This window comes from Phocoena sinus, chromosome 12, assembly GCF_008692025.1.
Source record: "Phocoena sinus isolate mPhoSin1 chromosome 12, mPhoSin1.pri, whole genome shotgun sequence".
NCBI classification, from domain to species: domain Eukaryota; kingdom Metazoa; phylum Chordata; class Mammalia; order Artiodactyla; family Phocoenidae; genus Phocoena; species Phocoena sinus.
Genome location: NC_045774.1, coordinates 42,131,098 through 42,419,455, shown reverse-complemented (window position 1 = coordinate 42,419,455; position 288,358 = coordinate 42,131,098). Strand labels below are relative to the sequence as shown.

Below are 288,358 nucleotides of genomic sequence, written 5' to 3'. Positions count from 1 at the left end.
CTGAGTTCAGGACATTGGACTACCAGAGACCTCCCAGCTCCACGTAATAACAAACAGTGAAAACTCTCCCAGAGATCACCATCTCAACGCTAAGACCCAGCTCCACTCAACGACCAGCAAGCTACAGTGCTGGAAAACCTATGCCAAACAATTAGCAAGACAGGAATACAACCCCACTCATTAGCAGAGAAGCTGCCTAAAATCATACTAAGATCACAGACACCGCAAAACACACCACTAGACATAGTCCTGCCCACCAGAAAGACAAGATCCAGCCTCATCAACCAGAACACAGGCACCAGTCCACTCCAGAAGGAAGCCTACACAACCCACTGAACCAACTTTACCCACTGGGGGCAGACACCAAAAACAATGGGAACTATGAACCTGTAGCCTGTAAAAAGGAGACCCCAAACACAGTAAGTTAAGCAAAATGAGAAGACAGAGAAACACACAGCAGATGAAGGAGCAAGGTAAAAACCCACCAGACCAAACAAATGAAGAGGAAATAGGCCGTCTACCTGGAAAAGAATTCAGGGTAATCACAGTAAAGGTGATCCAAAATCTTGGAAATAGAATAGACAAAATGCAAGAAACATTTAACAAGGACCTAGAAGAACTAAAGAGCAAATAAACAATGATGCACAACACAATAAATGAAATTTAAAATTCTCTGAAAGGAATAAGTAGCAGAATAACTGAGGCAGAAGAACGGATAAGTGACCTGGAAGATAAAATAGTGGAAATAACTACTGCAGAGCAGAATAAAAAAAAAAAAAGAATCAAAAGAATTGAGGACAGTCTCAGAGACCTCTGGGACAATATTAAATGCACCAACATTCGAATTATAGGGGTCCCAGGAGAAGAAGAGAAAAAGAAAGGGACTGAGAAAATATTTGAAGAGATTATAGTTGAAAACTTCCCTAAAATGGGAAAGGAAATAATCAAGTCCAGGAAGCACAGAGAATCCCATACAGGATAAATCCAAGGAGAAACATGCTAAGACACATATTAATCAAACTATCAAAAATTAAATACAAAGAAAACATTAAAAGCAGCAAGGGAAAAACAACAAATAACATACAAGGGAATCCCCATAAGGTTAACAGCAGATCTTTCAGCAGAAACTCTGCAAGACAGAAGGAAGTGGCAGGACATATTTAAAGTGATGAAAGGGAAGAAACTACAGCCAAGACTACTCTACCCAGCAAGGATCTCGTTCAGTTTCGACAGAGAAATTAAAACCTTTACTGACAAGCAAAAGCTAAGAGAATTCAGCACCACCAGCCCAGCTTTACAGCAAATGCGAAAGGAACTTCTCTAGGCAGGAAACATAAGAGAAGGAAAAGACCTACAATAAGAAACCCAAAACAATTAAGAAAATGGTAATAGCAACATACATATCGATAACTACCTTAAATGTAAATGGATTAACTGCTCCAACCAAAAGACATAGACTGGCTGAATGGATACAAAACCAAGACCCATATATATGCTGTCTACAAGAGACCCACATCACACCTAGGGACACCTACAGACTGAAAGTGAGGGGATGGAAAAAGATATTCCATGTAAATGGAAATCAAAAGAAATCTGGAGTAGCATTTCTCATATCAGACAAAATAGATTTAAAAATAAAGACTATTACAAGAGACAAAGAAGGACCCTACATAATGATCAAGGGATCAATCCAAGAAGAATATATAACGATTCTAAATATTTATGCACCCAACCTAGGAGCAACTCAATACATAAGGCAAATGCTAACAGCCGTAAAAGGGGAAATCGACAGTAACACAATCATAGTAGGGGACTTTAATACCCCACTTTCACCAATGGACAGATCATCCAAAATGAAAATAAATAAGGAAACAAGCTTTAAATGATACATTAAACAAGATGGACTTAATTGATATTTATAGGACATTCCATCCAAAAACAACAAATACACATTTTTCTCAAGTGCTCATGGAACATTCTCCAGGATAGATCATACCTTGGGTCACAAATCAAGCCTTAGTAAATTTAAGAAAATTGAAATCGTATCAAGTATCTTTTCCGACCACAGCGCTATGAGACTAGATATCAATTACAGGAAAAAAAAATCTGTAAAAAATACAAACACATGGAGGGTAAACATTACACTAGTAAATAACCAAGAGATCACTGAAGACATCAAAGAGGAAATCAACAAATACCTAGAAACAAATGACAATGAAAACATGATGACCCAAAGCCTATGGGATGCAGCAAAAGCAGTTCTAAGAAGGAAGTTTATAGCAATAAAATCCTACCTCAGGAAACAAGGAATATCTCAAATAAATAACCTAACCTTACACCTAAAGCAATTAGAGAAAGAAGAACAAAAAATCCCCAAAGATAGCAAAAGGAAAGAATCATAAAGATCAGATCAGAAATAAATGAAAAAGAAATGAAGGAAACAGTAGCAAAGATTAATAAAACTAAAAGTTGGTTCTTTGAGAAGATAAACAAAATTGATAAACCATTAGCCAGACTCGTCAAGAAAAAAAAGGAGAAGACTCAAATCAATAGAATTAGAAATGAAAAAGGAGAAGTAACAGCTGACACTGCAGAAATACATAGGATCATGAGAGATTACTATAAGCAACTATATGCCAATAAAATGGACAACCTGGAAGAAACGGACAAATTTTTATTAAAGCACAACCTTCCAAGCCTGAACCAGGAAGAAATAGAAAATATAAACAGACTAATCACAAGCACTGAAATTGAAACTGTGATTAAAAACCTTGTAACAAACAAAAGCCCAGGACCAGATGGCTTCACAGGCAAATTCTATGAAACATTCACAGAAGAGCTAACCTATCCTTCTCAAACACTTCCAACATATAGCAGAGGGAGGAACACTCCCAAACTCATTCTATGAGACCACCATCACCCTGATACCAAAACCAGACAAAGATGTCACAAAGAAAGAAAACTACAGGCCAATATCACTCATGAACATAGATGCAAAATTCCTCAACAAAATACTGGCAAACAGAATCCAACAGCACATTAAAAGGATAGTACACCGTGATCAAGTGGGGTTTATCCCAGGAATGCAAGGATTCTTCAATATATGCAAATCAAGCAATGTGATAAACCATATTAACAAATTGAAGGAGAAAAAACATCTGATCATCTCAATAGATGCCGAAAAAGCTTCCGTCAAAATTCAACATCCGTTTATGATAAAACCCTCCAGAAAGTAGGTATAGGGGGAACTTACGTCAACATAATAAAGGCCATACATGACAAACTCACAGCCAACATTTTTCTCAATGGTGAAAAAGTGAAACCATTTCCTCTAAGATCAGGAACAAGACAAGGTTGTCCACTCTCACCACTATTATTCAACATACTTTTGGAAGTATTAGCCATAGCAATCAGGTGAGAAAAAGAAATAAAAGGAATCCAAATCAGAAAAGAAGTAAAGCTGTCACTGTTTGCAGATGACATGATACTATACATAGAGAATCCTAAAGATGCTACCGGAAAACTACTAGAGCTAATCAATGAATTTGGTAAAGTAGCAGGATAAAAAAATTAACGCACAGAAATCTCTTGCATTCCTATACACTAATGATGAAAAATCTGAAAGTGAAATTAAGGAAACACTCCCGTTTACCACTGCAACAGAAAGAATAAAATACCTAGGAATAAACCTACCTAAGGAGACAAAGGACCTGTATGCAGACAATTATAAGACACTGATGAAATAAATTAAAGATGGTACAAATAGATGGAGAGATATACCATGTTCTTGGATTGGAAGAATCAACATTGTGAAAATGACTCTACTACCCAAAGCAATCTACAGATTCATTGCAATCCATATCAAACTACCAATGGCATTTTCCATAGAACTAGAACAAAAATATTCACAATTTGTATGGAAACAAAAAAGACCCCGAATAGCCAAAGCAATCTTGAGAAAGAAAAATGGAGCTAGAGGAATCAGGCTCCCAGACTTCAGACTGTACTACAAAGCTACAGTAATCAAGGCAGTATGGTACTGGCACAAAAACAGAAATATAGATTAATGGAACAGGATAGAAAGCCCAGAGATAAACCCACGCACATATGGTCACCTTACTTTTGATAAAGGAGGCAAGGGTATACAATGGAGAAAAGACAGCCTCTTCAATAAGTGGTGCTGGGAAAACTGGACAGCTACCTGTAAAAGAATGAAATTAGAACACTCCATAACACCATATACAAAAATAAACTCAAAATGGATTAAAGACCTAAATGTAAGGCTAGACACTATCAAACTCTTAGAGGAAAACATTGGCAGAACACTCTGACATAAATCACAGCAAGATCCTTTTTGACCCACCTCCTAGAGAAATGGCAATAAAAACAAAAATAAACAAATGGGACCTAATGAAACTTAAAAGCTTTTGCACATCAAAGGAAACCATAAACAGGATGAAAAGACAACCCTTAGAATGGGAGAAAATATTTGCAAATGAAGCAACTGACAAAGGATTAATCTCCAAAATTTACAATAGCTCATGCAGCTCAATATCAAAATACAAACAACCCAATCCAAAAATGGGCAGAAGACCTACATAGACATTTCTCCAAAGAAGATATACAGTTTGCCAACAAACACATGAAAGGATGGTCAACATCACTAATCATTAGAGAAATGCAAATCAAAACTACAATGAGGTATCACCTCACACTGGTCAGAATGGCCATCATCAAAAAATCTACAAACAATAATTTCTAGAGAGGGTGTGGAGAAAAGGGAACACTCTTGCACTGTTGATGGCAATGTAAACTGATGCAGCCACTGTGGAGGACAGTATGGATGTTCCTTATAAAAGTAAAAATAGAACTAACATACGACCCAGCAATCCCGCTCCTGGGCATATACCCCGAGAAAAACATAATTCAAAAAGAGTCATGTACCACAATGTTCATTGCAGCTCTATTTACAATAACCAGGGTATGGAAGTAACCTATGTGTCCATTGACAGATGAATGGATAAAAAAGATGTGGCACATATATACAATGAATATTACACAGCCATAAACAGAAATGACATTGAGTTATTTGTAGTGAGGCACATGGACCTAGAGTTTGTCATACAGGGTGAAGAAAATCAGAAAGAGAAAAACAAATACCATATGCTAACACAAATATATGAAATCTAAAAAAAGAAACGTTCTGAAGAATCTAGGGGCAGGAAAGAAAGACGCAGACGTAGAGAATGGACTTGAGGACATGGAGGGGGGAAGGGTAAGCTGGGATGAAGTGAGAGAGTGGCATGGACATATATACACTACCAAATGTAAAATACTTAGCTAGTGGGAAGCAGCCGCATAGCACAGGGAAATCAGCTCGGTGCTTTGTGACCACGTAGAGGGATGGGATAGGGAGGTTGGGAGGGAGACGCAAGAGGAAGGGGTTATGGGGATATATGTATATGTATAGCTGATTCACTTTGTTATAAAGCAGAAACTAACACACCATTGTAAAGCAATTATACTCCAATAAAGATGTTTAAAAAAAAAGAAAAAGAGGATAATCTCCTCCAGCTCCGATCCTCAGGAACCCTTTTCATTGATAGGTCGAGGCACCTGTGCCTCTCCATGAAATGAGTTGCGTGCTGTGGCTTACATTGTATATGACAGATACATATAGTTGTAAGCATGGCAGGTCTTAAAAGAGTATATTGGCTGATAATGTTGTGGTGATTTTCCAGGTAGAGAAAAGTCTTTTCCAGGGTGGCTTTCTGCTCCTGGCTTTTAGGGTGCGGGGCTGAATAAGGTAGCCTGTCATCACTCTTTCCTGTCTTTTCATTCCCACATCCTGTCCTCAAGAAAACAGCCAAACAACGTATATCGCTCTGGTACAAAGTTTCCAGAAGTAACCAGCCAGAATTTTCACTTAGTTGTTTCATTATTTGGGGGGTAGGGTATCAAGAAACTAGTCTACATATGAAAAGCCTACATTACATACACATACGCACACACTCTGGGGATGTGCATGTATTTTTAAAAAAATATTTATTCTACATATGATGCTAGGATCTTCTTGTGTTTGATCTACCCAATCAAATATCCTGACTTCATAATTTACGGAAAGTCCAATGCCCTTGTCAAGAGTGATCTGAATTTCTGAAGGTGTTAGGTAAATATGGTCGCTTCTTTATCTGATCTCCTGCTTCAGCTAGACTGTTTTGTTTACAGTCACTGCCCTGCATGTGATGAATCTGGTCCATACCACGTGAAACCAGCCGTGGTTGCCTGCCACTTTCACAGAGTTGCCAAACAAACTACTCACCCAGTCTTTGGATGTGAAGGCAACTTTACTGAAGGTCTAGGGGAAATGATGGGAAGTTTATATCACAGCAACTCATACAACTTTAAAGCTAAATAATCTTCATCCCTCTTCTTAGAAGTCCTTGGCTTCTCCATGTTATTGCTAAGCCATCTTGTCTCTTTTCTTTCTCCTCTGTATCCTCCTTCCCGCCCCTTTTTTTTCTGATCAAAATAAGAGCCTTTGTCTCTGGAGAGATGGGGAGAGAAAAAAAGATAGGCTATAAATAACCATTATGTACAACTTCCAATGGAAAAATTTTCCCAGTCACCCCTTCCAGCTTGAACTCCAAACTCTCTGCAGCGTTCACTCCATTTAATCATAGCTGCCTACCTTCCTTTTTATTTCTATTTTCTCAGGAAGGGAAAAATTGGACATTGAAAGGCAAATGGGAATTCCCTCTGAGAGTGCAAATGGGAGAAGTCAGGAGGAAGTTTTCAAAGTGCATATTGGAGGCATATACTACTAAGGGACACTGCTGACAGCAAGAGTGGATTTAACATGAGTTAACAGGAATTTTCTACATAGGCCTGAAAATAGAAATTAAGTTGGAGCAGGAGAGGACTGGTTGTTGACAAGGGTGTGAAGGAGGGGGCAGATGTTAATTCAATCTGTTACCTGAGTGACCGAGAGGAGCAAAGTCCTGCAAAGAAAGAAACCTGCAGCCTCCGGGAGGTTTAATTCCCACATCTGGGAAGGCTTCCCTGCATCTATAGCTGTGATTTACAAGGAAGGAGACGGTACACCTGGGGACAAACTGATTTCCTGAAAGGGGATCAAATTCTGCATCCTTTTCTCACTGCCTGCTGACCTCTTGTTAGGACCCCGATGAAGACCAAGATATTATTGGAGATCTCACGAGGCAGGCAGGCGGAAGGAAGTCGATATCATCTTTGAAGATGACTTCAGACACAGCGGAGGTCAGTGACAACATTCTGCTTTCAATTACTGACCTTTTGAATAAAAACACTGGCTTGTATCAGCCCCAGGTTTTTGTTGGGAAACATATTCTAGCATTTCTTTCACATTTGTGTGTGTGTGTGTGTGCACCCCATGTACTTTCCAGTCACAAAGGGCCCTTTTGTTGTCACTAGTGAAAACAGGAGAGACCATTACAGGACATGGACGGCACTGTGCCCAGGAAATTGCATCCTCATTTCAAGCCAGACAGTTCCAATGGACAGAGTGGCCTTAGCTACTCTCAACTGTTTATGTGTCCTTTGGAGCATCCGGACAAGGAAGCAACTTGTCAGTCAGAAGGAAAGCAAGTCAAAGCAGGATGAACAAGGCGAGTTTATGGGGCTGGAAGACTGATGAAATCAAGCAAGAAGCAGTCATTCTTCTCAGCCAGTGGAGTCATAAGCCCTGTCCAATATTTTCAACTTCAGACATTGAACTGATCGTTTGGGGTGAGGTCAGCAGGGCAGAGTCCAGCTCACTCTCTTCACTGTCTCACCTGTCCCCCCCACCATCCTTTTCCATAAGGAGTCTCAGAGGTGATTTGTGCTGACTACCCTCTACGTTAATATCCTATGTTTAAGTACCTCAGCCCCTCATTGTACTTAGCAATCCTTTCAGGATAGGAATCAAGCAAGTGAGAACATCTCTGAGCTGACTGGGCCAGTCCGGGGACACATTTATATCAGATCACATGAAAGGTGTTTAAGTGAAGTGTTAAAAATTGGGAGACAATGAACAATTGGCTGAATATTGGGCTGCCATGTTTCGGTGGGTACACCCCAGCTGTGGAGACGGGGATGCCCTGGTGAGGGGCTGTGTTTGCAAATTGATAAGGGAAAGGTCACCTGGCAGGTAAACAGGGTCCTGCTGAGAGTGGTGGGCTCTCCCTAGTGGTATTAGGGAAACACGGAGCAGGGAAGGCATTGACTGCCTCCTTGGAAGGAGTGACTCTAGACCTTTCCAACCATTTGCTGCCTTTTCAACCCCTCACCACCTTCTCTCCTACAGATCTCTGTGAAGCTTGCATTTCACACATGGACACGCGGGGTCATGTGCTCACCGTCCTTTACTCATTCTCTTTCTCTCTTCAAGGGATCACCTGTAATATAAAGTCAGCTTAGATCCTGTGATCCCCAAATACTCCCATTTCATCAGATTTTTCTGAGTCCGTTTAGACAGCAAGATTAAATCAGGGAGAGGACTGAACCAAAATTCTCTGAGGAGAATTTCTTGCATGGCTTTGCTCTCCCTGGCCTTAAAAGAAGCAGCAGGAGAAAAAAAGTGATACTGAATGCCATACAATATAGCACATTTTAGGAGAGAGGTAGCTTTTAGTTTTAGTGATTATTTTGTGTTTACAAAGCACAAACGCTTATATTGCAAGCTCTGAATAAGAGACCACTTGGTTGCCTTTAAGCTGTAGTCAAATATTGCAGGCTTGTTCTGAAGAAATGTACTGAAATTCTGCTTACTTCAAAGGGAAAAACTAGAAGAAATAGGAAAAAAGATATTTTGACTCAACATAAGAAAAGAGTTAACCTTTACTGCCTTGAAAAGTAGTAAACCTGCCAGCACTGAAAATCTTCATTCAAAATGGTGATCTGGTTTGTATAAATTAGAGAAACCTAAGCTGAAACAACAAATACAACCAAAAGATTCAGTGACTTAAAGAACAAGGTTTTGGGGATTCCCTGGTGGCCCAGTGATTAGGACTCCGTGCTTCCACTGCAGGGGGCACAGGTTCGATCCCTGGTCGGGGAACTAAGATCCTGCAAGCCACTCAGCACAGCCCAAAAGAAAAATAAGAAAAGAAAAAAAAAAAAAGCTTTTTTACTGTGTTTTTTCTTTCCTCGCGTAACAGTCCAGAGCAGGTATTCAGGGACTCAGGTAGATGACTATTCTAGTATTCCAGACTTGTCCTGAATGTCACCATCCAGTGTCCTGGAAAGAGGAAACAGCATGAAGAACCACCCAGGGGAAGTCACCACCCTGCCCCCACTGCACTGGCCATAACTAACTGCAGCGGAGGCTGAGAAGTATGTTCACCCCAGATAGTGACAGGCTCGCTTGGCACTTCTAATACAGTGAGTGGATAACAGGAGGAGTGGACTTGGGGTGAGTGCTGGGAAATCTCTGCTGTATGAATGGATGCGTTGCACTTGGACTCGGGCCAACAAAGTTTGACCCCTGCACAGCAATTCAACAGCTCTGGTACACTTAGGTGAATCATTTAACCTCTCTCAAGTGGTGTTTCCTCATCTGCAAAACAGGAGGAACCTTAGCAACATCGATCTTACTGATGTGAGAATAAAGGGAAAAGAAACAAGATATCCAAGAGCACTGGGGTCATCAGGCCAACTTTCCGTTGTTTTCATCGCCATCTTCAGTGTACGTGTACACAGTGGAGAGCATCCACAATGCACTCTACGTCTGGGAACAAATGACAAATGAAGCAGATTTCAAATGCAGAATGAGGATTTTACACTACAAGCGGAAACAGAACCACTTAAACACGGCCATCAGAAATTAGACGTGAAGGAAGGATTGGGGAGAAATGAGCTATTGAAGAGGACGATAGAGCTTCTTTGTCTAGATAACCTTAAAAGAAGGTGTGATTCTTATTTCCTGGGGGAAAAGTTTTAGAGGACTGTACCAGGTGATTGTTTCTCCAAGTCCTTTCTAGAGCTGTTTTTCTTGGTCTGGCATTAGCCTGTACAGGCATCACCAAAAATAAGGCATAGTTGAGCATTTTTTCATAGAAAACTTAAGATTCCTCGTTCTACTATAATATATAGAGAAGGAAATAGATATTATAAGCTGGAAAGCTGGAGACATTTGTAGACCATGCAAAACATTCATCTGCAATAACGAACCTATTGCGTCAGTAGTACAGGAAAAGTACTTGAACAGAGCTGAAAGTTTGTGTTTGCTGCCTGCTCATTGCTATCTTTAGCATGGCTTTCCAAAAAAAAAAAAAAAAAAATCAGAAGGCAGTAAATAAATGATTGACTTGAAAGCAGAAATTGAAGGAAATAGAAGTACAGAAATGTGTAGTTGCACATTCAATCATTTGTTTATTCATTAAACAAATATGTCCCAGGCGCTTGGAATACATCCATGAACTAAACACACAAAGAACTTATATTGCAGTTGGTGAGAAATACAATAAGCAATAAATGTAATAAGTAAATTATACATGTTAGAAAATAGTAAGCGCTATGAAAACAAAACAGTGGCAGACAGGAAGACTGGGGGGCAGGGGTGTGAGCAGTTTGTGATTTTGAATAGGCTGGTCAGGTGGACCTTATGAGAAGATAATATTTGAGCAAAGAACACTGCGGGTTGGGGAGTTGGATCCAGAATGTCTGGAGAAAGCGTGTTCCAGGCAGAGGGATCAGCAGGCGAGGACTTGAGATGAGGAAGGGCCTGCGTCACACCCAGCGGGCCAATGGGAGGGGGGGGGTCACTGGATGTGACACTCTTGGCAGTCCTCCAGTGGCCACCCCCCTCCCTTGGGGAAGAATGAGAACACGGTGGGAAAAGGAGCTAGCAGTTTTCCCCTGGAAACATAAAGAATGACGAATAAGATTTTTTTCCCCTTAACAATCAAGATTATTAAACTGTACAAATAGGAATAGCTTTAATTTTAGACCAGAATAATTATTCATCACATATCTTTAAAAATCCCATTTTACAGTGCATTGTATAACAGGAACCAGGTCATTCTTATGCTCAGAATATTCTTCCTTGCTTAGCCAATGTATTTCTCTGCGAAGCAACATAACGTTATAAAACCAGCCTAGATTTGGGGGTCAGACTGAATTCAGTTCTAATTTTTTTTTTTTTTTTTTTGCGGTACGCGGGCCTCTCACTGTTGTGGCCTCTCCCGTTGCGGAGCACAGGCTCCGGACGCGCAGGCTCAGCGGCCATGGCTCACGGGCCCAGCCGCTCCGTGGCATGTGGGATCCTCCCGGACCGGGACACGAACCCGTGTCCCCCAGCATCGGCGGGCGGACTCTCAACCATTGCACCACCAGGGAAGCCCTCAGTTCTAATCTTGACCCCCCCACCTACTAGCTGTGTCTGTTACTTAACAGCCTTAGGCTTCAATTCCTGGCTGTAGGAGAGGAACAGTGATATTGGATGAATGAGACAGCGTATGGAGGATAAATAGTATAGTATCCATCCCACAGACTGTGCCTAAAAAGGTTAGTTTCTCCTTAAAGCAGGAGACTCAGTGGCGATGTGGAATGCCTGCTTTCTGCTATACATGAGAAAAAAAAAGTTCTTCTCCCTGAAACACCGGCTCTTCTATATGAAACACAGTTTGTCAAAGTGGAAAGAGAAAATTTTGCTTTCCATTCAAACACCTTAGCTTCATTCTGGGGCTTCCTCTGATAGCATGGTGACCTCAAGCACCACACTTCTGATGAAGAACTGTCTGTGAGAATTCGGTACAATGATGAGAAGGATCGTCTTATGAAAGAAACTGTTCTTGTGATGCCTTCAGCCCTAGCTCAAAGTCCTGTGGTTTCCAGTAGATCAAATAAAGCCTGGGGTAAAAATAAAACCTCTATGGAGATTTGTTCGTAGAAGCCAACTTGCTAGAAGGCAGCATTTCTCAATGATTTCACAGTCTGGTATTTTCACTGATGATATTTCAGTTATATGCTGTCAATTGCAAATTTTTCTAACACCATAGTATTGGCTCAAAGCTCTTTCTAATTAAGAAAGATGCTGTGAAGAGTCATGATAAAGGGATTTCAAATGCTTTGATTAAAATGACATTCACAGCACTGACATTTAAATGCCAAATTTGGTTCCTCTTCCATTCTATAAGTTCATCCATACTTTTGTATTGTATATGGAAGGAGATTTGGAGAATTTCAGGAGCAAAGCCGCCACCTTTAGCAGCAGTCTCTTTATAAAACAAAATCTTTCCTGTTCAAAGAAAAAAATCCTGCTTCTATACAGACAGCTTTATTTTCAAAAGATATGAACATATAATTGGATTAAACTACTTCATAACATTCTTTGATATTCTTCAGCCTTTCCCCACAGTAATTTATACCTTTGTCTACTGTAGGATAGCACAGAGAAGTGGATTTTCGGGTTTAAAATTTCTTTGTTTTATCTCCAGATCCACTGGTTGTTTGATCTTGGGCAAGAGAGCCTCAGTTTTCTCAAATGTAATATAGGGATAGCTCGTGGGATTGTTCTGCAGATTTACCAAGAAAATTTTTTAGAAAACATCTAATATTGGGGTTGATGCCTACCAAGCAGTCAGTAAGTGATAGCTATTATTTTCATGAACAGCCATCATAGTACTTTTGTTCCGTTTTTGAAACCTGGGTCAAATGACATACATTCTGGAGAGAGATGTTTATAACTCGGGGAAAAATGAAGCAAAAGATAATAAAAGAGCATTTTTTAAAACTACCTACCATTTTTGCATGGTTATTATGTGCCAGGCAATATACTGAGACATTTCTACAAGTTATCCCATTCGATACTCAAAATAACGTTTTTTTCTTTTTTAAAATTCACACACCATAAACTCACCATTTTAAATTGTACAGTTCAGTTGTTTTTTGTATACTCACAAGGTTATGCAACCATTATTTAATTCCAGAACTGTATCACCACAAAAAGAAACTCCACACCCATTAGCAGTCCTTCCCCATCCCTCTCTCCCCAGTCCCTGGTAACCACTAATCTACTTTCTGTCTCTATGGATTTGCCTACAAATGGAATCATACAATATGTGGCCTTTTGTGTCCGGCTTCTCTCTTTTTGCATAATGTATTCAAGGTTCATCCATGTCATAGCATGTGTCAGTACTCCATTCATTTTTATGGCTGAATAATATTCCATTGTATGGATGCACCACATTGCGTTTATCCATTCACCAGCTGATGGGACAATAACATTTTACTGTTGAGGATACTGAGACTTAGAAAGTTTAAAGAAACTTGCCAGAGATTGTATAATTAATACATGCCAGGGCAAGGATTTGAGCTCGGGCTTCTTTCTTTAAATCCAGAATTCATATTCTTAATCATTTTACCTTACTGTATCCAAATGTAAAAATAAGTTAGTATGTAATGAGAAATAAAAAAATATGCATCCACTTCTTTTGCTTATTTTTCTGTTTTTTCTGTCCTTCTTAAAGGTCTACAGGTATTCTCAATATAAATATTATTTTGAGTCTAATCTTATATTGATGGTGTGTATTGTAAATATTTTCTTCCAGTTTCTAACTTGTCCTTTCACTGTCTTGAATGTGTCCTTCGATAAATAAAACTTCTCAACTTCAGTATGGTCAAATATATCAATACTCATATAGCTGTAATTTTTATGTGTTGCTTAGGAAGCCTTCCCCTACACCAAGGTCTAAAACATAATCACTTATATATTCTAACAAGAGCGCAAAGTTTCCTTTTTTATATTTAAGTCCTTAATCAATCTGAAGTTGATTTTGTATACGAAATGTTCTAATTTCACCTTTTTCCAAACATCATTTCATCCATGCATTTCATAGAAGAGGAAACATGCATGGCAAATAAATACTTGAAATGATATTCAGCTGTATTAGTGACAGAGGAAACGCAAATTGAGAACAAGTTGCGATAGCATATTATATTCTTTCAAAATAACAAAAAATGTTTAAAGTTTGACAATACCAAGTATTTTGGAGAATGTGATTCCACAGGATCTCTTATACATAGCTGAAGGGAATGAAAAGTGTTAAAACCATTTGGAAAACAGTTTCATATTATAAAGGTGAACACCGACGCCCCCTGTGAACAGCAGTTCTAAGAGGAGTGATACTTAACACCATCGTTCATAACAAAACTTATAAACAACCCAAGAGCTCATGTCAGGAGATCAATGAATAAACATTAGTATGTTCACATCAAAGAGTACAGCAGCCAAAATGAATTACAGTTACACAATATTATAAGTGACTCTTAGCAATATGACATTAGGCGAAAAAAGTTAAGTCCTAGAAGATAACATACAATGTGAGACACTCATTTTGGTAAAGTTAAAAATAATTCTAATGAAAAATAGAACAAGGGAAAAATGAACACTGTTGTAGAATGGAGGTTACCTTATGTTGTGGGGGGCACAGGGGAGTGGTGGAGAAGGACCAATAAACATGCAGGTTATCATCTTAGTTCTAGGTTTCTTTGTTTTGTTTTGTTTACTGAGTGGTATATTCAGGAGTGACATTATTTTCTCCCAATTTTTTTGAGATGTAATTGACATACCATTGTATAAGTTTAAGGTGTACAATGGAATGATTTGTTATATGTATATGTTGCAAAATGATCACCACTGTAAGTCTAGTTAACATCCATTACATTACACAGTTACAATTTTTTCCTTGTGATGAGAACTTTTAAGATCTACTCTCTTAGCAACTTTCGAATATACAACATAGCACTAACTACAGTCACCATGCTGCACATTACTTCCCCAGGAATTATTTCTCTTATAACTAGAAGTTTGTATCTCTAGACCACCTTCACCCATTTCCCCCACCCCTACACCCTGCCCCTGGCAACCACCAATTGGCTCCTGGTCACTGTTTTTTTCTAAATTCCATATGTAAATGAAATTATACAGTTTTTGTCATTCTCTGTATGACTTATTTCACTTAGCATAATGCCCTCAAGGTCCTGCATGTTGTAGCAAATGGCAGATGCTCTTCTTTCTCATGGCTGAGTAATATTTCGTTATATATATAGTGGCACATTTAATTATACATATTATGGAATATATATATATATATATATATGACATATTTTTTTTAATCCATTCATCCATTGATGGATGTTTAGGTTGCTTCCATGTCTCAGCTATTGTAAATAATGCTGCAGTGAATATGAAGGTGCAGATATCTTTTGAAGTTAGTGTTTTCATTTTCTTAAGATAAATTCCCAGAATTGGACTTGTTAAATCATGAGGTAGTTCTCTTTTTACTTTTCTGAGGAACCACCATGTTTTTTTTCCATAATGGCTGCACTGATTTACATTCCCCCCAACACTGCACAGCGTTGCCTTTTCTCCACATCCTCACTAACATTTGTTATCTATTGTCTTTTGGATGATAGCCATTCTAACAGATGTGAGATGGTATCTCATTGTGGTTTTAATTTGTATTTCTCTGATTATTAGTGATGATAAGTACCTTTTCATATGCCTGTTGGCCATTTGAATGTCCTCTTTGGAAAAATGTCTATTTAGAAATTTGCCCGTATTTAAATTGGGTTTTTTGCTCTTGAGTTGTATGACATCTTTGTATAGTTTGGATATTAACCCCTTATCAGATATATGATTTACAAGTATTTTCTTCCATTCAGTAGGTTGCCTTTTCATTTTGTCGGTCATTTCTTTTTCTGTGCAGAAGCTTTTTCATGTGATGATTATTAAACGTCCCTTGCTGATGACGTTATTAAAGGAAACCAGCCAGCAAAGAAGTGAATAAAAGAGACCATTCATGGAGCCATGTTAAGAGTGTCATGAACCAGAAATGTGATTAATCCAATTCCGAGGAGCTATGGTCCAATACGAAATTTAAAAAAAGAAAAATAGCTAATAAATCCCCATTTTAAAAAGAAGTCCAGTAGCAGATCGATGAATTTTTATAATAAAGGAGAGGATGCAAGTGACATGAGAAAGGGTCAGCTTTAGCTTGCTTGTTTGTGGAGACACTGTTCTAACTGCCTCATATAGCACTTGGCAGCTATTCGAGCAAGGATTCGGAGAACAGGTGGTGAAAGCAATAGTGCCCAGGACATGGGCCTCCCTGAACACCCCAGCAGGAGAATGGTCCGCAGGAACAGGGTACTTATCATGGGCACCCAGGTCAGAGGTTGGACCATTGGACTATTCAGAGACATTTGTCTATTCCCAGCTCCTGCACACACAAATTGTCTAACTAGGAGCATTTTTTCAAATTATCAAAATCCTATCACAGTCCTTCTCTGGGCTGATCAGGTGTGAAGTACTGTACAGAACAGAAATGCTTCTGAGCTGGCCTCAATCTGAGAAAGCTTGAGAGTGACCTCCAGAAGGGTCTGTGGCCACTTCAGTTTACGACCAGGCCAGCTATTTTATGTTTAGTATTCTCTTGCTCTTCTCGGTGGTTTGACCACAGGTACACATATCCCTGAACAAAAAAAGATTTTAATTGCTTACCTTTCAACTAGAATTATTTATTTTGTTTGTTGTCTCTCTCCCTCTGACAGATATAAGTTCTCAGAGGGCAGAGATTTTTGTCTGTTTTGTTTACTTCTGTATTTCTGGTGCCTGACACACAGCAGGTGTCACAAATATTTGTTAAATCTATGAATGAACTGATACAGGCGAGTGGAAGTGGTTCCTGACGTCACCCTCGTCCCTCACTGAGGCCCACCTGTAGATCTATATGAACTTTAGCATCTGTGGAGAAAGGACGTCATTAGGTCACAAGAGCCTTTTGCTGCCAGTAGTCAAGGATTCACTCCATTAACTCATGAAAAATTCTTGCTGCATCATATGTATGCACTTTTGTTTCCCATTTATTGCTGTGTCATCAGGCCTATGGCAGGCATGACTAGAGTCAAAGCCCAATCCCATAGTGGTATCATACAGCACCCTTACTATGGTGATTTACAGTGTCTTAGCCCATCCATTCTAAAACCTCTATATATGGCCCCATCTTTGTGTCTTTTCTAAGACAGAGTCAAACCCTAATCTTGCACAAATGGCCTCCGATATGCAGGGTTTCATTGCCGGATTCACGGGACCTAGAGGTCCAGGGGCCTCTGATGAGAGACTTCCCTAGACTGGCATCCTTAGCAAACCTGAGGAAGAACTGAGAAGGAAGAAGGAAACCAGTCTACTTGACCACTGGTCTCTCTAACCCGGGGGAACAGAAAGCAAGATTGCAAAGCTGAATTCAGGGATCTATCTTGGGTCACCTCCGAGCACTAATGCCTTTTCCTCAGCTTGACATCTCCCTACTTCCTCTACTCGGCTTAGATTTTCTTCCTTGCCCTTGGATTCATAGAGTATGAAGCTCCTCTATCAAATGACAGCCCTGCCCTCTTTCCTCATATGGCCCCACTTCATTCTTTGCTTTGTCCAGCCTGTACTCTTTTGATGCCCAGAAACTGCAAAGGCCAGTTCTGAGCTCATCAGAAAGTAAAACCCCTACCTAAAGTTGGCAAGAGGCATCCTTTCGTCAGCCTTGCAGTGTTTCCAGAACTGACATCTCACAGACTTCAGTGGAATTTTGTTCAACAATACCTCACCCAGAGCCGAGAAGTAAAAAATACCCACTATTCAGGTACACTCTTCTGAATGAGGATGCACTGGGGTATACAAAGCTGATTTTTGGTCTCAGAAACAGTCTTTTTGTTTTTCCTTTTTATAGAATTTAAACTTTTTACAGCGAACCATGGGGATTTTTAATATATATCGAGAGAGTTTACAGAGATGAGGGGTATTTATAACATATCATCTTGAATCAAATTCATTTGAACAAGGTAATTGTCCCCTTGTGATAAGGGAGCAGCTTGTTTATGGGGTTGCCATTGTTACCCATTTCTAAAAGGGCTTCTTCCTTTAAAAAGGACTTTCTAACTCATGAGCCACCTATTCCTTTCCTCCTGTCTTGGGTGAAGTCACTGAGCTATCTTTATAATTTCATCATTATTTTCCGAGCAACACACTGAGCAGCTATAAACGGAACATTAGGGAAATTCAAACCCACGCAACTGGTAGGGAAATTGGATTAAACAATGGTCTACCATCGTGGTCAAAAGTGACCACGGTGAAAATTAATTAAAGAGAAATATTTCTGTTGCCTTTGGCATCATTCTGCAGCTTAGAGAATAAATGTCCCAGATAATAGCAATGACTCCCAAAGTGAGATGGTGATTTATACATTTTCTTCCTGAAGAAACTACTGGTTATGGACAGGGAGAAGCTCCCCACTTCCTAGTTGGCCTGTGAAAATGATTTGGTGTAACTTGCAATTCATGTGGATGCAACTGGAATGTCAGAGGTGAGAATTCTCTTCTAGGACAGAGTTCTCTTTCACCTGGTGTCAGTTTCCCTGCCCACCCTTCATCCCAACACATGTTTGTCATAAATAACTCGCTTGGCAATACAGTCTCTTCTCTGAGTTCTGTCAGTGGTTCTCTGAGTGCTTCCAGCCTGTCTATTTGGGCCACAGCACCCGCAAAGCAAGCTATCTCAGAGCTGGTTCAAAACAAGAAATGAAATCTTCCTGACCTCTTTCTGGCCTCCTCCTTGGAAAAAGAATAGGAGTTGCTTGTTAGCAAGTCTTTGAACTTTTGTGTGATCTTTCCTTGAATTTCGAAGAGGAGTTCTGCAGCAAGTGGCTTTGATTTTTGTTTAATTGATGTTCTGATATCGAGTTCTTGGTCTTAACTGGGTTTTTTTCCTCTAAGACTGTATTTTATTCATTTAACGTGATGTAGTTTGTGTTTGATCTACTCTCTGTGGAAATAGGTTTTGCGTGGATTTTTTAAAGGTTTTTCTAAAAGAAGATAACTAAATGATGAACAAATTTCTCTCCTACTTCAGTGTGACTAAGCTTACTGGTAGCCAAACAAAATGAGTTGTTATGAGCTCAGAACACAGCTCTTACTTTGTATTTTAAAATAGAAAAGAGGGAAAAAGCACTTAGTTGTATCAAAAACAGAACTTGGAGAAGCAAGTTCGTGATGGGGGCCTTTTGAATCCAGACAGGTAAATACATAAAATTTCCAAGGTAACGTGTGACTGGTGAGTGTAGATTTGAAATCAGAAGAGTGAGGCAAAATGAGCGAGCAGATTAAAACCATTATAATATATATATAATATATATTATATATAAATATACTATATATCTATTACTGAATCACTTTGCTATACACCTGAAACTAACACAATATTGTAAATCAACTATACTTCAATAAAATAATTTTAAAACCTGTAAGATATAAACTTGCAATTAAATATATCAAAACCATATGTAATAAATACTCAAACCCCACCGCTTCCTACTTACATTACTACATTTGCTAATATCTGTGGACCTGAGGTAATTTACATGGATTGTATCTGTGTGGTAGAAATAGCACATGATGGAACCTTACTGCACATCTCTTCCCAGCTCCATGTGCAGTGATGTGAGATTGGTAGCTTGAAAATAGCTTTGCTGGAGTATTTACACCGTGAAATTTGACAAATGGTACAAACCAGGGCTTTTCACCAGACCTCCAGTTGTTTCAAACATTTACCAGCACTCTACTACCAAACAAGCGTAAGAATCTTGCTGTTTCAGAGCGTGAGTAGATCTGAAGGGCCTGTTCTGGACGGTTGATTGCTCTAAATGTGCTTTGTTTTTTACCATACAGCATTCTTTCCCTCTTCATCGTTTAGCATTATTCCTTTCTCTGTGGAGTTACCTCTTTCTTTTTTTTTTTTTTATGCGTTACGCGGGCCTCTCACTGTTGTGGCCTCTCCCGCTGCGGAGGACAGGCTCCGGACGCGCAGGCTCAGCGGCCATGGCCCACGGGCCCAGCCGCTCCGCGGCATGCGGGATCCTCCCAGACCGGGGCACGAACCCGCGTCCCCTGCATCGGCAGGCGGACTCTCAACCACTGCGCCACCAGGGAAGCCCGGAGTTACCTCTTTCTTATTCCATGCAGTTGGGCCAGAGGGTGGAGACACAAAGACCCCAGCTCTCCCTGTCATCAGGGGTGACTTGAGTCATAGTACTGCAAGGCACTGGCCACAGTGATTGGTTCAGGCACGAACATGTGAGCCAAACTGGAACAGAGTCCTCCTTGAAATGTAATCGATGGATGCTGGCTGGGATTAAGAGCAGCATATGTAGGCTTGAAGCCACCATTAGCCATCTTTTCCACGTGTAATGATACATAAGGGGAAGCAGGACCCTGATGACATTATTTGAAATTTGTTTCAAGCCCAAAGTGCCTTAGACCTCCCAGTTACCTGAGCCAATATATTCCCTTTCTCGCATGACCAATAGGCATTTTTTTTTTATCTTGAGTAATTCTGATAAAATGCCATATAATATCGTACGGAGAACTCTCTTCTTGGGCTACAGGGACAGAGATGAATAGAGGGGATTGCAATTTGATCTATACTGTGACCAGATTTGTAGACCAATAAAATATTCTTTACACAGAGTCTTATTGTATTTATCAACCAGAATTTTGTGTAAATTTATGAGATTCTATTTAAAATACTAAATGTGTATTTGCTTGATTCTTTGACGTTCATGAAAGATAAGGACAATGCAAAGTCTATCATCACATCCCCAGGACTTATGCCAGCATCACATACAATATAATAAGAAATTACTCAGGAAATACCGGTTGAGAGAAAGCCTGTCCCTTGAAGACGCTGCATTCATCTGTACCATGATGATGATTCAGCCGTTTCATGCAATACCCCACAGCTTTCTTTGTAGAAATGCATATGGACTACACTGTTTGATGTGAGGCAGAGTAAGCAGATTCTATAAATAAAGAAATTCGAGCTCATCAGTATGCTCTTTGACCTTGAGAGTTGAAGTTGTTTCTGTATAAGCCAGATTTCCCATTTCTGAGTCTCTGGGCTCAAGGGAACCAAGCCAGAGAAGAGAAATACCCTACCCTGCTTTATAACAAGCAAAAAAGGTTAAGCCGTTGGCTATTCGCAGATTACCAAATAGCTAATTTAAATTATATTAGCTATTTTAAATTAAAAGTAATTTAAATCTATATAACTAAGCTTTCAAAATTTAGACATTTTTTTCTGGTATATCTCATACCCACCCACAGCAACGTCCAATGAGAATGCTTTGTCAGAATAGAACTGAGGTTGCCAACGGGGAGGGAAGGATTGGAAGTTTGGGATTAGCGTAAGCAAACTGTAATATGTAGGATGGATAAATAACAAGGTCCTACTGTACAGCACAGGGAACTATATTCAATATCCTGTGACAAACCATAATGGAAAAGACTAGAAAAAAATATATAACTAAGTCACTTTGTTGTACAGAAGAAATTAACGCAACATTGTAAATCAACTATACTTCAATAAAATTTAAATAAATAAGTACATAAAAAAGAATGCTCTTGTCAAAACAAGAGCAGTGTCTGCATCCCAGTTAGAATCTTTTGGGGGAACACCTGCCTCCCCTTCTACGTTTCCACAGAGATGAAGGAGCAGTGTTGGGATGAATACTTCTGGATCTTCTCTTTGTCCCTTTACTCATTTTTCCTCATTAGAATAAAAACAGATCTGTCTGAAGAGTCAGAGAATAATCTGGCACACGTTTACCAAGCTGACCAGGGTGGGGATGAGGCACAGCATTGAAAGGCCAGCAGCATATCCGTCTCCCCTTCAGCTGGGCCTCTGTTCTGCCAGACATCAGGTTACTAAACAGCCATGATTCTTTGTGGGGTTGGCTGGAGAAAATGTGCACTCTGCAGAAACAGCTCTCCCTACAGGTAAGGAACAAGGCCCAGATTGGGAGGAAGGGAGGAAATTGTGGCCTCCACTTCAGCCTAAGCTCAACCATCTAACACTGTTTACCAGGGGTTGCCGAGCCAGCAGGGGATCTGCTGATTTGCTCTAGCAGTGAAGCCGTATCAGGAACAGCAACTATAATCTGAGTCACCATCTGATTAAGTTCACAGTAATCCACTATCATTCTCTATGATCCGTCTGTCTTCTTCATCAGCCAAACAGCAAATGCAGATTTGGTAGAAATCAACACCTAAACCTTCCAAATCCTTGATGGTGGCGCTAATCTCTGCAGTACCTCTAAGACTGCAACGTTACTCCTGGTTTACTAATTGGGTAAGCTTTAACGGCGTCCATTTGCTCCCCCTGCTACAACAGCTCTCATTTCACAGAACCCGTCTGGGCCTTCTGCCAGTTGCTGGACATGTCTGTTCTAACAGAGCAATCTAGAATTGAAGGGTGGGTTCAGGAACTTACCGGATACACTGTTACATTAACACGAGCCAGAAGTTCTTTGATCACTTGACATCATTTAACCCTACTCTGACTGGCGGACCACAGTAGCATTTTGTGTCTCCAGGAGATAGTGTCAGTTCAGAGCCAGAGTCACAACATCTGATCAGTCTCCTTTCCCCACTGCACAGTCACCCTGGGAAATTCCCACAGGTCCCTTTTGGGAAGGCTATGAGGAATGTTACCGTATGAACTTTGCCTGTGTAGCAGGGTTTTCCCTTTAGAGAATTCAGTATTCAAGGATCCCTCCTTTATTTTTTTATTTTTATTGTTTACAGGTTATAAAGAAAGTATATTTTCAGTGCAGTTATGACATTCCTCGTTCTTTAAATTAAAGAAGAAACGTCCACTGAAACCCCATGTTTCATCATTTTAAAATATATTTTTTTAAATAGCCAAATAGGGCTTCCCTGGTGGCGCAGTAGTTGAGGGTCCGCCTGCCGATGCAGGGGACATGGGTTTGTGCCCCGGTCCGGGAAGATCCCACAATGCTGTGGAGCAGCTGGGCCCGTGAGCCATGGCCGCTAAGCCTGCGCGTCTGGAGGCTGTGCTCTGCAACGGGAGAGGCCACAACATTGAGAGGCCCGCGTACCGCAAAAAAAAAAAAAAAAAAGTCAAATAGCCAAATAGCAGGTAAATAAATGCAATGAATTTTTGGACGCCAAAGAATGCACATGGGCTACAGCCATAGGAATATTCTTATGTATTTGAAATACAGGTATTAAGGATCCCTCCTTTAAGGCATGCTTCATCCAAGGGGCTCTATATCTGTCAAGAGGCTCAAGGCTGGTTGAGAGAATGTGACTCTATTATGGTGATTCAAGGACCTCTGTTCATCAGACTTAGGGCTTTTCTATTTATACAAATCGACTAAGACTTTAGTGGGATGTACACCTACTTTCATTCCAAGGACACCACAATCAATCACCAATGCCAAAGATTTCTGCGGGTCAGACTATTCTTACGACGACTTCAGCTCAGCAGTTCACCATAGTAACCACGGCCACACTGTCTCTGGCAATTAAGTACATTTAAAGGGCAGATTTTGAATCCTGTCCTCTCAACCACTGTAAAGAGGACCATCTGCCATGGACCTGGGCCCCATCCAGGTGTGCTTACTGCTTGAGGACAGAAAGCAGAGGAGCACCCCCCGTGCCTGGATCCAGAAGAGGAGAGGAGAAACCCCCTGCCCCTGAACAGAGTGAAAAAAGACAAATGGATGGAGACTGAACCTGGCTTCAGGGGCCCAGTTACTCACCCACCAGCTGACTTGGCTCAAACTCAATAGATGTCAAGTCCGAGCTGCAATGCCACTCCTTCACCCTTGGGGAAGGGCAGAATAAGAAGATGGAGAGAAGCAACATTTCCAATCCTTGCACTTACCCTGGCAAGAAAAGGGGACAGACGCCCTCCTATGTGGAAACAAGACTCCTAATAAGACTCTGGATGAAAGCGTAGGATTTGGATTAGCTGAAGCGACAGGCTTCAAGTGCTTGACAGGGGGGGAAACAGTAGTCAGGAACACAAAGGCAGGAGAGGATGGCAAATCCAGGAGGGTTCTGGTCCTGACAAGTGACTTCCACTCTACTAGAGCTCCTGTCCCAGGAGGGAAGTAGGTGTCAATCAGGAACCAAAGCCTGACTTGGGATACAAAATGTACAAATGTGGAGGTCATTAGGAAAGGGAAGGTTCAAATGGCACATGGATACAGAGGGTGAGAACTTACAGTATTTAGGGCAAAAGAAGTAATTCCAAAGCAATCCTCAGTCCATAAGCAGAGATTTCCTAAAGTGTCTCCAACCTTTATTAGCTGAAAAATAGACAGCTATTCCCCAATCATCCCAACTCCCTAGAAATGTGAACCTTTAGGCAAGTTTGCCCTGAAGTTGCAGTTGTGCAAAAATATGTCATTTATGGAACGATAAGCCTTGGATAATTCTCGGTTAATGTTCATGTGGTTATTAAAAATCAACTAAGACTTTAACTTTCATTTGCATTTCATTTTTATACTTTCCAGAAAGAAAAAAATTACAGAAAATACATCTCCTGGGACCAAACCACAAATTCCAGTTCAGTTCAAGAAGCTGAAAAAATAGGACCCCTGCCTTCCAAGAGACGCAGAAACCAACAGGTGCTCCGCTTTGAAAAGGAGGCTAAGAATAAAGCAGGCACAGCAAATAGTTCTGGGCAGGAAAGAAACCAGTCAAACTCTTGCCAAAAATTATTGTATTAAGTGCTAAATCCTACTTAAATGTGGCAACCACAATTTAGCCTTTTAGAAATCTCTCCCTTTATAAATAGAGCCTCCTGCTATTTTCTAAGAAGCAGAAGAACTTCTGTCTGCAAGATGATTGATTTTTTTTTTTTTTTTTTTGAGAAGAGCCGGAATTTAAAACTGGCATCAAAACCCAGCCAACTTGAGGCTAGGGAGAAGAAAGTAACACTGGTTATTTTATCTAAAGATGAGCCATTCAAATTTTTGGTACATCAATACCACGTTTGCCTGAGAAAAAATTAAGGAAGTCTGGTTGCATAAATACCTCCTATTCATGACTTTTCACCTGCCTCTGTGAGTGCAAGATTGGGTGATGGTATTGGCAATTATTTGGAACAGTCACCAGGGGCTGCTTCCCCCAAGAGCAGCCCAGTTAAGTGGCATGTCTATGGTGTTCTTTTACATAGTGACAAATGGACCTGAGGCTGATGAAATTACATGGAGCTCCACATGACGGGCCATGGTCAGGTAGAGACTCACCAGGAGGATGTGGAAAAGTTCTTTTTTGAGGGAGAAATTTAAAGGTGGAGATGGTAGGGGCAGGGGAGGTGGGATGTTGTGTTTTTAAGACATTCAGGAGGGTCTTCCCTGGTGGCGCAGCGGTTGAGAGTCCGCCTGCTGATGCAGGGGACACGGGTTCGTGCCCCGGTCCATGAAGATCCCACATGCCGCGGAGCGGCTGGGCCCATGAGCCATGGCCGCTGAGCCTGCCTGTCTGGAGCCTGTGCTCCGCAACGGGAGAGGCCATTACAGTGAGAGGCCCACATACCGCAAAAAAAAAAAAAAAAAAAAACATTCAGGAGATCAAAATAGGTATGCAGGCTTGGGTGATCCTTCAGGAAAAGTAGGAATGATGTCACCTACTTCATTGTGGAATGATTTAAAATGACTAATGACATGAAAGTTAACTATCTTCCCTTCGACATATTTCCAAAGCCTTCAGTAATGAAAACAGTTTCTTCTTTGTCAATTTCCTATGCTTAAAAGAAAATTTATGGGCTTCCCTGGTGGCGCAGTGGTTGAGAATCTGCCTGCTAATGCAGGGCACACGGGTTCAAGCCCTGGTCTGGGAGGATCCCACATGCCGCGGAGCAACTAGGCCCATGAGCCACGACTACTGAGCCTGCACGTCTGGAGCCTGTGTTCCGCAACAAGAGAGGCCGCGATAGTGAGAGGCCCGCGCTTGCCACAACTAGAGAAAGCCCTTGCACAGAAACGAAAACCCAACACAGCCAAAAATAAATTAATTAATTAATAAAAACTCCTACCCCCAACATCTAAAAAATAAAATAAAATAAAATATCTGCATTTACGCAAATGATACAATTTGTGCTTTCACTTTCCTCATCAAGATCATAAAAACGTCTTGTTGGTGATAAACTTCAGTAGTCTTTGTTCCTTATATAGCCCAAGAGTCTAGAACAGTTCCTGGCACATAGTAAATGCTTATCTTAACCTGGAGTCCCAAGAAAGCAGAGCCTGAGACAAAGGCTTTAAATTCAACCACTTTGCTGGTGGAAGAAATCCCAGAAGAGCAAAAGTGAGGGAAAGGGGTTCTGAGAGCAAATGTTTCATTTGATCTTTTTTTTTTCGGTACGCGGGCCTCTCACTGTTGTGGCCTCTCCCGTTGCGGAGCACAGGCTCCGGACGCGCAGGCTCAGCGACCATGGCTCACGGGCCTAGCCGCTCCGCGGCATGTGGGACCCTCCCGGACCGGGGCACGAACCCGTGTCCCCTGCATTGGCAGGCGGACTCTCAACCACTGCGCCACCAGGGAAGCCCTCATTTGATCTTTTAAGACCATCCTTTGCTAAGTGTAGAAACTGCATCTCGAAACAATCCTCTGGGAGAGGAAGAGAGAAGAATGCATCCCTTGGCCCCCATCTCCCACTGGTCTCCCTTACGTTTCTGAGTCGTGCGTGTATGGGACCCCCCAGAGCGCCACACCTCGTGGTCAACAGAAAAGCTGTGAGCAGACTGTGTGGGCTAGTTGCACTGGGGTTGGGGGCGGGGAGTTGGTAAGAGCTCGCACAGAGGAAGAGAGGATGGGAAGTTGTACGTAAGAGGAGTCTAACATAGTACTCAATAAGTATTTGCTGAAAGGATAGAATTTTATTATAATAGTCTGAGTTATTGATTGAAGAGGTGTAAAATGTCCCCAGTAATTCATTATCATAATCATCGGTAGTTTAGTGAAGAAAAGACACAGGCTCTGTTTTAAAAGATCTTGTTTCATGGAAGAATTTTAATATTTACTGATTTTTGAAATATTTTTCCAACTATCAGCTCAGTCTAACTATAGCTGATCAACGGGGGGACCTGCAGCTATGCGACAAAATGTCACAGATAATGCAGCTGCCCCTCGACTGGATTAAAGAAAAACTGTTCCTAAAAGCATGGAGCAAATCACATATTTCCACGAGCATCATCAACAACAAGTACCCGCTAAGTTAGCTTAAGTGATTTTTCAAATTTGCCACTGTCCCCTGAAGACCTCACACAGACTCATCCTTCCCCATCACATCATCCTTTTCTGACTACGATTCATCCTTCAAAGCTAAACTGAGAAATCAGTTACCAAAAAGCCTTCACATTCCCTCTCTCTCCTTCTTCCCCCTTCCCTGCCTTTTCCCCTGTCTCCTTCCCTCCCACCCTTTGTCCCTCCCATTACTTTGTGCTGGGTGCTTTCACGTTACTCAGTGTTACTGCTATGGCTGCATCTATCATATTCCACTGTAACAGTGAATATTTCCCCCACTAGATTGTCAGCTCTTCCAATGCTGGGATTGAGACACTTCTTAGGACCTGACACAGAGCAGGCATCCAACAAATTTCAGCTGAATGAAAGAATGAGCCAGTTGCTGTTTGAATAAGAGGGGAAATTGCAAAGGATTTTGGGAAGAGAGGGTAGCTGATGGTGATAGTGGGCTGAGTCAGGGAAATCTTAGAGGAGCTAGATGCAGAAGGAAGATGAGATTCATGGACCTAGAGAGAAGGGAAATGCTGTTCCAGCTGGGGCTGTGGCCATAAGGCAGAAATGCATTTAATTTACCGTGAAGCAGTGGATTCTCCAGCTTGGCGAGGGCAGGAAGCTCTAGAGCAGGTCACAGGAAATAAAACCGGAGACGAAAGTGGGGGTCAGGTTGCAGGGAGCACCGAATGCCAGGCTTAGCAGCCTTACTTTGTCCTCTATTTTAAGTTCTCAAAATATTTTGAGCAGTAGGCAGCACAGTCAAGTGGCATTTAAAAACAGCTGGTAGACGTGTGGAAGAGCAATTGGGAGGGAGAAACCAACCACACTTAGAAGCAGAAAGTGACTTTCCTTGTCAAGCTCTGAGCCAAAGATTAGAGTTTGGCTTTGGAAAAAACAATTGGGGAGGGGTTTAAAGATTATTTGCAAATTCAGTGCTTTTCTGTCCCTAGCTTAGAGCAGACATTCTCCAAGATGTGACCCCCAGCTCTACCACAGTCTAGTCTCCTGACCTCCTGCCAAACTGACCCTTTTGTGGTCTCCACACATGACCTCTATTGCCTCATCTCTGGGAAGATCTTGGTGCCTGGAAGACTCTCCCTTGTACCCTTTTCTTCTGGTCAAAATGTGACCCGCACTTTATCCCTCTCTTTAAATGCCCTCTCATCCATGATAGAAGGTGAACGTAAGAAGTTCATTCCCAAGTGACACATGTCACTTTCTCTTGGGCTGTCTGGGACAAGCTATCCCTACCTCAGAATGTGTAGGGGTCAAATCTAACCATCTCTCTCTTGAGTTTTACATATGGAGGAAGAATAAAGTGTGATGTAATAAACAAAAACCTGGATTTTAGTTTGTTCTGTATGTCCTGGGTCACACACAACCTTGGTTTCCTTACAGGCAAAATAAAGGGGTTGGATGAGGTCTTCTCCGAGGTGCCTCACGGCTCGTCACTCCAAGTGACTAATAGTGAGAATTTGTTAGTGACTAGTGAGAACTATTAGTCACTCCATGTGACTAATAGTATTTCAGGGAGACACACGGGGGCTAAAGGCATGGCACCTAGAGTGACTGGCACCTTGGAGATGCCCAATAGACATGTCTTGATTGATGGACTAACTAGAGATCCACTCTAATCACTTAGATGTTCTATTTGCCTCTGTTTGGAGCTGGCTGGGTGCAGGGCCCAAGGATCAGAGCTGACTGTTGTTATGGCAGTGACTGCAGTATCTTTCCCCCAGTTTTCCTGAGATACACTTGACTTACAACAATTGTGTATGTTCAAGATGTATGGGACAAGTTGATATATGTATATCTTGAAAAATGATTACCTCAATAAGGTTATTTACCACATCCATCATGGCACATAGATTGTGTGCGTGTGTGCTGAGAACACTTAAGATCTACTCTCTTAGTAACTTTCAAGTATACAATACAGTGCTGTTAACGATAGCCACCACACTGTACTGACTGCAGTCCTTAAAGCAGTGCTTCTCAAACTCGAACACACATATGTATCACCTGGGAATCTTGTTAAAAAGTGGATTGGGTTTAGTAGGTCCGAGTGGGGGGGCCTGAGATTCTGCATTTCTATCAAGTTCCCTGTGGTGTGGATGTAGTTGCTTCCCCAGCCAGACTTTGAATAGCAAGAACTTAAAGCACGGTACAGTCCATCCTCCATATCCCCGGGTTCGGCATCTGCGGATTCAACCAAACGTGAGGATGTGGAACCCACTGCTCAGAGGCCAACTGTACGTTACACCCTTTTATATAAGGGGCTTGAGCATCCAAGAATTTTGGTATCCAGAGAGGTCTTGGAACCAATCTCATGGATGCCGTGGGACAACTGTAGTAGGCCATAGAGTCTAGAGCTGTGATTTTCAAAGTAGGGCTCACAGTCAGACATGAGTAGGGAGGGCCATAGTGGGCTGAGGGCTAACTTTATGGGGCAGATAAAGTATAATTCCACAGACTTTAATTTTTATATTCTAATAAGTGCTGCTTAGTGGTGGAGGTTCCAACTGGGAGATTTGGTTGTCGTGTGGTGTGACTGTAATTATGTAAAGTGCATTCATTCGCCTAACAGCTACTGGTGAGCGGTGCCCTGTGCCAGGCACTTGTCTAGGCACTGGGAGTACCTCTGAACAAACAACAGGAAACTCCCTGCTCTCATGAAGCTCGTATTTTAATAAGGAAAGTATTGTAAACAAAACAAGACACACACATAGTTAGAATTCCTACACTTTAAAAAAGAAACACACTTTTCATCACATAGCAGTGTTTTCTTAAGCTGCTCATTGCTGTTTGCAATGCTGCTATTCTTGCCTTTTAAATGTAAATTGATATTAGCTTAGCTTAATTATCAATGTAATTGTGGTCTGTTGTGTGAATCCAAGGGTGGGTAGTTATGTATGTTTGCCCCCCTGGTATTTTAGGCCTACACATTTCCATTAGCTAGACTCTCAGACATGCAGGCATTTGAGATTCAATTATGAATCATCCACATCCCATTTCCAGCTATCAGTTTAGTGTAATTAGAACCGATTAACTGGTGACCAGCAGCAATGTGACGAAAAGTCACAGATGACAGACTTGTCCCTCCCTCAATTGGATTAAAGAAAAATTGTACATAAAAACTTGGAGCAAATCATATATTTCCATGAGCATCATCAACACCAATCCTAAAGTAGATATACTGAATCTCTGATCAAATTCTGCTTGGCTGGTGCCATTTAACTGTGATCACCAAGTCCTTTTTTCACAGAAGGAAGAAATGGATAGGGTAGATGGGCCATAATTCTTCATGTTCACTGAATCCTTACCAGCAAGAATCACGTGGAGGCTGAAATTTCTAAGAATGCCCGCCATAAGCAAAGATTTCTACCACCCGGAGTTTTACAATTATTATTGTGTGCAAGAGTCATGACTTTTCTATTAGGTTGATGATTTCATTAGCCATGTACTTCCTTAGTTTCTGCTTCTCTGTCCTCTCTCTTACCATCAAGGGGGCTATTAAGGGCTTGATTTTCTCCTTTTTAGATGAGAGCAGTGTTTCTTTCTAAGTTTGGACATTTTAAGACGTTGGATGCTTCCCCGACACGGGCTCAGTCCAAACAGAAAAGTGAGTGGTGCTGTCCTGCTAAGTAGTTTGGAAGTCAGACTGACCAGTGTCACCCAGCTTTTTTCACTTGGAAATACATGATCTTTTTCAAATGTTCTACAATAGGCACATACTGTTTTCATATATTTAAAAGTACTTTTTAAATAAAATAAATGATTTGTTGATGACAATTGACTTAGTACAGTCACTGTTTATGAAATGAGGTGAAATTTTTAAAACTGCTTCTTTTTTAGCTAAAGGAGGAGGCAGTCAATCATCTTTTTTATTTCGGAAAACCGAGTTAGTACCCATTACCCTGGGAAAACTGTATCACTGGACCTTTTTACCTTATGTGACTTAGAAAAGGTCGCCTCTCCCCTCAGAGCTCTGGGAAGCGTCATGATAATTTGTATACTATTGGAAGGGAAAGCCCAACTCCAAACGCCCTTCCTAACACCCCCAGTTATTTTCTAGCTGACAGAGTGGACCAGAATGGCTCAGACCCAAGTCCTCTGGCCAGAGAGGACAGCCCGGACCCCAAAGGGGACTTCACCTGCAGCACAGGGATGATGGCCACGGGTGGGCACGTGAGAAAGCAGGGTCCAGCAGGGCACGTGCCTGCAGCTGCAAGCGCCCCCGCCTGGCCAAGCTGCCAGGGTCTCATTTTTACAAAGGCAGAACTCACCCTCTCTGAACTGAAGTAGCTGCCACGTTTCTAGACCAATCAAAAGGGAGAGGAGAACTCAAATGGAAGATGCTATACTCTCATAAAATTTAGCCATTAATAGGGAAAAGATAGCCATATTTGTACCCTAGGCTGGTGAAATAAGTTGATTTGTACTTATTTTGTGTGTTTACCATAGGCAGGTTAAGGAGGCAATATTCCCTCAACAGAGTTCTACGCAAAGATCAGGAGCCTGGATGTTCGTTGAGAATATTCTGAATATGCTGCTAAAAAGCTTTAGCAGCAAGTTTCAGCTGTGTGGTCACTGCACTATACACCACAGCTGTGAGTCTGAAGGGCATGTTTCCTGGGAGAAATACTCAGGAGACCCATGGGCAGCACAGGAAGTGATGACAAAGGAATGTAGCAAATGAGCAAATATCTGGATGCATCCGAGTGTCAGGGACCCTCTGAGCTGAGAGGGACTTGTTTGCAGACAGGAGGGGAACTGTGGCTCCTGTTTGTTTGAAAGCCCTTACCCTGGAGAGAAGGGGAGATAGTTCTGCCAAAGCTTCTGGGAAGTTTCCACTTGCCCTGAAAGCCTTCCTAGCCCAGGTGCTGCAGCGTCTGAGACGACCTCACAGTCTTTCATTCCTTTGAAACATGCCTTTCAAGGTGCCATTTAAAACATTGGAATGAAAACCCATTAAAGAATATGTAAGCAAGAGTGAGAAGGAGGGTTGCCAGGGACAAAGAAGCCACTCATGCCTCATCACCATTTTGCTTAAGGGCACTGTGTTATTTTCCTAGGGCTAGCATAACAAAGTACCATGAACTGGGTAGCTGAAAACAGCAAAATATATTCTCTCCCGGAAACTGTGCCCCATGGGAGGGAGACGCAAGAAGGAGGGGCTATGGGGATATATGTATATGTTTAGCTGATTCACTTTTCAATAGAGCGCAAACTAACACACAACTGTAAAGCAATTATTTTCCAATAAAGATGTTTAAAGAAAAAAAAGAGGGTTGGGCTTCCCTGGTGGCGTAGAGGTTGAGAGTCCGCCTGCCGATGCAGGGGACATGGGTTCGTGCCCCAGTCCGGGAAGATCCCACATGTCGCAGAGCGGCTGGGCCCGTGAGCCACGGCCGCTGAGCTTGCGCGTCCGGAGCCTGTGCTCCGCAACGGGAGAGGCCACAACAGTGAGAGGCCCGCGTACCGCAAAAAAAAAAAAAAAAAAGAAGCCAGACCATGTTGGCACTCTTATCTTGGACTTCTGGTCTCTAGAACTGTGAAAAATAAATGTAGGTTTCTTTTTTAAGCCCCACCCCCAAAAAAAACAAAAACCCTGAAACCATGCTCCATAGGGTTAATAAAAACTGGTGGCTAACAGAAGCTCTTGGGCTTATCTTACAGAACAGCAGATAAGGGAACAGCTTGTTAAAAAAAAAACCCTCTGCCTGTAACACAACAAATCTGGCTGAAACCAGATGGAACCAACATGACTGAGCCGAGTCTGCACAGAATAGACCTGCTTGTTTAATAGATGACCTTTTGCTGTCACAGCCCCAAATTTGCCCACACTTCACACTAATTCCCCCCGGATTTGCACATGCATCCCAGGAAGAAGCGTGTAGCTCAGCAGCACCTGCACAGGAAGATAATTGTGTCACCTTTTCCTGCCTCCATCACTTTCCCTTGCACCTCCGACCACCCTATGCTCTTCACCTGTCGCTCTCCCAAGATCCCCACCTTCAGGGAGGCAGAGCTGAGATTTGTTTTCCTGTCTCCTCAGTTGGCTGCCTCATGAAGAAACTTTTTCTCTGCTGCAAACCTTAGCTTCTCAGCATTCGGCTTGCTGCATGTTAGGCAAAGGAACCTGGTTCGGTGACACTGTGGCTAGAAGTCCAAAGCCAAGGTGTTGACAAGGCCTCTCTGAGAATTTTAGGGAGAAGTCCTTCCTTGCCTCTTCCTCGCCTCTGGTGGTCATCCGCAGTGCTTGGTACTCCTTGGCCTGGAGATGCACCACTCCAATATCTGTCCCTGTTTTACATGGTATTCTTCCCTCTCTGTGTTTCTGTTTTCTCTCTTTATAAGGACACCAGTCATTGGATTAGGGCGCATCCTAATCTAATATGATCTCATTTTAACTAATTACATCTGCAAAGGCGCTACTTCCAAATAAGGTCTGAGGTTCCAGGTGGACATCAATTTGGGGGGGACCCTATTCAACCTGTATATAGTATAGTGTAGTACAGCAGCTATACCTCCTTTTGGCTCTATTTGCTTCTTCTAATATTCTAAATATGAAGAATTATCAAGGTGAAAAGAGGATTTCTTATGATTTGGATTAGTACACAGCTGACAGGAGATTTTTTATTTTAAAAATAAGCTTTTTCACTAGATGGGGTCATTCAAGGTCAAAGATTACCTCACGTGGGGTTGGAACGCACTGATAATATCTTACATGATCTTCAAACCAGCTGTTGTCAACATTCCTAATGTAGGTAGAAAAATAATTATAAACAGAGCTCTCCCCCAAATCTGCCTTTGGATGTTCCTTTCAGCAAGTTCCCTCTAGAATACCATGATTTACATCCATCTCCTGTCCCCAACCACAATCTCCTTCTTGTTGACAATAGTCTCTGGGACTCTGGGACATTGAAAGGAGAAAATTCACACAAAATTACTGCTGACCTCTTTCTGTGGGATTCTTCAGGAATACCCTTCCTAAATATCTAGACCTGTATGAAGAAAGAATCCAGAGGAAATAACAAATGCTTGTTAATACATTAATGTTATCTCCTCAAAGTGTAGAGATCAGGCAATCACACACACACCCATTGCCTAAGTATCAGATATACAAGCTGAAACAAGTGGGTTGTAAGCTACAAAACTATCCAGTCAATAATGAGAGAAACGGAAAGGTGTGCTTCCAAAAAATAGAAAATGAAAGCCAAGTGAAGATTTCTTTTCTAAATAAACATATTTTAACAGAATATACTTATGGCTGTCTGTTTCAGTGCTGTGTTGCTTTGCCCAAGGTAGCCTGGTAAGGAAACATCGCACATCTGGATTGGGTTCAGGAAGAATTTATAAACATCATCTATAGCCACAAGCCTCAACAATTTTTGAAGTAATACAAATGTCCCATAATCTAAAGAAAAATAGAAGCACAGAAAAATTTGTAATTTTGCAATTACAAATTTGCAATAAGAAAAACTGGTTACTGAGTATCTTCAACAGAAAGCTAGGCATCATTTAGAGCACGGTCTTCCAGGTTATCCGATTTAAGCCTGTCATTGCCTTGAAGCTATTTTACAACTCTTATAAGTTGTAGATAACTGATAATAAGGTAAAATAACTGTCTACTGACAATTCTTGTTTATCAATATGTGATCAATTCTGGCTAGCGGAGGTTCTGCTGACTTCCCTTCCCCACAAAGGAAAAGCGTTTTGCAATCACTTGCAAATTCATTTCAGTATTCCTAATTTATAAATGTGTTTGTTCTTTGGCTTCTTTTTTGAATTACTTGTAATAGCTTTTCCAGTTCCTGCAATTAATTAATGAGTTAAATAAAATCTTTGATGCATGTTCACTTTATATTCATATGAGTCATATTACTTTAAAAAGTTATCCTTTTACAGATTTATGGAACAAAACATGCCACCACTTTCAGACTGAAAAGAAGTCTTCAATGTTTACTGAAAATTAAATCTATCCATTAGATTAAATTTAAGTGAATTTATATATTCCTGTTATATATTCCTGGAATAGCACTCTTGTATGAAAGCATTAATCCCTGCATAGATGGACTGACAGGTCAAGGTTATTAAATGTACTGTTTTTCCATAGTGTCCTCATTTTTTATCACTTCTGCCTGGAAAGTTTTCTAGACCAGCTCTGCTCCAGAGCTAAGGAAAAACTGGGATACAGCCATAGAAAATGTGAATTCATTTGGCTTGCTTTGTGAATTATCACATACATTAAAGCTGAGATTGACAGCAATGTAATTCTAAAAATAATTAATTGCTTGATAACAATGCAATAGCTACTACATTCAAACAACTTGACAATTTACATGTCACAGAGTAAGTGAAAAAGGAACAGGTAAGTGAGCTGCCCATCCTTTACCTAGAGGATGAGGACCCACAAGACTGACGTTCTGACTTCAGGTAACCCCTCATCCCCACACACTCAGGCCCTAGACCAAGTTGAGAAGAAATTAGAGTATGTCTTTGGTACATTTTAGTTGCCAATTTCTGCCAACCTACTATGACTACCTCAACAGCCAGTATTCTCTAGCCCAGTCTCTGCTGTCAAGAGAAGATTTTGAATAACTCTTTCACACTAAAATATTAATAACTTTCAACATCTTTCCTTTCCCAGAAGGAGCTTTATTTTAAAAGAGCATTGCAACTCCCACATATACAGTTAGCTGATCTTTGACAACGAGCAAAGGCATTTAATGGAGAAAGGATAGTCTTTTCAGCAAATGGTACTGGAAAAACATGATATACACATGCAAAAAAAGTGAATCTAGACACAGAACTTAGAGCTTTCACAAAAATTAACTCAAAATGGGTCAAGACCTAAATATAAAATGAAAACTACAAAACACCTAGAAGATAACATAGGAAAAAAAAATCTATGTGACCTTGGGGTTTGGTCATGGCTTTTTAGATACCCCATCAAAAACATAATCCATCAAAGAAAAAATTTAGAAGTTGGACTTCGTTTAAAGTTAAAATTTCTGTTTTGAGAAAGACACTTTTAAGAGAATGAACTATGAGCCATAGACTGGAAAATATAAACCATGGCCAACGCATACTGATAAAGGACTTCTGTCCAAAATGTGCAAAGAACTCTTAAAATTCAACAATAAGGAACCAAACAACTCAATTTAAAAAATGGGCAAAAGATCTGAACAGACACTTCACCAAAGAAGACATAGAAATGGCGAATAATAATATGAAAGGATGCTCAACATTGTATATCATCAGGGAAATGCAAATCAAAACACTAATGAGATGCCACTCCACACCTGTTAGAATAAAGTCCAAAACAGTGACAACACCAAATGCAGTAAGAAATCTCATTCATTGCTGGTGAGAATGCAAAATGGTAAGTCATTTTGGAAGACTGCTTGGCAGTGTTTTATAAAGCTAAATATACCATATAACCCAGCAATCGCACTCCTAGGTATTTATTCCAAAACGTTGAAAACATGTCCACACGAAAAACCAGTATGTGGAAGTTTACAGAAGCCTTATTCATAATTGCCAAAATCTGGAAACAACCAACTGTCCTTCAGTAGGTGAATGTATAAACTGTGGTATATCTATACAATGGAATATTCAGTGATAAGAAGAACTAAGCCTTCGAGCCATGGAAATAAGCTATCAAGCCATATGAAAGAATCTTACATGCATACTGCTAAGTGGCTGAAGCCAATCTAAAAAGGTTACAATGCTATATAATCACAACTATATGACATTTTGGAAAAGGTAATACTATAGAGACAGCAAAAAAGATCAGTGGTTGCCAGGAGTTTGAGGGGAGGGAGGAATAAGTGGAGCCCAGAGTATTTTTAAGGTGGTCAGACTATCCTGTTTAATACTGTACTGCAATGGTGTATACCTGACACCATGTATTCGCCAAAGTGCATAGCACTGTTCAAACAACAGTGAACCCTATTATAAACTACAGGCTTTAGTAAAAATAATGTATCAGTATTGGTTGGTCACTTATAAGAAATGTATCACACTAATGGAAGACATTAACAATAGGAAAAATTGTGTGTGGCAGCAGTGGAATGAGAGTGGGTATATTTTCAGTGCAATTTTTCTGTAAACCTAAAGTTTCTCTAAAAACAAAAAAAGAGAAATTCAAGCTGAGTGAAATGTTTAACACAAAAGTGTGAATCACTCGTGAAATATTGGCAGATGTTTTGGAATAAGCAATCCCCACTACGTCACTTCATTCACATAAAATAGAGGCAAGCATTCCTCCTATCTATCAATAATGTGGCCTTCCTGAGTACCAGAGAGGGATTTTACTGTGTTCTTTCTTAGTCAGATTCATTCTTTTTTTCTGCTTCTGCCCCAGATTCACTGATGGGAAAATATTAGCATCGAATCATAAATCCTTACACATTTGGCCACACTTTTTGCTCATAAAAGTTACTATCGGGCTTCCCTGGTGGCACAGTGGTTGAGAGTCCGCCTGCCGATGCAGGGGACACGGGTTCGTGCCCCGGTCCAGGAAGATCCCACATGCCGCGGAGCGGCTGGGCCTGTGAGCCATGGCCGCTGAGCCTGCGCGTCTGGAGCCTGTGCTCCGCAACGGGAGATGCCACAACAGTGAGAGGCCCGCGTACCGCAAAAAAAAAAAAGTTACTATCACTTTCATTCTGAACTCAAAAGCCAGATAAAAACACTTGCTATCACACCAAGTTTACCAATCTTTGGTGCCCTCATCAGCATCGGTGCTCTGTTCCACCACCCTTCCTTCTCCACTACAGTGTTTACTCTAGGCACCTCCTCTAGCTCTGACCTTATGGTTATTGCTCTGCTTACTACTTGCCACTTTCCAACACGACTTAGAGCTATTGAGGGCAATTGTTGAAAGATACAAATACAAGTATTTTTTTTATCACAGGTTCAAATACTACACAAAGGTTATTTATGAAAAGGATTAACAAGATTATCCCACTTTACCTACATTAGGAAATTGGACATTTTAATCTAGCTCAAAAATTTTAAAACCCATATCCTTTCAAGCCAACCTTCCGTACATCTTCCGCTGGATTCCTAAATTAACTAACTTGAGTCTATTCTTGAAAATGCTCTCATAAAATTACCCATAGATTCAAGATTAGGAGAACTAATAAGGGGTCTAAATGTTTAAAATATTAGAATTCTTAGATACTAGTCACATGGTTTACCTTGCTACTTGAATTAAAAAGGAAATTAGGGGCTTCCCTGGTGGCGCAGTGGTTGAGAGTCCACCTGCCGACTCAGGGGACATGGGTTCGTGCCCCGGCCCAGGAAGATCCCACATGCCGCAGAGCGGCTGGGCCCGTGAGCCATGGCCACTGAGCCTGCGCGTCCGGAGCCTGTGCTCCGCAACGGGAGAGGTCACAACAGTGAGAGGCCCGCATATCGCCAAAAAAAAAAAAAAAAAAAGGAAATTAGTGGATTAAAATTATTCAACTGGGCTTCCCTGGTGGCACAGTGGTTAGGAGTCTGCCTGCCAATGTGGGGGACACGGGTTCGTGCCCAGGTCCGGGAGGATCCCACATGCCGCGGAGCAGCTGGGCCCGTGAGCCATGGCCGCTGAACCTGCATGTCCGGAGCCTGTGCTCTGCAACGGGAGAGGCCATAGCGGTGAGAGGCCTGCGTACAGCAAAAAAAAAAATTATTCAACTGTTATCAACAGTTTAAAACAGTTATAAGAAATCTGTCAATACCATATCTAACAGCCCTCATTTAATTATTATTATCTAGCCACTCCAATGCTAGATATAACTTCATCAATTTTAGCAATTACTTTATTAATGATTCAAACACTTATGGAAGAAATAATAAAAGACTGACAATACTCCAATGAAAAATAGCTTATCCTTGTTTCTATAACAGAAATATTGATTGAGAAATCAGTCAAAGCAAATATTTCAGAACCTGACTCTTATTTCCAGTGAAAAACATGTTTATTGAATAAGCACCAGGTACAAGCCACTATGAGGCATAAAAGGATAAGGAAGATACGGTTAGACATAATGCCATCTGAATTGAATTTTGAAAAGTAGAAATGGGAAGAAGTTCATTCTAAAGGAGTAAAAAGCATTAAGTTGACTAAGTAATTTGGTATTTTTTTAGCAGAGCTGACTGTCCACTTTGATCAGTGTATGTGACCAATATATTTTGACCAGACTAGTGAAAGGGAAAAACTTGAAAAACAGGATGAGAAAAAAAACCCAGCAAACCACAACATGAATGTCAAGTTAAGGATTTCTTTAGACAATGGGAATCATTGCAAGTTTTGAGAGCCTGATTAGGACTGCCATTTTGAAGATTATTCAGAAGCAGATATGCAGGATAGGTTAAAGGGGAAGGAACTTAGTGAAGTAAATATATTATTGAAATAGTCTAGGAAGGAAGGAATTTTTGTGTAGTGATAGCACTTCTTAGTATAAGAACCAACTCTAGAATAACTGCACCCTACATCACTAGAGCAAGCAACTAGAAAAGATCAAAAGTAATAAAGGCCAATATCCCTGGCAAACAATATTTTAACCAACAAGAGGGGATGGTGGAGTACCCATTGTCAAACTGAATTTGTTTAAAAACTGGTGGTTAAAATGTCTTATAAAAACTGTCTTATAGGGCTTCCCTGGTGGTGCAGTGGTTGAGAGTCCGCCTGCCAATGCAGGGGACACGGGTTCGCGCCCCGGTCTGGGAAGATCCCATATGCCACGGAGGGGCTAGGCCCGTGAGCCATGGTCACTGAGCCTGCACGTCCGGAACCTGTGCTCCGCAACAGAAGAGGCCACAACAGTGAGACATCCGCGTACCGCAAAAAAACCCAAAAAACAAAAAACTGTCTTATAAAGATTTCTGCTTCCAATAAAGGCAAACTAAGAAATTCAGATGAACCCTCCCACAGAGAACACCTAGAAAATGCTGGAAAAATAATCTACTTGAAGACATCAGAGAGCTAATGATGCAGTAAAAAATATTACAGGATCAAGATCCAGTACAAGAAAGAAACAAAATGGGGCTATTTTTCCTTTAGGGATATCTGCCATTTCTGGAAGAGATAGCTCACAGGCAGAGAAGCTGGACAGAGCTTTCCTTATACTTAAGGACCCAGGACATGGGTCAGCAAAATTTTGCAAATCATAAATAATTTTGGCTTTGAGGGTCATATAGTCTCTAACAACTATTCAGTTCTGCCATTTTAGCACAAAAGTAGCCTCAGGCAATAGATGAATGAATGGGCATGATTGTATTCCAATAAAGCTTTATTTACAAAAACCAAGTGTTAGGCTAGATTTGGCCTGTAGGTCATTGCTCACCTAATCCCTGGACTAGGAGGTAAAAATTGGAATCCATAGCTCTCTTAGGAAGGGAAGCCCTGGCAAGTGCCCTTGACTTTGAGTTGGGATTCTGCTAGGTGAGCCAGATGTAGAGGGGCTCTCTCAAGGGCTCAAACTCTTGTTCTAAATCAGCTGAAGCCCTGAGTTGACTAGGGTGATTAGTGTCCCTAGCCCTACCAGAAGCAAATTTAAATCCTATCTGGAGTAATATAACATTATCTAGAGCCTCAAATACTTTCATATAAAATATTCAGCTCTCAATAAAAAAATGATCAGGTATATGAGGAAAAAAGACTTTATTTTAAAAATGAAGTGAAACAACAGACAGTAGAAACAAACCAACTGGGGATACAGATAATGGGCTTTAAAATATTTATGCTTAATAAGCTCAAGAAATTAATGACAAAATTGATAATGTTGACAGAAAACTGAAAATTCTAAGGAAGAACCAAATTGAAATTTTAGAACTGAAAAACACAACACCTGATATTGAGAACGCAATGGTTTGATTTCACAGATAACTAAATATAGCAAAAAGGAGAAATAGTAAATTAGAAGATCTATCAGAAGAAAATATTCAGAATGAAGAAAAGAGGAACAAAAGAGTAAAGAACATAAGACACATAGTGGATAAAAGAGAAGATACACATAACTGGAGGTACAGATGTGGGGAAAAAAAAAGAGAGAAAGCAGGACAAAAATGATATGCAAAAGAATATGGCTGAGATTTTCTGAAAGTCATGAAAGACATCAATTCACAGATTCAAAGAGCCCTATCAAACCTAAGCAGGGAAAATATAAACAAAAGCACTCCCAGGTGCATCACAGTAAATTTAACTAAAAAACAAAGATGGGGCCACAACAAAATACTAGTCAACTTAATTCACCAGCATATTAAAAGCATTATACATCATGACTAAGTGGAATTTGTTCCTGGAAGGCAAGAACGGTTCAACATACAAAAATCAATGTAATACACTATATTAACAGAGCAAAGGAAAAATCCCATGTGACCATATGAACCGATGCAGAATAAGCATTTGACAAAATTTGACACCCTTTCATGATAAAAACCTTCAACAAACTATGAATAGAAGGAAACTGCCTCAACATAATAAAGGCCAAAAAGTAAATATTTCCTTTATTATTTTATACAGTGTTTTTTTATACCAGCTTTTTGTTCATTGTTCCTTCTTACTTCTCTATCGTCCTTTCTGAATTTAATGTTTCTTCCTGAAATTTACCCTCTGGGAATTCTTTTATTAAGGTCTATTGATTTGAAACTCTTTCCAAGTTTTGTTTTTATGAAAAATGTCTTTGCTTTGGTCTTACTTGTGAATAATTGATATGATTCTATGATGACAGCTATTTTGTTTCAGTCTTTGGAAGATATTCTACTGTCTTCTGTGTTTTGTTATTGCTTATGAGAATTCTGCTGGTCTAATTGCTTCTTTGAAGTTATTCTACCTTTTATTCTCTACCTCTTTTAAAAACCTTCCTTTTAAATTTAAGATTCTAAGTTTTTCTACAATGTGTCTAGGTAGAATTTCTTTTCCATTTTTCTGGTTTCAGTTTAATTGAATTTCATGATTCTCTATTCTCTGTCCTTAAAAATTCACCAATCCTGTTAAATAAATATGATCTCTTTAAATATTTCCTATTCCCCCTTTTCTCAAATCTCTCCTTTGGAAAACTCCAATTAAAATTTGTATTAGACTGTCTCATTATATCCCTTGTGTTTCTGAACCTTCTTATCTGGGTGACTTCTTCTTGGCTATCATCATGAATTCTTTGTTTGTACCTAATATGCTACTTAATTGCTCCATTTAATTTTAAATGTAATTATATTTTTCACTTCTAAAAATTCTATTTTTCTCCCAAAGTTCCTTGTTTTTTTTTTAGTGTAAACTTTTAATTGAATTATACACACATATAGAAAAGTGTGTAAATTATAAGGGTACAGCTTGATGAATTTTCATAAAGTGAAAACATCTGTGTAAACATCACCCAGATCAATATGTAAATGGAATATGCCCAGAACCCCAGAAGTTCCTTTGTGCCTCTTCTAGTCACCATCTTGTACATAACTTCTGCATAGTTTTAAATTTTATATAAATTTAATTACATAGTAATTTCTATATTATAATATACATCTGATAATTTCATTATCTTTCACATTTAGGGCCTAACTCTGTTATTTGTTGGTTTGTGGACTTTATTTTTTCCTTATGTTTTAAAATTTTAGATTTTGAGCTGATGTTCACAGGGACAAATCCATGGGACTTCCGTGAGGACTCAATTCAAAATGCTTCCCTCCAGGGAAGATATGTTTTGTTTTGTTTTGTCCAGGATTCCAAGGAGCTGCTAACCCAGAACTCTTTAAGTCAACTTCTAGCCTTAGGATTTTTTGGCTCGCAAATGTAGCATAAATTCAAACCTCATTCCATATGAAGGTAGCGTTGTGGTTGCAAATTCTCAAGGGGACATTTTTTATCCCCCTCAGCTGAGTCCTTGAAAACTAAATTTCCTTTTACTAGAGGGCATATTTTCCTCCATTTCTAACTTTCATCGAATATGTGATCTTTTGGAGATCCTGGCTTTATGTAAAGGTCTTACTTAGTTCCAACCCTCTACCTTATATGGACCAAGGCTTTGTCATCTGTCCTTCATTTGACAGTTAACGTTAAAGGGGATCATTTAGCACAACCGCATGATCTAATTCAGCATCACTAATAATGGTACAAACCATTATCGTAAACTGCCAAATGCGATGAGTGAGAAACACACATTACTCATGTAGCATTTTCGCCAAAAATGTTTCCCCTAAATCTAATCATCAGAAAGAATCAGACATCCAGATTTTGGCACATTCTATAAGACGTTAACAAATAATGATGCTATAAAGATTCAGAAATTCTCAGAAAAAAAAACACATTTTTTTCTTTTGAGAAGTTGAATCAGGAGTCTTACATGTCTTTTCTTGGGTGAAGCAAATACCTGAATCATTAATGATATAGTTTTAAAGCTGACTTTGGAGGCTCCAATTTAATTTTTTTTTTAAGCTCAAGTATCTGACATCTGTTTTACAGTAGTTTGAGCCTCAATTAGATGGAACAGAAGAAATGGAAACGAAGTACCCAAGACAAATGTGAAAGAATCAAAGAAGACAGAATCTGCAAGATTTGACAACTGATTCACTTATGAGATAGTATGGAAAGTAGAACAGTCCCCCAAAGATGACTACATCATAACCCTTGGGACCTCTGAATATATTAGATTACATGGCAAAGAGGAACTGAGATTGCTCACCAGCCAACCTTAAAATAGGGAGAATATCACATTATCTGGACGGGCCCAATGTGATTACATGGAGTTCTTAAAAGGGAAAGAGGGAGGCAGAAAAGAACCAAAGAGGTGGCAATGTGAGAGGGATTAGGGTCGGCATCGCTGGCTTTGAAGAGAGAATAGGGCCACAAGTCAAGGAATGTGTTAAACTCCAGAAGCTGGAAAGAGCAAGGAAACAGATCCTCTCTTAGAGCCTCCAGAAAGAAAACACAGTCCTGTCAACACCTTTTGAATTCAGTAAGACCCATTTTGGACTTCTGATCTCTAGAACTGTAAGGTAACAAACTGTGTTGTTATAAACTAATATAAATGGGGATGTAGGGGAAAGAGCGAGCCAGAAAGGATTCCTGGAATGAAGGTGCAATGCACAGAATTGGAGAAGCCTAATGAGGAGGCAGGTTTGGGAGAGAGGAGGAGTTTAATTTTGAGCACAAAACCGAGACAAGGAGGAACTCTAGTGAGTGGTTCAGTCAAACTTTGGAGCCTAAGAGGCCTGGTTCTTACAAGCTATTCCAACTTGGCCAAGATAGTAAACCTCTCTGTGCCTCAATCTTTTCATCTGAAATAGGAATAATAATAGCACCTACTTCATAGACGATTGTACAGAGGAATAAATGGGATAATTTATGCAAGGCTCTTGTACTTAGTTTATGCTCAAATGTTGGTTGATGATGATGATGATATGGAAAACATGCTGTGTATTGCTTTTAGTCATCACAGGCCACTACACAACTTTAATTTGGTTTATGACCAAATATCAGTGTAGGAATAAAAAATGTAAATTAAACTACCTTGCTTCCTTGTTTAGAAGGGGTGCCAGCTGTACTATTTCTGTTTCAATGATTATTCTCCAGATTTGTGCATATATATACACACACACACACACACACACACACACACACACACACACACACACACACATAGAGAGATGAAACTGCATTCATTGTTCAAGTTGGCATTTTGTTCCTCTTCTAAGACCTTGGATTTGCCCTTACAAAACCTACACAGCTGGCCTAAAGCCCGATGAGACTGCTATGCTCCAGGAACACTGGGGTTGGGAAATAACTGTGTCCAATCCTGTAGCCTGCAGGGCAGGCTTTCTGCCTCAGAAGGGCAAAAAGAGGACAGTCACAGGAGAGATTAGCAAGAGGTCCAAGAGATGGAGGAAAATGGAACTTGCCTAAGTAGGGTTTATTATCACTTTACCTGTCCCATTAAAAGCACCACACCCTCCTAGGATGAATTACGCTTTAAAGATCACTTCTTTTCTTCCTGGAAATCGTTCTTCCTTCCTGGGGCTAAGGACAGGTATTTGCACATCTCTGGAGGTTAGTATTTCCTACTTGCTCATTAAAGACAAAGTTTAATAAGACAGTGTGCCTGCTCTAAAAGAGCTCAAAGTCTGGTGAGTGACCAGCACCCAAACAATGGTATAAAAAATTTGTTTCAAGAAGGGTAAAACCAAGTGCTTCACATCAAGTGTGGAGACTCATGGAACACAGGTGGCAGCATAACAAAGGAAAACGCTCCAGAGGGAAGTGTAAACAAAAGTGCCTCTGGTAGAAAGGAGGTCTGTTTTCCAACTCTGATGCTCCATTGCCTCGTGGTCTATTAAATTTTACTCCATTTCCCCAAAGGATTGACATATAAGCAACAATCAATTAAAACCCGAGGTCGTGAGAGAATGCTGTTTTTCAACTCTAGGCCGAGAACTCTTACTGACAGATGCCTGTGCTATTTCCAGTTTTTGATTATTATGAATAAAACTGCTGTGAACATTCATTTACAAGTCTCTTTTTAGATGAGTGTTTATCTCAAATAAACACCTAGAGTGGAATGTCCGGGTCACAGGGTAGGTGTACGTTTAATTAAAACTTCTATTATAAGGGAATCAACAGAGATCGTGAGGCAAGGCTGTGTTCAAGTAAAAACGGGTTGGCTAAAATGGAAAGTTGTGTGTGTGTGTGTGTGTGTGTGTGTGTGTGTGTGTGATCGCGCCGAATTTGTCAGGGACAGCAGTTTTATTTAAACATTGAAGAAATCTTTTATCTCAATTTCAGTCCTCAAACTGGAATCTCCTCTAAATCAAGGAGACCATCTTGACTGACATGATGTTAGAGCGCTATTCATTTGTAAACGGTTTGCTCTACTGGATCCACATGCTGCCATTTTGCACCATCACTAACAGCATATTCTACCCCTCGTTTTAACTGAGTCCTCTGCACTTCTACATAGAATGACTCTGGTTGGTTGGGAAAGCTGGCATAAAGAGAAGCTCAAAGTACTGGCAAAATCACTGGGATGTACCCCGTTAAGTCCTCTGCTGACTCCATCAAAACACTTTTTTTTAAACCAGATCAAAATAATCATATCTTTCCTTATAAAGGAGAAACCTCTTCATTAATCACCTTGGAAATACTCTAGGATTTTATCCATTCTGTTTTTATTTCCAAGTCACTTGCTTGCAACCTAAGGAGTCTGTAATGCATGATTCTTTTTCCTGTTAACTGAATTAGATAACTCATCTGAAACTCCTGATAGCAATGCCAAGTTAGCTGGACTAGAAACAGATGCTGCTAATCCAAATATTAACCAGCTAGAGACATTAAGGCACATATGACTTAGAACAAGGACCCAGGTGCCATCAAAGCTGAGATGTCAAGGCCTCTGCAGAGTAACCTTTTAACAAGGTCTTATTTGTATATGTTTCAGTTAAGGTTTTAATCTCTGATTAGAAGGGAGAAAATAAAAAAGATTTAACTTGCCAGCCCAAGCTTTCAGCAATATAAAAAACTGAAATCTGATTTGTCTGTTGGAAAAGTAGAAAGAAGACTTGATTCAAATAAGTATTTTAGAAATTCAAAGTACAGACACAGTGCTATGAGCTGAAATGCATAGACATTCCCTTGTATTTACAGCACCTGCCATCAGAAAATCTCGGTGCCCTTCAGGGGAAGGCCCTGAGAAAAAGCTTTTTGATGACTGAAAAGAAACTGTAAGATAGACGTAGAAGGCAGAAGTGTCCCCGATCTAGTAAGATTTTCTCTTGCGTATTTAAAGAAAACTTTAAAAAGTCAAGTCAGCATATTCTTATTGGGAATTCAGCGAGTCTAAAATTTCAAATACATTTTTATAATAACATTAGGCACTTGGTAGACATAAATCTTTTATAAAAAAATTTATTTCTCTGTTAATACAAATTCCAACATCAACAAACAATAGTCCAGTGGAAAAATACTTAGCCATTAACATTGAAAACTTTTTTTATTAATAAATAGAACTTTGGCATTCAAAATTCTAGCTGTAAACCCTATTAAAAAGCAAAAACAAAAAAACAACCCCTTTACAAAAAAAGAGGCAAGGATGATAGATCAGAAGGCATAAGCCAACCAGTGGCTTCACATTCTTCTTACAAAAACTGTATTTCAATTAAGTCATGACCGTTGTATTTACACATGAGGTATTCTGGGTGGTTCAAAAACTGAACCTAGTTTACAAAAACCACCAGTCATAGTGACTGATACACTCTGCTGTGCTTTTAATATAACCACCTAGCACCTTACTACTTCTTGTCATCACACCAATGTGATGCTGAATTTTATGTTTACATATTTAAATAACTATTTATACATATATGTACACATATACACACAAATGACTATACTCCAAAGGAGTTTCCTGCTCACTAAACAGGGGAAAGGCTGGGCTCCAAAGACATATATCTGATACCTCCCCTCATGTTTACTAAGGTATCTACCTAGTAACCAAAAACTGCTCCTTGCTTTAAAAGAAAGGAAAAAAAAATCCTAATCAAGTCTATTTACAGAAGAACAAGGTGCAATAATCATCAACATTCTTACAGCTCACGTAAAATAGAAATGAATGCTTACTGCAGGCAAAAAGGCACAAAAGGTTCTCTCTGTATGCAGCTGTAATAGTGTTGTTAATGACTTATTGATTTGAAACTACATTCTTTATATACTCAATACTTCTTTTAAGTAAGAAAAAAATCCAAATATCCAAAACCTTTCCCTCTTCATGATTAAATGTAGAACATTATATCATGCAGCAATTTTCACCATGACATTCTGGGGTGAAGCTAGAAATTTTATGTTTTGTGAACACTGGAAAAAAAACTGTCAAAAATGGAAACAAAATGAATTAACTTTGGCTCTGAGAGCTCTAGCTACTGGCAGTTTCAAATGACACAGTCTGAGTGAGCATGGTTAGGAGAATTGCTTATTCCTGTAATTACATATCTACAGTGATAGAAAGCTGCATAAGAGAATGCCAATAATCTAAACTGAAGATGTGCCTGAGCTGCACTGTGTGATGTAAAAATATAGTCCAAGTTCTCAGCTACTGTATTATTCAATGAACTATTAGTGATACTGAAAGAACATTTTCCCAATAAAGTAGTTCCTTTAAAAATGCCCTCTAAGAGAATCCTATTAATAAGTCTTGAACTATGACAGAATTAATTTAGAAGCTCATTAGTGAGTCAGAAATGTACAATATCCATTTTAGCAACACTTTCCAGCTTGAGATTGTCTCTAACAGGCTACTGGAAGAAGTCTAATTCAGTTTAATAAATTGCCATGACCAAAAAACAAATTCCACTAAGATAAAATACTGTTAACGTTAAATACTGAATCCTATTTCAAATACAAAAAGGGGCCACACTTATTTTTTTTTTAATTCAGGCATGGCTTACCTAGTCAATACTTAAGCAAAATTTCAAATAGATATACTTTAAAACTTAGGTTAATTTTCACCTCAGACACACAATCACTGTAATAACTTCCAAGAATATCCTAGTTCAAACTAGGACAAGATACTGTAGTGTTTCTATTTGCCCATCTTACCTAGCCTAACAGTAAAATCTTTGTTTTTAATGAGATACTGATATTCTTACTACTCTAACACAAAAGATTGTCTTGGGAAAGGGGAATTTTCTGAAAAATAAAAATCAAAATTAAATACTGACAAATTAGAATACTACTAGTTTTATTTCCCCCCAAATTCCCTCCAAGTCTGTCTACTTATTATCTAGGCCCCTTTACAAAACCCAGACTCCAAGAGATTACATTCTGTACTTCAGGGTTATACTTACACTATCACATCTTAAATCCCCTTTTTATGTGGAGTATACATTTTGGAAACTGAAATACATCAGCAGTAGTTAGTTAATTTTCTACTAGGTTAAATTTGTTTTAACCTCAAGATATGTGAACTAAGTCAAATTCTGTAAGTTTTAGAAAGCTAACTTATTTTTAAAAAATATAAATTACTTAATCCCAACTAAGCCGGAAAACAAAGTATCTACAGTGATCAAAACAAACGATCAAAAGTTTGTTTAAACAACAATACTAACCATAAACCCCCCAAACATATACATTTAAAAATCTAGTGACCCAAATCAGTGATTATTTGCCCATTATCACTATTATTTTAGGGTACCTTTACTTTCAAAATTATGGAGGCTGGGGTGTGGGGGAGGGGATTCTATTCAAAGAGGATATAAAAGCGTTGTGTGCTACGCTTGTGGCTTATCTATTTCAGATGCTATTACCTACTTTACTGTAAAGGGCCATTTTTACAGATCTTAATTTTTTATAAGGCAGAATTCTTTGCATCAGATTTTTGGTACAAATTTACTACTCCCTGATTGTCTTCAAACCACCAACATTCAAAAACAAAAGAACACGTGAGAAAGCCAAATTCTTGCTAGTGACTAAGCCCTTCCTTATTAGGTTAGGGACCTTGGGATGCAGAATCACTACAATGCACTGATTTCTTAGTGCCCAGATCCTAAGACTTAAAAGGGCAGGGAGGACTCAGGCACTGAATGGAAGGAAAAGTCTGATGTCCTTACAATGTATTATAACTGATTGTTGAAATATAACTATAAAATAACTATTGAGAGCCGTATATAAGTCAATTTCTGAACTGAATGTCTTCCTGGGTAGTTTCCTTGAAGGCCTTATCCCAAGTATGTTTTCACTGCTGAAAACTTTAGGAGCATATTTTTCTAGGAGCAGCCTTTATACCAGTATATAAGCCCGGCAAGAAAACAGACATGTGATCTGCTCTTGCCCTAAACAATATTCTCCTGCTTGATTAACATCCCTCATTCCTTCTACCTGTTATTTAGTCTTGACCTAAATGAGACCTGGGGTTGCATCAAGAGATAAATCAAAACAACTTGTAAAGGACAATGACTGCCGTAACTAAGTACATTAAAAAGAACGTACATTTAAACGCTCTGAAGGCAATGGAATATACAGTCCTTCCAAAATACCAGTTAAGACAGGGAAATACTCATTTGGAAGCTTAAATGATTATATGCCTACAAAAAAGTCAGTTGCATTTCATAGTGATATCCTGTACCCCAGAAGAAGAACTAACCTGGCCAAATTTGTATTCTATGAAGAACCCTGTTTTTAATGTACTTTACCTAACAAAAGGAATTGCAATATCACCTGGGTTTAGATTTTGTTTTATGCTAGTGATAATTCTGATATAAAGAATACAGGTTGATTTTTTTCTTAAAGTAGTTTCAACTTTAAAACAGATACAAAACTGTTAAAATGTAAACATTTGAGATTTGGATAAATAAGCTATTGTTCCAGAGTCACTCTGTTAATCTTTCTTTTACAATAATGATCTGAGGCCTTAGGTTTGCATTAATTATATATGGCTTTGTTTACATTGATATATACATATAGATAGATAGATAGATAGATATAATATATAAACAAAAAGTTGTAAATAGTAAGGGACATGTTAAAATTAGTTCAGATTACGTTAAATTGCCTTGTAATACATACATTACAATGCTAACGGGAAAACCATCACATCAAAATTTCACATCTCTTCAGAAATTCACAAGCACTCTGGAAAAACAGCTGACCTATCTACAGTACTAAAATCAACCCAACCCTACAACCTCACCATCTCAGCACAGGGATTGTTCAAACACAGATGGTTTCGCCTGCTGTACTACTATTTGAACACTTGCCTGCTGTGGCAACTCTTGTTCAGCCAGCCCTTGAAAACCCCAAGTACAACACAAGCTTCTCCATGAAAAAAGAAGCAGCACAAGAATACAGTGTGTGCCTTTCTCAGAAGCTTTGCTTTGATCCTAGAAATCTTTATAATTTTGTGAACACACACACATACAGACACACACACACACACACAAAAACTACAGGATTAAAAGAAATCCTATCCCTTTATCTGAAGGGCACTCTTCACAGCTTGGTCCTACAATCAGTAGTTTGAGAATACAGAAATTTTTTTCTTACACATTTTATCATATTTTTCAAATGGTAATTTAATTATTTCCTGATTAGATAAGCCCCTTTGATACTTCCTCACATCCCAATTCCTCCCCAAAAGAACAAATCCACAGAAAAAAATACTTATGTGCAAGTCGTATGTCACTTGCAAGTTTCTATCATGGCTCCTAAAAGAAATGTGAAGAACCTAGCACAGCAGCATGTAACAATGGGTCGTTATTGCTGTGGGACCAACACTGGTCACTGGGTTACACAGTTGTCTCCCATGTCCTGAGCATAGCGGTCTGATATCGTGGTCCGTAATTCATCTATGTCCCTCCGTAACTGGCATACATCTGACAGTTTTTTAGTGAGTGTTTCTGGGCTGTGGTCATTCTCAGTCTCTTCAGCTGAACAGTTCATTGCTGTGGAAATAAAACATGGAGAAAATCTCACATTTTTTGGGAACAAAGTCATTTTAGGATTTTCAACTTATTATCATTGTAAATATAATGCTGTATACTTAATACAAGTCAGGCTCAGGTTTAAATTATGCATCACTCAATAGTAAATGCATCTTATCTACTCGGTCCTTTTAAAATTTTGCTAACTAAAATGCATTAAATTCATACAGTGATAACACACAAATTCAACAGGTTTAATGGATGACAATATTCCAAAAGTAAAAAGGAACAGGCTCTAACAGCTCTCTTCAAACTCAGAAACAAAAATCTGAAAATCACTGTGTGGTGAGGGGCATTATCTTATATTTTTACAGACTGCAAAGTATTAACAATCGAGTGTGTGTGTGTGTGTGTGTGTGTGTGTGTGTGTGGGTTGGGACCCTATGATTCTAAACAACTGAATCAGGCTGATAGCTAGTTGCCCAATGGCTGAATCACTGAGGGTAAGGCCCTGAGTTAGCTAGCTTTTAATTAATTGGAGGCATAAGAGTCAGATAACTTGTTATTTATAACAAACATTAATTGAACTGTTTTACTGTTCATGAATCATGATCTGGGCACTATGCTGAGTGCTGAGGTCAGCAAAATAATGCATATAGTGGCTTATTCTTAATGATTTACATACAGTTTCACAAACAAGTCAATTCAGTCAGGTACCACAGGTGACCTGCCACTACACAAAGGCTACATTAGCACAAAGAAGAGAAAGAAAAAGGCCTCACTGGAGAGGGGACAGGTTCACTGAATGGGACAAGGAAGCAGAATGAACAAAGGTATACAGAAGCAGAAAACAAAACAGTCTGACAGAAATTGAGAAACATCAAGAAAACCAGCTCTAAAATAGCAGAACACAAATTAAGAGAGGGGAGGTCCAAGAAACAAGGCTGGAGAGGCAGGTGGGAGCCACCTTTATCTCTATTCTCAGGGAGGGTATTAGGAAATCAGAATCACAAGTTAGACAGGTGGCTCTGGCAGCAATGTAAAGATGGACTGGGGTGGGGAGGGCACAAGGCTTGGCAGAGAAACCAGTCCAGACGAAGGGCTACGAAAGCTTGAATTAAGGCAACAGTGCAGTGGAGATGTGGCAGCAGGAATAAACGTCACAAGTAGGAAGGGACTCATAGACATGAAGAAGTTCGATTATCAATCAGCTTGGAAAGGGGCCAGGGACTGGACACGGGACACAGATGGGGGAACGAGTAGGGTGGAGGATAAAATCTGGGTTGGGGTGATAGGTGGATAGTGGTTCTACTTATTGAGAGGAGGAGCGGGTTTAGCGTAGGGAGGAAAGAAAAGTAGGTTCTGTTTCAAACATATTGAGTCTGTGATACCTGTGAAACTGCTGGTCCTAATGTACAGGTGAGTACAATCAGGACAAAAGGGACATTCTAGGCAGTGAGAGATGAATGTCTGTATGGGTCAAAGGTGTAGAGAAAACAGCAAAGAAGTGGATATGTACAAGATTACTCAGAGAAAGTAAATAGAAACAAAAAGACCAACAAGAAAAGTTTCCTGGGCGACCGCCAGTATTTAAGTGGTGGAGAATTTCACAGATTGAGGCTGAGCAGTCATAAAAGTAGAAGGAGAGCCCAGAGAATGATGTCATGGAAACCATGGTAGCCCAGATTTAAGAAGGGTGGGGTGAACAGTATCAACAGATAACTGATGACTCCATCAGTTTATCTCCATCAGATGAGATAAAGGTTCAAAACACCTCCATTGTTTTTGAGAAATTAGCTGGCTGGTCAAATTTGCAAATGCCAGCCTATAAGGTAAGGGCTCTGGGGTTAGACTTTGAAGACTGGAAGGGCTGTACACTGTGTGGGGGAGGTGCTGAGACTCCCTTCTGTTCACATTGGGAGCACGCTTTTTTTTTTTTTTTTTAACATCTTTATTGGGGTATAATTGCTTTACAATGGTGTGTTAGTTTCTGCTTTACAACAAAGTGAATCAGCTATACATATACATATGTTCCCATATGTCTTCCCTCTTGCGTCTCCCTCCCTCCCACTCTCCCCATCCCACCCTTCCAGGCTGTCACAAAGCACCAAGCTAATATCCCTGTGCCTTGCGGCTGCTTCCCCCCAGCTATCTACCTTACTACGTTTGTTAGTGTGTATATGTCCATGACTCTCTCTCGCCCTGTCAAAACTCACCCTTCCCCCTCCCCATATCCTTAAGTCCGTTCTCCAGTAGGTCTGCGTCTTTATTCCTATCTTACCCCTAGGTTCTTCATGACATTTTTTTCCCTTAAATTCCATATATATGTGTTAGCATACGGTATTTGTCTTTTTCTTTCTGACTTACTTCACTCTGTATGACAGATTCTAGGTCTATCCATCTCATTACAAATAGCTCAATTTCATTTCTTTTTAAGGCTGAGTAATATTCCATTGTGTATATGTGCCACATCTTCTTTATCCATTCATCCGATGATGGGCGCTTAGGTTGTTTCCATGTCCTGGCTATTGTAAATAGAGCTGCAGTGAACATTTTGGTACATGACTCTCTTTGAATTTTGGTTTTCTCAGGGTATATGCCAAGTAGTGGGATTGCTGGGTCATATGGTAATTCTATTTGTAGTTTTTTAAGGAACCTCCATACTGTTCTCCACAGTGGCTGAACCAATTCACATTCCCACCAGCAGTGCAAGAGTGTCCCCTTTTCTCCACACCCTCTCCAGCATTTATTGTTTCTTGATTTTTTGATGATGGCCATTCTGACTGGTGTGAGATGATATCTCATTGTAGTTTTGATTTGCATTTCTCTAATGATTAATGATGTTGAGCATTCTTTCATGTGTTTGTTGGCATTCTGTATATCTTCTTTGGAGAAATGTCTATTTAGGTCTTCTGCCCATTTTTGGATGGGGTTGTTTGTTTTTTTGTTATTGAGCTGCATGAGCTGCTTGTAAATTTTGGAGATTAATCCTTTGTCAGTTGCTTCATTTGCAAATGTTTTCTCCCATTCTGAGGGTTGTCTTTTGGTCTTGGTTATGGTTTCCTTTGCTGTGCAAAAGCTTTGAAGTTTCATTAGGTCCCATTTGTTTATTTTTGTTTTTATTTCCATTACTCTAGGAGGTGGGTTAGAAAGGATCTTGCTGTGATTTATGTCATAGAGTGTTCTTCCTATGTTTTCTTCTAAGAGTTTGATAGTTTCTGGCCTTACATTTAGGTCTTTAATCCATTTTGAGCTTATTTTTGTGTATGGTGTTAGGGAGTGATCTAATCTCATACTTTTACAGGGAGCACGCTTTTATCCTGGTACTGAAAAAGTAATAAATGCTACACAGGACCGTGCAGATGTAGAAGGTTACAAAGTAACTGAAGGGGTGACCAGCTCTAAAATGGTGGAGAAAACCAGTCTTTTGTGTGTGAGCTTTTATTTCTTGCTCCAAGAGATCACTGCTAACTAAACACCCCATGTTCACCTGGCAAACCTCTCCTCCTTTAAGATTCAAGCCAAACACCAGCTACTCCATGGAGCCTTCACAGCCCCTCCCAGGTAGATTTAGTTGGTTTTCCCCCTGTGCTCCCACTGCCCTCTGATCACATTTCAATTACAGTACTTACCACAATGCTGTAATATTTTGGTTAATGTGTGAGCAAGGGCTGTATTCAACTTATCTGCATTATCAGCACCTTAGTGCTTGGACCATAGAAGGCATCTGATAAATGTTTACTGAGTGAGTGAATATACTTAAACATTGAAGTGTCTTTCAAAAAGAAACAACCCAATCAAAAAATGGGCAGAAGACCTAAATAGACAATTCTCCAAAGAAGACATACAGATGGCCAACAGGCACATGAAAAGATGCTCAACGTCGCTAACTACCAGAGAAATGTAAGTCAAAACCACAATGAGGTATAACCTCACACCAGTCAGAATGGCCATCATCAAAAAATCTACAAACAATAAATGCTGGAGAGGGTGTGGAGAAAAGGGAACCCTCTTGCACTGTTGGTGGGAATGTAAGTTGGTACAGCCACTATGGAGAACAGTATGGAGGTTCCTTATGAAACCAAAAATAGAGCTGCCATAAAAAGAATGAAATAATGCCGCTTGCGTCAACATGGGTGGACCTAGAGATTATCATACTATGCAAAGTCAGTCAGAACGAGAAAGACAAATACCATATGATATCACTTATATGTGGAATCTAAAATACGACACAAATGAATGTATCTATGAAACAGAAACAGACTCACAGACATAGAAGACAGACCTTTCATTACCAGAGAGGAAAAGGGGAGGCGGATAAACTAGGAGTCTGGGATTAGCAGATACAAACTACTATATATAAAATAAACAATAAGGTCTTCCTGGGAACTATATCCAATGTCTTATAATAAGCTAAAATGAAAAAGAATAAATATTTTATATGTATAACTGTATTGCTTTTCTGTACACCATAAACTAAAACACAACACTGTAAATCAACTTATACTTCAATTTTTTTAAAAAAGTGTTTTTTACATACCCACACTCATATATGTGTTCTCACATTTATGAAGTGGAGGGGAAAATTCTGCCGACATCTCTGAGTACAGTTACATGTTTCATTTAACAAGTGAGATACTTCGATAAGGAGTAATATTTGGTTTGCCAAAATAACTACTATGAGGCAAGACGGCAGAATCTTTTTGATGAAACTGGAAACAAAACTAGTCTCCACTCAGTCACATATTAACCATATTATTAGGCAATTACTCAATACAAACATGTCGGTACATAAACAGTATGGTCTTACTCCACTCATACCTCCTTACTGAAGTCCATTTCCTCCATATTAAAAAGAGACCAACATGTCAATATTATAATAATTTAGAGCCATGTAAGTTGAGTGTTCCAGCAAAATTAGCACAGACGGGAAGAGACACTAGGATATTCTTGTGGCGGTTCTCACCATTATGTGTTCAGGAAGGCAGAACTGAGGCAGAATGGGTGGGTGTCACATTGGAAGGGACAAAGCCAGCAGGTGTGCATCACAAGGGCAACAGATCTATGGGCCATGAAAACTGGCTCATGTGACAGCATTGGCACTTACATTAGACAGTTGCCATAGAACATACGTAAGAAAGCTTAGGAGTACTTTCTCTAAAATATTTTACCAGTGGACTGATGGCTGGGTCATTAATTTAATACAACTGCCACATGAAAGCAAAGAGAATCATTACTTTTAGAAAAGTAATCAGGAAATCACACCCAACTACCATTCCAGTCACATATTAACAGACTCAGCATAGGAAACATCTCCTAGCAGGCACATTTATAGGCATTCTTCTGAGTGGCAGTCCATATCAGCTACGATCCTGCTCATTTCTATAAACATAATGAGGCAAGTTCTAGCAATGAAGTAGGAACAGGTATTCAGACCCACAGATTGATTCAGAAATATATAAAGCTAAGTAGGAAAGGAGATAAAAACAAATAGGGAAAAGGCAGTCAGAAGTTCCCGATTCATGAAGACACATTTCTAATTGTTAAGCAATACAGTAAGAACAAGTCAGTAGCCACTTACAACTGATTCCCAGTAATAATGAAAGATTAGGCTCTTTGCCCTGAGCACGCTGGTTAAGAATACTACACAATGCCTTCAAGTCCAACAAACAATAGGACATCTCCTTGAACAGCTGATCAATCACACTCAAATCAAATAGTGGCCTTTTGGAAAGAATGGTCTGCTGCCTGGATTGGTCTGCTTCCTGGCCCTGATCCAATAAAGAGCAGGTCTCTTCTGTTTGTCTTTGGTTCTGCAATGGATAAAGAAAACAAAAATCTGGTTGTTAGAACAGAGGAAAGGTACTCAAAAGCCATAAAGGTTAACAATCCCTCATCCAATTCTATAAAGAAAACAGTGGAATATTACATGCACATTAACCAAATTTAACTGCATACATATAGCAGGAAAAATAAAAAATTTTCACCATTTACTCCTCATCCTGAAAACTGCTAATTAAAGGTAAGTTTAACTAGCTTTCCAGTTGGAACTGTATTTCAGAAAAGCCAAATAGCCTGGGTTGATGAGGAAAATACAAATTTTTACAGACAAATGCCAGCTAATAAATGTAAAGGGAATGATATAATTAGAAAAAATTACTGTTGTTTTAATCATCTAATGATTCAGACAATGATCACTGGTGTAAGCTAAAACCAGCAAGGAAAAGGTTGCTGGCAAACTGCACATCCACACACTTGCCTAAGTATCAACAACCCCATTAACTGCTGACTGCAGAGGCTACAATGTTACAATGGAAAGAATCAGTCTGTCACCACCTTAACCCAGTGAGATGGGTATTTGTGACACTTACAGTGGGATAAACAAACACGTATAATTTGATGATGTGAACAATACCTACAAAGTATTCGTGCCAAAAAATGTTTGCACTGAATCTAATATCTTTAGCTTTAACTCCTAGCTTACAAGAAATACAGGGGGGAGAGAACAAGATAAACCACACCATGAGGAAGCGATCAGACAAATCTAGGTGTGACAAGTTTACAAGTCTGTAAGACAAAATGCCCAGTTTCTTCAGGGAGAAGAAAGAAACTTTAGGTTTATAAGACAAAATGAAACACAACACACGGTCCTTGCTTGAATGCTGGTTTCAACAGCCACTATAAAAAACACTTGGGGAGCAAGAGGGAGGGGATATGGGGACATATGTATATGTATAGCTGATTTACTTTGTTATACAGCGGAAACTAACACACCACTGTAAAGCAATTATACTCCAATAAAGACGTTAAAAAAAAACATTTGGGGAAGAAGGGGGTAATTTTCATAAGACTAGGTATTATCAAACGCCAAGGAAAATTATTATTCTTATCGGGTGTGACAATGGTGAAATGGTTATATAGGAAACTGTCCCTAAGTTTTGGAGATGCATTCCTAAGTATTTAGAGGAAAATGTCATGATGACAACTCAAAAACTAAAATAAGCATTTTTTATATAACATGTCCTTAAATGCAAGCCAAGTATTTCATCTCATAATTAAATGAAGAAAGTGTGACCTGTTCCAGTGATGAAGTGTCTACATTGCACCTTCCCTTAAGGATTTTCAAGGGTAATTTTGTTTATATTCAACTTATGCATCATTTGATGACTTTAGGATCTAATCTCTGTACACTATTTGACTTTGCTATAGTTACGTTTGTGCAATTGTTTCTAAGACATTAGAAAAATAAAAGTTTGTGTTTTAGATTATAATTTTAGTAAGAAACCTAATGGATTTGATTAACTGGCACATCAAAATCAAGTCTTCAATTAAAAAGTGATTTATGAATATGTACAAAATAGGCATTTGCTTTAACTTAAGTAGGTACTGAATCATCCTTGAAAGCTACCTGAATTTCTTTTACTCACATCAAGCAATGTTCTTAATCTCTGAAGGTTTCTTTCTTTCTTTTCCAGCTCTTCCATCATCTTTTGAGTAGTCAATTTTTCTTTAGAAAGCTTCCCTTGCATAGACTAGAATAAAGAGAATTGCAAGCAAAGCATGTTAATGCTTAAAGCAAAATGCAATCAGGTAGGTAACCAGGAATACTGGCTCTGAATACTTTAGATGTTCTGACCTCCCTCACCCCTTGGAAGATGATGCCTTCACTTTTCAATCAACCCATATTACTTCTAGAGTGGATAATTCCAAAGCAGGGGAGGAGGGAGGAAGGAGAAAATATCATCTTTACCAAGACAGTTTTTAATCTGGGTAAAACATGTTAAATCTAATGTTGCTGTTTTAACAACTATATTACAAACAGTTCTTATTTTATTGACTTTTGTTTATATATTGGGAGTGTATTAGCAAATCTATACTTTAAAAAAACCCTTTTTCTTATGATTAATAAGGTACAAGATAATAAGATCGTAAGACTATCCCCGTTTTCTATCATTTGAAACAGCTAAACAACCTCTCTCAGTGTATAGTATTCCAAGCTGTGAATATGATGTTCAATTCAGGGCAAACGTCTATTATGGGACTTAGATAAACTAATCTCTCTTAATTCCATTATAAAATTATTCAGACATGATACTATTGTGAGGTAACCTTGAGTACACCAAAGCAGAGTATAGGCTATTTGAAGACTGCTTGGGTCATTTCAGCTACACACCAAAGAAGGACTTGCCAGAAACCTTGTACTTATCAGTGATTTTTTTTCTATCAACTTTTCCCCTTTTAAACCACAAGATCAATAAACATGACTAAAGAAGAAATTTCATTATTTTTTGCTTCAGGTCTATATTTAGTCTCAACTCTGAAAATACTTCAGAATGCTGATGACCTAAATAGCACACAATCTACTGTGAAGGTTTTTTTTTTTCCCTCACATTATCTCTGGATGGAATAAGAGAGGATAGCTGTCACCACGGGCTGAGATAAGACTCTAAATATAAAACAGTTTTCTCAGTAACAGTATTCAACCTTGTTGCTTTTTAATTTCATTTGTCTGCTAAACTCTGTAAAAATACTATACTTAATTACTCAAAAGTTGGATACAAATGAATCAAGCTCTATAACAAGTACATTTTCTTCCAGGGAAAACTTGTTTTACATTCCACAAAGATCAATTCCACAGTACAAAGTCACATGGGCTATCTGAAAATATATATTTTTGGATATTGAAATTCCTTTGTAACTGAGTCAAAACCCATTTGATTGAATGATATGTTGGGATTTATTTATCTAGCTAAAAACTCATACTTACTGGCATGACAAGATTATTCGGCTAGAATCCAGAATTCATCCTAAATTTTCTTAAGATTTGTGACTGTTTATTTTATTACAATTGTAGAAGAAAGGCACCACAAATAAACTACTCTAAATCTCATATTTTAACAGTGAAAACAGAACCCAAGAGAGGTATTTTCACAATGCTGTAATATAATTCTTTAGAAGATTATAGTGGTTTTTATTTTTATCATATTGAACGTGACTAATAAGTAGCTAATAAATCTGACTAATATGTTACTGTGTAAGACTAAATTTAAATCAGTGAAGAAAAAGGTAATCTCCATCAGAATAAACCAGAAATGTCTGGTAGTACTGCTGTCTGTCATAAGAAGGAAAATTGAATTGGGGAAATACATTAAGCTTAACGTGTTATGTTGGTTAGGTTCAAAGGCACTAATCAAGCAGCCCTTTAATAGCAGAAAGAGTTCACAGACACATTCTAGTAAGACCAAATGCTGTACAACTTATAGGATAATACTAGGTGTGAGTGCTATAGCTGTCTGACAATAACATTTCACCTAAAAGATTAATTACTTCTCTATCCCAAATTGTATGAAAAAGCACATGTTTAAAGTTTAAGAAAAAAGCAAGGTGAGGGGAATCTCTACTAAGCTTAGAATGGGATTACTGAAGTTAAAAACGAAATCATTTTTAAATGTCTACAATTTCTCTTTAAATTTCTTGTTTAATAACGATTTTTTAAAAGTCTCAGTTACTAAGCCACAGGTTGTTGATCACAATCATTCTTGCAGTTGAAAGTGGTTTTAAATTCATTTCTTATTTTGATGTAAATATCCAGAAACGCTAACCATTTTTTGGCGCATATACAACAGCTCCAATGAAGGAAAGCCAAACGTGCCTGACTCAGCGCGTTCTATGTACTCCACAAACCCAGTTTAGGAGGAAGTGTTTTGAAAGCCACTGATGTTAGCAGTTTTACCATAGAAACACAGCAAGCGACCAACCTCACCCCGCCCCACACGCCATACAAGAGTTCCACAAACACATTCCTTCCTACAATCATTCATTTAGCAGAAATTACAGCCAAGCACTATCTGTTCACTGGATGGTACATCAATGAACACAACAGTCAAAACACTTGGTCCTTGTGGAACTTGTACTAGGAGGGAAAAGATCAAAGAAAATAAACATAATAAATACATAAGTTACGTAGCAGCACACACTGGGACTTGCCTCGTGCTTTCGAGAATAAATAGGGCATGGTGAGGCAGGGGGGTTAAAATCTCAAATGGGGTAGAATAAGGGCTCATGGAAAAAGGTGACAGCTGAGTAAAGTCTTGAAGGAGGTGAGAGACTGTGTCCCATAGGTATCTAGAGAGTATGTTTCAGTCAGTGCAAAGGCTCTGAGGTGGATGGTTTCTTTTCTGTTTGAGAAAAAGCAAGAGAGCCAGGATGACAGAAAAGAGTAAGAGATCAAGTCAGAGAAGGAAGGCGAGGTGGGGAATTGATTGCATGAGCTCTTCTAGGCCAATGTTACAAACTTTGATTTTTAACTCAGGAAAAAATGAGGAACCACTGAAGGGTACTAAGAAGATATGATGTGATCTGATATTTGTTTAATAGCTCACTCAGGTTGCTGAGAAAACACTGTGGACAAGCAAGGGTGGCAGCAGAAAGAAATAATCCAGATAAAGAATGAGGATGCTTGAACTAGGGTGGCACAACAGTGGAGGTTGGGAGAAGGTGCCAGATGCTAGATATATTTTGAAGAAAACAGGATTTGCTCACAAAATGTAAGGCAGAAGAGAAGTCAAGAATAAGTCTTAAGGTTTCCAGACAGAGCAAATGGAAGGGCAGATCTGTCATTAATAGATATGGGAAATATGGAAGGTGTAGCAGGTTTATTATTTTTTGGCTTAGGGGAGTAAGAAATTCAGTTTTGAACATGTTATGTCTAATACATCAAGTGGTGACATTGAGAAGGCAATTGGATATACAAATTGTAAGATAAGGGGAGCACTTTGACCTGGAGATAAAAATTAGGGAGTAGTGAGCACACACATTATATTTAAAGCCATAAGACTGGGTAAGATCACCAAGAGAAGTATAAATAGAGAATCCTAGGAAAGAAACAAACCCCTGTTTTGAAATATGACACTGTGTGTGTGTGTGTGTGTGTGTGTGTGTGTGTGTGTGTGTGTATTTTAGCAGTATAACTGACCTACAAAACTATGTTAATTTGAGGTGCACGACATAGTGATCTGATATTTCTATACAGGACAAAATGATCACCATGATAAGTCTAGTTATCATCTGCCACCATACAAAGTTATTACAATATTATTGACTATATTCCCCCCACTGTACATTTCACTCCTGTGACTCATTTATTTTGTAACTGCAAGTTTGTACCTCTTAATCTTGCTCACTGGAATATGATACAATATTTTTGAAAGTAATTTACACGTCTTCAAAATAAACCTTAACATAAATATCACAAATGAAACTAAACTTATCCCTAGATTATAAACTGGAAAAGTTTCTAATAAGGTAATATGTCCAATTTTTATATACTAGTCTACTAACCTGCCTATACGTTACAATAGGATTTATGCAACAGACCTTAAATTCATTGTGTCTAGTTAAATCAAACAACAAAAACAACCAAAAAAATCTTAAAAAGCAAGTTCCTCTGAATTCTTTTGATTGCCATTTTATTGTACATATTTCAATTATCTAGAAACAAGGTATAAGTCAGTCACTTTAAGTTTGTTGCTGAGAACAGTCGAAAGGCTTCATAGGAACTGTTATGATTTTATTAATACGAGCACACTATTTTTGCAATAGCATATGTAACTACACATAAAAGGTAAGATAATAGTGCTACTATCATAAGAAATAGCAATTAATAAAGAGCATGCATACTTAACAAGATAATGGCATTTAGAAATCATTAATAAGAAGACTATATTCTTTTAATAAAATTTAATATTTTTCTCTCAACACCTTTTTAAAAACTAGTTAAGAAAAGTTCATCTCCTACAGGAGGCCATCCATTCGTTCAAGACTGGGCGAGATAGCTGTTTTATCTAGTACATAGAAACCAACACAGAGAGTCAAGGAAAATGAATATGTTCCAAATTTAAGAATAAGATAAAACCACAGAAAAAGACCTTAATAAAAGAGAAAAGTGGTTTACCTGATAAACACTTCAAAGTAATGGTCATAAAGATGCTCACCAAGGTAAGGAGAACAAAGCAAGAACAAAGTGACAATTTCAACACAGAGAGAAAAAGTATAAGATAGTACCAAATGGAAGTCACAGAGCTGAAGAATACAATAACTGAACTGAAAAATACAATAGGGGGTGTTTAATAGCAGACTAGATGAGGCAGAACAAAGGATCAGTACATCTGAAGACAGGGCAGTGAAACTCAGCCAATGAGAGCAGTAAAAAGAAAAAAAGATTGAAGATAGTCTGAGGGACTTATGGGACAACATTAGGCAGACCAACATTCACATTATAGGGGTTCCAGAAGGAGGACCAAGAAGAGAGAAAGGGACAGAAAACTTAAGTGAAGTAATGGCTGAAAACTTCCATAACCTGGGGAAGGAAACAGACATCCAGATCCAGGAAACTAAGAGTTCCAAAGAAGATGAATCCAAAGAGACCCACTGCAAGGCACATTATAATGAAACTGTCAACAGTTAAAGAGAGAGAATCTTACAAGCAGCAAGAGAAAAACAACTTATTACATGCAAGGGAAAGCCCATGATGCTACCAGCAGATTTTTCAGCAGAAACTTTGCAGGCCAGAAGAACGTGGCACTATATATTCAAAGTGCTGGGGTGGAGGGGAGGGAAAGAACTGCCAACCAATAACATTCCACTTAGAAAGCTGTCCTTCAGAATTGAAGGAGAAATAAAGAGTTTTCCAGACAAGCAACAGCTGAAGGAGTTCATCACCACTAGACTGGTCTCACAAGAAATGTTAAAAGGACTCTTTAAGCTGAAACAAAAGGGTACTAATTAGTAACAGGATAAGTATAAATCTCACTAGTAAAGGTAAATATATTGTAAAATTCAGAATAATCTAATGTTGTAAAGGTGGTAGGTTAATCACTTATAAAGCTACTATGAAGGTTAAAAGGCAAAAGTAGTAGAACTATAACTACAATAATTTGTTAATGGATAGACAAGATAAACCGTGGCATCAAAAATATAAAAGGGGGAGGGTGCTATATCAAACTAAAAAGCTTCTGCACAGCAAAGGAAACCACCAACAAAATGCAAAGGCAACCTACAGAATTGTAGAAAATATTTGCCAATAGTGTATCTGATAAGGGGTTAATATCCAAAATATATAAAGAATTTATACAACTCAAGAGCTGAAAAAAAAATCCAATTTAAAATGGGTAAAAGTTTAAATAGACATTTTTCCAAAGAAGATATTCAAATGGCCAACAGGCACATGAAAAGTTGCTCAACTTCACTAATCATCAGGGAAATGTACATCAAAACCACAATGAGATCACCTCACACCTGTCAGGGTGGTTATTATCAAAAAGAGATAAGTGTTAGCTAGGATGTAGAGAAAAAGGGAACCCTGGAGCACTGTTGGTGGAAATGTAAATTGGTGTAGCCACTATGGAGAACAGCATGGAGGTTCCTCAGGAAACTAAAAACAGAGCTACCATGTGATCTAGCAACTCCAGTTCTGGGAATTTATCCAACGGAAATGAAAACACTAACTTGAAAAGATATGTGCACCCCACTGTTCACTGCAGCATTATCTATAATAGCCAAGACATGGAAGCAACCTCAGTGTCCCTCAATGGACGAATGGATGAGAAAAATGTGATTTTATATAATACACACACACACACACACACACACACACACACACAATGGAATATTATTCAGCCATAAAAAGAATGAAATCTTGCCACTTGCAACAACATGGATGGAGCTTGAGCACATAATGCTAAGTGAAATAAATTAGACAGAGAAAGACATACTGTATGATTTCACTTATATGTGAAATATTAAAAAAAAAAACAACTCAGAGATAACAGAGAACAGATGTGTGGTTGCCAGAGGGGAGGGAGTGGGAGTGGGGAGGGAATGAGCAAAGGGGGTCAAAAGGTATAAACTTCCAGTTTTAAAATAAGTCCTGGGGATGTAATGTACAGCATGGTGGCTATGGTTAACAATACTGTATTGTACATTTGAGTTGCTGAGAGTAGATCTTAAACGTTCTCATCACAAGAAAAAAAAATTTACTAACTACGTCGTGATGGATGTTAATTATTAGACTTACTGTGGTGATCATTTTGCAACATATAAAAATATCAAATCACTATTTTGTACACCTGAAACTAATGTTATAACAGTTTGAAAGAAAGAAAGTATAGAGTTAATGGTAACAAGATAAGATTTTGGAGTCAGACAAAATTAGGTTTTGGGTGCACAGCTTATGTGTTGTATAATCATGGGTAAGTTATCCAACCTTTCTAGGCTCCAAATTCATCAGAAAGATTTTCCAACCTTGTAAAGTACTGTGAAAATTATGTGGTATATATGTAGACAATACCTTTGGATGCCTGCCTATTCACAAATCCCATGAATCATACATAAGTAGTCATATTTGTACTGGGATTCTATATTCTTGGGTTATAGCTCACCGGGTCAGGCTGAATGAACACTTGACCAAACCTGAGGAAGTGAGACCCAAAGTCTCTGAGTTAGTCTCTGCAGGTGGCGGGAAATGAACTATAGAACTTCAGGGCTGTGGGACAGCCATAGTCTGCCATATGAGCTAAGGAGGAAAGGAAGTCAGTCTGCAGAGAGAGAAAAGAACTGAAACAGAGGGAAATGCGAGCAGCAACAAAGCCTTTTCCTTCCTGAAGCCAGGCTTCATTCCCACCTATGGATTCCACAGATATCTCTGCATTCTTGTAATACAGTATATTCTACTATTTTTGCTTAGGCTAAATTGAATTGGTTCTGTTGCTTACAATCAAAAAGCCTCAATTACTTTTACCTAGTACAAAATATTTATGCAACTAACACTAATTCCTTTCTTCTTATACTAATATTTAAAAGTCCATTTCTTATTTCAAATCACCATGATATACACTTTAAATATCTTACAATTTTATTTGTCAACTATACTTCAATAAAGCTGGGGGAAAAAAAGAGCCCATTCCAGGGACTTCCCTGGCAGACCAGTGGACCAGTGCAGGTTCAATCTCTGGTCGGGGAACTAAGATCCCACATGATGCGCAGTGTGGCCCAAAATTAAAAAAAACAACAACAACAAAACAACAAAAAAGAGCCCGTTCCAAATTCAGCATTATGGGTGAATTTTCTTGTGGAAAAAGGTTTTTTTGTCTTTTTTCACTAGTCATCCCCTAGAAGAGTGCCTAGCCCATGGTAGAAACTCAGTTAACAATTATTAAATGACCTGAATTGGTGAATAAACGACAAAATATGAAAAAGTAACTATTTAACACCTAGTTTTGTTTAAGTAAGAATCTGTGCTTACTCATTCAAAACAGTTACTGAGCCTCTTTTATGCACAAGGCACTGTGCTAAGTGCTGAACTGGATAAGGAATGTTCAAAGACCTTAGTGTACCCATTATAAAGCTCTTGAAATAAATGTATCAGAAAAAAAAGGCATTTTATTCATCTCAAGGAGCAAATAATGCCACCACACTGTAGAGTGTAATGTACTAAAAGATTTCACTTTGGAGACAAAATTTCCAAATTGTGCTTCTAGGCAACTGAGCATAAGATGCTTTCCGCAGAAGACTAGTTTCCCAGTGTGCTCCAGTTTAAATATCTTTCATTCCAGGAAAAGACCCTTAAAACAATTCCCTCCCCTAAGGCTTATACAAGGAAGAAATCAGACTAACATCTTTTTTTCTTTTTCTTGGGACTTTTCACTTTGAGACATCCAGGATTAACGCCCAAGGCACAAACTCTGAAGTCAGACAGACATGAATTAGAATCTCAGCTGTCGAGACCTTGGGCACACCTTTTAAATCTCAGCAGCTTCATGTATAAAAATATGCTCTTTCTTACCTTGTAAGATTACTGTTGAGGCTTAGAGATAATAAACATAAACCAGAAAGAACCGCTCCTGTAACAGGTAATATCATCACTAGCATCATCACTGACACCTCTGCATTTGGCAACAGAGGTTCCATTTCTCACTTTGGCCTAAGTGTAGACAAATATTAAACTCCTTTTCCTCATTCTTCCATACTGATAAAAGAGAATTTTCAAAATATTTGTAAAATGGAGGAATATGCAAGCACCATAAAAATTGCAATTTTTTAGGTTTCTGTTTAATAATAATTGAAGATAGTGTACACCTCAAATTCCTTTCTTAACTATCACCTTGTTACCTGATATCATTTTAAAAATAATCTCCCTGAGGGCTCTGCTTTCGGCATGATGGCATGAGGAGCTCTTCAGACCTGCTCCCCAAGGAAACTGGTGAAAAACCATAAAATAACACATTTAAAGCTTCTGGAAATGGTTCATACAAGCAAATGAAGAAATATATTCAAGAAAAGCTACTAAAACTCAGAAGAGCTGAAGTCTGTGGTATTTGAAACAAAATCCACTTGATTCCTACCCTCTCACAGCTAAGCAAGATGGAAACTCCAGACTGGAACAGCCAAGAACAGAGGGCGCCCCCTCCCCCAGCTCCTAGTTGGACCGCTGTCTTCCTAGGAAGGGCAGGGCGTCAGCACTTCTCATCTGTAGCTGAAGCTAAGTTCCAGGCAAGTGCAGCCAAAAGGTGGGGGCTCCGTTCTTCAGAGCCCAGGCCGCCTCAAGGGAGGAAGGCTTTACCTGGGGTGTAGCCACGAGAATACTGGGGCCCTGACTGCCCTTGCGTTGGCTTCTGGGGCAGGAGTATCCACTGAAAGAGGCAAGCCGAGAGACCTAGAGCTGCTGCGCACCCTCCCTCCACTAGCACTCAGCTAGAGTCACTCAGAATCTTGACATTGTTCCCACCCACAATGATTAGGCTCAGAGATTTTGCCTGGGGAGAAATAGGCCACAGAACAGAGACCGCTGAAGGTCTCCCTAAAGGAACTGAATTCTTTTGCAACAGAGTATGAAGTTCAATCCTAAGGGCACTCTCAAAACAGCGGGAGATTGTGGCAAAGGCAGTTGGGAGGACAGTGTTAGATTCCCTGGAGCAACAGGCTCTACTGTAGGCTGGCTAGCTTGCAAGAGAGAAACAGTAAAAGAGACAGCTGGGAAGGACACTCCTGAACAGTAAAAATCTCAAACATTAACCCAGGAAGCTAGTCCTTCAAAGGAACCAGAATGGACCAGTCTATGAAGCAATTTATGCCACAGGGCATTGCTGAAAACAGCAGAGTGTTGGCAATTAACGGAGCTCAACAACTGGTGTGGTCAGAGAAAGAGTCACAAAAGACCACAGATTACATTTATATAAAATGTCTAAGAGCAGGCAAATCTATAAATGCAGGAAGTAGATTAGTGATTGCTGATGCTGAGGAGGGCATGGGGTTTAAGAGAGTGACAGCTAAAGGTGTTACTTTTGGAGGTGACAAAAATGTTCTAAAATTGACTGTGGTCTTGGTTCCATACATCTGTGAGCATACTAAAAATTACTGAATTGTATATTTTTGGCCACTTGGCTTGCAGGATCTTAGCTCCCCGACCAGGGATCAAACCTGAGCCCCCTGCGTTGGAAGCGTGAAGTCTTAACCACTGGACCACCAGGGAAGTCCCTCTGAATTGTATACTTTATATGGGTGAACTATAGGGTGTGTGAACTATATAACAATAAAACCGTTATTAAAAAATCTGCACAGTATTAAAAAAGCACCACTTGCCTGGGTTCCTTTTCTTCCAGGTCATGATTTTCTCAGGCTTATAAAGCAAGAGCTACCAAAAGAGTTTAAACGTGCCATTACACACCTAAGCTTAGTGTCTCAGAATTAAATCCTTTTTTTTAAACTTAAATCTCAGTCTTTCCAGTCAAGTCCCACGAGCAAGCTGAGGATTGTACAATACTTCCTAAAGGCTCTAGGACTAGGACTACTACTGGGCTATAAGGAAGAACTGCCTAGAGAACTTATTAATAATACATTATTTCAAGCTTCACTCCAGAGATACTGACTCATCAGAGTCACAATGGGGCCCAGATATCTGTATTTTAGAAAGTATCCCAAGTACTTTGAATATCCATATAGGTTTGGTGACCACTCATAGCACAGGCTCAAGAATACTCTTTCATGATTCAAGTGAGCTGACTCCCTTCCTGCAACTTCCCACCTCAGACACAAAGAACTGACTTTTCAAAAGTTAAATCCACCTTTTACATATCTTATTCTAAGATTTTAATTAACAACTATACTGTGCACACAAAAGGCCTATACACTAAAGATTTTTTCTCTTTGTAAGTACAAAGACGAGAGAGAAAGCTTATTTTTTAAAAATCTACTTTTCCTTTGATAGAATACATATTTTTGGCTGTTAGGATTTTCAAAAATTAGTATTGATTTCTGATGAGAAATTTTCAGTTTTTCATGCATTATATAAAGCATTTACACATAGGTAAAATTTTTAAAAATTAAAAAACTTTGGGAAGAAAGAACTTCATGTCAGGACACATTACAAAACTAGGATAACATAAAAAATGGAGATAAAATCACACAATAATAATGAAAAACATTAAATCAATATGTATTTAGGTTAAAGAAAAGTTATATTCTGCCTGTATGACACTGTATTGGATTATGATCCATTTTCTCACCATATCTACTGAAAAAACCTGTTTGATGAAAGCTTTAATAAGAGAGATTGCTAAAAATTGGAATAAAATCTTCTGAGGCTGTGGAAACATCTTCTCTTGAAGCGTTATAAATAGGACATACTGTCACAGTTTTGAGATTGGTGGTCCCAACCATGCCATTAAAAGTGAACAGTCTTAAAGACTTTTAAAAGTGTCATTCTTACTTTGTAATATTATAATCATTCATTGATAGCTGTCAATTCAGAAAGGCCATTTAAACGCGTAAGTTCTTTTAATGAGAAAACTTTTTAACATGTTAGAGAAAACAAGTAAACATAACAAACTTTTTTACTTTGTATCTCCTCTGCCAAAAGATTACAATGATAACATAAAGATAGCAGCTCACTGGAAACAAGGTTATATGGGTGAAATGTCCTTTTGAGGGATAAATAGGAAGGAAGGTAATAATGCCCAGTGAAGAACTCATTCGCATTCTGACTGTAGCCATGTTTATGGAAATGATGGGAAACATTCTACTGCAAAATGTCTTTTTATAGTATGTATATTGACAGAAGAAAAACCTGTAAGAGGAGAAGTCAGTTTAGCTACACTGGTTTCGTGGATATAAGGAAAGGCAATATTTCTAAAGGATCAGTTAACTAATCAAGGTATTCATGCCAGTTAACAATATCATCTTGACGGCTGAACAAAATAGTAGATAAATCTGTGTTTTTATAACACTGAACTCAATTTCAAAATCAGCATATACTGTTACATGAAGTAAAACTTTTTCTATATTCAACAACAAATACAATATAACTAGTAGAAGACTGATTTCTCCCCAAACCTCCAAAGTTGTGAATCAATAAACTTGCCACTGACCTAAACCAGGTAAGTATTTATTTGAGTTCTGGTGCAAGGTAGTAAACTACATGTATTTTATTTTCTTTTTTTAAATTTATTTATTTTATTTATTTAGTTTTGGCTGCATTGGGTCTTTGTTGCTGCACGCGGGCTTTCTCTAGTTGCAGCGACCGGGGGCTACTCTTTGTTGTGGTGTACGGCCTTCTCACTGCAGTGGCTTCTCTTGTTGCGAAGCACGGGCTCTAGGTGCGCAGGCTTCAGTAGTTATGGCTTGCGGGCTTTAGCGCACAGGCTCAGTAGCTGTGGTGCACGGGCTTAGTTGCTCTGCGGCATGTGGATCTTCCTGGACCAGGGCTCGAACCTGTGTCCCCTGCATTGGCAGGTGGATTCTTAACCACTGAGCCACCAGGGAAGTTCAATAGTTGTATTTTAAATATAGCATTTTCACTCTATAACAATGCCTTATTTTTACTGCCTATAAACTGGACATAGTAAACATGGCAAGGGATTTTATTTTTTGTGTCATAAAATTTAAGCTATAAGAATAACCTGCATCTACCCAAGGCAATGCAGTACTCCAAATCAGCCAAACGAACTTCTAACAAATTTGATCTTCTCAACAGTGTGCAGGGACATAAAGAAGCAGTGAAACATGAAACTCGAATAATACTAAGTTGGCTTTGTCTACTAAACATCCAAAAATGGAACAACTTCCCAGCACTATGGAGGAACAAAACACGCAAACTACAATGGCAATGACATTTTACAATAAGTTTAATACTATACTAATAGCTAAAATGCATAATTCATGTTAAAATTGGTTGGGAAGTTCTCTGTTGTTCTTAATTATAAAGTATTTTGTGTTATTTTGGCTATGCCAAGGAATTTGAAGTAATATAAAACAGAGTTATAGCATGTTGGAAGGACATCACCATCTACATAGGACTAAGGTTGGCCATTCTTGATGTAAGCAAAAGGAAAAGCTAGGAGCTTTAAATAATCAGTAATTGACAGGAATTGCTCTATTATGTGGTTCAACTTGACGACATGCCCATTGACTATAGCATAAAGCAACAAGAATACTTCTTCAACCCAGAGTGTTCTCTTTAGGATTCTGCAGTTTCCAATGCTAGGTAAATGATTAGTATTCATTTTTTCAGAAGAGGCAATATTCTGAAAATTTCAGGTTTTTACAGATTACGCACTTTTTATATCCATCACAAACCACCAAATAACAAATGAAACAAAAAACCTAGCCTTCTCAACTGTGAGGGCCCCAAAATAACAAGTTTAAACAAGTAATGTTAAGCAAAAAATTTTCTCATTATCTGAGGCATATTTGTTTCCATCTGTAATTTTCAAGATATTTTCAAATAATATCTTGGTAAATACATGGAGTTTAGTTGGCCAGTTATCAACATTTGCTGTCTCTCTCTGTGAGGAAACTATATCCTAGACCTATAAACCTAGATGGTTACAATGGCTAAGAACAAAAAACAAAACAAAACAAAACAAGATAGGCTTTGCTTCCAAAGGTAGACAATAGAATTAATGAGTATACTGTCTGGGCCCAAATATTTGGAAATAAATGTACCTCATTAATTTGACTTCCATTCTGTAATTAATTTGAAGAAATAAAAGAATGTTAACTCAAGCATTTTAAGAACAAAGAATGGAATGGCACATAATTATATATTCTTCTACATATTCATTTATATATAGTCATCTCTAAATGTGACTAAAGACTTGGTTAATGTGTAAGAGTAAATTGCATTACGATGCTTCCACAAATGGGGAAAATGCACATTTCAATTAATACAAATATACACTAAACATCTATAATGTGAGAGAGAGTATGCAATAAACCCTACAAATAAACAAATTAAAAACAATAAATCCTACATGTTTTATCCACCAAAATTTCAATGCCAAAGGACAAAGTTGACTGTCCTTAATTTGTATCGTGATAACTTTTATTAGATTTACCTCCTGGATATTGTTACCAAATGAAAGAGAAATTCCTTTCATTGTGGTCTATGATAAGAAGTCAGATAATAATGGCTGAGGGAATCTAACCATCTCATAATTCGAATGGCTTGCAGAACAACTGAAGGAATACACACTAAAGAGTATAACCTCTGTGAATCAATCCAATAAGCCCACACACTTGTTGAACTGGACTAGTGTTTGACTAAACTGATAGATCACTTAATATGGCCAAAAGACAAAGCAGATTGTCCATAAATTCTGACACTCAAACCATTACGTTTTTCTTTTTTACTTCCAGTTTTGAGAATACTCAAATGAGGAGATATAAAAATAATTTATTCAGCAAAATTTGTCCAATGGTTTTCTATCACACAAAGAATAAAATACAAAGACATATACCTCTATGTGATCTGGTCCCAGGCTACTGTCTACCATCAGTCACCTCTCACTATACCTCACAATCACTGTACTCCAGACTAGCAGCCTACCTGCTTGTCTTAGAGCACACCAGGCACATTCAGGGCACTGGCTGCTCTCTTTGCCTAGAATGTTCTTCCCCTGCTTATCTTCATTCAGAACTATGTTCAAATATTACTTCTTCAGGGAAAACTTCATGACCACTGCATATAATGCAGCACTATCTGTCATTGCCCTCTATCCTCCTTTTTTTTTTTTTTTTAAAAATAATAGTACATATCCGTACTTGACATTATGTTTCCATTTTCTCCATCTCACCCCACTAGAATGGCCAGGGACTTGCTTTGTTCACTGATGAATCTCCAGTGCTAAGAACAGTGCCTGGCATATATGCAGGGGCTCGGTAAATATCTGGCAAATCAATAAAAGAATGAAAATCCACTTAATCTACAAATTTTGGTTTATATTTTGGGTCAGATACCCTAAGCTCTAGTGTCATACTTTGATAATACAGAAAAATAATATATAGAATTATTAGGAGGGAGAGTGCTCTTGCCGAGTTACGATGGACTAAAAACAGTTAATTGTCTTTAATTTTAGATCACTGATGACCTTAACCAAATGTGTTCTCAGTAGTAGAGATAGACTGCACCCAATTGAAAAGAGGAGAGGTAAGGAATAGAGAAGAATAATTTTCACAGTTTTTGAAGAACTGATTTACCAAGTATCATTTTCATTCTAAAGAACTGAAAGATTAATATTAAAGAATTTGCAATGTCACCTCAAGTGTTATTAATATGTTCATACAAAAACATATATGCTTTGATATTTTTTAGATATGCAATTACTAAGAGTAAATCAGCATACAGCTAAATTAAAATAAGCACGAAGTATTCCTTACCTGAATTTCTAAAATCATTCTGTCAATCTCATCTTGTTGGCTGTCTATTATCTACAACATAGGAAATATATCAGTCTGAATCAAATTTTTTTTCCATTGCTTTTTTGGAAGTACCAAATTTCAAGAAAACAAAAGCACAGGGAATTATGAATTTATTTTTTTTAAATCAAAGTGTGTGGGGTTTTTTTTTAACAAAAGTATTCATACAAAGTATCCTTTAAACAGCCGTATGATTTGGATCACACATAGGTAAAACTGCAAATGTCTTACTCTAGCTCTTGATAAAACTTTAATCTTTACAATTTATAAAAATAAGTTTGAGACAGATTTTGAATAATTTAGGACGGAAAAAGATATACTTTTGTTTTTGCTAAGAAATAATATAACTTTAGTTTGGCTTTTATTTAAATTTAAATTAAAGTTACTTAAACTGCTATTTTCTTTCCTAATAAAAACATTCAAACTAAAAATTTGAGCTCTTAAATATTAGCAAAATATAAATATAATAAATATAAATTATATATTTATATTTAAATATTAAATATATCTAAATATAAATATTAGCAAAAATATAAATCAAATAAACTAGATAAATTATATATCTATGCACGTATCCATATAGTATAGATTTCACTATCAAATTTCATTATTAAAGACATATACTGACCTTACTAGCATTCTCATTTTGTTTTCTCAGGTTATCATTTTCATTCTGAAGCTGTTTTGCATCTAGCATGGGAAGGCGAATTCCATCTTCAAGGCATCTTTCTACTTTTTGCTGCAAACTGTTTTAGAAAGAAATAATTATAGGAAGAGAATAAGCTCTCTGTGCTGATTTTGGTAGATGAATGAAGTCTCTTCTTAGCGTCTATAATATTTTTTAAGCAAGCAATAATCAAGACCTACAGACAACAGATGACTAAGTTTGAGTACCTATATTTCATACAAATAAGAAATATAATGCAGGCAGAATATCTTTTCAGAAATAGCAAATACGAGACCAGAGTCAAAAGTTGCTTAGTATGTGACAACATTAGGCCCTGGTGAAGTCCTTCATGACGCTAATCTGAGCTCTGCAATCTAAGCCGTGTTCTTTCCCTCTCCCCCAAAGGAGAGTTCCTTGATTAAGATGATTATGGTAGGGAGCCTAAGAATACGGATACACGTCTTTTGTCCTGCATTTTGAGTTCAGCAAAAGTTTGTTTGTAAAGATAATTGTTGACTAAATCAGCAGAATTACACTTCTCCTTCATTAATATGAGGAACAATCTAGTTCCTTTTTACAGTAATCTGCATTTCTATCAATAACCTTTCTTGTTTCCTTCAGCATTTTTACTACCTCCTTTTTGAACTTGGGATCTAGTAGATGAGAGGTCAGTTTCATTCTTTATTCTTTCAGGGAATTCTCTTGATCTTTTCATTGGGAGTGGTTCCTCTGCTTCTTCATTTTACTTATATTTCTCTGACTGTATGAGTTTAGAAGAAACAGTTACCTAGTGGTCTTGAAGGGCTGTTTTTGTGGGAGCATCCCTGTATAGCCTGCATGCGTCTAACATTTTTGATGCGAGGGCTGTTATTAGTATGGATGCTCTGCCACGTCTTTCCTCAGTGTGTGCTGCCCTAATGGGTGTGATTGGTGTTGTGGTGACCAGAGTTTGCACTGGATGCTGAGTGGGGCCTTCTCTTTGAAAAGCAACAATCCAATATATTTATTCCTTGACCTAACAGTTTCTTATGCTATGCTTGGCACAGAGTTGCATTTTAGAAGAGGAAACAACAAAAGGAAGCCCCTCTGGTATATTAAGAATAAAAGACAGGGAGCAGGGTGGACGTTAGCTTTGAGAAAGGAAGAACAGTATTGTTTGGGTTAAAAGAAACTATGCTATTAAAAACAATGACCAAAACCAAAACATAACAGCAAAGACACCTAGGAATAGTTCTACTTTAGCCTGTAATCATACTCAAGAGTTGCAGCCTACTAAAAGAAACAGACTTGTCATAATGTGGATTTTGATATTTTCATTATTTTTCTTCTTTCAAGTATCATGGCTATCGTGTTTTCTCTCTCCCCACCCACCGCCCAAAAAGAAAAACTGCCATATCTAGTCTGTAGACAAAGAATTGACAGTCTTAAATAGTACAATAAGGGCTTCAGATGTGTTCATAAATAATGGCACCAGAGAAGTTTCTACGTATTATGAATGTACTGTACTGATTTGTAATATATTGTTACTTGTCATAAAAGTATTTGCTCTTTCAGTCTAAAAGTAAAAAAATACATTATTTCTATCTCAGAATAAGTTTTTGTCTCAATTCAGTGTGAAGACACTACTTCTATGTATTTATAACATTACAAGAAAAATAAGTTACATGAAAACCATTAAGGCTCTCATATTAAAAAGAAAACAAAAGAGCCAGTGATGTGGAGGGAAAAATATACTCTGTCATGTAAAAATATCAAGTATTCTTTCATGTATATATTCTCATTTTGTTTATGTTATGAAGCATGCTCACTTAGAAAAGTAATAAATCTCTTTAACGGCAAAGGTACCAACTATTACAATACTAGGAATCCCCTCCACATATTTTACTTAGATTTTCATTTCTAAATGGAAAAGTTTTCTTATCTCATTTTTAAATCCCCAAAGTTCTACGTATTCACAAAGCAGGAAACTTGTAATATTATATAAAAACAGATCAATGTAATGATATAATTTATAGTCACATAATACATCTTAAGTTCTTCTGGAACTTAAGGCATACTACATCATATAGCTGAGGAAACTGAAATAACACTCCTACGCCCAAGTCAACTGACACTACAGCCATACAAGTACTGAAGAATTTTAGAAGGCCTTCTTCAGTCCCTTATATCTATTAGAAATCAAGAGAAAGTTCCTGGGATGATGTCATATCAGAGAGTATCAAGGTAAAGTTTAGCATATGGAAAATGGATTCTCAAATACACTATACTAAATCTTTCCAAATCACAAATACTAGGCTCAATGCTCTCCAAAAACCTAATAAAAGAGAAGGTATGAAATGATATTAAATATGTAAAAGCACACAATGGAACAAAACAAATTATTTTCAGGTGTTCCTAGTTCTACTCATAAAACACAGCTTGAGTTTATGATTGTAATGCCCTATAAAACAGAACAAACGCATTACCTCTTTTCATTTTGTCATAAGATTAAAGAAAAAGATATGTGGTTGAGTTAATGGAGGTCAGGAAGCTGTTTTGAGACTGGAGAATAGGATATAAGATGTGGAATAATAAAAAGAAATTAAAGACCAAGAAAGCAGAAAACAGGAGAAAAATAAAGGTAGAGTCAAAGGTATATGGACTTTTTTTGGAGCTGAGATTAGAAACACAGAAGACTGAATTGTCCCAGAAATGAGAGGTTTTCTGCACTGAAATCTAGGGAAAAAAAGTAGACCAGGCATATTTAAGACTTCGAAAATAGCAGTAAAGCAATATTAACATGGAATTATCAGGAGGATTTTGACTAAAAACGTGAATTACATTGAGTTATATATAATTGATAGAAGCATAAAGAGTGTCTTTATTAAATTTAGTTTTTTGCTGCTTTGTTGTCTTCTTCTTCAGGATAGTGTTATCTACTTATAGTTGATAATTTATTAAGGTTTTTTAAGTTCTACAAAACAGTGCACATGTAGATGCATATATAGCATAGTTTTCTAGGTTTTTCATGAATCCAACATTAATTTTCCAGCTTAAATACATTAACAAAATATACTAACAAATAATATTCACTGCAGTTCTAACTGTATTAAATTCGAAGAGACCTGTGAGGCAAGAGATATGTGAGTAAACCCGGAAGGTGCATGGCAAACGGCCACATCTGTTACTCTGCAGTCAGGTGAAATGGGAGCCAATTACCTCACTTTGACATGTCCCATTAAGGAGTGCAGTCCGGCTGCCCCTCTTTTTGTTACTTAGAATTTTTACTTATTCTTTGACAAAGCCATTAGATAAAGGGTTTGTATTAATGCTTCCAGTTTTCAACTGATGTTTTTTTTTTTAGAAAACTATTCTCATCTAAAACCTACTCTTATCTAAAACCAAGATGTCAGTATGTTGCATCGCATTGTTAAATCACAACTGAGACAACCTGTTTCGATGACATAATACTTCTGGTTCTCAATAATACATCTTTAAGAGAAATAATAGAGTTCTAATTATAAATTAACATATTTTAAGTGAAATGCTTTATGACAAATAAGGAATAACTTAAAAATAACATAAAAGAATAACTGAAGGTTTTCTTACCTCTGAACTGTAGTTACCAACTCCTTTTCTTTCTTTTTCTGGCATATTAGCTGTGCCTCATTTTCTTGACACTGTTTTTTGAACTCTTCAAGCCTTTTTTCCATTTCCATCAAAGTCTCTTGCAAATTCTTGTTTTTTTCTTCTAGAACTTGCAGCTAAAGAGAAATTTTTTAAAGTTCATGACACAAAGAATATTAAATATGTTCCTACTAGAAACTGATACTGGGTTCTCAAGAATTAATAGACTTATGGTTAAAATTACACTATCTTCATTTCATGGATAGCACTTAACACTTTATCTCTTCCTTTGTGTAAAGGGAGCTGAGAGAATGAGATTATGGAGAAGAGGAGAATAGGGTCAGAAATTTCTAGAAGACAGAGAAAAGTGAATGATCTCAATTTGGGGATATTTTTAAAATTTTAATTGTGGCAAAATATACCTAACACAAAATTCACCATCCTAACCATTTTTAAGTGTACAGTTCAGTAGAGTTAAGTACATTCACTTTGTTGTAAACTAATCACCAGAACTCTTTTCATCTTTCAAAACAAACTCTCTACCCATCTACTTCTCTGTCCATCTACCTCTCCCCTCAACCCCTGGCAATCACCCTTTGACCTTCTGTCTCTATGAATTTGACTACTTTAGGTATCTCATACCTATTTTTCTTTATCTTTACTCTATTTATCTTTGCTTTTTTTCTTTTTTTTAAATTAAATGTCTCCTTTTCAATTCCTAAAATAATTACTGTAATCATTTTTTAAAATTTTATTTTATTTAATTTTTTATACAGCAGGTTCTTATTAGTTACCCATCTTATACATATGCCAATCCCAATATTTATCTTTGTGATTGGCTTATTTCACTTAGCGGAACGTCCACAGGTTCACCCATGTTGTAGCATGTGTCAGAAAGTCCTTCCTTTTTAAGGCTATATTGTGTGTATACTCACGGTTTGCTCATCCATTCACCCACTGATGGACACTTGAGGTACCGTTTGGCTATTGTAAATAATGCTGTTATGAACATGCATTGTGAATAAACACCTGTTTGAGACTCTGCTTTCAATTATTTTTAGCATATACCCAGAGGTGGAATTCGTGGAGCATATGGTAATTCTATTTTTAATATTTCTGAGGAACCATCATATGGTTTTCAATAGTGGCTACACCATATTACATTACCACCAACAGTGCCTGAGGGATTATAATTTCTCCACATCATCACCAATGCTTGTTACTTTCTGTTTTTTTAGATATTAGCCATCCTAATGGGTGTACTGTGGTATGAACACATGTTTTAAAATCTATAGTCCTCTCTGTTCCTGCTCAAGCTCCTGTGGGTCCTTCTTTAGTTCCTTCATGATATCACCCTCTGTTAGTTTTACAATTTATAAATTAATGTAAACAGAGATTGTATTATAGGTCTAGAGTCTACAGAATAATGATACTCCATGGATTAGATCAATGATTCTCAACTGGGAGTGATCTCCCTCCACTCACCCCAGCAGACATTTGGAAAAGTCTGCTGACATTTTTGGTTTAGGGGGAAGGGAAGAAGCAGCACTATTGGCATCCAGTAGGTGGAGGCCAGAAATGTTGTTAAGCATCCTTTAATGCACAGGACAGAATCCCACAACAAAAAATTACCTAACCACAAATGTCAAGAGTCCTAAAACTGAAAGTCCCATGATTAGTAAGATTTTGAGAAAAGACTGAAGAGTAGGTTTAATGGATTTACAAATAAGGCTTCAAGAGGATAGGCCTCACCAGAGTTAGTAGAAAGACTTTGGATGAGGTACTGCTAAGAAAGGAAAATGGCCAGAAGAGAAGTCAGAGGAGTGAATGGAGGTCATAGATTAAAGTATAAGAAAGAATTTATAGAAAGATTAAGAAGAATGATGAAAACAAAACAAGTATCTGGAAAGATGGTCAAAAAAAGGTCTTGTTAAGCCTTGGTGGATCCCACAGAATACTGGGAAAAGTCAGAACTGAGGTGCATGAGTGTGTGTGCATGCAGTGGGGTGTCACTGGTTTAGAAACTACCTTTTAGAGTAGAACAGTAAGTGAGAGAGTTAAGACAGGTTCATTAGGAAGGAAACCGCATATTAATTAAGGACAAGAAAGATCTATTCATGCTCAGATGAACAAAGTTTCTAATTAAAGTTAATCCTAAAAACAGCAATTAAGCACACAGATTTAACTTACAATTAGCCAAATATACAACTAAAATTTTAAATTATAAAAATTTACAAAATGAATGAAAAATTATAAAAATGAAATGTCTAAAGAGTCAACTTAAAAAAGAATATGTTTCCCTCTCATTTAAAGATCAGAATTTTATTTCATGTTACCTGTAGACTCTGACTCTGTACATCATCAAGAGTTGGAAGATCAGCCAGATACTTTTCTAAGGTCTCAATTCTTCTCTGCTTTTCTTTATTCTGTTCAGATTCCTTCTGGCACTTCTTTTTCAGGCTACTGATGTATCTATCTCTGGTTTTAAGCTAAAGAAAAAGATTATGAAGCTTCAGTGGTTTTGTCAAAAACCAGTAATATAAAAGCCAACATTCTAATCTTAGGCATCACTGAATTCACAAACTATTCCAGATATAGTTAACACCACTTCCAACTTAAGTATGATTTATCTTATTTCATAGATTCGAAGATTCACATTTTTTTCAAATTCTTGTATCATTGAAATCAAGAGTTTTGAAATTTTTATTTGATTTTACAATTGATGATATAAACTGCAGTCAGGCAGCGGTAATGATGTAGTTTTTATTGCCTGCACATGTGCAAATTTGGTCAAGGTTATTCATATCTTTGTCATTTCCACAGTATTATGTACATGTTGAAAGTGTGTTGAGTTTAAATCATATTTAAAATACCTTTGAAATATTACATTATAATTTGGCATTGAAAAATGTTATTGGGTACCCAGAAAGACAGTTTCAGGGAACAACTGAGAAATCAGTGAAGCAAGTATTCATCTCTGGAAGGATGACTTTAATTTCTTATTTATTGCAAAGTTATATGCAATGTTTTACGTGAATTAAGAAAGGAAGATATCTATAAGTAATTAAAGCTGTTTTGTTACTTACAGACTTACAAAGGAATCGCTTATCATGCACTAAAGCAAAGCAATCAAAGCCAGGGCACTCACCAAAATTACCAAATACTTAGGGACAAATAATGGGACTAGTGAGACTAATTCATACCTCAAGCAAGACTATTGTTAAGGCACTGTGTCAAACTGAACTTGTACTATATTCTCTTACTATACAAAATAAAGATGTGCCTTACCATTAATGTCATCTTAGGACTGATGAAATATGCTAATTGAACACCTACTATGGAATACATACAATTCATGATCTTTAGTAAATCCCAATTTCTGTAGGTTGAACCTCAGACTTTTATGTACTATTTTTTTTCACCTTTCCACCTGAAACATACGATCTTTAAATTTTGTAGATATACTATCTCTAAAGCTCTTTCATAATCAAGATCAATTAAAAACAATGTATATACAAATAGTTGCCTAAAAAGTAAACTCCAGACTCACATTTACTTTAATTTACCAGTCTTCCAAACATTTAACATTCTTTCAGAAGCTTACAGCGTTCTAAAATATCTTTACAGCCTTTTCTCATATTCACCAGGGAAAAAAGTACGAGTAATTAGTATAACGGATTACTCTTTCAAATTTTATTAAAGCTAATGCTTGTCCACAATCCAGTTTCTTTCATGCCTTATCTAACATATTTCAGGTCCAATGTATAAAAACTTTTATTAAAACAATTTCAATTGGAAAAACAAAACACAAAACAAATATACACTACCAAATGTAAAACCGATAGCTAGTGGGAAGCAGCCGCAGAGCACAGGGAGATCAGCTTGGTGCTTTGTGACCACCTAGAACGGTGGGATAGGAAGGGTGGGAGGGAGGGAGCCGCAAGAGGGAAGAGATATGGGGATATATGTATATGTATAGCTGATTCACTTTGTTATAAAGCAGAAACTAACACACCATTGTAAAGCAATTATACTCCAATAAAGATTTTAAAAAAAAAGAAAAAAAAACCCCAATTTCAATTGGAGAAACAAATGACATCGCATTTCATCTATTCATTCCATCAATAATGTTAGGATTCACTTAGGTCCTTGGGTAAGGAGTAACAATGGTAAAACAGACAAAACCTTTTTTTTTTTTTTTTTTTTTTTTTTTTGCGGTACGCGGGCCTCTCACTGCTGTGGCCCCTCCCGTCGCGGAGCACAGGCTCCGGACGCGCAGGCTCAGCAGCCACGGCTCACGGCCCCAGCCGCTCCGCGGCACGTGGGATCCTCCCGGACCGGGGCACGAACCCGCGTCCCCCGCATCGGCAGGCGGACTCTCAACCACTGCGCCACCAGGGAAGCCCTGGACAAAACCTTTTATTTGGGCTTTCTTAGGACTAAAATCAAGTATGCTGGTGTGACAATTTAACTTTTGATCTATCAGAACTCACAGACTGTTGGCCCTGGTCGTGACCTGAAAGACCATATAATCCTGCTCTTGCCTTAGCAAATGACCCTGTAAATTACAGAAGCAAACATAACTACCAGCCTATTTTTACTACATGCTCCCTAATTTACACTTAATTGTTTGTGTCTTAAATGTGACATAATTGTTTAAGTGACATAATTGTGTCCTCAAAAAGCAGCCACTGGAATAAGTTAGTCATGCTGTCTTCTATGCAAAGGTGTCCTAGGTTTCTTCTTTTTCTTTGGTCAATTCTCTTCTTTGCTATCATGTCAAGCTTGGTGCTCTGGATCACAAATCTCGGCCAACACTCTCCTGTTGGATACCATCTCTGTTATCTGTGGCCACAAGCTGATCACACATAATTACTGGATCTTTTTTGTTTATTTTTTCCAGCCCTGCTCACTGATGAGAAGCTCTTTATTTTTTGTTTTCTTTAACTTCCAAGTTTTATGTTGTTGCAGATTAGCAGATTAACAGAGGTTACTGAATTCTGAACTCCAGTAATTACCTACAGGTAAATGAGGCACCACTAATAAATCTTTCCTATTCTAGTTATAAAAAGTTAAGTAAAATTTCAAGGAGGTATTATGCAATACTGAGATCATTCCTAGAAGGCAATTCCCCACTTCAGAAGAGGTTTACAAACAGATTTATTTTTCTTCATTTTAAATACAATTATTAGAACAAAATAGATTAGGGAGAAAGTGTTTTCCACTAAAATTTTTATAAATTATTATTAGAACCAAGGCATCAGCTGGAGAGTTAAATTGTCTTGAATTTTACTTCCAGCTTTTCAACAACTTCTATCTACATGCAACTGGACAAATTACTTAACTTTTCTCAAAATTTCAGTAACCTCATTTTTTTAAAAATGGGGTACAGTATATACCTCATAGGGTTTCTGTGACACTAGGACTGAATAAGAAAATGCATTTAATGTACATCAACGTACCATCTGGCACATAAAAGAAAGTGCTCAACAAAGAGTAACTTCCCTTGTTATTCTTACCACATTAAATGTTTTTCTGTCTTAGAATCAGTCTTGATCAGGGTTACTGAGACTAAATGCAGAAGGAAAACAATGCAATCTAATCTCATGTGGGCCCAGGGTGCTGTTTAGTTGATGCATTACCAATGAGTCTAATTTCCTAGCTTCTACACTCCCTTCAAGAACTCAGGTCATCTCCACGTCCTCTGACACAAAGTCTACCCTCTATATTAACCCCACTCCTCAAGGTCCACTGGTATAGACACGTCCATTCTTAATTGTCTCACTTCACAGAGAGGCTATTTCTCTTCTTTTCCAAGAGGAACTCTTCCACCTTGGCATCTGTTATCAACATTCTCCTATTTCTCCTTAGGAATTTGGTCCATCGTGCACCCATTCTGACATCTTCGATATCTCTAATTATTCTTTCCCTAGTCCTTTGTTGGGGTTATCTCATTCCCTTCTCTCCCTTTGTGGCAAAAATCACCTGAAAGCATTTGTTCATTCATTCATTCAATATGCCAGGGACCAGGGCTGGTGCTACATATGCTACAGTGACACATTCAGATACATCCCTGCCTTCACAAAACTTACAGAGATATATAAAAAACACAGCAACATTCAAATTTGTGCTGAGAACAAAATGCTTTAAGCATGTATAAGAAGCGGTTGGAGGGAAAATATATTTGAGACTTGATAAAATATTGATAAATAGGTGACTGGGGAGCAGGAAAAGAGAGCCAAGTAGTCATCAGGCAAAGAGGACACTTTATGTAAAGAACCTATACCAGAAACCAGGTCTGACCTGCTTAACAACTGTAAGACACTATACCAAGACACAGTGTACCAGAGGGAGACTGGAAGGGCCCAAGGCTATATAATTAGGCAGGCTCTTTCAGGTCACAGAAAATATTAAATTCTTATTTTAAAGACAATGAGATGGCATTAGTGGGTTTTAACCAAGTAAGAAAAATGACTGGATCTTCATTTTAAAAGGTTCATTCCTCCATACTATTAAGAATGGATTTGCAAGGCTGTGGAGCACCTGGAACTCTCACTCTCTGGTAGTGGAAGTGTTAAATGGTACACACACTTGGGAGGACTGGGGTAGTTTCTTATAAGTTAAACATCTACACTATGAACCAAATGACCTAGAAATTCCACTATTAGGAATTTATCCAAGAGAAATGAAAACCTATGTATACCAAATAAAGTCTAGTACAAGAATGTTCACAGCAGCCTTATTCATAATTTTCCCAAACTGCAAACAATCCAAATATCCACTAACAGGACAATAGATACATTGTGAGAGATCTATATAATGGAATGCAACTCAAGGATAGACAGGAACAGACTACTGATACATGCAACAACGTAAATAAATCTCAAAGATATTAAGGGAAAGAAAACACACACAAAAGAACATATATGGTATGACTCCATTTATACAAAGTCCAAGAAGACTCAGAACTAATCTACAGTGATAAAAAAGTGTTTCGGGGACCTCCCTGGTGGCGCAGTGGTTAGGAATCCATCTGCCAGTGCAGGGGACACAGGTTTGAGTGCTGGTCCAGGAAGATCCCACATGCCGCAGAGCAACTAAGCCTGTGTGCCACAACTACTGAGCCTGTGCTCTAGAGCCCGCTAGCCACGACTACTGAGCCCACATGCCACAACTACTGAAGCCCGTGCGCCTAGAGCCCGTGCTCCGCAACGAGAAGCCACTGCAATGAGAAGCCCGCCCACCACAACGAAGAGTAGCCCCCACTTGCCGCAGCTAGAGAAAGCCCGCGTGCAGCAATGAAAACCCAATGCAGCCAAAAATAAATAAATAAATAATAAATAAAATTTATTTAAAAAAAAAGTGTTTCAGGGAAGGAAATAAGACTGACTAGAAAGAAGCACAAGGGAACTTCTTGGACAACTGAAATGTTTATGATCTCATTTTAGATAGTGGTTATATGGGTATACAGTTGACCTTTGAACAACAAGGGGGTTGGGTTGCTGACCCTCCATGCAGTATACAACTTACAGTCGACCCTCTGTATCTGCTTTTTCCTCCACATCCTCAGATCCTCAAATTGTGTAGTATTTACTACTGAATAAAATCTATGTATAAGTGACCTGCACAGTTAACCCATGTTGTTAAAGGGTCGACTGTATACTATTAGCAATATTCATAAAAACTGAACACCCAAGATCTGCACACTTGACTGTATGCAAATTATGCTTCAATCTTTAAAAGTATAATAAATAAAATACATAGAATTACAACAAGAACAAAAGTGATTGAGGAGAACAGGTAGACTGGGCAAGGGTGAATTCAGAGACACCAATGAAGAGGCCATTACAAAAGCTTTGCCAAGAGCTAAGAACCTGGACTAGGCTGGTAGTGTTGGACAGGTTTTGTATATATTTAGAAGACAGGCTTGATTAACTTAGTAAGAGTTTCTAGCATGAGTAACTGAATACACAGCAATGAACATTGAAGAAAATGTTGTTTTATGTCGTTTGAGAATAGGGCAGTCAGAAGGCAAAATTAAGAACTGATTTTAGACATGAGAAGTCTGAAGTATTTTGAAGACATCCAATTAGGAGCTGTCTGATAGGTAGGTAACATATAAACTGATTTTATTAAGCAATACACATGAAAAATAATAAAAGATGAGAAAAATTTAGATAAAACATAAAAATATATTTTAAAAACCACATCCACTGAATCGTCACAATTTTCACACAATCTTTTAATTAACAAGTTTCAGGTGAGAAAACATTTTAATCCCTCCCACTTATGTACGACCGATGGATATTTCCATAGCTCCCTCCAGATTGTGGTATTAGATAAGGCCCAAAAAATACACAAAAGAAACAAGAAACAGTACCTGTTTCAAGGTACTTTCAAGTTAGCCACAATAAAATACATCATATAGCTGAGAAAGAGAAACCATGTAAAATTTGTCAGTTTTTTGGAAGATAAAAATTTTAGCTCGTGTGTGTGTGTGTGTGTGTGTACTGACTCAAAAATGTCAATGAGCTCTCAATTGATAGCTCCAAACCTGCCTACAGAAATCATGGTGATGCCTCAAGATGACTTGAAGGGAAGGTTAGTTAATAGAATAATAAGCTGGGTATAACAAGAGAAATCTAAAACCAATTCTGCAACTAAGTAGTAGCTTAAGGATCTATGCCTCTTCAATAAATCAGAGCTAGCATGTATCCTTATCTTACTTGATCTTTAATGATACTATAATGGAATGAGATGAAGTCTGTGAAAATACTGTAATAAAGGCAGAAAGGTCAAATAAATGGATAGATGTATTGTGTATATAGAGGTATCTGGCTTTCAGCTACTTATTCTGAATCAAGGGCTTCAGCTTAAATAACGTGAAGTCATGTGCTTCTGAAAGAAGGACCACTTTCATTTCATTTACCAATCCTTCATATCCCACATTACAAAGACACAGGGCCCAAAAAGGAAAAGGAGAACAGTTACTGGTGTCACATCTCAGTGTAGACAACTAACTTTATAAAAATCTTTACTATTACTTAGAAAGACATAATATAATACGCAGTGGTATTTTTATCTCTCAAAAAAAATGCCTGGATTTTTGTAGATAGCACAGGGTTTCTCAAAAGTTACTGTAAAACTAATCACTTCAATGTAAATAAAACCTGGTATGACACCTGGCATAGAGTAGATGACAAAAAAATCATGTTGAAGGAATGCCCTTGACCCAATTCAACTTTATTAAAAATACCTACCTTTTCCTCCAGTTTCTTCTTCTCTTCACTAAATTGGCTTATTCTTTGTTTTAGAAACTGATTGAGCTGTAAAACCTCTTTCTCAGTAGATGCAAGCTTTTGCTCAAGCTCCTCTTGCTGGGAATGGGATGTTGACTGGTCTGAAAATGGAGTCTGGAGGGAAGTACTCTCATACTGTGGCTATTCAGAAAGAAAAAAAACATAGGTAAGACTTTAAAAGTTTACCTGTCTTGAATAAATGGAAAGAAATTAGAAATGAGGTACCTACAGTACAAAGAGCACAAACAGCCTTTAATGACAGACCTTGGCATAAATCCCAGCTCTCCTGCGTCCTAGTTTTGTGCCATGATCAATTCAAATTGCTTACCAACAACAAGTTATGTAAAGTTCCTAGCACACAGCAGAAGCTTAATAAAAAGCAGTTATTATCTGGTTAAAAAGTATCAGAGTATAAAAAGTACATTATAAAGAAGTGAAATCTCAGGGGAAATAAATAAAAACTAAAGAAATATTTCCTCACAGGTGATCATTTTTTAGCTAATATTAAACTCAGTAAGTATTAATAGAGTGCTTCCCCTAACTAGAAACTAAGGTCCATGAAATCAGGAATTTCTGTCCATCTTAGCTGCTCTTATATCCCTATTTCATAGAGCAGTGACTGGCACAAAATAAATGTTAAAAAATAACTGCTTAATGAATAAATGTATTATTCTTTTCATGAGCAAGGTTTTGAAGGAGAGTCAGACAAAATCTCTTCCCTCCCCTTCCCCCTGCAGCATTACAACCTGGAAGAGGAGGGCAGGAAATACAAATATTTCCTCAAATTAGAATGTGATACCACCAAAGTAATGTGAAAGTAAAGAAATAGATTACTTTTCTATTTACTAAGCACATATGTTAGGCATTGTGTACAGGGGAGTCAACAGTTAATAAAACAAGGTCCCACCAGTTTAATAAAATGTCACACACAAAAAGACAACAAAAACTGCCTAAGTGCTAAGATAGCTGTATGTGTAGTAGCTATAGAATGGCTTTATAGAAGTGAACTTGAACTAGGCCTTGAAGAACTTATACTTTTTCAAAAGGTAGAGATGCAATTCAAAAATTATATACACGGTATGGTACTGGCACAAAAACAGACGCATAAATCAGTGGCACAGAATACAGAGCCCAGAAAAGAACCCACACTTATATGGTCAATTAATCTACAACATAGGAGGCAAGAATATACAACAGGGGAAAAAACAGCTTCTTCAATAAATGGTGTTGGGAAAACTGGACAGCTATATGCAAAAGAATCAAACTGGATACTTTCTCACACCATATAAAAAATAAACTCAAAATGGATTAAAGACTTAAAATGTAAGACCTGAAATCATAAAACTCCTAGAAGAAAACACAGGCAGTACACTCTTTGATATCAGTTTTGGCAGTTTTAGGGGGATTATGTCTCCCCAGCAAGGGCAACAAAAGCAAAAATAAACAAATGGGACTAAATCAAACTAAAAAGCCTTTGCACTATGAAGGAAACTATCAACAACAAAAAGGCCATCTACTGAATGAGAGAAGATAAATGGCAAATGATTTATCTGATAAGGGGTTAATATCCAAAATATACGAAGGACTCATACAATTCAACATCAAAAAATAAATAAAAAATGGACAGAGGACCTGAAAAAACATTTTTTCAAAGAAGACATACAGATGGCCAACAGGCACATGAAAAGATGCTCAACATCACTAATCGTAGGGGAAATGCAAATCAAAACCACAGTGAGATACAACCTCACACCTATCAGAATGGCTATCATCAGAAAGACAACAAATAACAATAAAGTGTTGGCCAGGATGCAGAGAAAAAGAACCCTCATGTGCTGTTAGTGGGAACGCAAACTGGTGCAGCCACTATGGAAAACAGTAGGTCAGTTTCTCAAAAAATTAGAAATAGAACTATTATATGATCAAGCAATTCCACTCCTGGGTATTTATCTGAAGAAAACAAAAACACTTAATTTGAAAAGATATATGCAACCCTATGTTCACTGCAGCAGTGAACAACAGCCAAGCTATGGAAGCAAGCTACGTGCCTATGGATAGATGAATGTATAAAGAAGAGGTGATATCTATATCTATCTATCTATCCTTCCAACAGAATATTACTCAGATATAATGTAAGATGAAATCTTGCTATTTGCGACAATATGGATGGACCTAGAGGGTATTATTATGCTAAGTGAAGTTAAGTCAGACAGAGAAAGACAAATACCATATGATTTTGCTTATACACGGAATTTAAAAAACAAAACAAATGCACAAACATAACAAAACAGAAATAGTCATAGATACAGAGAACAAACAGGTGAGGGAGATGAAGAGGTACAAACTTCTAGTTACAAAATCAATGAGTCACAGGTATGAAATGTGCAGTGTGGGGAACATGGTCAATAATACTGGAATATCTTTGTATGGTGACAGGATGTAACGAGACTCAGTGTGGTGATCATTCTGTCATGTACAGAAATACTGAATCAATATGTTGTGCACCAGGAACTAACATAATACTGTAGGTCAATTACACTTCAAAAACAAACAAACTCATAGAAAAAAAGAGATCAGATCTGTGGTTACCAGAGGCAGGGGTGGGGGAAGGGGAAGTGGATGAAGGGGGTCAAAAGGTACAAACCTCCAGTACTAGGGATGTAACGGACAACATGATAAACATAATTAACACTGCTGTATGCTATATATGAAAGTTGTTAAGAAAGTGAATCCTAAGAATTCTCATCACAAGGAAAAAATATGTTTTTTTCTTTTTCTTTTATTCTGTATTTGTATGAGATGGTGGATGTTCACTAAACTTACTGTGGTAATCATTTCATGATGCATGAAGGTCAAATCATTATGCTATACACCTTAAATTTATACAGTGCTGTATGTCAATTATATCTCCATAAAACTGGAAGGAAAAAAATTTTGATTATATAAACAGCATTCATCATGTGCATGGTATTTCAAAGATAACCGACTCAGGCACTGCCCTTTACAAACTCAAATTCTAATCAGAAGCATAAGAGAAACCCTTAGATAATTATATACAGGATACAATATAGTATGGCAGCCAAAGAAAAGCCATCTTCAGTACAAAGTGTTGGAAGGTGGGAGGATAAATGAAAAGGGCATGGGGAGAATGAGGGAAAAGGCTTTACTGGAAAGGTGGCTTTTGGAACAGACTTTGAAAATAAGGAGGATTCTGGCAGGAACAGAGAAAGGAAGAAAAGCATTCCAGAAAGAACATTTTAAAAAGGTAAAAGACAGAATATATGCACAGAGTACCCATAAAGTTTAGGTTACAAGAGGGGGGAATATAAGAGAAAATTAAAACATCTACGTGAGACCATACTTTAGAATCACAAGGTTCAGAATTCAACCTTAATGCATAGGAAATGGGAATCCGGTGATGGTTCTAGAACAAGAAAGTAACATGTTTAAGAAGTCTGTGAACTCTGTTTTGTAAATCTCTGTATTCCCTAGCACTCACCATAGTGTGTAAACTCTTAGTAACTTTAGATTAAAGGGAAAAGAAAAGAAGAAAAAGGACAAGACAGAACTATAACAATTGGAAGTAATGAACAAGATGAATTAAAGGATATGGTGAATGGATATGAATATATCACTTTAAGAAATTATCCTAACCTATTTAGCTGAAAAAACCAAGGAGCTAAACAAGAATATTGAGAACAGAAGGAAGAAGCTCTGGAAGCAGAAATGAGAGGATTCAGAGAAAATTATTTTTTAAGGTGTGAATGGACAAGAAATGTTAAAGATAACTAAAGGTTTGAAATTCTGAGTCTAAGTAACAGGGAAGACCATATTCTGAGCAGAGGTAAGTAGGTCATGTGGGAGAACAGGTTTAAGCAAACGTACTTAATTACAATTAGAGCCTATTGATATTAAGATGCCAGTTAGTATCAATTTAATATTAAGATACAAATATATATGAACATCAGGCAAAGAGATGGGTCTAGAACCCAGAAAAATGGCCAGGATAGGCTAGGAAACTGTAAAAAAGTGAATACAGATTTACAATTTCCCATCAGGCATATAATGAGCTCAGAAATTGCCAACCTGTTTTACCGACAAGTGAAAAGCTGAACAAACTGAAAAATCAACGACTCTTCTTAGATCTGTCAGTGAAGTGAGGTTATCGGGCAAACTGCAACCCCCAAAATTGGAGAAACAGGCAAATAAAGAAAATCACACTTACTGGATCAGAATTATCCATGGGAACCAGTGCTGAAGTAGGAAAACCAGAACTGTAATTGATGAATTTGTGGAGGCTCAGAGTGAAGGTCTGAGAATCAAAATCTCCAGGGGCACCCAGTCATAGGGGACACCCAATATTCTTGAATTATACCACTAGAAGCTCTACCAGGTCCTCACAATGAATCCCTTTGTGCTTCCAGCAGAGGGAGGAGAAAAGAAACCATTCTGAAATGCCAAAGCTCTATGTTCTTCTTAACAAGGCCTGTCCTCAGGAGAAACTACTTTACCAGAGACTAACCTACCTAGAAGGGAACTAACATACCTAGAAGGAAAAAATCCCAAACCAGCTCCCTCTAGCCTTCCACATGGGGGAAGAGTTAATATCCAACTCAGTTGCCTCTAGCCATCCTGTCCTACCTAAGGGTGGGAAAGAAAAAACTAAGAAGCACTGGTGAAGTTCACAGTCCAGGAGCACAGGCTCACGAAAAGACTAAGTCAGAGGGCCAGAGAATGCTTCCCCTGCCCCACACCCTACCATGACATTACTAAAGTCCTACTTACCACACTTCCTTTTATCAGTACATCTGGAGAGACTGAACAAGCATTAGAACTAGAGTCAGATATGTCACAGATGTTGGAATTATCAGAACAGACATTTTTTAAAATGTCTATGATTAATATGCTTAAGGGCTTTACTGCTGAAGTAGACAACATTCAAGAACAGATGGATAATATAAGAACAGAGCCGGAAAGACTATAAAAGAAACTCTAGAGACAAAAAACCCTGAAACAGAATGTCTTTGATGTGGTTATCAGTAGACTGGACCTGGCGCAGGAACCAATCTGAGCTTGAGGATATGATAGCAGAAACTTCTAAAACTTAAGAGCAAAGAGGAAAAAGATTGGAAAAAATGGAAGAGAATATCCAAGAGTTGTGAGATAACTACAAAACTTGTAATATACATCTTATGGGAACACCACAAGGAAAAGAGAGAAAGAAAACAGCAATATTTTAAACAATATGATTTGAGAATTTCCCCAAATGGTCACATACCACACCTCAGATCCAGGAAGCTCAGAGAACACCAAGCAGAATAAATGCCCCCAAACTACACTTAAGCATATCATATTTAAATTTTTGAAAATAAAAGATTAAAAAAATTGTGAAAGAAACCAGAGGAGAAAATACCTTACCTACAGACAGGAAAAGATAAGAGCTTTATACAACTTCTCAGAAACCATGCGAGCAAAAAGAGAGTGGAGTGAAATATATGAAAGTCAGGCACTTTCTTTCCTATATAACAGCAATGAACAAGTGTAATTTGAAACTAAAAACATTACCATTTACATTAGCACCCTCAAAAACATAATACTATAAATCTAACAAAATGTGTATATACAAGATCTATACAAGGAATACTACAAAACTCTGATCAAAGATATCAAAGAAGGACAAAATAAATGAAGAGATATTCCCTGTTCATGGACAGACTCAGTATGGTCAAGATGTCAAGTTCTTCCCAACTTGATCTATAGATTCGATGCAATTTCAATAAAAATCCCAGCAAGTTATTTTGTGGATAGTGACAAGCTGATTCTAAAGTTTATACGGAAAAACAAAAGCTCCAGAATGGTCAATATAATACTTAAGGAGATGAAGCAACCAAGATGGAGGGCTGACACCCTGACTTCAAGACTTACAGTAAAGCTACAGTAATCAAGAATGTGTGGTATTGGGGAAAGAACAAACAAACAGGTCAATGGAACAGAATGCAGAGCCCAGAAATAGGTCCACATGAATACAGTCAACCAATCTAATGACAAAAGAGCAAAGGCAGTACAATGGAGCAAAAACAGTCTTTTCAACAAGTGATACTAGAACAAGTGAACAACCACATGCAAAAAAAAAACCCCCAAAATATTCTAGACACAGACCTTACACCCTCCACAAAAATGAACTAGAGATTGGTTCAAGATGGCGGAGGAGAAGGCCATGCTCTCACTCCCTCTTGTGAGAGCACCAGAATCACAACTAACTGCTGAACAATCATCGACAGGAGGACACTGGAACTCACCAAAAAAGATACCCCACATCCAAAGACAAGGGAGAAGCCACAATGAGATGGTAGGAGGGGCGCAATCACAATAAAAGCAAATTCTGTAACTGCTGGGTAGGTGACTCACAAACTGGAGAACATTATACCACAGAAGTCTGCCCACTGGAGTGAAGGTTCTGAGCCCCATGTCAGGCTTCCCAACCTGGGGGTCTGGCAACGGAAGGAGGAATTACTAGAGAATCAGACTTTGAAGGCTAGCGAGATTTGATTACAGGACTTCGACAAGACTGGGGGAAACAGAGACTCCACTCTTGGAGGGCACACACAAAGTAGTGTGCTCATCGGGACCCAGGGAAAGGAGCAGTGACCCCATAGGAGACTGACCCAGACCTATGTGCTAGTGTTGGAGAGTCTCCTGCAGAGGCGGGGGTGGTGGTGGTGGTGGTGGTGGGGTCTTGGAAGTACTCCTTGGCATGAGCCCTCCCAGAGTCGGCCATTAGCCCCACCAAAGAGCCCAGTAGGGCTCCAGTGTTGGGTCGCCTCAGGCCAAACAACCAACAGGGACGGAACCCAGCCCCACCCATCAACAGACAAGTGGATTAAAGTTTTACTTAGCTCTGCCCACCAAAGCAACAGGCAGCTCTACCAACCACCAGTCCCTCCTATCAGGAAACTTGCACAAGCCTCTTGGATAGCCTCATCCACCAGAGGGCAGACAGCAGAAGCAAGAAGAACTACAATCCTGCAGCCTGTGCAACAAAAACCACATCCACAGAAAGACAGACAAGAGGAAAAGGCAGAGGGCTTTGTACCAGATGAAGGAACAAGATAAAACCCCCAAAACAACTAAAGAAGTGGAGATAGGCAACCTTCCAGAAAAAGAATTCAGAATAATGATAGCGATGATGATCCAGGACCTTGGAAAAAGAATGGAGGCAAAGATCAAGAAGATGCAAGAAATGTTTAACAAAGACCTAGAAGAATTAAAGAACAAACAAACAGAGATGAACAATACAATAACTGAAATGAAAACTACACTAGAAGGAATCAATAGCAGAATAACTGAGGCAGAAGAACGGATAAGTGACCTGGAAGACAGAATGGTGGAATTCACTGCTGTGGAACAGAATAAAGAAAAAAGAATAAAAACAGCCTAAGAGACCTCTGGGACAACATTACACACAACATTTGCATTACAGGGATCCCAGAAGGAGAAGAGAGAGAGAAAGGACCCGAGAAAATATCTGAAGAGATTATACTCAAAAACTTCTCTAACATGGGAAAGGAAATAGCCACCTAAGTCCAGGAAGCACAGCGAGTCCCATACAGGATAAACCCAAGGTGAAACACGCCAAGGCACATAGTAATCACATTGGCAAAAATTAAAGACAAAGAAAAATTATTGAGAGCAGCAAGGGAAAAATGACAAATAACATACAAGAGAGCTCCCGTAAGGTTAACACCTGATTTCTCAGCAGAAACTCTACAAGCCAGAAGGGAGTGCTGTGACATATTTAAAGTGATGAAATGGAAGAACCTACAACCAAGATTACTCTAGCTGGCAAGAATCTCATTCAGACTCGATGGAGAAATTAAAAACTTTACAGACAAGCAAATGCTAAGAGAATTCAGCACCACCAAACCAGCTCTACAACAAATGCTAAAGGAACTTCTCTAAGTGGGAAACACAAGAGAAGAAAAAGATCTACAAAAACAAACCCAAAACAATTAAGAAAATGGTTATAGGAACATACATATCAATAATGACCTTAAATGTGAATGGGTTAAATGCTCCAACCAAAAGACACAGGCTTGATGAATGGATACAAAAACAATGGATACAAAAACAAGCATATATATGCTGTCTACAAGAGAACCATTTCAGACCTAGGGACACATACAGACTGAGAGTGAGGGGATGGAAAAACATACTCCATGCAAATGGAAATCAAAACGAAGTTGGAGTAGCAATACTCATAACATATAAAATAGACATTAAAATAAAGAATGTTACAAGAGACAAGGAAGGACACTACACAATGATCAAGGGACCAATCCAAGAGGAAGATATAACAATTGTAAATATTTATGCACCAAACATAGGAGCACCTCAATACATAAGACAAATGCTAACAGCCTTAAAAGGGGAAATCGACAGTAACACATTCATAGTAGGGGACTTTAACACCCCACTTTCACCAATGGACAGATCATCCAAAATGGAAATAAATAAGGAAAAACAAGCTTTAAATAATACATTAAACAAGATGGACTTAATTGATATTTATAGGATATTCCACCCAAAAACAACAGAATACACATTTTTCTCAAGTGCTCATGGAACATTCTCCAGATAGATCATACCTTGGATCACAAATCTAGCCTTGGTAAATTTAAGAAAACTGAAATCGTATCAAGTATCTTTTCCGACCACAACGCTATGAGACTAGATACCAATTACAGGAAAACATCTGTAAAAAATAAAAACACATGGAAGCTAAACAATACACTACTTAATAACGAAGTGATCACTGAAGAAATCAAAGAGGTAATAAAAAAATACCTAGAAACAAATGACAATGGAGACACGATGATCCAAAACCTATGGGATGCAGCAAAAGCAGCTCTAAGACGGAAGTTTATACCAATACAATCCTACCTTAAGAAACAGGAAGCATTTCAAACAAACAACCTAACCTTGCACCTAAAGCAATTAGAGAAAGACGAACGAAATCCCCCAAATTTAGCAGAATGAAAAGTCATAAAAATCAAATCAGAAATAAATGAAAATGAAATGAAGGAAACGACAGCAAAGATAAATAAAACTAAAAGCTGGTTCTTTGAGAAGATAAACAAAATTGATAAACCATTAGCCAGACTTATCAAGAAAAACAGGGAGAAAACTCAAAGTAATAGAATTAGAAATGAAAAGGAGAAGTAACAAGTGACACTGCAGAAATACAAAAGGTCATGAGAGACTACTACAAGCAACTCTATGCCAATAAAATGGACAACCTGGAAGAAATGGACAAATTCTTAGAAATGCACAACCTGCCGAGACTCAACCAGGAAGAAATAGAAAATATGAACAGACCAATCACAAGCACTGAAATTGTGATTAAAAATCTTCCAATAGGGCTTCCCTGGTGGCGCAGTGGTTGGGAGTCCGCCTGCCGATGCAGGGGACACAGGTTTGTGCCCCAGTCCAGGAAGATTTCACATGCCGTGGAGCGGCTGGGCCCGTGAGCCATGGCCGCTGGGCCTGCACGTCCGGAGCCTATGCTCCGCAGCTGGAGAGGCCACAACCGTGAGAGGCCTGCGTACTGCAAAAAAAAAAAAACCAAAAAAATCTTCCAACAAAAGCCCAGGACCAGATGGCTTCACAGGTGAATTCTATCAAATCACTGAGAGAAGAGCTAACACCTACCCTTCTCAAACTCTTCCAAAATATAGCAGAGGGAGGAACACTCCCAAACTCATGCTATGAGTCCACCATCACCCTGATACTAAAACCAGACAAAGATGTCACAAAGAAAGAAAACAACAGGCCAATATCACTGATGAACACAGATGCAAAAATCCTCAACAAAATACTAGCAAACAGAATCCAACAGCACATTAAAAGGATCACACACCATGATCAAGTGGGGTTTATTCCAGGAATGCAAGGATTCTTCAATATATGCAAATCAATCAACGGGATACACCATATTAACAAATTGAAGGAGAAAAACCATATGATCATCTCAATAGATGCAGAGAAAGCTTTCGACAAAATTCAACGCCCATTTATGATAAAAACCCTGAAGAAAGTAGGCATAGAGGGAACTTTCCTCAACATAATAAAGGCCATACATGACAAACCCACAGCCAATACCATCCTCAATGTTGAAAAACTGAAACCATTTCCACTAAGATCAGGAACAAGGTGCCCACTCTCACCACTCTTATTCAACATAGTTTTGGAAGTTCTAGCCACAGCAATCAGAGAAGAAAAAGATATAAAAGGAATCCAAATTGGAAAAGAAGAAGTAAAGCTGTCACTGTTTGCAGATGACATGATACTATACGTAGAGAATCCTAAAGATGCTACCAGAAAACTACTAGAGCTAATCAATGAATTTGGTAAAGCAGCAGGTTACAAAATTAATGCACAGAAATCTCTGGCATTCCTACACACTAATGATGAAAAATCTGAAAGTGAAGTTAAGAAAACACTCCCATTTAGCACTGCAACAAAAAGAATAAAATATCTAGGAATAAACCTACCTAAGGAGACAAAAGACCTGTATGCAGAAAATTATAAGACACTGATGAAACAAAATAAAGATGATACAAATAGATGGAGAGATATACCATGTTCTTGGATTGGAAGAATCAACACTGTGAAAATGACTCTACTACCCAAAGCAATCTACAGATTCAATGCAATCCCTATCAAACTACCACTGGCATTTTTTACAGAACTAGAACAAAAACTTCACAGTTTGTATGGAAACACAAAAGACCCCGAACAGCCAAAGCAATCTTGAGAACAAAAAATGGAGCTGGAGGAATCAGGCTCCCTGACTTCAGACTATACTACAAAGCCACAGTAATCAAGACAGTATGGTACTGGCAGAAAGACAGAAATATAGATCAACGGAACAGGATAGAAAGCCCAGAGATAAACCCACGCACAGATGGTCACCTTATCTTCGATAAAGGAGGCAAGAATAAACAGTGGAGAAAAGACAACCTCTTCAATAATTGGTGCTGGGAAAACTGGACAGGTATATGTAAAAGTATGAAATTAGATCACTCCCTAACACCATACACAAAAATAAACTCAAAATGGATTAAAGACCTAAATGTAAGGCCAGACACTATAAAACTTCTAGAGGAAAACATAGGCAGAACACTGTGACATAAATCACAGCAAGATCCTTTTTGACCCACCTCCTAGAGTAATGGAAATAAAAACAAAAATAAACAAATGGGACCTAATGAAACTTTAAAGCTTTTGCACAGCAAAGGAAACCATAAACAAGATGAAAAGACAACCCTCAGAATGGGAGAAAATATTTGCAAATGAAGCAACTGACAAAGGATTAATCTTCAAAATTTACAAGCAGTTCATGCAGCTCAATAACAAAAAACAAACAACCCAATCCAAAAATGGGCAGAAGACCTACATAGACATTTCTCCAAAGAACATATACAGATTGCCAACAAACACATGAAAGAATGCTCAACATCATTAATCATTAGAGAAATGCAAATCAAAACTACAATGAAATATCATCTCACACTGGTCAGAATGGCCATCATCAAAAAATCTAGAAACAATAAATGCTGGAGAGGGTGTGGAGAAAGGGGAACACTCTTGCACTGTTGATGGGATTGTAAATTGATACAGCCACTATGGAGAACAGTATGGAGGTTCCTTAAAAAACTACAAATAGAACTACCATATGACCCAGCAATCCCACTACTGGGCACATACCCTGAGAAAACCATAATTCACAAAGAGTCATGTACCAATATGTTCATTGCAGCTCTATTTACAATAGCCAGGACATGAATCAACCTAATTGTCATCAACAGATGAATGGATAAAGAAGATGTGGCACATATATACAATGGAATATTACTCAGCAATAAAAAGAAATGAAATTGAGTTATTCATAGTGAGGTAGATGGACCTGGAGTCTGTCATACAGAGTGAAGTAAGTCAGAAGGAGAAAAACAAATACTGTATGTTAACACATATATATGGAATCTAAGAAAAAAAAATGTCATGAAGAGCCTAGGGGTAGGACGGGAATAAAGACACAGACCTACTAGAGCATGGACTTGAGGATATGGGGAGGGGGAAGGGTAAGTTGTGACAAAGTGAGAGAGTGGCATGGACATATATACACTACCAAACGTAGGGTGGACAGCTAGTGGGAAGCAGCCGCATGGCACAGGTAGATCACCTAGGTGGTTTGTGACCACCTAGAGGGGTGGGATAGGGTGGGTGGGAGGGAGGGAGATGCAAGAGGGAAGAGATATGGGAACATATGTATATGTATAACTGATTCACTTTGTTGTAAAGCAGAAACTAACACACCATTGTAAAGCAATTATACTCCAATAAAGATGTTTTAAAAAAAAACAAAAACAAACTTGGTTGGTGGGAATGTAAATTGGCGTGGCCACTACAGAAAACAATACGAAGGCTCCTCAAAAAAATAAAACACAAATCTACCATGTGTTCCAGCAATTCCATCTCTGGGCATATACCCAAAGGAAATGAAAACAGGATTTCTACAAGATACATGCATCCCCCCCCATGGTTATCGCAGCATTATTCACAACAGCCAAGGTATGGAAACAGCCCAATGCCCATCAACAGATGAATCGACGAAAGATGTAACACACAATGGAATATTACTCAGCCACGAGAAAGGAGGATATCTTCCATTTGAGACAACATGGGTAGACCTTGAGCACATTATTCTAAGTGAGATAAATCAGAGAAAGGCAAGTATTGTATGATACCATTTATATGTGGAATCTAAAAAAGTTAAACCTGTAAAAAACATAAGAGTACCTCCTTACGAGGGATGGGCGGTGGGGAGCTCCCACAGGGGATAAGAGTGATGGTAAGGGTAAAACTTTAACAAGTAGTAAATATGCCATAAAAACCTCATGCACAGTGTAATGAATACAGACAATTATATCATACTATATATGTTATGTAATGTGATAAATACCACTACAATAGCAATCATATTACATACAAATGTAACAAAATAACATGCCACACACCTTAAACTTACACCATATTACATGTCAAATCTGTTCAATGAAAAAGTGAAGAAAAATAACACTATTCACATGCCAAAATAATTCCTTCACTAAAGAAAACTTTATTATCTTATTAGTTGTTTCTCCTAAACTTTTGCTGTTTTATCCACTCTCTGTATCAATCTCCTGGAAAAATGTTTATTTATCATATCATTTTAAATGTTTATTTATCATCTCATTTAGTACTTAGGGTTTTCCTTGTATTTCCTTTTATTAATTGTACTTATCTTTTAAAATGAATTTCTCAACAATTTTTTAATTCCCCACATAATTTAAAATTCTAATATTTTTAGCAGCCCATTTTCCTTACCTTTCCAGATATTTCTATCTGTCCTTGCATACTGACTTAGAGAGCCCTCTTCTGGCCTGATGCTGTGTCAAAAAACATTTTCTTCAGCTTGCAAATAATGTTAAGTTTTAAATGTTTTTGGTAATATAATAATTGTATAATTCAAGTAAAACCTTTATTCAGAATAATAAAGTTATAAGGAGAAACTGCATGGTTCTATTAAAATACCTTATCAAAGCAACTTATACTACTTAAGTAGTATAGAAATACCACTTTCGAATAACTGTACACTATTAATCTCAGTATGACAGAGCCTTGCTATCATGTGACGGAACTTGAAGATGAAGCCACATAATAACAAGGTATTTGATACACTAGTAACTGAAGTATGATAAACAAGCTGGAATCTCTGTTAAGTGCCTCTGCCTCAAAGAAGTCTGATAGTTATTTGGTCTTTAATATGTCCCGATTTTAATATAACAATGCCTTTAATAAAACTACAAGTTTGAAAATATAATGGCGGAAAGAATTCCACTTAAATTGATTTTTTTTAATTCTAGGAATAAAGATGTTAATGAAAGTGACCAAACAGAAGTACATACCACCATTAAGTAATTTGCCAATAGTTTTTCATCTTTTTGTAAATAAACAAGCCAATTATAAAGTTTACATAGAAATATATAAAAACAAATATTAAGGACAATTCTTAAAAACAGTAATAATTTGAGAAACTAGTCCTTCCGGCCATATAAATTTTGTTATGAGGCGTCACAGTCCCTATGTCTGTGTTCCCATTAGACTGTACTCTCAAGGACAAAACCAATCTCGTTCACATTTCTATTCCTAGCACCTAGACAATGCCTAATCTATAGGAATCATAATAAATTTTAAAGGATTGGGTAAATGTGTTTACCTATATGGTCTCTCCCTTTATAGTTTGAGATTCATGAAAGCACGAACTATTTTTCACTTTTGTGACCTCAGAATTTAGCACAGTGGATGTTTAATAATTGTTTGTTAAATGGGTTCATTTCCAAAATGGTTTATTTATAAAATACTCATCAGAATTAGACTTCATGGTAGAAAAAAATAGATAAAGGAAAAGAATGAGAAAATGATATAAATAGAATGAAAATATTATGACAATTCAGAAAATACATTATCAAATCAAATTATATGTAAAAGAAATTAACTTTTTTCCATTAAAAGGTTCATAAAATCCATAAACAAAAAAAACCAATACAGAAAAAATAAGCAAAAAATACGAAAAAACAATTCACAGAAAAAGAAACATGAATGGGTCTTAAATATATAAAAAGAAGTTCAACATCAGTTTAGGAGAAATACATATTAAATCCATATGGAGAAAACAAGAAAAAGATCTCAAATCAACAACATAACTTTACAACATAAGGAACTGGAAAAAGAAGAACAAACTAAATCCAAAGCTATCAGAAGGAAGAAAATAAAGATCAGAGCAGAGATAAATGAAATAGAGAATAGAAAAATAATAGAGAAAATAAATGAAACCAAAAGTTGGTTCTTTGAAAAGAACAAAATTAACAAACCTTTTGCTAGATGGCCCAAGAAAAAAAGAAGACTCAAATTACTAAAATCAGAAATTTAAATGGAGACAATATCAATTCTATCAAAAAAAGGATTATAAAAGAGTAGTATAAAGAATTAACTGTCCAACAAATTGGAAAAACTAGATGCTCTTTTTTTTTTTTGGTATGTGGGCCTCTCACTGTTGTGGCCTCTCCCATTGCAGAGCACAGGCTCCGGACGCGCAGGCTCAATGGCCATGGCTCACGGGCCCAGCCACTCCACGGCATGTGGGATCTTCCCGGACCAGGGCACGAACCCGTGTCTCCTGCATCAGCAGGCGGACTCTCAACCACTGTGCCACCAGGGAAGCCCGTGGAAAAACTAGATGAAATGATGAATTCCTAGAAGCAAAACCTACTAACACTAAATCATGAAGAAGTAGAAAATCTGAGTAGACCTACAACTAGTAAGGACACTGAATCAGTAATCAAAAGTCTCCAAACAAGCAAAAGCCCTAGCCTTGAACCTGATGGCTTCACTGGCAAATTCTACCAAACATTTAAAGAAGAACTAATATCTATCTTTCTCAAACTTTTCTAAAAACTGGAAGAGGATGGAACACTTGCTAACCCATTCTGAGGTCAGCATTATTCTGATACCAAAGCCAGATGAAGACACTACACGAAAACTACAGACTAACAATCCTTTTGAACACTGATATAAAAATCCTCAACAAGGGCTTCCCTGGTGGCGCAGTGGTTGGGAGTCCGCCTGCCGATGCAGGGGACGCGGGTTCGTGTCCCGATCCGGGAGGATCCCGCATGCCGCGGAGCGGCTGGGCCCGTGAGCCATGGCCGCTGGGCCTGCGCGTCCGGAGCCTGTGCTCCGCAACGGGAGAGGCCACAACAGTGAGAGGCCCATATACCGCAAAAAAAAAAAAAAAAAAATCCTCAACAAAATATTAGCAAACTGAATTTAGCAGTATATAAAAAGGATTATACTCCATGACTAAGTGGGATTTATTCTTGGAATATAAGGCTGGTTTGACATTCAAAAATCAATCAATGCGGGCTTCCCTGGTGGCGCAGTGGTTGAGGGTTCGCCTGCTGATACAGGGGACGCGGGTTTGTGCCCCAGTCCGGGAGGATCCCACATGCTGCCGAGTGGCTGGGCCCGTGAGCCATGGTCGCTGAGCCTGCGCGTCCGGAGCCTGTGCTCTGCAACAGGAGAGGCCGCGACAGTGAGAGGCCCACGTACCGCAAAAAAAAAAAAAAAAAAAATCAATCAATGCTATTATACAGCACAAAAACAGCAAAAAAAGAAAAACAACCATCTCAACTGAGGCTGAAAAGAGCATGTAGTAAAATGTGACACCCTTTTATGATAAAAACACACAAAAAGCTAGGAAAAGAAGAAAACTACTCAACATAGTAAAAACTACATAGAAAAAACCCACAGCAAACATCATACTCAATGGTGAAAGACTGAGAGCATCTCCTCTAAGATCAGGAAAAAGGATTCCCACTTACAACACTTCTACTGAACAGAGTACTGGAAGTTCTAGCTAGAGCAATTAGGCAAGAAAAAGAAATTAAAGGCATCCAAATTGAAAAGGAAGATGTAAAATTATCACTGTTCACAGATGATATGATCATACACATTCTTTAGCAATAAAGAATGGATTCAGGGACTTCCCTGGTGGCACAGTGGATAAGACTCCATGCTCCCAACGCAGGCACCCTGGGTTTGATCCCTGGTCAGGGAACTAGAGCCCACGTGCATGCTGCAACTAAGAGTTTACATGCCACAACTAAGGAGCCCACCTGCCGCAACTAAGACCCAGTGCAACCAAATAAATATTAAAAAAAAAATGTATCTCCACCCTCCTGGGTTTGAGCTGGAGAAATTAAAAAAAAAAAAAAAGAATGGATTCAGCAAAGTATCAGAATACAAAGTTAATACAGAAAATTTAATTGCATCTCTATACACACTAATAATAAATGATCTGAAGAGGAAATTATGAAAACAATTCCATCTACAATAGTATCAAGAAGAATAAAATACTTAAGATGTAACTTAGCCGAAGAAGTAAAAGAATTGTACAACGAAAACTAAAAAACACTGCTGAAAGAAACTGAAGATGATACAAATAAATGGAAATACAGCCCATGCTCATGGACTGAAAAACTTAATATTGTTAAGATGAAAATACTACTCAAAGTGATCTACAGATTCAAATGCAATCCCTATCAAAATCTCAATAACGTATTTTTTGCATAAATAGAAAAACCCACCCTAAAATTCATATAGAATCTCAAGGGACTACAAATAACCAAAACAATCTTGAAAAAGGGGGACAGAGGAGGACTTACACTCTGTGATTTCAAAACTTTCTACAAAGCTACAGTAATCAAAACAATGTGGTTTTGGCATAAGGAGAGACATATATAGACCGATGGAATAGAATAGAGAACCCAGAAATAAACCCTCACATATATGGTCAAATGACTTTTGACAAGGTACCAAGACAATTCAATGGGGAAAAGATTGTCTTTTCAACAAATGATGCTGGGAAAACTGGATATCCACATGCAAAAAGAATGAAGTTGGACCCTTACCTAACACCATATACAAGAATTAACTTGTAAGGGATCTAAGACCTAAATGTAAGACCTAAAACTATAAAACTCTTAGAAGAAAATATGTGGCAAAAGCTTCATGACACTGGATTTGGTAATGATTTCTTGGTTACGACACCAAAGACACAGGCAATAAAAGAAAAGTAGACAAATCGGACTTCGTGAAAATTTTAAAATCTCGTGCATGAAAAGACACAAAGGACTATCAACAGAATAAGAAGGCAACCCACAGAATGAGAAAAAATATTTGCAAATCATATATCTGAGAAAGGATTAATATCCAGAATAGAGAATCTCTAAAACTCAATAAAGAAAAAACCAAAAAGTCCAATTTAAAAATGGGCAAAGGACTTGAATAGACCTTTCTCCAAAGAAGATACAGAAGTAGCCAATAAGCACATGAAGATGCTCAACATCATTAATCATTAGGAAAATGCAAATCAAAATTACAATGAGATATCATCAGGATGGTTACTATCAAAAACCAGAAAATAACAAGTGCTGGTGACAATGTGGAGAAACTAGAACACTTGTACACTGTTGGTGGGAATGCAAAATGGTACCTCCACTGTGGTAAAACAGTGTGGCAGTTGCTCAAAAATTTAAACAGAATTACCATATGATCCAGCAATTCCATTTGTGGGTATATACTCAAAAGAAATGAAAGCAGGGTCTCAAAGAGATATTTGTACACCCATGTTCAAATAAATAATATAAAAAATGTTCACAGCAGCCATTATTCACTAGAGCTAAAATGTGGATTCAGCCCAAGTGTCCACTGAAAGATGAGGGGAAAAGCAAAATGTGGTATACATAAAATGGGATATTATTCAGCCTTAAAAAGGAAGGAAATTCTGACACATGCTACAACACGGATGAACCTTGAGGATATTATGCTAAGTGAAATATGCTAGTCACAAAAAAGACAAATACCGTATAATTCCACTTAACATGAGATACCTGGAGTAATAAAAATTATAGAGACATGAAGTAGAATGGTAGTTGCCAGGGGTCGGGAAGTGAAATGGTGAGTTACTGTTTAATGAGTACAGCATTTCACTTTTATAAGATTATGTATAATAGTCGCAAACTAGAAACAACTCAAATTTTGACAAGTAGAGAGAGGTTGAATAAATTATGCTGTCTCCATAAAATGGGAAATCAAGCAGCTGTAAAAGCAAAGGAAAGGGATGCTGCCTATGTAATGATATGAAAATAATCACTGTATTTTATATAATTTTATATAATATTAAGGGAAAGAAGCAAGGTGTTGAATACTGTATTTATTTTGATACTTTTTGTGAAGGTAGGAGGATAAAATACATTTATATGTGTTTGTTGTGATATAAGTCAACTCTGGAAGGCTACACTAGAAACTGTTAATAGTAGCTCCTGTTTGTGTGGGGAAAGGGTGTGAACTGGACAGATGGAAAACAGCACTTGGACATCTTTCACTACACATATAAATATGAACCATGTGAACAGATTATTAACTCCAAAAAATGTCCTAATCTTTCAAGCTTAGTATATAATTTACATGTTTTACTAATAAATCGACTACAAAATCCTTTATAATCTTACCTGCAAACTAGCCACATAAGAATCCTCACAATTTACGTAATGTCCTAACATGGCATGTTGTGCTCGTAATTCATTATCCCTTATTCTTTCATGCAGGTGGGTAATTTGTTGCTTCTGCCTGCAAAACATAAGTTGAGGTACCACGTTACAAAAAATATACTTTTCTAAGTGATAATTAAAAGCAGAACTTTCAGTATTCTAATTTGGCATAAGAGTTAAAAGTATGACCAATCATAAAATTCATAATAGGAAATCTTTTTAAACCACAGTACCATGAGATATGTTAAATACAGAAAAAGTTTATACTGTAGAGTACTTCTAACACTTTAAAGAACATAATCTTTTGTAGAATACTCTTCTTAGATTCTAACAAAGTCATGCTTTGCTCTCTTTCTTCGTGTTGCCTAACATAAAAACTGTTTCAATCTCAGTCTGGAATGTCTTTAACTTAATATTATTATTTCCATTCGTCCAAATTCTGTTCAACACTTAATACCAATTGAAGCTTCTGAAAATTTCATTGTCGGGGTGAGAGGTATTTTTATAAATATCATCTAGCTCAACTGCTGTACTATGCCTGCATCTTATCTACAACATCCAGGTTGCATGGTCTACACATAAACATCACCAACGATGGAGAACTCACATGGTGGCAGATTTGCATCTCTGGATAGCTCTGGAATTTCATTTTAATATAACCTCATGCTGGAACCAGGCACACTGAAGTTCAAGTATTTCCTCAGTGGATCATAGCTTTTTTTTTTTTTTTTTGCTGTACGCGGGCCTCTCACTGTTGTGGCCTCTCCCGTTGCGGAGCACAGGCTCCGGACGCGCAGGCCCAGAGGCCATGGCTCACGGGCCCAGCCGCTCCGCGGCATGTGGGATCTTCCTGGACCGGGGCACGAACCCGTGTCCCCTGCATCGGCAGGCGGACTCTCAACCACTGTGCCACCAGGGAAGCCCCATAGCTTATTTTAATCAAATTATTTAACTTTTGTGAATATGTATCCTTAAACATTTGAAAACCATTATGTGCCAGGCAACATGCTAAGACCTTTATATGTATTATCATTAATCTTCAAAAATTTAATAAGTCTCATACTAAGGTTATAAGAGAGAGAGTGAGAGCAAAAGAGAGCAAGAGCACGTGCTTTCAAGGAATAATAAGGATACATGTGGGTAAACAAATAGCTTGATGTTTTCCAAAATTACTTACAAAATAACTTTTGGAGCAAGTTCAGACTGCATCAAAGAGCTTATGCTATTCAGAGCTGTTTTTATTTGCTTTTCAGATATGCTATCCTTTAAGAACATCCACACAGAAAACATCAAACAGGAAACAGATAAGTTAGGAGACATTAGTCACATGGTGCTTTTCAAATAATGTAAAACTTTACAAAGAAAACTAAACTTCCTCTTCCAGTCAAGATGGAGTAACAGGAACCTGTTTTGCCCTTCCCCTTGACATAATTACAAAATGGAACAAAATACAGGTAAGAAAGACTCTCAAGACACTGGACAACAGGCAATTAGTCACCGTGACTTCTGGGAGGTGGACAACAAATTCTGTGAGTCCTAAGATTGCCAGAGATTAGCGTTTTAAGCCTTAGCCTCTGAACAGGGAAAGTGACCTCTCTGAGTTGAAAAAACAAAGCTGGTAATCTGGAGAAACCAAGGCAGCTAGAGTTCACAGTGCAGAGCCACCCTTGAGTATTCAGTTGAGTGTTAACTAACGAATGCGTGAAGAAACTACTTTAAGTGGGGAGGGGGCGTTATGGGGTGAGGGTGGGGGATATGTTAGCCAAAAAGATTAGAAGAAACAGTGCTTGAGGCTCACATAGGGCCCGGAATTGTGCCTGTTCCCAAATGCCAAAACTTCATAATTTACAGGGTATCAGTTAGCAGCGATTTCCAACTGAGGGCAATTTGGGGCTCAGAACAAAGTGCAAAAATACAAAAATAATGGCTTCCCTGGTGGTGCTGTGGTTAAGAATCCGTCTGCCAATGCAGGGGACACGGGTTCGAGCCCTGGTCCAGGAAGATCCCTCATGCCGCGGAGCAACTAAGCCCATGCGTCACAACTACGGAAGCTGCGCTCTACAGCCTGCACGCCACAACCACTGAGCCTGAGTGCCGCAACTACTGAAGCCCGCATACCTAGAGCCCATGCTCCACAACAAGAGAAGCCACCGCAATGAGAAGCCCGTGCACCGCAACAAAGAGTAGCCCCCGCTCGCTACAACCAGAGAAAGCCCACGTGCAGCAACAAGACCCAACGCAGCCAAAAATAAAAATAAACAAAATAAATAAATAAAGAATACAAAAATATGTAACATCCAAAACAAGTTAAAATTCATAATGCCTGGCATCTCAAAGAAGCAGGGAAATATGACCCACAATAAGGTGAACAGCCAATCAACTGAAAGTGAGCTAGAACTGACACAAATGACAGAATTAATAGTGAAGGACACGAAATCAATTATTGTAACTATTTTCATATGTTCAGGAAACTAGAAGACAGACATAATATGTTAAGCAGAGACATGGAAGACATAAATATTATCCTGAATGGGATTAGGGCAGACTAGAATTTGCAGAAGAAAAGATTAGGGAATTTGAAGACATATCAACAGAAATGATCCAAAAAGAAACAGAAAAAAAAGACAAATAAATGAAACAAAACAAACAAAACAAAAACTCAGAGAATCAATGAGTTGTGGATTTCTTTAAAAGGCCAAATATATGTGTAATTAGAATCCCTGGGCTTCCCTGGTGGCGCAGTGATTGAGAGTCTGCCTGCTAATGCAGGGGACGTGGGTTCGTGCCCCGGTCCGGGAAGATCCCACATGCCGCGGAGCGGCTGGGCCTGTGAGCCATGGCCGCTGAGCCTGTGCGTCTGGAGAGACCACAGCAGTGAGAGGCCCGCGTACCGCAAAAAAAAAAAAAAAAAAAAAGAATCCCTATAGGGGAGGGGAGGGGAGGAGGAATGAGCAAGAAAAAGTATCTGTAGAAAACTGGCCAAATTTTTTCCAAATCTGCTGAGAATGACACACCCACAGATCCAAGAAGACCAAAGAACCCAAATAACAAAAAGAAAACTAAACCAAGGAACATCCTAATCAAATGACTTAAAATCAGTGATAAAGAGAAAATCCTAAGAGTAGTCAGAGGAAGAACAGTAAATGTGTTAAGGGAGTATAGCCTGAAAATACTCCCAAAGTATATTAAAAGGATGCTTTTACATTTAAAGGCAGACCTTGGAGATATTGCAGGTTTGGTTCCAGACCGTGGCAATAAACTGAATATTGCAAGAAAGCCAGTCACACGAATTTTTTGGTTTCCCAGTGCCTATAAAAGTTATAATTACATTATACTGTAATCTATTGCATAATAGTATGTCTAAAAAAAAAAGTCCATACCTTAATTTAAAAATATTTTATTACTAAAAAATGCTGACTATCATTTGAGCCTTCAGCAATGTATATGCCTCTCATTTAATTACATGTGGAAGTAAAATCACATTATAATTTTGCTAGGTAAACTTTTAAAATCAGTGATGGATTCTTTGGTATAGTGTGGATTTTTTTTTAATGGAATTCATATTAAATGTCCTTCTAACTCATCTGCTTCAGAAGCTAGGACTTATCATATTTCTAAAGCAAGGCCTAAGTGTACATATCATGGTTATTAAAAGTTATTAAAATTCCAACTTCACAGATATGATCAATTAACATATGACAGTTTGCTCATAGCAATTTGCAGAACATCTTTTACTTTGAGACGCACTCCATAATGCAAGAGTCATATTTATTCTCCATCACAAGTGTCGAAGTAAGATTTGGTTATTTTTATCAGCTTATCTGAGTATTTAAATAGTTTCAATAGTTTGTTTCTATCTATTTTGGTTGTTTACACCTAGATATATAGCTTTATAAAATCAATTTCTGAATCTATTTTGTTTCAAGGCCAACTGCTACACTGTGTGAAATTTGATTCTGACACTAAACACCTTAAGTTAGCATCAGACTCCACAGCTTTAAGGGCATGATCCCCAACAAGAAAGCCTCACTTCAGATGCCAGACTCAAGTGGGATCCCCAGGCCATCCACACTTCTAACCGAATGGCTACAAATCTGGGGAGTTCCCAGAATTTTTATTATAGAATTTCACTGTGTGGGCAAGATTGATTAAATCACTGAACTCAATCTCCAGCCTCCTCCTCTCCCTTGGAGGTTGGACTGGCTCAAAAGTCCCAACCCTCTGATCACAGGGTTGGTCTCTATGGTAAATAGCTGAAGCTGCTATCCAGGGCCCAAGAATCACCTCATTAGCATAAATGCAGGTGTGTTCCAGGGCTCATGAATAAAAAAGACATTCTAAAGATTTACAGTCTCCTTTCCAAGAACCAGAAACAATGGCTAGTCAGATTCTCTATTGTTGGACAAGATCTTAAGAAGATTTGTAGATACTATATTGTAAATTGCAAGTAATGACAAAATGAGAATTGTCCTCTATACTGCCAGTATCATTTACTAATAGCATTAACTCAGCTGTCACCACAGAGGGTATAGGGTTTCCTCTCTGAATCTGGCTCCAGTGCACTGACTTACCCCTATATTTTATCTGTTCAATTCAGCGGCACAAGCTATGCAATTTCTAAATGTAAACCATCATATGAACTACTAGTATCAGCAACAGCATAGGTTAACCAACAACCTTAACCTCTTTTTCATTAAAATGAGGCTATTTCCTCTGCATGAATATTTAGTGAGTACCTACTATGAGTAATAAAATGTACATGAAACTGTCTCTTCTGTGAAGAGATCAAAGTCGACTGAGGAAAGACAAGCACGTAAACATAACTATTACATATATAAAACATGTATAACGTGGCTACTATTTGCTGATGGCCACTATGCATCAGACAGTATTAGTAATTTTTACATACATTTATTCATTTAATCCTCATGCTGTACAACTAGGTGGGAGAGGAGAGTTGCCTAGAAGAGTGATCTTCAAAAACCTCATTTTTTGCTTAAGTGGTGAAACTCCTTGTACCCAGGCAGATGAGAAGATCAATATGCAAAAGGTCAAGTACCCTATTCAGAATTATCTAAATGGTTAGTGTCAAATATAAAGCATTAGAAACCAGGTTTCTTCCTTTTTTTTCTGAGTTGTTTTTGAAATTAACCTATTTGCTTTTCCTCACAAGATGGGGAACATTTAAGAAGTTTCTTTTTCTTTTTAATTAAAAAAATTTTTTTACTTTATATTGGAGTATATAGTTGATTAACAATGTTATGTTAGTTTCAGGTGTACAGCAAAGTGATTCAGTTATACATATACATGTATCTATTCATTTTCAAATTCTTTTTCCATTTAGGTTATTACAGAATACTGAGCAGAATTACCTGTGCTATACAGTAGGTCCTTGTTGGTTATCTATTTTAAATATAGCAGTGTGTACATGTCAATCCCAAACTCCCCATCTATCCCTCCCTCCACCCGACCCTTCCCCACTGGTAACCATAAGAAGAACAGTTTCTATAGCAGTTATTTTTCCTTAACATTTGATCTGTTTTGACCTAATTATCCAAAATCTACGAAAGCTATATGCATTGCAAAAAAAAAAAAAAAAAAAACCCACGTTTTTCTCATGCAATCATGAATAACTTGATATTTTCAGGAATAATATCCAGCATACAATTTTTAGCTAAGTGACTTAAAAGGTATCATCACCCACACTGTATTCCAAAGTAGAAAAGTTCAGCATCTTTACTCTCAGTTCCATCCAGGAAGAAACTAAATCCTGTCAATTCTGTCTCTGAAATAGTCTCTACATGTGTTATCACCATTTTAAAGGCCATTAGTCTAATCTGGTTCCTGGAAAAAAGATATACTATAATTTTGTTCTAATTTTCATCACTATATGTGTTATAAAGATCTTTATATATGAACATTTTTACTTTTTTTTTTTTTTTTGCGGTACGCGGGCCTCTCACTGCTGTGGCCTCTCCCGTTGTGGAGTACAGGCTCCGGACGCGCAGGCCCAGTGGCCATGGCTCACGGGCCCAGCCGCTCCGCGGCATGTGGGATCTTCCCGGACCGGGGCACGAACCCGTGTCCCCTGCATCAGCAGGTGGACTCCCAACCACTGCGCCACCAGGGAAGCCCGAACATTTTTACTTTTAAATTCTGGTCATGTTGCTTTAGAAACAGGAGTTGCTACTTTTTCTTCCTCTGTTTTATATAATATCAAATGCATTAATCATCAAAAACTTTATAATAAGCATGTAAAATATCAAAGATTATTTAAGACACTGGGTGTGGTAGATTGTTTACAAAAACATCCACAAGTATTCCCTTCCCTGTATTACTCATACTCCTTTATGATGTGATTTTGCTGTTCCTACTGTCCACAGGTGAAGTCTCCTGGCCTTGTGACCAATAAGAACATAGCGGAAGTGATTTTTTTTTTTTTAAGCAGACTTTATTTTTTAGAGCAGTTTTAGGTTCACAGAGAAATTAAACTAAGGGTACAGAGATTCTCCATAGGGACTTTGTGCCAGTTCGGAGCCTAAGCTCCAAGAGAACGTATGTGCTTCATTTTCTCTTTGAACTTCACCCTATGAACAAACCGTGGTTAGCATACTGGAGGATGACAGACCCCCATGGAGCATAAAGACCATCCAGATGAGGCCAGCCTAGGCCAGCCAACTCCTACTTGACAATGTGGCTACCAAAGATCCATAAATGAGACTAGATAAAGAATCGGCCAAAAATGGGCAGAAGACCTAAATAGACAATTCTCCAAAGAAGACATACAGATGGCCAAAAGATACATGAAAAGATGCTCAACGCTGCTAATCATTAGAGAAATGCAAATCAAAACTACAATGAGATACCACCTCACACCAGTCAGAATGGCCATTAACAAAAAGTCTACAAATAATAAATGCTGGAAAGGGTGTGGAGAAAAGGGAACCCTCCTACACTGTTGGTGGGCATGTAAATTGGTACAGCCACCATGGATAACAGTATGAAGGTTCCTTAAAAAACTAAAAATAGAGAGCTACCATATGATCCTGCAATCCTATCCTGGGTATATATCCAGAGAAAACCATAACCTGAAAAGACACATGCACCCTGATGTTCACTGCAGCACTATTTACAACAGCCAAGACACGGAAACAACCTAAATGCCCATCGACAGATGAATGGATAAACAAGCTACGGTAGGTACATATATACCATGGAATATTACTCAGCCATAAAAAAGAATGAAATAATGACACCTGCAGCAACATGGATGGACCTAGAGATTATTATACGAAGTGAAGTAAGTCAGACAAAGACAAATATATCACTTACATGTGGAATCTAAAAAAAATAATACAAATGAACTTATTTACAAAACAGAAAGAGACTCACAGACATAGAAAACAAACTTATGGCTACCAAAGGGGAAAGATGGGGGAAAGGGATAAATTAGAAACTTGGGAGTAAATACACACACTACTATATATAAAATAGATAAACAACAAGAACCTACTGTATAGCACAGAGAACTATAGTCAATATTTTATAATAACCTATATGGAAAAAGAATCTGAAAAAGTATATATATAAAACTGAATCACTTTGCTGCATACCTGAAACTAACACAACATTGTAAATCAACTACACTTCAATAAAAAAAAATTTTTTAATTAAATAACAGAATTGGCCAACTGAGCAACTTGAATGATTTTGGATTATTTCCTTAGTATCCTTCTATATATACAGAATTGACAAATATAAATATATTTTAATAGATTACATCAATAATTATCTGCATTTCTTACTGCCATAGACTGAATGTTGTGACATACACCACCTCCCCCAAATTCACACATTAAATCCTAATGCCCAATGTGTGGTATAGGGGGTAGAGGGCCTTTGGGAGGTGACTAGGTCATGAGGACAGAATCCTCATGAATGCAATTAGTACCATTACAAAAGAAGCTCCAGAGAGCTCCCTTGCCCCTTTCATCATGGGAGGTTACAGCAAGAAGACGGCCATCTATGAATCAGGAGGTTGGCTCTCACCAGACATTGAATCTGCCGGTGCCTTGGGACTTCCCAGACTCCAGAAGTGGGAAAAATAAATATTTGTTGTCTATAAGCTACCCAGTCTATGGTATTTTATTATAGCAGCCCAAATGAACTAAGACACTTATTAACTTATACCCAATAGAATGGTATAATGGTGTTTAAAAAATAATAAAAGCTGAGTGATTCTGATTGAGGGCAAGTCTATTCATATTAATGAAAGTCTGAATTTTGGTGTGTTTAAAAACGGTATTAATTTCAAGTCTATACAATGAGTTAAATTATTTAAGTGTTCAAAATATATATCCAACAGGGTCTATAATTATTTATACATAAAATTCACTTGTACTAGAAGTATCTAATATTTTAAAATAGCCTTTTCATAAAATCAATTATAACTATCTCTTACAATCTTCATTCATTTATCAAACATGGAAGTATCAAGCACTAAGTACATGTACTACATGCCAGGCTCTGTTCAAGATGTGGAGAATAAGGAAGCCCAGATGTCTATGCTCTAGTTTACTTCCCAGCAGATCTTGCTTTAACACTGCTAAGTTTCTAAGCAAAATCTTTTGAAATTTCAACTATTAAATATATTTAAAGATTTGAATTAGGATTTAATTTTAAGGCTAAAATATCTACTACTTTATCCCATATAAGCACATGAAAATAAGTAGTAACTAGCACTGATTAAGAAAAAATGCCTCCTCAAACTATTTCCCAATTACCATGATATGCAACATGTTTAACTATCCCAAAAGTATACATAAATGATATAGAACCAATATAGATCATAAATAATTAAGTAATATTAAGGTTTTTTGCTGAGAATAATCAGGAGACTATTAAGTTTAAAGAAATTTGTTTTCAGAGCTTTGGTACTGAAATAGGCAAAATTTCGGAAATGTCTCCCAAAATTTTCAAAATTCTTATCTGTACGTCATTTAACTTTAAACATTCATGATTTTCATGCTTTCTGTGCTATCAGATCTAACATACATTAGTTAAAGGAAGCTACCACTTTAAAGTAGCTTTCCAATTTGATAGTTTCCAAGTATAAAACACAAAGACACTAGCTTTGATAGTTCATCAGCATTGCAGCTAACTTGTTACATGTACAAAAGAGATGGAGAGGAGTTTCCAAATAATGAGTTACCCTAATGTAAATGAGAAGATGGTAGAAAACAGACACAGATAGATAGATACATAGATACATAGATAGATAGGCAGATAAACCAACCGACCCTCAGTTCTGATAGTGGTTCTTAAAAGTACTGGGATTGGGGATGGACAGACATGAGACATCAGTGTACTTGTAAGGTTCTATTTCTTAAACTCTAAGCAGTGGGTACAAAGATATTTGTTTTATTAATCTACATTTCTGCATGCCTGAAATATTTAGTAATTAAAAAAAAATGACTCACCGATCAATTACAATTTCTTTCTGCCTTAGTAGTCCTTCTTTTATTTTCAGCACTGATTCCCACTTATTGAAATCTTGATAGCCAGGAGGTGAATAACTTTGACGAGATGATCCAGTCAAAACCTGCACAAACATGTTTACACTATTAGTATACTAAAAGTGGCTAAAGGGAATATTTATATGTCACCTTGTATTTTCCCAGTGATTTTCATTTTAAAAAAATAGAGAACTGTCCATTTGATTTTTTTTAAAAAACCATCTTAAATCACACCTGTGAATACAGCATAACTTGAAGAATTTCAAGGAAGTTCTAAAGTAAATGTACAAATCTAAGGAAGAATTGGTGACAAGAGAACAATTATTATAATACTATATGTAAGATCCTGTTCTCATTATCTTGTGGAAGCTTTCTGGAAATAAGAAATTAATCATTGCCTAAGGAAGGAGTACAATAAAAGAACATACCAAGGCTAGACTGTACAAGCATCACCAGAAGGGTTTCCACAAGGGAATAAAAATAGTATCTGTAGCATTCAGACTTCAAATTGTCATTCATCACATCAACCTTTAATTACACTGAAATTCCAAAAGCTAAAATATTTTCACAAAGTAGTAAATATATCCATAGAAAATGACTATTAAGCAGATAATCTAGATGATTACTGGTCTCCAGTGTTTATTATATCATTTAGAAAAAATTCGATTTAGACTTTAAGAAAAATTTAAGATATTTAAAACAAATAATAACAAAACCCAATACAGCAGATATCCTCAAATTTCTATCATTGAAACAAAATCAAAATATTAATACTGGTGGTACTGGTTGAACTGTGTCCCTTCAAAAAGATGTTGAAGTCCTAACCCCTAATACCTCAGAATGTAGCCTCATTTGGAAATAGGGACTTCACAGATATAGTCAAGATGAAGTCATGAGACTGATGTAAAAGGGGAAATCTGAACGCAGACATGCACACAGAAGACTATGTAAAGAGATACAGAGAGAACACCATGTGAAGATGAAAACAAGAGATTGGAGTGATACATCTACAAGCAAAGGAACACAACAAGATTGCTAGAAAACCACTAGAAACAGGCCTGAAACAGATTTTTCTTCACAGCCCTCAGAAGGAACTAACTTTGCTGACACCTTGATTTTGGACTTCTAACCTCCAGCACTGTGAGACAATAAATATCTGTTGTTTAAGCTACCTTGTTTGTGTCCTTTGTTATGGTAGCTCTAGGAAACTAGTGAATTTCCAATACAACTGGTAAATCAAATAGGAAAATAAATTCCTTGGCAAGCTAAGAGATGCTATATAAACACCACAAAGCAACTTTAGGAGAATCAAATGTGCAGCAATATTTTTTATCCTTTGTTTTCCAAAGATGCTACTGACAAGACCTACTTCTGAATAAACCACTAACTGGGTGACATCAACTAGTCCTAGGTTAAACCTTTAAATTAAGATGATTGTCAAGTAATACTAGGACAGGATGTTTCAGGCAGCACAAAGACAGCACAAGGCGATCAGATTAAGAAGCGTAGAAACTAGATAACAGGGTATATAACTTTGTCAGATGGTCACATATTTGGAGTCTAAGTGACACATAGGGTTATAGAGACAGGTTAGTCAGAGATCTGGTCTTTGAATTTCACTCTTTCTCTTGCCCAACATACAGCTCAGGCTGATACTGGGCCAGTATGCACCAGTACAGATATATAAGTTGTAGCAGTACTGAAGTACTTTCACTGTGGTTGAACACTAGCTGCTGCCCAAATCCAATCCTGAGAACTTTCCATCATCCAACAAATAAAGAGTTACTTCCTGGCATAAAAAGGGGCCCTCGAGATACTACTTAGGGCATCCTTCCTGATTGGTTGGTTTCTACTAGTCAGCCCCTCAAAATTCCCCCACCCCAACACTACCTACCAGCTTATATTTAGTTGGCAGAGCTAGGATTCAAATATAGGCAGCCCAACAAAAGAGCACCACACTGTCTCACTCTTTCTACTATGGCCCAGTTGACTAAGAGGTATTTCAAATTTCATAGCATTACAGGAACTGGAAAATATGTTTGAAAGTAACTGCTCTTAAAAACCAAGAGAAGATTAAGCACTATAAACAATATTGTTGATATTAAGAGAAAGTCTGTGCTTATTGCAACTCCATGTTACTTAATGACTATCAGTTTAATAGGTACTCATTTCATGAAATTTACTTTGTCAAACTGTAGCTCAAACAGGAATTCATTAAAACTGGTAAAAACTAAGTAAGACAAAAGACCATATCAATAATTCCAAAACTCAACATAAGATGTGGAAATTATCAGAATAATATGGTGAACCATTTGTGCTATAATTTATAATACTAAATATTTAATTTATTTGTAGAATAAAAGTGAATATATATTTTATTTATATATTGAATTATATATTAATATCCTGATAACAGGTTACAGATATTTTAAATATTGGTATTTATATATTGTTACCATGCCTAACAAAAAACTTCTAAGATAGCTTGAGGATCTATGGTATCCTCTTCCAAAACTTTATAAAAGGTTCCTCCACTGCTGATTACCACAAATCAGGAATGACCTATACCATAATATTTTAAGCTATGCTTTACCTTATATATCTTGTACCTATTTCAATAAGACAAGTGCCTAGACAATAGATGATGATCTTTTCAAGAAGACATTAACTATTCTATTCTTCCACCAGTAATCTGCTAAAATTTTTCCCATGGCTGACAACTTAAGGAAAAGCCTTTTCTTGTTTTATAAAACTTCCTGGCATCAAGAAAGAGGGAATAAAGAGAAGAAAAAAGTAGATCTGCAAGACAAAAGCAAACAACAGTACTACTTGGTTTATAGCGCCTGAGTCACCGACAGGATGGAATGCTGAAGTACTTGCCAGATACATCCAGTGAATATACATAAAACAAAACATGAAACTTTACTCTTCTGATTTGTAGTTCCCTTAACCTAAACCCTTTAGAAAACAAAAATTGACCCATAAAATTGAGCAAACAGGAATAAAGGAAAGGAAGCCTTTCTCTGTCATTAAGACGCAATAAACAATTACCAAATCAGCAGAACGGCAGTCTTCCTACGAAACTTTAATCCTGATTCATAGAAGTAGTTTAAAAAGGAGAATGAATCCTGACACACAACCTAATGCTGCAGGTGGAGTTACACGTAATTTTAAAAACCTGTTTATATCTACCTATCACTGAAAATGACAATTATGGAAACATGTTACCTTTTAAGGCTTTTGTAATGAGGCCATAGGGTATGCTATACTAAATGAAGTTACAGAACACAATTTGAATTACCTAGCAAGAGTTATTAAAATTATATTGTGACATCTCAAATAGCAAGGCAGCTACTGTACCTTTATGATTTTGCGTACTATATAAACAATGCTGTACTACTAAAGATATACAGAAAAGAAACAACTGATGAAATTTTATTTTTATTATAATTTGTAGCAAATTGGAAGTTTGTATCCTCTGACCAACATCTCCCCATTTCCCTACCCCCTACCCTCTGGTAACCACCATTCTAGTTTCTGTTTCTATGAGTTTGGCATTTTTAGATGCCACATACAAGTGATATCATACAGTATTTTTCTTTCTCTGACTTATTTCATTTGGTCAACTAACTTCCGAAGGGGCAAAGCTGATTAAATGGGGAATTGAATTTGGTATCTAATCAAAAGAAGTGAAAACGTATGTCTACAAAATCCTGAAGGCAAATGTTTAATCACCCAAAACTGGAAACAAACCATTAACTGATAAATGGATAAACAAACTGTGCTACATCCACAAAATGCAATACTAACTCGACAAAAACAAAATATATAGTAACCATGGGGCTAGACTTTATTTTTCTCTCTACCTCAAAGTAGGACTGAGGGGAAATGAAGGCCTTGCCTGCTGGGGGAGAATATGTAAGTACTCAAAGATGCTCTGTAGATGATACAATGCACTATCTCGGCTATAATTTCCTATCTATTCATCGCTACGGTGCTATCCTACATAGGCAAATAATTGAGAGATAAATGACCAGATGAAGTAAATACTGTACACCAAGAATGCAAAAACGAGTTGGAAATGAAGGGTAGCACAATATGCTACCTCAAAATACGACTGTAGGAGTTCAGGACACGCCACCATAATTAATGACATATTAATTATTTTGAGCTGTAGGCACTTGAAAACGAGCAAATGCAGGGAGAGGCTTTTTCTGAACTCCACTCTCTGCCTAAAGACAGATCCTCCCAAAGGAACTCAACTGTCATAAATCCCCTCCCTGGGAGTTTCATCAATCTGGGAGGATTGGCTCTTATCACAGGAAAGGAGACTAGAAGCAGAAATTGCACCCAGACAAACTTTCCCACAGGAGGTTATCATCTTTCCTATCTATTCTTCTAAGGGCCTATTCAACTCTCCTAAAAACTGTCTATTCTCCCCTGAGAGGCCTGCATCCCTCCTCTGGTTTTCCTGAATTGAGTGGTATTTAATCATGAATTCTAAAGCCACCTCTCTGAGTTCCTCATTTTCGTACACAAGGTACATAGGTTAATAAACTTCTATTTGTTTTTTTCTTGTAATCTATCTTTTATTACAGTGGTCTCAGCTAAGAACTAAGAATGGTAGAGGGAAAATTATTTGTCCTCCCCTATAACAATTACAAGCTGGTTCTTAAGAGTTGTCAATGCTTAAGAAGAACAAAGAAGCCTTCTCTTAAGATGGGACAATGCTGCTTCCAAATATGAAAAAGAAGAAAGTATTTCATATTCAAATAACCTCTCCCCATAACCATTAGTAACACATTTTTATCCCAAGTACTTAGAAAGCAATTAAGAATTTCTATTCAATAAAATCATAACTGGTCATGAGAGGAATACCATTTTGTGGCAGAATTTCAAGTCATCAGTCATGTTTCTACTTGACCGTAACCAATATAAGTAATCAAGGAGAATATAATTTAAACATATGAATATATAATTTATATTTATAGCTTGTGAATAATAAAACTGTAACTAGACATGAACATGAAGTCTAAAAGATAATTATCAAGGCATATAACTGTGAGCTAACTTCAAGCACGGAACAGAAAGGACATCATCAAAGTAATGAATATTTCAAAATCTGTACAGCAAAACAAGGACAACTTTTACAAGTAAACATTTTTTATACATATTTGGTAGTTACCAAACTCAGGGAGGGAAGGGAACTCCTCATTTAGATGTTTTACCTAAAAATACATACGATACAATTGTTGCAATGGTGGTTTAGAGGAGAAAACAGTAGACTAGCCAAATAGTCTAGCCAGTAGACTAGCATAACTCTTCTGCATCTAGAGCCCAACCACCCAGAGATATAACACATATATTGGCACCTCTTATTGTAAACAGCAAATTCCACTCTCATAACTGAATAGGGAAAACAAGCATCTACAACAATCCCAAATATATCTATTTAGATGAGACCCAGATGCTATGAAAAGTTGCCAAAGTATGTCATGTAATGGTCAAACATGCTTCTAAAATAAGCTCACTATCTGCATCTGAAAATAGTTCCAAATTCTTTGGCTTCAGCCTGGACAAATACTGTTAAATTTAGATAATCTAGTGCTGCCACACTTAACTAGAATACAGCCTCTGCAGTTCTTCAAGTTTGTTATCTCTCTTTCATTTGCTTTTGTTCCTTAGCTCATTCATCACTCACAACATGTCAAATAACACAGCAGATCTTCCTCTCTTTCCTGGAATAGTCTATCTGAAGAGATACTCTGTGAGTGCTTTTTGGTAAAAGGATCAGGACACCTCACCCAGAAGTAAGTTCACAAAGCTCAATAATGAAGATGAAAATAAATTACAAATTACACAGAGTTTAGAGTTTTTATTCAACGAGAAGGAAAAACACAGACTATATGATTACTGAAAGAACTGTCATTAAAATAAAATCTGTATCTTACATATTATATTATTACTAAAAGAATGTGCATTTAATAAAAATAATCTGTATCTTAACTAAGCCCATGTAATTATTTATGGAATGTATTACTACATATTTCTCTAACAAAATAAAAACAAATCATATAAAAAAATTCTATCCATAACCTCTTCATCAGAGTGACTAATTATAAAAAGAAGTATGCATCTTAACTCTTGAAACTTAAATTAAAGAAGGAACTGAGTTTTTAATGATCTCATTAGTTCTTCAATTTGTCTTTATAACTAACTCTATAATGCTATTCTTGCCATCCTAATACGCTTTACTGAAATAACAATGCAAATATATCAAGTTACTTCAAGGGTAAAAGACCCTAAAAAATGATAAAAAGAAACTGATGAGAGGAATATATAACTACATTTTATATCTTAAAAATACATGTACATGAAAATAAAGAGAACCCTAAACATATCAGTGATTTCCACCATGCTAAACAACTAAGTTTCTATTAATGTAACTATTTTCTTTTGGAGGACGGGACATTTTTCCTCTCAAAAATCAATCTGGTTTATGTCTAATCTATGTTAGCATGAGCATGTTTTCTAAAAATGCCAACAAAGGAATGATCTATGCATGAAACATGATCTCATTACAGTTATAACGCAAAAGTGAAGTGGGTAAATGATATATCCAAGATTGAGGAACAAATCATTTTCCCTAAGAATTCAATTAGAAGATTGGGGGTGGGGGTGTGTGTTTAAGTCTTCAAATTTAATCATGGATTTTACTTATAAACAAATAGAGAACGTAGCATTTTCCAAAGGTTTTGTATAATTACTTAAGGATAATAAATGTACCAGACTACAGAACCAGATTCTACTAAAACGAAGCTGTAGCATAAGCGCTAACATATTTCACTTATTTTTAAAAGCAGATTACCAAAATATGTTTTATCAAGTTTTTTATCATATTGTACTATTGAGAGATAAAAGAAAAATATATAATAATACATGTGTTTGAGGACCAAAGCACTGCCTACATTATTTTTAAAATGTATGAAAGGATTTTTCTCAGGCAAGTATACAAAATGAATTATTAATGATGGTTATTTTGTGAGCAGAGAGGGAGGAGGCTTTTACTTTATATCAGTTGGGATTAACTGACTTTGCGTACCATATGTGTACTGCTTACTTCTTTTCGGACAGTGTAAGTATGGGCCATTAAATACTTTATTCTTCCATATGTTAAAATTACTGTTTTTTAAAAAAATATTTCAAGAGTCAACAATGGGTAATCTCAGGGTAAAATTGTTGAGAGGAGTTTAGAGGGGCAACTTGATTGCTGTTCAATTTAAACATCCCTTCACATATTTTGCTAAAAAGTATAAGCACCAGAAATGTTAGAGATTTTCTTTTTTGTAATGCCCAGAGTCTAGTTCATCCCTAGCCCATAGCACACAATCAACAAAAAGACAATGACTAACAACAATCCCTCAAGTATATTTCTCAGCCTTCAAAACAATCCAAAATTATTTTGAACAGCACAGACAGGTATTGTAATTAGAGTGACAGTACTTATGACAGTACTTACGGCAGTCGTTCCTTTCCCACTTTAGTCTGCATCACGATAAGCTTGGCCTTATTCTTTTATAACTCCTGGTACTCAGCACAGAACCTGACAATATTTGCTAAATATTAAGCAATCTAAAAATTTACAGTCTACAAAAGTCTACCATCCCTGAAATTACCATTACTTAAAAATCTCTACTATCATTTTTATAGCAATGATATACATAATAAAAAGAAATGTACACACTCTAAAGATTAGAGTTCAAAGATCAATCCACAAACTTACATTTGAATAAAAATCATGCTTTCCAGCTCTTGAGGTTCAGCCTCATTTCTTTCAGACCCAGGAAACCTCTGAATAATCTACATAATTAATTTAATTTTAGTTTGCATTTTAGAGATACATTTGAAAGAAAGTCTTCAGTGACCATACTGTGTTTCTATTTTGTAGGTGTAAAGTCTCAAGAGCATTTTCTGATTCTCAAACAATCAGTACACAGATTCATAATGATCCAAATACTGAATTTTTAGATATTTTATGTTTTTAAGTTAGATTTTAAAAATCAACATATTATGCTGGAGTCAACAATCAACTCTTCAGCTATCCATGGCCCTAACTAAGCAATAAACCTATAAAAATGAATACATTAACAGGGTAGCCTGATAAACTTTGCCAAAAGTATGCTCTTGATCTTAATGCTAAGGGCTGCTCCTGGAACCTACTCACCACCTTTGACCAACTCAAGGGCAAATGAAAACCCCAGATGATGATATGTTCACATCCTTCTGCTGTGCTATATAAGCTTTTAATTTGGAGATGGGTTAAGGAGGAAGTACAGATTACTGAGATACAGCAAAACAATGTACAACTCGCAGCACATTAAACTGCTGATAAAAAGTTACAATGTCTGCATATTAGAAAGTGGGCTTATTAATCTTTTCCACTGAAACATCGCTTGCTTTATAAGATAAACATGAATTTTACATATCAAAATCCATTTTACATAACCTTTTCAAGAATGCATCTATGCTGAAAATTCGAGGGTCAGTTGGTCAGTTGCATTTGTATTCTATACCTTCCTTTAACTTATCCTTTTACAAGCTCACTTGTAATGGCAAAGTAACATTCAAAGTATCCATTAACCTTAACTTCCAAGGGATTAGCAGTGTGAGGAGTAAAGAAAAAATAAATCAGTCCCTATTCATGAAATTTATGGTAAAGAAAAAATACCTACAAAATGTATAAAGTCCCTCTCTAACTTCTGCTTTATCTGAGTTTCCTGAATTGCTAAGAGATATTCACTTAATTACTTATGCAATTAAAAATTAAGAACAAACAAAACAGGCTTCTCCCTACCTATTTTTCAATAATAAAGGCATTCCAAAGGAACAAGAAAGTAAGGAATAGATTCCAGATAGAAGAAATAACACACACAAATGGCAGAGTTGTCAAATATGGTGGGAATAGATGACAACACCAGATTAGGAAAAACCTCTGTATGCAGTGCTGGAAATTTTGGGATTTTAATCTTGAGGGACATGGTGATAATAAAGAAAAATTCTCAGCATGTGAGAACCAAATTTACCCTTGAGAAGGCAACTTGGATATCAGGGTAAAGAAGAGGAGAGGCTCAAGACAGAAGGTATATGTAAAAGTTCAGAGGAGAGCTGATGAGGCTCTGGGAACACAGATTTCTAACTGGCGATCTGCATTTGATTTCTTAGTGGACCAGAGTCTGGGAGAAGACAGAAAGAAGGATGAGTCTCACATTTCCATTTGGGATGACAAAATATATAATGATGCCACCATAAAGATTGGGAATGCAAGGAGCTCAGTTGCTGGGATGCCAAGCACAAAGATGATGAATATAATGGACGGGGTGGGACTACAAATCATTGAAGTGGATTAGAATCTTCCTAACAAAGGAACAGCATCATGGTCTACAGAGTTCTGAAGCAAGTATCTGGAGATCTGAGGGTTGTTTTTTGTTGTTAAATTGGTTGTGTATGTGTGTGTGCGTGTGTGTGTGTGTGTGTGTGTGTGTGTGTGTGAGAGAGAGAGAGAGATTTTCCACTTCTTATTTTGGCTTCAGTTCTGCCAGCTTCTTTTGTATAAAATATGCAGTTCTCTTAGAAATCATATTGCTTCTTACTACATGTGCTAATTTGACTCTCGATCCTGAATTTTCTTGACCTCCTAGTGTTATCTTGCAATAGTGGTTAACTTCCAAATGTTAAATGTTTCACCTGTATATTACTTGTTTACCAATAGACAAGTTCCTTAAAAAGCCGCAGAACATGCTATAGCATTTCTTTCCATCACTTAGAGTGTATTTTGTACATTTCTCCCAAATTGTGTAAACCTACATGACAAGCCCCTCCCTTAAACTAACTGGCTTCTCTTGATGTCAAACTTCCCCATTGCTAACTGGGATATTTAATAAGGAAAGAGAATCTGTCCAAAGTTCAGCACTTACGAAAAAATTAAATGCTTGAGCCTTCAAGTATCTGACAAGTCAATTTTAAAAGCGAATCTACCTCCCCTAAATGATCTCAAGTTTTATAAGTTACTTTATTATTGGTCTTTTTTACCCACGACTTGATGAATAACTCCTATTCTCTCTTCTCTATTACCTTAGGCACTTCCCCATCCCCTAAGTCTCAGACTACTAGTCTCATCATTTTTGCTCTTAGATGTTTTTTTTCAACTAATCCCTCTTTAGGTAGCTTTAAATTTTAAGGCAGTAATTCTCAAACTTTTAATAGAACAGAACCCTTAAGAGTTAGGTAAAATCCTTGGGAGTCTAGGGGGTCTAACCTTAAAAAGCTCCCTGTCTTTGAAATATCACAAAAATTTATTCACAGCTTACATTTTGCTGTATTATATATTTAAGTATTAAAATGCTTTAATTCTGTCACCACTTAAATTATCTTTTAGTCAAAAAGTTTCCAGAGAAAAAAAAGGTCTACCTTGAAGCTTCTTTTGCTTCTGACATACCACTACAACTTGAAGTTTAAATACTCAGCGTAAAAGATTTTTATACATCATAATTTCCTTTACACAGAGTTAAGTAAAATTACAAGAACTTTTAAGGAATACATAATTTAAAATGCCACAAAACTATAAAAACAAATGTAAAGAAATCAACCCAGGAATCAGAATAATCATTTACTTGGGTGGGGAAGATAGGGGGAACATGGCAAGACCATGTGGTTAGGTATAAGTTATTAACATCCCAGCTTATGTTCAGGTGGTAATCTTAGAGGTGCTTTCTTTTTTCACTATTAAAATAAAAACTAAATAATTACATAAATAAAAGCAGGTCTTGCAATATTAAGAGTATATAAAGTAACATGAATTATTATGAATCCAATGAGCAAAGAAAACAAAAGTTAAAAAAAAATTTCGAGGCTCCATTCAGGAAGCATAGGCTTATGGTTCCACCTTCCTTCAGTCTTTACGAATATATTTACATCATCTTTAAATGACAAGAAAGTTTATTTTCTCAGTTACTGTACTCTTATCCCCAATCTCTCCCAATTATTCTCCTCCTCCCCCATGATGAGCTTTAAAAGTGAGAAGAAGTTTTTAACTGTTTATAACACTTACTTCTGCAGAATCACTCATTCACTACCACCTTGCAATCTTTCCTAGTTCCCCCTTTACTCACTCACTCATCCAATCATCCATTCAGCCAATATTTAAGAATTGCTATAAGCCAGGTTCTACACTATAAGGAATAAAGAGGGTATAAATTGGATAGTTATAGAGTTATATAAGTTATATATAGTTATAGTTATATACGAGTTATTGGATAGTTCTCAAGTAGCTTGGAAGCTTAGTATCAACACCTAGTCTAGGCAGATATACTAATAAACACAATAAAATGAGACATAATAATACAGGTAACATGCAAAAGTATATAGCATAAGAGAGGGCTGCACAGAAGACATAAATTGAAACTAGCACTTTAATGGGAATAAAGGTTAGTAAGGAGGACATTCCTACAAAAAGTGAGGAGGCTTAAAATAGAACAACAGCCTGTTCAAAAAGCCACAGGCAGCTGTACAAGGCCACAGCACAGGATACAAGGGAATGTGATACGAGACAAAGCTGGAAAAGCAATGCCTAAAAAAGCAAACTAGGAGGTCTGGATTTTAGCCTGTTTGAGAACTCAGTCTTCTTTCCACAAAGGGCTGCCCCATACTACGACAGAAACAACCCCCAGCATAGGACTTAATTTTTTGTGCCATGGACATTTTTTGGCAGACAGCTAAAGCCTACTGACCTGTTCTCAATGTTTTTATATCATAAAATACATAGGATGCCAAGTAATTTTTATAGACACTCCACTCTTAAGGTAGTGAAGCGTAAGGGTGGGCTGTGCATAGTAACTTTCTTCTGGAGAGTACAGTAAGGAGGGAGAGGGAAAAGAGTAACTTTACCATGGAGAAACTTGACGAATACTTCACTTCAGCCAGGTGATCAAGGTTAACGACATCGGTAAGTCATGCTGATAGTATGTACACTTGATATGTGATGAAAACGGCACTTCACCTCTCTGATCTTCCTCTCAAAAACACATTAACCAGCCCTAGCCATGAGAGAAACATCAGACGAATCCCAACTGTGGACATTCTGTAAGAAACGGTCACAACCAAGTGGACCAAAGGAGGCACGACTACTAAATGTAATCTGGTGTCCTGGAAAGAATCCTGGGAAAGAAAAGGAACACCAGGGGAAACAGGAAATCTGCATAAAGTATGGGCTTTAGTATCAACACTGGTATAACCGCTGTGAGAAATGTACCATACTCATCATGTAGGATATGTTAACAACAGGGGACACTGGGTATGGGGTATACAGGAGCTCTCTATATTGGCAATAAGTCTGTAAATTTAGAACTGTTCTAAAATAAAACTTTAGGGATTTCCCTGGTGGTCCAGTGGTTAAGATTTCACCTTCCAATGCAGTGGGTGCAGGTTTGATCCCTGGTCGGGGAGCTAAGATCCCACATGCCTCACGGCCAAAAAACCAAAACGTAAAGCAGAATCAATACTGTAACAAATTCAATAAGGACTTTAGAAATGGTCCATATCAAAAAATGAAATAAAACTTGAAAAGAATTAAGTGAGATACATAGGATTAGAAAGGAAATAAATTACACTGAAATAAATATTTTAAAAAGAAACAAATTTGTGTTGTAATATTTCTGCTTTTCTTTTATTTTCCTTTTCTGTTATGCTTCTTTATTAATGTATTAAATAACAATATATTTACAGGCAGGTCTAATTTTGTAATTTCAAGTGGTATGAATGTAAGCAGTATTTCAAGCTATCTGCAACAACTATACTATATGAAATTATCTAAGATTGCTAACGGTGACAGTCAAACATACTGCTAATACTTCTGCAGTTTGTGGCCTACAGTCAAAACTGAAGAAATGCTAAATCTCATTTAGAGTTTAGTAAAAATGAAGATGTCTAACATTTTTTCCTATCCAAGTTCAAAGGGCACTGAACTCTACCCATGGACTGCAGATTAAGAATCATCTTCAAAAGGAAAATAAGCGCTAACACTAAATGGACACTGTGTTGCAAGATCTCTAATAGTCATTATACATACTTCTTCTCATTAAATCCTCACAACAAACCCATTCCACAGATAAGGCAGCTTAGACAAGTTTGTATAAGGTCATGCGACCAAAAATGGATTCAGACTACAGTCTGACTCTAAATGAAGATTCTGACAAAGCGCCTCTAAAAACACTTTCCAGCCCCTCACTGTGGAATTTTTGAGGAACAATCTACTGACTATACTGCAGCTCACCAATGCTCCTAGTAAGCAACTTTCTGTTTAGGCAATCAGCCTAAAACGAAGGTGTAGCACTTCCTAGAGCTCCGTTTGGAGTAATAATAGGGATCATCCTCCTCAGCAGCAGCTAACCAAAATGAAAAAGGTAAACACAGAAGCTCCCGCCCTTGTACCAATCCGAAAAGTAAATTTTCATCTCCATTTTCCAACTCTAACACACAGTTTGTTAGTATCCTTCTAAGGATACTAGAAGGATATATGTGTGTGCCCACCTATATATGCTTTTAAGCAAATCTGCCAACGTGAAATATCTAGGCCATATTTTATTTGGTCTGTGGAGGTTTCTTATACAACTAAGTATTACTAATTCTATTTTCTTAGAACTAGAGGTGCAACTACAATGATCTATCCCCTAAGCTTCACTTTCAAATGAATGTGTAGGTGAACTTAAAGCAGACTTTCTAAAAATAGTTTGTGAGTTTTCAGTAATTCAGCTATCTCCATCTTAAAATTCCTTAGTTGACGTATACTACTCTGTGAAATCCATGTCCAGATTATGACTTTCCCCCCACACAACATGCCAACCTATCAGAGAATTATAACTAAACAGATCTGGATTTAAACCCTCAGTTTGTCCCTTAGCAGCTATGTCATCTTTGACAAATTACTGTAAACCACTTTAGGGTTATATTTCAAGGCCCTAGGTTTTGTATGTCAGTAATCATTGGCAATTGGTAATAATAAGAGATCCTCATTATGTAATGATTGAAAGAAAAAATGCTTGAATAGCACTGAGCAAACTGTGAAACATTCATGCAATTTATTTAATTTGGGGTTTTACTTTTAAGTTGTAAAACTTTCCCTTAGCAATGTTTACAGAGGGCCTTTGCTGAATGTTATTTCTGATAGTTTTAGTTGATTCTTTAAATAACAAGAGATTTGTTCTAGCAAAGGATTTATCTTTCTTTGGAAGAAGCCAAAATCATCTCCATTTAAGGACACGTAAGCAGCTGCTGCAAAAGATTTTAGTTACCCATAAGAAAGTGAAGCAGACTGAGTTCACTCTGCTGTAAGTATTTTAAAAATTAAAAATAACAAGTAGCTTCTCCAGAATTACAGTCGAGATTTAAGAATTAGAATCTGGAGATGTGGTGATTTAAGTAAATCTAATATATAAACAAAAAAATTACAAAAAACAGGAAAAAGATGCCTGGCTTGTCGAAGGAATCCTTTCCTGTCCTCAGAAGTTCAAAACATCATTCCATTTACTAAAATTTCATTTACACAGTAATTTTCAGGAAAACAACTACTGCATTAAATGAGGCACACCCTTTCAGAAGTACTAAATTTCCAAACACATGCACACCTATTGTCAATAAAGTATCACTAACTAGGATGCCACTGATTAGTGATTTGTGATTATTTCTTTTTTGCTAGAAAGTTACTCTTGATACTGTCAGCTTATTGGAATTTTAGTAAGATTTTATGGTAATTTAATGTAGCTGTTAAAAAATCCTAAGTACTTAAATGTGTAAACAGCAACTTTTCTTGGGGTGATATCTATCAGTTCAAATGAGAATTACTATTCATGAAAACGTGGTTAAAGCCCTAACTAAGAAAACACAGAGTTTTTAAAACCAAAATCAGATTTCTCAGCCTGGCTTTCTCACACATACTCTCTCCCCCATACACACGTAGGTATGAGAAAAGAAGAAAATAAGTCAGGAAAAGGTATAAAATTTGATTCTGTGACAATGTTTAATTATTGTCTTGCTAGAAGTTAACATTATGAAGCTGCAGTATTAAAGCAACAGCAACAACAAACTCAATGAAAGTTGTTTGGCTTAAGCCAGTATTATTATTCTCATTCTATTAAAATTCCTATTACTTTATTTTAGTTCTTCAACATTATTACCCTCAGTTTACAATTACTTCTAAGCCTGAAGATGCATGAACCTCTAAAAAAGAGCTTTCTATCACGCTGAACTTACTTTTTCACTTATCTCCCATATACTTTTTAAAATAAAGAACAAAAGGCACAAAGTGTTAATGACCTTTCCATACCTAAGGTTAAGATAAATGACATTCTAAAAAGTTTGGTTGTGATAAGACTATGGCTAACCAATCATAACTTCAGAATTCCTGCGTGACATCATAAGACCTCCCTAGAACACTTTTTCTCCTCCACCTACTTCAATTGTTCCCATAACTCCGGTAACAGTCAGAAAACTTTCCAGCTAAACACCGGATAATACTTCATACAACTTACAATATTCTATATTGTGATCATCACAACAGCCAAGGTAAGAAACAGATTTCACTGATTATGGCAATTCTTACTTTCTATAACTCAAACTTACTGAACTTTTTAAAAAGTTAATCATATTTTATAAACTTCAGTTCAAAGTTAGATAATAACATGTCTGACTGACATAAAGCTTAATTTCTAAATAAATGCTTACCCATTCAGTGATAGTAAGAATAAGACTTAACCCAGAAATGATAAAGATAGCAGTCATCTTTGGTCCTGGTTGTTGGTTTGTCGTTTTAATTTAACCTTCACTTTTATTGCTCTTCAAAAGTAAATTTCTGCCAATTAAAATATCTTTCAATCATGTTACCATGTTTGGTACTAGTGGTGATTTGATTTCTCCATGCAAAAATGTGGTTTCATTTTGTTATGTGTTACTCTGCTGAGAAGTAGGGTAGGACTGAGCTGTCTGCTTACATCCGGAATACTAAGAACAGTTGTGTTACTGGCATCACTACTCCAATATTATCATTATGATTCTTTACAGGGAATATTAATGAAGTGGAGTTTAAGAACATATAGCACGAACTAAGTCCAGTCAACTTCTATTAAAAAATCCAAGCTTTTAATAAATTGAGTTATTTATATTAAATTCAATATTATATCATAAATAACAAGTTTGGACATTTCAAAACACTTGTCAAAAACATGTAAAATTCTTTCTGAAGTTACAGAACATTAATTTCTTTATTTTAAAAATAAAGAGATGTTATTTTGGTAGCACAAATATTCCTAAGTATCTCATTTGAGTGAATTTGATCAAATGAATGTTTATTCTGCTATTAATGAATATACATTTATCAAGTTACTATCCTCCAGTGTTCCTCAGTTTCCTCTCTTGTATTTGGAAGGTGGAGAGGAGGATGAAAAAATGCCCAGGAATGGAGATGCCACCATAAAATTTATAACTTCTGTTTAAATTCTACTCTACTCTTTATCCTCAATTTAATATATGAAATGTGTTTTCATTCTTAACTTTCAGTCAGGGCATAAAGGATACTACATTGATTTTATTTCATTATTTTTATTTTTATATATATGTCAAAATAAAATTTACCTCTAGAATTCTAAGTTCTTATGACCAATGTTAACTCTACTGCTTTTTATAGATAAGAACTTTGTATAATTCCTTAAGCAGCTTTCCTTGAGGCATGCAAAAGCATTTATAATTTCTGTCTACCACTGAGGCACCCCAACTGCCTCTAAGTATCTTCATATTCATAACATGTTTTTACTTTGATGTTACACAAGAGTCACTCAGTGCAGGTGTTTTATATGCAGATTTATGCATTTTTACTCAAATATCTATCAAATTACATTCTCACACTTCATATGAGATGTTCATGAATTCTTTTATAGTACCAAAATTTCACATCACATACTGCTCCATGAAGTTAATTTCTAGAAAGAGCAGAAATTCTGCTATTAAAGTTATCCTTCGTGTGCCAGATTTACGGAAATTACATAGTTACAGTGACTGTTATTCAAATTTGAAACATAATACCCTAGTGCCAGACATAATGTCCCAACTAGTTCATCTCTTTCATAAGGTGAAATTTAAGTACTGTCTTTGTTTCATGTGGTTTAAGACTAAGTGCTTAAAAGAAAAAAAAAGTGTCTGATGAAATAAAATGGAAGAAATGTGAAAGATGTTTAAATTATGAAAAATTGATTAAGTCTTAAAAACACGTGAAAGAGCTAGAGTACTCTGTTTAACTAAGAGGAGTCATGTCACTATCATTTCCTAAAACTCAAGTATCAAAATTATTTTAACAGTATTTCAGTGGACATAAGGGAAAATAATATTCCAGAAAAAACTGCATTTCGTTACTTATTGATATTATTTATTTCTTAATCTCACTAATTAATTGGAGATAGAATATTTACATAAACAAAATAGCTCCCCAGAAGAATTAAAATTTTAATGTATTAAATGTATTAGGTAAAATATTAACTGTGTCATGTATTAAAGTTTTAAGTAAAAATTAAATGTAAAAATCAGAGTACCTAAATTAGACTGTATATTTATTACCAATCCTAGAAATAATGAGGGCAATTAAAACTTCCTTCTTTATTCTTGAACAATTTTCTAAATGCACCGTATACAAATATTTCATTTGATGCTCTTAAATCCCTATATGTTTGACACTCCATCTCTATTTTACAGTTTAGGAACAGATGCAAAAAGGTGAACTGCCCAAGGTCACAGAGCTAGAAAATGGTGGAGCCTTGACAAGAGCCAAGATTTTATGACTCTAAACCACACACACATCTCATCCACTGATCAACATGGCTTAAAAATAAATCATGACATTGGCAAAACAAAATAAATTGAAAGTCCTCAAATGGCACTCTAAAAGGCAAAGTTAGAGGATACAAACTTCTATTTTAATTTAAAACCATTCCATTTTATTTAAAGTTAAATTTATGCATGAGGTATGATGTCCTTAATAGCCTTATAATATTCTCCTGATCACTTTCAAAGCCAGGAATATAAGAAAGTTATAGATGTCCTCAGTTATTAAGCGATACACCCTGGAAGACAAAACTCAAACTAACTGCACAGATTTTAAAGAACAATAACATGCACAAATTAAAGTTTCTTTTTATTTAATTTGTTTCATTGCTAAAATACTCATGTCTTTAATCTTTAGCTTTGATACCTAAAAATCAGGTTAATTTCTCCTCAAAACTTTTCAAAAAATTACATTTTGTTATGTACTGTTTCTTAATCTCACTAATTAATTGGAGATAGGAGAATACTTGCATAAACAAAAACCACACTTTCGTATTTTATTCCAGTTCCATATTAAATCCTTGGCTTTCCTAAGTTTCATTTCTGACCTCCTCACATTCTACCATTGAAAATATTTAACCTCATTTGTTCTGAAGTGCTTGAATAGAGCAATCTTGCTTTATTCATGCTATGAAAATCACTAACTTTCATCTAAACTGTTAACACGGTACTGATCACACCAGCAAAGAAGAAAACCTAAAGGTTAGAAATCAAGGAAGTGATGTTTCTAAATTACAGTGACCTAAATCAGATAATATGTAGTCTCTTTGAACATTTCCAGAAATAGTACATCAATGTTCTTACCCTACATAACTCTGAAGCATGTATTACCAGAGAAACACAAGAAAATGAGGCCTGGGTGTACATCTCCACCCCAGTAAACTTGTAGTCAACTGAGGACCTCTAGTGCTTTCTAAAATGTATTTCACCTTCAGGTCTTTTCCAAAACAGGGGGAGAGGGGAGGCCAACTTACCCACATTAGTGGGGATATATTTAACTGGCATTCATTTTCCTTAAAACTTCCTCTACACTTCCTCCTCACATGCTTTTCCCCCCCGAAGAAGAATCTGAAGGTTAAAAAGAATATTTTAATTGCAAATAAATTAATCTTAGCATAATAAACAGACAATAAAGACAAGCCTACAGACTAGCAACAGCAGTGTGCCAATTTCAAAGAGAAAATCTGTATGCTGCTGTTTAATGAATTTTCCTAAAGGCAGAGCTTTGAACTCAGGGAAACAATTCATTATGGGGTCAGTTTAGGGGTTGAGAATATGTTGATTTTTATATGTTTACACAATTCTTCTCATAACCAGGCAGAAGCAGCTTGAAGATCCTTTCAAATAGCCAGTGTGGACCAACAAAGCTCTGGAAAGTTGCTGACACAAAATAACTTCCAATACAACTTCCAAGTTTATTAGCATTAGGCAATCTCAAAAGGAAAATGATTCTACCAAAGTGAACTTTTGGATGCCAACAGATTGATGACAAATCTAATGATGAACTGTCCTGATTTAATTCAACAACCACAAAAAAAAGATGCATACACAATCGCTTCTGGATTATCTGAGAAAATGACAGCAAAGAGTAGGAAAAAATAATGCCCCCCCCAATAATCCTAATATAGACAAGTCCTGTAACTCAAATCTATAGAGAATTCTAATCTTCTGAACCAATCTAATGGGAAAAATTTTTCAAAAAATGATCTGTCAGACTGTACTCTTAGATGTGTATTACTTGAATTTACTAGCAAAATATGTCCATGTTTACTTTACTAAAAGCATGAACAAGCAGATAAAAATTAAAGGGAAGCAAAATTCTGAACACCACAAATAAAGAATCTAAGGAATTTATGGTTTCAGCAGAGGGAGTACTGAAAAAAAACTGAAGTTCAGTAAGTTCTGCAAAGCACGGAAAGTGCTTAAATTACACGTGGGGATTACTGCTCAGCGTATATAACATCGTTAAGGTATCAATTGTCTAGCAAGTCATAAAGCAGACACCAAAAGTCTGCAAAAGTCTACTGAAGTTCCTTTTGCACAAGAATGCATCTGTTGTTACCTTAAGAAATAGAAATCAATGCACACAAAGTGAGAACTACTGCAGAAGCTGACAAGGTACCTTGCACCCAAAATGTTGCCTAACATGGCACATGATACCTGCTGAAGGATTAGAGTTGCCTGTAGTTTGGTCTCTCCTTCTTCCACTTCAAAAAAACAGAATACTATCTTGAACTTGACTGTATTTACTTCCCAATTTCACCTTTTTGAGCAAAAGAGGAAAAGTGGACAAGCAAAGGCTTTATAAATCCTACAAAGAACAGTAAAGGGTTATTCTTCCCATCCTTCCAAAAATTTGAATAATCACAGTGCCCACAGGCATACAAGATACTCTGTGGGTACTTTTCTGCCTCTTACATGTAACTCAAGAGACGGATCTGGCACATCTACAACCAAATTCCTATCAAAGCATCTTTCATATTTTCAATATTCTGATACTAGGGCCCGGATGATGAATTAATTTTCAAAGTATCCTTACTCCTCTTGTCCTAAACACTTAACTTACATAACTGTCATCCTTTTAAAAAGCCCCCCCCCCAGGGGGGGGGTTTTGGGAGGGTAGAGCTAATTTCAGTCTCCTTGGATGTTTAGGCCAGATGTAAGTTCAGAATACCCCAACACAATCTATTTCTGACTATCCCAAAAGAATGCTCTAAAAGATTAAATTAAATGAAAATATAGTGAAACTATTTTTCTAGGCTCTCTACCAAATAATACTGCATTAACAGCTTGGCTCTAAGAAAAAGAAGGAAAAAAAGACTGCAGGAGTTCTAAACTCATAGGATGGCTGTGACCACAGAGGAGGAAAAAAATAAACACCTGACAACCATGCCATAAATTATGATGTAGTGAAGGTCACAGACAACTCTAAAAATAGGACTGTGCTGTTCCCACACACGGTTTTTCAATTCTCAACATATGACTGGAAGCCCCATCTTGTAGGGATGAATTTTGGCTTAATTATTATCATACAGATTTTGGAAGTTCAGCAGAATTAGGATTCAACACATTGCAGATTGTACCACTGTAAAATAAATTGGGCCCAATAAATTGCATGCATATAGCTAACATTTCAGCATGTAAAGTAGATTTGTTTTGGTTTTAGCATAAGGTTATAAAGTGACTACAAATCACTCTAGAATTATAACATATTTCTAAGTTTGACAAGAAGTAAGACAGTATCTTTGGTTGTCTCCTTTATAATCAACTTGTCTCCAGGAACAAACTACCCTTTTCCAACAATAGTTGGCTGAAGTATTATGAGATCATGTTTAAAATCTATTCATTGTATATTCATCATTAGATAGCTCATCTATTTAGGGCACACCTCTTTGTATTTCACAAACACCAAATATCCACTTGTACAAAGCCCAGTTCAGGCTAACAAAAAGAAAGAGACTTGAGAAGAATATTGGAGATTATGTGTTTATCAAATTCTATTTTCTACATGGTTACTCTGTTAATCACAGCACTATCTTTGATCATTAATAATTTTCTAAAAATATTAAAGTAAATCATAAAAACCCTTGTTCAACTTCACTGACTTGTTCAAATGGTACTAATTTTGCACTAAGTACTAGAATACCAAATAAACACGTGATTTCTTATACTCACGAACTAGAATTCTAGTTGGGGGCACAGGCACGTAAATCAAAATTACAGCACAGCCCAATAGCCATATCTTGATACAGGTAATACCAGAGCCCTACTAAAACCCAACAGAGGTGATAACCAATTCTGCCTTAATGAGTAATGGAAGGTTTCATTAGGAAGTGATATTTAAACTGGGCCTTAAGGATTGACTGAAGTTTGCCTGGCAAAGAATCAAAGGTAGAGGCAGGGGGAGGGAAGACATTCCAGGCAGAGCCAGAACAACATGTGCAAAGAACAGAATCATAAAAGGGAATGAAGTATTTATGGAAAGGTGACATGTTTCATGTGACTCAAGTACCACTCACCAGTGTCAGGGTAGGGAGTGACTCTTGTGTATGCTTCATGATGAATAACTGGCCTGCTCTTCCCTTTCCATGTTATATCTCCCAATAATTTTAAAATTTAGACCTTTTATACCATTTAAGTCCTGAAACTTCACAAAAATTAAGTTTAAATAGGAATTACCAATGCTAATTCTTTACAACCTTCTTAGTTGTACTCTGTTATATAAAGAGATTAGTCAGATTTATATAATAAAGTAACAAAGAAAACCTTCTCCACAATTACCCAACAGTATAAATCCGCTATATCTATAATAAACAAATATAAGCCGAAACAACTTAAAGGATGCTTCTTCTTAAGGAACAAAAGAAAACCCCTTTATTTCTATAGTATTTTACCTGAGGAATTAAAAAAAAGTAATTAAATTAAATTTATACCAAGATTATGCTGTCATTTTCTATTAAGTAACAGCCACTTGTGTTGGAGAATGAAGAATATATGCTAAATACATATATATATATGTGTGTGCACTAGAGAAACACAGTTTGTTACCAACTCTTTGAAAGAATGAAGTTTGACCTAAGTTGGTTTTTTGGATCTCCTCACTATAGGCCAATACTATGAAGGAGACCAGAGTCTTCAGCCAAATGAAAGCCCATAATTCAAACATATATATACACTACCAAATGTAAAATAGATAGCTAGTGGGAAGCAGCTGCATAGCACAGGGAGATCAGCTCGGTGCTTTGTGACCACCTAGGGTGGTGGGATAGGGAGGGTGGGAGGGAGATGCAAGAGGGAGGGGATATGGGGATATATGTATGCGTATAGCTGATTCACTTTGTTATACAGCAGAAACTAACACACAATTGTAAAGCAGTTATACTCCAAAAAAGATGTTAAAAAAAAATGAATAGAGCCAAGTTGAAGTGCTAAAATTATATAGAATCTAACCACCATATACCACATGGTTTCTTTGTAACAATAAATGAGGAGTTCTAACTGATCAGTCCTAATATATATCTTCCCCTTCCTCATTCTTTCAGTTCTTCCCTCTACTGTCTTCAGCACTAGTCTCTCTCAGAAATACAGCTGAAGGTTGAGATGGGTTTTCATGAGACATATAGCCACTAGAGAGAAAATGAAATCAGGCAGCTGGGGTAAGGTAATAATACCTTGATTAGCAGTGATATATCAACAAATGTTAACAGCTATTATCTTTGGCAGTTCATTACGGTTATTTTTAAAATTCCATTTCTAATTTTTCTTATTTCAAAATTTACACAGACGTATCCTGATTGACAACAAATATCACCAAATGTTAATAGCTATTATCTCTGGGCAGTTAACTCACAGCTAATTTTTAATCTATATCTAATTTTCTATAATGATCTGTTGTTTTAAGTTTTGTTTTGTTAATTAATTAGCACCGATAATTGATTAGGCAGCAACTAATTAATTAACTAGGCAGAATAGCTTGTGGGAGCTCTGAAAGAAAACAAATGGAAATGCTGTTCTTAAGTACAGGTCCTTTGCAAATAGCAACTGTCTGTGGTAGACAGTGAGATAATGATAATTTTATTACTATGCCTTCTGAGTCTTGACAGCCTTCAGTACTTAATATCATCTTGTTAAAAAGCTACTTAAAATAGTATATTCTACAAAGCTATAAAATCATAAAAAGGAATGAGAAACATTTGAATCTATAGTTCTGGTAAAACACTGCTCATTGAACTATTTTATTCTGGAGTGAAATCAACATCCAGAGAATAATTGAATGCATGCATTTCTTATTATACGACTTGCTCTGGAGCTATTTATATACTAATGTTCACAACAATTATGCTCACCGAGAAACAGCCTTAATAAAACTGTATGTAAGGACTTCCCTGGTGGTGCCAATGCAGGGGGCACAGGTTTGAGCCCTGGTCTGGGAAGATCCCACATGCCATGGAGCAACTAAGCCCGTGCACCACAACTACTGAGCCTGCGCTCTAGAGCCTGCGAGCCACAACTACTGAGCCCGCAAGCCACAACTACTGAGCCCACGTGCCACAACTACTGCAGCCCACACACCTAGAACCCATGCTCCACAAAAAAAGAGAAGGCACCGCAATGAGAAGCCCATGCACCGCAACGAAGAGTAGCCCCCACTCGCCGCAACTAAAGAAAGCCCACACACAGCAACAAAGATCCAACACAGCCAAAAATAAATAAATTCATTAAAAAAATAAACTATATGTAAGAACTTTTGCCCAAGGGAATAGCCCAAAACAAGCTGCACCCTAACCAAACTATACTTCCAGTCATTTTGAGAGGAGGAGGCAAAGACTAAAGTTATTACACCCCAAATACAAGACATCATGGTGACCATCACCAAAACAGACTGACAGAGACAGAGCAACACACACACAGACTATAGAGATATTTGATGTCATAAATACAAATAATGTTGAGGAAGAGGGATTAACGCAAAACTGTTTTACCTGTTCAGAGGATAGGTTACACATATTATGCTAATCCATTTTCTATTTTTACATTCCAGACAACCTAAAAGAAGACAGTGATCTCACACTTGGCTGGCAGCTTTTTATCTTTCTCTTGACCGTTTAAAACTTCAGGCTTCCTGCCGTCCTGGTGTCATGGATAAAGTCCAATACCTCACTCGCTCTGCTATAAGAAGAGCTTCAACCATTGACGTGCCTCAACACGCACGTCAAAATCTCCAGAACCTATTTGTCAATTTCTGTCTCATCTTAATATGTCTCTTGCTGATTTGCATCATCGTGATGCTTCTCTGAAGTTCTGCTGCAATCTCCAGTGCTGCAACTTATCACCATCAGCTTAAAATCTATCATCCCATGAAGAAGGGAAAACGATACTATATAAGAGACCACTTCCTAAGTAGAAGAATTTCTTTGTGAAAAGGTCAAGATTTGGAACAAAACAAATTGTTAGCAAATGTATTCATCTGCTGGATGTTGTAAACATAAAAAGGGCTTTATTTTAAAAAATTAACTTTAAAATGACTATAATGTAACTGCTGATTTTCTCAAAAGAGCTTATAAGTTTCTATCCCAAATCTTTCCTAAGGATGAACTAGGGGTTTAGTTTTGAAATTGCACTGCTAACAAGTTCACTTCATATATAAAGCATTAGCTTCACTCTTTGGGGGTAAATATAATTTATACTGTACTGTAAAAGCCTCTTTGATGTTTATTAAGTATTTTTCAGGTCTTTACCAAGTATATCAAAATAATCATTCAAATGAAATGTCATCATTTGAAACAGCCCTAACATCTGTTATCTTTACTATCATCATACAGAAGTCTTTGTAGTAATTCTATCAGAGCGTACATTCTAAAATAGAAATTATGTTTTTTGTATACTACCCTAATATTTTAAGTTTATGTGAATCAAGTTAAAAAAACCAAGATCATACCCTTACATAAGTAAAATTTAACTAATTTTTTCAAAGAATTACAGAATTTTAGCACATGTAGGTAAACTGTAAATCTGTTCTCTCTAGGACTTTATGATCAATAGACAAGAACTGTTGGTTAATTTAACATCTGACATTGTGATTAGCCATAAATACTAATACACTAATAGAACAGAATCAACCTTAATTTAAGGCACTATAGCTAATTATCTGAATTAGAGCACATAACTGCCACACTGTATCTCTGGAATCATGAAATTTTAAGACATCAGAATGATTTTACAGGTTGTCTTCTGTTCTAATCTCACACTCAATGTAGGCAAGGAACAGAATAAAAGAAAAAATATTATTTCAAGCATTAATAAAATTTTTAACTATCTCTCCAAAATTAACAAATTCTTTGATTAAGTTTTGAAATGAACTTTTTTTTTTTTTTTTTTTTTGTGGTATGCGGGTCTCTCACTGTTGTGGCCTCTCCCTTTGCAGAGCACAGGCTCCGGACGCGCAGGCTCAGCGGCCACGGCTCACGGGCCCAGCCGCTCCGCGGCATGTGGGATCTTCCCGGACCGGGGCACGAACCTGTGTCCCCTGCATCGGCAGGCGGACTCTCAACCACTGCGCCACCAGGGAAGCCCTTGAAATGAACTTTTTATCCCACTATTGTTTATGATAGGGCTTAGCTATTTTCATTAATCTATCACCCAGACGGTAAATACATATTTGGTAGGCCACTCAACTACACTAAATTATAGATCCAGCAATACTAATCTAGTCCCCTCTAGTCATTTAAAAATATCTTCCAACAACTCATTAAACAATAGAAGTAAAAACTTGTTTGGAAAATATATTCACCAAAATTTGGTAATTTAAATTGACTCCGTTTAAAATTAAGTCTAAAATGGTTTACACCTATATTGTACAATCGGTAATTTTAACTTACGTTCAAGACATACTACTGATACAGTAATTATTAAAGGAGTAGAAAATATGTAATTTCCTATACGATTTGCCAAAATATGGTTACTAAAAGAACTGGAAAAGTCAGTGTTGACCTTGGTTTGTAACACAAGTGCTACTAAGAAAATAGTGACGGAAATATTGCTTTTAAGTTTTTTCTGAATCCCTGAGGGGTACTGGAGATAGGAAGGGGGATAATTTTGGTTCACTGATATCTGAGAACAGAGGGAAAAGGGGTTTCTTACTAACAGAGGGATTTCTTGAGTGAAACCTCATCTATGGGTTGGATATCCCTAACATCAACTAGAAGAGCTTATAAACAAGAAGTAATGCATTCACTTCACTGGTGTCAATAATAACCCACGCAAAAAATAACCAAGTTCTGTAATTAGCTGCAATGATCTTAAAAAATAAGTGGAAATTTTACAATAGTAAGTTCTATCCTTTTCATTATGTTGCTCATTACAACATCAACTTCAAACCATAAGCTGTGAGGTTATGGAGTTTTTCCTAAGTCAAACAGAAATAAAGAATTTTTTTGTTTTTCATTCTGCCTTTAACAGAAATTAAAACCTTATACTTGAGGATTACAGAATACTGTACCTTAGATTATATTGTAATGTACCTTAGATTATATTGTAAAACAAAAACCCATTCTTTAAATGCAACTTATTTATTCTGTTTATCATGATGTGTAAAGAGTAAGATATAATGAACTATGTATTTAAACATTTTTAAATACCAAATGCTCAAATACTTTCTACTGTAGAATAAACTCTAATCTTACTTTACAGGGTACCAAAACTGAACTAATTCTTAAATGTTTAATGTTGTCTTTTTTATTTTACCTCGTCCAAAATGTTTATTTAATGCAAATCACCTACATTAAAATGAACCTTCTTGAACTCAGTGAAATTGCTCATGATTGATATGATCATAAAACAATCTAATTATAAGCAGTTTCGATTTTGTAGGTTGTTTTCAGTGACTTTCCCCAAATAAAATAAGATCAAGATTTCCTAGTACAGACATAAGAGGGCAGACCTACATAAAACAATGAATTTCCTCCTGTCTAGAAGTTATTTATCCTTTGATTATTCTTGAGTCTTCTGGAAAAGTGAGAAAATGGTAAAATTTCAAAACATTTGCTCTTCTTCTAAGTAACAGCACACTTTAAAATGTCTAAAAATTATATGCCAATACTATACAGAAAAGATGACAGATTGAAAAAAGCCAAACATATTAATAAGTTTATTCATTAAAACATGTATACAAAAATCAATTATATGCGTTTTAGTTAGCTAGTGAATGTCATATCCTATCTATTGAGAGTGTCACAGTGTCCACATCTTTCAATGCAGTTGTGCTATATTATGTTAAACAGTAAAAAAGTTCAAAACAAAACAGGGTGCAAAAATAAGAATAAAAACAAGAAAACTTTCTTTTCAGAGAATGTAATAGAATACACAAAATGCTCTCACATTAAAAATAAAACCTTTCATTCATATGTGATGTTAGACAAAAAGCAAGTCATTTAGCTTTAAGTCATTCTACCAAATATTTATATTTTTTATTTATATAGGAGAAATCTTCCAGTAAAATACGTTGAAATCATTAGGTGCCAATATCCTGGCTGATCAAGCCTCTCCTTGGTTAAAACAAGCACAAAATTTTATCTTCCGCCTCTTAATGATTGCAACCCAGAACTCAGAAAGATCCTACAGAATATAAGAGAAAAGAAGAACTACTTTGTCAATAAAGAGAACACTTCTTCACTTCTTCACTTCTGTCTGGGGGGGTCCACTGTGAGCTTATATGGACCCAGTGGACACTGCTGTGTGTAGAAGTATGCATCCTCCAATCCCTTCTCACCGCACCCCAAAAGGGAAATGCAAAAGGGTCCTGGAATGGGAAACAGTCTTTCCAAAGAGAAGATGATAAGACTTTGCTGTTTGTTTTTCTCTTATGTCATAGTCCATGTAGGGTTAGACAGCTTTTGGGGAAGGTGGAAAGAGAGCAGCAAATGTAGAACAGAGGAACGAACCAAAGATTGTGGTGGACATTGCACATGGAGGCCCATACTCTAATCAACTGAGGGCATCGATGGCTTCTCTTCATTCACAAGGGAAAACGCTTCAGAGTTCCACATCACCTACACTCTAGCTGATTTAATAGGAAACCATGGGAATCAAAGAACACCATGCACATAAGACTGTGAGGCTGGCTCAGTAATTATTTAGAACTGAGTTCTAAGAGGAGTGACACTTCCATGTTACAATACTAAACTTTTGAGGGTGTAAAGGGAGAAAGGAGGTTCTGAGGATCAATTGAGATAAAACACTCTGACAGCTACAAAGTTCTAGATAAATTTATGGTGATGTTAGATTGTGACTCTCAGCCAAATTCCTCTTCTTTGTTGTAAATAGTTTTTGTGTTTTCTTTTTCTTCACGGTGACAAACAGTTGTCCTTGAAAATCATACACATTCTCACAATTTATGAGATGGGATAATTGTTATTAAGCCTCTTCCCTTTATGCAAAAATTAGACTAAACGGAAATCAATGTTTTTAAAGAGACTTAAGACAAAGATGACCGCTTTTAAAATACAGTATTTAGAGGCTCCAAGGAGAAGGTATTTAAGAATTTTTTTTCTGTAGTAGTCCAAGAGAATTAGAAGAGAAGCGGTCATTTAAACAGTGCAATTAAAGTGTCTAGGTTTTCCTTACCTGGTTTCATCTTTCTACTATGAAACTTAAATGCACTATAAAGAGACCATCCCAAAGAAGGTTAATCAAAAAGTAGGGCTTCCCAAGCACAAGCAAGTTTTGTCCCTTATAGCCTTCTTCCTGTACCACGCACCAAGAAGATTTAAAAATAAGTTTTCTCCACAAAGCACCTCCAAGCTCCCTACCCTCTCTGCACTGCTTCAAGGTCGGGGAAAATTTCGATTACAGAAGCGGGTCCTCCCACCAGAATGGAAGAAGGAATGAATTAGTACTTATTCCTTTAAATTCACTCAACTCTCACAGTTACCTCCCTATCGCACCTACCGTTCTGCAGGCTGGAGCAGAACATTCAGCCCCTCCCCCCACCACCCCAGGCCGCTCCACTTCTGTGTAAAGACACCAGCTGCAGAAACAACTACTTGAACCCTGTTCTCCTATAATCACAAGCACCTGAGAACTGAAATATGGTAGCATTTGATAAATTAGGTCTCCTATCTTTCAACTGCTTGAATAGATAAATCACAAATAAATCTGGTTAAACTGCTCTTTTCTGATTTGTAATTCACACATCATAATGATACTTCTGTTTGGTTATGCAATTTAAATATATATAATCAAGATGATAAGAACTATGTCCAAAACAAGAGTAAAGAAGGCACATGCGATGTGTTTAGGGTTCTCCTGTGAATGTAGCACATTAGGTTATGAGTATGTTTTGGAGCTGCACTCAGATTTGTGAGGTTCCTAGGTATGTGATTTCCTTATCCTTTCATAGAATATATTCCTTTAATCTTTGTTACTTTTTTATTAGTAATTGTAACCATTAGTAATTTTAAGTTTTTGCTCTAGGGAAATTTTACAATTTTCAATGGAATTACTTTGTTTCAGAAAATTCTGGCAATCGAAAAAAAATTGGATGATAGAATTTATGAAAAATTCTACAGATAACTGGTTTCCCAGTTAAAATGAGCTGTAGAAAATTACCATGGAATAGAAAACATTTCCAGATCAAGAAATTTAAACATTTACATGTTACATTAGGGGGTACACACCATTTTTCTTTTATGTAATATTATTGTAAAATGTCTTCCTTAAAATGATTAATAAATCCTGACATTCAATTTAATTTAAAAAATTAAGCACATCTATTTTATAAACCTAAATACATACGAACCACTACCAAAGCTTTATAAATGACTTTAGTTACACCTTCTCATTTTATAGATGTAGAAACCGAGAAGAAACATATATATGGCAAACAGGTACATGAAAAGGTGCTCAGCATCACTAATCATCAGGGAAATTCAAATCAAAATCACAATGAGATATCACCTCACACCTATCAGAATGGCTATTATCAAAAAGACAAGAAATATCAAGTGTTGACAAGAATGTAGAGAAAAAAGAAACCTGTACACGTTGGTGGGAATGTAAACTGGTGCAGCCACTATGGAAAACAGTATGGAGGTTCCTCAAAAATTAGAAAGAGAACTTCCATATGATCTAGCAATTCCACTTCTGGGTATCCATCTGAAGAAAGTGAAAACACAAACTTGAAAAAATATATATGCACCCCTATGTTCATTTCAGCTTTACTGACAATAGCCGAGACATGGAAGCAACCTAATTATCCACCAGTAGATGAATGAATAAAGAAAATGTGCCATATGTGTGTGTGTGTGTGTGTGTGTGTGTGTGTGTGTGTGTGTGTAGAATATTACAATAAACAATGGAAAGTTATTCATCCATAAAAAGGAAATCTTGCCATTTGGGACAACATGGATGGACACTGAAAGCATTATGCTAAGTGAAATAAGTCAGACAGAGAAAGACAATTATGTTTTTAAAACAAGCAAACAAAAAATCACAATCATATATACAGAGAACAGATTGGTGGCTGCCAGAGGCTTGGGCTGGAGGGTGGGTAAATGGATGAAGGAGATCAAAAGGTACAAACTTTGTTATAAAATAAAAGTCACAGGGATACAATGTACAGCATAGTGATTATAGCGAATAATGCTATATACTGTATATCTGAAAGTTGCTAAGAGTAGATCTTAAAAGTTCTTATTACAAGGAAAAAATTTTGTAACTACATATGGTGATGGATGTTAACTAGAGTTACTGTGATGATCATTTTAAAATATATACATATATTGACTCATTATGTTATATACGTGAAGCTAATATGTTATATGTCAATTATATCTCAATTTAGGAAAAAAAAAAAAAAGGAAAGAAAGAAAAACTCAGGCCCAGAGATACTAAGTATTAAGTGACAGGTAAGAGAATCATCCAGACTCTGAATCTGATACAACAAAATCCAAGCCTTCATACACCCAAGTTAATGTTCTTTCTATTATACCATGCCAGCTCCTTTGTTTCTGTTTCAAGTATTGAAACAGAATTGAGTATTTTTTGCTTTGTTTATGTTTATGCCCACTTAAAAAATGAGAAGGAAAATAAAGGCCAAGGTAGGTAAAGGTTTAAAGTTTTCCGTGTTAATCAGTCTCAAATATTTTTTAAGCTTTGTTTACCAATGCAATACTTTTAGAGTTTATAACATTTATGCTTATTATCCTGTAGGGGAAAGGAAAAGCAAAACAACCTGTGCCTATGGACACTGTCATATGCTTACTTCAAGTGCGCTGGTACTCATAACATCCACTGGAGGGAAGCAAACACTAGATTTTGAGCCTTACCTGCATTGGTGTTTCACTTTCTTGTCGAAACCCTTCAATCTGCTGCTGAGGCCAAGGAGCTATACTGTGAGAGTCCTCTGTAGTTCTACCTTCCAAAGGGTTTGTCCGCAACTGCTCAGTAAGCCACATCTGCGTCCTCACAGAAGGCTGAATGGGAACTCCACCTACTGCTTGTTGACCAAGCATTAAATATTTCGGCGGTTCAAAAGTCTCTGAGCTTGTCATAACGGGCTTGCTTTCAGGTAAGGCACTATATGTCATGTCTAAGGCCTGTCTCCTAGGAATGGAGGAAGAAGCTCTAAAGTCCTCTTTGCTGCAGCTCTCAAATTTATATTTGTTGTCCAGAGTTGATGGTCGTTTTTTATTTATTTCCTTGTCCTCTAGCTTAAACATCTCCATACTGTCATGTAAACAGCTAGGTCCAATTGTCCTTAGTTGTGATGTTAAAGCCTTGTCTCTCCCTGTCTTTTCTAAACCTCTCCTTGACTCTTCTGTGTGCACAATGCCACCCTGGCTGCAGTTACCTGGGACAGTGAGTTTGGATAAAGATGACCATTTCCGGAGAGGCCGGAAGTCCTTCATGTCTAGTGAAGAGTCCTGCTCTCCCCTACTGTGGTTTCCCAATGTTTGCATAAGGCTTATACTCCATTTTGAGCCATCTGATGTCAATGATTCCCTATGTTTGGAAACTGAAGCGCTAGAATTAGATGGCATGACATGGGCAGTAGGAAGAGTAACCAATGATCGACTAGGCTTAAAAGATAATGTGCCACTTGAAGTTGAATGATCTGGAAAGAAAAAAGAATGCCAAATTAGTTGTAATTAACAGAAAAAAAAAAAAAGAGGCAAAATGTAAAACGCCAAAACAAAAATCTGAACATGATTTCCCAGCACAGGTTTTTCAGAGGCACTTTCATCAAAATGAGGGGCTTATTATTGTTACTATTATTATTCCTTTAAGTTTATCTGAAACAAATCAAACATACTTTCAAATATCATTTTGTAAAAACGGATACATAACAAAATATATGCTCATCTGCCATCTACTTACAGATGAAAAATGACTGGGAAACAGGTTTCTATTCATGCTATTTAATCTAAGTATTGTGCCTTAAAAGAAAACTCCATCTCTGCATTGAAAGGTCTTATTCCTCATCTATCACTGAAGCCTCAGACACAACTTTATTAAAAAATCGTATCTCTTAGTGTCTTTCCTCAACTGTAGAAATAGAGGCCCAATATGAACATTTTAGCACCTCTCAAACTACAATTCAAATTAGAATACGGGTAAAGGTGCTCCTGCAATAATGGAAAATAATCAGAAAGTGTTCTAGTAATATATTTGCAGATACAGAGTAGTTCCTACACTCCCAATCTCCCTTAATGGCATCATCAATAATATATTTCCCAAGCTAGAACACTTGGAGTCTACTTTGATTCCTATCTTTCTCTGCACATTTACTAAATCCCCATGTTGTACATTTATTTATTTATTTATTTATTTATGGCTGTGTTGGGTTTTCGTTTCTGTGCATGGGCTTTCTCTAGTTGTGGCGAGCGGGGGCTACTCTTCATCGCGGTGCGCGGGCTTCTCACTGTCGCAGCCTCTCTTGTTGCAGAGCACAGGCTCTAGACGCGCAGGCTCAGTAGTTGTGCCTCAAGGGCTTAGTTGCTCCATGGCATGTGGGATCCTCCCAGACCAGGGCTCGAACCCGTGTCCCCTGCATTGGCAGGCAAATTCCCAACCACTGCACCACCAGGGAAGCCCACGTTGTACATTTTTACTTCCAAAATGATTACATAGTTACTGCTGTAGGTCAGGCCTTCACATAATACTATCCTACACATAGGAACAGCTGTAGTAGGCTCTACGGAAGCCCAAAGGATAAATAAGGGCCTCTATACTCAATGGACTTACTATCAAGTACCAAATTAAAATCAAAGATTATCATTTTTATCACATGATATCTAGAAAGGGGATAGCGATTTGAAATGTAGGGGGAGAGGAGGTAGGTGGTGAAAGGCAACTTTTACAGTTTTTTCTGTATCTTTCCATGTTGTTTGACTCATAACAGAATATATTTAAATATTAGTTGTGAGCTTTGATACTGTTTTAAAGAAATAAAGTAATAGAAAAAGAAATGTTGAGAAAGTCATAAGAAAATTCAGATGAGAAAGACCCAGGCAAACTAATTTAAAAAATGGAATTCCAATAGGTCTTTGCACAGAATTTATTCACCTGGAGATGAAAGGGGAAAAACATTATAGATGAAAGAATACAAGAAAAAGTAATATAGTAGACATTTACCATGTAACAGTTTCCCATCAGCTTCTGCAGAACCTTTTCATACTCAAGAAAATTCCCACATTACAAGCCCAACCTCCCAAAATAAATTTTAGACCTTAAATTCCCAACATACCCTGCAACTATGATACAGACATTCAGAGGGACCTGCACAAGATTTGTTTGGAAGTGAGTCACATGAGAAAACAGGCTCAGTGTGGCGCTACCACATTTGGCAACAGCAGAGGCATTAGCCCCCAACAAAGACAGCAGCAGAGGTGGCCAAACCAAGTTCTGGCCCAGAAGTGGCAGCAGTTGGGCAGCAATGGTGGTTTCCTCCAGTGGGGCCGGAGGGTGCCAGTTCTCAGAGGTGACTGAGGCATATTACCTGGAAGCTTAACCATAAGCCTGGCTCTCCAGCCCTCCTCAAAAATTCTGAGTTAACCAAATGCCCTTAAATAAATTCCTCATCTGCTCAATCATCCAGTCAGCTTCTTCTAGTGATTCAGAACACTAACTGATCCAAGTATGAAGCCAGGAGAATATGGCCTCAAAAGAAGAAAAACAAATTATCCCATTTATCTGCAGTATGCAGTAAGTATCAAGAAAAGCTGCTCAAGATAATTCTTGAAAGGTAAATATAAAGCAGAGCTGTGCAAATCTTCAAACGCCCTGCTACAGAAACAGCCTACCCTTCATTCGGCAAGAAATGTGACCTACCAAAAGTTTCCAAACAAAGGAGCAAGTGACATGACCAAAACTGTACTTAGGATGATTATTCCAGTAACTGCTGAGGACAAATTAAAGCAAAATGGTTGGCAGCAGGAAGATTAATGGATTATTATGGTAATCAGTAGAAGAAGGAAATAGAGAGGAATATGCTACTGAAGGTCAGTTCTAAATAGAAACAGGATAAATGACCCCCAAATTCTATGGAATATTGGTATTAATACATTACAGCACTATATCTACATCTATATATGTGTTTGTGTTACTATTCCTAAAGGAATATTTGTATTAAAATCATCATAGCCTCTCAAAAATATCTTCAATTCTTTAAAAAACAAAAAATGAGTTTTATATCAAATTTAAAATTTTCAGACTTTTACACTTTTAAAAAGCTGTAAGTAAAGATGGTGTAAAGGCTAAGTGTAATATTTTTGAAATCAGCATTTTTAGATTCAAATCCTGGCTCTACCACTTAGTAGTCGCATGTTCAAACAAGTTATTTAACCTTCTTGCATCAGTTACCTCATCCATAAAGTAAAGAGGACAACAGTGAAGATTAAATGAAATAATACATGTAAAGGACTCAGAAGAATTCCAGGCAAAATAAAGACTATTACCAGAGACAAAGAAGGATACTACATAATGATCAAGGGAAAAAAAATTGATTGATCAAGGGATCAATCCGAGAAGAAGATATTACAATTGTAAATACTTATGCACCCAACATAGGAGCACTTCAATACATAAGGCAAAAATGCTAACAGCCATAAAAGGGGAAATCAATAGTAACACAATCATAGTAGGGAACTTTAACACCCCACTTCCACCAATGGACAGATCATCCAAAATGAAAATAAAAAGGAAACACAAGCTGTAAATGACACATTAGACAAAATGGACTTAATTGATATTTATAGGACATTCCATCCAAAAACAACAGAATACACATTTTTCTCAAGTGCTCATGGAACATTCTCCAGGGCAGATCATATCTTGGGTCACAAATAAAGCCTTGGTAAATTTAAGAAAATTGAAATTGTATCAAGTATCTTTTCCGACAATGCTGTGAGACTAGATATCAATTACAGGAAAAACTCTGTAAAAAATACAAACACATGGAGGCTAAACAATACACTACATAGTAACGAAGTGATCACTGAAGAAATCAAAGAGGAAATCAAAAAATACCTAGAAACAAATGACAATGAAATCACGAAGACCCAAAACCTATGGGATGCAGCAAAAGCAGTTCTAAGAAGAAGTTTATAGCAATACAATCCTACCTCAAGAAACAAGAATAAACAACGTAACTGTACACCTAAAGCAACTAGAGAAAGAAGAACCAAAAAACCCCCCAAAGTTAGCAGAAAGAAAGAAATCATAAAGACCAGATCAGAAATAAATGTAAACCATTAGCCAGATTCATCAAGAAAAAAAGGGAGAAGACTCAAATCAATAGAATTAGAAATGAAAAAGGAGAAGTAACAACTGACACTGGAGAAATACAAAGGATCATGAAAGATTATTATAAGCAACTATATGCCAATAAAATGGACAACTTGGAAGAAATGGACAAATTCTTAGAAAAGCACAACCATCCAAGACTGAACCAGGAAGAAACAGAGAATATAAACAGACTAATCATAAGCACTGAAATTGAAACAGTGATTAAAAATCTTGCAACAAACAAAAGCTCAGGAGCAGATGGAATTGACAGATGAATTCTATCAAACTTTTACAGAAGAGCTAACACCTATCCTTCTCAAACTCTTCCAAAATATAGCAGAGGAAGGAATACTCCCAAACTCATTCTACGAGGCCACCATCATCCTGATACCAAAACAGACAAAGATGTCACAAAAAAAGAAAACTACAGGCCAATATCACTGATGACATAGATGCAAAAATCCTCAACAAAATACTAGCAAACAGAATCCAACAGCACATTAAAAGGATGATACACCATGTTCAAGTGGGGTTTATCCCAAGAATGCAAGGATTCTTCAACATACGCAAATCAATCAATGTGATACACCATATTAACAAACTGAAGAAGAAAAACCATATGATCATCTCAATAGATGCAGAAAAAGCTTTGGACAAAATTCAATACCCACTTATGATAAAAACCCTCCAGAAAGTAGGCACAGAGGGATCTTACCTCAACATGATAAAGGCCATATATGACAAACCCACAGCCAGCATCGTCCTCAATGGTGAAAAACTGAAACTATTTCCACTAAGATCAGGAACAAGATAAGGTTGTCCACTCTCACCACTATTATTCAACATAGTTTTCGAAGTTTTAGCCATAGCAATCAGAGAAGAAAAAGAAATAAAAAGAATCCAAATCGGAAAAGAAGTAAAACTGTCACTGTTTGCAGATGACATGATACTATACATAGAGAATCCCAAAGATGCTACCAAGAAAATACTAGAGTTAATCAATGAATTTGGTAAAGCAGCAGGATACAAAATTAATGCACAGAAATCTCTTGTATTTCTATACACTAATGATGAAAAACCTGAAAGAGAATTTAAGGAAACACTCCCATTTACCATTGCAACAAAAAGAATAACAATACCTAGGAATAAACCAACCTAAGGAGACAAAAGACCTGTATGCAGAAAACTGTAAGACACGGATGAAAGAAACTAAGATAATACAAACAGCTGGAGAGATATACCATGTTCTTGGATTGGAAGAATCAACATTGTGAAAATTACTCTACTACGCAAAGCAATCTACAGATTCACTGCAATCCCTATCAAACTACCAATGGCATTTTTCACAAAGCTAGAACAAAAAATTTCACAATCTGCATGGAAACACAAAAGACCCCGAATAGCCAAAGCAACCTTGAGAAAGAAAAATGGAGCTGGAGGAATCAGGCTCCCTGACTTCAGACTATACTACAAAGCTACAGTCATCAAGACAGTATGGTACTGGCACAAGAAGAGAAGTACAGATCAATGGAACAGGTCAGAAAGCCCAGAGATAAACCCATGCACATACGCTCACCTTATCTTTGATAAAGGAGGCAAGAATATTCAATGAGGAAAAGACAGCCTCTTCAATAAGTGGTGCTGGGAAAACTGGACAGCTACATGTAAAAGAATGAAATTAGAACACTTCCTAACACCAAACACTAAAATAAACTCAAAATGGATTAAATACCTAAATGTAAGGCCAGACACTATAAAACTCTTAGAGGAAAACAAAGGAAGAACACTCTATGACATAAATCACAGCAAGATCCTTTTTGACCCACTTCCTAGAGAGATGGAAGTAAAAACAAAAATAAACAAATGGGACCCAATGAAACTTAAAAGCTTTGGCATAGCAAAAGAAAACATAAATAAGATGAAAAGACAACCCTCAGAATGGGAGAAAATATTTGCAAATGAAGCTACTGACAAAGGATTAATCTCCAAAATATACAAGAAGCTCATGCAGCTCAATATCAAAAAAACAAACAACCTAATCCAAAAATGGGCCGAAGACCTAAATCGACATTTCTCCAAAGAAGATATACAGATTGCCAACAAACACAGGAAAGGATGCTCAACATCAGTAATCACTAGAGAAATGCAAACCAAAACTACAATGAGGTATCACCTCACACCAGTCAGAAAGGCCATCATCAAAAAAATCTAGAAACAATAAATGCTGGAGAGGGTGTGGAGAAAAGGGAACCCTCATGCACTGTTGGTGGGAATGTAAATTGATATAGCCACCATGGAGAGTATGGAGGTCCCTTACAAAACTACAAATAGAACTACCATACGACCCAGCAATCCCACTATTGGGCATATACCCTGAGAAAACCATAATTCAAAAAGATTAATATACCACAATGTTCACTGCAGCTCTATTTACAATAGCCAGGACATGGAATCCACCTAAGTGTCCATCAACAGATGAATGGATAAAGAAGATGTGGCACATATATACAATGGAATATTAGCCATAAAAAGAAACGAAACTGAGTTATTCGTAGTGAGGTGGATGGACATAGAGACTGTCATACAGAGTGAAGTCAGAAAGTGAAAAACAAATACTGTATGCTAACACACATATATGGAATCTAAAAAAAAAAAGGTTCTGAAGAACCTAAGGGCAGGACAGGAATAGAGATGCTGACGTAGAGAATGGACTTAAGGACACAGGGAGGGGGAAGGGTAAGCTGGGACGAAGTGACAGAGTGGCATGGACATATAAACACGAACAAATGTAAAACAGAGAGCTAGTGGGAAGCAGCTGTATAGCACAGGGAGATCAGCTCAATGCTTTGTGACCACCTAGAGGGGTGGGATAGAGAGGGTGGGAGGGAGACGCAAGGGGGAGGGGATATCGAGATATACGTACATGCACAGCTGATTCACTTTTTTATAAAGCAGAAACTAACATACCACTGTAAAGCATATACTCCAATAAAGATGTTAAAAAAAAAGAAATAGCTGAACTAAGTGATATTTTCAATATAACAGGCAAAAGGCTAAATATCCATACTGTACAAAGAACTCCAAAAAAAAAAAAAAAATCCCCAAAACAAAAACCTAACAACCTAATTTTAAAGTAGGCAAAAGAAATCCATAAGCAAACCACAAAACAAAACAAAACAAAAAGCTAATAAAGAATACATGTTTAGGGTTTCCCTGGTGGCGCAGTGGTTGATAGTCTGCCTGCCAATGCAGGGGACATGGGCTCGTGCCCCGGTCCGGGAAGATCCCACATGCCGCGGAGTGGCTGGGCCCATGAGCCATTGCTGCTGAGCCTGTGACTCCAGAGCCTGTCCTCCGCAACGGGAGAGGCCACAACAGTGAGAGGCCCACGTACCGCAAAAAAAAAAAAAAAAAAAAAAAAAAGCATACATGTTTAATGGAGGCAGCCTAGATGTCTGTCGACAGATGAATGGATAAAGAAGATGTGGTACAGATGTATAATGGAATACTACTCGGCCATAAGAAATAATGAAATCATGCCACTTGGAGCAACATGGATGGACCTACAGATTATCATATTAAGCGAACTAAGTCAGAAAGAGAAAGACGAATATCCTATGATATCACTTGTATGTGGAATCTAAAATATGATACAAATGAACTTATCTACAAAACAGAAACAGACTTGCAGACTGTGGTTGCCAAGCGGGGTGGGGAGTAGGGGGTGGGAGAGGGATGGATTGGGAGTTGGGGATTAGCAGATGCAAACTAGTATATATAGAATGGATAAACAAGGTCCTATTGTACAGCACAGGGAACTATATTCAATATCCTGTGATAAACTGTAATGGAAAAGAATATGAAAAAGAATGTATAAATGTATAACTGAATCACTTCTCTGTAGAGCAGAAATTAACACAATATTGTAAATCAACTATACCTCAATAAAATAAATTTTTTAAAAAAGTTTGTTTTTCAAAAAAGATATTTCAACTCACTAAATAGTAGAAGTACATTCCCTATCATATTCATAAAATTATTAAAGGCTGCTAATATCCTACGATGGTAAGAACATAAATTGTTATAGCCTTTGGAAGAAGAGGGGCAATCTGTCTGTATACATCAATATTTAAAATATGCAAACATATAAGTAAATATATGTATACATGTGCACATGTGTATGTAAATACGTATATATTCATGGGCACAGAAATTATCTAGAGGAATATACCCCAAATTTAATAAACAAAGGTAAAAAGAGGAGAAAAGGAGAAAGATGTTTTCACATTTTACTTTACACAACATCTTATTTTAATTACCATTTGGCCAAACTTTTGCAAAGGTGTTTTATTTTGTGACCTCAGAGAGTTTGAAATATCTCAAAGAACACTGTTACTAAAGTGTGAATTATGTATCAGGTGACTGTCTCACTTTCTATGTCACAGCTGAAACTTCTGAGACCAGAGATCACCAGTCCTGGGTGCTACTTTTATCTGATAACGTGCTAACTTCCTGTCTACCTTGGTAGCTCAATATTTCCCAACTGCAGAGAAAATCAACAAATGGTGATAAAAACCAATTCCACATCAGACTAGTATTTACTCCTACAAATCTGAAAGCTACTGATAATATATGCTGTTCATAGAACATTACATTGAGAACAGAATTTACTCCAAAAGTCACTTATACCTGAAGTTCTCAAACTTTAAAATACAACAAACTTAGCTGGTATCTGGAGCCCTACTCCGAGAGATTCTCATTCAGTTAGAGTAGAGAGGGTCCAGGAAACATCACTTTTTAATAAGTGATTCTGCTGTTCTATTCACCACATCATTCCACCTAGGAATGATTCCAGTTCTGAAGCCTTCAAGTTTAAATATCTTAAGTTCAACCATCACCAGTATCTGAGTTTCACTGTAAAAACTGATTTACTGTGACATTCAGAATTCATTACTGTGAAAACTAAGGATTAAAATTCAGTCTACCCACATACATATGCACATACATACACATGCACATATACACCATGAATTAATGAACAAAGTATTAAATATTTGACAGTTTAAGTATCTGAAAAAAAGGACCATTCTATCTAAGAAATGAATCAAAACATAATTTATTTTGCCTAACAAAACACAATCAGTTGGAGGTAGATGCAATGTGATTCCTAATGTGCTTTATTATACTACCTAATTGTAGCCACAAATCCCAAATGCAAGCTATTATGATGGCATCCAGCCCATATCTAAGTTAGAACAAGTGAAATCTAAAACCAGCAGAAGGCCGTCCTTTTAAAAACCAGAGGACATGGGACTTCCTGGGTGGCGCAGTAGTTAAGAATCTGCCTGCCAATGCAGGGGACATGGGTTTGAGCCCTAGTCCAGGAAGATGCCGCAGAGCAACTAAACCCGAGCGCCACAACTACTGAGCCTGCACTCTAGAGCCCGCGAGCCACAACTACTGAAGCCTGAATGCCTAGAGCCTGTGCTCCACAACAAGAGAAGCTACCACAATGAGACAACGAACAGTAGCCCCCCCTTACCTCAACTAGAGAAAGCCCACGCACAGCGATGAAGACCCAATGCGGCCTAAATAAATAAATAAATTTATTTTTAAAATTTAAAAATTAAAAAAAAAAAAAACAACCAGAGGACAGGGTTTATAGAGAGCACAGAAGAGCTAACGGTTTCAGACATAGGCCTAAATCATAGGCCTAAATGTAACAGCTAAAACTATAAAACTCTTAGAAGAAACCATAGGTATAAATCTTCGTGATCTTAAGTCAGGAAGTGATTTCTTAGATACAACACCAAAAGCCCAAGCGACAAAAGAAAATAAACTGGACTTCAATAAAATTAAAAAAAATTTTTGCTGCATCAAGAGAGTAAAAGGACAGCCCAAAGAAAGGGAGAAAATTTTTCCAATTACGCAACTGATAGGGACTTTCATCTAGATTATATAAGAAACATAACTCAATAATAAAAACACAAATAATCCAATTCAAAAATGGATGTGGAATTTGAGTACTCATTTCTCCAAAGAAGATACACAGATGGTCCTATTAAAGCATACAAAAAGGACATTTTTGTTTGTCATTTTTTGGGAAATGCAAATCAAAACCACAATGAGACATCACTTCACACCCATTAGGATGGCTATCATCCGAATGACAGATAGTAAGTAAGTGTCAAGTGTCTGGCAAGGATGTGGAGAAACTGGAACCCTCATACAATGCTGATGGGAATGTAAAATGGTGCCGTTGCTTAGGAAACAGTGTGGCAGTTCCTCAAAAGGTTAAACACAGTTACCATATGATCCAGCAATTCCACTCCTAAGTATACACCGAAGAGAAATGGAAACATATTCACAGAAGCATTATTCTTTACAGCCAAAAAGTCAGAATAATCCGATGTCCATCAAGTGATCAATGGATAAATGAAAAGTGGTACAATGGAATATTATCTTTTATTATGGTAATAAAAAGAAATGAAGTACTGATACATGCTGCAACATGATGAGTCTTGAAAACATTATGCTAAGTGAAAGTCAGTCACAAAGGACGATATATTAGACGATTCCATTTATATGAAATGTTCAGAAAAAAGAAATTTATACAGATTAGTGGTTGCTTAGGGATGGGAGGGAAGATGGGGAGTGACAGCTAACAGACTTCTTTTGGGGAGGAGGGGGGCAGGCTAAAAAATGTTCTAAACTTAGACTGTGGTAATAGTTGAACAATTCTGAGAATATATTAAAAAGCATTAAATTGTATACTTTAGATGGGTGAACTGTATAGTATATGAATTATAGCTCATAAGAGATAGTGTGTATAACTTCTAATAAACTAGAAGGAAAATGTCATGAAGAAAAAGTGAAACCAAAGAAGGCAAGAAGGAAAATACTTGAGAAAAGCAGACTATAAAGTATACAATATGATTTAAAATGCATCAAAGTTTAACAATCACAGTAAATGAATATCCACTCAAAAGACAAGAATTGTCCACATAATTTTTTTAATCTAGCTAAAGCTAAATGTTTACAGAAGATACACCTAAAATATGAAGTCCTATTTTGGCATTATGGTATCTGCATAGAGACTGAGAATGATTACATAAAAGAATTACACAGAAATAACTATCAAGAACATTAGGAAAAGTGTATGTCAGGTATCAAGATCATGAAAAGCATAGTTCCATGAACTGCTTGCTTTTATTCATTATATCTTAAGGATAGAGAGAAGCTTCTGTTTCCCTACTGCCAAAACCTATGACCTATTCTTTTAGCAACTGTACTTGATAGCAATAGTACACAATTCTGTGCAAATCTTGGTTCTCATTTTGTTATTGTCTAATCATTATTACCGATCATCTTTTTTTCTTGAATATTTTATTTTTTTCTCAATTGTATTTTGTGAAGTCACTTCAGATCCTATTGAAGCAGAAAACGAGTGACAAGTTCTAAAATTACTTGTTTAAAATAATTACAGAAGTCTACACTGTTCACAAATTAGTTCTCAAGCTCTTTTTGTACACTGTCTCTTAGCAACCATTCACAACTAAGAAACTTCATTCTCTAAGTTTATATAAAACAAGGTGAAAAGCTGGTTTTTAAAAAAGGGGGGCATTTCTGATCTCCAATCAGACTACTGGCAACTTAATTAAAGGACAATCTGAAGTACAGTTTAAAGAGGTCAACAATTCAAAGCAAAACTAATTTTAGGGACTTCCCTGGTGGCGCAGTGGTTAAGAATCCGCCTGCCAACGCAGGGGACACGGGTTTGATCCCTGGTCTGGGAAGATCCCACGTGCCACGGAGCAACTAAGCCTGTGCGCCACAACTACTGAGCCTGAGCTCTAGAGCCTACGAGCCACAACTACTGATCCCACATGCCACAGCTGCTGAAGCTCACGCGCCTAGAGCCCGTGTTCCACAACAAGAGAAGCCATCTCAATGAGAAGCCTGTGCACCACAACGAAGAGTGGCCCCCGCTCACCGCACCTAGAGAAAGCCTGCAAGTAGCAACAGAGACCAAACACAGCCAAAAAATATAAATAAATAAGTTTATTTTTTAAAAAAAAAAAACTAATTTTAAAAGCTGGTCAGTAAAAAAGCTCCTTTTCGTATGTACACAAAAATTTTAGTTATTTTTTTCTTGAATGGCTTTTAAAATTTCATTCAACTGTACCATTTTCTAGATATCTCCTACTAGTTTCAGTTTAGATTAAGTCTCATCAGGCAGTTTACTTGCAAAGAGCTAAAAGTGTTATTTCTCTCCTATAAAAATGGTTATAAATCAAATTGTAATGATCTCAAATTATGGGATGTGATTTTCAAAAATTCCAATTTTCTCAGGAAGAAAAACTGTAATTTATGACAGAACTGACAAGAAATTATCATTTGGTCCTCTAACCACTTGCATGTCTGGGGAAATGTGAAGTCATTAATCTCTTCCCTAAACCCATGGCTGTGCGACTGAAGGGCCTTTCCAGGTCAGAAGTACATGGGTTCATCACAGTTCTCGAAAATGGACTAAATTCAGCTCAGCTTGATCAGGTTCATATTCTACGAGGCCAAGAAGCAAAATGATATGAAAAAATGAGTGAATGAATAGACAAATGGATGGATGAACAACAATGAAGGTAAAAATGAGGGCCATAAAGATACAAAATATACCTCCAACAAACAATTTTAATTTCTGCAAATTTACTACAGCTGTAATGTTCTTATATGCCATGTTTAAATTGAAATATTTTAAGCAGTAAGGTAAGATTAACAAGAAAATTAAGTAGAGATGGGGAGCAAAGGAAAAGGGTTATTTGGTTTGCAAAAGAATATAAATCATAATTGTTTTGAATACTGCCTTGAAATTATTTGATTTCACAAGCAAAAAAGTATTCTGTGTATAACCCTTCACCTCTTTCCATATGCAAATGAAGAACTAAGTCCATAAAGGTTAAATTACTTGACCAAGTACAGATCTCAAAAGAGAATCCTGGTCTCCTGTTTCTCAGCCTAGTATTACCTATACTATCCTACACTACACCTCTCAGTTCTTCTTCCTCTCTAGTTTCTCCCTTCAAGAACAGATATCTAACAGTGTGGTTAAGCGCAGGGTTTTAGAGTTAGACTTGAAGAATCTCAGCTCCACCACATGAACCGCTGTATAAACCCAGATGTTATTAATGTTCTCTAAGTTTATTTTTCATCAGTAAGGAGAAAATAATTATATTTGACCTCAGAAGGATTCTATAATGAAAAAAATTTTTTAATCATGTATAGAAGTATAAAACCTCACACTGAAAAAAATCTATGGTACATACTCTTATTAACGTTAAGGTCAACAGACCAACTAATCCACTGTAATATCTGGAGGTCATGTTATGGAAGTACTCATTATCAGAGTCCTGAAAGTTCCAAAGCTATGAAGTTGCAGCAACATAAGATTATTCACCAATGAAATGAACCTTAATAAAGCAAGGAAACAGGTTAGAGAACAGTCTAAAAAAATATCGTTTACTTTGCCTATAAAATGGATATAGAATTGTACCCAACATGTTATTTTTGAATTAACTGAAACAATCATGTAAACCTCTTATCATGATGCCTTATACATAGTAAATGCTCAATAAATATTATTCCTATTGTAATTAAAAGGTTAAGGGGGAACTCTTGATTTGCTTGAAAATATCACCTAAGGTATGGGGGTGAGCACAGAATATCTGAAATAAGATTGCCACGTGTTATAAATTTACAATTGTATAAGTTTGGTGTTGTGTACATGTGGGTTTTACCATTTTGCCTTCTTTTTACTTTAGTATATGTTTGATATTTTCTGTAAAAAAGAAAAAAAAAAACAAGATAAGAACAAAAGGATATTTTACATTAAGATGAGGTGTTTGGGTTTTTTTTCTTGCTGTACGCGGGCCTCTCACTGTTGTAGCCTCTCCCGCTGCAGAGCACAGGCTCCGGACGTGCAGGCCCAGCGGCCATGGCTCACGGGCCCAGCCGCTCCATGGCATGTGGGATCTTCCCAGACCGGGGCACGAACCCTCGTCCCCTGCATCGGCAGGCGGACTCCCAACCACTGCGCCACCAGGGAAGCCCCAGATGAGGTGTTTTAAAGAAACCATTTAGCAAAGTAAACTAATGAAACCTAATCACTGTAATAAAATACACAAGCAAAGGGCTTCCCTGGTGGCGCAGTGGTTGAGCGTCTGCCTGCCGATGCAGGGGACACGGGTTCGTGTCCCGGTCTGGGAAGATCCCATATGCTGCGGAGCGGCTGGGCCCATGAGCCATGGCCGCTGAGCCTGTGCGTCTGGAGCCTGTGCTCCTCAACGGGAGAGGCCACAGCAGTGAGAGGCCCGCGTACAGCAAAAAAAAAAAAAAAAATACACAAGCAAAGAAAACAGAGCCTTGGGAAATTTTTATGATGTCTTCCAAAATTAGTGGTTGCCTATGGTAGGGGGTATAGGGTTGTTGGAAGAGGGGGTGATGGCTAAGGGGAGTGGGGTTTCTCTTTGGGGTAATGAAAATGTCCTAAAATTCATTCAGGTGATATATATACAACTCTGTGAATATAATACTAAAAGCCATTGAGTTGTACATTTTAAATGGGTGAATTACATGGTATATAAATTATATCTCAATAAAGCTGTATAAAAGAAAGAATGTATGATTTTCATTGCCTAATTATCTCCTGAATCATCTAATTTTCTCCTTTCCTACTGTCTCTTTTTATGAACAAGTCATCATTGGCTCCCACCTGCAATGCCAGTAGTCTCCTGGCATCCCGTTTTGCTCTCCTCTTGATTCATCCTCAGATGTTCTCTCACCCAGTTTTGACCATGCTGTCCTCTCAGCCTAGACTACTCTCCTGCCTTGTTTTGCCCTGTTAGTTCTTACTCACCTTTTTGGTCCTCAGCTTAAACATCACTTCTGCCAGGGGTCCTTCCCCGAATCCAGTGGATTTAGGAATGTCCTCCTACCCTGTGTACTTTGCCTATCATACTGCTCATATTTTATGATAATTATTTCCTGTCTTGTCTTCTCCACTAGACTTTATGTATACAATGAACAGAGAAAATGTCTGTTTAATTCTAACCACTAGCACAGGACCTGACACACACTAGATAATAAATATTGGTTACTTGAATAAATGACTGAACAAGTCCTTACATTACAAGGCCTTCATTTCTTCATAAAATAAGGACAATGCACCAAATGTTAACTTCTCTTCCTTTCTGACATATACTCACAGGATGACCTCAAAATTTATACTATTCAACAGTCCTACTATTTCTTAGTAAAAACAACTAACTAATGAAGGTATGATTAAATTGAAGTCCATTTTTATCAGTCCCTCCTACTTGAAATAAATGAGGTTAATTAGATAAGAAAATTATCTCTGATACAAATTAGCAGTTGGAAATTATCAAAGAAAAAATATTTAACTCTATCTGTACCTTTTTCTAGTAAAATATATAAATATGCTTGAAAATTAGCCCCAAATAGACTATTAGAAGCTACACTTAAGAGCTCAGATTTTAAAAACTAAAAGAACTGCAATGTGAGCCTGCCTCTCAGGCACCATGTGATTCGGGAGAGGAAGACTGTCCTGTGGAAGGTTACAGAGCCAAGTCTAAGCAAAAATTAAGTCCTTTTCTAGCCTCAGGGTCCTATACTCCCAGTCTTATACTCCTCTTGCTTCTTCCTTCATTACTCAACTCTGGGACCACATCTAAGTTATGCCCTACACAACAAATGCTGTATACTTCAAGAACAACTCTCCTTTCTGTGCCAGCAGCAGCTATTTATACATGGCCTCCAGGTCTCAGCAAAGAAAACCAAGAAAGAAACTGGTGATCTGCTGATGTGGCTTATGTTACAATTTGGTAGTTCTGCAGGCACATCTATCCTTATGTCACAGATCTACTTCCTCCCACCCTGGAATCTGACACCCCATGAACAAATTACCACAATTAAAATGTGGTGCCGCTAATGTTAGTGTTCCAACTTATTAAATATAAAAATCTCACACTCTTATTTAGCATTATTTGAAATCTCAAAATACCATGGCTAAATGCAAATCACTCAATGGTAATTTTATAATATTTTTCTGTACTAGAGTTCCTTCCCTGCTGAGATTTTGATGTAATCCTCTCCATGTTGATCTCTGCAGTTCTGCAGTTTTTGAAACAAAGTACTCAATAAATATTTATTAAGTGAATAAATGAACAAACTTCTAAAAGCTGTATGTTAGCAAAGAATAGAAAGGTACCTTTATTTGTGTCATATCATTTACAAAGCTGGATATTTATCATTCCTAGAGCATTTGGAGTCTGTGTGATAAATATATATTCTACACTCATGTATGAATTTAAAATTTTTAAATAATTAAAATAAAACACAGCATTAAAATTAAAAATAATATGTTATTCTTCCAGATGATTCACAGAATACCTTGAGGATTTAGCAATGGCCAAAGAGCATCGACTGGAACATCAGTTATAAGCATACAGTACTATAGGGCAAAGAAGGGGGAGGGAAAGTGAAGTTCTAACTAGACAGTACCTTTTAGTTTGTTTAAGGTTTGATGACTTACTTCACAGCTGTACTGTTTACTTAATGTATCATGGAATTTAAGTAAAATTTATTCATGTACTTTTATCTATACCCCCAAAATTAAATTTACATTTAGTATATAGAGGTATACCATTTAACCATAATTGTCTTTTAAACAAAGATAAATAATCATTAAGATAAATAAGAACTCAAAATTTACTATTACAGGTTAAATATTTGAATTAGATAACATGAACATAATGTTATTTGCAAAGAAAAAATTTCAGAGGCTTGTGGCAAGATAGGCTTTTTCCTCCTAAAACTGAAATTGCATCCAAACTTTACATATGAAAAACTGGTGCAATCACACTCTTTACCTGCTCACTTTCATGTGGGTACCCACTGGTCTAGCAGTCAGCTATGTGAGACTCCAGGATAACGTTCCCTCTTCCTCCTAATTAAGTCTGAGGGCCTATACCTCACACCTAATGGGAGAATTCCAGCAGGGATAAATGAGATAATTCCTTTTCCCCACTCCTTAACTGAGCAACAGAATTCTTCAGAATTTCAGGATTCTCCAATCTAAAATCTTTCCTAACCCAAACATTTATATCTCACCACAGAAACCTTAACTTTCTCTTTGCCAAAGGAACCAAGGCAACCCCACTGCAGTGAAGCTTTTACCACTGTCAAAATGATGAAAGGAGTATGCTCTTAGTAGCCCCAGACTGACAGTAGAATATAATTTATCATAGACATAATGCTATGGATATAAATTTCTATTATATTAAATATTAAGCGGGTGACAATAGCTATTTTGAGAAGCCAATATTGTTTCTACTGGGAAATATATAAACATATATACACACTCGTAAAATCTTTGAAAGTAAACCCTTTACAAATTATACTGTCAATACCAATATGTCCAATAAAAATATAATGCAAGCGGGACTTCCCTGGTGGCACAGTGGTTAAGAATCCACCTGCCAATGCAGGGGACACAGGTTTGGTCCGTGGTCCGGGAAGATCCTACATGACACGGAGCAACTAAGCCTGTGCACCACAACTGAGCCTGTGCTCTAGAGTCCACAAGCCACAACTACTGAGTCCTTGTGCCACAACTACTGAAGCCCACGCGCCTAGAACCTGTGCTCCACAACAAGAGAAGCCACTGCAATAAGAAGCACGCGTGCCACAACCAGAGAAAGCCTGTGTGCAGCAATGAAGACCCAACAGAGCCAAAAATAAATAAATAAATTTATTTCAAAAAATAATAATGCAAGCTACATTTGTAATTTTAAGTTTTATAGTAACTACATAAAAAAAAAGGTAAAACTAACTTCAATAATACCTTTTGTTGGGACTTCCCTGGTGGCGCAGTGGTTAAGAATCTGCCTGCCAACACAGGGGACACGGGTTCGAGCCCTGATCCGGGAAGATCCCACATGCCGCAGAGCAACTAAGCCCACGCACCACAACTACTGAGCCTGCGCACTAGAGCCCGCGAGCTACAACTACTGAGCGCATGTACCACACTACTGAAGCCCGCGTACCTAAAGCCTATGCTCCACAACAAGAGAAGCCACTGCAATGAGAAGGCCGCGCACCACAATGAAGAGTAGCCCCCGCTCGCCGCAACTAGAGAAAGCCCACGCACAGCAACGAAGACCCAACGCAACCATAAATAAATAAATAAATAAATTTATTTTAAAAATAATACCTTTTATTTACCCCACTATATCTAAAATAGTATATCATTACGTAATCAATATTAAAAAGTATTAATGAGATATTTTATATTCTTTTCTTAATACAAAATATTCAAATCCAGTGTGCAGCTTACATCTCAATTTGGACCAGGCATAGTTCAAGCACTCAATACCCCCATGTTACTAGTGGCTACCATATTGAATCACACAGTTCTATACTATTGTTTTCCATAAACTACCCTGAATATCTTCAGAAAGGAAATGACAGTAATTTACAATAGCTGTAAGTGCATGTATTGTATCAAGTATAGTACGTAAACTGTGATAAGTTACATTAAAATTTTTGTTAATAAACCCATGTAGTATGTAAATCATGCAGTTATTTGCTACGTATATTGAGGTTTTTACAATAATCAGTCTTTTAAGAATTCAAATGCATTCACGCATTTCAGCTAAAAATTGTCACAGCAAACCAAAATAATATAGCACTTCATGCCACAGCCTCAGAAATCAAGTAGGAATATATACCCTCCTCCAAGACAAATATTAACAGTAACAGAGTTAAATGCAGTTAACTAAAATATTCTGCAGATACATTCTAAAACAAACTCAAATTATATTTGGTAACAGGTCCAAATTTCATGTATATTATTTAAAATTAATATAATTTTACACCACCATAATTCTCAACTGGGGGTTTAGTACAAAGGAGATGAACACTTTTTAGGTTATTCTATTATGTTTAGAATTTAATAAGGATAGATTTGTTTAATTTTATAAATGAGAAAAATAAATACTTTATAGACCTATGATAAGTGGATGACAAAAATTTATGTAATCAAAGACCAAAGTATGTAAAGCATATATAAGTGTGTATATAGATATATGTATAAAGTATACACGACACTGATATGAAATAATCTAATACACAGCATGTTTTAATGCTGACATTATGTTATAAATACAACCTATTAGTTATATTCTAATGCAAGGCTATTTTTAATATTCAATAATCCTCTACAATGGTTATTTCCCTGAGACCTTTACATTAAACAGATATGACATGTAGCAAACCCAACAAGGAAAAGCAAAGATTACAAATTAGATGACTCAGGAAACTTACCAAAGAACAGAGACGGTAAATAGCTCCCACGAAGCAGAAATCATGAGAACGTCAGAAAGACATATATTCAGGAAAGAAAACTACACTAATTGGAATCAAGTATTGTATCAGCAAACACCCTAAGCTTTTGTTCTAAATAAATAATCTTTAATATGCCTGCTAAAATTATTCCCTATTTTTAGATAACACTCTTAAATAATTGATTTTTTTTTTAAACAGGAGTACCCTTCGCTTCTCCTGACAGTCAATAAATAAATGTAATCAAAGTCATTCGTTACCAGCACTGTCATTCAAACCATAATTCTGATTCATTTTCCACAGGAGCCTCAAGTTTCTGTTATTTATTGTCAGTCTCCCAGAGTCCTACTACTCCATCTTATTTTCATGCAGCATTGTTATACTCATCATCCTTTCCTAGAACTCTTTCCTTACTTGCCCTTTGTCTTCAAATTCTGACACTGCTTTATCCACATAGAAGAGCCTCTAAATAACATTACCTACTATGATCACACCTTGAACTCAATGGATTCTTTGTCCATTAGAATATTTTGTATAGTGCTCTGTAACATACCAGTAAAATCACTCATTGTTTTATGTATTAATTAAAAAGCTAGCAGGGAAAGGAGTCAGGAGTTCAACTTGGAAGTAATGGCAAGATCTAATGGAAGACCAAAAATAAATAAATAAATAAAAATAACATCTTCACATCAGCCCAATTCAAGAAGAAAGTGAGAATCATACTCTTCATCCCTAAAAAATTATAGGGACTTGCATTTAACACCTGATGAATTATTCAGTGAGAAAAGCAGTGATATTTGCTCTTAACACAAATAGTTTTAAATTAATTCAAAGAATAAAAAGAAGCAGTTTTCTAAACAGCAATAGAAAAGGTAATTATATATAATAATACACAGCAGAATCAAAGAGTTTCTGGAGATTATAAAAAAGACACCATTATAGTCATATTCTCAATGAAGTATTCTCAGTTCTTCAGCCAGTCATTATGAAAATGCAGCATCCCAGCCCTGACACTGCGTGGCCTAGTCTGGGGGGAGAGAGGGGAATTTTTTTTTAAGCTCTCCCTGGCTGAACTGAGGAAAGAAAATTCCCAGCTGGACCCAGATTAATACCATAACATTCTATGGAGGTCGAAGTAACTGACTATAAAAAGATTATTAGTACTGAGTTTCTAAGACAAAGCTTCAAAAAGCCAAAGAATTTATCTCTGAACCTCAAGTAAATTTTTGAGAAGTCATAACACAGGAACAAAGTTAACAGAGAGTATGATTTGCTTAAAGCAAACAGTTTTGTTATAGCACTAAAAAAAACCCCCAGAGCATCAATTCTACAATTTTTAAATCTCCAGATCTGTATCCTTCCCACATCATTCTATCCTCAAAAAAAGTTAATTTTTATAGTTCAGTGACGAGACCAAATAGCTAATAATACATTTTTTAAGCCTTCAAAGTAGTTTCCTGCTTTATTTTCAACTCTACTTAGATCAAATTACTCTCCAAAAATTTTATGGCTCTCTATTTAACCACATAGATGTAATAGAGTGCTGTGGATTAAACTGTGTGCCCCACACAGATACACTGAAATCTTAACCCCCCCAATACCTGTGAAGGTGATCTTATTTTGAAGTAGGGTCTTTGCAGATGTAATCAAGTTAAGATGAGGTCATACTGGATATGGGCAGGCCCTAAATCCAATGACCAGTGTCCTTATAAGGAAAGAGAGAAAGAGATATCTGAAGACACAGAGGAGGTCTAGAGAAGGCGGCCATGTAAAGGAGGCAGACATGAAAACTATCATGCCACAAACCAAAGAATGCCAAGGATTGCCAGTAACCACCAGAAGCTAGAAGCGGCAATTAAGGAAGACTTGTCCCTAGAGCCTCTGAAGGAAACATATCCTTGTCGATACCTTGATTTTGAACCTGCAGTCCCCAAAACTGTGAGAAAATATACTTCTGCTGTTTTAAGCTACCCAATTTGTGGTAATTTGTTATGGCAGCCCTAGGAAACTAACAGAGGGGAATATGGGTTAATAGTTCCGAACCTGCTTTACTTATATACTGAGGACTGAATAACTATGTAAATAGATGGCAGATGGTGGAGGTATCTCACTATTGGAAAGGGAAATTATAGACAAGTAAGGGGAAAAAGCTAAAATGAGCTCTGCTATACTGGATTAGAGTCAGAGACATCAGTATGAACTCATTTAGCTTAATATGGATACTTATGAATAGACACAGAAATAATTATAGATATGCATGTATACACAGGCGAGTATACATACCATATAACCTAGTTCTGCCTCCGTGACGGTGTAGAAGCAATAACACCCCAGCGGTAACAAGCACTCCTAGCACCCAGATCTTGGTTTCTAAATACTGTTCTCCAATAAAAAGAACCAGGGATCTTTGGAGAAATGGCTGATCCTAGGGCTACAGTAGGGAAGATATAAGATGACCATGGAACACCTTACACTACCCAAAAGGAAGTGCTCAAAAAACAAAAGGATGGGGATGGAGCACAGAGTGTCACAGGAGTCGACCTGAAAGAGTTCCCAATGGCAAAAGGCGGAATAATTTGAGCAAGAAAATAAATATTATTCGATAATAACCCAAAAGATAAATATACACAGTCCATACTAACATAAGTAAGTGATTGGATAGATAAATAAATGAGGGAAAACAGTTGAGTCTTTCTTATAACAGAATTCCAAACAAAGTACGTAGATATTTTTCCCTCCAGGATGTAAAACTCTGTACCCCCACCCCCATTTTGAGTTTGGGCTGGACTTAGTGACTTGCTTCCAAACAGGAGAATATGAAGAGGGTAAAATAATAGTCCTATAGCAGAGAAATCTTGCAAACACAACTTAACTAAGTAATTAAAGTAAATATCACCAGTGATGGCATGTGAATATCATGTACCCCTTGATATGCTACAAGCACCTGTAGTATATTATTCCCCAAAAGTACAGTCTCAGTCTAATCATGAGAAAACACCAGACAAATCCAGTTTGAGGGACATTCTATGCCTAACCAGTCCTCCTCAAAACTGTTAAGGTTATGAGAAACAAGGAAAAAGTAAGAACCTGTACAGACCAGAGGAAATTAAGGAGACATTAGTGTGGTATCCTGAATAGAAATTAGGAACAGATGGTCACTGATGGAAAAATTGGTAAAATTCTAATAAATTCTGAAATTTAATTAAAAAATAAGTATGTGTATATATGGGCCCATATTGATATATATAGATTATTGAATAGATAAATAAGTAGGAGAGAAGGGACAAGTATGCCTTAAAAAATAATTCCAAGTATTAAATTCAGATACTACCTCTTCCAGGAGGTGGAGTTTAATCCTTCCCCTCTGACTTGCATCCAAAGAACAGAATATAGAAAGGGGAAAAACTGTTACTATACAGTGGAGAAATGTAGCAAGTCTGATACTACCAGTTCCTGAGCATTTTTGAGGATTTTTAATAATATATATTGACAGTTTGTTCCTGAATTTCTCTGCTGCTGGTTTCAGATTTAGCTCTTGGGATCTGCTAAGAAAATTTGTATTGTTCTGACTTATAGCTCCCAGAATTTTACTGTTGTTTTCTCTTTTTCCCCTTGTCATCATATGGTTGTTTTGGGTTTTGTTTTGTTTTTTAATTTTTTTTCCTAACTTTTAGTGGGATTTCAGAAAGGAACAGAATTAGAGAACTGTGTTTAGCTTGTTATCTTAAGTTGGAAATTCGCTTGAATATATTTCTATGTTAGTACATATGTAGCTACCTAATTAACTGAATACACCATGATATATTTAACCATTTTCCTACTGACAGACACCTGGAGTTCTAATTTTTCACTAAACAGTGTTACAGTGGATATTCTTGTACATATTATCTTTGTTCAGCTCTGTGTGTGCTGAATCAAGGATATATACACTTTACATACATTATTTATAGGTAAGTAATTTAACCTCTAAGTGTTACTTAAAGGTTGACCTCACTTTCCCTATCAGAGGGCTGTTGTGAGGGTTAAAAGAGTTAACATGTATAAGTGCCTAGAACATGGTTAACAGTTATATAGCTGTTAGTTAGCATTGCCAAATTGCCCCTTATAAAAGCTGACTACATATCCTAGTTATTAGAGTACTATTTTTCCCATAGTTGCTCAGATACTGGATATTACAGTCTATTTTTATGGAAAAGGGGGCAATTTTGCTAGTGAAAAGCAGTATCTCACTGTCTAGACTTTCACTTCACTATGACTGAGTTTGATCAACTTTTTGATGTTTATTGGCCATTTGTACTTTTTACATGAATTGTTTATTTCTTTTATCTATGAAATTTTTAAATTATGAAATATTTAAAATTTTATAGATAAACACCTATGTGGGGGTATTATCCTTATTTGTAGGAACTCTTTAAATAATATAGATATTAGTTTCTTGTTAATTTGATTATAAACATTTATTCCTAGTATGTCCCCTTTTTTATTTAATATCTTTTATCAGTGTTCAAAATTTTTGAATTTCTATTAAAGTCTGTGTTGTGTGGCTTAAGAATATATTTAATGTAAAAATATAAAATAAATTTCCTATTTCCTAGTACTTTGATGATTTTTAAAAGAAATCATTAGTTCTTTGCTCCATTTCAAATTTAATTTTCTTACGGTTTGAGGTCAGTATCTATTAACACTTTTTTCAGGCTTAATCCTTCCTTACTATTTTGAAATGCTGTCTTTATATCATGTATTAAATTTCCAAATAAACATGTGTTTTTAAAAAGTACTTAGGTTGGTATGTGTGCTACAGAAATCTACATATCTAATAGAAAGAGTAGGCTTGTTGTATTCTGTGATCTGTTGTTTGGGTCATCTGTTGTAAGCTGGCAGGAGGACTTTCATTCATTCTGTGAGTTACTTCCAAAACATCAAAAAGTAGGCCCCCATGAAATCCTGCCTTACTTTCAAACTCCTGGGTCAAACCTAGTCCTTGGCTTATCTCAGTGGTGGATCTCCTTGGAGAAGAGAGCAATTCTAGGAGCCTCAAGTGATGTAGATTAGGTCATGTGAGTCGTATCACAGTGATAAAAAATTTTTTTAAGAACTCCAATTCAGAGAAGTTAAAAAAAAAAAGAAAGCCTATCACAAAGCATATATGGGATGATCCAGTTTTATTTTAAAACCTCTATGTATGTAAATAAATGCAGAGCAAAAGATGTGGAAGAACATGCAACACATTAATAACACGACCTCTGAAAACAAAGCAAGGACTGGAAGAGGGAAAATAAAGGGAGATTTTACTTTTTCTCTAGTTAATTCTATATGAGTTCAAATTTTTCAAAGACCATAAATTTAATACTTGAAATATAAATTTGTTTTAAAAATTATGTTAATCTTTATGCTTTTTTAAATGTGCATTTTTCACCTTTTTAAAATCAGGGTGGGGGGAGTAGAAGAAATACACACAGTAGTTGACATTAAGGAAAAGTTTTACAATCATTTTATAGTTCTTTTTCTCTTCATTTTTTTTTCATTTATATTTATATGACAGAATTTCTTGTTTAAGATCATTGCCTGAGTTCAGAAAGTTATATTCTCTCCCTCATAAGACCAACTGAAATAACAGAAAAGTAATAAAGTGGAAGCTCATGACAATGAACAATATAGGACTGTCAACAACAAAAGATTACAACAGAATTCCAGAAGCTAGAAAATGAAGAGTGTTAACTTTTGAAAAAATACAATTTTTGGTAACGCAACACAGGGAGTTCATCTCTCTGGGGAAACATCAAAGAGGCTCTAAGCTCGTAAATATCAAGTACAAAAGTAGGCTAAAACAAGAACCTTAACTGCAAGTGTGTGTGTGTGTGTGTGTGTGTGCGTGTGTGTGTATTTATGCATTGTTTCATTGAACACTTTTGAGCACCCAGTACATACCAGTCCCTATTCTATGATACAAATAATTAACCAAAGTAAAGCAGGTTTGTAGGTACAAAGCTGTGAGGGTGGCAACAGAAGTATCACTGTTTTAGGGAGCAGGGAAGGAGAACAAGAATCACTTTTAAAGTAATGATGGTAATACAAAGAAACTGCACTAAGCAATGTAAAAGTCATATTATTAAATCTTCATAAGACATTTTGAAAAGTCATTATCTCCAATTTGGAGATGAAAAATCTGAGGCTCAAAGAAATGAGAAATTATTCAAGGTTGCACAGATAATTAACCGATAACAGGTTTAACCAAAGCTTAAGCTCTAAATCACCATATTGATAAGAGTAGTCATTTCATTTTTTGAGAACTAGTTTACTCATTTATATAATGGTCTAATTAATTATATTATCTCTAAAGACCCATCCAATTCTAACACTATGACTAACACCAAAAGAAAATAATTCTACTTATTAAGAAAATATTCCATTAGTATAATCAAAAGTTTTAAATATATATATCTATATAAAGAGGCATTTTCTTAAATACTTAAGGATTATCACCAGTCTCTCACTCAAAGTAATGCCCTTAAAAGCAATTTTTTTTAAGATAATGAATTTTTGCATTTAGAGAAAACTAAATTTGTTTGGTTTAGCTTCTACTTCCTTACTGAAATCTAATTCTTTCTTTAGTGTATCAACTTGTTCTCAAAACTTTGACATCAACTTCAAAAGTAATGCACATAGGGTTTCCCTGGTGGTGCAGTGGTTGAGAGTCCGCCTGCCGATGCAGGGGACGCTGGTTTATGCCCCGGTCCGGGAGGATCCCACATGCCACGGAGAGGCCGGGCCCGTGAGCCATGGCCGCTGGGCCTGCACGTCCGGAGCCTGTGCTCCGCAACAGGAGAGGCCACAACAGTGAGAGGCCCGCGTACCACAAAAAAAAAAAAAAAAAGTAATGCACATAAAATACTATACTAAAATGCTATTTCAGATCAGTTAAGTAGAAAAATCCACTATACAACTGTCAATTAGCCTGTCAACTTTATCCCAAGGGTCCAAATATGAATAATACTTGAACAAATTTACAATAACATCAATAGTTCTAAGAGTATTCATTCACAAACTAAATAAGGCTGTGGAAAAAGGATATAAAATCTTAAATTTAGGGAAGGTAAAAAGAAAGTTAAAGAAACAGAAGCACTATATATTTAAATTATTTTCTCCTTTCAATTTAATAAAAGAAGAGTATTTGTCACATAATACGGGGTTTTTTTTGTAATTCACCTTCCTATTTACCTATCCATGCACCACCGTGCATATATTTCCTTACTTTCCTTGAGTTGTATATTTTAGTCAACTGATACTATTTGCAAGACCATAATGAAATCAATATTCTATGCAATTGCTAGCAAAGTTATGACAGATAGTAATAGTTAAATAAGTTTTTTTTACAGTCATTAAAACGACAGTGAGAAGATGGAAGAAAGATACTCTTCTCTATACTTACCACTAAGTGTAACTAAAAGCTCTGGAAGTTATATATAAAACGAGATATAATTCAAAGTTAGAGAGAAGGCAGACCAACTAGTGGTCTCAGGACCCAAGGAACAAGATGGTGGTGAACTCCCTGTGTTTTTTTTTTGTCTCGTACCTTCCAGACTTGGAGCTGGAAAAGCCAGCAACCAGAACCAAAGGGCACAGCCCAAAAAAGTCCCAACAAAAGCATGTTCTCCGTAGTCAACAGACCAAGAAAGAGGAAGTCTAACAAGACAGACGATTTTTAGACAGTAACCACTCTTCTCGAGGCAAATACCACAGAAAAATCTGCAGCCCTACCTGCACCCACACCAACAAAAATCAAGTGCGGAGCCTAGACTTCCAACCTTGCCAAGTTGTAACAATGTACTCCAATAACCCCACCAGGGTAGTATCAAAGAAGGCCAGGTAAAGAGATAGAACTTTCATCCCCATCTGGCAGTCTGAAGCCCCCTCCCCTCCCCCCCCAACACACACACACACACACACACACACACACACACACACACACACACACGTACGTTATGTTAGAGGAGGACTAATAGAAAGTCTAGACATTCACCATCACCCAGCAGTAGTGAGGCCACTCACACGGTGGTGTCAGTGATGATGATATGGAAAACCAGACTCACCACCTCCACCCAGCAGTAACGCACCCCCTCCAAACTTCTCAGATGTCAACAGAAGCCAAGGGGAGAACCTAGACTTCTAACTCCACCTGGCAGTAAGGATACAGTGCCTTTCCCTGCTTCACATGCTCAAGCAGTATCTAACAACAGTAACAGAAAATTTTAAATATATAAAATAATTAATATTTGTAAAATTTTTATTATGTTTACTTAGATGTAAATAAATATAGTTTACATTTATAAAACATGTAATAAATGTATAAATAAAAACAATATTTATTATGTAGCAAATAATTTAAATCCAGAACGTCATAACAAACAAAATTCTCCAAGTTTCAAATGAAAATCATTTATCATACACAAGAAACAGTAAGTTCCCAAACTGAATGAAAAAAAGAAAATCAGCAGATGTCAACACCATGGTAACAGAATTGTTAGAATTCTCTGACAAACATTTTAAAGGAAACATCATAAAATCGCTTCAATGAACAACCAAACATGCCTAAACAATGCCTAAAACAAATGACTAAACAGAAAGCATCTACACACACACAAAAGGTCTCAGCAAAGAAATAGAAGATATAAATGAGGACCAAAATTAAAAATTTATAACTGAAAAATGCAATAGAAATAAAAATCTCAGCAGATAGGCTCAACAGCAGAATGGAGTGGACAAAAGAAAAATATTAGTGAAGTGGAAAACAGAGCAATAAAAATTACCTAACCTGAACAACAAATGAAAAACAGAAGGAAAAACAATCAAACAAACAAAAAAGGACACAGCATCAGGACAATAACAAAAGATTTACAATTTGTGCCATCAGAGTCCTAGAATAAAAGAGGAAGAGGCTAAAAAAGTACTCAAAGACAATAATGGCTGAAAACTTCCAATATTTGGCAAGAGACATCAACTTGCAGATTCAAGATGCTGAATCCCCAAAACATGTACAAATCCCAAAAAGGAAAAACCAAAAGAAATCCATCTAAAGACATGTGATATTAAATTTCTGAAAACTGAAGACAAAAAAATCTTGAAAGTAGCCAGGGAAAAATGAGAGCAGATTTGTCATCAGCAACCATGGAGGCCAGAAAGAAGTGACAATACTTTTCAAGTACTGAAAGAAAAGAACTGTCAAACTAGAATTATATACCTACTGAAATTATCCTTCAGGAATCTAGGGGAAATCAAGACATTCTCAGTTGGGGAAAAATTAAGATAATCTGTCACCAGCACATGTATCTTAAAAGAAGGACTAAAGGAAATTCTCTGAACGAAATGGAAACAATAAAAAGGAACCTTGGAACAAAACAAAGAAGAGCACAGGAAGCAAAAATGTGAGTAAATACAACAGGCTGTCTCCTCTTGAGTTTCCCAAATTATGTTTGATAGTTGAAGTAAAAATTATAACACTGTCTGATATGGTTATAAATATATGCAAAGGAAAGAGCTAAAACAATTTTATTATAAATGGGGTAGGTAAAAGGATATAAGGGAGATAATGTTTCTACACTCCACTCAAACTGTTAAAATGGTAAGCTATGTATATATAAGTTATCTGTATTATATATCCACATTATATATGACAAAACACATAATGTAATACCTAAACCAACCACTAGAAGAGATACACTTAAAAATACTATGGTTAAATCCAAGTAGAATTCTAAAATTGTTCAAGTAACCCACAGGAAGGCAGGAAAATGAAAATAGAAACAAAGAGAACAAACAGAACACCTGAATATTAATACATCAATAATTACATTACATGTAAATGGTCTAAATATATCAATTAAAAGACAGAGACTAGCAAATCCAACTGTATGCTGTTACAAGCAATTTAACTTTGAATATAATGTTACAGACAAGTTAAAAGTAAAAGAACAGAAAACATACCATTTAAACATTAATCAAAAGAAAGCTGGAGAGGCTATATTAAATCAGATAAAGTAGATTTCAGCACAAAAAAAATTACCAGAGATAGAAGGACATCATATAATAATAAAAGGGCCAATCCACCAAGAATACATAGCAATCCTAATTGCATATGCATCAAACTACAGAGCTGCAATATGTGCAGCAAAAATTTATAAAACTAAAAAAAGAAATGCACAGATCCACAATCATAGTTAAGACTTTTAATACTTCCTTTCTCAACAGTTGAACAACTAAACAGAAAATCATCAAGGATATAGAAAAAAATCAACAACACCATCAACCAACAGGATCTAATTGACATTTACAGAACATATACCAAATAGACCTTATGTTGAGACCTAAAAGAAATCTTGACAAATTTAAAAGAAACAAAATCATAAAGTATGTTTTTGACCACAATGGAGTTAAACTAGAAATTAATAACAGAAAGATACCAGAAAAGTCTCTAAACACTTCAAAACTAAACAACATGCTACTAGATAACCCTGGAGTCAAGAGGAAGTCTCAAGGTAAATTAAGAAAATATAATGAACTGAATGAAAACACAAAATATCAAAATTTGAGAATCACAGCTAAACCCTGTCTGAGAGACAAATTTATAGCACTAAGTGCATACATCTTAAGAGGAAAGTTTCAAATCAATATCTAAGCTCCCACCTTAACAACTTATAAAAAGAGCAAAATAAACCCAAAGCAGTAATAAAGAAATAATAAACAGCAGAAACCATTGAAATTGAACATAGAAAACAAGAGAAAATTAATGAAACAAAGAGCTGATTCTTTGAAAAGATCAATAAAATTGACAAATTGCTACCAAGACTGAAAAATAAAAAAGGAAAGATGACACAAATAACCAATACCAGAAATGGAAGAGGAAATACCACTACAGAGGCCACAGAAATCAGAGGTAAGAGAACGCTATGAACAGCTCTACATTCACAAATTTGACAACAGACAAAATGGATTACTTCCTCAAAAAAAAAAAAAAAACTACCACAACTCATCCAACATGAAAAATAATTTGAATAGTTCTATGACTATTAAGGAAATTTAATTCATGATGTTAAACTATAAAAAAAGAAATTTCTAGGCCTAGATGAAGGACTCTAATAAACATTTAAAGAATTAACACCATTCTACACAATCTCTTCCAGAAAATAGGAGGGAACACTTCCCATTTCGTTTTATAAAGCTAGTATTACCCTGATATCAAAAGGAAAAACATTCTTACTTATAGATGACATAACTGTCTACAGAGAAAACTCCAAGAAATATACCCAAAAACCCCTCCTAGAACCAAAGAGTTCAGCAATGTCACAAGATACAATTAACATATTGATACCAAAATTGGAAAATTAAATGCCATTTACAATCACTCTTTCAAAAATGAAATACTTAGCTATAAATCTAACAAAACATGTATGGGACATGTATGTTGAAAACTATACAACACTGGTGAATGAAATTAAGATCTAAATAAATGGAGAAACATACCATGTTAACGGATTAGAAGACTCAACAAAGACTGCAATCCTCCCCAAACTGATATATGGACAACACAATTCCTATTAAATTTCCAGAAAGATTTTTTGTAGATATAGGATTATTCCAAAACTTATATAGAAAAGCAAAGCAACCAGAATAGCTAAAACAAGTTTGAAAAAAGAATAAAGTGGGGAAAAAAAAAAGAATAAAATGGGAATTATTCTGGTTTCAAGATTTATTACGCAAAGAAAACGAACCTTAATCTAAAAATCTCACACTGTGCAGAAAGGATCAGCGTGTCTGAGTTTTCCATACTCTGCGCATTCCAAGAAAGTTTGGCCCCTGTCTGGCTCCTAAGATGCAACCACTAAACCCTTGAAATATCCTGCCTAATGAGAATGTCTTTATTTACCCGCGGACCTTGAGTGACTCCATATAGTCCATGCTAATAATGTGATACATGTTTGGAGCCTTGAACCATGTAATATCAGCTTGACTTCTCAAGGGCTGGAGCCTAAGGTCATCCACAAAGGCAGTCAACCATACCAACATAACCTACCCACAGTAAAAATCCTGGACACCAAGGCTTGGATGACCTTGCCTGGTGAGCAATACTCTGTATGTGGTATCACACACCACTTCTGAGAGAATTAATCACTGTCCACACAACTCCACTGGGAGAGGACAACTGAAAGTTTGGACCTGCTGTCTCCTGGACCTTGTCCTTTGCTTCTTTTTCTACTACTAATTTAAATCTGTATCCTTTCACTGTAAAAAAAAAAGAAAAAACAACTGCAACCATTAGTATAAAGCTTTTCTGAGTTCTAGCAAATAATCGAGCCTAAGAGTGGCCTCAGGGACACCCAAACATACACACATACAAAATTAACTCAAAATGGATCACAGACTTAAATGGAAAACATAAAATGAATAAAATTTTAGAAAAAAGAAAAAAGAAGAATATTCAAGATCTGGGACTAGGCAAAGAGTTCTTACTTAGCCTTGACCCCAAAAGCACAATCCATATAGGCAAAAACTGAAACACTGGACTCACAAGCTTAAAAACTTTTGCTCTGCAAAAGACACTGTTAGAGGATGAAAAGACAAGCCAGACTGGAAGAAAATGTTTGCAAACAGAAGAGCCAACAAAGGATTAGTATCTGAAATATATAAAGAACTCTTAAAACTCAACAGAAAAAAAGAAAAAAATCCAACTAGAACATGGGCAAAAGACATGAAGAACATTTCAACAAAGAGAACATACAGATGGCAAATAAGCATGTGAAAAAATGTTCAACATTATTAATCTTTAAGAAAATGAGAATTAAAACCACAATGAGATATCACTACATTCCTATCAGAAAGGCTAAAATTTAAAAACCACCAAAGAAAAAATTAATTAATTAATTAAACTAAAACCCACTAAGTGCTAGCAAGGATGAAGAGAAAGTTAGATCACCCATACAGAACCACTTCCACCGCTGAAGGAAATGGAATAGTCACTTTGGAAAACAGCATGACTGTTTCTTTAAAAACTAAAGATGCAACTGCCATACAACCAGCTACTGTGCTCCTGGACATTCACCATAGAGAAATGAAGACATGTGTTCACACCAAAACCTGTACGTGAATGTTTATATTTATAGCAGCTTTATTTCTAATAGCCAAAAACTGGAAACAACTCAGATGTCTTTCAGTGGGTTAATGGTTACACAAAATGTGGTCTATCCAATACCACCATTGCTAACTACTACTCAGCAATAAAAAGAAATGAACTATTGATACACACAACAACCTGGATCAATCTCCAGAGAAAAAGGCCAATTCCAAAGGGTTACATACTGTATGATTCCATTTATAGGGCACGTCTGAAATGACAAAATTATAGAAATGGAGAATAGATTAGTGGTTTCCAAGAGTTAAGAAGGGCTGGGGGACTTCCCTGGTGGCTCAGTGGTTAAGAATCTGCCTGCCAATGCAGGGGACATGCGTTCGAGCCCTGGTCTGGGAAGATCCCATATGCCGTGGAGCAACTAAGCCCATGAGCCACAACTACTGAGCCTGCCCATCTGGAGCCTGTGCTCCGCAGTGGGAGAGGCTGCAACAGTGAAAGGCCCATGCCCCGCTATGAGGAGTGGCATCCGCTCGCTGCAACTGGAGAAAGCCCTCGCACAGAAACGAAGACCCAACACAGCCAAAAAAATTAATTAATTAAAAAGAAATTAATTAATTTAAAAAAAGAAGAGGAGGAGGGGAAGTGGGTGTGAGCAGAATAAGGTATACTCTGATGATAGGAATGTTCTGTATTTTGACTATATCAATGTCAATATCCTGGTTGTGATACTGAAGTATAGTTTTGCAAGATACTAAATGGGGGGTGAGATAAAGGGTATATAGAATCTCTGTGCTATTTCTTTAAATCACGTGTGAATCTACAATTATTTCAAAATAAAAACTTTAGTTAAAAAATGAATGAAGGGGGCTTCCCTGGTGGTGCAGTGGTTGAGGGTCTGCCTGCCGATGCAGGGGACACGGGTTCGTGCCCTGGTCTGGGAAGATCCCACATGCCGCGGAGCGGCTAGGCCCATGAGCCATGGCCGCTGAGCCTGTGCATCCAGAGGCTGTGCTCCACAATGGGAGAGGCCACAGCAGTGAGAGGCCTGCGTACCGCAAAAAAAAAAAAAAATTTTAATGATGGCCATTCTGACTGGTGTGAGATGATATCTCATTGTAGTTTTAGAGAAATGCAAATCAAAACTACAATGAGATATCATCTCACACCAGTCAGAATGGCCATCATCAAAAAATCTAGAAACAATAAATGCTGGAGAGGGTGTGGAGAAAAGGGAACATTCTTGCACTGCTGGTGGGAATGTGAATTGGTACAGCCACTATGGAGAACAGTATGGAGGTTCCTTAAAAAACTACAAATAGGACTACCATATGACCCAGCAATCCCACTACTGGGCATATACCCTGAGAAAACCATAATTCAAAAAGAGTCATGTACCAAAATGTTCATTGCAGCTCTATTTACAATAGCCCGGAGATGGAAACAACCTAAGTGTCCATCATCGGATGAATGGATAGAGAAGATGTGGCACATATATACAATGGACTATTACTCAGCCATAAAAAGAAACGAAACTGAGCTATTTGTAATGAGGTGGATAGACCTAGAGTCTGTCATACAGAGTGAAGTAAGTCAGAAAGAGAAAGACAAATACCGTATGCTAACACATATATATGGAATTTAAGAAAAAAAAATGTCATGAAGAATGTAAGGGTAAGACAGGAATAAAGACACAGACCTACTAGAGAATGGACTTGAGGATATGGGGAGCGGGAAGGGTAAGCTGTGACAAAGCGACAGAGAGGTATGGATATATATACACTACCAAACGTAAGATAGATAGCTAGCGGGAAGCAGCTGCATAGCACAGGGAGATCAGCTCGGTGCTTTGTGACCGCCTGGAGGAGTGGGATAGGGAGGGTGGGAGGGAGGGAGACGCAAGAGGGAAGAGATATGGGAACATATGTATATGTATAACTGATTCACTTCGTTGTAAAGCAGAAACTAACATACCATTGTAAAGCAGTTATACTCCAATAAAGATGTAAAAAAACAAAAAAAACACAAAAAAATGAATGAAGGAAAAATACGATCAGAAGAACAATTTCATTTGATATATAACAACACTGAACATTATTAAATATTCAAACACTACTTTATAATTTCTTAGTTTCGAACAGTAAAACACATCCCTTGAATTTTCTCAATCACAGCCATTCTACAAAGATTAATATCTAACCAGTAAGAATTCAGCTCACCTTCCACACTGTCAGAACAGGAAGTTCCAATGCCAGTGTCACCACTGTCAGAAGCTATACTATGTCTCCTGATATGGTTATTTCGCTGGTTAGATGGAACAGTTGTGGCCTGCCACAATGATTCATTACCAGGTAACCATGCTGATGAAGAATAATCTGGGCCTACAAAAGAAAATATGCAGAAGTTAACATTTATAATGTCTGTGAGTAGACAGAAGACATCTTTTGACGTTGTAAAAAATGCAAGTAAGGTAAAATAAGCTTATTTTCTGCCGAAATTAATTTAAATAGATCAGTGATATCTAAGATTCACCAAATAAACTTACTTATCACACATACACAAATTCAATGCTGATTTAGCAGCTTCCTCTGGCTGAAGAGCTCTGATTTCTGCTCATAGACATTGAACTTTTATACATGGAACTACTGTCTGATTTAAAATATCAACTCTATCATCAATCCATCTGGAAATGTCAGCACTCTGCTTTGTAATATTTGATAGGTAGGCATCTGTGATCCCAGACACAGGCATTAGCTGAGAATTGGGACTCAGGGAAAATCTAATCAAATCATATTGCATGACAATGTAAGTAGAATGTGCTCATGGAAGGTCAAAAAAATCTATTTTTTTCCACTATAACCTAGCCACTTAAAATTTTAAATTCTTTTGCATTATTTTAATTGATTTTAGTTATCTTTTGATAAAAGTTTAACACCAGAGCATCTTCCTGGCTCTTTAATTTTCCCTTTTGAGTTACGTTAAATCTTCATTGTTTAGCTAATGTATCACTTTTCAGTGTTCTCTTATAATCTTTATTTTCACTTACATTGTCCATTTTTACTTAACTTCCATTTGTCTTTTTCTGATTTATCCATCATTTTACGTTTTTGCTCACTTCATTCTTTTACTGTCTACAATGCCACTCGAAATATACCCATGGGGCTTCCCTGGTGGTGCAGTGGTTGAGAGTCCACCTGCTGATGCAGGGGACACGGGTTCGTGCCCCAGTCCAGGAAGATCCCACATGCCATGGAGCGGCTAGGCCTGTGAGCCATGGCCGCTGAGCCTGCGCGTCCGGAGCCTGTGCTCCGCAACGGGAGAGGCCACAACAGTGAGAAGCCCACGTACCGCAAACAAACAAACAAACAAAAAATACACACACACACACACACACACACACACACACACCCAGGGACCAATGCCACTCTGTGAACTATTAATTACAAGTTCATAAAAATTAGGTGCAGAAATAAAGGACAAGCATTGAAGAATGTTTATAGTAATTTGAAAGAGCAATTTTAAATCTTGAATTTTATACAAAGCTATAGTAGCACATGTCTTTAACAACGGTTAACACAGTGGCTCTAAAATTGAAGCCTGTAGACTTATTTGTGGGAGTTAACAAGCTCTGTACAAGAATTTTGAGCCTTCAATTCAATTATACCCTTGAAAATTAATAAGCATATTATAGATGACGTGAATAGCTACCTTAAAGCAGACATTATCACATAACTGTAATACTCCCATTTGGGTTTTATGTTTGCAATTGCAGTTGCTTCTAAGTAAAGCAGAAATGACTGGGCACTTATCATGATGTGAAACAAAACACCATTACAGAATTATCATGTTACACGTTACTGAAATTGGCATGCAAGGAGAGCTTTCTAGCAGTTTAATAAACATAAGAATCACAAAATGACAAACACATCCACAAAATTAATTACATAATTTTTACCACACTTAGGAACATTCTCTTTATTAATATCAAAATATATAAAGAGATTAATAATAAAACCAGGGACTTCCCTGGTGGTGCAGTGGTTAAGATTCCATGCTCCCAATGCTAGGGGCCAGGGTTTGATCCCTGGTCAGGGAACGAGATGCCACATGCATGCTTCAACTAAGAGTTAGCATGGGGGTCGGCGGGAAGATGGCGGAAGAGTAAGACGTGGAGATCGCCTTCCTCCTCACGGATACACCAGAAATACATCTACACGTGGAACAACTCCTACAGAACACCTACTGAAGGCTGGCAGAAGACCTCAGAGCTCCCAAAAGGCAAGAAACTCCCCACGTACCTGGGTAGGGCAAAAGAAAAAAGAAAAAACAGAGACAAAAGAATAAGGACGGCACCTGCACCAGTGGGAGGAAGCTGTGAAGGAGGAAAAGTTTCCACACACTAGGAAGCCCCTCCGCGGGCGGAGACTGCGGGAGGAGGAGGGGGGAGCTTCGGGACCGCGGAGTGGTGCACAGCGACGGGTGTGGAGGGCAAAGCGGGGAGATTCCTGCACAGACGATCGGTGCCGACCGGCACTCACCAACCCGAGAGGCTTGTCTGCTCACCCGCCGGGGCGGGCGGGGCTGCCAGCTGAGGCTCGGGTTTCGGTTTTGGACGGAGCGCAGGGAGAGGACTGGGGTTGGCGGCTTGAGCATAGCCTGAAGGGGTTGGGGCGCCACGACTAGACGGGAGGGAGTTCGGGGAAAAGCCTGCACCGGCCGAAGAGGCAAGAGACTTCTTCCCTCTTTGTTTCCTGGTGCGCGAGGAGAGGGGTTTAAGAGCGCTGCTTAAAGGAACTCCAGAGACGGGCGCGAGCCGCGGCTAAAAGCGCGAACCCCAGAGACGGGCGCGAGCCGCGGCTGAGGGCGCGAGCCCCCGAGACGGGCGCGAGCCGCGGCGGGAAGCGCGAGCCCCCGAGACGGGCGCGAGCAGCGGCTGAAACCGCGGACCCCAGAGACGGGCGGGAGACGCTGGGGCTGCTGCTGCCGCCACCAGGGGGGCTGTGTGCGAGCACAGGTCACTCTCCGCGCCCCTCTTCCGCGGAGCCTGTGCAGGCCGCCACTGCCGGGTTCCCGGGATCCCGGGACAGCTTCCCCGGGAGTACGCACGGCGGGTCTCAGGCTGGTGCAGCGTCACGCCGGCCTCTGCCGCAGCGTCACGCCGCCTCTGCCGCCGCAGGCCCGCCCCGCACGCAGTGCCCCTCCTTCCCCCATCCCCCAACCCCCGGCCTGAGTGAGCCGGAGCTCCCGAATCAGCGGCTCCTTTAACCCCGTCCTGTCTGAGCAAAAAAACAGACGCCCTCCAGCGATCTGCGCGCAGGGGCAGGGCCGGGTACAAAGCTGAGCTCCTGTGAGCTGTGAGAGCAGGGAGGAGAGGGGGAGGTCTCTCCCGGCAGCCGCGGAGAAGGCGGATTGAAGCTCCACAATCAACTTGATGTGCCCTGCATTGTGGAATACCTGAATAGACAGGGAGTGATCCCAAATTGAAGAGGGGGAATTTAGGAGCGAGATCTGTGATTTTTTTCCCTTTTCCTCTTTTTGTGAATGTGTGCATGTATGCTTCTGTGTGAGATCTTGTCTGTATACTCTTGCTTCCACCATTTGTCCTAGGGCTCTATCCGTCCATGGTTTTTTTTTAAAAAAAAAAAAAAAAAAAAAATTTTTTTTTAATAATTAATTTTAATTGTAATAACTTTATTGAACTTTACCTTCGTTCTTTCTTTCTTTCTTTCCTTCCCTCCTTCCCTCCTTTAGACAGCGAATCACCCCAGGTTGAGGGGGTGGTCTCTGGGAGCAGGATTTATGATTTTTCCCCCTTTGCCTCTCTTTGTGAACGTGTATGTGTATGCTTCTGTGTAAGATTTTATCTGTATAGCTTTGCTCCCAACAGTTGTCCTAGGGCTCTATCCGTCCATGGTTTTTTAAAAAAAATTTTTTTTCTTATTAATTTTAATTGTAATAACTTTATTGTACTTTACCTTCGTTCTTTCTTTCTTTTTTTCCTTCCTTCCTTCCCTCCTTTAGACAGCGAATCACCCCAGGTTGAGGAGGTGGTCTCTGGGAGCAGGATTTATGATTTTTCCCCCTTTGCCTCTCTTTGTGAACGTGTATGTGTATGCTTCTGTGTAAGATTTTCTCTGTATAGCTTTGTTTCCAACATTTGTCCTAGGGTTCTATCTGTTCTTTTTTTTTTTTTTCTTTCTTTCTAAATATTTTTTAGTACAATAACTATATTATACTTTATTTTATTTTTACTGTATCTTCTTTCTTTCTGTCTTTTTTCCTTCTTTCCCTCCTTCCTTCCTCCCTTCCTCCCTCCCTCCCTCCTTTCTTTCCTTCTTTGCTTCTTTCTTCCTTCCTTCCTTTCCTCCTTTCCTTCTTTCTTTCCTCAAACTTCTACTAATTCTCTCTACATTTTCTCCTTCTTTCCCTCCTACCTTCCTTCCTTCCTCCCTCCCTCCCTCCTTTCTTTCCTTCTTTGCTTCTTTCTTCCTTCCTTCCTTTCCTCCTTTCCTTCTCTCTTTCCTCAAACTTCTACTAATTCTCTCTACATTTTCTCCTTCTTTCCCTCCTTCTTTCCTTCCTTCCTCCCTCCCTCCCTTCTTTCCTTCTTTGCTTCTTTCCTCCTTCCTTCCTTTCCTCCTTTCCCTCTTTCTTTCCTCATACTTCTACTAATTCTCTCTACATTTTCTCCTTCTTTCCCTCCTTCCTTCCTTCCTTCCTCCCTCCCTCCCTCCTTTCTTTCCTTCTTTGCTTCTTTCTTCCTTCCTTCCTTTCCTCCTTTCCTTCTTTCTTTCCTCATACTTCTAATAATTCTCTCTACTTTTCCTCCCTTTTATTCTGAGCCATGTGGATGAAAGGCTCTTGGTGCTCCAGCCCAGGAGGCAGGGCTCTGCCTCTGAGGTAGGAGAGCCAACTTCAGGACACTGATCAACAAGAGACCTCCCAGCTCCACATAATATTAAACGGTGGAAATCTCCCAGAGACCTCCATCTTAACACCAGCACCCAGCTTCACTCAACGACCAGCAAGCCACAGTGCTGGACAACCTATGCCAAACAACTAGCAAAACAGGAACACAACCCCACCCATTAGCAGAGAGGCTGCCTAAAATCATAACAAGGCCACAGACACCCCAAAACACACCACCAGACGTGAACCTGCCCACTAGAGAGACAAGATCCAGCCTCATCCAGCACAACACAGGCACTAGTCCCCTCCACCAGGAAGCCTACACAACCCGCTGAAACAACCTTAGCCACTGGAGACAGACATCAAAAACAACGGGAACTACGAACGTGCAGCCTGCAAAAAGGAGACCCCAAACACAGTAAGATAAGCAAAATGAGAAGACAGAAAAACACACAGCAGATGAAGGAGCAAGATAAAAACCCACCAGACCTAACAAATGAAGAGGAAATAGGCAATCTACCTGAAAAAGAATTCAGAATAATGATAGTAAGGATGATCCGAAATCTTGGAAATAGAATGGACAAAATGCAAGAAACAGTTAACAAGGACCTAGAAGAACTAAAGATGAAACAAGCAACGATGAACAATGCAATAAATGAAATTAAAAGTACTCTAGAAAGGATCAATAGCAGAATAACTGAGGCAGAAGAACGGATAAGTGACCTGGAAGATAAAGTAGTGGAAATAACTACTGCAGAGCAGAATAAAGAAAAAAGAATGAAAAGAACTGAGGACAGTCTCAGAGAGCTCTGGGACAACATTAAACGCACCAACATTCGAATTATAGGGGTTCCAGAAGAAGAAGAAAAAAAGAAAGGGACTGAGAAAATATTTGAAGAGATTATAGTTGAAAACTTCCCTAATATGGGAAAGGAAATAGTTAATCAAGTCCAGGAAGCACAGAGAGTCCCATACAGGATAAATACAAGGAGAAATATGCCAAGACACATATTAATCAAACTATCAAAAATTAAATACAAAGAAAGCATATTAAAAGCAGCAAGGGAAAAACAACAAATAACACACAAGGGAATCCCCATAACGTTAACAGCTGATCTCTCAGCAGAAACCCTACAAGCCAGAAGGGAGTGGCAGGACATACTGAAAGTGATGAAGGAGAAAAACCTGCAACCAAGACTACTCTACCCAGCAAGGATCTCATTCAGATTTGATGGAGAAATTAAAACCTTTACAGGCAAGCAAAAGCTGAGACAGTTCAGCACCACCAAACCAGCTTTACAACAAATGCTAAAGGAACTTCTCTAGATAAGAAATGCAAAAGAAGGAAACGACCTATAATAACGAACCCAAAACAATATAGAAAATGGGAATAGGAACATACATATCAATAATTACCTTAAATGTAAATGGACTAAATGCTCCCACCAAAAGACACAGATTGGCTGAATGGATACAAAAACAAGACCCTTATATATGCTGTCTACAAGAGACCCACCTCAGACCTAGAGACACATACAGACTGAAAGTAAGGGGATGGAAAAAGATATTCCATGCAAATGGAAACCAAAAGAAAGCTGGAGTAGCAATTCTCATATCAGACAAAATAGACTTTAAAATAAGGACTATTAAAAGGAATAAAGAAGGACACTACATAATGATCAAGGGATCGATCCAAGAAGAAGATATAACAATTGTAAATATTTATGCACCCAACATAGGAGCACCTCAATACGTAAGGCAAATACTAACAGCCATAAAAGGGGAAATTGACAGTAACACATTCATAGTAGGGGGCTTTAACACCCCACTTTCACCCATGGACAGATCATCCAAAATGAAAATAAATAAGGAAACACAAGCTTTAAATGATACATTAAACAAGATGGACTTAATTGATATTTATAGGACACTCCATCCAAAAACAACAGAATACACATTTTTCTCAAGTGCTCATGGAACATTCTCCAGGATAGATCATATCTTGGGTCACAAATCAAGCCTTGGTAAATTTAAGAAAATTGAAATTGTATCAAGTATCTTTTCTGACCACAACGCCATGAGACTAGATATCAATTACAGGAAAAGATCTGTAAAATATACAAACACATGGAGGCTAAACAATACATTACTTAATAATGAAGTGATCACTGAAGAAATCAAAGAGGAAATAAAAAAATACCTAGAAACAAATGACAATGGAGACACAACGACCCAAAACCTATGGGATGCAGCAAAAGCAGTTCTAAGGGGGAAGTTTATAGCAATACAAGCCCACCTTAAGAAGCAGGAAACATCTCGAATAAACAACCTAACCTTGCACCTCAAGCAATTAGAGAAAGAAGAACAAAAAAGCCCCAAAGCTAGCAGAAGGAAAGAAATCATAAAAATCAGATCAGAAATAAATGAAAAAGAAATGAAGGAAACGAGAGCAAAGATCAATAAAACTAAAAGCTGGTTCTTTGAGAAGATAAACAAAATAGATAAACCACTAGCCAGACTCATCAAGAAAAAAAGGGAGAAGACTCAAATCAATAGAATTAGAAATGAGAAAGGAGAAATAACAACTGACACTGCAGAAATAAAAAAAATCATGAGAGATTACTACAAGCAACTCTATGCCAATAAAATGGACAATCTGGAAGAAATGGACAAATTCTTAGAAATGCACAACCTGCCAAGACTGAATCAGGAAGAAATAGAAAATATGAACAGACCAATCACAAGCACTGAAATTGAAACTGTGATTAAAAATCTTCCAACAAACAAAAGCCCAGGACCAGATGGCTTCACAGGTGAATTCTATCAAACGTTTAAAGAAGAGCTAACACCTATCCTTCTCAAACTCTTCCAAAATATAGCAGAGGGAGGAACACTCCCAAATTCCTTCTACGAGGCCACCATCACCTTGATACCAAAACCAGACAAGGATGTCACAAAGAAAGAAAACTACAGGCCAATATCACTGATGAACATAGATGCAAAAATCCTCAACAAAATACTAGCAAACAGAATCCAACAGCACATTAAAAGGATCATACACCATGATCAAGTGGGGTTTATTCCAGGAATGCAAGGATTCTTCAATATACGCAAATCTATCAATGTGATAAACCATATTAACAAATTTAAGGAGAAAAACCATATGATCATCTCAATAGATGCAGAGAAAGCTTTTGACAAAATTCAACACCCATTTATGATAAAAACCCTCCAGAAAGTAGGCATAGAGGGAACTTTCCTCAACATAATAAAGGCCATATATGACAAGCCCACAGCAAACATCATCCTCAATGGTGAAAAACTGAAAGCATTTCCACTAAGATCAGGAACAAGACAAGGTTGCCCACTCTCACCACTCTTATTCAACATAGTTTTGGAAGTTTTAGCCACAGCAATCAGAGAAGAAAAGGAAATAAAAGGAATCCACATTGGAAAAGAAGAAGTAAAGCTGTCACTGTTTGCAGATGACATGATACTATACGTAGAGAATCCTAAAGATGCTACCAGAAAACTACTAGAGCTAATCAATGAATTTGGCAAAGTAGCAGGATACAAAATCAATGCACAGAAATCTCTGGCATTCCTATATACTAATGATGAAAAATCTGAAAGTGAAATCAAGAAAACACTCCCATTTACCATTGCAACAAAAAGAATAAAATATCTAGGAATAAACCTACCTAAGGAGACAAAAGACCTGTATGCAGAAAATTATAAGACACTGATGAAAGAAATTAAAGATGATACAAATAGATGGAGAGATATACCATGTTCTTGGATGGGAAGAATCAACATTGTGAAAATGACTCTACTACCCAAAGCAATCTACAGATTCAATGCAATCCCTATCAAACTACCACTGGCATTTTTCACAGAACTAGAACAAAAAATTTCGCAATTTGTATGGAAACACAAAAGACCCCGAATAGCCAAAGCAATCTTGAGAACGAAAAAAGGAGCTGGAGGAATCAGGCTCCCTGACTTCAGACTATACTACAAAGCAACAGTAATCAAGACAGTATGGTACTGGCACAAAAACAGAAAGATAGATCAGTGGAACAGGATAGAAAGCCCAGAGATAAACCCACGCACATATGGACACCTTATCTTTGATAAAGGAGGCAGGAATGTACAGTGGAGAAAGGACAGCCTCTTCAATAAATGGTGCTGGGAAAACTGGACAGGTACATGTAAAAGTATGAGATTAGATCACTCCCTAACACCATACACAAAAATAAGCTCAAAATGGATTAAAGACCTAAATGTAAGGCCAGAAACTATCAAACTCTTAGAGGAAAACATAGGAAGAACACTCTATGACATAAATCACAGCAAGATCCTTTCTGACCCACCTCCTAGAGTAATGGAAATAAAAACAAAAATAAACAAATGGGACCTAATGAAACTTCAAAGCTTTTGCACAGCAAAGGAAACCATAATCAAGACCAAAAGACAACCCTCAGAATGGGAGAAAACATTTGCAAATGAAGCAACTGACAAAGGATTAATCTCCAAAATTTACAAGCAGCTCATGCAGCTCAATAACAAAAAAACAAACAACCCCATCCAAAAATGGGCAGAAGACCTAAATAGACATTTCTCCAAAGAAGATATACAGAATGCCAACAAACACATGAAAGAATGCTCAACATCATTAATCATTAGAGAAATGCAAATCAAAACTACAATGAGATATCATCTCACACCAGTCAGAATGGCCATCATCAAAAAATCTAGAAACAATAAATGCTGGAGAGGGTGTGGAGAAAAGGGGACACTCTTGCACTGCTGGTGGGAATGTGAATTGGTTCAGCCACTATGGAGAACAGTATGGAGGTTCCTTAAAAAACTACACATAGAATTACCATATGACCCAGCAATCCCACTCCTGGGCATATACCCTGAGAAAACCATAATTCAAAAAGAGTCATGTACCAAAATGTTCATTGCAGCTCTATTTACAATAGCCCGGAGATGGAAAGAACCTAAGCGCCCATCATCGGACGAATGGATAAAGAAGATGTGGCACATATACACAATGGAATATTACTCAGCCTTAAAAAGAAATGAAATTGAGATATTTGTAATGAGATGGATAGACCTAGAGTCTGTCATACAGAGTGAAGTAAGTCAGAAAGACAAAGACAAATACCGTATGCTAACACATATATATGGAATTTAAGGGGAAAAAATGTCATGAAGAACCTAGGGATAAGACAGGAATAGAGGCGCAGACCTACTGGAGACCGGACTTGAGGATATGGGGAGGGGGAAGGGTGAGTTTTGACAGGGCGAGAGAGAGTCATGGACATATACACACTAACAAACGTAGTAAGGTAGATAGCTAGGGGGAAGCAGCCGCAAGGCACAGGGATATTAGCTCGCGGCTTTGGGGCAGCCTGGAGGGGTGGGAGGGGGAGAGTGGGAGGGAGGGAGACGCAAGAGGGAAGACACATGGGAGCACATGTATATGTATAGCTGATTCACTTTGTTATAAATCAGAAACTAACACACCATTGTAAAGCAATTATACCCCAATAAAGATGTTAAAAAAAAAAAAAAAAAGAGTTAGCATGCCACAACTAAGGAGCCCACCTGCCACAACTAAGACCCAGTGCAACCAAATAAATAAATAAATAAATATTAAATTGTTTTAAAAAAATAATAAAACCAGACCTGAAGCTATTTTCTACCATATTAATCCCAACATTAAAGTTCTAGTTCTAATAAAACATTATGCCAAATTATTATCTTTCATTTCTATTTATAATATAATATATAAATTAAGTTTGAGTTTTATAGATCTATCTATGAAGTATACAAGCAGCCTTAAAAGTCATATACATTTAAATTAACTCAAGCTTAAAAAATAGTGGCCAAAGAAACACTTCTACCAGCTCTGAGGTCTAGAACAACCACTTAAAACTTTGTAGATTCTAGACCTATCTCAGAATGGGACTTATCTTAATTCATCTGACTAAGCACTCACACATTAAAGCACCAGGTGAAGGCATTCTGTCGCCAGATCTGCTCTAACTCTGATTGTCTATAATCTGCACCAAAGATATTTTCTTTAAACAGCTCCTCAGGTAATAGTCCTTTAAATGAACTCAAAGTCCTATCTAAACCATTATCAAAAAGGGCAACCAGCCCACTACTTTCTCTCCCAAGTGCAAACCTATTAATTGGAGAAATTTTTTTAGGAATACTCAGAAAACAACATAAATAGGCTGGTAGTACATGGAAATGGCAAATAAAGATATGAAAAGATGTCCGACCTTACTAATAATGAGAGAAATGAAAAAGACAACAATGTTTTTATTTTTAGATTTTTAAATTATCATAACATTAAACACCACTGGCAAATATTTGAAATACCCATGTCAAACAAAGTGCGGAGAAAGTTCACACACTTTTGTAGGTATATAAACTGATAGAACCTTTCTAAATTAGGGCATCTGGAAACAGGTATCTAAATTTCAACATGTACCTAAATTTCAACATAAGACCTCCTACTAGGAATTTTTATAAAGAAGTAATAGAGAAGTATAAAAATATATAAGCACAAGGACAGTACTTTAATAATAAAAATAAATGCCTAGAAACAAAATATGTAAGTTAGTTGATAATCTTCAAGTGCTAAAAATAATTTTACTGACTTTTTTTTTAACATGTAGTGACATCCAAAATATTAAGTATGTGTGGGAGCAAAGCATTTGTATCACTACATATATAGTATGATTCCATGGTTAGGGAAGAGATTGTACATTTACATATATGGAAAAAGGAGCTTCCAGGGAGCTCTACGTCTAAATGTCAACATTGACTACAATGTTTTACTAAAGGAACAAATACATTACAGAACATTTACTCTATCACTAGGGATGATGACGATGATGATGATGATGATGATTATACACTATTATCTTCTGGGGAAAAATGCTGAAAATTACTTATATTGATTTGCAGATTACATCAACATTTGATTCTGAAAGGAACCAGCTATAGAGCAAGGTATGTAAATTCAACAGATTCCTGGTTAACAATTTTACAAAAGCTGCATAAAACCACTGAAATAAAGTAAAAACTCTTGCTTTTAGACAATATAATCATCTTGAGCAGTATAAAGTAGTATTACATGTTTAGGCCACACCACCTCCACCCCCATTTATTGTTAACAAATCTTGGCTCAAGGAAACCATTTGTAGATAAAAAGATATAATCCCCCCACCCCCCAGCCCCCCCACCCCCACACACACATACACACCAGTAACAGGGGGTAAAAGAAGAAAGAAAGAAAAAAAACACTGATAATGATATGGTGTTATTACCAGAAGCTGGGAAGATTTTCAATAATTAGTCTTAAATCATTAACTATTACCAAGAAGAATGGCTCAACAAAACTTTTTCTGAAGCTTTCTGAAGGTCAGACAGTAAGTATTTTCACCTTTGCAAGCCATTTGATTTCTATCAAAACTATCCAACTCTGTCACCATTGTGGTAAAGGCAGCAGTAGACAACAGAATGGGTATGACTGTGTTGCAATAAAACTTTATTTATAAAAACAGGTGACAAGCTAGATTTGATCCATGGGCCCTAGTTTGCAGACCCCTGATCAAGAGTAAAAACTTTTTCTAATAGATAAATATTCTCTAAAATCCATCTGACTCAAAATGAGTAACTTCAGCCAGCATGTTAATTCATTCCTTTATTCAGAAGAAATTCTAGTTCATCCTAGAGCACATACCACAGCAAGTCCTGCTGCTCTAAATCTGAAAATTCATCGGAGCATTACTGAAGTTATCTGAGGACTACCAACACCAACAACTTTTTTGGATTTCTTTTTCCAGAATAAACAGTCTCAGTTTGTAATAAGGAAGAAACTTTTGCATTCTATTACAAGTTAATCACTAAAGGGATGTTTCCTATAAGCTTAAATTATACATAATGGCCCATCTCTGGGAAACCTGCCTCCCAGGTAGTGAGCATTAAGGTGAAATACCTCTGTTTAGCTCACGCGAGAAACATCCTGACCAGGCCCACCTGTGAATGACTACAGGGAGGAAGAAATTAACACATCCCCTCCGGAGGCTGACCGGAACCAGGAAATGTTTGACTTTACTCCCTCCCCTTTTAGTATAAAAGAAGCCTGAATTCTAATGCAGGCAAGATGGTTCTTTGATGCATGAGCCCACCATCTTCTCAGTTTGCTGGCTTTCCAAATAAAGTCACTATTCCTTGCCCCGACAACTCATCTCTCAGTTTAACAGCCTGTCGTGCAGTGAGCAGTACGAGCTTGAACTCGATAACAAGTTGACCTGTATGGTTTATTTATTTATTTTTTGGGCCACTCCATGTGGCTTGTGAGATCTTAGTTCCCCAACCAGGGATTGAACCCAGGCCCTTGGCAGTGAGAGCACAGAGTCCTAACCACTGGATTGCAAGGAAATTCCCCTGTATGGTTCAAAACTCTTAGACAACATCAAACATAGTATGATGATTAATTTTATGTGTCAACATAACTGGACCATGGGGTGGCCAGATACTGGGTCAAACCCTATTCTGCATGTTTCTGTGAGGCTATTTTTAGGTGAGATTAATATTTAAATTGGTAGACTGAGTAAAGCAGATTGCCCTCCATATGTGGATGGGCCTCATCAAACCAGCTGAAGGTCTGAATGGAACAAAAGGTTGACCCACCCCCAATAAAAAGAGAATTTTTCCTGCCTAAAGGCCTTCAAAATAGAACATTGGCTTTTCCCTGTCTTTGGACTGGAAGTGAAACATCAGCTCTTCCTGGGTCTCAGGCCTGTCAGCCTTCAGAATAAAACTCCAACATCAGCTCTCCTGGTTCTCAGGCCTTCAAATTCAATTTTAAACTAAACCATTGACTCCCCTGGGTCTCCAGCTTGCTGACTCACACAGCAGATCTTGGGTCTTACCAGCCTCCATAATCACATGAACAAATTCTTTACAATAAATCTCTTCCTACAGATATATAGAGATAGAAAAAGAATATAAATACACATTTTTTTTCTCAAGTGCACATGAAACATTCTCCAAGACAGATCATGTCTTATGACACAAAATAAGTCTTACTACATTTAAGAAGATTTACACCATATCCAGCCGTCTTTTCCAATGACAATGGTATGAAATAAATCAATTAAAAGAAGAAAACAGAAAATTCTCAAATATGTGGTGCTTAAACAACATGCTCCTAAACCACCAATGGGTCAAAAAAGAAATCAAAAGGGAAATCAAAAAATATCTTGAGACAAATGATGGAAACACAACATAACAAAACTTATGGAATGCAAAAGCAGTTCTAAGAAGGAAGTTTGTAGTGATAAATGCCAACATTAAGAAAGCTCAAATGAACAATCTAACTTTACACCTTAAGGAACTAGAAAAAGAACAAACTAACCCCAAAGTTAGTAGAAGGAAGGAACTAATTTAGGATTCCGGGCTTTCACTACCGTGGCCCGGGTTCAGTCTCTGGTCAGGGAATTGAGATTCTGCAAGCTGCGTGGTGACACTAAAAAAAAAAAAAAAGTTTAAAGAAGGAAGGAAATAAGAAGAATCAGAGTGGAAATAAATGAAATATAGACTAAAAAGACAACTGAAAAGATCAATGAAACTAAAGCTATTTTGAAAAGATAAACAAAACTGACAAGCCTGAATGACTATGGGAAAAAAAAGTCTCAAATAAAATAAAAAAGGTGACATTACAACTGCTCACACAGAAATACAAAGGATCATAAGAAACTGCTATGAACAATCATAAGCCAACAAATTGGCCAACCTAGAAGAAATGAATAAATTCCTAGAAACATACAACCTACCAAGACTAAATCATGAAGACAAAGAAAGTCTGAACAGATCAATTACTAGTACAGATACTGAATCAATAATCAAAATCCTTTCAACAAAGATATGTCCAGGACCAAATGGTTTCACTAGGGAACGAATCCTACCAAACATTTGAAGAATTAATACCAATCCTTCTCAAACTCTTCCAAAAAATGGAAAGGGAGAGAATAATTCCAAACTCTTTTTAAGAAGCCATCATTACCCTACACTGGACACTACATTACCCAGACAAGGACACTACAAGAAAATCACAGGCTAATATCCCTAATAACATAGATACAAAAATCCTCAACAAAATATTAGCAAACCTAATTCAACAGCACATCAAAAGGACCATACACCATAATCAAATGGGATTTATTCCAGGGATGCAAGAATGGTCCAACATATGCAAATCAATAAATGTGATATACCACATCAACAACATAAAGCATAGACATCATATAAACTCAAAAGATGTAGGAAAGGTATTTGACAAAATTCAACATCCTTTCAAGATAAAACTGTCAACAAACTGGGTACAGAGGGAACATAACTCGACACAATAAAGGCCATATATGACTAGCCCACAGTTAACATCATACTCAACAGTGAAAAAGCTGAGGAACAAGATCAGGAACAAGACAAGGATACCTACTCTCACCAGTTTTACTTAATGAAGTACTGGAAGTCCTAGCCAGAGCAATTAGATAAGAAAAAGAAATAAAAGGTATCCAAATCGGAAAGGAAGCAGTAAAACTGTCTCTATTTGCATATGACATACTATATATGGAAAACCACCAAAAAACTGTTAGAACTAATCAGCAAATTCAGTTAAGTTACAGAATACAAAAATCAATACATAAAAATCAGTTATGTTTCTATATACTAACAACAAATTATTGAAAAGACAGATTAAGAAAACAATCCATTTACAATTGCATTGAAAAGAACACTAAGAAGTAAATTAAACCAAGGAAGTAAAATATCCACACATCAAAAACTATAATACCTTGAAATGAAAGAAACTGAAGAAGACACAAATAAATGCAAAGATATTTCATGCTCACAAATTGGAAGAATATTGTTAAAATGTCCATACTACCCAAAGTAAGCCACAGATTCAATGCAATCCCTATAAAAATTTCAATGGTATTTTTCACAGAAATAGAAAAAACAATGCTAAAATTTGTATAGAACCACAAAAGACCTTGAATGGCCAAATCAATTCTGAAAAAGAACAAAGCTGGAAGCATCAAACATCCTGATTTCAAACTATACTATAAAGCTGTAGTGATTAAAACAGTACTGTCACTAAATAAAGACTCACAGATCACTGGAATGGAACAGAGAGCACAGAAATAAACCCATGCATACACAGTGAGTTAATTAACTATCAGGGATCCAAGAATATACAAAGGGGAAAGGATAAATGGTGTTAGGAAAACGGAACAGCCGAAGGCAAAAGAATGAAACTGTTCCCCTATCTTACATGATACACAAAAATGAACTCAAAATGGATTAAAGATTTGAACATAAGACCTGAAACCATAAAACTCCTAGAAGAAAACATACAGGTATGCTCCTTAACATTGATCTTGCAATGATTTTTTTGGATTTTGACACCAACAGCAAAAATAAACAAATGGTACTATATCAAACTAAAAAGCTTTTGAATAGCAAGGAAAATCATCATAAAAAGAAAAAGAAAGGAACGAACGAACGAAGGAAGAAAGAAAAGAAAGAAAGAAAGAAAAGAAAAAAGAAAAGAAAAGGCAACCTATAGAATGGGAGAAAGTATCTGCAAACCATATATCCAATAAGGGATTAATATACAAAATATATAAAGAACAACTCAACAGCAAAAAAACACCCAAATAAACTATGGCCAAAGGGCCTGAATAGATATTTTTCCAAAGACACACACACACACACACACACACATACACACACACACACAAACACACACACACAATAGAATATTATGCTAAGTCTTAGCATCTAATGTAGAATATGATGACTATAGTTAACAACAGTTTTGTATACTTGAAATTTGCTAAGAGAATAAAACTTAAAAGTGTCCTCAACTTAAAAAAAAAGGAATTATGTGAGGTGATGGATGTGTTAATCAACTCTAATGAGAATCCTTTCTCAATGTATATATATATCAAAACATCACATTTACACTTCAATACATTACAATTTTATTTATCAATTATACCCCAATAAAGCTAAATTTAAAGAAAAGAATCCAACATTTGGGACAATGGGGCTATAGAATGTTCCTTAAGCATTATTTCTAATAAAGAGCTGTTACAAATAAACCAAAAGGGAGAAGGGAACACAATTTTGGCCATTAAAATAGTGAAGACCTAAAAGTATAAAATGTTTATATTGTCAATCTAAGTAAGAAATAAAATTTAATAAATCAGAAGTTCACAAATAACCTCAGATTTCATATTGTCTAGGAATTCTCTGAACTCTTTTTTTGCCTGTTTCTAGCTTAGCACTCACCATATCAAACTGAAGTTATCTGTGCCTGTATCTGTCCTCCTTCTACACTGTAGTAATAGTCATTGAGGGCAAGGACCATGTGTTCCAGATCTTACTCAGTGCTGCAGCCAGCATATAGTAAACATTCAAACAAACAAAAACTGCATAAAGCAACTGGAAAGAAATACATCAAAATACTACCTGTGGTTTTCCCTAGATGGTAAGATTACTGGTAATTTCTTTGACTTTTATGCTTTGTATTATTACTTTAATAATCAGAAAAATAAGCTTTATTTTTTTAATCCTTAAACCCCACCACTAATAAACCAAATAATTTGCTTATTAAGTACCTCTTAGTTATTCTATACCTGTGCTAAGTAACTATTAATGAAAGTCTTTGGAGATATGTTTTCTGGGAAATGGGTATACAACTTAGTTGGCCTAGTTTGGAACAAAATGCGTACTTTCTAACACATAAATCAAACTACCTTAACTTTTTTTAAATGTTTAAAAATTCAAAACTACAAATTAATGTTCACAAAATGAATTATATTTATACACTTAAAAGGAAAAAAATTTCTTCAAAGTAAAGAACTTAGAACAGACTGGTTCTTTGTTTTGGTTGATAGCTACAAGTCTGTTTCAATATCACAATTAATTTAGTCCAGTAGAAGAAAAAAATTATGAAGCTTTTTAAAGCTGTAGGAGAGTCTACCAGGGAAACACAGCAACTCATATACTTTGACAAAAGACCAGTGCAGTCCTTTTTCTAGGAAGGTATCCTCATCAAAAGAACTCTAGAAGAAGGAAGCATATAATAAGTCCAATCACATCAGACAAATCATTCGATCAATCAATGGGGAAAACATGTCCTATTCAGAACAGCATCTTATTCTTTTAAATCAGTAAGACATTTTAATTTGCTTATGATGGTATCACAATGATCTTATTTATGCTAAACTTTTCCTTTTAAAGGAATAGGCAATTCATTCAGGTTTCCCAAAATGACGAAATTATCTCTAGAAGGTGATCTCCTCTAGCCTGAATTCACATTTGTCTTAACCTTTAAATATAACTACTATTTTCTTAAAAAGATCCAATATTTTATGTGCCTAGAACACTGAAGATAATTAACAAAATGTCATGATTGAAATAACATTCTAATCTTTCATTTAGATTGAATGAATTCAATCTGAGAAGAATGACATGGCGTGTCTCTATTCAACATAATCCAGAATCACAAAGCAGTCAGAATTAGACACGAATATGTTTACCAGGTGATACAAGGAAAATTTTCTCACACAATAGTTATAAGACTACACTACTAAAAGGGAATTACTCAATTTCTAGATATGTAAAAAAAAAACAAACTTTAAGGCTCAGTAATCTCTGAAATAAAGTATTACCTAGGTCCTATCATATTAGAGCAACTGAATGACTGTGTAGAATCCGCTCTCTCTAGAACAAAGATGCATTTCTGCAAGAACAGCAAAGATTCCCAAGACACCATACATTGGGACTTCTCTTTGGAAGGCAGTATGTTACATTTTTTAATACCAGTTTCAATAATTTTAAATAGAATACTGAATGCCCAGGGATAACTTATTTAATAATTACTAATATTTCTCACATTGGAAAAACAGGAAGATTAGCATCAAATGAATAAGTAACCTATTATATTTTATTTTATTTCTGAAGCTTTTTTTCTAAATTGGAAGCAAAAATGCATACAACATCAAGTCTTCCACAATATGCTAACATAATTGTAACTGTACTTAGAAGAACTAATCTTATTGAATTTTTAAAATGACAATGCTAAGCCAAAAAAATAAACAACACCATTGACAAAGCAGATTTATAGTTGTAAATAAAAAGCTGAATATACAATACAAACTATGAATACAAATTATGGTGTTTTTTAAAATGCAGGTTATCACCCATTCAGTGCACTGAGACCAACCTTTTTTAATAAAATAAAACAGAAAAAAAAGAAAATATCAAATCATATTTACCCTTATTTGACATAAGATACACAAATCTCACAATATAACATCTCTGAAATGTTAACAAGGACATCTCTGAAATGTTAACAAGTACTTCTCCTCTAAGTTCAGAACAGTAGCCTTCAAACTGCCCCAATTCTATCAATAGAAACCAAGTTAAAAAGAAATAAATGCAGGGAATACAACAACAACAAAAATCTCTTTTCCTTAACTCATACACCTAATCCATTTCTGAAACTCTTCAGTCCATTTCAGAAGTATTCACTGAATTAGTTCTCTCCTCTTCTTCCCACTGTCACAGATCATATGTCTTTTGGCTGAACTGCTGCACAGATGTCCTGCTGGAGTAACTCTGCCCAAGCCAGCCTCTACCCTACTATCAGAAAATATATTTACGTCATTCTTTTGCTTAAAACTCAAATTCCTTAACTTTGGCAAAGTTCTTCACCAGCTGGCAACCTCATTTTCTAAGACTTTACAATCCTACCCCTCCCACGTCAGCTCCTCTACACTCTGTAGCTGCACATACCTAACCACTGCCTCCAAACAGATCAGGTTCTTTCGTTGACTCCAAGCTATTTCTCTTCTCTCTCTTCTTTAAGAGTCCTGATTCAGAATTAACTTGCTCTAAATGTTTTCTCTGATTTCTCCAGGTGGTATTAAAATAACTACTACTTTGTGCTCTCCCAATATATCACTCAAAATACCATAACAGCATTTACTAAATTATATTAACCCATATGTATATGACTTTCTTCTTCCTCACCAAAAGGCAACATTTTTAGTCTCTAGCACAGAGCTGCACAGTTAAGACAGGGTCTCAATAAATGTCTCAATAAATGTAGTCATTATAATGTAGTCATTATAACTACTGGGTACCCAATAAATGTTCCTGGCATAAAATTAAAATTTTGGAAGCTTTATAATTAGATCTTAAAAATAGTCTTTGTTTTAGAAGGATTAAAACAGGGTGTTTTTTTGTTTGTTTTGTTTTTGGTTGTTGTCTGTTTGTTTTAAAATCCAGGAGATTTTAAACTATCCCTTGAGCCAGTTTGCATTTAAGTATCTATTTAAAGATCAGTAAATATTTTCCAATGCAGATAAAAACAAACAAACAAAACAATAAAACACTAATAATTATAAGTGATTTGAAAAGCTGTTGGCCAAAATTCCTAATAAATGTGGGAAAACAATTTTCAATAGCGTCAAAAGGCACAAAAAAGTCACCCAAAAATTAAACAGAACATTAAAACACAAGAAAAATATTCACATTAATAGTAATCAGGAAAACAAAAACAGAAAATTTTGTACTACACTAGAAAATACCTAGCTAAAGTGAAAGAAACATAATATAGAGATATTTATGTTATTCATCCTACTCTTCTACTTCATTTCAGTACTGTTTATCTCTAGGGTAAGTGACTCCAATAGTTTTACTTTTTCTTTAATTATAGAATTAATAGTATAGCTTAGTGGAAAAGAATATGGACTATGAAACTAGACTGCTTGGGTTCAAGTTCTGTACCACTCTTATAAGCAGTGAGATCTTGAGTAAGTCACTTAGCCAATCTGTGCCTCAGTTTCTTCATATGTAAGAAGAGAAAAAAAATTATAGTATCTATCCTATAGGGCTGTTGTGATAATTAAATGAATTAATATGTAAAGATATTTTTTAAAGTGCCAGGCATAAAAACAGACACAATAGATCAATGGAACAGAATAAAGGGCCCAGAAATAGTCTCTTCAATAAATGGAATTGAGAAAACTGGACAACCACATGCAAAAGAATGAAACTGGACCTTATCTTACACCATACATGAAAATCAACTCAATGGGTTAAAAATGTAAGACTTGAAACCGTAAAACTCCTAGAAGAAAACACAGGGGTAAGCTCCTTGACATCAGTCTTGGCAATGATTTTTTTGGATTTGACACCAAAAGCAAAGGCAACAAAAAGTAAAAATAAAAAGTATACTACATCAAACTAAAAAACTTCTGCACAGCAAAGGAAACCATCAACAAAATGAAAAGGCGATCTGCTGAATAGGAGAAAATATCTGCAAGTCATCTATCTTATAAGGGGTTAATATCCAAAATGTAGAAGTAAATGATGCAACTCAATAGAAAAAAAACAATCTGATTAAAAAATGGGGAGAGGAACTGAAAAAACATTTCTCCAAAGAAGACATACAAACGGCAACAGGTACATGAAAAAGTGCTCCACATCACTAATTAGCAGCGAAACGCAAATCAAAACCACTGAGATAGCACTTCATACCTGTTAGAATGGCTATTATTAAAAAGACAAGAAATAACAAGTGTTTGCAAGAATGTGGAGAAAAGAGGAAACTTGTACACTACTGGTGGGCATGTAAATTGGTGCAGCCACCATAAAACAGTATGGAGGTTACTCAAGAAACTAAAAATAGAACTATCACATGATCCAACAATCCCACTTCTAGGCATATACCCAAAAGAAATGAAATCACTATCCCAAAGGGATACCTGCATCCCCCATGTTCACTGCTGCACTATTTACAACAGCCAAAACACAGAAACAACCTAAGGGTCCATCAACAGATGGATGACTAAAGAAAATGCATTTGTACAGAATGGAATATTATTCAGCCATAAAAAGAAGAAAATCCTGTTGTAACATGAATGGACCTTGAGGGCATTACAATAAACGAAATATGCCAGACAGAGAAAGACAAATACTGTATGATCTCATTTATATGTAGAATCTAAAAACAAACAAACTCATAGAGACAGGGAACTGACTGGTGGCTTCCAGGGGCAGGTGGTGGGAGGGTGGGGGTTTGAAACAGGTGAAGGTGGTCCAAAAGTACAAACTTCCAGATATAAGATAAATAAGTTTGGGGATATAATGTACAGCATGGCGACTATAGTTAACAATACTATACTGTATATCTAAAAGTTACTAAAATTAGTAAATCTTTAAAGTTCTCATCACAAGAAAAAAAAAACAACTACGTGTGGTGATGGATGTTAACTAAACTTATTATGGTAATCATTTTGCAATATATACATACAGCAAGTCATTATATTGTACACCTTAAACTAATACAATGTTATATATCAATTACACCTCAATCAAACTGGAAAAAAATCTACCTCAATCTAAGTTAATTGGCTTTCTTGCATTTAAGGATTTAAATCGAATTTTAAGTAATCAACACCTAGTATTCTTTGCTTTCTAAATATAAAAAAGAAATCTGGAAGTTCATTAACTATTACTATTAAAACTACTTATTAGTACTATTATTACTAAAATTAATAAAAATAATTTTTTAAAATATTACCACAAAAGGTATAAGACTATAGTCTTCAGATGTGATTCTAAATGTCCTTACTTTCAATTTGAGTATAACAAGGAAGAGTTTTAAACTAGGTTGGTTCAGGTGGAGGTTAAAATTAACTCAATTAAGAACAATGATCAGATGGATAAATAAGTGGTTCACCTTTCACATAAAAAGTATGAATTCAAACCAGTGACATTCACTCATGATATAAAACAAGGAACTCAAGAGCGTCAGGGTAGCAACCAACAAAGGTAAGACCATCTCCTTCTATGAAAAAAATCATGTGCCTGTTGGTTTCAATATGTGGAGAGGCCAAAGATTCCTATCTTATACTCTGGTTACATGAAATACTGTATTCAAAAGAGTATTTGGTAGCTATTTGGAATGAGGGCCACATATTTAATTTAGTCTCTCATAAGCCTTTGTTTCTGTTTATAAACTGGAAAAAAATGAGGTATGATAAAAACTAATAAGAGGTTTTTTTAATAAAACCACTACAAACGTGAGGGAGTATAACAAGTCGTATTCCAGAGGGGTTTACCTTTGTCTTTGAATATAACTATTTCACAATATCAATTAATAGAGAAAATATTCTACATGGTAGCAAATTATGTCCAAACTTAAGAAGGATCATCAGCCCAGGAAGAAATAAAAGCACCAATAAAAATAAACATTCCTAAATAAAGTTGTTAAGACCTAATGCTGCTAGACCTAATGAAAATTCACATAGCCACTGACCTCCAAAGAAAGCAGAGTAAGCTCATTATTTCTCAATTAGCCTTTTGTTTTCTGATACTTAGGAGCCTAAGTGCTTTACATAATACATTTAAATGCCAAAACGAAAACAAAACTTTAGTTTTAAAACACTCCAAAATAAAGTTTTGAGAAAATTTATAAATAACACCCCTAATTTAAAAACTTAACTTCTAGTTAAACTTTTCAGTACATTATTCCTAAAATGAGATGGGATGCTCAGAATTAATGAAAAAGCTTCAGTAATGTCATGACAAAGCAATGTATATTGATTATGATCAATAAACACACAATATCTGCCTCTACAAGACAGTGAAAGCACCTCATAGAAAACTTTAAACTTTACATGAAATGTAGTCCAAATTTTTCATCCCATTCTCTTTCAGAAGGTTAACTAAAAACTAGAGTTCACTTCAGAACTCTGAACTTTTAGTGTTAAGACAGCATCAATAAAGCAATGAAGACATCTACTATGTAAAGAGACATATACTATGTAAGCAATGAAGACATCTACTATGTAAACAAAGTTCCTGATTTTGAATCTACTATCTTTAAAGTAATTTAAAATCTCTTTAAAGTAATTTAAAACCTTACACCAGTTCAGATGCCCTAGGCAGAATCCTATAGTCAAGACTCAGTGACTGTTCAATGTAAGGCATCCCAGGAGACACCACCGCTAGTTTTAAAACTGAATGTCCCAGGCAAACCCAGATAGTTGGTCGCCCTAGCTTGAGAGGTGGTAAGGGCAAAGAAAGCAACCCAAACACTCACTGAGAACTTAGGTACCAATTCTATGTAATAAAATGTGCAGACTCGATTAGAGAATCTTTAATCCCTACTAGTTTTAACTTTTTAAGTCTCTCACTGGAAGTATGCAGTGGCACTGGTCCATCCTCTTCTGTCTCGTCTTACATGGTCTCTTGGAAGCATGCGGCTCTGGGGGTGAAGACTCCTTCCTCAGTCTCCTCTCCTCTGGAACACCACACCCTGCTGGGTGCACTCCTACTTCACTGGCTGCTCCTTCTCAGTCTCTTTGGATGGCTCCTCCTCCTCTATCTGCCCAGAAGACGGTAACCTCTGCTGCCTTCTCCATACTCTACGTGATCACGTTTAGGCATCATTTAGACACAGCTAACTCTCAAAATCCCTACCTCCACCTTCCCACCTCCCCACTGAGATACAGACTTGTATACCCAACTTCTCACCTGAACCTCTAAAATGCATCTCAAACGCCACACGGCTAAAACAGGACCCTTAATTCCACTTACCTTCCTCACATTCCTCCACACCTCAGAAAACGGCGCCGCCATCCATTATAATTACTGAAGCCCCAACTAAGACATCATCTTTGATTCCTCCTTCCTTCATTTACCACCCCCAAACCATCAGTAAATACTGTCAGCTTTATTTCTCGAGTATATTCCAGACCCATTCTGTTCTCTCCAATCCGATCTTACCACTCTGATCCAAGCCATCATCTCTCACCCAATCACCGCAATGACCTATTAACCGGCTTCCCTACTGCCAATCTTTCCCCCACTGCGCCACACTTTCTTCCCCCACAAAACAGCCAGGAGTGATCTATAAACACCAAGGACAGGGATATCTACTTCATCTCCCCAGGACACAGAACACAGAACGAGGTTTGCCTCACAGTAACACTCAGTGTGCTGAGCGAAAGAATGAACAGTCGTCTCCCCTACCCACCCACAGCTGCCTTCCCCTCACACAGAAAAGAACCCCAAATTCTTACTAATTCTTACGATGCCTTACATCGGGCCTCCCTCACCTCATATCCCTACTCACTGTGCTCCAGACTCACTGACCTCTGATATTCCTCAAGCTCCCCAAATTCATTTCCACCTTGGAGCTGTTTCTATACGCTCTGCCTGGACACTCCTGCCCTCATGTCTGGCTCCTTCTCATCATTCAGGTCTCAGAGCAATGCTACCTCCTCAGGGAGGCCTTCTCTACCCAGCTCTACCCACACCATCTCACCAGCTCCCTTTTCTTCACAGTACTTAATATCAGCTGAGTTATCTTGTTAGTTTACTTACAGACTGTTTCCTCCCTACTAGAACGTAAGTTCCCTTAGAGCTGGGACCCTACCTTTCTTGTTCAATGATGTATCCCCAGCGCCTAGTACAATGCCTACCACACAATGTTTACTGAAAGAATGACTCATATTTACCAAGTACTTATGTACGTGCCAAGCACTATGCTAGGTAACAACAATGAATTTTTTTTAATTAAAGAAAAATAGAAAGTGCAAGTAAAATATTAGTATGAAGAGCAATTTGATGTTCTTTTACGTTGATCAGTCCCGTTCTTAAAATGAATAACCTTATACAATAAATTCCACTTTGTAGAATATTATTTTGCCAGTGTAAAATATATATATCCTTAAGTAGTAACAATAATTAGTATTTCATTGTAGCTTTAGAAGTTATCTAAATGATCACATTGTTCATTTTTTAATATACAATTTGAAGGAACTAATTAAGCTATAACTCAGTAAAATCTGAGAGCCTTCATTTCTTCATCTTTTTCTCAGAGTACAAATATACACATTTCATCCACTCAGAAAACTCAAGACTGTGTAAAAACTTTCTGTTCTCAACATACAGAAACATTCACAACGGAGGCTGAACTCACCATTTACTGTCTGGCCTCAGATTAATTTACCAGCTTCATTCAAGCCAAGAAGCTATCAGTAATAATCAGGTTCATTTCACAAAAGTCATCACTAAAGTTGAGATTCACCCCTCATCCCCCAAAGCCTATTATAAAAGAACACGTCCAAATGAGTTTAGGCAGAAGAGTTATGTTTCATTGTTATCAGAGTACCTTTGGGTCCATTTAATTCAGAACCACAGAAAAACTTTGTATTTGACATAATCATACCAGCTACTACCACCAGAATTATCACATCACTAAACACCTTATGGCCAGGAATCAACTAGGAAAAGGCAGATTTAAAGCTTGAGGCACTGAACAAATGACACTTCTTCAGATCATGTAAGTATTTTCTATAGCATTTTCTTTTCAGCACACTTGAAAACTATCATATCCTACCTCCAAATGTTTTAGAGTTAAATGTATTAATATTTTGAAAGTATGATTTATAAAAAAGAACAAATTCAGTATACCTAAGTATAAGTACTCAAAATATCCCCACATCATACTAGATTTTTAAAACCTAAGGGAAATACATCTATCTTTCATCCAAATTTGAAACTATTATACATTTTGAATAACAGGATCTTCTCAAATGCACTCAACCAAATGCATAAAAGACATAACATTTGTTCTATTTAAAATTAGCTTTCTAACCACACTTGCCAATTGAAAAAAAAAAAGGAGGGGGAGGGGGCCTTTTGTTTGATCTTTGTATGGACATATAAGAAAATATTCATTTTATTTTCATTTATAACAATTATCTCTGTAAAGCTGAAAAACTGTGGGTAAAGCCAAAACAAAATTAAATCCTAAAGAAAAGGTCAAAAGTTCAGTATTTTCCAAACCACGCTAATTAGTCCCACTTGTTTTAACTGCTATTACCTTAAAAAGAAAGTTTTCTCCAATTTTTTAGAACACTGGTTCTACATTACCTTTGGTTTTCCCTTTAGTTACATAACTGTATAAACAAACCAGTTTTAGGACACCTAGAATTAACCCACTTACTGAGACAAACTCATTTAAATACCAGAAATAATTTACATATCTCAGTCTTCACACCGGCCATCAAAACCAAAATGATTGCTGATAAATTCAATCAGAAGACTGGTTCCTTCTGCTTTCAGAAAAGCTCTAAAATCACTCAAGGTAGTCAAAAGATAATACTGGACAGTGTTTCAAATATATAAATTCCCTTTAAATTCTAAGAAAAAATGCCTACATGAACCAATTCAGAGGTCATTATCTTGACCTTCACCGTCTGCTCATTTGCTAAAGAAACCACACAAGTTTTTCATCTAAGGTATAAATTTTTAAACTAAAAAAATTTTAAAGATTTGCTTGGCTCAAGAAGAAAATAAACATAATTATATCACTATTCTGTAAAAGTAATCTATTCTCAGCATATAGCTGAAAAAAAAATTTTATTGGAAAGGCATGTCCTGACTTACCAAAGGTTTATCACTGTCAAAGGTTAGATAAAATATATTTGTTGTAAAGATATACTGTCCAAATTTATTAAAATTGGGTAGTACTTATAAAGTATCTTCTTCCACTATATTCTTTGTCACAACAAAGGTTTAGAGGATACAATATAACCTCAAAGTCCTTCCTTCAGTTAATTAAAAATTTCTAAGCACTATGATGTTTTCTTCTTCATAGAAAACAGTGGAAAAATGGATACAATGCTTGAGGAATATTAAGCCTTCAAACATGTTATTATTACAAATAAAGTTTAAGAGGTTAGGTTACAAAGACATTACAGATGGCTTCTGACATGTACAGATAAACTGAAACCATTCCCTCCAGCCTCTAGGGATAATGAAGTACCTTCTCATTCACTGAAGTTACTTTGATTGCAGAGTTTGTAAGCACCCAGTGAGCATCAAAAACCTCTCAAGTGCTGTCTCCTCTTCTTAGGACAAATGGTATACATTTCAGAGAAAATAATTTCCTACTTATATGATTTTTTTTACTAAACTCATGCCTACGTTCAATTCTATTATTTCTAAAAGTGTTGCAGGACCAAATTTAAGAGAATGATTTCAAATCTAACTCTGGATTTTAAAATTTTTATGTCTAGATCTAACGTACAGTATGCTACTACAGTTAACAATACTGTATTGTATGCTTGAAATGCGTTAAGAGGGTAGACCTTAAAGTTTTCTCACCAAATACACGACACAAAAAGACGGTAACTATGAGGTGATGGATATGTCAACTAGTTTGAGTGTGGAGATCATTTCACAATGTGTGTGTGTGTGTGTGTGTGTGTGTGTATATCAAAACCAAGTTGCACATATTAAATGTATCTATCAATACAATTTCTATTTGTCAATTACACCCTAAATGAAGATGACAAAATTATATATGTCTAAAAAAAAACCCCACATCACAAATTTCTAAACTATCACAGAGTTGCATTATTTGAAATTTTAATAGAAATCTGAGTTTGTGCCTGATATTTTTTAAATAGCAAAAATACTAACAACAAAAAACCACTTCCAAATGCTTCTGCTTTTTTGTTTCTCAAACAGCTTTGAAAATGTATACCAAAATGTCAGTTACACAAGTAGAGCTCATTTTGGGTAACAAGGTTACTTAATAGGAGTCCTAGAAGCACCTAAAGTTGTAGGAAAATCTTTGTGTAAGTACATATGGCGGTTTTTTTCTGGATAAATGATCCATATAACTTGCAGCTTCTCATGGGGGGTTCAAAATTCAATTAAGATTAAAGTGCGTGAAAGAACCGTCAACGTCAGATAACTTGTCACAGGCAACCCAAGCCTTATTTTTTATATCACAAATTAGGGGACGATTTATCCTAATTTGGCGGCTCCTACACAACTTTTAAGTGATAAAAGGCATGAAATGGCTGTGCGTTACAAACAGCTCTCTTCACACACCCAACGCGGCAAACCCCCAATTTTCCTTGAGAGGGCCAGGGACAGGCAAACGGATTAACACCCCTATTGCTCAAAGATCGACTGGCTTTGGCAGGACATGTCCTCCAGAGAGAGCTGCTGGGCGGTGACCAGGTCGCAGTGAGGGGCAGGACCCCTCGGCGGGCACTTGCAGCCAAGGCATCACCAGCAGCCTCCTTCCGCCCCCAAACGCGCCCTAAAGTAGGGTGTGTGGACGCGGCTGCAGCAGATCCCGGTCCCTCTGGCGCGCGCTGCGCGGCCGCCGCTGCAGCACGGTCGCAGCGACCTTCCCGCCCGGGGCTCCGTGAGCCCCGTTACCCACGTCGGCCACACACCCCACGAGAAAAAGGGAGGAGGACGCACAACAAAGCCTAACCCGAGAAGGCCCAAGCAAGCTGTAAGTTGGGGCGCCCGGGCTGCGGCCCGAGGAGGAGCGGCCCGGACACCGAGCCGCGCCGAGCCGGTGTGCCGCGATGCAGGGCGGACAGGGCCGGGGACGCGGGGCGCCAGAAGTCAGCCCGCGGGACCGGGCGTCAGCAGCCGGGAAGAAGCCGGGCTGGCGGGCCGGCGAGCGGCGTCGGGGGCGGGCGGCCAGGGGGAAACCAGGCCTGAGGAGGGAGGGGAGCGTTGGCGGGGTCCAGAGGCGCCGCGGTCGGCCGCGACCCCCACCCCAGCCGGGGGCCTGTCCCGTTACTTACCCGCCGGGAAGCTGCGGGCTCCGCCGGGGCTGTCCCGGCCGCCGGCCTCCGGGGCCAGGAAGCGCCCCCACATCGCGGGCGGGAGCGCCGAGTGGGCCGGGGGCGCCCGACTCCCCACGTCCGTCCTCCCTGCCTTCGCCTCCGGCGGCGGAAACTTGTCCGAAGCCTGGGCCGCTGCGGCACCGGCGGGGGGACCAGCGGGCGGGCTGGTTAACGGCCGATCAGCGACGGGCGGGGAGCGCAGGGGCCGGATTCGCCGCGGCGGCAGCTGCCATGGTCGAGCCGGCTCGGTTGAGGCCCGGGCCGGGGAAGCGGCGCCTCTGCGATGTCGGCGACTCGGTCCCCGGCTGCGCCCAGCCTCAGAGGCTCCAGGCGAAGTTGCAGCTGCGGCTTCTCTCCGCCCCGCCTCCGCTGGGGGAGCCCGAACCCGAGCCGGCGAGGGGCGGGGCCTGGTGGGGGCGGGGCATCGGGCGCTTACAAACGGCGTGCGCGGCGCCGGGCGGGGCTGCGGACCGGTACCAGTGGGTACCTTTATTCCCCTTTTCTCCGCAGGTGGCGAATAGTCGCTCGGACACACCAGCGGCATTCCTCCTTCCCCATCCCCGCGCCCAGCGAGATGAGGAGAGGGAGGAAACTTGGCCCCGGGCCTCGTCTTTTGGTTCCCCTCCCCCCCAACCTTGGGTAATCCCTCAGGGCCTGCAGGGCCATATCTCAGAGAAGGGCGTGGAAGACCTGCCCTTCCATAAAGACTGCTTGTGATGAAAGAGGTTTCCTCGGGAGGGGCTGAGGGACTCCCAGTCTCATTTGGGATTGGGATTAAAGTTGTCATCATGCATTTCATAAGAATCGTTTATAGATCACTGTGGAGGATAGAGAAGTAGTCATTTTCCTCAACTCGCAAATTCAATGCCTGGGTGTGGGGTGGGGGGAGAGAACAGGTACCAAAATATCTACGACACGGAGACATGCGCAGAAAAAAGCAGAAAAGCCCCAAGGTACTCAGTACCAGAAGGTTCAGGGAGGGGCAGTAAATTTTAATCTAGTAGCCCAATGTTTCAGATAAGCAATCAGAAAGGAGTGAAAATGGCACGAAAGTGTGTAATGGGAGTGTAACTGCCTTACACCCTAAACCTTCACGTTCCTCCTCTGCCTGGTCAGTTCCCACCCCTCACCTGAACCCATAGTACAGGAGCAGGTATCCTGAGAAGGAAAAAAGGGTGCAGCAATCTCTTTTTAAATCTTACTTCTCATGGGCAATATTTATAATCCTTCCAATATTTAGATCTAAAATAGTGCATTTAATAAATATTGGTCGGGCACTGTAGAAGGAGGTGAGCTCTGCGCATGGCCGATGAATCAGGTAAACCAGAAAGCAGGTCCCTAACCCTCAACAGGCTTTGAGTCCAGTGATGCTTTTTCCTGTTTTGGATGTTTGCTAACAAAGGCCTCATATTTGTATTTAAGCACCCTGTAATTGGGAAATACTGCTTAAAACTTTTAGAGGTTAAATTACATCTAGGTGTATAACCTATCACTTACCACAGCTGTTTTGTAATTTATCAGATTGCAGTTTTACATTTAGGGTCCCCTGGGTACAGTTCCACTTATTTCTCCAAATCATGAGCAATTGGCCAAGGGTCAACTGTTTCTAAGGATAGAAAGTGATAGAAACATGAAAAAAAAAATGTGACTGGTTCCTTTCTGTGATTTAAATGTACATTAGTTCATGTAATATGACACATGCATAGTATAGGTTCAAAAAGAAACCTAAAAAAGTAAATTCTAAAATGAATTATCAGAAGCTATAGAACCAGATGAAAGTATCCTTTTTTTCATGATTTATACTTACCATACTCTCATATTAGGTATAGCATTTATTAAATACCAAACTTTTTCTACACAGTTCCAAGAAATGTATGAACTATTGCAGATATATCTCAATCCTTTGTGAGTTTAATATGTACTATTGTTATTCCAAAACTCTGCCTACTTCCATTCAATTCTAAGCAGTGTTTTTAAAAAATCATTTACTCAGGTTTTCTACATGTTTTTGTCAAACTGAAGGGCATGCCACTATATACACCAAAAAAGTATGTGTGAAGCTGAGACTATGTAAAATATTTCAATACTTATTGAAATAAGAGTAAAAGCAAAGAGAAAAACATGTTGCTATTTTGGAAGTTGGCACCAAAGATAAAAAGTTTTGTGTCCCTACTAATTAAACTTGAGAGGATAGAGATCTAATGCAATTAAAATAACTGAAATACTAAGACTATTATGTATATGAAGTAAACTATAACCATCCTTTTTTTTATCATATGAATTCTGAATATATATACAGTTGATCCTTGAACAACACAGGGGTTAGGGGGTGCCGACCCTCTGTGTGATAGGCATTTTCGAGTATAATTTATAGTCACTCCGAATCCCTGGTTCTTCAGTATCCACGGTTTGACATCCGAGGATTCAACCAACCAGGGATCCTGTAGTACTGCAGTATTTACTATTGAAAAAAATCTGCATATAAGTCAACCCACACAGTTCAAACCCGATTGTTCAAGAGTCAACTGTATACTGAACTGAGATTTCCCTCCACATCCATGACACACCCAGTATCCACGGTTCTCAGAATGAGTAAAATCAGTCATAGCACAAGGCTGAGAGACAGGACTACCTAACGATTACTAAGCCCAATTTTGTAAACCAGCATGTTTTTGCTTCATTGTAACAGTAGGTAAAGACCATAAGGAGGATCTTACAAGCTAAGACATTTATTACAGAACTTCAATATTTTAGTAATTTTTCATAAGTAGAGACAATACAAGTAAGTAATAAAAACAGTGATTCTGTATGCTTGTGTCTGTGTAAATATGTGTGTGTGTGTATATATATGTATATATATGCATAGTTACATGCGGGGACAAGGACACTGGCAGCAGAAGTTCTGGGAAGTACTCCTTGGTGTGAGCCCTCCCACATTCCACCATTAGCCCCACCAAAGAGCATGTACGCTCCAGCGCTGGGTCGCCTCAGACCAAACAACCAACAAGGAGGGAACCCACCCATCAGCAGACAAGCGGATTAAAGTTTAACCGAGCTCTGCCCACCAGAGCAACACCCAGCTCTACCCAGCTCTACACCCAGCTTCCATCAGGAAGCGTCAACAAGCCAAGAGGTCACGGAAGAAATCGAAGAGGAAATTAAAAAATACTTAGAGACAAATGACAATGAAAATATGACAATCCAAAACCTATGGGATGCAGCAAAAGCAATTCTAAGAGGGAAGTTTATAGCTATACAAGCCTACCTCAAGAAACAAGAAAAATCTCAAAAAAACAATCTAACCATACACCTAAAGGAACTAGAGAAAGAAGAACAAACAAAACCCAAAGTTAGCAAAAGGAAAGAAATCATAAAGATCAGAGCATAAATAAATGGAATAGAAACAAAGAAAACAATAGCAAAGATCAATAAAACTAAAAGCTGGTTCTTTGAGAAGATAAACAAAATTGATAAACCATTAGCCAGACTCATCGAGAAAAAGAGGGAGAAGACTCAAATCAATAAAATTAGAAATGAAAAAGGAGAAGTTACAACGAACACCACAGAACTACAAAACATCATAAGAGACTTCTACAAGCAACTCTATGACAATAAAATGGACAACCTGGAATAAATGGACAAATTCTTAGAAAGGTATAACCTTTCAAGACTGAACCAGGAAGAAATAGAAAATATGAACAGACCAATCACAAGCAATGAAATTGAAACTGTGATTAAAAATCTTCCAACAGGGCTTCCTGGTGGCGCAGTGGTTGAGAGTCCGCCTGCTGATACAGGAGACATGGGTTTGTGCCCCGGTCCGGGAAGATCCCACATGCCGCGGAGCCGCTAGGCCCGTGAGCCATTGCCACTGAGCCTGTGTGTCCGGAGCCTGTGCTCTGCAATGGGAGAGGCCACAGCAGTGAGAGGCCCGCGTACCGCAAAAAAAAAAAAAAAGAAAAGACACATGAACACCAATGTTCACTGCAGCACTATTTACAATAGCCAGGTCATGGAAGCAACCTAAATGCCCATCAACAGACAAATGGATAAAGAAGACGTGGTGCATATACCCCATGGAATATTACTTAGCCATAAAAAGGAACAAAATTGGGTCATTTGTAGAGAGGTGGAGGGTGAGGATACCTCATCTCAAGCCCCTGATTCCTGGGAGATACAGAAGATGAATCCCACCTAGAGAGTGTCATAGAGAGTGAAGTAAGTCAGAAAGAGAAAAACAAATATCATATATTAATGCATATATGTGGAATCTAGAAAAATGGCACAGATGAACTGGTTTGCAAGGCAGAAATAGAGACACAGATGTAGAGAACAAACGTATGGACACCAAGCAGGGGAAGCAGGGGTGGGGGTGGGATGAACTGGGAGACTGGGATTGACATATATATACTAATATGTATAAAATAGATATTAATAAGAACCTACTGTATAAAAAATGAATAAAATAAAATTCAATTAAATAAATAATAAAATAAAATAAGAAAAATGTATTGTGCATAATATAGGGAACCTTAAGAGAGTTTAATATTTACAAAACTATAAAATATCAAAACCAACAAAATGTAGAAAAATTAAGCCAACCAGTAACAGTTGAAATGTTCCCAAAGAACAATTGCCACTTGATAGAAACAGATGTGTGGATGAAGTCTGAAAAATTTGAAGGAACAGATAATTCTGGTGTGTCAAGTGTGTAACAAGGACTACAGTATATAACCTCTTTCAGATCACAAAAATGACAGATTGCCAAATTTATTATGGGTTGTCATAATCTCAAATAACCACTTATAATAATAAAAAAATAAAACTAAGAAATTATTTCTCCTGACGACAAGTTTGAAAATCTTAATTGGATTCCTAGCAGATTCATTCAACTATACAAAGGTGAAGAGATATAAGTTACTTAACCTGTCTGTGCCTCAGTTTCCTCCTCTGTAATTTGTGGATTACAATAGTAATTACTTCATAGGATTTTTGTAGGCATTAAATGAGTTAATATTTGTAGCATGCTTAGAACAATGTGCACCCTGTATTGGTGACACAGACATACAATCTAGAAATGGAGTCCCATTATAACTCACCAAGGAAAAATAGCATTGATTGGTACATCTAGGTTAGTTATAGATGATGCTTTGTATCAGAATGGTATATCAGAATAGTGTAAAGTACTGATTGATATCATTTCCTGACCCTTTGGGGTTGCTAATTAGTCCAGGGATTATGGTGAAATGATACACGTATGAGAAATATTTACCAAATTCTTTGGGGCCAAGTTCATAGAAGCCTTCATTCTAGGCTGTGATTCCCTGAACTCCTCATATGGATGTCTGCTTAGCTACTGGGTTTCCTGTCTCTGCCCAATGCTACCAAAATAGAAGAAGGAAGATTAGGGAGAGGTGGCTGGGTGGTGTAGCCAGGCCAAAAGGGTGAGAAAACCTCATCTCAAGTCCCTGATTCCTGGGAGATACAGAAAATGAATCCCACCTATAACTTTGGCTCCAGAGTTGGGTTGCAATGGCTAATGAGAAAGTAGGTAAGATATGGATCACTGAATAATGGAGCAGTCCTATGGGTGGGCAGTGAGGCTGTGAAGGATGAAATTAAACCAAAAGATAAAGTTTAGTCTTCCAGGGACCATCAATGTTTACTGGAACTGCTGAGGACTGACATCTTTGTCAGTGGAACTTATTATGGTCGCCACCTGGTCATACTGAGCCTCAGAAAAGATTCAAGGTCATTTACAATGAAAGGGGACAGCAACCTTGACAAACTATAAAGAAACAAATTCTTCCCTACCTGTCTTCCTTTTCAAACACCAAATGGATATGTGGAAGGAGGGAAGTGTGGAGTTCAAGAAAGTTGATCATGCCTTCACTAAAGACAAACACACAGAGTTTCCTATCTAACCTGCACTAGTGGAGAAGAGGACTGTTTTAATAACAAAATGTCCAGAATGTTATGAAATTGGATTGGGATGTACTCAGTGGAAAGAGGAGTTTTCAATAGAGTTCAGTTGGTAGCAGTTAGTGGGGAAAAAGCTGAGGGTATATACTCTCAATGGTTTGAGAATTTTCACTAAACTGATGAAATATTTTATGTAATCCTGAAAACAATCTGTCATCAACTGTTAATATTAGCTCCATTTTAAAGATTGAGGAGAGACTTGCCCAGTGGCACAGTGGATAAGAATCCGCCTGCCAATGCAGGGTACACAGGTTTGATCCCTGGTCCAGGAAGATCCCACATGCGGCGGAACAACTAAGCCTGTGCGCCACAACTACTGAGCCTGCACTCTAGAGCCCGCAAGCCACAACTACTGAGCCCACACGCCACAACTACTGAAGCCTGTGCGCCTAGAGTCCGTACTCCACAACGAGAGAAGCCTCCGCAATGAGAAGCCCATGCACCACAACAAAGAGTAGCCCCCACTCGCCACAATTAGAGAAAGCCTGCGCGCAGCAACGAAGACCCAACGCAGCCAAAAATAAATAAAATTAAATCTTTAGGAAAAAAAAAAAAAGGATTGGAGAAAAAAAGACCTAGAAGTTAAATAAGGCCACATAGGCAGGAAAGAGCTACAATTCAAATCTAATCTAAGGAGCTTTGCCTATCATGCTCTTTAACATGTTGCAAAAACAAATATTATAAGATTTTTCTTCCAGTGCCATGTGAGAAGGAAGTACCTAATTATAGGATTTCTGTGCAGTGTTTAGGCTTCAGCTAAGACTGGAAACCATGTGACATTAATCTGTAGTATTGTATGATCTTCTTTAGCTGCGGCCATCATTTTGAGTATAGGAATAAAGAAGGCAGATGGATAAACAGGATTTTGCATTGTGGGCACTTAGGGAAAAGGGGCAAAGAATTTAAGGATATTGGCTGGAGCATGGATGAAGTGATGGGGAACTGGGTCTAGCCTATCTGGAGAAAGCAGTGATGTCAAGAAAGGGTAAAATGCTGAGAGAAGGTTCAAGAAGTAAGGGAGTGGAAGTTTCACATGAAATCAAACAGCAGATATAATGAGAGTAAGGGAGCGAATGGTGGAAAGATAGGGCATTAGGGTGAATGTGTAGCATGTTGGAGTTTCAGATTTCAGAGGTGGGGCAGTGGAGGAATTCAATCTATGAGGTAGCATTGGAGTTGCTTCTCTCTGATTTCCCTTCAAGAAAGACCTTGATGTTATCCACAAGGACATTCAGTCCACAAGCTGTTAGCACCTGCGGGATCTGCCTTAGCTTTGGAGGCCTCTCTTTTCTTGGAGAGCCCCAGCCAATGGCTGAGCACAGCAGAGATACTGGGGCCTGCTAGTCTTTCCGGTGCAGAACCCTTCTAATCATCAGTCTTTGTCCTCTAGCTCCCCATTGGATTGACTGAGACCTCATCTGATATGCACTGTGGTCTGAGCCTTTCCTTTCCAATCCTATTTCCTGCCCCTTTTATCTTTCACAGGTGTTAACCCTCCAATAAACGTCTTACACTCCTAACTCCATTTTAGCATCTGCTTCCCAGAGAACCCAACTGAAACAATACATGAAGATAAAGATATAAAAGAGTTAGATTTTCATCTATGTATCTGTTTGTTGTAAATAGCAAAATGGGGGTTCTTAGAGCATGCTGAAAGTGTTTCTGAGGACTGTCAACCGAGGATGAGTTACCAGAAAGGCAGTACAGAGCAGCATGGACTGACACCAGACAATGGTATAGATAAATAAGCACCTTACATTTCGAACAGCAGAGGAAGGCAGGATTGAGAGAAACAACAGGTTTGAGTGGACTCAGAATGCCACTTGGGCACACATGAAACTCACGGGACAAAGTCCTCAATAGTCCTGCCTGGGGTGGTCCTGGCTGCTGCTGCCCCAGTTAGATAAGTTTGCCGCTATCCAAAGTGCTTCCAGAAGCAGACTACAAACTTGTGCAACTTGTCGAGTTCATTGAGGTCCACAGGATTTAATTAGCTAATTAAGAGTAATTAATTTGTTACAACTTCACTACTCAAATAATTTTAAAACATTAAGACAGTTTTCACAGTAGCTTCGTTACTTCTAGGTAGTAGGTAGTATTCAATTGAATAGCTCTGCTAACTTTGGTAAGTTTTCATTCCAAAGAATTTTCCCCGTATTGCTTACACAATAGAAGAATGTGTAAGGATCTCCAGAACTGTAAATAGAGCTAATATCACTAAAACAATCCCTAGAGTGATCTGGGCTGATTTAAAGAGTGGACATTTTAGCTAAAATTTCAATGGAATTTTAACAAGTATTATAATATATTCAGAAAATAAAAGACAAGTCTAGCTACAAATTCTGGATTTATGGGGGAACTAATTTCTTTGTTATTTTTTTCTGATTGTAAAAATAATACATACTAAAAAACTGAAAGAAGGTAGTATATAAATGTTCATTACTTACTCATTTAGTAAATATTAGTTGAGTACCTAAGCAGAGCAGGAAAAAGTAGGGACAGGTATGAAAGTTTGGCTTACTTCACTATAACCCTTTATAGCTTTTGAATTTTCTGTTTTGTAAACATACATACATATCTATAAGGTGTGGGTTGTTTGGGGGTTTTAACCCAAATTATCACTCAGAAAAGATAGAGTCACGTTGTGCTCCAGTCCTTACAAGTCTCTAATATTATGGATCACTCTCTTACTTTATTTTGATCAACAACACACTGATTGGAAAAGTCATCTAGCTTGATGTAAATTCAATCTATAAAATCAGGAATCTGTATTTTTTTTAAAAAAGATAAATTTAAAACATAAAATGTACTACAATAATTACTACATTGTAGTGATTAAAAATACATATTAAATGTGAAAGTGGAAAAAAGGAACATATCTCATGTTATTGTTAAGCAACAATATTGTGTTGACATTTAACCATTTCACTAATATCTCAAAATTTTAACATGTCAAGTTGTCCCAAACTTGGGACACATTTTTGAAAATGTGTCTTAAAAAAAAATGGGGATCACCTTATATTTGGACATATCTAGACTAACTTAATTAAAATTAATTCATTAAAATTGGTCTACTTTTTCTCTACTTTGAGCCACAGTCAAGATATTTCTTAAACATTTCTAATTTCTTATAATGTTATATTTGGGGCATCTATTTTAACATACTACCTAAAACTGAATTCAGAAGGAATAACTTCTTATAGACTTTTCTTACAACCCAGTAAGACTTAAAAGTTTTTAAAAACCTAGAATAACCAATTTGTACTTTTATTATAGTGACTGAGACTTTTTAAAAATGTTCTCTGCACCTTTAATCGCCAATTACTGAACTGCAAAATTGCAAATGAAAGCACAGAAAAGCCACCTGAACGTCAAATATTCATTATCATAAGTACTCACAGAGAATCTGAGATGAATTAACAATGAACAAAGCGTCTAAAATTAAATTCACACTCTTACAATACACTCTTACAATTATATATGTATATAATACATATATTATGAATGATGACAAAATAAATTACAAATGATATATATATATGATATACATAAATTTATATGACATTTTCCTAATTGGGATATTATATAAATATATTAAATAATTAAGTACTTTTTTCTTCCATTACAGATAATCTCCTAATGAAGTTATGAGCAAACTTTAGCCTTAGTAAAACTGGGCAAGTTATCTACACTGTGACCATCACTGAAAGATAACTGTTTTCAACTGAGACCAAAAGATAGAGATAGCGGTAGGATTTATTTTCATTGTCTTAAAAAGGTGTATGATTTCAGCAGGAGGCACCTGTTGTGACACTAAGGAGGCAGGGGATGGATTGGAGGCATCTGACCAGCATTGGAGAGAACAGAGCCAAAGGCATTATCCAGAGAATTCTGCACAGCAGTTGCCTGAAGGCTGCTGCCTTCTTTGCTTACCCTTGAATGCCAGCCTGGTTCTGGCCCAGGCCCAAGAGCTAAGTTTCAGATCACGGCAGGCTTAGGACAACGGTGCAGACTGGAACATCTAATCCCACCCGGCTTGCCCTAACATGGCCCCTGAATTCACCCAGCTCCTGAGCCTGTTGCGTAGGAGCTGAAGCGTAGGAGAGCAATGCAGCTTTTGCTCTGGGTTTGAGTTTGGGTTTTACCGTATCGTTTTTTTTAAAGGAATTTCCATCTTCCTCCATACCATCTCTTAGGACAGATTGCTTAACATGAGGAAATGAGACTCAGTTAGCAGATGAGTGTGCATATCTCCGCGTTTCCAGGGCGGAGGTAGTTATCACCCTGTAAGTACCTACCAGCTACACGGGAAGCCGATACCAGGCACTGTAGTTTTTCTGTTGTATTTCATCTAGGGGCTTATAATGCATTTCCTTAGGATGTTTTGGTATGTATGGGCATTCTCTGGCTTATACAGTCTCCAGTAAGAGGTGAACTTTCTCGGCTGCAACGTGGCTTTCTGCTGAGGTGACGGCCGGCTCCTGGAGAAGTTCTGCTGAAGGAGACCTACAGCGACAGCCACAGTGAAGCGCATGTGCCTTGATCCCTTTTCACATACTGGCAAAAAACCAGACCCAGAGCATTGCTCCAGTGAGTAGCTGGGAGAATTGTCAGATTGCCAGATGAGGGGTAGACTGTCATTTATAAAGTGATGGTTTTTATAGACTCCCAGTAACCCACACTTCAGCCACTTACCTGAACCCTGTGGTTTCTGGGAGAAAAAAGAGCCAGATTATTCCCATATTGGAATAAAACCAAAACGAACATTGTATTTAGGTTGGCGGGATCTATATCTTTTCAAAATACTTTAGTATTTAGTTCAGTAAATAGCCTTTGCGTGATCGTGTCCATAACTCACACTTTTCCTGAGTCTTGAGATGCTCTCTGCTCCTCTAGTTGCCATTAAGGTCCCTCAGTCTACCATGCCCTGGGGGGGTTTTGTCATGTTGCCTGTAACTGCGTCATTAACTCCCTCCCCTCTTGGGTTATCTGAATCTGGTTTTCTTTCTTTTTTTCTTTTAATAAATTTATTTATTTTTAAAAAAATTTTTTGGGTCTGCGTTGGGTCTTCATTGCTGCACCCGGGCTTTCTCTCGTTGCAGTGAGGGGGAGCTACTCTTCGTTGAGGTGCTCGGGCTTCTCATTGCAGTGGCTTCTCTTGTTGTGGAGCATGGGCTCTAGGCGCACAGGCTTCAGGTGCGCGGGCTTCAGTAGTTGCAGCACGTGGGCTCAGCAGTTGTGGCTCGCAGGCTCTAGAGCGCAGGCTCAGTAGTTGTGGCGCACAGGCTTAGGTGCTCTGCATCATGTGGGATCTTCCTGGACCAGGGATCGAACCCGTATCCCCTGCATTGGCAGGCGGATTCTTAACTACTGCGCCACCAGGGAAGTCCCTGGTTTTCTTAAATATGATAAGAAGAATATCACTCAATGTGAGAGATCAGAATGTTCAAAGAAAAAAATGAGCGAAATATGAGAACTGATAAAAATATGATTACCATAAAATGTCATCTTAAGAAATGTTCTTGTAGTTTAAGAGTTATATAAACAGAACTGATATTTATTAATGTGTTCTATTAATGCGTGCCAGAGTAGATTATAATCTATACCCAGGGCACTTTTTACTGTTCCTTGGGAAAAAAATAAAAAATAAGGTTTCATGAAATGTAGTTTACAAATACATTTTAATAAGACATTATTTTTCCTTTAAAATTAAACTTTTATAAGTCATAAAATTTTAATCTTACTGCAGCTAACTGTTAAACACTCAGGATCATTATGGGGTTATTTTAGTTAGAAGGCTTAGGATTAATGCATTCATGGACTGAAATTTGGACGCAGAAATTGCATAAGATCTTTACTTTGTCTTATTAAAAAAAAAAATCAGAGAAAAGTCATACCAAACTTAGAGATCTTAAATCTCTAACAATGTAAATATAATTATATTATATAACTGGTAACGTTTTTTGTTGCACTTAAATGTATATCTAGTTTTATAGAAGCAATAAATATTTCTTATAGAATATTTAGAGAATATAGAAAAAGGAAACAATTATAAATAGAGAAAGAAACTGGGATCTAACTATAATGATTATCTTAAAGAACAGTGCTAAAACTACCTCATAGGCCAGTAATATTATATCATGAAACGGCTTGTTAACTTTCAGGGGTGATGGCACTGCAGCACAGAAATGCACAATGTAAGGTGCCAGCTACCAGAGATGCAAGTACAGACACAGCTCTGTTCCCTGCTGGCCCTGGACCTTTCGAGCTCCATTTCCTCATTTATCGAACGGGATCACTGCAGTACTACCTCATAAAGCTGTCATGAGGAGTAAACAGGATCATGTTTGATAAAGTGTTTCAAAAGTTGTAGGTGAGCTAATCTTTTAAGAAGGACAAGGAGCAAGCAATCCAAAAGAGAAACTAGAGCAATAATGAAAGGTAGTGCTGAGTGCTGAACACTGTGCCAAGAATTTTGCCTGAACTGTAGCATTTAATCTTCATGACAACATAAAGAATAGTAGGAATGATTATATCTCCATTTTCTAGATGAGTAAACCGTGGCACAGAGAGGTCCAAAGAGACATGGAGAGTGAGAAGCAGAGCAGGAATTCAAAGCCAGTTCTACCTGACTCTACGACCTGAGTACTTTCCTATGAGCTATGCCATAGGAAAGAGTTTAACTTCATTAGTAATCAAAGATTTAACAGTTAAAAGTTATAGAAATGAAAATGCAAAGGAATGATAAACATCCAATTCCAGTTGTCTCTGTAGAGGGGGGATAGGGAGTAAAATTGGGAAGGGGGTACACAAAGACTTCAACCATATATGTAATATTTTATTTTTATAAAACTAGTGAAAATATGAAAATGTGTTAAGATTTGATAAACCAGGGCTATGGATTAATATTTTTCTCCATACTTTTCTGTATGTTTTAAATAATTCGTAGTAAAAAATTAAAAGTGAACTAACATCATTTTATTTTGTTTATATGAAGATTATATAATTAAGAAAATAATTCTGGGGAAAAGCTGGAGAAACTGATATTCTCATATGTTTCTGGTGATATAAATAGGTCCAACTCTGGAAACCAATTTGGCAATATGTTTCTAAAACCATAAAAATCATCATACTCTTTGTTTCAGTAATCTTCCTTTGGGATGCCATCCTAAGAAAAAAATATGAAAATACACATGCACGTACACAATGAATACACACACTGAAAAAACTATATGCATAAATATGTCAACTGCAGTATCATTTATAATAGTGGACTGTAATTAACAATCTAAAATTTTAACAATAGTCAATATTATGCAGGCTTTAAAGTAATATTTATGAAGGCTTATAGCAATTAGCATAATTGTGGTGATGTAATATTAGTTGAAAAAAGTCAAAATATGAAATTGCATCACCACTGGAATTAAATCAGTGAAAAAAATAAGCATAGAAAAAAGTTTAGGAAAAAACACCCTAAAATGATGAGTACAGAATTAGTGTTAAGATGATGAGATTATGAATATTTTTCTTTCCTCTCTCTTCCAAATTTTTGATAATATTGGTCTCTGACATATTGTTTTTGTAATGCAAAATTGTTACATAGTAAAAACCTAGCTTTGGAAATAATGAGATATATTTGAAAATGAACTAAAATTCAAGGGAGAGAATGAGGAGTTCTAAGGAAGGTGGTAGACCATCCACAATCAATGCAGTAGTTCAGAGGAGGGGGCGCTCATCAGGCTGGGGTCTTTAGGAATGCTTCCTGAAGGAGGGGCTGTCTGGGGGTTCAATAATGGTAGAGCAGGGTAAGAGCTGAGAACTAGGAAAGGGCCTAAGGGAGGAGGCTGTGCAAGCTTCGAAAGTAGAAAGATGTGAGATAATCGTAGGAAACAGCACTTCTTGTCATGGAATATTTTATTTTCAGTTTTTATCTGCAGGTTTTTTTTTTGGAAAATATGATGACTTTAAAGTTGTCATGGTTGAATTAATTCCACAAAACAACTGGTTATAGAATCACAGCAACATAATTATGAGCTGTGCTTCTGGCTTCAAATCTTTCATCTAAAAATAATCACAATGACTACATCTTGGGAAAAGAAAGCCGTTACCTACTCTTGTGTTCCAACTATCTTGGTAGTCATTTACTGGAAAATGGATCATAGGTAAAATAACTCCATGTTTTTAAAACCCTGCTTGTCACTCTTACCCCAGATGAGTTGATTAACGAAATAAGTTTTCAACTTTTATTGTATAAGCATTCTCTTACATGAACATGACAGAGGAAAAAAATCTTTTCTAATCACACAAGCCTGCCTATGCTCCCGGAGGGGCACAGCCCTGGCCCTCCTGAAGGCTCAGGGAGTGTATTTTCTGGTGCAGAAAGACAGAGGCCAGGGGTAGAGGAGTGGGGGGGTAGGAGGAGGGATGTTAGGTCAAATGAATGAACCTGTATATGCTCCACTGCCCTCAACATATACCAGCTGCTCTTTGCCCAGCTTCCTTGGGTTTGATAAATAGTCACTGAATAATATATGAATTAACAGGCTGAATGGATGATAGTTATCATTTATAGAATGATTACTTTGTGCTAGGAGTTTACATCCATTAACACTAATTGTCATAAGAATCCTGGTGAGTGTGTAGCACAAATGCCAGGGTACTTAGTTTCTTTAACTGACTCTTGGGTTTTTTGGTTTGTTTTTTTTTTTTTTCATTTTTTAAATCTTTTAAGATCAGTGTAAAATAAAAGTACTTGATTGCTGTCTCACACTGGTGAGAAATCTGCTGGTTTTCCCCACTTTTCCAGGTTTCTTTTCCTGACCTCACATTCTATTTTCCTACCCAGGCCAAATTTCTTCATCTCCCCTCTACATCCCTCTTGTGTTTTCATTCCCTTCTACTGCACTGCCTTCCCCAATACCACAAACACATCATCCCAATTTCTTCACTTCCCAAAGTATCACCCACACATGATTCCTTGTGCGACAAACATCTATTTATATTCTGGTGAAAAGGTAAGTAATGGTCCACTGCGGTGCCAAGTAACAAGTCAACGTTGACTATTAAGACTCTCGCCCCAAATAGAGCCCCAGGTTTTTGGCTCTATTGCTGGACTTTTCTCCTTCCTGGGGTTGGTGCTTTCATCTCAAATTCTGGAATGCTCAAAATTCTTACTTTATCAGGCAAAGCAATTTAGTTCTCTGCCTGGGGCTTCCACCTTCATGTACAAAGTAGGCTCATCAAGGTGTTTTCCTAAATTTAGAGTCTTAGGAATCTGAAGGCTGTTGTCCGCTGTAGTTTTAAATAGCATTTTCCCCCCACCACTATGTTATTATTCACATTTTACACAAGATGAAACAAGTTTAGTGAGATTAAATGATGACACAAGAAAAATGGCCAGAGTATGAATTAAAAGCCTGTCTTGACTAACTCAAAGCTTATGCTCCTTTCACTAAAGCAGGATGAATATATGAAAGTCAGTACTTACTGAACGTTTACAACATGCCTGGCTCTGTTCCAAGAGCTTTAGGTGCATCAACTCATTAAATCCTCACATTAACTAATATCTATGTCATAGATACAGAGATAGTAAGTAACTTGCCCAAAGTCACATGGCAAACAAAGGCCAGGATTAGAACCCAGGTAGTCTCTTTGGTTCCCTCATCAGCTGCCAGCCTCATGCTCTAGCTCCTTGCGGTTCTTTCAGTGGCTGGAAATGGGGGCAGATACTGGATGACAGTTCAATCTGCACCCTGAAAATGGCATCAGTGTGGTTTAGAAACTCAAGTTTTCTGGGAAATTCCCTGGCAGTCCAGTGGTTAGGACTCCACGCTTTCACTGCCAAGGGTGCAGGTTCGATCCCTGGTTGGGGAACTAAGATCCCATAAGCCATGGGGTGCAGCCAAAAAAAAAAAAGAAAGAGACTCAAGTTTTCTGAAGCTGTGACAATGCAGGGGCATTGTTGGGGTCTGAAGGTACAAACTAGATTTGCTCAGTGACAAACTGAGTTATAAACTTTATAATTGCTGCTTTTGAAAATAATAAAGTAATTCGGTCTTTTCTTGCTTAACGAGTTGCCACAAATTCACTTAATTCATTTAGTCAGTCATTCAAGATGTATCGAGTGTCCTTAGTACCTCAGGTCCTGTTAGGTGCTGAGGAAACAAAAACATATCCTGCAGTAGCTCAGAATCTTATGGGGAACTTGTAGTCTAGAGCATGCTGTACTATGACTCATTCATCAAATAGTTACACATTTGATGATGTTTGAATCTATAGAGAGTCGTATTTCAGATCAATGTATAAACGAAATGTCTAAGAATTACTCCTTGGAGGAAAGAGAAATGACTCTATCTCCAATGGTAGCAAACCCTCAAACGTAGGAAATGCACAAGGCAGAGCCTGGCTCATGTGTGTTCAAACATACGATGACCTGAAAAGTTCTCATCCTGGAGTATATGATGCATGTTTTGAATGTTAGGAGAACAGTCATGTCAGGAGTATGGAGATCTACGTGGAGACATAAAAAGGTAAGTTAAAGGGTAAGGTTTCTTCCAACGCTGATCTATGGAGAATGGTGCTGAGATTCTAGATTTCCCTGCCCCCTTCTTTAGAGAAAAAAAATAAAATATTAGCATGAAGAAGGGCATTAAGCTAGGTCAACCACTGCTTGACAGAACTATTCCTCAAGAATAGAGAACTTGTGGTGAATTCCATAGCGGTTCAGTGGTTAGGACTCAGCTCTTTCACTGCCGAGGGCCCGGGGTTCAATCCCTGGTCAGGGAACTAAAATCCCACAAGCCACACAGCCCAGCCAAAAAAATTAGAGAACTTGATTTGATTTATTTTATGCTCAAAGTTCTGATCTAAGATTTGATTTCCTGAATGGACATGACCATCAGGGCTAGATGTCTCATGGAGATGACCACTAGCAATTCTCTCACTTTAATAAGTGGGCATCTTCATTTAGAGTTGGATCTTAAATGTGAACTAAATCAGTGGTTTTCAAGGTGTACTCCTAGGGCCTCAATGGCAAACAGTGAAAGTTTTAAACTGCATGTGAAAATTGTGTGTTGTTTTGTGTCTGGTTTATACATTGGAGTTTTGCAATTAGATTTCATTTAGGAAAAGAAAAGAGCCCCACTGCAAAAAGTGAACACCTTTGAGATTTTGGTCCATTTCTTTATTCATAAGGAACCGAGGCCCAGAGATTAAATGATTCACTGAAAAGGCCATGGTAAATCTTAAAACTAAGTCACCACTCTCAGCCCAGTCCACTGTGCAGACCTTCTGCTTTCTGTCCACAAGCCACTGCTGAGTCTGGGGAGCATGGCAGTCACCCAGGCCAATGTAACTCTGGATGAACTATGCATTCCTAGTACTGCAACAGCTAAGAATTAGGTTCTAAATGGGAAGATTCTACTCAAATACTGACTGGCCAGCTACCATTTATTGTTTATATAATTAGGTGCTACATAATCTAATTTGAACCTCACAGTATCTGTTGAGTTGGGCAGAGCAAGTATCTCCCCAGCCCCCATCCTTAATTTTGCAAAAGGTAAAAGATATATCAATATCTCAAAGATACTGATTTCCTCAAGGAAACATATAGTAGATTGAAAAACAAACAAAAAAAAGGTCCTAAACTCCAGTCTTCTTTTAGAAAGACAAGGCTCAGTTCATTTTCTTATGTCCTGATTAATCCAACTAGTAAGAATATGCAGTGCCTGTGTAGAGGAGGACCAATGATGTCATTAAATAGGACAGCTTCCAAAACTGACAGGCATAAAAATGGAGAACAAAGTTTAGATGCCAAACTATGAGCCATGGACATCTGCCAATCTTTATAATTATTACAGGGAGACCCACATAGTTCCATGAAGTATGCTTATATCTGTACCCTGAATAAGTTGGCTTGCATTGATATGTATGCCTATTCTTCAAATGAATGTAGATGCTCTTTTGTTCAATAAAGTATGATTTTAATTAAAAGCATTACTGAATTCATAACAATGTGCTTTGTCCTAATGTACCGTCTCAATCAAATTCTACTAAAACTACAATTTTACTGTTATGTGGGGCTCTGTGAAATTTTTTCATCTTAAAAATGGGATCCTACTTGAAAACTTGGGGACCATCTGTCTGAGGGTAAAATAAAGGGAACAGAACAATATTAGGATAGGAAATATTTTAAAACATATTTTGTATCTTTTCCTATGCCCCTTTGTTAATGTCGTATAGCTAAATTATCACTCTGTTTTTTATGTTGAATGGCTGCTTCTTGTCTGGCTTTGTTTCTTATGTGTGGTCAGATCACTGATTCTCAGAAAAACTACTCTCTAGCCTAGCCCTACATTCCTCCAAGATAATATCATCTACAGGGGTCAAGTTTCTTGCTAGAAGTGTCGATTCACAGAAGTAAGCAAACTAGAAGTACAACCATGAAATGTTAAAGAAACTTTCAAACTTGGACAGGACATTAATAACAAATACTATATTAACTATTAAGTATCTCTTAAAAAAAAAAAGTAATATCCAGTCACACTGACCAACAAAATTGGCACAGTAAACAGAACACAGAAAGGGCTGCAAGCAACGCATGTAGGAACACTGAGGTAATGGATAGGCTCCACGTCTGCTGAGGACTCCGGAGGAACAGCTGTTCCCTTCTCTCAAAACAAACCCGACTCCAGTGCATTTCAGTGTGCTTACCAGCTCAGATCTGCTTTTGAGGAGTAAGCCAAGCACATAGCCACTGGTGATTTACCTTAGGGAGGACATTAGGGAAACTTAAAAAACAAAAGTCAGCTTGAACATGACCTGTTTTATAGCTTTCCAACATCTCTGGCAATCTTCCATTCAGTCCACCTCCCCTCCCCCTTGCCCTTACTTACATTTGATTCTTTGTCAGATAAAACATGGAGACAATGGAAAGCAACTGGGAAAGAAACTAAACATTTCCTTCTGGAAACATTACCTATTTTTAAATAACAACTCAGACTCTGTAAATATTTTCATTAGAAAAACCCTATGAGAACCCAATTTTTTAGTCAGAACCTAGAATTTAAGGTCTCTCTTCAGTGTACTATCAAAACTCTTCACATCTGCAGCCAATCTAGGCTTTTATCTCTGGAGATTGAAGTTTAGGTCCTTAATCCTAGATTTATCTCATGAACTAAACTCATTTAATTCCACATAGAGCTGGGGTTTGGAAGTGGAATGTAGAGAGGAAAGTCAGCGGTACAACATTTAGTTTCACATAGCAGAGCTTTGAACTGACTTATAGGCAAGTCTTCTAGTCTCTCTGTGCCCCAGATAATTCATATTTAAAACAAAAAGGATCATACTAGACAATCTTTAAATTTCCTTACTAATCCAATGTTGTAGGATCCCTAGAGGTCTGAAATGGGAAGTGAAATGTGAAGGGGTGTAGCAAACAGAATTATGGTGATGGTAATTGGATTGTCCCTCCCTGATGTGGAATTACATGGCATCTGTCAAGTGGCTCTGCAGCACCTCCCACCAGAGTAGGCAGAATATATTTCCCCACTGACCCTATTGGGCTTGACCATGTGACTTGCTTTGGCCAACTGAAGTTAGCACATGGGATGCAAGCAGAGGCTTTACATATGCCTGTCTTTGGCTTTAGCACTTCTTTGCTTCTGTAATCTACTGGCTAGCCACTGACTCAAGAACGAGGAGATGTGGAGCTGACCAAACCTTGAGCAAGAAAAACAGGAGAATGGGATTGACATACATACACTAATATGCATAAAATGGGTAACTAATAAGAACCTGCTGTATAAAAGAATAAATAAAATAAAATTCAAAAAAAAAGGGAAAAATGTGAAAGTGAAATATTAAAAAAACAAACCCCCCCCCCCCAAGCATCTGCTGTTTTAAGCCTCTAAAATTTGTGGCTGGTTGTTATGCAGTACTACTGCAGCAGAAATCTGACTAATACCATAGACCTCTTGCTCTTTTGACTTTTCTGGTGTATTTTATCCAACTATATGCCCCACTGATCTGAAAATTCCTTCAAGACTATTGAGCTGCATCAGAGGCATCGTGCCATTTCAACTTGACCATGGAAATGTTCTCCTCGTTAGGACAACCAGCAGGGCTGCTGTCAGCACTAAAAACACTGCACAACTTAAATTTAGTCTACTGAACCTTCTGTTTAAAGAACTCTGTGTTCCTAGCCTCTATTGAGAAATGACTTCTACAAAAGGGTGCTGTGTTGACTGTAAGGATGGCGATCACTGTAACTTACAGTGTCGTCTTTGTGACAACCTTATGGAGAAATTTCTTTCTGGTTTCAGTAACTGGAGAAACTGTATTTATCCCAAGCAATTTGTTTGAATCTATGGACACTAGTTCTGTAACTGGTTATGAGCCCTCTTGATACTGCTTGCAAAAGTCAGAACCAAATATGTAGCTTTCCACAAGCAAGTACATGTAGGTGACCTTGCAGCATACATTTTGTTTACTAACCTCTCTCCTGGTTTTACCTGTTTTTCCTACACCCATTTTCTCTCTCTTTGTTTTCCTTATAACTTACTATTGTTATTACATTAGGTATTGTTATATTGTATATGTTTATGTCAACTATCTTAAATCCTTTTCGGAACTGAATTGAGAATATATATATATTTTAAACTACTATTAATAATAAAAGTACTAATTTCAATTAATACAATGGAGATAAAAGTATAATTATACCACTGATCTGTCAACTCTTTCACTGTTAAAACTTACTGAGACTATGGTATTTCTCTAAACTATCTCTAGGAAGGTATTGTTTAAAAAGTACTGATATCCATTTGTACCATTTCAAATCCACCATCAAAATAAATGTAAGGATGAAAGACTATCTTCAGGGGCTTCCCTGGTGGCGCAGTGGTTGGGAATCCGCCTGCCAACGCAGTGGGCATGGGTTCAAGCCCTGGTCCCGGAAGATCCCACATGCCATGGAGCAACTAAGCCCGTGCGCCACAACTACTGAGTCTGCGCTCTAGAGCCCACGAGCCACAACTACTGAGCCCATGCCACAATTCCTGAAGCCTGTGTGCCTAGAGCCCATGCTCCACAACAAGAGAAGCCCCCACAACGAGAGGCCCACGCACCGCAACGAAGAGTAGCCCCTGCTCACCGCAACTAGAGAAAGCCCACGCGCAGCAACGAAGACCCAACGCAGCCAAAAATAAATTAAAAAAAAAAAAACTATCTTCAAGCTGTTAGAGAAATTTTTTATTTACTAAGAAATTGACATGTTATTCTATTAATTATTCAAGTGAATTTTTAAATATTTGTTGAGCACCTACTGTGTACATATGTGATGCTAAGTGCCATTGGCAATATAAAGATGAATAAGGTACTTCAAAATCTTTCAGAAGCTCCTATGTGTGTTAGGCGCTTATACATTACAAGGATTTGGTTACCTCAGGTGTAACTGGGGTTCACTCTAAGAATGAAGAAAGCTGAGGCAATGTGGAAATTCTCGGGACCTCCCGCAGAAGCACAATCTGATCTCTAATTGTAGTTTATTGCTCTAAAACATCAAGAAATAAATCAGTCACCAAGGTCAGGGGGCTGGTGACTAGGGCAGGACAAGTATAGGAAACACCAGCAAAAAACAGAAAATAACCATTCAGGTTGATGAGAGTAGGAAGCTGAACTAATGTGGGTCGGTAGATGGAAGCCAAGAATAATCAGTAATGAGCAGAGCCAAATCAGAAGCTGAAAGAAGGGCTCTGATGCAAGACACTGATCTCAGTGTACATGTTTTAACTACTATTGAATATCCAAAGGGGTATAAAAAGGGGGGAAATATGAATTGGCACTTGCTATAAACCTTAAGGGCTCACTATTAAAGTGTTCTGTGTCTAGAGGTAAATGTGAGATATAGGGCAGTTAGGGAGGGACAAATACCAATCCTACCAACATCTATAGGAAGAACACTAAATGCTAGAGTCCACAAAGAGCAATATCCCAGGACATCCCAGCTTACCCTTCATATACTGAGGTGAGCCATAAGAAAACAAGAATTCTGTGACACCGTGTTTGTCTCTGACCCTGCCCCCTCTTGCTGTAACTCTTCCCCTACTCCAGCAGACACCTGGAATCCAACTTATTAAAGTAGAACTGTGAAAAATCTTAATTTTTCCCTTCTCCCATTGTCTGCACCTAATATTTGAATAGGACCCTCAAACAATTCTGAAACTTGTGAACTTCATCCATGGAGATAAACACAGTCATAAAAATGAACAAGCAGAAAGAACCATCTTCTAGATTAAAAGCATCAGTTTTAATCTATAAAAGGCAATTAACCAGAGGTGTAAACATAAATGACCTCATCCATGAACAGTTAATAATACAAATAAAACAAACAAAAAACTTTAGCAAACTCTAAAACCCAGGAAAACATGCTGGGCTATCAACAAGATGCAAAAGAACATCACACCATATACACATTATATGCAAAATTTAGCGCAAAATAAATCATAGACCTAATTGTAAAAGCTAAAAGTATAGGGACTTCCCTGGTGGCACAGTGGTTAAGAATCCACCTGCCATTGCATGGGACACGGGTTTGAGAGCCCTGGTCCGGGAAGATCCCACATGCCGCAGAGCAACTAAGCCTGTGTGCCACAACTACTGAAGCCTCCGTGCCTAGAGCCCGCGCTTCACCACTAGGAGTAGCCCCCACTCGCCGCAACTAGAGAAAGCCTGCGCACAGCAAAGAAGACCCAAAGCAGCCAAAAGATAAATAAATTAAAATTTTTTTAAAAAGCTAAAAGTATAAAATTCTTAAAACATGGGCACAAATATTTGTGACCTTGAATTAGGCAATGGTTCTTAGATCTGATGCCAAAAGCACAAACAAAAAAGACAGAAACAGATAAATTGGACTTCATCAAAAGTAAAAACTTTGTGCTTCAAAAGAAACCTGGAGAAAGTGAAGGGACCACCCAGGGAATGTGAGAAAGTATTAGCAAACCATATAACTGGTAAGGAACTTGTATCCAGAACTCTTACAACTCAACAATAAAAAGACAAATAATTAATTTTTAAATCATCTGAATAGACATTTCTCCAGATAAGATAGACAAATGGTCAATAAGTATCTGAAAAGTTGCTCAACAATATTAGTTATTAGGAAAATGAAACCATGATGAGATACCACTTCACACACAGTTAGGATGGCTGTAATAAAAAAGACAAACAGTTAAAAAGTATTGGTGAGGGGCTTCCCTGGTAGCGCAGGGGTTGAGAGTCCGCCTGCCGATGCAGGGGACACGGGTTCGTGCCCTGGTCTGGGAAGATCCCACATGCTGCGGAGCGGCTGGGCCCGTGAGCCATGGCCGCTGAGCCTGCGCATCCGGAGCCTGTGCTCCGCAACGGGAGAGGCCACAACAGTGAGAGGCCCGCCTACCGCAAAAAAAAAAAAAAAGTATTGGTGAGGATGTGGAGTAAGTAGAATTCTCATACGTTGCTGGTTGGAGTGTAAAATGGTACAGCCATCTTGGAAAACAGTTTGCCAGTACCTCAAAAAGTTGAACATTGAGCTATCACATTACCCAGCAATTCTACTCCTAGAGAAATGAAATATACCCAAGAGAAATAAAAACGTATGTTTGCACAATACCCTAAACAGAAATGTTCAGACCAGCATTATTCATAATAGCCAAAAAATGGAAATAACACAAATGTCCATCACCTGATGAATGGATAAACAAAATTATACACACACACGGAAATATTATTCAGCAATAAAAAGAATGGAGTACTGTTACATGCCACAGCATCGATGAACCTTGAGAACGTGCTAAGTGAAAAAAGTCAGACACAAAAGACCACATATTTTATGCTTCTATTTATGTAAAATGTCCCACTATAGACAAATCCATAAAAACAGCAGATCAGTGGTTGCCAGGGGCTGGGTGGCAGGTAGGGGAAATAGGACGTGATTTTTAGTAAGTAAATAGGGTTTCTTTGGGGAATGATGAAAATGTTCTGAAATTAGACAGTGGGAAAGATTGCACAACTCTATGAATATCTTAAAGCCCACTAGACGGTACACTTTAAAAGAGTGATTTTTATGATATGTGAATTTTATCTCACTAAAGCTGTCACTTTAAAAAATATTACATATTTTAAATGGGAACTATTTGAAATTAGGAGCAATTGCTTTAGAAATAAGAATAGGACTGTAAAAGTAAAATAAAAAAAAATTAAAAAAGCAGGGCTTCCCTGGTGGCGCAGTGGTTGAGAGTCTGCCTGCCGACGCAGGGGACACGGGTTCGTGCCCCGGTCCGGGAAGATCCCACATGCTGCGGAGCGGCTGGGCCCGTGAGCCATGGCCGCTGGGCCTGCGCATCCGGAGCCTGTGCTCCGCAATGGGAGAGGCCACAACAGTGAGAGGCCTGCGTATCACAAAAAAAAAAAAAAAAAAAAAAAAAAAAAAAAAAAGCAATGAAAGCAGCAAAGAGCAAGATAGGAAAATGCCAAAAATCAAATCAATGAATTTGAAGACAAACTCAAAAAACCTTCCAGAATCCAGGGGAAAAAGATATAGGAACAAATAAAACGAGAGAAGAGATAATGTACTGAGAACAGATCTAGGATATCCACCAACCAGGAATGTGGTTTTAAGCAAACTGTTTAGCCTCTTTGGCCCTCAGGTTGTCATCTGATAGAAACGAAAGCTAGAACAAGATGACTTAAGCATATAATATGGGCCAGAGAAGTGGTAGGAAGTAAAGAGAGAAAGCTAGGCTGGGAAAGATAATGAAGTCCTGATCTTACAGAACTAAAATATTGGGGGTGGGGTGAGGAGGGGGCAGGGAAGTGCACGCAGTCCTGCCACTGTCCGTAGTGCTGAACCATTACTGTTTTGTCTGAATGCCGTTTGGAGGAGTTGGGAATTGCTTTGGTAAGCAACATGGAGAGCTCACCATTTTAGAACTGAACAGTGATACTCTGAGCTAATGTACATTTATGTTTTTAATTACCACATGTGTGCTAATGGTCACAAAACCCATATGTCTAGCACTGACCTCTCTCCATCTCTCAATGCATATTTTCAATTATACATACCTTGGAGATATTGCAGGTTCAGTTTCAGGCCATGACCATAAAGCAAATACCACGATAAAGCAAGTCACATGAATTTTTTGGTTTTCCAGTGCATATGAAAGTTATGCTTTTACTATACTGTAGTCTATTAAGTGTGAATAGCATTATGTCTAAAAATACAATGTACATACCTTCATTTAAAAATACTTAATTGCAGGATTCTCTGGTGACACAGTGGTTAAGAATCTGCCTGCCCATGCAGGGGACATGGGTTCGAGCCCTGGTCCCAGAATATCCCACATGCCGTGGAGCAACTAAGCCCGTGCGCCACAACTACTGAGCCTGCGCTCTAAAGCCCGTGAGCCACAACTACTGAGCTCACACGCCTAGAGACCATGCTCCGCAACAAGAGAAGCCACCGCAATGAGAAGTCTGGGCACCGTAGTGAAGAGTAGCCGTCGTTCACCACAACTATAGAAAGCACACGCACAGCAACGAAGACACAGTGCAGCCAAAAACAAACAAATAAATAAATACAAATAAAGCTTATTTTAAAAATTCTTAATTGCTCAAAGATTCTAACCATCACTGGAGCCTTTGGTGAGTTGTAACCTTTTTGCTGGTGGGGGTCCTGCCTCGATGTTGACGGCCGCTGGTCAGGGTGGTGGTTGCTGAAGGCTGGGGTGGCTGTGGCCCTTTTTAAAATAAGACACCAGGGGCTTCCCTGGTGGCGCAGTGGTTGAGAGTCCGCCTGCCAATGCAGGGGACACGGGTTCGTGCCCTGGTCTGGGAAGATCCCACATGCTGCGGAGCGGCTGGGCCTGTGAGCCATGGCCGCTGAGCCTGCGCGTCTGGAGCCTTTGCTCCACAACGGGAGAGGCCACAACAGTGAAGAGGCCCGCGTACCACAAAAAAATAAATAAATAAAATAAAAGACACCAGGGAAGCCGATTTACTTTATCACAGCACCTAATACATTCTATTTATTCTTGATACACTCTTCTCTATTTCTCATTAGACTGTGATCCTTGTGGAACAAATGATTTGGCACAGAGCATGTCATTAAACAATTTATCAAATGAATCATTAAATGGATGAATAACATGAATCTGTTTTCTCTCCATTCCTTGCTCCCTGGTGATTCAGTCAAACCAAACTAATTGCAGTTTCTTGACTCTCTCCAAGCCTTTCCCTTGAACCCAGGCTTTGGCTTCTCTATCTGAACTTGATTATCAGCTGAATGTTTCCTTCTCAGAGTCAGCTCAGTTGTCGCCTTTGGAACACTTTCCCAGGCAGTCACAGCCTTCATCCTCTGTGTTTCCATAGCCCTCAGTTCCTACCAACTATCACAATCCTGTTACTTTTAATGTTCACGTCTGATCCCCTTCAGGGGATATTAGACCGTGAGCTTCACATCCATTTTTGTTTCCTTAGCACCTAAAAGGGGTCTTTCACCCAGTAAAGAAAGAATGACTGAATAAACAATACATACATGAGTTAGGCTCTAGGAATATTAGCAGGCAGTGTGTGCAGAATGATATAGGGGAGAAAATTTTAGAAGGTTATGTAAGAGCCATGCGTTTGTAGATACTGAATTAACTGTAATTCCTTACTTCCAAAATTAGTTTTTCCCGTGTGCAAAATGAAGAGCAGAATGGTGATATCAGCACAATTGTTGCTTTGCCTAACATGTCTCAGTCACACCATCTCTCAGTCCACTGTCTACTAACTGCTAGCCTTTAGGTGTCAACTTTAAATAACCTCAGGTGCCAGGCAGATATCCTAAAGGTGTGATGGGCCTGTGAGGAACTAAATGTCCACGCGAGAGGCATGAATTTTCAATTTTTAAATCATGTGGTCACCAAACGAGAACAGTATTTGGGCCTGATGTGGTCTGCAAGGAACTGGTTTACCTTCCCTTCTACACATTTTTGAAATCAAAACATCTTCTAAACTACAATGGAACGGAGTGGGGAGAGATGTGGACAATCTCTTCAACATTGTAGAAAAAGAGGCTGTTTCTATAATTCTGGTAAGAAGTAAAATTCTTTCTGAAGTGGTTTCATAGTCTGCCAGAATATTAGATCAGAAATTTCACTGGCAGCCCAAAACAGAATCTTTTCCTTCTATGTAAAATATCTTGATATCTACCGTTGGCACTGCTTTTGCTTTTTTCTAAACATAGTTTCTTTGCTTCTTGATTACAAAACTAACACAAACTCTATGTAAAAATATTTGGAAGATAGAGGGAAAAAAGTCAAAAAACAATTCCTCAAAATTAGTCCACCAGTGGGCTTCCCTGGTGGCGCAGTGGTTAAGAATCCACCTGCCAATGCAGGGGACACGGGTTCGAGCCCTGGTCCGGGAAGATCCCACATGCCGCGGAGCAACTGAGTCCGTTCGCCACAACTGCTGAGTCTGTGCTCTGGAGCCTGCTAAGTCACAACTACTGAGCCCACGAGCCTAGAGCCGGTGCTCCGCCACAAGAGAAGCCACCACAATGAGAAGCCCGCGCACCACAACGAAGAGTAGCCCCCGCTCGCCACAACTAGAGAAAGCCCGCGCGCAGCAACGAAGACCCATCACAGCCAAAAATAAACAAATTAAAAAAAAAAATTAGTCTACCAGTGATCAACGTCTACCAACCAGCATTTTAGTTTATGCATCAGATGTGAGGTAGAACTGTGGAACTGACATGCATGCTCAGAGCTAGGTAGCAGGTAAGCAGGAAAATACTTTAGTTCTAAACAGCTGGTTATCTGTAAGAACTTAAGATCCAGCTGAACTATTAAAGACATTCTGAGGTGCTGCTGGAGTGCCTGACTGAAACCACATGTCTGCAGAACAGGGCCTGATGAGGAATTTACGATTGTTGAAATGGAACTTGGTTCTGAATCCACAACAGAGCTATTGTGCATATGACATTTGCTTTGAGAACTGAATTCGGGATTAACAGTAAACAAGAGCTTTTGAGTCCTGCCCGTAAAGAACCTTCCCTTGCTTGCCAAGTAATTCAACGTAGAAAACGTACTCACCAGTACATTCAACATAGAAAAGTACAGTTTTTGACCTTAAAACACTGAATGCAGTCTGAAAATTTAAAGATGTGGATTATACAAGTCAAATGAGAGAAGACAGTTTCAACAAACAACATTTTTTTTAAACAAGGAACTGTGCTGTGTTTTTATGTAGAGTGTATTGTGTCCATGTATTCTTGGGTTCATCTATAGAACCATAAGAGGGAGAAGCATTGGAAAACAAGGAAATGGACAAGTCTGAACACGAATTATCAGGGATCTGGGGTGAAAAAAACCCAATATGTCCATTATTAACAGTAAAGAGACCAAATACTCATATTTTCAGAGAAGCTTTAACGATTTCAGAATATCTAAAGTTGTTCTTTTTTTCCCACTTAGTTTAAAAAATTTTTGCAGTTTTCCTTTTATTTCGTCTTTTTTTTTTTTTAATTTTTAATTTTGGGGCCATAGAGCATGTGGGATTTTAGTTCCCTAACCAGGGATAGAACCACAGCTCCCTGCTTTGGGAGCACGAAGTCTTAACCACTGGACCACCAGGGAAGTCCCTGCAGTTTTCGTTTTGATAGTATGTGAACCCCATGAAATTTTCCTGCAAAGTCACTGGTATATCAGGGGACAGAGTTTTAAGAATATCTCAGATGGGGACTTCCCTGGTGGCGCAGTGGTTAAGAATCCGCCTGCCATTGCAAGAGACACGGGTTTGAGCCCTGATCCGGGAAGATCCCACATGCCGTGGAGCAACTAGGCCCATGCACCACAACTACTGAGCCTGCGCTCTAGAGCCTGCAAGCCACAACTACTGAGCCGGCATGCTGCAACTACTGAAGCCTGCGCACCTGAAGCCCGCGTGCCTAGAGCCCATGCTCCACAAGAGAAGCCACCACAATGAGAAGCCCGCACACCACAACAAATAGTAGCCCCCGCTCACCACAACTAGAGAAAGCCCACGCACAGCAAAAAAGACCCAATGCAGCCAAAAATAAATAAATAAAATAAATAAATTAAGAATATCTCAGATGAGGGACTAGGAAAATGTGATCTATTAGAGGTACTTTTGAAACCCAGATCTATTTATTATTTTACTATAATTAAACCTGTGATGCACTTAAATATCATCAAACAGTTTTAGCAATGCTTTCACCTACCTTAATATTCATTTCAAAATTATTAATCTCAGGAAAACAAAAATCAATCAAGGAAAAATAAAAAGTGGGTAGCTTTCAAAAGCCAAGCAGCTGGTCATTCAACCTAAATATCATAAGCTGATTTTATTAAGTAAAGCCTTACATTTCACAGTCACAGCAGTTTATCAATACATGTTTACTCATTCATTGATTCCTTTTATTCATCAATCATATTTTTAGTACTTTATGTAGTAGGGTTATATTGTACTAGGTGCTGGGATTTAGAAACACAGACCTTCTGGGTGTGAAACGTGGTCTTCACCTCCAGGACCCCATGGTTCAATTCCATAAAGAAGTTTTAAACAAGGGGTGCCTTCGCCATATATTAAGGGCACAGAAGTGATTTGGCAGACAAATCGCGCAAGGAATGTGTCCCCTCCGCTGCTCAAATGTTCACATGTCCTAAGTTTGTGTTTCAGGTAGAGGTGAGTGAAGCTTCACATAATATTATGCCCTAAAGTTAAGTCCTCCTACTCCTGAAATACACACACACACGCACTTTCAACTTGCTCTAAATTTTTGCTCTTGAATATCAAGCACTTAGTGCTAAAAAGTTATTTTTAGAGTTCTCAGCTCCAATATGGAAATGTTTCTAGAGCTTGGATCTAGAAGTTTATGCCTTTCTTGAATTTCCAGAGTTGTAATAATCCACCGAGGACAAAGGACACAAAGCACTGCCACAGGGGAGATATGGCCTCAATTCGAAAAAGTACACGTTTTTATAGGCATGAAGATTAAGGCAGCTAGAATCCTGTAGTTTCCATGACGAGAAGTTCTGGAGTTCCCGGAGGCCTCCTAGGAATGATCCATCCTACATCACAAAGCTTATGTGTTCTGAAGAGTCCAGACAAGATGATTTTGAGGGTTCTCATACTCTTGATGAGAAAAAGCTGATGGCTACATTTAAATATAGTGCATTGTTTTTACCACTTAAAGTTGCAGCAATTTGATCAGACAGCTTTCTTTTGGGAAGATTTCCAAATCAATGTTTGGGACAGAATCTAATCTTTTTCGTGCCAAGCTGGAGGTTTTTGTTTTTTCTCCCTTGAAATGTTTATATGGAAGAATATGAACTATAAATATTTTTATATGAAAATTTAACTTTTTAACGTTTTATTGACTGCATTGCAAGGAGTCATTTGGCCCAGGCAGGGCAGAGAGAGTAACATCTCTCAGGGTCGCCTGCAACCACTCCTCTGTCTCCTTTCCCAACTCCAGCAGTGATGCCGGAAAATCAGTGCTGCCTCTGGGTGTGTATATGCAACATGGTTTGACAAAGATCATAACGTTCTCATCAACATGTAGTGACAGACCAATGTCCGTTCATAAATTCCAGTGTTTTTTCTTGTTGAAATAAGTGATTAACACGTGGGTATAACTGTCTACTACAGCTACCTGGTTTTGTAAAGCATATTGTTAATTAAAGGGCAGGATTCAAAAGCTTAGCCAACTCTGTAAAAGCTCTAAACTTAATCATCTGTTTCTTGTAAACTTCAGCCTGTGGGGTAAAGAGGCATTTGTTGGATCATGGCCTGCTCATCTTTGGGGAGGATCTTTCCACAGACTGGACTCTTTTATCAGGGAGCCTAGATAAAGGTCTCAGGGCCACCTATTTTGCCAAAGTCTTTCACCCTGTCAAACTAATTTTCCTTTCAAAAAAAAAAAAAAACTATGTGGAAAGTTAATGTTTAGTTTTTCATAATAATATTTTCTCTTCACCTGTTTTTTTCCATTGGTTTCATATCTCAGCTTAACATCCATCCCAAAGGACTTACACAGGAAATGGAGACCAAAGCTAAAACAAACTCACACCCTTTTCTCTAGCAGCCAACTTTAAAATTAGCACTTAAAAATCAAAACATAGGGCTTCCATGGTGGCGCAGTGGTTGGGGGTCCGCCTGCCAGTGCAGGGGACGCTGGTTCGAGCCCTGGTCCGGGAGGATCCCACATGCCGCGGAGCAACTAAGCCCGTGAGCCACAGCTACTGAGCCTGCGCTCCAGAGCCTACGTGCCACAACTACTGAAGCCCGCGTGCCTGGGGCCCGTGCTCCGCAACAGGAGAGGCCACCACAGTGAGAAGCCCGCGCAGCGCAACGAGGAGTGGCCCCCACTCGCCGCAACTGGAGAAAGCCCGCATGCAGCAACGAAGACCCAAAATAAAAAAATTAAAAACTAAATTAAAAAAAACGAAACATAAAACTCTCTCTGCTGAGAGGCTCTCCCTCTAGGTTACATTAGAAAAATCTACCCTACATCTAAATGGAGTTTTTGCTGTTTATGATCTCAGCTGTCATTATTGTGGCTTAACTAGTATATGTAAGGTTTAAAGACAGTTGAAGTTGTAAAGAAATCTCATAAATTATGAGCAACCTACAGGAAATGAAAGGTCAGCATTGTTTCTTCCTATCCTTCTCCCAACAGGGCTGAAGAGTTTCTTTACAGCCTTCAATGCAGTCTGCTGTGGCATGTCTGTATTTATCCATCTCCCTTAAGGCAAGACATAACAGTAACCTCTGATTTCATAATCTCACATAATAAGTAATTATGAGCTACAGTCCTGATTGTTTCCTTTCAGCTGAATTTTAAAGAATTTAGAAGCTCATTCTTTTACATATTCATAACCAAGAAATGAATTCTGATAGTAGAGACTATTAATATGCTAATCTTTTCCAGCATTATATATTTCACGTGAAAGGAAAATCCAAAGATTATGATGAATCCATCATCTGTTCTACTGACAGGGAAATTTAATTTTGCTTAGTTATATCTACAATTTCCCTTTTGCTTTTAAGAATATATCAGGAAAAAAATTGCAATAAAACAAGATAGGAGGTCGGCCAGTGGAACAATTATGTATAGCACTTAATACATAAAGGTGCTTAAATCCAGTTAAATAATGGCAGTCTCCAATTAATAAACCAAAAATAAACTCTAAATCTTGCTTGGGCTTCAGACATCATTTTTTTTTTCTATAGAAATAATATGATAACTAGTGTGTGCTTTACGGGGTCAGCCTACAAAAGTATTTACATTGATATCAATACAATACTTTTTTTGCTATTATTCTTGTTCATAATGAAAAATAATTTAAAAATACAGTTATATACAAATAAGCAAAAGTTTAAAAATATGATTTAATAACTTTATTTCCCATGAATGTAGTAGAGAGAGAAGCAGGTTTGATTGTGCAATAGTGAGGTAGAGGGAAATTTTGAGATATTTTTGAGAAGGATTTTTTGGTACTTTCAAGTTTAGAGGCTGATTTGGCAAAGTATCTCTTAGTCTCTCCTTTTTCTTGGTACTAATAAAGTGTCTGTCCCCAGTACCGTTCTCCCATGTAAGGGCCATGATTTTTACAGTCGTTTTGTGGGATCACAAGTGGAGCAAATACAGAGAAAGAGTGATGGGTGACAGCAAAGAAAATAAAGGTAGAAAAGGGAGGAAGAGAGGAGAAAAGAAAGTAGTAAAGAAAAACAATTTTTTTAGAAAAACACAGTTGACAAAAGCTAGAAAAGTGAGAGAAAAAAGTGGGTGGGCTAAAGGTAATAAAGCAATTTCTTACGGAGGAACCAACCAACCAGAGAGTTCTGAAAATAGGAGGCATGGGGAGAGCTTGGAATGTCTGTGATCTCCTGAGAGGGAAGCAAGTTGGGAGAGGAAGAGGCTTAACTCAACCAGTTCCGAAGCAGGACACTGGTGAATGGAAAGCCCGGCCAGCTTGGTGATGCCTAGAGCAAGGGGTCTGCAGGGGGGACCTGAGGTCAGGCCAAGGTCTGTACAGACCGAGGGTCCACGGGATCTGAGGACATATGTCCTCAGTTTAGAAATATCCGTGTGTGTTTAGAGACAGCTTTACTGAGGTATAATGTACATGCCTTAAAGTTCACCTGTTGCAAGTATGCAATTCAATGATCTTCGGCAGGTTTACCATTTCGTGCAACCACCACTGCCACAGAGTTTAGAACGCTTCCACCATTCCAGTGAGATCTCCCGGTTCCTGTACAGTTAAGCTCTGTTCCCACTCCCGGCCCCAGCAATCACTTGTCTGCTTACTCTACATACAGAGCTGCCTTTTCTGGACATTTCATATAAATAGAATCATGCAATATGTGGTCTTCTGTGTCTGGATTCTTTCACTTAGCATGGTGATGTTGATGTTCATGTTGCAGCATGCATCTAGATCTCCTTTTATTGTTAAATAGTTTTCCATTGTATAAACACATTTTGTTTTCCACTCACCAGTTGACAGACATTTGAGTCGTTTCCACTTTTTGGCTATCATGAATAATGCTGCTTAGAACATATTGTGTGCAAGTCTGTGTGGACACCGTGAACGAGAGGGAGAGATTAACTTGTTTATGGAAAATACAAATTCTCAGGTCTGTTGTGTCCCAGGGAACACACTGCCTGGAAACAGTCTCCACGCAGCAACTCGAGCAGACTTTTTACAACAGAAAATCAGATCACATCCCTCCTCTGATTACCATTTTCCAGTGACTTCCCATCGCACTAAGAGTGAAGCCTGACCTTGCCGTAGCCCACAGGGCCCTGCCTCACCTGCCGCCAGCCAACATGTCTCACTTCTTCACTTGCCACTTCTCTCTCACTTTCAATTTCACCAAACAAGTGCTTATGCCGCCCTCAGGGCTCCTACGTAAACTGTTCCCTTTGCCTAGCATGTTCTTGCCTAAACTTCATTTAGCTCATTCCTTCTCATTCAGGTCTCTTCTCAGATGTCATTCATGTAGAGAAGTCTTCCACAGCTTTTTAGGATGCTACCTAAAATAGCAGCCATGCTTCTCTCGCTATTAGCTTACCCTGGTTCATTTTCTATGAGCCCCTATAACTGAATAATCAGAAATCACCTTACTCATTGTTTGTGGGCTGCCTCCCAACCAGAATGCAAGCGCAACGTAGCAGGTACTTTGTTTATCTTGTTCTTTGATGTATCTCCAGCACCTAGCATGTTCATTAAATTTGTTGAATTAATGCATAAATAAAAAGCAGAATTTGGTCGTCTTTTTTTTTTTCCAAGTCTATACTTTATCCCTAGAATCTCTAAGTCAGTTAAACGATGCTGTGAATTCAGTTTGTGAATTTCTAAGCCAACAGACCAAAGGTCAAATATTGGCAAACCATGTACCGTATCTGGCCTTCACATGTTTGTTTTATGCAACAGATACCTTGGAGCCCCATTCCCATTTCCTTGGCCCACCTGTTTCATCTGCTGAGAGTTCAGGCTCATCTCCTGTTGACAAGGTCCCATCTCAAGCAGGTACAGAAGTATTCTGCCTTCTGCCCTGGGTCTCTCCCGTGCCCTGGAGCAACTGGGCTTATGTATAAACACAGCCCTAAGGTGAGCTATGTTAGTGCTCCCCAGCGAAACGTCAGCCATAAACACATGTGGGAGCCATGCTTCATCCTCACTTCCCTCAGATGGAAAATTCTGGAAAAAATTCACACTTTCCAGAAGTCCCAGCCAAACTGAGTCCCTGTGCCTTCAGCAAAGACTTGGATACCACACGCTTGTATCGACTTTACCACTTCTCTTGTCCCACTCTCCCTGCTCCTTTACTCCTGTTTCCTGGAATCACCTCCTTCACATGTGATCTGCAGCCAAGTCTTTGTCTCACCCCCTGCTTTCAGTGGGAGCCAAATTTAGTCTACACCTTACATAGCTTTTTATTTTAAATTATAAATTGTCCAAATTTAAAGCTCAAAATATCTCACGTTAAATTCTGGGTTTTCAACTTTGTACGCTGCATATAGCTTAGTATACTGCATGTAACATCACAAACAATGCTTTTTGTTTGGTAAAAAAAAATATATAGTTTATATGGACATTAGCTTATTTTCAAATCTTCAACCTTTCAGTTGTTAATAGGTCATTTCAGCTGTTCCATGAGGAAAATGGTCTCAGAGCTGTGATTCCATTAGGAATGAGAGGAGGTAGGGAATTCTTTCTATTATAGAGTGTGGCAGAAAAATTGTAAGGGGTTCTTGGCTGCATTAGATTTCCTGTGGGATGGGAAATCAAGAAATTAATGGCTATAGTACTAAAATAGACAGTGATCAGTACTTGTGAATAGAATTGCTTCATTACTAAAGCAACTCAGCCTTACTGTTTGTAGGTTAAGACAACTGTAACATGTGACTAGCAGAAGAATCTTTCTTTTTGTTTTTTTTTGTTTTTTTTGTTTTTTTTCTTTTTTTTCTTTTTGTTTTGATTTTGAAGCCCCATAAGTACAACTCATTCATTCAAGCATGTAGTAATAAAAAAAAGATTAATTGCAATAATGTTACATTCTTCTTGTCCTGCACACCATGCTTTGCTTGTAAGAGTACATCCTTTATCTTTCCACCTTCAACAGAGTCAATTATTGGGGGAATTCCCTGGCAGTCCAGCGTTAGGACTCAGCACCTCTCACTGCCTGTGGCCCGGGTTCAATCCCTGGTCAGGGAACTAAGATTCCGCAAACCGTGCGGTGCGGCCAAAAAAAAAAAAAAGTCAATTATCTGTGGCTCTTGCCTCAGGTTAAGTTTTGCATCCAGGTCCCTCCCTTCTGATTTGCCCAGTTCACTTCAAAGTAACTTGTATGTCTGAATCCATCCTGGCATTTGATCTTACATGGGATTTACGCTTGTCTAATACTTTGGGGACTTTTCCCACACCTTTGGTGATACAATGTCTCAGATTGCTTATGACTGAACCAGTTTTATAATTAATTATTCCTAATTCTTATGTGTCTGACTTGTAGACCATATCAAATTTATCATGTGTAATTATAACTCTAATAATCTGCTCTGGTATACCTATATCTCTAGAATGAATATCAGGAATACCATATTTTATCCAGACCTGTTACTTCGTGAACGTCCTAAAGCATTTCTTTCCAGGAAATACCTCTCTGCTCCCTGGTAGGACTGCCGATCACAGGGCACCATCTTTCCTTTCACAGGAATGGGTATGTTATCCTGGCTGACCAATCAGAACACTCCATCTGTCAGTCGCAGGATTTGTTCGGGGAGCCATACTGGGCCAATCATAGTCCTTTCTTGAAATTTTGCTGGAACCATTCAGAAAGAGGTTACATCTTTTCCTTTTCATTGGGATTGCTGCAGTTTAATGTAAATCCAAAGCTGCTAGTGACCATGTTTGCCAAAATGGGAATTTTCCTTGAAGGTAGACTCAACAGAAAGGAGAACAAAGACGGACAGACAGAAAGGGGAGAACAGTTTTAAAAAGAGAAAGACTGAGATAAACAAAAAGAGAAAGAGAGCAAAAGACTCTGTCAAATGACAGAAGTTAGATGACATTATTTGAAACTCTACGTCCAGCCATGCCTGAAGCAAGCAAGATCTATCTTTTCAGTTTTCTTAGCCAAAGATATAAATATTTTTCTTAAGCAAATTTCAGATAAATTTTTGTCACGTGTACTTGGAAGAGGCCTGACTAATGCTTCGTACAGCTACTCAGAGGGTAGGACTGGTGGGTTAGTCTACACCACTGTAGATGTCTTTTTTTCTTCCATGAAGCTTGTGGTTCTCACCAGGATCGATTATCTGGGGAGGAAGGAGGTCCTCAGGTAGAAACTCAGAGCTGACAAGATGGTCCTGAGATAGATGGAAGCTCCTATTCTTCTTTGGGTCTTAATGATGACAAAGCCAGATATTTGGGGATATGTACTTGCAGAAACAGAACTCAAGAGAAAAAGTAAAGAGCCCTGTAATGGGTTAAAAACCAAAGATGAGTAAGTTATGCAACGTCTGTTAGATGGGTTACTTTTATGGTTTCACTCTTATCCAGTTTGCCATTTTGTTAGCCTTTAATAAAGCTTAATTTGGGCATTAAATCTGTCTCAGCTGAGCTAAATGATATACGAGAAAAAGTGATGTGCCCATATATGGGACAAAGCATTGGAAGCAGGGTATCAGTCTTTGCCTCCCAAGGCCAGCAGGTGATAACAGTCATTAAAATAATCCCCGAGGAGAACGTTCAGAGCTAAGAGCTGAGACTGTAGAGTACAGCCTCCTCTACGAAGAAAAGCCTCCCCGTCGTTGACTGCTTCAGAACATCTGGGTTTTATTTCATCACGGAAGACATAAATGTACTACACCAATTACGTGAAAGCATAAAATTATACATCTGAAGTAAATAAAAATATTAATCTTCTAAGTAGAAAAAGCAACATGCCCACTTCTTGTAATCTAACAGATCGATTAAGGCTTCTGCTTCATTTCCAGATTTGGGGCACAGACAGCAGTGAGCTAGGCCAGTACAGAGAAAATGAAACAACGTGCAGATATATCGATAGAAGGGGGCATCTGGGATTTTTGCTGGTGGGCAGGGAAAGAAATCATTGGAAAGGAAGTTTCACTAAATCTTGAACTTTGTCTCTTTTGGACACCGGGGTACCCTCAGTGCCAAGAAGCATGCCCAGCACGTAGTAGGCCAAAATGTGAGACTCAGGCTATTTAGTTTGTCTTACTTTTGATTGGAATTGGGCCTAAGAAATAGGCATGCACAGATTGTGAAGGGGGGAATCTTGTGGCCCCAACTGTTCAGATGAGACAGAAGGAGAACAGAGACCTCTAGCCCTGCTAGTTGGGAAAAAATAGCTGAAATTACAACATTCAGTACATGACCGAGGACAGTCCCAGGATAAAATTTAAAAGTCTCTGTGAGTGAAACATCTGCCTATCTGCTCCTCTGGAGCAGTAACAAGTAAGGTCTAGCACCACAGCGTATATGGAAGGTACTGCCTTTATTTTCTAATTCCAAACTGCATATTTACTGATAGTTTCCACTGAGTCCATTATTAATACATTTTTTACAAATTCCCATTCTTTCAAAGAAAGATGTTTTCCTCCTTAATTATTTTTACCAGCTGGAGATTGACCCAGGCAATACTGCTGGTAGGTGGATGAATATTTGTCTTTCCTAACTTTTAATAACATCAAAAAGTAAAACTTACAAAGAAACACTCAATTCTGAAAACAATATTAGTGTTGCAAAAATACATTTTTTTCTTTTGGACCAACATCTCACAGACAATTTTATCCAGAAGACCTATATCAGCCAGGGAGCCTCATTGCGAACAACAGATATGGACTTTGCCTGCTTCGGGCAGAAAAGGGATTATTTAAAAGATATTGGTTAGTTCAAAGATTGTCCAGGTTCAGAAGCCATGCATCCAGGGATACAATGAAAATCATATCACAAAACTATTCCTGTGAGGACACAGCTGCTGCTGCCACTTAGTGTCAGAAATCACAGCTTGCACAGTTGACACTGTTGGCACTGTATCAGTACATTGGATGCTACTACAGATGCAGCTGGCCTTAGAAACCGGATGTTGTTCCTACAACCACTACATATAGAAATGCTCCCCCCTCTCTTCTTATTTGTAAGACTAGCTCCCAATTCAAAGTGAGGCAGAAGAAGAGACCACCTCTTATTTTTCTTTTTAATAGGTAAAGAAACTCTCACAGAACTAACCGCATAGCACACTTCCTTCAATGTCTCATTGGCCAAAATTGGGTCACATGGCCCTTTTTAGCCAACCACTCATATGGGAAATAGAATAACCATGATGGGCTAGATGAATTGATTCACCTGTTGGGATGGAGATGTAACCAGCCTTCCTTGGAGTGTAAAGTCACATGGAGGAGCATGGGTACCTATACAAAACTGAAGTTTTGTTCTCAAGAAAGAAGAATGGCTATTGGGTTCACAAGCAATGTGGTGGACATTTCTATGGAACCGTAATGTCTTTACAACATGGCCCATTTTATGAGACCCGTCCACATGCTTCTTCCCAAGCTTCTTTGTCACCAATTCTCTTGTCTTATTCTTTTCATGTCTATGACAATCTGACCAAAATATTTGTTACTGTCCATCAACTTATCTCGCTTTCCAGGATAAAACAAAGATGTTATACCACTTAAAGTTCTACCTACTGGGAGAATTTTGCCCCTTCAATTAAGTGGGACTGAGCGGTACTCAGCAATCCACTTGAGGCTGGTGTCAGCTTATTATGCAAAGCCATCTGTAAACTACACTTTCTTTTTCTTCAGTTACCTGATACTAGAGAAGTGTTCATGGTGTTGTAAGTGTTGGTGGGGGGAGCGGTGGCCTGTGGCATGAGTAGGTATAGTAGGAAGACATCAGCCTGTGAAACCTTAGCTTTCAGGACCTGCTCAGATGCACTCACCTATATACTATTTCCACTTGGATATGTCTGACTTTATAGCTGGGTAGATCAGATAACACTCAGTTCATGATGGGCAGCTTATATTTCGTAGTCACCTGGTTTCTGTCAGGGCCCAGTAGCAAGCTAAGTACTGTTCCTCCAAAGAGGAACGGAACGGACCTCGATGAGGAAGGCATAGCTTTGTTCTAAAGCCTTGATGTTTCTGTTGTGAATCTTGTATTCAGTCTTTCCACACCACAGATTTCATTTGATTTTTGAGCACCACTGATCTTGTTGGGTCCTAATAGGCCATATGGAAAAGTTGCAGCCTGGACCAGCTAGAGAGTCTTCCTCTGGACCCTACTCAAAGCTGTCAGCCTTTTGGGTCACTCAGGAAAGAGCTGACGGGCACACAAAGTGTTATATCTGTTGCTTCTAAAATCCAAAAAGCACCAGAAATCATAGTACTTTTTTCTAGAGGTAGGAAACAAATTGTCCTTGACGTTAGAGAGGATAAACTCACATGCCACATAGCACAGATCCCAAGAAACGTCACTGCATTAGCATAGGATTTATTTCCTACCTTCTGGCATGCATGGTTTCAATCTAAAATACCAGCCACTTCCTGCTCTTTGGAGCTCATCAGTATATTATTGCCGATTTAGCTGGGCATGGTGAGACAACCTAGTTCTTATAGACTAATTTATGGCACAGAGAATAAAGAGTTAAAATAACCTGGAGTTGAAAATATGTTTCTGTCATTTGAGGTGCAATCAAACTACTTCTTGTGTTCTCTGTTGGAATGGAGAAAAAGGAGCGTCCAGACACAAGCTGCAGTCATACAGTGTATGTAGATTTGCTGCAAAAAAAGCAACTACATTTGGAAGATCATGTATGCTTGGAATTCCCACTTGACTTTGCCTACAGCAATCCTCTGGGATTCTCAAGACTCACCTATCTTTTGCACTGGCCAAAAGTGGGGATGGATAGGAAACACTATGGCCTCATTCTCTGTGAATCCCCCCAGAGATGAAGTTTAAAAAATATTACAGTAATTTTTTATTCAACATGTCAGTGTAGGAAGTCTGCCACTTTCTGAGGTCATCTATCTTAATAATATACCCAGAAACTGGGGAAATAATCATGGCCAGGGCACAGGGTCCTATTGGGATGCATCAGTGTTCAGGGCACAGGACTACTCTAGGTACTTTAAGTAGAAAGAGTTTTAAGACAGAGAATTAGGTGCTTACAAAAATCGCTGGAAAGGCTGGAAAGGAAGGTGTCAGAAGGCCACCACCAGAACTACCATGTTCAAGAACACAACACCAGAGCTACAACCATTAATCCTGGAGTATTTTCCATTATACAAATGAATTAGAACTCTAGTAGGCTGCCATCTATTTTGATGTCTGTAACTCTACTGAATATAAAAGACTTGCAGAGATTTTTGAGAGTTGTATCATTTTGAATACCATGCTAATCCTACTGCTGTTATTATGGTCAGCATACTCACCTTGACTTTAGCAGTTAAGTACCACAACTTGCCCTCTTCCATCTTAGCATCCCTATTGAAATCAGGAGCCCTTTTCAACCACCGAGTATTCTCTTCTTACCCCAGCATGTGAAGAAGAACCACAAAGTGCTTTTTATACCTATGCAATTCTCAAGCCTCTGGTCTAGGGCATATTTTCTGACCATTTCTTCCTTTTCCTAAGAGGAAGGAAACAGTTGGGAATAGGTGAGTGGTTCACATGTGAAGATCTACCCCAATATTTATATCTCCATAAACTTTTGGATTTCTTCCTTTATATTAAAATAAGAAATTTCTAGTATCTCTGGTTAATTTAGAATGGACTGCTGTTGAGCACAGCTCAAAAGATAATTTAGCAAATAATTTAGACAACTTTCAGCTGTTTGAACTAGCACATTAAATCCAGCATTTCTGATAAATACATCTCTATTGATAAATTCTATCTGGTCTATAATTTTGTTCTTCCTTCCTTGGTCTAGTACTCTCAGAATCCATTTCCACATATATATTCTCCATATTTTTCCAACATAAATTAGCAGTCTTTCTATTCTTTTGGCAAGTACATCTTCTGATCCTGGATTTGGCTTTATAATGAATCTCCCGAGGCATATGGAGATCTGAATCTGCTTAAATGTTTGGTTATGTTGAGGAGCAGTGGGAGTGACGTGTGAGGAGAATGACTTGCCCTGTAAAACCATTCCATGGACTCTCTTATGTGAGATCATCAAGGACACCTCAGGCGAGACAAAAACATCATCATCAGACAGGAAGGACTCTTTTGGCTACCCGTGTGAAACTGGCCTAAAGAGTCAGATGTTTATTACATACATAATAATATTTCTAGAGGAAAGGTGAGTTTCAGGAGCCTCTGTGTTTACCTTGTCCTTAGGTGGGCATCCTTTGTGGTTATTAAGGTGGCCGCCAGACTCTAATACTTCCTTTTTTATATTCAGTAGGGGAGAGGACATTTCAGAGTCATGGAATATAATTTCTCCCATTTAGAGTGATTTTCAATCTCTGCATCAATGATAGTCACCATGGAGATGGCATGTACAGAACAGCTTTCAAGACTGGGTTCTTGAACCAGTCATTAGGAAGGGGAAAGGAACTAACATGATGGCTCAACCTAATAAGTTTACCCCTGTACGTGCGGATAGGTTGAATACCCAAATAAAATTGAAGTTTCCATTAGGAAGGAGGAAGGGGAAAGGTCCACATGGTGTAACATCTACTGATATGGTTCAACAGCTACTGAAAATTAGAAATGTTTTCTTTCACCCAGTGGTCAGAGAAGAATAAATGTAATAGAGTATATAATTCTAATGTTCAATCTTGGAAATAAATGTGGCTTTTTTCTTTATATTTACTCTATAGATAGCTCTGCTTTGGCATAATAGAGCTTTCACTTTCTAATGAAAATTTTATGCCTTTAATGTCATTTTCTAGTTCCTAATTAGACATATGCCTACTAAATGCCTACCTCTTATTTACCTAAGTAAAAAAATGTTAATGCAATTTCTGTTATAAAGTGGTTTAAGTGAAATAAGTATGTGTGAAGGAGGTGGGAGTATTTTGTGCATTTCTTTAAGTATACCTCTTGACACACCTACACTTTCTAAAACAAGCTGACATTTTCCAAGTGTGGTGGGTTAAAAATGGTCACAGAATTGTTTACAGCTCCTTTCATCAAGAGGTGGTCTATTTTCCACCCCTTAAATCTGAGCTGACCTTGTGTATTAGTCTGCTAAGGCTGCCATAACAAAATACCATAGACTGGATGGCTTAACCAACAGAAATTTATTTTCTCACAGTTCTGGAGGCCGAAAGTCCAAGATCAAGGTGTTAGCAGGGTTGGTTTCTGGCCACCCTTTCACTGTGACCTTTTCTCTGTATATGCACGTCCCTGGTGTCTTCCTCCTCTTATAAGAGCACTGGTTCTATTGGATGAGGGTCCCGCCCTTATGATATCATTTGACCTTAATTGAAAGGCCCCATCTGCCTTTAAATTACATTAAGTCACATTCAGAGTTAGGGCTTCAACATAAGAATTTTGGGGAAGCGCAATTCAGTCCATAACACCTTGCAACTTGTTTGACAATAGAATGCTGCAGAAGTGATGATTTGTGGCTTCTAACAAGGCCTCAAGAAGCCTTTGTAGCTTCCTCTTGCCTTCTTTGGAGCCTCAATAATATGTGAAGAAGCCTGAGCTAGCCTGCTGGAGAGGTTCTGTGGAGAACTGAGGCACCCTGATCGTTAACCCCAGCTAACTGCCCACTGACTGCAATTGCAAGTAATCTCAGTCAGTGCCATGTGGAGCAGAGACGAGCTGCTGCAACTGAACCCTGAATAAAGTGCTGGCCCAAGAATTGTGAACTAATAAATGGTGTTATATTAAGCCACTAAGTTTTGAGGTAGTTTTTATTCAATGATAGATAACTGATACACCAAGCCTTGTCTAATTTTCATTGGTTCTTCATGTTGTATCCTTTCACTGTCATTTTAGTGAGATGTGGGAAAGAAGTAGACCCAAAAGTATATTATCATTCAACATGCTTACTTAGAAATCAATAAATTATATGTTATAGATAAAAGTTTTTTTAAAGAGGAATAACTTAAAAACTTAGTCCTATTTTATACGTAGAAAAACAGAAATAACATATCGACCAATATGGTTGTCAATAATGTAGGTAATTCCATGCAGCCCTGTAAAACATGGTGTGAGAACCCTGAGTAGGGACTGAGAAAATGCCATTCCACTTCTGTCTTCTGTCAATACCTAATGAGCCCCTACTATGTGCCATTGCGTTATGCCCTGTGGTAGGCAGGTGAGCTTCGGGATGGGTGGGGGAATGAAGGTGAAGGTGGGGAGGAGAAGGTTCCATTCATAAACAAAACTGTTAATTAAATAGAATTTAAAATATATATTTAATTTTATCTTTATCTCATCTTTCTTAATATGGATCTCATAATCTAATGGCCCATGTATCATGAGATAATACATGCATAGAGTTTATGAATAAAAATGCACATATACTGGGAGGAAATGCTCACAATATTTTTACTTACACATGTAAATGATCAAAAAAATATGAAGGATGAGCTAGGAAGCACGGCTGCCCTTTTTAAGAGACAAACGTAGGTGAGAACTGTACCTGTCATGTAATATAAATAAACACACCCATGCATACAAGATGTCATCTAACTGCCATGACAAAGGCCTTGGGAAAACATCAAGGCATATCTACCCATGGAAAATATTACAGTAAAGACCTACTCTGTGCCGACACTGTAATAACCTGTTTGGAGGAATCAAAGGTGGAATTGGGAGTTTTCTAGCCTGATTTAAATTACATCCAATTCTCTTGGGGTTTTCCGTTTAGGTCAGGCCTGATGTAGTGGTCCCAAAACCTGAAAGTTCTTTTCAGATCATTCTAAGGGTTCATACCTATTATAAAATATTACAAAAAACATCCTTGGAACCCCTCTACCTCCCGGCTCATCTTCCAAGTGGCCTAATCAGACTCAGGTGGTTTGGACTCTGTTCCAGGAACCTTGCATCAAGTCCACTTTGATGTGACCTCAAACACCAGGAAAGAGCCATGTTTTAAGCTGAGAGTTCACTACATTGGGGAATTTTCTCCCACCAGTTGCCTGGCTTCCACTGAAGATGTTTTCTTATCCTTCTGGCTATTTTCACCTTTCTTTCAGTTACTTTTTTTTCAGAAGATTTTTATTCATAGTCTTCTGGTTTTTAAGCACCCATCACATCCATTTTCATACTTTTCCTTTACTGTTTTATTTTTCAGTCTCCTCTTAGACCTCCCTCGCCGCCACATCTGCTTTCCTCCTTTTCATTTTTTCCACATTCGTTTATTCCATGCTGTCCCAGCTGCTTTCCTTTGTTCAGTTCAGAATATCAGCCAGAAGTTTCCCTTTTGCTAAGTAACAGCATCACCCACACACACCCTTTTCCACTCTGCGCATTTCTTCTGCTGCTTTTATAAGTGCATGGGTCAAACGGGCTCTCAAAGAACACGAAGGGTGGTGCTTTGATCTTCTCCTCATAACCAGGGGATGCACACCCTTCCGCACCCTGCCTCTTATTAGATTTTGGCTTCATGTTTTACCTGATAATTTGCCCCAGGCTGTCAGATAACACTAAAACAGCACAAAACATCCCTTTGAGCTTAGACAATTTATAGACGGGAGAAAGGGATATAATTTCTGCTAAAGGAACAACGAAAGAGAACATGTTTAAAGTTTAGTTACATGGCCTGGCCTGGGCTCATCAAATCCAGGTTTTAAGAGCTTTCTATTAGGGATCAAGAGAGCCAGCAAGTCCCTCTTACAGACCTTTATCTTGTTGAGTTTTGAAGAAGCTACTAATGGCATGTGGAGTATATAGGTGTGCACAAAATAAAGGATAAAAACAACACAAGAACTCATTATGCAGTTTTTCAAATCTCGGTCCTTTTCCAGACATCAATCTGACATGACAATTGTACCAAAAGCATAATTGGAGTTGTGTCGTCAGCCCTTCTCAACATGCGATTAAGAGATTCCAAGTCTTCTGGCACATTTTAGTACTTTAATGGCAGTGGGTACTCCATATGTCCAAACACTAGGTTAGAGTAATAGAGATACCAGGACCTTGAAAAAATCTTCTTTTCACCCTTGTAATGCCATAAATAATTTTCCTTCCTGGTGTGAATTCTTTCTGTCTCTCTCTCCTTGTGCATTGATGCAATGCCTGGGAAGCCTTCCCTGATAACCCTGCCCCACATTGTTGGTCTCAGCTCTTTGCTACAGTCAACACTGAGCTAACTGGGGAGCATTGGGGCTGCTTTGTCTGTAGGAACCACAGCCTTTCACTAGCTGTGTGTCCCTGCTCCTCGGGTACTTCTCTCTGTAAGGGAAGGACTCGGATCTTGCATGTAATGTATACTTGATCAATCGCCTTAAATGTAGGCATAGAACACAGGTACTCTGGTAAGGGAGTTGGTTTTAGTTTCATTTTCTAGAGAGGAGAAGGAACAGTAGTTTTCTTTGTATTAAAGACCAAGTTCATCAGCACTCAAAGTGCCAGAAATGAAGCTTATGTGTTTCCATCACTATCCAGGTTTGCAGACTGAGCATTTCAGTAGAGAACATTTTCAAGAGCCTTATTTTGGCCCTTTGGTTGATTTCTGAAAGTAGCATCCCTCTGAGACTAAAATCCACTCCAAGGTATTCTAAGAATGCCTGACCAGAACTGGAATTGGCAAGCTACTATGATTTTCCTTCTAGAATCGAGCCTCTTGGGGATGTTATATCTTCTGAAAGGTTCAGAAAATTTTAATATGATTTTAGTTTTTAGCTTAGGGTGATCTCAACTAATGAAACATATATTTGAACTTCCTGGAATTTTTGATTTATGTACTGCTTACTTTAAGCAACTGAAAATTTAACAAAATTTTTACTACCCTTCAATATTTGCTTCTCTTTTAACTCTTTTCTCCAACTTGTACTGGTCAACACCGCTTATGTCATATTGATTTCTTTTCCTCACATCTCTACGTGTCTAATTCCTTTGTCCCCTCCCATCCCACCTCCTCAATGTGACCTATAGTCCCACAGTCCCTCCTGTGACTGAAAACTGGCACTCTTCCCAGTAAACAATCTTACAATCCACCCAGAACATCTACATGGTAATACAACCAGAGCTCTGGAGGACTCTCATATTTCCTGACCTCTCAAAGCTAATGACTCCTCTATTCATTCAGCCACCTATAACCTTGGCCACACCCTCAACCTCATCACCTGGGACGGCTTCCCCTCTGAAACATTTAGGTAAAAATTTTTCTCTCCAACCATAATCTCCTTCTCTTCCAGCCTCATTTAGCTACTTTTCACACACTCCATCAGAACTTTCACTTCACAAGCCCAGCCCAATTCTTCACCTAGTAGTCTCCTTTTTTCACTCCTTTCCTACCTGCAGAGATCTCACGATCCATCACTTTAACTATGTTCTCTAGCATCGCGACTCCATTGCTCCTCGTTAGCAAATCCCCAACCTTGAATGAGTTCATCTTCATGTTTTCCCTGTCCATCTGCACCCACGCTACTGAGATGTCCTGGAGAAATAACACAACTCTGCTACGGGTGCTATTCCAACCCCCTGTCATCAAGCACTGGTCCCTCAAAGCTGCACAGCAATCTTCATCATCTATCTGGTATAAACCATCATCCATTCATTCATTCATTTACTTATTCCTTAAATATTTATTGAATACCCGCTCTAGCAGTATGCTGGGTCCTGAAAAATAACTGTGAGTGAGACAGACAAGGTCTCAGTCCTCAAAGAGCTTAAAATCTAGCCTGGAAGACTGAAACCAAAACCGTTCCAGCGAATTGAATTCCGGAGAATTGAATTATTTGGAGGCTAATGTTTAAAAAGAATGGTGAATGGATGAAATAGTTACTATGGTGAGTGGGAGAGAAGATGGCTAGCGAAACAAAGGAGGAGAGCTAGCAGCTTTGAGGGACCAGTGCTTAATGACACAGAGTTGGAATAGTACCAATGGCCAACTCGTGTTATTTCTCCAGAATAACTCAATAGTGTGGGTGCAGACAGGGAAAACATGAAGATAAACACTTCCAAGGTTGGGGCTTTTCCATGCTGATGACAGGCAAGGGAGTTGAGAAACTAGAGAGAAACCTTATGGAAAAGATAATTCAGATTAAAAAGTATTAATGGATTTGAAGTGCCTTTTGATAGTTATTTCTTTTCTAAACAGATACTAAAAGTACAACTGCTATCATATGATAGTCTGGAAAATTATTAACAATTAAAAGGCATCCTCATACTCCAAAAAGTTGTAATCTCCTTGTATATTGTTCTAAGAGATATATAAAATCTCATTTTTTGCTAATTCCTAGTGAGTTTCTCTTTTCATTTTTTAACATTATACAAGTACAAAAGAATGAAAATATTCTCATTTTTAAAATATTCAGATGTTACAGAAGTACTCAGAACAAAAGCGAACTCTCCCAACATCCTTCTTCCCCTTTCCCATTCCCTGTCCCTGCACATAGGCCCTGTTAAGAGCTTGATATATGTCCAGACAGGTCTCGTTTTAATGGGTTTACATACAAAAAGATGTTTGCAGGCATATACATAACACACCTAAGCTTTAGAAACTGCATAGTTAAATCATCTTTTTGAGAGGGGAAAATGTAAACATTAGAAAGACATGTCTTCCTTTAAATAGGAATAAACTTCATTGCAAATCACTTGGATCTAAACTTAAGCTGCTGTCTATAAGCTGATACGAAAGCTCAATGATAGAGAATATTAATGATCCAGGGAACAAAACAATAAACCCACTTGCTGACTCATCAGGTTGAGACGTGATCTTAAGTAAAATTACACTTTGTTATACACTTTTATCACAGATAAAGTTAGGAAACAAAAGAGAAGATCTGTAAAGATAGACAAGGACTCTATTAAATGTTCTCACTACAAACACAGCATTTACCCATCTGAAGTGTAAGCTAACTTTAGCTATCAATATCAGGGTTTGTGAAACATGTTCTAAATAAAATACAGAAAGTCATAATATATGGCAATATAGGATTGATAGATAAGAAATCATAGCTCTTGTTAGTCACTTCAGAACTAATTGAACCCCCAGGGAACTGACTCACTGGGTTTTATTTCTTTTTTTCTTTTTCTTTTTTTTAATTCAATTTTTATTTTATATTGGAGTATAGTTGATTTACATCTTTTTTTTCTTTTTTTCCCACATTGGACTAGTCATATATTTCCCACACTATAAAAACTCAATGCATCTTTTGGAATGTGACCTAGATTTTACAATTGCTATTTGCTTGCTGCAGTGTGACTCAAATATATAGTTTTTGATAGTTCCTAAGATTAAGGACAAATAGTTTCTTCCACAATGTGCATATGTACATATATAATTTTGGATAGAACTATGCAATACGTCTTCTACAACTTGCTTTTTTCACTTAACAATATGCTGAATTCCTTTTATGCAGTACATGTAGATTTACCTCATTCTTTTTAAATTCCTCATTCTGTGTCATAATAAGGAAACACCATAATTCATTAAACTACTTTCTTTTCACTACACTTAATTTTTTATTACTACAGACAATACTCTAATGGGATGCTTTGCATATATTTTTGTTTACATATCTAAGTGTTTCCATAGGATACATACCTAGAATTGGAATTTTAAAGAAAAGGGGCTTTACACTTTTTGTTTTTATATATCTTGAAATAAATGCAAACTTTTCCGTGTCAAGATGGACAAAGTATATAAACAGTTAATTCACAGAACAGCAAATCTAAATGACCAACAAACACATATAAAGATACTCAAACTGATTAATAGCAGGAAAACAAAAATTAAACAATGGGATATCACTTTATAGCTATTAAACTGGCAAACATTTAAAAGACCAATAAAACCTATTACTGGTAGAAATATGGGAGAAAATTGCCTTAGCTTTTCTTGGAAAGCAATCTAGCAACATCTATTAAAACTAAAAATATATATAGACTTCGACAAACAAACTCACTCTTAGAATCCAATCCCATAAAAAGGCCAAAAGGTCAGAATATAGAAACAAAGGTGCTCTGGGCAACATTCATTTTTTTCTACAAATACTTGTTAAGTTCTGACTATGTTGCCACCCCTTCAGAAATGAATAAGACACAGGCCCTGCCCTCAAGGTACTTACAGCCTCTTGGGGGAGAGAGTTAAGTGCTCAAGCAATTGGAGCTCATGAGAGAGATGCAGAGGAAGCAGTTCAGGCATTAGATGGAAGGCTGCAAAAACTTCTCAGAAAAGCACACTCACATGACTTGGTAAAATACAGCATGCTCCTAAGGTCTTGGATTAAGTTGTATGGTCCACGAGAGCTAAACAGAGTAAAGATAACTGGACACGGGGAAACATAACCCTAAACTGGCCATGAAACAAAAATCACAGGTAATCTAAGTTTTCTAATGGCAGGGGTGACAGAATATGAGGTGCACGATGGAAAAAGGATTTATTATACTTTTTGGGAATAAAATCCAAAGAGTCTATGATTAAGTGGTAGCCAAAAATGCTGTATTGTTCTATGCCTAGTACAGAGTACACTCTTGAAACGTATTTGTTGAACCGACAAAGACAGAATTGGGAAGAGCATGTAAAAAGGTTTAGCTCTGTGGTGATCATTTTGGTATGTAGAGAAATACTGAATCACTATGTTGTGTACCAGAAACTAAGATTATGTTGTGGGTCAGTTATACTTCAAAACCAACCAACCAAACTCACAGAAAAAGAGATCAGATTGGTGGTTATCAGAGGTGGGAGGAGGGGGTGTGAGGGGATGGGAAATTGGATGAAGGTGGTCCAAGGGTACAAACTGCTAGTTATGAGATAAATAAGTACTAGGGATGTGATGTGTCACATGATAAATATCATGAACACTGCTGAATGATATACGCCAAAGTAGTTAAGGGAGTAAATCCTAAGAGTTCTCATCATAAGGAAAAAAATTGTTTTCTTTTATTGTATCTATATGAGATGAAGGATGTTCACTAAACTTACTGTGATAATCATTTCATGATGTATATATAGGTCAAATCATCAAGTTGTACACCTTAAACTTATACAGTGCTGTATGTCAATTATATCTCAATAATACTGGAAGAAAAAATGTGGTAGAATAAGTGTTTAGAAATGTGAATGTAATTATTTACCTTCTTTAATTAAAAAAATATGTATTAAAAAATGTTTAGCTCAGATAAACTTAGATTTAGTCAATAATCTCACCTATTCAAGACTTTTCCTTGAATAGACTCTCCTTCTTCTCACTCTCCCTGCCTCCTCTCTTTCCTTCCATCCCTCCATTCTTTCCTTTCACCATTTTTCGGAAGGAAAGACTCCAGTCAAATTGAAATTCTAAATCCCATTAACCTCACTTTGACCCTGTTATTTCACCATTTAACCATGAGACAAAATCGTCAGCTCTTAAAACATGAGCTTTAAATGCCAAAACAGTGTTGAGCAATTTTTAAAGGATGAACATTCCATAGGAAAAGAATGTCTAACATTAAAAACAAACAGTTCATTAGAATCATAGTAATCTATGACAACCAAGATAATATCAGTAACAGACTTCAGGAAGGGGTCATCAGACTGTGGAGAAATAAACGCAGCACATCTAGAAAGAAGGTAGGTACATTTTCTCCCTAACGATTGTCATTAAAGGAAAAGACATTGGTGTGGGTTCGAATGAAAAGCCTGGGACCTCCATGGACTAATGCAAATGTTCCCAGGGTCTAAGTGCTGCTTGGCAAGGCTCCCGTATAAACAGCAAAACAACTGCATAGCAACATACATATGCCCATTTCTCACCCTTTACTGTTTGTCCAGAGAAGAGACCCCTACTACTCCCTGTCGGCTTCGTAAATTTTGGCAAACAGGAGTTGCGTCTGTGTGCCAAGTTGAGGAGTGCCACAGGCTGGCATTTCCCAGCACATGCTGTTCATCACGTGGGTTCCTGGAGCGCTGCCTCTTGGCTTCAGAGGAGCTGGAGCCCCCCTTCCCCTCCCCCATTTCCTCTCACAAAGAAAACACACAATAACCGTTAGCAAGTGTGTGTGTGTGGGTGTGTGTGTGCGCGCGCGCATATCCCAAGTATCTTTCGATCTGGTGACCTGTTTTAGGAATATTAAGAAAGAGTTTCCAGCTTGTTTCTTGCATTCTCAGGAGTACACAGAGTTCACAGTGAGAGCAGAATAACAGACACTTCTAAAACAAAGAAAACCCACTCTAAATGCTGCTTCGCTGGGACCGATTCGCATCTGTTTATTCCTTCATGGCAGTGCTGCTCATGGGAGACTCCAGCAACAGGCACCAATGTGCAAATCCAGACCGGAGGGCTTTTCCTCTCCAAGAGGGTGTTTCCTTGAACTTTCCCCATACTGCCTCTGAGTAAAGATGTAGAAAATATTATTTATAAATAAGAACTAGGCAAATGACTCACAGTGAATAAAAATAAATCAGGATGCAGTTTGTCATCTTGAAAGAGAAAGAAAGGGAAAATGCTCCACAATTGGAGTTACAAACTCACTTTTTCACTACTCTCCTCAAGGCACATCTTCAAATGATAGGCAGGAAGCGGGTTTGTGGGAGTTTAAGTTAAGCTCAAGGACACTCAAGTGGCCAGAGCGAGATCCAGCCTCGTCATGCATATTCATGAGAGGCAACCTGAGCTCCGGTGTGAAACCACAGTGTTACTGTGTTTCCTGTACACACTTTGCAGCCCACACTGCCAGGAAACGCTGTAACGCTGAGGGAGCCCCGGAGCCTCGGTTATAACACAGTTCAGAATGATGACTGTTCCTGCAGACTTAACCCACACATATAACTGGATTTTCTTCATCGCCTTATGACAGCTCAGAAGTATCCATCTGCCAGGATGCATTTTAGAGGCCATCACTGTGCAAATGTAATTGCAAGGCTTTGGCTAATAAGAAGCAGAAAGGAATAAGCTTATTTATTTTCAGTAGCGCCTTGGGCATTTATTATTAATACTCTAATGGAGAAATAGGTCAGTAGAGCATATGCACAGGAAGATACTTTTCCTCTACACGCTGCTTCTCTTCTCAACAGACTTTCTACAACAAAAATACCCAGAGTGAGTTTCACCTGCCAGAAAACACAAACCAAGGGCCTTGTCCCAGAGGCATGTACTGGAATTTTTCATTCCTTCAGCCAACAAATAATAACTGAGTGTAAATGCGTACTGTTCTAGGCACTTCGAAAAACTGCCATGAACAAGAGATAAAACTCCCTCCATCAGGAAGCTAATATCAGTTTATTGTCATGTTCTTCTAGGGAGAAAGAACACCTTACTGTGTACCTGTCACAGAAGATTCTGGAACTTTTAGTTCAATATCTTTCAAATGCCCTTGATGACTCTGTGGATGAAAAACTCAGTATGTGTGTCCATGCATGCTGGTGTGAAAGACATGAAAAAAAAGAAAGAGAGAAAGAGGAAAAGAAAGCAACACAGAATAAACCAAGAGGAAGACTATTAAAAAAATAATGGATTTACCTTTACGATCTAATGAAAACACAAAAGACTCTAGTACTGGGAAATGAAAAAGAGACACAAAGGAACACTGGAACAGATGGGAAAACCTGATATGTTTTGTGTTGGGAAGACACAAAATATTATCGAGATATCAACTCTCCTGACTTAATCTATAAATTCTGACATAAGACCCCCAAAAATCTTCACCATAATATTCTCAACTAGATAAGCTGATTCTAAAGCAAGAAGAAAAATCTCCAGGGAAAAATGTAATGAGGGGTAGCCCTATCAGATACTGAAATATAAAGCTTCAGACTACTCCATAAGTAAACAGTCAAAACAATGGAACTGAAATAATGCCCAGAAGTAGTTCCAAATGCTTATGGGAATGTAATATCTAATCGACATGGCACAATTCCCCATGGCTCTGTTTGCCTCACTACGCCTGTCAACCATGTTGCATGGTCCTTTGCCTCTTTCTCATTAAGGGGCTCAGTGCTAACCCTAGGTCCTTGGCACAGAACAGCTTGGCGTTAGGAAAGAGGGCTGGGTTTAGATGGTAAGAAACAGAAGTAACAATTCTACTCCACCACTTGTAGTTTGGTGAGCTTGAACTTGGAACTTTACTGCACTGAGCTTTGGTTTCATTGTCGATAATGTGAGAATAATAAATCTATCTCAAAGAATTGTTGTGAGGGTAAAATAAGTTGATATATATGAATCTACCTAACAAATTCTGGTACTGAAAAAATAAACGTATCCTATTTGAATAGCTTAGTAGGCATCTTAACTCTGGGTTGATTGTTTAACAACTTGTCTGCAGACAGAAACTGCTTTCTAAAAAATTCTTAAATCTTCCTTTTCCACACAACATTAAAGTAAATAAGTTTTGGAATAAAGAAAGAATTATTTTTAAACTCAGCTTTTAGACTCAATGACTTCCTTACACAGAAAATTCTTTACAAAGGAGATAAATTTTTTAGTGGGTTGATTAAATCCAGCAGAAGAAGTTTTGTTACATAGCATGGAAGGACCTCCTCACTTCCAAGTCTGTAAGGAAAATGTGGAATTTTTGAAGATGATCCTGGACTGAGATGGGACTAATGGAAACCCATCTTGTGTGTAAGGACTGCCCAATGCACAGGTGCAAACGTCAAAATGGAAACTGACTCTTCCACAAAAGAAGCTTGAACAATTTATGGAGCAGGTAAGAATACAAACACAATGGCACGTAAATTTTTAATTCCAACCTTTCCTTGTATTGTATATCAGCGCCTAAGGGATAAGAGGATATTGAAGAAGATTTGTGGGGAGGAAAAACATGGAAACCACGTATTCTCTGGGAAAACATGACAAAGAACAATCTTGAACACTGTTGGAAAGGGATGAAGTGGCATCACTTGGTTGGGAAGTGCCAGGCTGAATGGTCTGTGGATACATCAGAGGTGGAAGGCGGTTGAAGGAAGAGACAGTAAAGGGTCTGATGGGCATAGTAAAGGCCTACAAGACATGAGTTGAGTAGTAAGGGTGATAGAATACTTGCTGAATAACTCTAACTTAATTTTGTCAGGGAAATGATGAAAAGAACGCTTGCTAGGATGGTTCGTATAAGGAATGAACTAAAGGGGGGAGATTAAAAACTATTCCCCATGTCTAGATGCAATGCTTCGGTCCAATGCAGCCTGTCCCCGTGGGAATGGAGAGAACATGTAACTTCAAGAGGCCTCACAGAGCAAGGATCCTTAGAACTGGTGATTTCCTGGACAAAATTATGGAAGGGAAAGAACTGACCAAGTTAGGAACATAGGAGGCTGGCAGTAGAATGGAGCCGTTGACAACAACGGGGAACTTCAGATGTGACAAGGGTTTGTAAGGAGAACAGGTAAGGAAATAAGCCCGAGTTTGGCTAAATTTAGCTGTAGGTGACAAACAACCAACATATGACCCAAACCCTCTCAGAAAAAAAATATCCAAACTCTAAATATAATAATTTCAGAATTCTTAGCAAAAGAATATTGTGCTGTTTTTTTCATCTTGAGGCTAAATGTTTTTTCCCTATTATAATATGCACAAAAAGTGTTTATAAAGGACACGCCTATCACTGACCTACATCTTATTTAAGGAAAATGTATCTGTTGCAGACACCAATAAAAGAGTCTTTCCTCCCACCCTCTCCTTGATAGAAAAAATAGCAGAGGAGCACATTTTTGGTAGTCTCGCTGAGAGGGGAAGCATTTCACACAAAATCATCACTTCCACCATCTGTCTTGCTCCAAAGTTCACCAGCTGCTAGATTAATGCATTTCATATAAGTCATCATTTTGGTCCTCTCTTGGACATTGGTCAATGAATAGGTGAGATGTTTCTAGATCACTGTGTGGACTCTGAGATGGATGTCAGTGCTGGGGCCACAGTTGGTTGTGATGGAAATACAGGGCATACACCGACAGTATACATGGCACAATATCACATAAGAAAATTGACATCATTATTTTATCATTCATACCTTGATTTTTATAACTGGATTGATTATTCTCCCAAACTCACCAGGTTTTGGTTTTGAATAATCCTCAGGTGTTTCCCCCACCCAAGACAAGTGCTCAATGGATTTTTGAAACATGTTGAGAATTTTCAAAAGAGTGTATTATATTTGCAAACTTTTTTAGCAGAAGAACTTTTATTATCCTAATGAGAACCCCTACATATGAAATAGGTGATTGTCATGAAGGTCTTTCTCCTCCCAACTAAAATTTCAGGGATTAATGGGCACTATGTCATTCTCTGTGAACCTCTGAGGTGTCTGTGGAGATGAAGGCAAGTCCAGGAGAGAACCCAGCCTCTGCTGAGCACCAATAGAAGAGCATGGCTGCCCAATGGGACTGCACGTAAGAGCCAACACTGTATGTGATCTGATGTGCTTCTAGCTACATTAGCCACACCTTGTAATACATGAAAGCACAGGCTTTAGAGTCAGACAGACCTGGGTCTGAATCCTGCTGGGTGATCAACAGGTTATTAGCCTCAAAACTCAGTTTAAACATCTATGAAATGGATATCATAATACTCATCTTAAAATGTGTGTTATAAGAGCAAGAGGAAGTCATGTATATAAAGAGCTAGCATAGTGCCTAGTATATAGCGAGTGCCTAGTATATAGCGAGTGCTATTATTATTATAGTAGTAACAACAGTAACAATAGTTGCCTTACTTTGCAGAGTAACTAAGAAAGCATCGTGTTGGTAATAAGTTCATACCTGGCTAGTCTGACCTGAAATGGAATTTCTAACTCTCCTAACAGGAATAGCCTCAGCAAGCAAGGTGTTACGGAATCAAAACGCCACCTGCGTGTAAGAGCCCTCAGTGGTTACCTTGAGTAGAGTACCTATGATTTTAGTTGGAAGACCTTGCCAGTCAAACTAAGCACTCTACCTTCTGTCAGGATCGTGGAACCTTCTATAGAATAGGCATAGTTTTAATAATCTCCAGGGAAACAGATTCCACAACTTCCCTTAGGAACTATTTCAGTGTTTAGCAACGGTCTCTCCTGGTAAATCTTCAGAGCTCATCTAAATCCTCTGTGCTCTAGTTTTAGGCTGATCATCTCACATGTAATTCAGATAGTATTGATACTCGTATCGGTATTGAACCAAATTACAGTTAGAAATACAAACACACATGTTAACACAAGCTTTCAATGTCAGCATAATCAACTACGATGAGTTAACATGCTGGAGAGTGAGGCACCGTTGATGTAATCAGAAACACATCAGCAGTGTTTGCTTAATGTCACAGCCCAAGTTCCACAACAGTTGTCACACACGGGCCTGCATGACATGAAACAGAGTGAGCAGCATTTTAAAAGCCAGCAAAATGAAAGGAACTGTCCTCTGAGTTGTTTCTGCATCCCTTGGTGCTGGCTCATTCTCTTAGAAGCTGTCGCTTCCTACCCACCTTCTGGGAGGTCTCAGCCTTTTGCACAGTGTCCAGGATTAATCTAACAGCCACAGAAACAACAAATTCCCTGAAGCCACCTTTACGGTGCGGGTGACTTTCCTTTCTTTATCATTGTGTGTCAGAGAAGCTCCAGCCCAGAGGCCACTGCTTTGGTCAGTGGATTAGAAAAGTGGTGCTAAAGGGGGACTGAAGCTGGACGGCAGCATCTGCCCAGATGCCTTCCTTGCAGAGCCAGGCTAGCTGCCCGAGACCCTGGACACTTTACACTTAGACTCAGAGTTCTGGAAGACTGTTTTCTTTGAAACATGGTGTGCCCCCCTCTCCCCCCCACCAAAAAAAAACCAAGTGTTCAGAAAATATGGATTGACCATGGGCTAAGGAAGCATAAGTTTTGTTTGTGTGGGTCCCATCAAAGCTGTAGCTACACCTAACTTACATTCAAGATTTTGTGTTGTATGGACCACAATTCCCTGGACTGCTCTGAGACCCACTTCCCTCTTCCGTGTAACAAGATTAATAATATCTCACCCACACCTAGTGGTTCCTCTTCTGCAAGGAGGTTGCCAGAAAGAGCTTCAGGACCCCGCTCCTGACTTCATACCGTACTCTTCTTTGGGAGACTCATAACACCTGTTGGTTTACTAAACTCACCAAATCCTGAAGGAAAGACTTCTGCTGAATTTGACTGAATCTAATGTTTCCTCAAGTGGTAGCAGGATGACGCCTTCTCTTACCTAGTGACCAACCTGCCACACGGGAGGGAGATGACAGGTGAGAGAGTTCACAGCAGTCCTCGTGTCACCTGAACCCCTCTGCAGGTCTGCAGGTCCCACCTCAGCCCCCAACTCTCCAGACATTCTTTCCTTAAAGGGGTAGGTGAGCAGGACTCCAGTGTCCCTATTTCAGCTCCCCAGTTGTTCACTGGAAATGGCTGTCTTTTCCAGAGCTTTCCTGTCAGGTCCATTGCCACTCTCAGTTAGAATCTTCTGGGTGCTGCCTGAGCTCACAGGCAGGACTGGGTGCTTGAGACCTAGTCTCAAGAGACTGGGTCTAAAGAGAAAAAGCAGGGAAAAAGATAACCAGGAAGAGCAGTGACTGGCAGACTGACCTTGTGCTTACATCAGGGGACCATAAGATGGATGTGAATACAATCCTTAACCCGCCGTTTGTAAGTTTGTGTATGAGAATGAATTGACAACAGTATTTTACTTTCCTTTTAAGGATTTGATTTCTAGGCGACCCTAAACTCCATTTTAAACTTGGGAAGAGAGGGCTACTTCCATCCATCCACCATGCCTGTCCAGGAACACTGATGAGAGAGAAGACATCTCTAGGGTTTCCCACTCTCCCACCGGAAGTACCCTACCCACCCCACCCCCAAAGGTCCACTGGTCCAAAATTCAGAGTAGGGACCTTGTTGGGGGTGAGGGCCTGGAGGCCTGAGACTAAAATGGCTAGTGCAGTTTCCAGGTGTGATAGGCTAGGGGCAGCCTCCTTGAAAAGTTTGTCCTTGAGGGGCAGTTGTGTTGGAAAGAGCCCTGTGCAGAGGTCAGAGGGTGGCTGGAGTCGTAGCTCTCCCACTTACTGATCCTGTGCAGTTTCTTGAATCCCTCTGAGACCCAGTTTCCTCTCTATGTAACAGGATTCATGGTGCCTGGTCTGCATTTAGTAGTGCTCAATAGCTGTTGCCCCTGAGTCTGTGATGAGGCGATAGTCAAGGACACTGGGTCCTCAGCAAGCATTGAACAGAAACCGCCCCTTGGGGCTGCATGCTGACTGCAGCAGCATTGTCATTCCACCTCCTTGCCCATCACTCAGACCAGGTCCCCTGTCATTTTCACTTTCTCCTGCTAGGATTTGCACCTACAGGGACACCTGGAGGTCACAGCACCAGGCAGACACCAGCAAGCCCAGATGGCCAGCGTCGGGCACCAGCGCCCACCACAAGTGCCTGCAATGGAAAGAGGGCTGCTGGAGGTTCGCTGAGCAGCTGCAAAACGAGGGAATGCTGAGCGCAAGGTGGTTTGGGTTTTGGTTTTGATTTGGGGGTTTTCTCTCCTTTGCACTTTCCCGGGAAAGCATTTGAATCCACACTTATCTTCCTGGCTGATTTCTTGTCTGAGTCCACTCTTTTTGTTCTTAATCCCACAGGATTAATGTTCTTAATTTCATTTCTCTTTCTCTTTCTCCCTTTGAACTCCCATCTCTACCTCTTCTGTTCTGATCTCCTTTCTTCACATCCCCATCCTTTTTGCCTCCTTGGTCCCCTAATGTCCTTTTGAAGCTTCTGCCCAGATAAGCAGATGCACTTTTCTCAGTAGGGATTGGGAGAAACCTCTCCCTGCAAACACCTGCAGCTGCCTGGGAGCCCCTAGGTTCAGACTGCTGCACCCAGCATGAAATGCACTCACACAGCAAGCCAGTGCCTACGTCCAGATGTGACTGAAATAATTTTTATCCTTAGAACACGTGAGGCACCCCGATATTTTCTATACCAGTCTATTTAATTTTTGTCTTCATTTTCCCTTTCCTTCCTTCCTTCTTTACTCCCTCTCTCCATCCCTTCTTCTCCCTCTCCCTCCCTCGCTCTCCCCTACCCCTGCACTGTTCCTCACCCCCTACACTGATCTCAGGCCTCATTACTGTCATTACTGTCATTCTTGGATTGAGACTTAGGAGCCCTGGCCACTGGCCCTGGAGAAGAGACCCTCTCCTTCATCTCTGAAACACATAGTATTTGTATATAATGAGAAATCCATTCCTCCCCAAACAGATGAAGTTTAAAAAATTCTCCTAGGGCTTCCCTGGTGGCGCAGTGGTTGAGAGTCCACCTGCCGATGCAGGGGACACGGGTTCGTGCCCCGGTCCGGGAAGATCCCACATGCCGCGGAGCGGCTGGGCCCGTGAGCCATGGCCGCTGAGCCTGCGCGTCCGGAGCCTGTGCTCCGCAAACGGGAGATGCCACAACAGTGAGAGGCCCGCGTACCGCCAAAAAAAAAAAAAAATTCTCCTAAGTAAACTGGGAGACAGGACAGAAGGACAACAGGTTTTTAAGGTATATTGTGGAGCCATCTCGGGGTTTAAGAAATGAGGATAATTGTTCTGATGCTTTGAGGTTCCCTGGCTCTTCTCTTCATGATGCCCCAGTGTTTTCGGCCCCCCAGCCTCCTCCCCCACAAAAGTTCTGAGGAAGGATCTAGTAGTGGGCAGACTAATCGCCCCTCAAAGATGTCCATGTCCTATCCCTTGCACCTGTGCATATGTTGGTTCTGTTACGTGGCAACGGGAAATTAAAATTGCAGATGAAGTTAAGGTTGCTAATCAGCTGATCTCGTAATGGGAAGAAGAGGCTGGGCTGTGTGGCTGGGACCACTGTGATCACAGGGGTCCTTGTGAGTGGAAGAGGGAAGCAGGAGCATCAGAGTTAGCTGGATGCCATATAGAAAGATTCCATGACTCTGGTTACCAGGTCTGCTGTAAGGAACTTGGAAGTTTGTCTCTCCATCTTAACAAGAAGTAAAAAAGCTAAACAGCCTGAAAAATCAACAACCTCTTCTCGGACTCATACGAGAGAGGAGGACACAGGGCAAGCCACTGCCCACAAGACTAGACAGACAGACAGGCAAATACAGGGCGTTTCTGCCTCCCTAACAGAGGCTCGAGAGGGGAAAGCGCCACAGGGACCAGGGCCAGGGTTACAGTGAATTATAACTGATGAGTTGCTGGAGGCTCAGTGGCAGACAGTACTGAGAGTTAAAAATTCCAGGGGGACCCAGTCATAGGAGGTCCCCCACAATATTGTGAGATTTCTCTCCAGGAGCTTAAACCAAGTTCCCACAGTAAATACTGGAGAAAAAAACTCTCTCATACTTCCAGCAAGGTCAGAGCATTCTGCTCTTAGCAAGGCCTGCCCTCTGGAGAAAACTCGTTAACGGAGACTAACCTGCTGGGGTATTCTCTAAGCCTGACAGTGGGAAAGGAAATACCCAACTCCACCTAAGCGGGGAGGGGAAAAAGCCCAAGAAACACTTATGAGTTCTCAGCCCAGAGGCACAGGCTCACTAAACGACTGGACACCTGATCGCAGACGCCCCATCCTACCCCCAACCTCACCACCATCCACTGTTCACAGCAGCTCCTTCTACCCGGTACATCATGTCTTGCTATCAAGAAAAACTGACAAGGCATACTAAAAGACAAAGAGACACAATTTGAAGAGACAGAGCAGTTGTCAGACCCAGACATGGCTGGGATGTTGGCATTATCAGACTGAAAATTTAAAACAAATTTGATTAACATGCTCTAATGGATAAAGTAAACAACTAGCAAGAAAGACTCCACCAGCCACTGTTGGCATTAGAAGGTGGAAAGGAGTCACAAGTCAAAGGATTTAGATAGTCTCTAGAAGCTGGAAAAAGCAGAAAAACGGATTCTCTCCTAGATGCTCCAGAAGGAAATGAATCCTTACAGCACCTTGATTTTATCTCAGTGAGACCCATTTCAGCCTTCTGACCTCCAGAACTATAAGATAATAGATGTATGTTATTTTCAGCCACTAAGTTTGTGGTAATATATTACAGCAGCAATAAGAAAATGAATACGTATGTATTTTTTGGTCAATTACAACGCACTTTCTGAGTCCAGGGTTTATTTTAAATACCCACTTTCTTATTTCAAGGCTGGCCCTGGCACTTGGCATTGTCCCCAGTCTGGGAAAGGAAGAATGAACAGAGGTCTGGCCTGCAGGCCTGCGGAGCCACTGAGGTCAGGGTAGCTGGAGGATAGGGTGGGTAACTGTGATGCTGAGAAGCAGGGGTTCCGTGGAGGGCCGGTTCTTCCTCCTACTTCTCAGCAAAGATCACAAGTCTATCACCCTGCAAATTGTCATTTTTACCTGATTTTTTTTTTTTTTTTTTTTTGGCCGCACTATGTGACTTCCTGTGTCTCAGTTCCCCAACCAGGAATCAAACTCACGCCCTTAGCAGTGAAAGCACAGAGTCCTAACCACTGGACCCCCATGGAATTCCCTACCTGGATTTTTTGAAGGCTAAAGGCAGTCACTGTGCCTTAAGGTCTAAGCTGGCTAAGCAGGGGGACCCCCTAACTGCACTTCCAAACCAGAGATTTCCTAGAGCAGACGGTGGTGAGGAGGGCTTCTTACGACACAGTGATGAGTGCTGTTGTGAGCTCCTATCCAGCTGGACCCGACCGTCTAATTCTCCTTCACCCTCTTCACTGTTAGATTCTGCCTCAGGGCTGCCGTTGCCTGGACAAGAGGTCTTGAGAAAATTAGTTAAGCTCCCAGACTTAAGTTTCCTCCTCAATAGAATACCAGCACTGCCCCGTTCAGAAACTGACTACACAGCACGCACTTAACCTTCACTGGTTTATAGCAGCTTTCTCTCTGCTGTGAAGCCCAAGGTTTTGTGCACATTTCCATCTGGACTTGAAATGGATGGTGTGTGTGTGTGTGTGTGTGTGTGTGTGTGTGTGTTTATAATAATATGTTAACTATACAGGATTCTGTTTCTGATTGTGGGTCTGCTCACGAGGCTCAACAGTTACTCTCCACTCAGGATCCTCGTCTCTATGAGGTCAGTGAAGAGCATACGTTATTTGCTGATTACACCAGAGAAACATTAGGAATGGATATTTCGCCAAGATTTTTCCTCTTTTCCTTCCAGCCAAGACACAAAGCTTAGACTGCTTCTACCTCAAAATGTTTTCCGTGCCATAGATTTATAAGTTCTGACATGCATTGTGATTTTCAGAAAGCTAGATTCTTCTCTGATAGTCTCCTTACATTAGAGAAGCAGCCTAGAACGCTAACAACTCCCAACGCTGCATGGCTTTAGAATGGATGATTCAACTCTATTTTATTACGAGTCATGGTTGACTAGTTAGCTAGTCCATGGTGCTCCTGGCTGTAAGCTATGCCCGGCTCAGCCTCTGCCAAGCCTCTGACTTTAGGCAAGGGGCTGCGGGTGTATAAACTTTAACTCCACAGTCTAGAAGTTAGGTCCAGTCACCCTTTCTGGACCATCTCTGTTCAAGATCTGGTAACTAGGATTCTGAGTGCTGGGAATGTTGCCTTTTCGACCTGTCAGAATTTCAACCTGCTAGAATTCTCAAGCCGTTTGAGGCTTGAGGCTCTGCCATGCTCTTATCAATCTCCCTTCTTGGAACAATCCTAACCATGAGCTGCTGACAACCTTGCCCAGTATCTTCTGCCCATCTAAGTTCTTGTTGTATCCCAGAAGGTCACGACGTGCCAGAACTCCACTGGGACTCCCTGCAGCCTTGTGATGATGGGCCATCCCTATACTCATTCCTGCCCTGCTACCTACTCTGCCGACTGCATTTTTTTCTTGGCACCTGTTCCACGGTGCTTGTTTCTCCAGCCCCTCCCAGGCTGCCTGTCCCACTGCAGTTAACTGGGTCATGCCTGGCCATAGCCCAAGGTATGTCAACAATTGATAGATCACACTTTAGGAGCCAGAAAATCTTATTAGGCTGAAATGTTAATTAGGACAGGAACTCTTGGAATGTAGCAGCAGGCAGAGCGATCAAGGTTTGGACAGTGGGAATGTGTACGCATCACATCAGGGAATTAGTCTCTGAGCAAAACACAAACGAGATGCCTTAAGGCTGAAGGGAAAATAAATGGCTGCTGATTTTACAAGGCCCAGGAGTTTTCAAATTTCTTCTTGTTGTTCGTTTGTTTTTATATATTTTAAAATCATGTTTAACTGTGGTAAAATGCACACAAAATCCACCGTCTTAACCGTTCTGAAGTGTCCAGTTCAGTGGCATCAAGCACATTCACACTGTTGTCCAACCATCCATCCCCAGAACTGTTTTCATCTTGCAAAACTGAAACTCTGTACGCATTAAACAATAAACTCTTCTTCCTCCACCCTCCCTCCAGGCTCTGGACACCACCCTTCTACTTTCTGTCTCTGTGAATTTGACTACTCTAGGTACCTCATGTAAGTGTCTATTATGAATAATGCTGCTAAGAACATGGGTGTACAAATAGTTTTGAGTCCCTATTTTCCATTATTTTGGGTATATACCCCAAAATGGAATTGCTGGATCATGTGGTAATTCTATTTTTAATTTTTTTGATGAACTGTCACACCATCTTCCATAGTGGCTGCACCACTTCACATTCCCACCAGCAGAGCATAAGAGTTCCAGTTTCTCCAATACTTGTTGTTTTTCTGTCTTTATGATAGTAGCCATCCTAAAAAAGTTGAGGTAGTATCTTTAAGTTTTTTCATAAATCATCTGTAAGTTTTCAACCTCTGAAAATATTTACACCCTCTTCCCCACAGATAAATATTGTTCAAGTTAAGTGATATTATCTCGTGGTTCTCACTCATCTGTTGCCTGGTTGTATTTTCAACAACATTTTCCATCTGCCCAAGTTTAGAGTTTAACGAGGGCCTCGTCAACAACTCTTAGGTAAAAAATGAACTAAAGATCTTAATATAAGTATTTGATTTTATTTGTTTTTATCAGTTTATGTATATAAGAGTAGCTGTAAGTTTGTTTTTACTTTGCCCTCTTTCAGAATCCTAGTAAATTTATTTTCAAAGGTGATGACATATTGTGTAGGTATGCAAAAAAAAAAGTTTTAAGGTTTCTGAGGGTCTTTAAGGAATAACTAGGTCCTTAGAAGTGTGGGAGTGGTCATAATTATTCACAATAATCATTACTCAAATTATCCCACTACCAAACATTTCAAGGAATAAAGACATGTTAAAAAGCAAATTACCAGCGAAACATATCTAAATCATTATATTTTACATATAACAAAATATACTAAGAATATAGCATGATTAAAAATTATATTCTATTAAATTAATTTTAATTACTAATTAAAAGCATCCATATTAATTCCATGTTATCCAAACTATTTTTTTTCCTATGTGATCATGGTTTTTATCAATGGCCCTTAGGTACACAGAAGTGGAATAAGTTATATTCATTAAGTGATTCTGCCATTCTTTTATGCCTGATACCGTTCTGGTTTCACGTGAAACAAACTCTATTCCCTATGCTTAGAATGCTTTTCCTTGTACACCTGTCTAAATTCTGCTCATCCTTCAAGGCCTAGCTCAAGTCTTCCCCTACTAAAAGGTAATCTTCAGGAGGGCAGGGAGTTTTGTCAGGATTGTTTAATGCTGTAGGACCATCACGTAGGAGAGTACCTAGTGCTAGAAAATGCTCTACAAATGTACCCTGAATAAATGATGAATGGATAAGTGAATGCATAAATTAAAATCTTAGATTTTATTGCTTGCTCACGCCTCTAAATGTCTACAGCATGTGGACACAGTCCATATAATGTATTTGACCCTTAACATGTACATTTTGTAGTGATCATTTATGTTGTCCACCAAATATGTACAGTTCCCCTCCTAGCATATGGTAGAATCACACTCTCCCACCCCCCTTGAAGTTAGCTGTGGACATGTACCTGCTTCAGACAATGACATATGAGCAGACGTGACAAGTATAGCATCTAGGAGGAAGCATTAAGAACCACTGAGTGATTCATCACCTTCCTTTTCTCCTGCTGCAGTGATCATAAAAGTAAGTCAGTGTGGAGCCCTCATTAGCCTGGGTTCCTGAGTGAATGCAAGGAGCAAAACCCCCATGCCAACCTGTGATGACCATGTTGAAGGAGTGAGAAATAATCTCTGTTGTTATAGTCCTCCAAAATGTGGAGGTTATTTGTTTCTGCAGCATAACCTAGCTGCTTCTGACTTGTACACACTTAGTACCTGTATTTATCTATTAATTTGCATCTTCTCTCTGTAACTGGATCTTAAGCTCTTTGAAAACAGTAATTATGTTTTATAGTCTTTTGATTTCCCTTTTCCAGTTCAGTACCCTAAACACTGTAGACACTTTACAAATGTTTACTGATGGTGGGAGGTGGGGATGATTGTGCTGGTGGTGAAGGTGCCAGGGAGTCAATATCAGGTGTACTTATATTTTGAAGCAACCATTTTGGCCTCTGTATTCTTGATTTCAAGAAAAGCCCAGTTAGGGCTTCCCTGGTGGCACAGTAGTTGAGAGTCCGCCTGTCGATGCAGGGGACACGGGTTCATGCCCCGGTCCGGGAAGATCACACATGCCGCGGAGCGGCTGGGCCCCGTGAGCCATGGCCGCTGAGCCTGCGCGTCTGGAGCCTGTGCTCCGCAACGGGAGAGGCCACAACAGTGAGAGGCACGCGTACCGCAAAAAAAAAAAAAAAAAAAGCCCAGTTAAAAACAGACTGGAGTTTGCCATGGTTTTTGAATTTATAAGATATGTACATTTTGATTATATTTCCTATGCACCCTAGAAGCCTGGTCACACAAAAACATATGTAAACAATGCTGAGATTCTAGTCATATTAATTTTCATGTTAAATTTGATCGTTAGCTATAAACCATAATGGGAAATCATAATTAAGAAGGTACCTCTTGCATAAACACGCTTTCAGCCTGTCCCTCACCGGTTTAAAACATATTTCCCTCCATGTTTGCCTAGTAATGCCTAGTATAGTGCTGGATATTTTGCAATCTCCCAAGTGGCTTTAAGGGTATCCTGCTCCAGTTTCAATGACCGCCCATTCTGTAAACATCCTCTTAGCAAATGAAACAACAAAGCCATCCCTGGAGTTTGACTTTGGGTGTCCCTAGATGTATTGAAATTGCCATGGATAACTTGCCCCTGGAAATGAACAAGGGCTTCCCACCTTAAGTCATTTGTACAGACTTGGATAGAGGATTATGATAACATTTGCCATGCTTTCGTATAAGAACAACTGAGCTCGAATCTAATTTATAATCAGATCTTGAAAAGTGTGACAATTCTCTTGGGGCCACTTCCTCAAGATTGCTTAATCCCATCAATTTATGGGGCACCTGAAGACTGCACCACCGATGAATGAAGGAGAGACGAGGTCAATCCTTCTGTTTGCTCATCCCCAGCATGGATTGTCATTATTTCCCCCCTCACCTCTGGTTCACCTCATGGTCATGGAGACCACTGATACCCGCTCTTGTCTCCAACTGTGCAACTCTCACTTGTTCTCGCAGTCCCAGGCTTGGATTTCTCCTCCCTCATGACCTTCATCATTATTTTAACCTCCCATCGTTTCTCCAGTGACAGTGCATATCTTCAACATTGATTCCATATCCCTGTTCTCATTTCTCTTTCCCTAAGTGCTTTTGAGAGAGAAAATAATTGACGTATGTCACTCAGGGATCACTATCTTCTGCTGACACTGAATATCTCCCCAAAGGGATGAATGGGTTAAATAACGCTTAGGCTAAAGACAGGAAGATGTGACAGGTGGTCAGATAGAGGAGAGAGAGAGGGTGGAGTTCGATCTGCAAAGTTGGATTGGTGGAGGCTGAGATAAAATTAATTATAATTATGCAAAAAGAAGGTGGTCATACGATGCTCATGAGCAAAGGAAATGTAAGTCCCACTGCCTGCTCCAGCCCTAGACCTCCTCATGTGATTTTCTCATGCCCACGTCAACCCCTTTTCCCTCTATACTCATCACCCTTACTTCTTTCTCTCATTTACAGTCCATCAGCACATCCAAGCACCTCTACTTTAGAAATACACTGTAAGTGCACCCCCCACCAGCACACTAGTCCAAGCAAGAGTACTATCTTGCCGGGACTACTGCGATAACCTCTAAACTAGTCTCTCTGGACTTCCACCCTTGCTTCCTTGCTCTATTCTCAACCCAACAGCCGGAATGACCTTTTCAAAACAGAAATCCCATAATGTCATTCTTTTTTTTTTTTTTTTTGCGGTACGCAGGCCTCTCACTGCTACGGCCTCTCCCGTTGTGGAGCACAGGCTCCGGACGCGCAGGCTCAGCGGCCATGGCTCACGGGCCCAGCCGCTCCGCGGCATGTGGGATCTTCCCGGACCGGGGCACGAACCCATGTCCCGTGCATCGGCAGGCGGACTCTCAACCACTGCGCCACCAGGGAAGCCCATAATGTCATTCTTTTGCTCCAGTGGTACGTCTATAATTCCCAAGAGTAAAATCCCAAGCCCTAATGAAAGTTCCAAGGCATAAAATGAGCTGTCCTCTGATTCTTTCCTGATTTCATCTCCTACTACTTCACTCCAACCCCACTGACCTCCTTGCTGTCCTCCAACATTCCTTGTAAGTTCCTACTTTATAGCCCTTTGCCAACACTATTCCCTCTGCTTAGAGAGGTGCCTCCCTAATACCCACACGGCTCTTTCTTTGAATTAGCTAAGCTGCAAGCTAAGCTACTCTAACAAAACACAGCCACTTAATTCAGAAGAGAATGTTATTTCTCTCTGTGTAGAAGTGCAGGGATGGTAGCCGTCTCACTATGCGGTCTCCAAGGTCGTTCCAGTTGTCACCATTTCCCAGTTAGCGGGAAAAAGGCAAATGTCCTTAAAAAGATGACCCAGAAGTTGCACACATCACTTTTTCTCACATCCAATTGGCCCAAAATTAGTCCATGGCACACAGAGGTGCAAGGAAAGCTGGGAAATGAGTCAGTACAAATGTCAACCATTTGCTTAGCAAAAACTCTGAGGTGCTATCACGGAAGACAACAAGGGTAAAGGATACTGGAGCGCTGTTAGCCTCTGTCATACCACTTCCCTTGATTCAGGACTCAAATATATCCTTATCACAGAAACCTGCCCTTTTTATCCTTCTGAAACTATCCTCCCCCAGCCACTCTTTATCCCTTTACTCTACATTTTATTCTTTTTCAGCAAATATGAGCAGTTGATACATTCCAGTTTTATTTGTTTATTCTTTCCCTCATCAGAATGAAACACCAGACACCCTGAGGGCAGGGATTTTGCTTTGTTCACTGTTGTAATTCCAGAGTCTAGAGCAGCGCTGGGCACACAGTAGCCATTTAAAAATATTTGTTGAATGAATAAATGAATAGCTGTTGAATCACATTTATAGTTCAATAAATATGTAACGGAGCATGGTGGAGACCGGGTTTTAACCTACTCTTGAAAGCTGAAGGAGCACCAATTAAAGCTGCTAGCAGTTTTATGTCTCACATTTCCTTTCATTGAAAATAATTAGTAGAATGGGCCATTTATATTTGTTCACAAATGTGGAGTGTATTAGAGTCTTCCAGAGAAACAGAACGAGTAGGATATAGATATATAGAGGAGATTTATTATCAGAATTGGCTCTCAGGGTTATGGAAGACAAGAAGGCCCACAGTCTCTCTGCCATTTGCAAGCTGGAGAACCAGGAAAACCAGTGGTATGATTCAGCCTGAATCCAAAAGCCTGAGAATCCCGAGGCTGATGGTGCATTTTCCGGTCTGAGTCTCAAAGCCGGGAACCAGGGGCACCGATGTCCAACGTCCAAGGGCAGGAGAAGATGGATGCCTCAGCTCAAGCAGAGAGAGAGTGAATTCATGCTTCCTTGGACTTTCTGTTCTGTTCAGGTCCTCAGCAGATCGGATGATGCCCATCCACGCTGGTGAGGGCGATCTTTACTCAGTCTGCCGATCCAAATGCTGACCTCTTCTGGAGACACCATCACAGACACACCCAGAAATCACGTTTGACAGCTATTTGGGCATCCTTAGCCCAGTCAAGTTGACATATAAAATCAACCATTACATGGAGCAAAAACACCACACATTGTTTTGGGGAAAGTGTGGAACAATTGTTAAATCGAGGATGTTGCAACTCGAGATGCTAATGTCCTGCCTAGTAATAAAAACAGTGTACATTTCATGAGACTTGGTCGGGTTAAAGAAGAATATTAGGAAGTCTGGCATTGAGATTGGACCGTCCTCGAAGATTCTTATTGTTTCTTAAAGTTATCTGTGTGTCTTCGGGCCCAAATATGTACCCACAAGACGTTGTGAACCGGAGTCACACAGGGAGTGAGAAGAACCCTGACCCTCCCTTCACCTTAAGCTGAAAGCTGAGGAAGGTCATGGGGAGGAGTGGACTGATGGACCAGGCCTCGCCAGGTTTGACCACAGGTGTCCTAGCATATAACGAAGCATCTGCGTGCCTCCTCTTGGTCCGTGGAGGAAGCCTAAGCATGTGTGTAGGTTAAGCCTTCCTGAAGAAAATGGACGGTCCCCCTGTCAGCCATCTTGGTGTGGGAGTGAGTTGGCCTAGGACGGAGGAGGGAAGGAACTTCTCTTCCTGAGACTAGACTCCAAGGTAGGAAGATGCCTGGGCATGCTCTTTGGTGGGGGTTGGTCTGGCCCTTCCATGTGGAAGCCTGATAGAAGTTTCCTTTAATACCCCATGCTCTGCGCGCTCTGAGACTGATCTGGGCACACAACCGTGAGGTGTGCCCGTGCAGCAGCAGTGCCTGTTACTCTTTATGCTGGGTGTCTGTTTATCCCCACCACAGCCCAGACTTTGCTTGGCCATGAGGACTAGAGCGAGCAACCAGAGCCCCTGCTCAGAGCGACAGGCACAGGGGAACCAGAGCATCCTGGAGAAGTTAGACGCAGTCTGGAGTAGAAGATTCGTGGCGGTCCAGAGAGCCAGGATTTAACAGGTTACACACCTTCCTCTAGGATGTCCAGAAACCAATTGAGAGGTAACTTCAGAAGGAAAATGGGCTTCCTGCAGTCCATGAGTAGGGCTCCATTGCAATTTGGATATTAAAGAAAGAATGTTCTTGTTTTTCTGGCTGGTGAGATATGGGGACATATCAATTACATCTAATTGGGAATACTGAGAGAAGGATTTATAGTCCTTGTTTCTGACATCCCAGAGTGTTTCTAATTATCCCAAGGAGCATTACAACTGTCCCAAATATTTATCAGAAAAGAATTATTCTTAAATATAATGTCATACTGCCTATTAGGAGAAAGGAGACTGACAAGCAAACTAGAGTGTACAACCTGCCCCATGAGAAACAAATGAGCCTTCCTTAGACACGGCTTTCATCATTTGATCCTTCTGCCTCCAAACAGCTAATGGCTCCCGGCTTCCTCTACCATTAAGCTGACATCTTACTGCTCATTTTCTCTTTGCAAGGGAGCCCTTCTTAACTGCTAAACTTATTCCCATCATGAGCTTTCCTTTCCATCCCAGGAGTTTGACAGACTCCCTGCCTATGGCCCATTTTGGTCATCGTGGCCCTTAACTTTGCTCATTTTGTTCACACCACCAGAGTTATTTACCCCTTGATTTAGGCACTGTCTTGAATTGTGTGCTAAATGTTTTGCAACTATTTGTTTTGATTCTTCAACTAGATGAAAAGCATCTCTGGGGGAAAGGTAGTATTTCTTATTCCTTTTATGTTCCTTGCTGCATCTAGTGCCATTCAGGCACCTTACATGGCTCAATTAACACATTTTTAATTCAATCTTGAAGAAGAAGTTAGGAATCACTGATCTATAACTAGTTCTTATAACTAAGTGCCCTTCCTCCTGAGACACATGAAGAAGGGTTAGTGTTTCTTTTTTTTTTTTTTTTTTTTTGAGTACGCGGGCCTCTCACTGTCTTGGCCTCTCCCGTTGCGGAGCACAGGCTCCGGACGCGCAGGCTCAGCCGCTCCGAGGCATGTGGGATCTTCCCGGACCGGGGCACGAACCCGTGTCCCCTGCATCGGCAGGCGGACTCTCAACCACTGCGCCACCAGGGAAGCCCGGGTTAGTGTTTCTTAATGCCACTGAAACGACTGGCCACAAACTTGGTGGCTTCAGACAACAGAGATTTATTCTCTCACTGTTCTAGAGGCCAGAAGTCCAAAATAAGTTTCACTGGGCCAAAGTCAAGGTGTCAGCAGAGCCACTCCCCTGGAGGTTCTGGGAAGACTCCATTCCTTGCTGCTTCCAGCTTCTGGTGGCTGCCAGCACTCCCTGATTGTGGCCACATCACTTCAGTCTCTGCCTCCATGGTCACATGATCTTATCATCTGCATGTCAAATCTCTCTCTGTCTCTCCTTTATAAGGACACTTGTGTTTGCATTTGGGGTCCTCCTGGATAATGCAGGATAATTTCCCCATGTCAAACTCCTTAATTTAATTATATCTGCAAAGATCCTTTTTCTGTTTAAGGCTACATTTACAGGTTCCAGGGACTAGAACGTGCTACCATTAGGGGCCACTATTCAGCCTACTATAAGTTATCATTTAAACAATATTCTTAAAATTTGATTATGGAAAAAGATGATGTCAAACTAGAAGGAAACAAAAAGTCCTCAATAAAGTAATGACCACTCTACACACACACACACACATACACACCCGCGTGCATGTACCTGCACGTACATGAGTTTGCATGTTAGCAAAAGTATTTCCTACACCATCTTCAGCTTTACTGTGGACCACTGTCTTATTTATTTTTAAAAAGACAGAATTAAAACACATGTCAGGCATTTAATTGAGACTGCCAACATGACAAAAAGAAAGATTGGGTTCTATGTACAAAGAGATTTGTTTATAACTAAAGTATTTTAAAACTTCAATAAAAATGGCATCTAAGGTTAATATAGGTTAAAGAACTATTTGGACAGGTAGCCTGAGATAAGACATAATTGAATTTGCAAGTGTTTCTATCAAGCGATGTTCTCTTTTTTTTGCAGTACGCGGGCCTCTCACAGCTGTGGCCTCTCCCTTTGCGGAACACAGGCTCCGGACGCGCAGGCTCAGCAGCCATGGTTCACGGGCCCAGCCGCTCCGCGGCATGTGGGATCTTCCCGGACCGGGGCACGAACCCGTGTCCCGTGCATCGGCAGGCGGACTCTCAACCACTGCCCCACCAGGGAAGCCCTAGGGAAGCCCTCAAGCGATGTTCTTACTCCACTATTCCATGGGTTTAATAAATGATATGAGATACAATTATAATACTCAATATTTGTATAACAATTTATAGTTTACAAAGCTCTTGACGTACCTAATCTAATTCGATTCTCACCACAAGATGGTGAAATATGCAGAATGAGTATTATTTTTTCCAACTTTCAGATGAACAAAGAGATTCAGAGAGAGTAAATGACCTGCTCAAGAAAATGTGGCAAGTAATCATCAGACGTTAACCATGACCCAGGTTTCCTACTCTTGAGTCAATATATCTTCAAGTACACTAGTATTAAATTCAAGATAAAAATGATAGTAATGAAAAAGAAAAGTGGGCAAAACACATGAAAAGGCATTTCATTTGGCCCCAAATCATAAAAGACTCAAACTTCATTCGTGATCATGGAAATGCAAAACAAACAACAAAGAGATGAAAACACTAAATGTTGGAGAAAATGGACCAAACAATTCTTCATCCATGGCTGATGGGAAAGTAAATTTATACAACGCTCTTTGAAAACAGTTTGGCAGTGCCTTATAAGTTGACCATCATATTCCCTACAACCTAGCAACTCTTTTTCTAGGCATATCCAAGGTAAACTTTTGTACATGTGCACATAGAGAGATTCACAAGCATGTCTAAGCAATGTCGTTTTTAACAGCGAAAACTGGAGGAAAAAAACCCCTCAAATGTCCATCAAGAAATGGGTAAATAAATTGTAATATAGCCATGATATGGAATAACAAATTATAGTTATATGAAGTTATATGAATGAATTTTAGCAATGCAGTTTTCAGTGAAAATAAGAAGTCTTGGAAGATTTCAACCATAATAATAGCCATTTTATAAAGTTTAAAATAAACCCAGACTAAGCAATCTTTTTGAATGACAGTAAGGAATTTAATCATTAATTGAGAAATGCATAAATTGACATCTGAGAGAGAGCTCTTGGCTGATGAGCTGTTTGTTCTGCTGGAACCCTGGCAGCTACTCCCTCTACCAGTCTGCCTCTTCTGTCTTTGTCTGAGTCTACCTCTAAACTGGCCCCAAACTTAAGCCAAATCTGGGGATATTCCTGACATACGAAAGAACTGGCAGCAAGACCAGCAGTCTGGTTTTTATTTTGGTTCTGTAGCTTCGTTTAATGAGCATATCTTGGAACCTAGTTTTCAGTCAATCAGATGGTAATAGTTATGATCCAAAAATATGTATAACACGTTGTGTCAGGTACTATGGGGAACCTCAGAAAAGCACCCATCATTCACATACTTATCCATCCATCCATTTATTCATTTAATATTGACTGCTTATCTGCTATGACCAGGCAGTGGAATCTAAGATGAACAAGATAATGTTGCTACTATTAAGATACTCACACAGTCCAATGAAGGAGAAAGACATATTAACAGATCAGTAAAAGAAGATGTGATAAGTCCAACACTGGAGTTGTAGGCAGGGGTGAGGAAAGCATGCCCAGAAGAACATCTGAAATGCATCTTTTAGAACAAGTGGAGTCAGCAGGGAGAGGGAAGAAAAAGAGAGGTGGGGCAGAGGGCACATGAACAAATGCCCAGAGCTGAGATACAGCACGGTGTGCCTTAGCTGTGCCTCTGTATCATCAGGATTGATACCTCTGCAACCTTGAATCCCATCTTTCATTGGCTTCCACTGCAGGCTCCAAGCAAGAACCACAGACACAGAGCACAGACGGGGCAAGCGCACTTTATCAGTAGCAGAGGCTACTCTGTTATTTGAAGCTGATGAGCTGTGCAGGACTATGAGTTTGCAGCCCTGCTTTACGTGGAGGGAAGAGAAGGAAGGATCTGGCTTCTTGTACTCCACCAGCCCCAGAGTGAGCGGGTGACTCAAGAATGTCAACAACCATCCAAAGGAAGAGTCAAAGCTAAGAGGGAGACCCAGAAAGACCCTTCAGGAGGAAGCACAAAGGTTTAATATCTGACATTTTTGAGCCTCTCCTGGAAAGTTTCAGCCTCCAACCCAGCACCACAGTTGTTTACCCTGGACCCTTCTCAGCATTCCTTTCTTTTTCCTGGCGTGGTGAGGTTGCAGATGACCATCAGAGTTCCCATACTCAGCAATTTCAAGCCAGCCTGATTTGTCCATCTCTCCCTCCCTTAGGATGAGTCCTTTCCCAAGAGAAGTTGTAATCCCTTGTGTAAACAGGTTTCCTAGGCAGACCCGCCTTTCCAGTCTGACGAATGCAAACAAGACATGTCTAACTCCAAGCAGGGGCTCATACTAAAGTCCTCGCTTACACTAGCTTTGGTGATAAGGTGGCCGCGGATGCTTCCAAACTAGAGATCAAGAGGAGAAGTGGATCTGGAGATGAGACTGAGGATTCGGTGTTAGAAATGTCGATTTTTGAGGCACTTTATAGAATGCAAAGGAAAGATGACCAACGGACGTTTGGATACTTAAGCCTGAAATTCAAAAGGAATGTCATGGCGGAAGATATAATTTGGGAATCCTCAGCTTA

At 38.2% G+C, this 288,358-nt stretch overlaps 2 protein-coding genes across 2 annotated transcripts; one reads left to right on the top strand and one right to left on the bottom strand.

Annotated features, from left to right (window-relative positions):
- Window positions 1-51,367: 51,367 nt before the first annotated feature.
- CEP85L (centrosomal protein 85 like) lies at window positions 51,368-213,335 on the bottom strand. Its single transcript, XM_032651320.1, has 13 exons — window positions 212,945-213,335; window positions 183,512-183,673; window positions 148,300-149,087; window positions 116,522-116,643; window positions 107,004-107,121; window positions 87,793-87,972; window positions 80,869-81,021; window positions 78,515-78,669; window positions 74,888-75,005; window positions 74,221-74,271; window positions 58,938-59,042; window positions 57,092-57,323; window positions 51,368-51,531 (listed from the first exon to the last, which is right to left on the bottom strand). The coding sequence occupies exons 1-13, from the start codon at window positions 213,015-213,017 to the stop codon at window positions 51,368-51,370; spliced, it is 2,421 nt and encodes an 806-aa protein (XP_032507211.1). The 5' UTR covers window positions 213,018-213,335.
- Window positions 132,074-143,777, top strand: PLN (phospholamban). The gene is made up of 2 exons (XM_032651321.1): window positions 132,074-132,172; window positions 141,018-143,777. The coding sequence occupies exon 2, from the start codon at window positions 141,115-141,117 to the stop codon at window positions 141,271-141,273; it is 159 nt and encodes a 52-aa protein (XP_032507212.1). The 5' UTR covers window positions 132,074-132,172; window positions 141,018-141,114; the 3' UTR covers window positions 141,274-143,777.
- Window positions 213,336-288,358: the final 75,023 nt, after the last annotated feature.

What these genes read in the sequence shown, in the direction of transcription:
- PLN (XM_032651321.1), top strand. Translation starts at nt 141,115, where the DNA reads ATGGATAAAGTCCAATACCTCACTCGCTCTGCTATAAGAAGAGCTTCA.
- CEP85L (XM_032651320.1), bottom strand. Translation starts at nt 213,017, where the DNA reads ATGTGGGGGCGCTTCCTGGCCCCGGAGGCCGGCGGCCGGGACAGCCCC. An exon ending in AGCCCGCAGCTTCCCGGCGG is followed by an intron (nt 183,674 to 212,944) that starts GTAAGTAACGGG and finishes TTTCTTTTGTAG; the next exon opens with GCCCAGATTATTCTTCATCA. An exon ending in AAAGAAATTGTAATTGATCG is followed by an intron (nt 107,122 to 116,521) that starts GTGAGTCATTTT and finishes TATGTTTTGCAG; the next exon opens with GCAGAAGCAACAAATTACCC.